General features: G+C 37.1%; 32 protein-coding genes, 2 long non-coding RNA genes, 1 other non-coding gene and 1 pseudogene across 47 annotated transcripts; 18 read left to right on the top strand and 18 right to left on the bottom strand.

The window, feature by feature from the left end:
• The first annotated feature begins 4,354 nt into the window (after window positions 1–4,354).
• LOC120016066 (cyclic nucleotide-gated ion channel 2-like) lies at window positions 4,355–8,544 on the top strand. Its single transcript, XM_038868646.1, has 8 exons — window positions 4,355–4,588; window positions 4,710–5,325; window positions 6,328–6,543; window positions 6,655–6,971; window positions 7,252–7,363; window positions 7,448–7,684; window positions 7,773–7,859; window positions 7,950–8,544. Exons 1-8 carry the CDS (start codon window positions 4,551–4,553, stop codon window positions 8,433–8,435), a joined length of 2,109 nt encoding a protein of 702 aa, XP_038724574.1. The 5' UTR covers window positions 4,355–4,550; the 3' UTR covers window positions 8,436–8,544.
• A 1,137-nt stretch (window positions 8,545–9,681) lies between these two features.
• LOC120017160 (phosphatidylinositol 3,4,5-trisphosphate 3-phosphatase and protein-tyrosine-phosphatase PTEN1-like) lies at window positions 9,682–14,499 on the top strand. Of its 2 annotated transcripts, XM_038870274.1 has the most exons (8): window positions 9,682–9,978; window positions 10,991–11,317; window positions 12,117–12,293; window positions 12,563–12,676; window positions 13,066–13,254; window positions 13,459–13,695; window positions 14,014–14,115; window positions 14,326–14,499. In XM_038870274.1, the coding sequence occupies exons 2-8, from the start codon at window positions 11,030–11,032 to the stop codon at window positions 14,470–14,472; spliced, it is 1,254 nt and encodes a 417-aa protein (XP_038726202.1). In that variant the 5' UTR covers window positions 9,682–9,978; window positions 10,991–11,029; the 3' UTR covers window positions 14,473–14,499. The 2 variants fall into 2 exon arrangements, with proteins under 2 accessions (XP_038726202.1, XP_038726203.1); XM_038870275.1 differs by lacking the exon at window positions 9,682–9,978 and having other exon boundaries at window positions 10,690–11,317.
• Window positions 14,500–15,547: 1,048 nt separating this feature from the next.
• On the top strand, window positions 15,548–17,116 carry LOC120017161 (caffeic acid 3-O-methyltransferase-like). 2 transcript variants are annotated; one of them, XM_038870278.1, is made up of 4 exons: window positions 15,548–16,041; window positions 16,146–16,405; window positions 16,539–16,603; window positions 16,709–17,116. In XM_038870278.1, exons 1-4 carry the CDS (start codon window positions 15,617–15,619, stop codon window positions 17,003–17,005), a joined length of 1,047 nt encoding a protein of 348 aa, XP_038726206.1. In that variant the 5' UTR covers window positions 15,548–15,616; the 3' UTR covers window positions 17,006–17,116. The 2 variants fall into 2 exon arrangements, with proteins under 2 accessions (XP_038726206.1, XP_038726205.1); XM_038870277.1 differs by having other exon boundaries at window positions 16,146–16,456.
• Window positions 17,117–18,200: 1,084 nt separating this feature from the next.
• Window positions 18,201–20,349, top strand: LOC120017162 (caffeic acid 3-O-methyltransferase-like). The gene is made up of 4 exons (XM_038870279.1): window positions 18,201–18,680; window positions 19,365–19,675; window positions 19,768–19,832; window positions 19,927–20,349. The coding sequence occupies exons 1-4, from the start codon at window positions 18,280–18,282 to the stop codon at window positions 20,221–20,223; spliced, it is 1,074 nt and encodes a 357-aa protein (XP_038726207.1). The 5' UTR covers window positions 18,201–18,279; the 3' UTR covers window positions 20,224–20,349.
• Window positions 20,350–20,788: 439 nt separating this feature from the next.
• Window positions 20,789–29,347, top strand: LOC120016804 (probable ubiquitin conjugation factor E4). Its single transcript, XM_038869726.1, has 16 exons — window positions 20,789–21,858; window positions 23,541–23,745; window positions 23,934–24,085; window positions 24,181–24,481; window positions 24,671–24,823; window positions 25,352–25,555; window positions 25,663–25,775; window positions 25,869–25,983; window positions 27,188–27,277; window positions 27,371–27,574; window positions 27,680–27,775; window positions 27,911–28,033; window positions 28,290–28,382; window positions 28,467–28,631; window positions 28,808–28,897; window positions 28,983–29,347. Exons 1-16 carry the CDS (start codon window positions 21,038–21,040, stop codon window positions 29,166–29,168), a joined length of 3,111 nt encoding a protein of 1,036 aa, XP_038725654.1. The 5' UTR covers window positions 20,789–21,037; the 3' UTR covers window positions 29,169–29,347.
• A 68-nt stretch (window positions 29,348–29,415) lies between these two features.
• On the bottom strand, window positions 29,416–30,429 carry LOC119979902 (ribonuclease MC-like). The gene is made up of 3 exons (XM_038822524.1): window positions 30,130–30,429; window positions 29,804–30,014; window positions 29,416–29,645 (listed from the first exon to the last, which is right to left on the bottom strand). The coding sequence occupies exons 1-3, from the start codon at window positions 30,427–30,429 to the stop codon at window positions 29,416–29,418; spliced, it is 741 nt and encodes a 246-aa protein (XP_038678452.1).
• Window positions 30,430–32,163: 1,734 nt separating this feature from the next.
• On the bottom strand, window positions 32,164–39,171 carry LOC120016872. 3 transcript variants are annotated; one of them, XM_038869831.1, is made up of 5 exons: window positions 38,648–39,171; window positions 37,988–38,209; window positions 35,994–36,261; window positions 35,026–35,839; window positions 32,164–34,428 (listed from the first exon to the last, which is right to left on the bottom strand). In XM_038869831.1, the coding sequence occupies exons 3-5, from the start codon at window positions 36,225–36,227 to the stop codon at window positions 32,438–32,440; spliced, it is 3,039 nt and encodes a 1,012-aa protein (XP_038725759.1). In that variant the 5' UTR covers window positions 36,228–36,261; window positions 37,988–38,209; window positions 38,648–39,171; the 3' UTR covers window positions 32,164–32,437. The 3 variants fall into 3 exon arrangements, with proteins under 3 accessions (XP_038725759.1, XP_038725760.1, XP_038725758.1); XM_038869832.1 differs by having other exon boundaries at window positions 37,988–38,120; XM_038869830.1 differs by having other exon boundaries at window positions 37,988–38,117.
• A 1,494-nt stretch (window positions 39,172–40,665) lies between these two features.
• Window positions 40,666–42,114, bottom strand: LOC120017145 (UPF0301 protein BDI_1431). Its single transcript, XM_038870257.1, has 2 exons — window positions 41,650–42,114; window positions 40,666–41,571 (listed from the first exon to the last, which is right to left on the bottom strand). The coding sequence occupies exons 1-2, from the start codon at window positions 41,792–41,794 to the stop codon at window positions 40,802–40,804; spliced, it is 915 nt and encodes a 304-aa protein (XP_038726185.1). The 5' UTR covers window positions 41,795–42,114; the 3' UTR covers window positions 40,666–40,801.
• Window positions 42,115–43,908: 1,794 nt separating this feature from the next.
• Window positions 43,909–44,956, top strand: LOC120016251. Its single transcript, XR_005471936.1, has 3 exons — window positions 43,909–44,230; window positions 44,445–44,544; window positions 44,643–44,956. It is a non-coding gene; the product is annotated as an uncharacterized LOC120016251 (long non-coding RNA).
• A 10-nt stretch (window positions 44,957–44,966) lies between these two features.
• On the top strand, window positions 44,967–48,929 carry LOC120016250 (annotated as a pseudogene).
• A 3,567-nt stretch (window positions 48,930–52,496) lies between these two features.
• On the top strand, window positions 52,497–56,803 carry LOC120017168 (probable WRKY transcription factor 4). Its single transcript, XM_038870296.1, has 4 exons — window positions 52,497–53,040; window positions 53,729–54,453; window positions 54,564–54,722; window positions 56,258–56,803. Exons 1-4 carry the CDS (start codon window positions 52,618–52,620, stop codon window positions 56,520–56,522), a joined length of 1,572 nt encoding a protein of 523 aa, XP_038726224.1. The 5' UTR covers window positions 52,497–52,617; the 3' UTR covers window positions 56,523–56,803.
• A 998-nt stretch (window positions 56,804–57,801) lies between these two features.
• LOC120016210 (ethylene-responsive transcription factor ERN1-like) lies at window positions 57,802–61,689 on the top strand. The gene has a single exon (XM_038868868.1). The coding sequence runs from the start codon at window positions 60,324–60,326 to the stop codon at window positions 61,524–61,526; it is 1,203 nt and encodes a 400-aa protein (XP_038724796.1). The 5' UTR covers window positions 57,802–60,323; the 3' UTR covers window positions 61,527–61,689.
• Window positions 61,690–66,560: 4,871 nt separating this feature from the next.
• Window positions 66,561–69,854, bottom strand: LOC120016237 (transmembrane protein 230). 2 transcript variants are annotated; one of them, XM_038868915.1, is made up of 3 exons: window positions 69,643–69,854; window positions 68,810–69,122; window positions 66,561–66,806 (listed from the first exon to the last, which is right to left on the bottom strand). In XM_038868915.1, the coding sequence occupies exons 2-3, from the start codon at window positions 69,075–69,077 to the stop codon at window positions 66,727–66,729; spliced, it is 348 nt and encodes a 115-aa protein (XP_038724843.1). In that variant the 5' UTR covers window positions 69,078–69,122; window positions 69,643–69,854; the 3' UTR covers window positions 66,561–66,726. The 2 variants fall into 2 exon arrangements, with proteins under 2 accessions (XP_038724843.1, XP_038724842.1); XM_038868914.1 differs by having other exon boundaries at window positions 68,810–69,130; window positions 69,643–69,848.
• A 4,397-nt stretch (window positions 69,855–74,251) lies between these two features.
• LOC120016273 lies at window positions 74,252–79,273 on the top strand. The gene is made up of 10 exons (XM_038868962.1): window positions 74,252–74,404; window positions 75,335–75,642; window positions 76,330–76,413; window positions 76,690–77,151; window positions 77,478–77,613; window positions 77,690–77,852; window positions 77,986–78,114; window positions 78,223–78,417; window positions 78,615–78,737; window positions 78,821–79,273. Exons 2-10 carry the CDS (start codon window positions 75,360–75,362, stop codon window positions 78,932–78,934), a joined length of 1,689 nt encoding a protein of 562 aa, XP_038724890.1. The 5' UTR covers window positions 74,252–74,404; window positions 75,335–75,359; the 3' UTR covers window positions 78,935–79,273.
• A 683-nt stretch (window positions 79,274–79,956) lies between these two features.
• LOC119979996 (ethylene-responsive transcription factor ERN1-like) lies at window positions 79,957–82,157 on the bottom strand. Its single transcript, XM_038822632.1, has one exon. The coding sequence runs from the start codon at window positions 81,308–81,310 to the stop codon at window positions 80,123–80,125; it is 1,188 nt and encodes a 395-aa protein (XP_038678560.1). The 5' UTR covers window positions 81,311–82,157; the 3' UTR covers window positions 79,957–80,122.
• Window positions 82,158–83,805: 1,648 nt separating this feature from the next.
• On the bottom strand, window positions 83,806–94,896 carry LOC120017157 (CSC1-like protein HYP1). The gene is made up of 11 exons (XM_038870271.1): window positions 94,741–94,896; window positions 94,331–94,659; window positions 93,249–93,401; window positions 92,161–92,224; window positions 91,853–92,062; window positions 90,763–90,951; window positions 89,849–90,147; window positions 88,182–88,458; window positions 85,914–86,189; window positions 85,074–85,307; window positions 83,806–84,431 (listed from the first exon to the last, which is right to left on the bottom strand). The coding sequence occupies exons 2-11, from the start codon at window positions 94,618–94,620 to the stop codon at window positions 84,276–84,278; spliced, it is 2,148 nt and encodes a 715-aa protein (XP_038726199.1). The 5' UTR covers window positions 94,621–94,659; window positions 94,741–94,896; the 3' UTR covers window positions 83,806–84,275.
• Window positions 94,897–101,790: 6,894 nt separating this feature from the next.
• Window positions 101,791–108,332, top strand: LOC120016528 (ARF guanine-nucleotide exchange factor GNOM-like). The gene is made up of 3 exons (XM_038869343.1): window positions 101,791–101,963; window positions 102,906–103,704; window positions 104,294–108,332. The coding sequence occupies exons 2-3, from the start codon at window positions 102,976–102,978 to the stop codon at window positions 107,939–107,941; spliced, it is 4,377 nt and encodes a 1,458-aa protein (XP_038725271.1). The 5' UTR covers window positions 101,791–101,963; window positions 102,906–102,975; the 3' UTR covers window positions 107,942–108,332.
• A 767-nt stretch (window positions 108,333–109,099) lies between these two features.
• On the top strand, window positions 109,100–112,118 carry LOC120016055 (vesicle transport v-SNARE 13-like). Its single transcript, XM_038868628.1, has 6 exons — window positions 109,100–109,260; window positions 109,373–109,494; window positions 110,212–110,270; window positions 110,413–110,601; window positions 111,096–111,266; window positions 111,695–112,118. Exons 2-6 carry the CDS (start codon window positions 109,401–109,403, stop codon window positions 111,845–111,847), a joined length of 666 nt encoding a protein of 221 aa, XP_038724556.1. The 5' UTR covers window positions 109,100–109,260; window positions 109,373–109,400; the 3' UTR covers window positions 111,848–112,118.
• Window positions 112,119–112,841: 723 nt separating this feature from the next.
• TRNAA-UGC lies at window positions 112,842–112,914 on the top strand. The gene has a single exon. It is a non-coding gene; the product is annotated as a tRNA-Ala (tRNA).
• A 488-nt stretch (window positions 112,915–113,402) lies between these two features.
• On the bottom strand, window positions 113,403–116,124 carry LOC120016147. Of its 2 annotated transcripts, XM_038868775.1 has the most exons (6): window positions 116,004–116,124; window positions 115,630–115,893; window positions 115,452–115,538; window positions 114,257–114,406; window positions 113,958–114,155; window positions 113,403–113,853 (listed from the first exon to the last, which is right to left on the bottom strand). In XM_038868775.1, exons 2-6 carry the CDS (start codon window positions 115,828–115,830, stop codon window positions 113,749–113,751), a joined length of 741 nt encoding a protein of 246 aa, XP_038724703.1. In that variant the 5' UTR covers window positions 115,831–115,893; window positions 116,004–116,124; the 3' UTR covers window positions 113,403–113,748. The 2 variants fall into 2 exon arrangements, with proteins under 2 accessions (XP_038724703.1, XP_038724702.1); XM_038868774.1 differs by lacking the exon at window positions 116,004–116,124 and having other exon boundaries at window positions 115,630–115,964.
• A 129-nt stretch (window positions 116,125–116,253) lies between these two features.
• Window positions 116,254–120,567, bottom strand: LOC120016146 (pectinesterase 31). Its single transcript, XM_038868773.1, has 6 exons — window positions 120,010–120,567; window positions 119,797–119,901; window positions 119,349–119,426; window positions 118,553–118,740; window positions 117,167–117,340; window positions 116,254–116,732 (listed from the first exon to the last, which is right to left on the bottom strand). Exons 1-6 carry the CDS (start codon window positions 120,550–120,552, stop codon window positions 116,570–116,572), a joined length of 1,251 nt encoding a protein of 416 aa, XP_038724701.1. The 5' UTR covers window positions 120,553–120,567; the 3' UTR covers window positions 116,254–116,569.
• Window positions 120,568–121,095: 528 nt separating this feature from the next.
• On the bottom strand, window positions 121,096–123,753 carry LOC120016148 (transmembrane emp24 domain-containing protein p24delta7-like). The gene is made up of 4 exons (XM_038868776.1): window positions 123,280–123,753; window positions 122,919–123,128; window positions 121,679–121,755; window positions 121,096–121,384 (listed from the first exon to the last, which is right to left on the bottom strand). Exons 1-4 carry the CDS (start codon window positions 123,481–123,483, stop codon window positions 121,240–121,242), a joined length of 636 nt encoding a protein of 211 aa, XP_038724704.1. The 5' UTR covers window positions 123,484–123,753; the 3' UTR covers window positions 121,096–121,239.
• Window positions 123,754–123,891: 138 nt separating this feature from the next.
• LOC120016145 (cystathionine gamma-synthase 1, chloroplastic) lies at window positions 123,892–128,641 on the bottom strand. Its single transcript, XM_038868772.1, has 11 exons — window positions 128,119–128,641; window positions 127,597–127,700; window positions 127,301–127,374; window positions 127,022–127,190; window positions 126,829–126,888; window positions 126,547–126,750; window positions 126,363–126,449; window positions 125,946–126,053; window positions 125,371–125,466; window positions 124,833–124,951; window positions 123,892–124,212 (listed from the first exon to the last, which is right to left on the bottom strand). The coding sequence occupies exons 1-11, from the start codon at window positions 128,639–128,641 to the stop codon at window positions 124,089–124,091; spliced, it is 1,668 nt and encodes a 555-aa protein (XP_038724700.1). The 3' UTR covers window positions 123,892–124,088.
• Window positions 128,642–135,500: 6,859 nt separating this feature from the next.
• LOC120016435 (transcription factor MYB106-like) lies at window positions 135,501–137,730 on the bottom strand. Its single transcript, XM_038869209.1, has 3 exons — window positions 137,149–137,730; window positions 136,918–137,047; window positions 135,501–136,455 (listed from the first exon to the last, which is right to left on the bottom strand). The coding sequence occupies exons 1-3, from the start codon at window positions 137,279–137,281 to the stop codon at window positions 135,618–135,620; spliced, it is 1,101 nt and encodes a 366-aa protein (XP_038725137.1). The 5' UTR covers window positions 137,282–137,730; the 3' UTR covers window positions 135,501–135,617.
• A 5,938-nt stretch (window positions 137,731–143,668) lies between these two features.
• Window positions 143,669–145,447, bottom strand: LOC120015964 (NAC domain-containing protein 100-like). The gene is made up of 3 exons (XM_038868494.1): window positions 145,017–145,447; window positions 144,642–144,919; window positions 143,669–144,533 (listed from the first exon to the last, which is right to left on the bottom strand). The coding sequence occupies exons 1-3, from the start codon at window positions 145,186–145,188 to the stop codon at window positions 143,970–143,972; spliced, it is 1,014 nt and encodes a 337-aa protein (XP_038724422.1). The 5' UTR covers window positions 145,189–145,447; the 3' UTR covers window positions 143,669–143,969.
• A 7,368-nt stretch (window positions 145,448–152,815) lies between these two features.
• Window positions 152,816–156,083, top strand: LOC120016118 (pentatricopeptide repeat-containing protein At5g15300). 3 transcript variants are annotated; one of them, XM_038868729.1, is made up of 2 exons: window positions 152,816–154,485; window positions 155,943–156,083. In XM_038868729.1, exon 1 carries the CDS (start codon window positions 152,833–152,835, stop codon window positions 154,471–154,473), a length of 1,641 nt encoding a protein of 546 aa, XP_038724657.1. In that variant the 5' UTR covers window positions 152,816–152,832; the 3' UTR covers window positions 154,474–154,485; window positions 155,943–156,083. The 3 variants fall into 3 exon arrangements, with proteins under 3 accessions (XP_038724657.1, XP_038724658.1, XP_038724659.1); XM_038868730.1 differs by having other exon boundaries at window positions 155,924–156,056; XM_038868731.1 differs by lacking the exon at window positions 155,943–156,083 and adding an exon at window positions 155,768–155,895.
• Window positions 155,792–157,521, bottom strand: LOC120016119 (casparian strip membrane protein 1). Its single transcript, XM_038868732.1, has 3 exons — window positions 156,924–157,521; window positions 156,704–156,827; window positions 155,792–156,160 (listed from the first exon to the last, which is right to left on the bottom strand). The coding sequence occupies exons 1-3, from the start codon at window positions 157,142–157,144 to the stop codon at window positions 155,945–155,947; spliced, it is 561 nt and encodes a 186-aa protein (XP_038724660.1). The 5' UTR covers window positions 157,145–157,521; the 3' UTR covers window positions 155,792–155,944.
• Window positions 157,522–158,133: 612 nt separating this feature from the next.
• LOC120017176 (pentatricopeptide repeat-containing protein At5g15280, mitochondrial) lies at window positions 158,134–162,105 on the bottom strand. The gene has a single exon (XM_038870307.1). It carries the CDS (start codon window positions 162,031–162,033, stop codon window positions 158,230–158,232), a length of 3,804 nt encoding a protein of 1,267 aa, XP_038726235.1. The 5' UTR covers window positions 162,034–162,105; the 3' UTR covers window positions 158,134–158,229.
• Window positions 162,106–167,829: 5,724 nt separating this feature from the next.
• Window positions 167,830–174,968, top strand: LOC120017198 (polypyrimidine tract-binding protein homolog 1-like). 4 transcript variants are annotated; one of them, XM_038870336.1, is made up of 11 exons: window positions 168,006–168,145; window positions 168,452–168,595; window positions 168,683–168,892; window positions 170,507–170,569; window positions 170,684–170,757; window positions 170,881–170,976; window positions 172,272–172,329; window positions 172,397–172,501; window positions 172,593–172,674; window positions 173,962–174,074; window positions 174,302–174,968. In XM_038870336.1, the coding sequence occupies exons 3-11, from the start codon at window positions 168,707–168,709 to the stop codon at window positions 174,743–174,745; spliced, it is 1,221 nt and encodes a 406-aa protein (XP_038726264.1). In that variant the 5' UTR covers window positions 168,006–168,145; window positions 168,452–168,595; window positions 168,683–168,706; the 3' UTR covers window positions 174,746–174,968. The 4 variants fall into 4 exon arrangements, with proteins under 4 accessions (XP_038726263.1, XP_038726262.1, XP_038726265.1 ...); XM_038870335.1 differs by lacking the exon at window positions 168,452–168,595 and having other exon boundaries at window positions 167,830–168,145; window positions 172,397–172,483; XM_038870334.1 differs by lacking the exon at window positions 168,452–168,595 and having other exon boundaries at window positions 167,830–168,145.
• An 11,603-nt stretch (window positions 174,969–186,571) lies between these two features.
• On the bottom strand, window positions 186,572–187,576 carry LOC119979897 (aspartic proteinase CDR1-like). The gene has a single exon (XM_038822518.1). The coding sequence runs from the start codon at window positions 187,574–187,576 to the stop codon at window positions 186,572–186,574; it is 1,005 nt and encodes a 334-aa protein (XP_038678446.1).
• A 2,299-nt stretch (window positions 187,577–189,875) lies between these two features.
• On the bottom strand, window positions 189,876–193,426 carry LOC119980054 (cyclic dof factor 2-like). Its single transcript, XM_038822710.1, has 2 exons — window positions 193,142–193,426; window positions 189,876–191,597 (listed from the first exon to the last, which is right to left on the bottom strand). Exons 1-2 carry the CDS (start codon window positions 193,391–193,393, stop codon window positions 190,290–190,292), a joined length of 1,560 nt encoding a protein of 519 aa, XP_038678638.1. The 5' UTR covers window positions 193,394–193,426; the 3' UTR covers window positions 189,876–190,289.
• A 6,693-nt stretch (window positions 193,427–200,119) lies between these two features.
• Window positions 200,120–201,497, top strand: LOC120015897 (uncharacterized protein At5g19025-like). Its single transcript, XM_038868394.1, has one exon. It carries the CDS (start codon window positions 200,500–200,502, stop codon window positions 201,196–201,198), a length of 699 nt encoding a protein of 232 aa, XP_038724322.1. The 5' UTR covers window positions 200,120–200,499; the 3' UTR covers window positions 201,199–201,497.
• Window positions 201,498–204,541: 3,044 nt separating this feature from the next.
• Window positions 204,542–211,241, top strand: LOC119980027 (DCN1-like protein 1). 2 transcript variants are annotated; one of them, XM_038822673.1, is made up of 9 exons: window positions 204,543–204,867; window positions 205,584–205,710; window positions 206,808–206,859; window positions 207,027–207,102; window positions 207,233–207,315; window positions 208,205–208,301; window positions 209,201–209,246; window positions 210,478–210,563; window positions 210,660–211,241. In XM_038822673.1, the coding sequence occupies exons 1-9, from the start codon at window positions 204,810–204,812 to the stop codon at window positions 210,995–210,997; spliced, it is 963 nt and encodes a 320-aa protein (XP_038678601.1). In that variant the 5' UTR covers window positions 204,543–204,809; the 3' UTR covers window positions 210,998–211,241. The 2 variants fall into 2 exon arrangements, with proteins under 2 accessions (XP_038678602.1, XP_038678601.1); XM_038822674.1 differs by lacking the exons at window positions 207,027–207,102; window positions 207,233–207,315 and having other exon boundaries at window positions 204,542–204,867.
• Window positions 211,242–211,931: 690 nt separating this feature from the next.
• On the top strand, window positions 211,932–217,211 carry LOC120016432 (aspartic proteinase Asp1-like). The gene is made up of 5 exons (XM_038869203.1): window positions 211,932–212,182; window positions 215,935–216,052; window positions 216,144–216,370; window positions 216,577–216,795; window positions 216,878–217,211. Exons 2-5 carry the CDS (start codon window positions 216,050–216,052, stop codon window positions 217,179–217,181), a joined length of 753 nt encoding a protein of 250 aa, XP_038725131.1. The 5' UTR covers window positions 211,932–212,182; window positions 215,935–216,049; the 3' UTR covers window positions 217,182–217,211.
• On the bottom strand, window positions 217,042–218,619 carry LOC120016433. Its single transcript, XR_005471983.1, has 3 exons — window positions 218,399–218,619; window positions 217,262–217,617; window positions 217,042–217,154 (listed from the first exon to the last, which is right to left on the bottom strand). It is a non-coding gene; the product is annotated as an uncharacterized LOC120016433 (long non-coding RNA).
• Window positions 218,620–236,675: 18,056 nt separating this feature from the next.
• On the bottom strand, window positions 236,676–239,297 carry LOC120017265 (ATP-dependent zinc metalloprotease FTSH 6, chloroplastic). The gene is given in 6 exon segments (XM_038870431.1): window positions 236,676–237,042; window positions 237,126–237,366; window positions 237,482–237,795; window positions 237,901–237,996; window positions 237,998–238,442; window positions 238,580–239,297. Coding segments are annotated over 6 exon segments (2,031 nt in total). The 5' UTR covers window positions 239,173–239,297; the 3' UTR covers window positions 236,676–236,700.
• Between the last annotated feature and the right edge of the window lie 2,473 nt (window positions 239,298–241,770).

The following is a 241,770-nucleotide window of genomic DNA, read 5'->3' as shown; positions in this document are numbered from 1 at the left end:
GACGCCAGCGGATCCGCTATCATCCGAAAAGCCCTGGATAGGAGTTCTTGAGATGGCGTCTAAAACATTTTTTTTACATTTTTTTAATCATGGGACCCACGTATCATACTGATTTTTGTCTTTTAGAAATTAATGTGGGCCCACTGTTAGTATACTTTACAACTGTTAGTTTAATAATAAATATTATTAGTTTAACTTATATTTTGTAATTATAATTAATATTATAAAATTTAATTTAATATCTATAAAAAAATGATTATATTATTAGCTTAAAAAAATTATGAAAAATACAAAAAACAAAATATTAAAATTTTAATTATGAAAAATATTGTAATACTTCGAATTATTTTTAACAGTTTTAATACTTAAAATACAAAATATTAAAATTTTATTAATTAATAATTAAAAACTAATATTATATTTATTAGATTAATTTTAAATATAAAAATAAAAAACTAATATTATAATACTTTATTTCAATAGTTTTTCCGCTAGCATAAACTTTTACTTCACCAAACACTTTATAGTATATTTCACAGTTTTAAGCTCAACATTTTTTTTACAGCATTTTCGCTAGCATTGAAAATCCAACTTTCCGCTCTGCCAAACAAAGCCAAGGATTTGAGACCTTAAATGGGATTTGTAGTACTTGTGTAAGTGGACGGGGCCACAAGTCTCTGTATTGTCGAGTTTGGTGGTGTTGGGAGAGCTACCTAGTGGGGTAATGTGGCTAAGTTTCTTGTGCCACTTTAGCCACATAGCCAAACTAGTAACAAACGTTTTTTCTAAGCTCAAACTAGTATGAGTTGGTGTTGGGCCTAGAAAAACAAAGTTGTATAGGCGAGTATGAATTGACCCCCAAATCGGACAAAATGTTACTGGTACAAAGGGATAGATGTTACATCTCAAATCATCTAGATGTTCTATTCTAATTATTTAAAATGATGGGAGGGTGAGTTTTGTTTTTATATTTAAATTTAAATTAAATATAAATAAGTAGGATATAGACTAGGTCAATTTATCATATGAAATCTCTAGATTTTGTTGGGATATTTTGAGGAGCGTAGAAGTTTTCAAATTTAAAAGTTAGTAAACATCTCTCTAACAATCACACATTTAGTTGTCAAATTAAAGAAGACACGAATGATGGGATCGATGATTAGATGTATCAATTAAATACTCTCCATCAAGTTCAAATCCACCGTGAAATCTCTTAATTTCTTCATGCAAACAAACACACACATCTATGTGTGATATAAATATATATATATATATAGAAATTCTTCAATACGCACTTAATTTATACAAACACACACATCTATGTGTGATATAAATATATATATATATAGAAATTCTTCTATACGCACTTAATTTATACATTTAAAATATGTATCATTCTTTAAGGGTGTAGATGAGTGAAATGATAAATGAGATTCATTATTTTGGATCGTATATGTTTTAAATTAATGATGAAAATATAAATGTGTATTTTAAGTGTATATAGGAAAATTTATATATATATATATATATATATATATCAGCGAATGAAAGACATGAATAGAAGGATTTATATGCAAATGCAATCATGGGTCCTACTAGGATTTGTGTTTATTGTGGGTAGAAAAAAAAAACAAAACAACCAATAAAGAAGAGAGAGAGAGAGGAGAAGAAAACAATACTGATTCATCTCAAATTAGTCTCAAATAATTGAAAAAAGACAAACAACTGATGATCTCCATGTGCAATAGGAGTGCAGTCATTTTCACCATCTTCCGTACAACAACAACACATTATTCAATTATTTTGTTTGTCCTAACATCAGTAATCAAACCAAGTTGATCAATAAGTACGGAGCCAGGAATTCATGTGAGAAGGATTGTTAAAAATTGATGGGGATTTCTCGGAAATTTCTTTTAGGTGTTTTGCATTATACCTATTTACAAACACATGTTATTGAGATTAGTTGATTAAGCATGTAGGTTTACCGAGAGTTGAGAGTTTTGAGATTAACTTACGAAGCAACATGGTCACACACTTGCTCCAACAAAGAAGAGTAGGAGATAAAGCGGTTCAGACAATTGTGTGTGTTTATATATATGTGTGTATGTATATATGTGTGTGTATATACAAATCAATCACCATATCAATGATTTATATATATATATATATATATATATATATATATATTACCAAATTAATTAACAAAACACACGATTGTAAGGAGGTGGGTTTGCTCTTATACACCCAATGAAATTCTCACATTTTTTGATGTAGGATTCTTAACCGCTGACAATTTTTAATGTGTTTTTCAGCATGTAGTCAAAAAAAAAAAAAAAACTGTACATAAACAATATATAATGATCACCTAAAAAAATTTGAAATTATTATGTTTTCATTTTTATTTGATGAAAAAAGAACAACTAATTATGAATTTTTTTTTAATAATCCTAGATAGACAAGCATATCATTTTTAATAAACCAAATTTGATTCCCTGTATTTATTTTTTACGGCCTATAGGAGGTGTTCAATGAAAATAATAATAACAATAATATTTTTTTTTATTTTTTCCTTATTTTTTTAATTAAGTGATTTGAAGATTATATATATTTTGTCTGATTATTAATTAATATTCGGGAGGGTTTCAATAAAAAAAAAACGTGAATTCTATTCATCCCTTCCCGAACTCTCTCTCCAAAATCATTACGAACCCTCCTCTCAAGTTTAGCATATTAATAATCTTCTAATAAAATTACCTTCACCTAACTCCGCTTGGGAGTAGCATATATTGTGGTATTATATATATGGTGATAGATTATAAATGTAGTATGAAATGCTGGCAGTGTTTGGTTGTATTTATGGTGGTAGCATAAAATTGTTGAAAATGTAGTGACAAATTATTTTATAGGGGTATTATGTATTTAAGTTGTAAGATATGTAAATAAATATTGAAGTAAATAATTCAGAAAATTAAGAAAAATAATTTAAATTAATATAAATAATTATAATTAACAATTTCATATATTTTGTAAATCTAAATATAAATACTTATAATATTATACAATTAAATTCATACTTTTCTTTGTAATATTAACATGCCAAACAGAACTCACTACCCACGAATAGAATAATGGAGAAAGGCAAGAAATGGCTTATCTCCCATTTTGAGCAGTTCAGATGCAGGTGAACTGAGCATTTAATCCAAACTTTTATTCATAAATCAATCAATAAGAAGAACACATGACAATCAATGAAGAAGATGATCTTACCTGGGTCGAACTCGCAACTCAGTTGGAGAGTCGAGATGAAGGAAGACACAAACATAAGCCGCGATGGAGGAAGACAAACATGTGTTACGTGAAAGGGTAATATGCTCATGACAACAACAAAGTAAGGATATTATGGGAAAGAAATGTTGAATTGTGTTGAAATGGTCCAATTAACCACAATTTCAAAATGGTCATAAAAATGTCTTAAAATTATCCCTATAATGCTACCAGTTAAATGGTTGTTTGGCAATCAAGTAACATTTATACTACTAGGTAGCCTAATGCCATCAAAAAAGGCTTCTCAAACGGACCCGTATTTTTAATCAATTACTATTTTATTGTCAAATAGATTTAAGAATATTTCGAGGTCATATTTATTCAAATCCAAAAGATATATGTTTGTGAATATATATATATGATTTATCACATAAGGGTCTAATGTAAGGACGTAAAATAAGAGTTACATTTTAATGATGTGAATGAATGAGATGACAAGTGGGATTCACTACTTTGGGTCCTAAATGTTTTAAATCAATTGTGTAAATATAAACCTTTATTTTACACCCTTATATTAGACTATTATGTGAGAAATCATATATATATATATATATATATAGGAATTCTCCTATAAGTACTCGAAGTAAGGACTTAAAATAAGTACATATGTTTTCACCATTGATTTAAAACATGTGGAACCCAAAACAGTGGATCCCACTAATCATTTCACTTAAATCAATGGTCAAAAAGCTGTATTTATTTTAAATCCTTAGTTTGAATACTTATAAGAGAATTCATATATATATATATACCGGACAAAAAATTAGGTTCATTGATTAAGATTTTCAAATACATAATCACAATTGGCAAATGTTGTTGGTTACAGTAAGAACACATTTTAGGGAGATTTGTGGTGTTGTTGATGGTGGTCTAGTCCGTGGTGATTCAAATGACATGGAGTGGTCATGCCTTTGCTTGACCCACCATGGACCCTGGCTCACTAGACGCCAACCCTTCCCCGACCACAACACCTTCTCATGGTTCCGTATATGTCTTTTCGTCTCTAATTACAACCATGACAACCCATTTCACATACTAACGGACACCATTCCTCCTCTGTATTTTCACTATTTTGACTCTCCCCATACCCTCCAAAACACGCACACGCCACCTCAACCTCAACCTCAAGCCTGAAGCCCCCTATATACAGCACCATTCTCTCTTCCATCAAATTCATTTTCTTCTTCTCTTAGTCGTCTCTCTCCCATGGTTCCTCCCTTCCCACCATGCCCTCTCAGTCCATCCTCCACTCCTTCCTCTCCAGGTCACTTGAATTTCATTTTTTGTATTCTGTTTTTGAATGCACTCCAGGTGTTTGGTCTGTGAGAGAAACAGAGTGATTTGTTTGGGTGGATTTATCATTTATGGGTTTTTTTTTGAAACAGGTGGACTGGAATTGTTGGGCATCAGTGCTCCGACGGTGACAGCGGCCATAATAACGGCGATGAGAACCCAATTTCGAACACCATCGAGTGCTACGCGTGCACTCAAGTGGGTGTGCCGGCGTTCCACTCAACCAGCTGCGACCGTGCACATCAACCGGAATGGGAGGCATCGGCTGGGTCGTCCCTAGTCCCGCACCACGCAAGAAAGACCACATCCCCGACACCTTCCCGCAGGCCATCGGGACCATTCGGCACCGTTCTAGACCCGCGTAGCAAGCGCGTGCAGAAGTGGAACCGCGTGATCCTTCTCTCACGTGGCATGTCGCTCGCCGTCGATTCTCTCTTCTTCTACTCGTTATCGATAGGTAGGAGCGGGTCTCCGTGCTTGTACATGGACGGTGGACTGGCCGCAATCGTCACCGTACTCCGCACGTGCGTGGATGCGGTGCACTTGTTCCATTTGTGGTTGCAGTTCCGGCTCGCGTACGTGTCGAGGGAGTCTCTGGTTGTTGGGTGCGGGAAACTCGTGTGGGACGCACGCGCCATCGCCTCTCATTACGTCAGCTCACTCAAGGGGTTCTGGTTCGACGCTTTCGTGATACTCCCGGTTCCCCAGGTACGTTTTTGGTTTAAGATTGCAGTGCTTCCAATCATATCTTGACACGTCATATTCTAGATCTTCACAATAACTGCATTGCAGCATATCTTGTTGTGAAATGTCAGAATTGCCCCTGCAGTGGTAAGCTGGCGGTTACGATGATGAGTGATTGTCAGTGATCGCAAGCAGGGGAGTAGTTTTTTGCAGTTTTAAGGGGTGGTGGTAGGGATAACGATTCCAACGACATATAAACTCAAAAAGGGCTACAGCTGGGGCTGCTGTAGTTATTACTATAGCACCCGTTGAGTACTCGTGGTGCTAGCCTACTCGCGGTGGTAGGTTAAGAATGTGTAATCGCGTACACAGGCCGACATGTCATAACTGGTTAATTCTGTTGGAAATCCTTCTTTTATGTAAAAAAAATAGGGGGAGAAGAATCGAAATGACTGTTGAACTTTGATGACTCAGTCGAGTCAATCCCTGAATTTCATTTCTGATCAAACAAATCCCTGACCTTTGATGAATATCCTCCATTACGTGTTTATGGCACTCTCCACCCCAACACGGCAATACACTCAGGGGCTTATTTGACTCAAAATAAAGTTGAGGGGCTGACTCGATTGAGTCATCAAAGTTCAAGGGTTATTTCGATTATTCTCCAATAGGGATGAAGAGTTCATATCCTTAAAAAGCATACAAAATGTTTCACCGCGGTCCTTAATTAGACAATATCTATATAAACATGACTTGAATCTCAACTCTAATAACCTTGTTGGTAAATTCACAGCTTATGCTCTGTCTAAATTAATTTTGCCAAACACATTCGCATCGTATTTTATATACTTTAACATAAATCAATAGTGTTTCAGCCATACTCTGTACCAAATGGACCCTAAGTAGTGTCAATCTTGTGTAGATTGCAATCCTGTTTTCTCATGAGTTAATATACAGGGTACCTTTTTATTCAGTGCTTCACATGATATCTGCTACATTTGGGAGTCTGATTTTTCTCTTTTGCAGGCTGTGTTTTGGTTAGTTGTGCCGAGATTGATAAGAGAAGAACAGATTAAGCTGATCATGACAATACTTCTCTTGATCTTCTTATTCCAATTCCTCCCCAAAGTCTACCACAGTATATACTTGATGAGGAGAATGCAGAAGGTCACAGGCTACATCTTTGGCACCATTTGGTGGGGTTTTGGCCTCAACCTTATCGCCTACTTGATTGCCTCTCATGTAAGTCTGCTCAAAACTTCCTCTTAATTGTTTGCATCAAGCTTCTTTCAGGACCAAATCGCGGGGGTTAACAGATGTGTACTTGATTGCCTGTCATTTTGTTTTCTACAGGTTGCTGGTGGTTGCTGGTATGTCCTTGCCATTCAACGTGTTGCTTCATGCCTCCGGCAGCAATGCAACAAAAGAGGAAATTGCAATCTCATGTTGGCTTGCTCAGAAGAAGTCTGTTATAAGTTTCTATTTCCAACAGACTCCATTGGAAATCCATGTGGAGGCAATTCAACGACAATTGTCAGGAAGCCGTTGTGCTTGGATAGTAATGGGCCATTTAAATATGGCATATATTCGTGGGCTCTTCCTGTTGTTTCTAGCAATTCTTTGGCCGTCAAGATTATATATCCTATATTTTGGGGTTTAATGACCCTCAGGTAAATGAGAACTTATGTTCTACTTTGTCAATTGTTTCTCTGAAGTTCATCGTTCGTGAATCAATGCTGGGCTGATGTGTAATTTGATTAATTCCGAATTGAGGTTCCTGCAGGTGCACGCTTAAATTGCTATGCTCATGTTTAACCGATATAACACTTGAAGTCTTGAATTCTTTCGCTTTAATATTTTCTCGAAATCAAATGTCGTGGCAGGAGTTGCCTCTTCTTCGTTCATAATTTTTTTCTTATCTAACCTTACATTATATGCCTAAACTTGCAGCACCTTTGGCAATGATCTTGAGCCAACAAGTAACTGGCTTGAACTAATGTTCAGTATCTGCACTGTGCTCTGTGGTTTGTTACTTTTTACTTTACTGATTGGCAATATTCAGGTGAGTTATGATTCACATCATCATTTTGCTAATATTTTCCGACTTCTAGGTCAGGTTGCTAAGGATTTTGTTATTGGTCATCAGGTCTTTTTGCACGCCATCATGGCTAGGAAAAGGAAAATGCAGCTTAAATATCGAGACATGGAATGGTGGATGAGACGGAGACAGTTGCCATCACGCTTGATACACAGAGTTCGCCAGTATGAACGTCAAAGATGGGCAACCATGGGAGGAGAGGATGAGATGGAATTGATCAAAGACTTGCCCGAAGGCCTTCGAAGGGACATTAAACGCTATCTTTGCCTAGAACTCATAAAAAAGGTAATTACTTATCCAATGCAGAACCTGTCTCATTCTGCTAGTTTTTGGAGACTTGCAGAAACTCTTATTGCATTGTCTCTCTTAAAAGGTACCTCTGTTCCATAACATGGATGATCTTATTCTTGACAACATCTGTGATCGTGTTAAGCCTCTTGTGTTCTCTAAAGATGAAAAGGTGCAAACTTGTAACACAAAAAGTCCTTTTCTTACCTAATCCTAAAACAATATAAGTTTTTCTGAACCTTCCAATGTCCCCATTGAACAGATTATCAGAGAAGGAGATCCTGTGCCATGGATGCTATTCATAGTCCGAGGACGCATAAAGAGAATGCAAAGCCTTAGCAAGGGCGTGATAGGTACAAGCGCTCTTGAACCTGGAGGCTTTCTGGGTGATGAGCTTCTGTCTTGGTGCCTTCGCCGACCATTCATGGATCGGCTTCCAGCATCATCTGCAACATTTGTTTGTACAGAACCGGCAGAAGCATTTGGTCTTGATGCTAAACATCTCAAGTACATCACAGACCACTTCCGCTACAAATTCGCCAATGAGAGGCTCAAGCGAACAGCTAGATATTACTCGTCGAATTGGCGAACATGGGCCGCTGTGAACATCCAACTTTCCTGGCGTCGTTACAGGATGAGGACTCAAGGACCAGTGATTACTGTAACAGAAAATCAGAGCAGTGAGCGGAGGTTGTTGCAGTATGCTGCCATGTTCATGTCAATAAGGCCGCATGACCACCTTGAGTAAGGGTAAACTTTAAAAAAAAAAATGAAAAAAACTTGTAATTTTTCTTTCTGTTCACCCCTGGTTGAATAAATTTTGTTTCTTTAGTTAAAAATTAGAGACTTTCTTTTCATTGATTCAATTGAGGGATGAAAGAACAATGTGAAGGGTTGCTGGCCTTTGGGAGTTTTGGGTTTAGTCCCAAACTTTCTACAAATCCAATAATGGTGTGTTTATAAGGAGGTTTTTAAAGGGTTTTTTTCCCCTCCTCAAGGGGAGGGTTGTCAAAAAGGTTTTGTCAATCTAAGTGCCTGTTTGGCGGTGTCAAACAGGCCACAAACGGTCAGCGGATCCGTTGACATGAAAGAAGCTCCCATTATTTTTCATTTTTCTCAGCGGTCCGCTGCATCCTTTATTTTTTTTTTTCATTTTTCTGTTGTGGGATCCACCCCCATCATGATTTTTTGACTTTTTACATTATTTAATGTGGGTCCCACAACCTAATCATATATATTTAATATATTATTTAGTTTTATAAATATTTTTGCCAATAAATTTAATATTTATAATTAATATTATAAAAATTAATTTAATATTTATAAAATAAATAAAATACACATTAATGATCTTCATATAAAAACTTATTATTTTATTTATTTGACTAATTAAAATTTTCAATTTTGATAAAAAAAATTCTAATATAGTTAAATTAATTTTAATAATAAATTATATTTATTAAATTAACTTTAATAACAAAATGATTAACAAATGATTATTAAATTCAAAATAATACTTTTAGTCAACAGTTTTTCCGCTAGCGTCAGTTTTTAATTCACCAAACACCTCACAGCATTTCCGTTAGTATTGAAAATCAATTTTTCCGCTGTGCCAAACGGAGCCTAAGAGTCAATACTTAATGAGTAATGCTAAGCCTTACGACCCTCGATTTATATTCTCACTTTATGTGGCATATGAGATGGTCATTGATTATAAATATATATGTACGGTCCTCTTAACATCAAATACTCTTACATTGATTGGAGGTAAAATGAGAGATGGATTGAGCGTAAAATGAAGATCATAAAATGGGGCCTCAATCATTTTCCCCATAGTTTGAGGTAAGGTATTAAAAAATGGCAATATTTTCTTAAGAAAAAAATTGGATTGTGTGGGGGGTAAATGTTAATATTACTAAAATACCCCTACTAGTAGCCGTTAGAAGTCCCGCCTTTGCTTTAACGGTCAAGACTGATAGACCCTGATAGAGAAACCCTAATGTCTCGCCTCATTTTGCTCCAAATTAGGGGCTGAGAAGCGGGAGCGACACGATCTCCAAAATTAGCAGATAGAGAATGTCGATTCTCCATTTACTCTATTATTTTTTTTTCCTCTTTGGGACAAATTCAATATGGATATCCTCTTCTCTGCCTGGCCCCCCTGATCTCTATCAATTCACCTTTCCCAGGGAGGTTCTCCAGTTTCTTCAATTGGGTCCCTGGGGAATTCTTCTGGGGGCTTCGATTTCTCTTTTAAATGCAAATCAAGAGTTTCATGTTCAGCATTACAGGTGAGGTTTTGACTTTCTTCTCTAAAATATGATTCAGATTTCAAAGGATTATGGCTGTTTTCGTGATTTGATTTCACCGGAGATTGGTTGTATCCATGCCAATATTTTATTGAACAAATTTTGGTAATTTTCTTTTTATTTGAAGGATTATGATTAGGTTTAATAGTTTTTGAACCCTCCACTATGCCTATTTATTAAAATTGAGAGAATTGTTAAATTTGGTGATATGTATGTTGGTACCATTCCACGAGTTGGTGCGTTGTGAGTGATTGGGAATGGTGGTACTGATTGTGATCTGGTGATTAGTTCTTTTGCTTAATATGATGTGGAGGGAAAGAATGTGGTTCCGAGCTGGATTTAATGAACAGGTTGAATGTAACTCATAATGCGGTGTAGCATGCGAAGTTACCAGAATCAAATTACTGGTACTATTAGCAGGGATTCAATGGGCAGTGATTATTCATGAGATGACTTGTTTGAGTTGTACACAAAACTTGGTTAGGGTATGATTCTATATCTCACAATAATGTTGGTGTTTTTTTTCCCTTGGTTTCTTTCAAATGTAGATGAGTTTTGGACTTAAATTGCTCTCATTTCAAAGCAAAAAATATTGTAGGAAACTAGGAATTAAGTTGATGTGCAACTACGCTGTTGTCTTATCCCTAAGCTAGTGTTTTCTGGTGTAATTATGAATTCTCGACTCCATGTCTGCTCTGAATTTCATTTAAAGAGGATATCAAGAAAGGGAATAAGCTTATTTGAAGTGTGTAATTCACTAATTTCCCAATATTGGTGATGAAGTTGCTTTCTTGGAAAATCTATCTAGTCAAGGTATTAGACTGGCCACACAAAGGCGCTCCCATACTCTCCCAAAGACCAATGCCATCACTTCTTCCGCAAAAAGACCAATGCAATCACCTTTCCCTCACAGAAATAGGAAGTTGATTTTTGACATAGCGGAGACAATGTTTCTTATTCTGTTTTCGTTTTCACTTAAGCATGGTCATTACAGGTATCTGTATGCAACCAGGGCCATCTTACCTCCAGCCAAATGGGATTGAAATTTTCGAAGCAGGGGCCAGGGAAGGCTGGACGCGCAAGTTTACTCCATGACCAGCTTTCACTGGTTAAATATCTCACCCAGAGCTCTTATATTCGCACTTGGGTATCCAAGCATTGGAGGAGGATGCTTGTTGGTGGGTATGATCTTGACATGTCATATATTACAGATCGTCTGTTAGCAATGTCATTCCCTTCAGAACGTGTGCGAGCAATGTATCGTAATCCTCTATGGCAGGTTAAATCTGTGCTGGATATGAGGCACCAAGTGCATTATAAGGTGTTTTCTGAAACAAGTGGACCATTTAATTTACAGTCTTTAATTAGTCCTTTCAATTATCATATGATACTCATGCTTCAGCAAGAACGTATGTTTTCTCTTGGAATGTTTTTGATGTTTCCGGATAGAGAGCAACTGATACCCTAGTTCCCTTTAATAAAAAACAATTTCCTGTATCTTCGTGATTGTGGGATGCAGAAACTTGAATTTGGCCTATCTAAACTTCAGGTTTTGCAGCCCGCCACGGCTGAATTTTTATGTCAATAAATTGGTAAATGCCTAGCTATACGTACACACAAACTGAGTTTAATATAGCATTGATTTTGGTTGAATTAGTAGCATTTTTTAGGACTTAGGTTGAGTTTATGCTATTTTCTTTTTATTTTTTACACGGTTTTCCTTAAAAAACAGCATTCCAAAACTCAACCCTAGTAGAAGATTTTGCTCAAGATAGTGCTGAAGTGGAGGAATATATCTATGTGTTCATCACCAATCAATTCTGGGAAAAACTCAACTTCCTTTCAGAAATTAATTACAATCTCATGAACACATAATATCCTGGGAATTACGTACGTCTGGCTCGTATAATATCATGTCAATGCATATTACTTAAAGCTTTAAGACTACCTAATTGGGCACATGATTTTGGTGAGTATTTCATCAACTCAGAATTTAATGGATCGCTGCATATTAGTCATTTTTTCATGTAATACTAATTGAAAGTTGACAATATTCAGTCCATTCATCAATCCATCTCTCTCTCTCCCCATATCTAATCCCATTTTATTTACTTTTGCAGATCTTTAATTTATGCATAGAAGAATCTTATGATCCATCACATTTTCATGGTCGTGTCGAGAGATATCCTTTTGATGATAACCACGTCCCTCCTCTTCAAATCATCAAACTTTTTTGTGAGAGCGTGCATTCATGGTTATCACTTGACCCAAAAAATATTGCAGTTATACATTGCATGGTATAACTTACTCTACCTGATTTATTGTTTGAGAAAGATTCCTTTATGAGCCATCTTTACAATTTCCTAAGTATTCATAATGAATGTGAGAGCTGAATTTGGATATCTTCATGAGTAACAAAATAGAAAAGAAAACAATTTTTTTTTTAAAATTTCTGCAATTCCATCTTTCTTGCTGTGTTGGGCTTAGGTAACATATTGAATTCCTTTTTTTCCTTTATAATCCATATTTTCGCTTTATTTGTTAGCTTGTCACTTGAATTTTGCAGGCAGGGAAAGGTCGTACAGGCTTGATGGTGTGTGCCTACCTTGTTTACTCTGGTATGTTGGCGGAGGAGGCACTCCAGTTATATGCACTTAAACGAACCACCAACAATGAAGGGGTATGTGACTTTAGGCATGCGAATAAGATTTTAGAAAGTGACGACATTGTGACAATAGATGATAATGAATGCATCTTTGCTGCTTGCCATTTGAATAGATTAATGAAGTGTTTATGAAAATGTCTGTCGGGAATAAATTGGAAGAAACCAGAAAAATTTTGGAATCTAAAGAAGTAATTTAAACAAGGTACAGTTAGTTCACTTTGAAATTTGATGTCAATGCAACAAGAGATGACTGAATGCACTATCTGCTTATTTGGCTGCTTTCTAGAAACCACGTCAATCTCATTAGAATGAAATGCATGAAAAGTTACACTCTCAGTCTCTTTTCGTTCTTTATGTTTCTCATGGTATTCCTAAATTAAATAATTATTCTTCATGCATTGCAGGTATCAATACCAAGTCAACGCCGTTATGTGGGTTACTGGGCCAATGTACTTGGTTTTCCCAGGTTAGTTGGTAATGTCCCTCCTGAAGTGAACTTGCCTCCAGTATGTAGCAGAGAATTGCGGCGAATTCGACTTTATGACATAGTTGATACTGCCTCTGTCTTTTTCGTGGTATCAGAGTTGCAAAAGGTAAGTCCGTAGAATGACCCAAGTTGAACTTGAGTTCAAAACATTGCTTGAGTATGGATTCTCACGTCTAGGATGTGCTATTTGTTTGTCACCAGAATTTTTTACCTTTGCACCTCAGTTCTGATGTTATCTAATTGTTAGTTCGGGGATTCTATGATTCTATTGTCCTTCCACTCTAAAGGAAGATTAACCCTTTTTTCACAGATTCCTGATCACCTATACCGTCCATCAGTGGAAGTTTCCAAGGGTTGCTGCAGACCAATTAAGAAAGGATATCAGAGAAATAACAGCCCAAGATACTATATCTCGTTTGTTGAAGATGATGGACAAGGGACAAAGTCAGCGCTAGAAGAACCACATGTTGTAGTTCAAATGGACACTGAGAGTCCCATGCTTTACAAAAAGACCTGCCTTGACTATTATTTCGATAAACCTATACGGGTAAGTTGTTAGAAGTACATTCACCAAAATTTCTCTCTTTTTCCCATGTTGTTCTGTAACAGAGTCAGAGTTCATAACAACGAGGCTGTCAGAAATTATATTGAAGAAGATTGGATTTATTGCTCGCTGTCTGAAACAGCCATGCGGGATAGAAACACTTCCCATCCAGAAATAAAATAATTTTCAGTATGCAATGTTTATGTGGTATTGTGTAATTTGGTCAGTAAGAATTCTCATGTGAAATGTGCTTCAAGAAAATGATGAACCTTTTATTTTTGTTGTGGTTGATATCTAAGGCATGAAATGATAATTTAACAGGTGACTGGAGATGTGCGTGCCATATTCTATGAGAAAATGTTCGGAGGGCGTCTTTTCTATTCCTGCTTCAATACAGCTTTCATAAAAAATAGCTTACTGCAGGTAACCCTATTGTTTTCATTGGGAGAGTTATTAGTTTTAATTCATTGGACTCCATTCCAAAAAGTTGCCAAAAGAATTACGCGGTTTTAGCTTTGCCAAGTGTTTGTAAACAAACAGTACTTTGTGTGAAGCAACACTATTTCGCCATTCATTAGAGAAAGACAGAGCCCTGTATCTACTTTTATCTGGATATATGGTTTCTTCTTGCAGTTATCTCTTCGAGATTTGGATAAGGTTGGGAATAAAGGTAGAGCAATATGTGGGTCTGAATTCTGCTTGGAGTTGCTGTTTGGTCCTGCAAATCCTAGCGGCTCACTGGTGCCTGATGATGATAATTCCAATGATGAGCTATTCTGAAGTGTAAGTCATTGTTAAAGAGAGATAACAGGTCATAGATATTTCTTTATAAACAAACCTCTCATGATTTTTTCACAAAGTGGTCATGGCAAATCTTCTGCAGCTTTTACAGTAGTGCACCAATACATTTGCTTGTTCTTCTGTCTTGTTTTTCATGGGGCGGAAGGGCTTAGGAATGATTTTTGTATATTAGAATTCAAGAGAATTTGCATAATTTGTTTCAATCTTTTTATTGGCTGGGAAACAACAAGTCTTATTGTCACTTGTCTTTGTATAGCCTTCTGGGTCTGCCATTTCTTGATCTGTTGGAGACGTACCTTTAATCAGATACCTTCATCGCATTTGGGTTGTAAATAGCTCTTCCTCTTGTAATATTCTCAATTATAAGATTGTGCATTTGTACCCAAATGGTTACCAGTAAAATAAATTATATATCCCTCCCCTGCACTTCATTTACATATGGGTTTGTCAGATATCTAAGGACTGTGAGGTTGATTCATTTCAGTCCAAAGACCATGAAACTTATTTAGATCCACTTTAGCTCCTCAAATGAGGTGAGAAATAAATTTTAGATTTTTTTTGAAATTTTAACTATATTGAAATTTCTTAGGAATAGATGATGGAAAAAATGAGAATAGTACTTCTTATTGTCCTGCTTGTAGTTACTGTAGTAATTTATTTATCTTATGTGTAGATAGCAATGTTATAGATACAAAGAGAGAGAAGGATTCATCTAGAATTCATTGAGTTTGAGTTGGTAGTTGCTAGAGAAGATGGAAGTATCTGTTATCTACATTCATTTGCATAATTAAGGGTATGTACCTAAGATTGTAAGGACGATCATATAATTATGTTTGTAGGGCACACACTTTACTACACTCTTCAATAATGCATAAACTGACATAGTGACACGCTACACTTGACTCACCACTCATTTGCATTACAAGTATATGGCAATATGCCATGCCAGCAACCAAGATACAACTCCCAAGACAAGTCTCCGACCCATTGGGACCCCAGATTAAATGAAGCTTTTTAAAGTCACTGACTTGAGAAAACTGGGTAAGTTGGTGTTGATACTTGATATGCTACAAGCCTACAACCAAGCCACACCAAGGTTTCGGAGTGGAAGAGATAGCCAGTGATGGAGAATTCAGCAGAAGGCCAGGCATTCAAAGGTGGTAGTAAAGAGCAAGAGCTCTTCTCGTATGCTATGCAACTGGCGAACTCATCTGCACTCCCCATGGCTTTGAAGACAGCTATAGAACTGGACATTTTTGAGATCATGTCCAAGGCAGGTGAAGGTGCTAAACTATCACCTTCAGAGATAGCTTCACAAATGCCTACCAAGAACCCAGATGCACCACTGATGCTTGACAAAATTCTCATGCTTCTGGCAACTCACTCTGTGTTTACTTGCTCCGTGGTTAATGATGATGACCATGGTTCCTCTCCTCAGAGACTCTATAGCTTGACGCCTGTGGCTAAATTTTTTGTCTGCAATGAAGATGGTGTCTCATTAGGTCCTTTGACGTCTTTGATTCAAGGAAAGGTTTTCTTGGATACCTGGTCAGTTTTTTTGTCTCCATTAATGTTCTTCTGTTGCTTACTACGCCTTAATGGTTTGAACTATAATCTCTGATTGTTTTTTTTTTGCTGAATTCTCTCTTTAGGTCCCAACTGAAAGGTGCAATTCTTGAAGGAGGAATTCCGTTCAACAGAGTTCATGGGACAAATTCCTTTGAATATGCAGGCAAGGACCTTGAATTTAATCAAATGTTCAACACAGCAATGTTCAATGAGACAACCATTGTTGTAAAGAATATCCTGGAGTTCTACAAAGGATTTGAGCAGCTCAAGAAGTTGGTTGATGTTGGTGGTGGTTTAGGAGTCAACCTAAGCTTGATCACCTCCAAATACCCTTCTATTCATGGTATCAATTTTGACTTGCCTCATGTCATAAAGCATGCTCCATCCTATCCCGGTATGTTCACTAGTTTCCAATCCATGTACATTCAGGTTCAGGTTCAGGTTCTCTAATTCTTAGTTTGATTATTATGTTGCAGGTGTGGAGCAAGTAGGAGGAGATATGTTTGAAAGTGTTCCAAAGGGAGATGCCATTTTCATGAAGGTGAGTTTTCTCAATTTTTTTTTTAAAATTTACACCATTAATCTTTCATGTTGCTTTAGTGACATATATACATTATATCAACATTTTCTTTGATGCCTTTTGTAGCTCATACTGCATGACTGGAGCGACGATCATTGCTTGAAGCTGTTGAAGAACTGCTACAATGCAATTCCAGATGATGGAAAACTAATAGTTGTAGACACAATTCTTCCAGCCGTGCCTAACACTAGTACTGAAGTGAAAGCCGTCTCCCAAATGGATGTGATTATGATGACTGTTAACCCAGGAGGAAAGGAGCGCACGAGACAAGAATTCACGGCTTTGGCAACCAGAGCTGGATTTAGTGGCATCAGATTTGAGTGTTTTGTCTGCAACTTTTGGGTTATGGAGTTTTATAAGTAGATGGTGTGCCTTGCATAATTTTTCTTGTAATTGTGTCTTCTGCTAAAGACATTAAAATAAGCATTTGAAGAATGTTGTCAAAGTGAAAATTTTCTTTTTAAAGTCTACCTTGGTCTTCATCACAGCTGTTCAACATATGTGTGCTCGCGTGTATATATATAGACACACATAGATGATGGGGTTGTGGGGTCTTTCACGTGGTGGTCAGAGTTTATCAACTAGTTATTTGATGAATAGTTGGGTGGGTTTCATGTTATTAAAAAAAAAGATAAGGGTAAGTAGCCGGTAGAGAAGTGTAATGTTTGTAGTTAGATCATCATCATCATCATCATCATCATCTTTTGAGTTTTGTTCCATGCGATTTGAGATCGACTATATAAATCCGCGAGAGGTTTCACATTCTTAATAGGAGGAATATGTGATGGATGAAATTTCACATTGATAAAATTATGAGAATGTCAAAAGATAAATTCACACAAATGGAATTAGAACCATAATAACCACTTTGCGGACTTCGCGGTAGTTTAGTTGGTTATCTTCTTGCACTTAGGATTTATGGTGCCCAAGGTTGGGATTTTTAACCAACTAGTCAAAATATTTCATTGTGAAATCCTGGTTTCGTATAATTATCCCACTTCATGGACTCTACCTGTTTGGTGTGAGCTGTTCTGACTGGTTTTCGATCCGAGATTTACTCTCACCATTGACCACCCTGCACGATAGCCTAGTTAGTTATCTCCTTGTACTCAAGACTTATGCTGCTCACCGTCGAGATTTTGAACCAACCAACCATGATATGTCCTTGTAAAATCTTGGTTTCGTGGATTTATCCCACTTCATACACCCTACCCGTTTGGTGTGAGCTTTTCTAAAGGGTTTTTAGTCCGAGATTTAGGCTTACTCCCCTCTCAAACATGTTTTCTTGTACAGATACTGACAAGTCATATTTCATTGTCACTTTGCCAGTAGTTATCTACCACTATTACTTGTGGCTTGAAGGGTCATTATCAAAAGTGAGGCTTTTAAGATGCATGAATGAAAATTTTCTATGAATATATATATATATATAATTTCAACAAATTTTTAGATAAAATCACGTTTCAAATATTAAAAGAAGATTTTGTCCTTTATCCAACAATGCCCCACCCACCATCACTATCCTTATATCTTGGCCCCCACCCAATTGTGAACACCTCGTCCTCGTGTGTTCGCATTCCGTATAAAAATTGTGACAAAGACACAGAGATTAGAGCCTCAACAACGACTAGGCAGTGATGGCGAATGGAGTGGAAGATGAACATTTTTCGTATGCTATGGAACTAGTGAATTCCTCAGTGCTACCAATGGCTTTGTATGCAGCGATTGAGTTGGAGGTTTTTGAGATTTTAGCCAAGGCAGGTAAAGGTGCCAGATTGTCCTCTTCTGAGATTGCAAAACAAATGCCTACCAAAAACCCAGATGCTCCTATGATGATTGAAAGGATTCTCAATCTTCTGGCTTCCCACTCTGTTGTTGCTTGCTATGTTGATGATGATGGTCATGGATCTGGATCTGGGTTATTTCGGAGACTCTATGGGTTGACTCCTGTGACTAAATACTTTGTCAAGAATGAAGATGGTGTTTCATTGGGACGATTGATGGCTTTGATTCAAGACAAAGTCTTTTTGGAAAGCTGGTCAGTTTTTCACTCTCTCTAACCCTAATTTTTCTTAGTGAAAATTGGGCGTAGCCATGGTGTCGTGCATTGTACTGCTACCGCTCATATAAATCCGAAACCAATGTAATTTAGGAAGACCCACCATCTATGTTTACTGACTTGTAGTAGGAAGGAAACACCTGCCTACCCATCTACGTCCATGACCCACAGTCATAAGGTTCAGACTTCAGATAGAGGGGAATAGTGGGGTTACAAAATCACTATTCTAGTTTGGCAGCTTTAATGCCCCAACAAAGGGTCGTCTAGGATAGCGAACTTGACCATGATAACTCTTAGCTAGCAAACTTGACCACGATAACTCTTAGTGTAAGCAGGAGGTTGTGATTTAAAGTCCTCATAGGTGTTTTTATTATTGCAATTTACGAGATGAGCCTAGCTCAACTGTGCGAATGCCACGATCAATTTTCCGGTGAGCAGCCTGGGTGGGTTCCACTGTACCCAAAAACTTCAGCGCCCTATAATTTAGCTGATTTTATAGTCAACTGTTTAAAATCACATGTTGACTATACTTCTTGTTGTGTCTTCTGTAGTATCAAATTTGTGGGGATCAAATATAGGTTAATACCATATATAGTTCCTCTACTTAATAATTGTTGTGTTTTATGATCTTTGATTCCATGTTGAATGTCAATTCCTATATAGGAGCCAGTTGAAAGATGCAGTTCTTGAAGGAGGAATTCCATTTAACCGGGTGCACGGAATGCACGCCTTCGATTACCCAGGCAAGGACTCCAGGTTCAATCAAGTGTTCAACACAGCAATGGTAAACCACACAACCATAGTTGTGAAACAGATCCTTGAAAAATACGAAGGGTTTGAGAAACTCAACAAGGTAGTTGATGTTGGTGGTGGTCTTGGTGTCACTTTGAGCCTTATCACCTCCAAATACCCTTCTATTGCTGGTATCAACTTTGACCTTCCTCATGTTATACAACATGCTCCATCATATCCTGGTACGCTTTTGTTATCTTCGGCGTCAAGAAACTAGTACTGCTGATATCGATCGATAATTCATCTAAAAAACATTGCTATATTTATGTTGCAGGGGTGGAACATGTAGGAGGAGACATGTTTGAAAGTGTTCCAAAAGGAGACGCTATTTTCCTGAAGGTAAGTTGTGTAGTTTGTGCAGGCGATTTTTTTATAAGACTCGGTCTTTTTTATGCATTGCATCGACATTTTTTTTCTTCGAAATGTTTTGTAGTGGATACTGCATGACTGGAGTGATGAACACTGCTTGAAGCTATTGAAGAATTGTTACAATGCAATTCCTGATGATGGAAAGGTAATTGTTGTAGAGGCAATACTTCCAATCATCCTCGAGACTAGTTTTACCGTGCGAGCTACTTCTGCGTTGGATGTGCTAATGATGACTCAGAATCCTGGAGGAAAGGAGAGAAATCAAACAGAGATCATAGAGTTAGCAACTGGAGCTGGATTTAAGGGGGTCGGATTTGCGTGCTTTGTCTGCAACTTTTGGGTTCTGGAGTTTTTCAAGTAGATGATGTACTTGGTGATTCTCTAGTTGGATCGTTTCTTATGATAATAATCAACCTCTTTTAACATTTCTTGTCTCAACTGGTTATTGCTTGCTTTGATTATAAGTTTAAATGTGTTTCCTTGCAAAGTTATCCCTTTGTATTTTCTTATCAAGTCCCATGAGTGGTCATGGCTCAACTCTGCGTGTGAGAATGTCATCCTGCGTGTTCTCGTGTGTTGTGTTGGGTCTTGGCTTAGGTCTTAACTGATCCATCTAGTTATAGAGGTCCATTGAGTTGTGGAGTCTTTTATGTGACTCGGGGTTTATTAGTTAGTTATCCGATGAAGTATAGGGTAAAAAAGAAAATCCACACTTTGTTTATTAAAACAAACAAAAACAAAAACAAGAATGGACCCTTCTATTTTTTACCCTCGTTTAATACTTCTCCAAAGCCCATTTTTCAGAACCCAAAGAAAAAGAAGGTCCAAGCCCAGTCCAATCCTATGTCATGATTCATGAATCATGATCTTACCTGGTAACCTGGCAGTCTGGCTGGCACTCCTCTAGCCTCTAGCCTCTAGGTACTTCACTTGTACGACGTCGTTTCAAATTGCATCTTCTCCGTCCGAAGCTGTAGTTGAAACTCAACAGATTTCTTCCGAAGTCGTCCAAACATTTGCTTCCTTGCTTAAAAAGTCCTGTCTGACCTGAACCTCTCTATCTTCTCAAAATTTTCCTTCAGTTTCCCGAGAAAATCAAATCTCATCTGTCCTAAGATAACAAATAGTGTATAAAAATTTGAGCTTTATTATTTAATTTCTTATCTTTATGTGCTATGGCGACTCAGAGACCTCAAAGGTCACCGGAGGAGGTGGAGGACATAATCCTCCGCAAAATCCTCCTTGTGTCGCTCACTGATACCGGAGACATAAACGATTCTCGAATCGTCTACTTGGAGATGACCGCGGCCGAGATTCTCAGCGAGGGCTGGGAATTGAGGCTCTCGCGCGACCTCATGGAGCGTATCCTTATCGATCGCCTCTCCGGCCAGTTTCCAGTCGTGGAGCCTCCATTTGATTACTTACTTGGCTGCTACAAACGCGCGCACGAGGAGTCGAAGAAGATCGTGTCGATGAAGGACAAGAATTTGCGGTCGGAGATGGAGAACGTGATTAAGCAGCTGAAGAAGCTCTGTGTTTCGTATTGTAGAATCCACTTAGGGAACCCCGAGCTGTTCTCTAGCGGAAACCTGAGTGGTAAGCGCAACGCTTCGCCTCTCTTGCCGCTGATTTATGCGGCTGTGGATGGGTTTGGTAGTGGTGGCGGGGTCCAGTGCCCGCCTGGGTTTTTGGAGGAGTTCTTCAGAGATGCAGATTTCGATACACTTGACCCAATACTGAAGGGACTGTATGAGGATTTGAGGGAAAACGTGGTTAAAGTGACGGCTTTGGGGAATTTTCAGCGGCCATTACGAGCATTGCAATTCTTAGTTAGCTTTCCTGTTGGAGCAAAGTCTCTGGTCAGTCATCCATGGTGGATACCGAAAGGGGTTTACTTGAATGGTCGTGTCATCGAAATGACCAGCATTTTAGGGGCCTTTTTCCACGTTAGTGCCCTACCTGATCATACGTTATTCAAGAGCCAGCCAGATGTTGGGTGAGTTGAATTTAACGCCTTTTCTATGTTCTGAATTCTTTCGTTTTTGTATACTGTGTTATGCTTTCGCTGGTTGTGTTCTCGTTTTGTATATTGATGTTTTCTCGGACGCATTTCATGGTGTTCATTTGGGTTGCTGCCAAAGGAAAGGAGTCGAAGTGTTGAATGCTATGTGTTCATTATGTAGTGGTGGCTGACTTTTAGTTGTATTGACTTTTTATTTTTCTTTTTTCTGGGTAGAGAAGCACATGAAGGAACTGGTTATATATACACTAGATAGCAGGTGAAAAAGTGATATTTTTAAAATCTGAAAAGAAGTTTTTAAGTGCCGTCAGTAAGCAAGCCCTCCTAATAGTTCTTAATACTCTTGGAGAATTACTGTTTAATTTGGCTGCCTCTTTCAAGAGATGGGGATGCCTGATCACCTTTTGGAGGATTATAGTTTTGGCTAAATTAGTTGCAAAGGCCAAAGCGTGACATTCTTGGTCCCTTATTATTGGTTAATATCTTCATGACACATGAAGGTAGTGGCTTGCCGGTTCTGGGCTCATGAAGATGAGGATTTCAACATAGATTCTTCGATGCTTTCTTGTTTTGTGGAGAAGGATCATGAATTCTAACATTTTGGCAATTAGTAGGAGATTGATGGTAGCTGCTACTTTGGTTCCTGAATATAAAGGCTATTTCAGTTGTAAGTTGTTTTTCTATTTCTTATAAATGAGAGAACAAAACAGATGCAACATTGTGGGAGTTTTCTAGCAATTCTTTTCTTGAATATGCTTACTTCCAAGACCAGTTGTAAGTTCAAAATGATTAGTTGGTAGACGAGCTCGAATCCTCTTGATAAAATCCTATGAAGTGACTTTCAAAATTGTAATTTTTATTTTCAGTAAAACAAATATCTGTTTGATACTGGAATGGATATTTTAATGAAATTATTTTGATCACATTAAATCTATTAAGTATTAAGTAATTTTCATCCTTATTATTGCTGATTGTTAGGAGTGTTTTTTTTCCTTAGTTAAAATATATTTATTTTATTTTCATTAAAGAGAAAAATTCGTTTAAAATTCTTTGGGAACTTTATGAACTCTTTGTTAATTTGATTATGACATTAACGCTTTTCCTTTTCTTTTCTTTTCACTTGTGCACTGTATGATACTGTGATGTTTCTTTTTTTTACCCATTGGGGTTTGATAACCTAATTTAAGACTGGTTCTCAAACTGATTGAAGTTTATATTAGAATTACACACTCTTTCGGTATGTGAATCAGTGAATGTCCCCTATGCTTATACTGGGGATAGCTTTTGGTCTTCCCTTATTTAAGCAAGGATGCTCTTCCAGTTTTGTCCTCAAAAGCTGGGTGCAGTTGTCTTTCAACACATTGGCGCTAGCGCTGTCCTTTGTTATTCTTGACCATCAAAGGTCACACAGGGCATACTTTTTGTATGATTCTCTAGTGATTGATTTGGCACAATTAATTTTTATTATTTACCGTTTTTCCGTTTTTCTTAACCTTACTATTTGCAAGGGAAAAGTATAATAACATTTTTTTACCCTGATAAGATTTTAAGGAATCTATTTATTCACATATGAATATATTCCGGATTGCATTTGCAATGGACGTTTAGTGCGCAAAATTGTCTCTTCCGATTATTCAGTTGTCTATCAAAATTTTCAGCCAGCAATGCTTCTCTGAATCATCAACTCGTCGACCAGCTGACTTGTTATCTGCATTTACCACAATCAAGACTGTCATGAAGAACTTACATGATGGTTTAGCAGAAGTCCTACTTACGCTTCTCAAAAATACTGATACCCGTGAGAATGTTCTCGAGTATCTTGCAGAGGTGATCAATAAAAATTCATCAAGGGCCCAGATACAGGTACCTCCCCCTTGGCCAGAGCATTTACTTAAATAAAGTTACAGTGTAATTGATTCTACAAGATATTGATCTTTGCTAATAGCACCAAATTTCAAGGATATGAAGTAGTTCGTTTCTTGTTTGTTTGGTCAAAAAGTGTTTTACACAGATGCCAACATTAGACTGTGTTGTTTATGTCATTGTCACAGGTTGATCCTATATCTTGTGCGAGTTCAGGCATGTTTGTCAATCTCAGTGTTATCATGCTTCGGCTCTGTGAGCCATTCTTAGATGCAAATTTTACAAAAAAGGACAAAATTGATCCTATGTATGTATTTGACCATAGCCGCTTGGATTTAAGGTGAGTCTTTTGACAGTAACACAGTTTGATTACCTTTGATCCTCATCATTTAGGTTTCTGGCAGTTCCATGTTACTGCTTGTGAAAATATTTCAGGGGGCTGACTGCTTTACACGCATCATCAGAAGAAGTTGCTCAATGGATTAATAGCGAAAATCCTGGGGCAGGTGATGGCTCCGATCAGTCTGTTGAAGGTGACAGACGCTTGCTGCGCTCTCAAGAAGCCACTAGTTCCGGAAGCAGCATTGGTGGAGTTTCTCCCCAAAATACCAACCCTGTATCAAGTAGTGTACAGAGAACTAAATACCCATTTATTTGTGAATGCTTCTTTATGACTGCGAGGGTGCTTAACTTGGGCCTGTTGAAAGCGTTTTCCGACTTTAAGCATTTAGTTCAGGTAAGGGCCATAAGGTTTCAGCATCTATGGAACTCGTTATAATTTCTTGTTCTCAGATTAATGTAGGCTTCTGATGATTTTTATATAATCTGCATCCCTTCTGAAGACCCAGATTTATTTACTTTCTCTTTGTATTTTGCTTGACAGTTGTATATTCACTTTTTCATTCCTTATTGAAATTTTATTCAGGACATTTCAAGATGTGAAGATGCCCTCTCCACTTTAAAAGCCATGCAAGGGCAAGCAGCTTCTCCACAAATGAATTTGGATATTGCTCGACTTGAGAAAGAGTTGGAGATGTATTCACAGGAAAAGCTTTGTTATGAAGCTCAGATACTGAGAGTATGTCAATATGTCTGTTATTGTCACTGGCATGCACATGGGTTAAATGATCTGATATAAATTTGCAGTTGCTTAGCTAATAGCTATGATCTTGCAATGATTTGTGATGATATTGAGGTATGGAGAGGCTAGGCTTCAAATCATTGATTGCGCCAAGTGATAAAGCAAAACTGATTGATTGGGTTGCCATTAATATGGTTGAAGGGTTGTTTACTATTACTTATTGATTAGTGTAGACTTTGATGATAATTATTAAGTGTAGGCATGAATTTGAATGGCTTATCTCTTTTACCAGTTTATGATATATCGAGAACATCTGCTCACTCATTATAGGTCAGATGTTGGTGAAAATTGGAACTTCTTTGAAAAACAATGAAATCTGAATGTAATTACTAAGGATGTGTTATAAAATCTCAAATCTTTTTATCACCATTCACTTCCCCAATCTTGATGCAGTTGATCATTCTGGAATTAGTCATTTTTCTGACCATTGGTTCATTTTTTTTTCTTCCCCCCCCCCTCCTTAAGGATGGAACACTTATTCAGGATGCACTCTCTTTCTATCGGCTGATGTTGGTTTGGTTGGTGGGCCTAGTTGGTGGATTTAAAATGCCTCTGCCTTCTACTTGCCCTATGGAATTTGCATCCATGCCTGAGCACTTTGTGGAAAATGCGATGGAGCTGCTTATATTTGCTTCTCGAATTCCTAAAGCTTTGGATGGAATTTTGCTGGTAGGAACTATCTTCTTTAAGTTAAAATGTGAAGTTATGCCAGTCAATAGTCTCTATAATGATATTGGTAATGCTATCCATGTTTATTTTTTATTCTTACATGGCAGGATGAATTTATGAACTTCATTATAATGTTCATGGCAAGTCCAGAATTTATCAGAAACCCTTATCTAAGGGCAAAGATGGTTGAAGTATTGAATTGCTGGATGCCCCGTCAAAGGTGATTTGCTCCTTTATCCGTTTTTCCAAGATTATGTTCAATACTCAACGGGCAATTTTATGGACTGAGTAATTTGCTGAATGTATGGTGCAGTGGGTCATCTGCGACAGCTTCTCTGTTTGAAGGTCATCAATTGTCTCTTGAGTATCTTGTGAGGAATCTTTTGAAGCTTTATGTTGACATTGAGTTCACAGGTTCTCATACTCAGGTGACTACCATAAGATATAAGCTGTTAACAAATTTAATTTTCTAGATTCAATTTTGAGTGCATATGAAAAGATATCACTTTTGACCAATTTTGGCCCTTTTGTGTTCAGTCTTGCTTTGTGGCATCATATAGGCTGTTGATTTGTGCTAGAAAGATGTATGGCTGTACTTGCTTGCTCTATGTCTCTTTGGATAGAAAGAAAGTGCTTGCATTGCGAAGTTTGTGGGTTCGATCACAAAGTAGTACTCCTGCAGCATAATTTACATAGGAAGACGATAACGGCATTTCTTTCTTAATTTTACTTGCAGAATTTGCTATTTTCAACTCTAGAACCATGGAATCTTCTTTATAGAGACTGTTACTGCAGAGTCTTTAAGCTACACCCATCTATCAAGCATAGCAAAATAAGGTTCTCTACCCTAATTTTAAAAAAAAAAAGAAAACTAAATTTCTCAGCTGTCTTGTCAAAGTTCAACCAGTTGGTATTTCTCTGGAGGATTTTAGTAATCAATCATCAAAATACATGCAGTTTGAATGTTTATGCTTTGACAACCATATATCCTGCAAGGGAGGTCATTGGTAAAAACGGTCGTTATCTGGAATGGCATTTAGGGATTAAGGAGATTTTGATAAAATGCATTATCAGAAGATTGATGCTATTGCTCAAAATGATTTGTCGAAAAAGATGCTCATGAAGTATTTTGGGAAGCTTATGTTCTCTATTGCTCGTCTTTCATCATTGGTAAAAACAGTTGCTATCTGGAATGGCATTTTTGGTTATGGAGATTTTGATGCAATCAATGATCAGAAGATTGATACTATTGCTCAAAATGATTTGTTGAAAAAGATGCACATGAAGTATTATGGGAAGCTTATGTTCTCTTTTGCTTGTCTCAGTTAAATTCTCTGACCCTTTTCTTCTCCCAAAGTAAACTAATAAAAATATGTAGCTTTATTTTTCTAATGCTAGCCTCCTTTAACAGTGCTGTCTGGCTAGTTTATTGTGTAACTGCTTTCTCATCTTGAAAATTATCCACCTTTTCTGGTTATTAGATGTCATTGGTTTTGCTATCTGCCAGGATAAATTTTGCACAACATTTTTTGGAAAAACTACTTTTTACTATTTGGGGAAAAACAGTTATGAGCTGCCAGTAATATGTGATTGTGGGTAAGTCATTTTCTTAATGCTTTGCTTTGTGCACAGTTCTATGACAAGTTTAACATCCGACATAATATTGCGGAGCTGCTAGAGTACCTGTGGCAGGTCCCTAGTCACCGTAATGCTTGGAGACAGGTAAAAGTCATATTTGCAGACTAATCCACTTAATTTTTCTATGACGGATTGAATCTCTCTCTAAGTGCATGTATTTTGTTTTTTGCTGTTTAGATTGCTAAGCAAGAGGAGAAGGGCGTCTATTTGAATTTCCTAAACTTCCTGATCAACGATAGCATATATCTACTTGACGAGAGTCTTAACAAGATTCTTGAGCTTAAAGAGCTAGAAGCTGAAATGTCTAACACTGCAGAATGGGAGCGAAGACCAGCTCAAGAGAGGCAGGAGAGGACCCGCCTATTCCACTCTCAAGAAAATGTTGGTTCATTTATTTATGTTTACTTATTAGAATTGGATAGGTTACGTATTAATTTTTGTTTCTTGAATATAAGAGTGAGAATATATGTTTCTGGATGTTCTCAGATTATTCGGATTGACATGAAGTTAGCAAATGAAGATGTCAGTATGCTGGCATTCACATCAGAGCAGATTACTGCTCCTTTCCTACTACCTGAGATGGTAACCTCCAATTTTCCTCTTATATATATGTTGTTGGACCAAGAGAGTTGCTCACCATTTCTGTTTCTAAGTTTTTATGAGTTAAACCTTATCAAAACTATTAAGTGCTGAATGTATTTCTGCCCTTTTTTCCAGGTAGAGAGAGTGGCCAGCATGCTCAATTACTTTCTGTTACAGCTTGTGGGTCCTCAAAGAAAATCACTTACTCTTAAAGACCCAGAAAAATACGAATTCCGTCCAAAACAGCTGCTTAAGCAGGTTGGTACAAGTGTGTTCCAATTTGTGTTGTATTAAAATGTGGTATAAAATGTGTTAGCTGATATCTAGCTCATTTACTTCTTGAGTACCAATTGACTGGAGGCTTATTGTCTGATTTAAATTTGGCCATAATAGCAGATACTAGTGGGATTGTGCAACTTAAATTACATTTTTATGAAGCTGCTAAGTTTCCTCTTATAAGCAATGGTGTCTGTTAGATTGATACAATCAGCTGACTTTTACTGGTTATTTGAAGATTGTCTACATATATGTTCATCTGGCAAAGGGTGATACCGAAAATTGTTTCCCAGCTGCCATCTCTAGAGATGGCCGTTCTTACAATGACCAGGTAATTAAGCTGGTTACAGAACTAATTGCTGGAATAACCTGAGCCTAGTTGGTTGCACCTTTTGATAATTGTACTCTACTCCAGTTGTTCAGTGCTGCGGCAGATGTCCTTAGGAGAATTGGCGAAGATGGGAGGGTTATACAAGCATTTATTGACCTAGGTGCAAAAGCCAAACTTGCAGCTTCTGAGGCAATGGATGCTGAAGCTGCTCTTGGAGAGGTACCTGATGAATTCCTTGATCCTATTCAGGTATGTTTATGCTTTAGGTAGAAGCTGTAATTAGCTGGTAGATGTTAAGACAATAATACTGACTCTTGTATATATATATTTGGATTTTGTGAGGTCCACTGTGGTTCGGGTGTAAAAAAAATTATGTAGCATGTCTGATCGGGAAAGTTCTGATTTCTTCTTATTCTCTGGTGCAGTACACGTTGATGAAGGATCCAGTGATCTTACCTTCTTCAAGGATCACTATAGACCGGCCTGTCATTCAAAGGCATCTTCTCAGTGATAGTGTATGCAATCTTGTTGCTTACCTTATCAGGCATATGAGAGACTTAAACTCTTTTCTAGTGCTAACTGCATTATTCTGTATTTCAGTCTGATCCATTCAACCGATCCCATCTCACCGCGGACATGCTGATTCCAGACACAGAGTTGAAGGCGAAAATAGAGGAATTCGTTAAGTTCCAAGCATCGAAGAGGCACGGCGAAACCATAAGCATTCATAGTAACACTAAAGGAACAATTCAAACCACACATGGAGGAGACATGTTAATTGATTAGTGCTGGTATGTATTATTATTTATGGACTGGAATGATGGTTCATATTTTGCTGAAGGTGGAATATTATATATTGCTGTCATTTGGAATTTTAAAATGAATGTAATTATTTCTTGTATTTGCAATCCAAATTGCATTTCTTTCCCAAGGAAAATGTTAGAAAGACACGATTTTTCAGTTTATTATTTACTACAATTTTCTTTTGCCATATAGATTTATTACAAAACCCAACAAGACAAGACGGATCAAACTAGTTTGCAGAAGGAAACTGTATGAATTCATTTTCTGGACAGCCAGAAAATTCACGATTACAGTCTAAAGGATCACCCCATTTCTCTATGCATACACGAATCTCACTGAGTTGTAAAGCATCTTGACGACTTACGCTGCATCTGATTTCAACTCGAGCTCCAAAGAAATCACGCAGGACCCTAGAAATTTCAATTCTAGTGTAGTATTCATTGTTTGAATAAATTTTCCCTGAGAAAATATTCATATATTTTTTAAGACTCAACAATGTATTTCGAATTCTATATTATATTTTAAAGAATTTAAAAGCAAATAGGGAGACGGGACTCGGGAGAGAGGTTTGGCTCAATCAACTTGTAGAGGCATTATCCGTTTTGAAATAACTTCACCTCTTTTGAGAATCGTTAGGAGATTGTTGTGTTTTATGAAATTTAATGCCGTCTTGAAGTATCTTATAGGATACTGGGGATATTGAGAACACATTCCATGGCCTTCCCATTGTAGTTTCCAAAATTCTTCACTTGCTGTAATATTGTCATATGATGGAAGGCTGGGCCAATATCTAACCATGTCATTTAATATTGGACTTAACAGTTGCCTCTGTATTGTTACAAAAACAACACACAAGTTATGCAGAAAGAAATCTATTTATATTTTGATCGATCTTACGAAACCAACGAGAGATATATATATATATATATATATATACACTTACAGTAATGTTAGCTGATGGTACTGGTTCGAACTTAGTACAACCACTTCGATTGTATGAAGGGACTCTAGTATCTGCAAAATACATCGGCCAGAGACCATGAATAGTAAAATTTCTGAGGAATGGTCCTTGGCAATTGCCTGCATGATCAGTATTACAGTATGATCTTGGCCACCGTAAGCTAATTTTGTAGTATTGGAACACCCCAGAATTTCTTGATTCTGCTTCTACATCCAATGCTGAAACTATAAATATGCAGATTGCAACAATCATCATATTACTCTTGGAAAATTGGATAGCCATTTCTGAATATATTCACACAACCTACTCATTCAAGGATTTTATAGCAGCAGGGAAATCATGCAATTGTAAGTTTTTTTTTTTTTTTCCCCTTTTCTTGTAATTAACGTCGAAATTCACGGTGAAAACAAGGTTTTTTTTTTTATTTTATTACATGGGAAGGGGAGGGGAAGGCTCGAACTTGAAATCTCTATCAAATATCACATACATGAATGTCATTCGAGGTACTCATAGTTGTCAACGGTGTAAACAAGGCTATTTCCTTCTTGTTGGGCATTTTTCTTAAACCATTTCTCAAAAATCCACACTAACTAATGCATTTTTGTGTGCATTATTATTATTATTATTATTATTATGAAGAAAATATGTTATTGTCTTTAACGGCTCTATTTAATATAATTAGTTGTTTTCTTAGAGACTGAGAGTAGTTTTGAGAGCACCTTTAAAATACCGAAAATAATTTAATCAAAATGTGTTATTGTTCAGTTGCCTAATGGGTATGCTGCTGGCTCAGTTGCGTCGGGCCAAAATGGGTCATGTAGGGCTGAAGTCCCAAAATAATTGTAAAAAAATGCTTACAATGTTGTATTATTAAAATAAAATAATAAAACTCATGCTGGACGTTTCTTTTTGGGCTTATATGTAAATGCCCGTTTGGCACAGCTTCTTCTGGAAGGGCAATCAAATCTACTATTGCTCTTATATTCCAAACAATACAATCAAATTAAGGTGGGAATTTTTTATTTTTATTTTATTTTTTTAAAAGTGAATTTTTTTTAAAATATGGAGATAAATTTGGATGAGGATTTGGTTGATGAAACCAAAGCCGATTTAATGCTGAAATGAGAATTCCATTTTCCACTAAGGATATTGTCGGAGCAACTCGAGTTAATGAACAAACTAACTAGTGTTTGTTCACGAATTCTTTATCTGGAACTTTGTGTTTGGACTTTAATTAGTTTGGAATTTGGTGTTTGGACCTTTTGTTTATCATGGGATTTGTATTTGGTATTTGAAAGTTGGAACTGTTTATGTTTGTGACCTACCAATGTATGGAAGGTTATGTGAACTTATTATTATTTTTTTTAATAAAATAATATTGTGTATATAATATTATGAATCTTTTTAATTATCAAATAATTTTAATTTAATAAAAATATATATAAAAAATTCAGTAAAATAACAACTACAATTATTTATACGTTCTTGTTTGTTTGTTTGTGTAGATTTTATTCTATTTTTTGAAATAAACTTAAGTAGATTTTTTCACAGCTTATAAGCTAACATCAACTATAAGCTTCACCAAACACTTTACAACTTATTTTTCACAGTTTAAAGCCATGTTGGCCTTGTTTGGTGGAACTTTTGGACAAAATGATACCGACGTTACCTCCCCTCAAATTTTATGCTCCATTTTGGAGCTTTTTCAGAGTGTTACTCCTTCTTTTTTTCTTTTTTTTTTTCCACATAGGTCCCACATGTAAAAAATAGACTTTTTTCTTTTATTTTATTGAAAAAACATTGTGTGACCCACCTATAAACTATAAAATATACTTATAAATTAATAATTATGCTTCTAAATTAATAATTATAATAATTAATACAAATAAATTTTTTACCTTAACCTAAAAGTTTCATCAAACATCTCTCACACCTTTTTTCATACCTCTAAACTCAACTCTTTTTTTTCCACAATTTATCCGTTAACGTTAAACTTAAAAATCAACAAAACCGCTCTAACAAAAGCCATACTATTTCATTATGCAACAATGAGTTCTACAAAGCAAGTAAATACAGAATTCTATCTATCAACTGAAACACAGCTTAGGCAAGCATGCTCAGAATTCTAACACAAGGACCTCTCAACACTCTTTTTGTTTGTATCACAGTCAGGCTATAAACTCAGTTTGAAGGATCCATGGAGGTTACTAAAACAAAGCATGTACAGCATCAATCTCCTAACTAGGAAAACTTTGATGGCATATTCAACTTCAATAAATAATATAGGCTTCTACTTATTTGAAGGATTGTTACTATCTGGGCATCTCTGCCGGGGCAGACGTCTGGTCCTCTTTCCCCATCCTGCAAGGCTTATCACCTCGAGTCCCGGTTCTCTGCATTTAGGTTGCTGGTTCTCGGATGGGCAAGCTGCAGTGGCAGTTCGAGAGTTGGTGGCTCCTCCTCTACGTCTCCTTCCTCTTCCCGAGGTACTCTTGGCAGTGTTTCTCTGCGACAAACTTGACTGCCAAGTACCACCAGCCGCTCTGACCATCCCTTCTATGATCTGAAGATCGTCATTCACCTCGTTCCTTGAAAGAATGGAGAGGCTAGGAAGAACTTCTCGTTGAAAGTCCTTCCGCTGTCTTCCTCTCCTTGCTTGACCTCTACGAGGTCGTCTTGGTAATGGTTTTTCTTCATGTTCTGAGTTCTCCAGCACCTGAGGCTTGTAAGTGCATTCTTCTACTTTAGTTTCAGTCAAATTTAGCGTCATGAACTCAAAATGATCGAGCCCGTTAGGTACTGAATCTTCCTCGGAGACAACATCCTTAAAAAATGAAATGGATACCTCATCCTCAATATCACACTTATACGAAGTAATGATCTCGGCAAACCATTGAAGGGAGTCGCTCAGTGAGGCTTCAAGTTGGTCACAGATGGAGTTGCCTTGATAAGGCATTTCTGATGATGAAATGGCAACTAGCGAATCAGCTGCAATTTTAACAAGTCCTTCAAGGGGCTCCATAGACTCATCTCCAGATGAATTGAAAGTTTCCTCAAGTCTGCTTTCAATAGACTCAAGTTCATGATCAACACAAGCTTTGTTTCCCATGATTATTGGTGACTCCATCTCTCTCTCATCTGCAATCTTTACATTGGCTCCTAAACAAGAGGGCGTCAGTTGACCCTCGTCTTCACTCGCACACAAATTTAAATCAATATGATGCTTTAGACCAGCACTGCGGTTAACCGGTTCCTTCTCTACCATCGGACCTTCAACTTTTGGTCTTCCTTCAGATTTGGATGACTCTGGATCACGATTTAGATCAGTATCAAGCAACCCAACTTTGATAGAGTTAGAACCATCCGTTGCTGAAGCAACAAAACTGGACTTTGAGGGGGAGTTATTAGAGAACAAATCCTGTGACATATTCTTTTGGTAAATAGGAAGTCCAAGAATCTTCCTACTGCTTGAGTCACCAACTTCATATCTCATATGATTAGCATCATGGGTGTGTGTTGCTGAAAGGGCATCTTGCACAGAACTTCGAGAGGGATCCTTCCTCATTTCAGTTTTGTTGATAGACTGCTGAGAAAGGTCTTGCAAGAAATCCAAATTCATCTGATAAACATTTGGTGGCACTGCACTTGCAGACATAGCCTCTGCAGACTTTGCATCCATGATTGACCCTAAAACTTCCGAGTTATTTTTCGGGCGACATTCAGAAGCAGAATTGCTGTCACTTATGCCACATGCATTGTTGAAACCAACCAAAGGGTGACAAGTACGTGCTTTCTTTGAATCCCAATGAGAACCAATGCAGTGGTCATTCTGGTAGGAAACTTCAGACCTAAACTCTGGAACAGATCCTGAACTGCTATCCACAAGAAAATTTTCCCCAACAGCTGTAGGACCAGGCATCAATGTTTTTGAACTCTTACTCAACTGTGGCAAGGCATGTGAGTATGGGTTTCCTTGGGCTGTTATCAAATTCCAGTTATAACTAGCTGGAAGGTTTTTCCGAGATGAGACTTGAGAGGATTCAGAATTGGTAGCATCAAATTGGACAACCAGAGAAGGGCCAAGCACCTGGGAGGCCACAACAGAGGCATCATTATTTCTGTCAGAGATGTCTACTCCAAAAAGTTTCCTCTTTCTGTGTGGTTCTGTCCTATTTTGCTCAGAGAAAGGGAATTTCAAATGTTCATGAACTTTATGCTGTTCATCTTGCGATAATGTTGATGAGTTTCCCAGACAGAAACTTCTATTGCTTCTACTTTGGCCTGTGAATGAAATTATAAAACCATTAGTTTAAGTCTAAGCATTAGCTATATTAATGATGCTTTAACCCGCACTAAGTCTTTCAACAAAAATCACATGGTTCACACTACTAAGACAATGTAAAGGTGACAGGAAAAATGAACAAGAACAACGTGTAGTCCCTTAAAACAGAAAGACTCACAGTACACACAGAGAGCTTAACATTTATGTTAAATATTTTTCACCCTATAATGAACACATCCATGTAAGAAAGGAATAGTATACGTCTACAGCATAAATACATGGTTGAGCCATATTCCTATATAGTTATGATTATGTTCGGAAAATTATTTTTTCATGCTCTCTGGCATATTTGGAAGCTAAAAGTGTCATTTTCAGCTTTGTTTGTCCAATAGCTCATCCTCAGATTTTTTCTTTCTTCCATCAAAAAATATAAATGTGCCAGATTTGATAACGAAACAGAGAGAAAGTAATCATTTTATTGACAATGCAGATCAAAACTGAGACAAATTTAGCTCATATAAGGAAGAAGAAACTCCAATAAGAGAATTTAGTAAACTTAAAAGAAACTTGACTAAAATAGCAGATGAGGTTATTACCGGCTTCTGAATTATAAGCTGGCCACCCTTTATGTTTGTATTCGGCTTCAGAATGCAGATTGCTACGGCTAGTTATTCTATCCTTTCCGTTACCAGGATCTTGAGGAAACTCATTAGACAAACGTTGGAACCCCGAATATGAACTAATGGATAAATCCTGTCTTCCTTTATACTCTTTGGGGTGTGTGCTAGTGCATAAAATATTAACAGAAGCAAAGCGAGATGCCTCTTCAAGCTGGAAGGATTCATTCAAATTGGTCAGACCATCGGTACTCCTGAGATGAACATTAGAACTAAAAGCATCGCCATCAGAACCGGATAAGAAACCACAACGAATGGGCGAGTTTCCATCTTTCTCACTAGTAATGTCAAAGTTCAAGTTAAAATTGTAGTTTTTAGTCCTTGAAGCACTGGATATTCCTTGACCTACCTCTTCATTGCTGATGATATCATTCGCAGGCAATTCGACGTCAAACGAACTCTTCTGAAGTGTATTATATTTGGGTTGTAAAGATTCACAGTCACCCAACCTTAATCCACTTTTATCAGGACCACAAAACTGCACCGTTGTCCCTTTCAAGGAATCAAAATGAGGTTGCATACCATTTCCATCTGATGCAGATGGCCTATCAAAAGGTAAATTGGGAGTTTGCCACCTATCTCTATCACCTTCAGACAGGAAACCATACGGATACGGCTTAAGACATGACTGATGCGATGATCCTGCTGGTAGAAGAAATTTATCTAGTTCTTTCCTTTTGATTTCATTCATCATGTCTCTCTGTACATTGTAAAGACGATGGAGTTCACGGACCTAGATTCACATCACATACAAACAGGTCCCAATGTTAAAGAACTGTGTTAAGTACTTCAACCTTGACCCTTTTTTATGACAGACAATGGCCTTTGTCATTTAGACTACTTCAAATTTTATGACTCAAAAGAGAAAAACAAAAACAAGTTCATACCTGATGCCTGAAGATATACTCATGCTTCAATATCGTTTGCCTCAGTTGGTCCTTGTAATATCCCACATACTCATCAGTTAATGGCCTAAAAGAGAATGTGCCGCCATACTGATCACTTTTCAAATTTCTGTTTTCATAATTCAGAGCCCAGCCACCACTTCCTGCGCTGTCATTAACATCCCTTAAGTGGTTACACTCTGGCAGATACATCTTAGATTCTACTTCAGTGCCCATTCTCTGATTAACCCAAGAAAATAATCAAACGAACCTGAAAATGTATTTAATTTATTATCAATATCATGATCAACAACAAGAATAGGTTCTCACTTTACTCTATACAGTAAGCAGACAACCAAAAAAAAAAATTCTGGAGAGAAGCCACTACACCAAATGGAAAAGAGTAACTATGCCGTACATCTTCATTCATCTATGATCCAGCATATAATCCAGAAATGATGATAAAGTGACCGCTCAGAATCTTCAAAAGCAATGCTCCTAAAAGCTTTTAAAGTAAAATCAGGATTCTCAATCACAAACTTACATGAAGATAAATTCAGTTTAAAATCTGGTCTCTCAAATTCGGGATAAAGAATTTGTTGATAGAGTCATAGGAGGCAACATTGACAAAAATCAGCCTAAAAGATACTAAAGGTAAAAGGTAAACAACTACCATGCAAATCAGAAAACAGTCTCTAAACTACGCAAGGGTAAGGCTGTGTACACCATGCCCTTCCTTGAAGGCCCAAACATGCCTCATTGCCCAAGCCTTGTGCACTGAGCTCGTTTCATTTAAAATACCTCAAAGATAATATTTGAATAACTTTTCTATGCAGAGACCAAAAGACATTTCAAAGAGCCAAAATATGGACACAAAATTACCACATTCAATATGACAATTAAAATTTCAAATGATAGAATTCCACCTACAACATCTATTTATTTATTTATAAATTATTTTCTGTTGAGATATGCCTTCAACATTCAAATCTTTGCCACTTTGTTTAGCCATATACCTTTTAATTCAACTTACAGCTCTGCAGCTTTGTTTTCAGATTGTTTGTCATCAAGACGAGTTCATGCCTACTTATTGTCTACGTTTTTTACCATGCTAATCAAGATATGTACAAGAATAAGATATGAAAATATAACATGATTCGATGGTTGATGCCCATGGTTCATGGTTAGACGTAAACATACACCTTTGCATGAAAAACATGTGTGATGTTTACAAGGATGCAGAAAATCTTAAGTCATACACCATGTTAATGCTGGTTTCCTAACTTTGACCTAATTGGACATCCATCTGTGACTTAAGATGTAATTTACCTATACACTAATTTACTACTGTCCAAACAAAGAAAGAAACAGCTTGTAAGGCAATGCAGCTTGACATATCAATCAATGTCAACATAATTGCCATATGTTATATGTACATCAAATACATTATTAAATACTCGAATATATTCTGTATTGAAAAATATCTTGTCAAATCCTATAAGCATGAACACAGAAATATGATACTTCACGTCCTGAAGAGGACAACCTTTGGTATTTAAAATTTTAAACAGCAAAAGTTCAGAACTAATCATTTCCAGAAACATACCCCAACTTCGAAGTCAAACCCAAGAAAAGAATTGAGAGCCTCTGAGTTGTCATCTATGCGTAATACATGAAAAAACAAATACAATGGCATAATGGAATTGAAAATCCAGCTAAAATAACCCATTGGTCTACAATTTAGACACCTTCCTCTGATGGCTCTTACGTTTCTCATGTACGAGAGTCCAAACAAAGAAAAGCCTAACTCTTACGTAATGCAGCATGAGATAGCAGTTAAGAACAAAATAATTGCCATGCATGGTATGCACATTAAATATCTTGTCGAATCTTAGAATCGCGATCACAGAAAAAATATATGCCACATTCCGAAGAGGACAACCTTTTTAGTACATAAAACAGCTGCAGTTCAAAAATAAATATTTCCAGCCACATACCCTAACTTCAGAGTTAAATCCAGGATTGTGAGCCTTTGAGTTGTAATCTATGCAGACCCTCTCTTAATGAACTGCTATAGTGAACATTGGATATCTTCCCAGTCCGCAAAACCTTCATAAATTTAATGGTCTGCTGCCAAGTACAGAAGCAATTCAGTGACAAGACCAAACCGTAATACATGTTAGCTAGCAGCCAGCACAGAAAGCCCAGAAGTGAATAATCTGATAACAATAGCAAACATTCATCAAATAGTCCCATAACAATGGCAAACATTCATCAAATACCCATATTTCATATGCGCCTGCACAATGCAAATTGAATTCGTAATCTAAATAAAGATTTATATAACGCAACCAAAAACCCAATAATGGAATCGAAACTTCAGTTATAATAACCCATTTGCCCTGCACCCAACACTGAGCAAAAAAAAAAACCAAAAGGAGAGAAAAAGAAAACCCTTTAACAGAAATCCAAAGGAAGCAGTGATAATAACAATGACCAGCGAATACAAGAAGAGACGCGCACAAAAATTAAAAAAAAGAAACACCAAAACGGGCGGCTAAAGAGGAAAGGAATCAAATATTAGCAGATCACACAATTTAGACACAAAGAATCCAAGAAAAAAAGCTTAAAGAACTGATAACAAATAAAAATTATACCTTTGTATCCTCCACAACCCCCCAATTGCAACAACTCCAGAAGCTCAACTAGCTCAACACACTCTCTCATAAATGACCACAAAAAACCCACAAAGCCAATGACTCAGAACACGATGAAGGAGAAATAGTTAGGTGGGTGTTATCTCTTTAAAGTCATTTGAAGAGCCAGAAAAAGAAACATCAACAGACAAAACAATAAGAAGCAAAATTCAGATCTGCTGGGCCAGAAGAAGAAGATCGCAGAATCCCAGATAATTAGATCTTTTTTTTCTTCTGTGTAGCACAAACAACACAAAAGTCCTCTCCTATAACCCAATGACTACAATAAATTTGTCAACTTGTGGCTTACCCTATTACTATTATATACTTATTAATTCTACTCTATACTTTGCTTCACCTACACCTTTTGTTCAATCATTTCTTTTTCACTTTTTTTCCCCCTTGAGGGAGTTAAAGAAAAGGTCATTTCTTTAATGGGTTTTTTGGGTTGTGAAAGATATGGAAAGGCATTTGTTTTCACAATTTCTAGATTCTCTCCACCTTCCATGGTTTTAGGTTACACATTTTTATATATAGCAAGATACAGACATCTCCATCTGGGTTTACTCCAATCCATCTCCTCACTGGATCTTTTTTGGGAATCTCCAAAGACACGGCGCCACAAAGCGCTTGCGAACCACTCTCTTTTAGTTAGTCCTGGTCAACTCTCCTCACGCGTATGCTTTGACGCGTGGTTGTCATTTGGATAAAAGCCTACACGGGAGATTGATCAGGGGCTTTATGGTAATTTCAATTGGATTTGTTTTCTTGTTTTTGTTTGACTCGTTGATTCTTCCTTAATCAGACTATCCTTTCTTATAGGAAGCCATTGCATTTAATTATATTTATTTGCAATTTTCAAGAGTCAATGAGATTTGATAAGTATTTCCTTAGTCAATTGTTTCTTTGGCAGTCCATTTGTCCATGCATTTCTTATTTTGATAGTATCTATATATAGTAATTAAATACCTAAATCACATTCATTTTGAATTGTATGATCTTCTTCATATAAAATTAATAATAACTAATTTATGGTATATTGTGACAAAAATTGATCATTGACTAATCACATATCGTGGATCAAGTGGCAAAATCCTTTAACCTTGTTGAAGAAGAGTTCGAGTATTATGATTACAGTTTGTCCTCAAAAGGAGATTGGGGGAGGATCAGTGCGTTAGTTCTCTTCTAGATCCCTCAAAAAGCTTATCCATGTATATTATTAAAAAAAACCTAAAGTGGAAAAAGTACGAAGCCCAGTTTTAAATTTTTAATGGTCCCTATGGTGACAAGTATAACCAATTAAAGGGCAATGAAATTGGAATCACCATTCATAAATTAGAACCCATCATTACTTTGAACTTGCAAAAGCTATCTAGAGATTTTGAACATTACAGGCAAAGTTACCCTGAAAAGTTTATGGATCTTATTAGAATGATCAAGCAAATTTATTTGAAAGAGACCAATGACTGAAAAGATGGTGTAGAAAAGGTGCCATTGACATGATTATATATCAAACATAATACTTGTATATACCTCTTCAAGTTTCAACATCATGATGGGGTATATTTGGAGTGGGATCTAGTGGGTTTAAATTTTTGAAATTGATTTCATATGCAAATTAATTGGGATGGGGTCATATGTAATGTACTTTTTATTGAATTAATAATGCAAAAATTGTTGAATGTGTATCAACAATACTTGATTGGTTGGGCCAACTTAATGGCCTCTTTATCACTCTTCCCTAACTTTTGATACTATGATTTTAGAATAGATTGAATTGTGTTTTGTCAAACTTGTGACTTTTGTCAAATCACATGGACTCAGAAGATTTTGAGTTCGATTCCTATTAAAAATAATATATTCGTGGCCATACACTGTGTTTAGGCCCAAATTACCTGTCGTCAAGTGGAAAACTTATGTGTGTACGGGCTTGACAGTTTGAGTTTAGGCCCATATTGAATATCTAAAGGACAAATTTATATGGTATAGTTATGGGTTAAAAAAGGTAATTCCAATACACATTGGTACACTTGCACTTGCACTACAATAAATTTGCATTAAAGGGTCTATTTACAAGCAATTATTTCATTTTCTCCATGGCCCAACAACAAAATCTCACCAAACCTTTTTAGGGCCCATGAGGCAGAGTATCTCATCCCAAAGCCCATTGCTCTCTACACTTCCAAGCCCAAGAACAGTTGGGCTGCAAGCTGCCACAGTCCAATAACCAGCCCTAATTTCCTCTCTCAATTGTTCCTTCTCCCAACCACAGTACCCATCAAAGAACCTGAAATCTCCAACCTCAACTACATTTCTCTTCACCATTTCAGCTGCACAGCCTACACTCTCCCTTGACCCAAAATACACTCCCTCCATCACTTCATCAAAAACTCCACTATTTCCAACCCCATTATCTGCTTTTGGGCTTAGAAGAAACAGGCCTTCCTCTAAAGGCCCACCAAAGAACAAGGGCTTGTCAGAGAAAGTGCCTGATGCATCCAGCACCGTTGACTTCATTTCCTTGATGGACATAAGGGACGGTCGATTGAGGATGATTCCAGTTGGGCCCATGGGCCCAGTTGACAAGAGAAGGATCACCGTCCGTTCGAAAATGTGAACGCCATCGAGCTTTTCAGTGGCGATAAGTAGACAACCCTTTTCGGGCTCATGGATCGTATGGGCCCATTTGTCCCCGAGCGTAAACGGAGCCGGATAGTCCACCACCGCATCCGGATCCACCACTGAAGAAGAAGACAAAGACAAAGACTCTTCACCGCTTGATGCTCGTCCTCCACTAATCAATCTTGCTCTAAATAATCGCCAATCGGCATCAACAACAGGACTCTCATCATCGTTAGACGGCAAATAGGAATCCGAACGAGAACCTGTCGTCAACAATTCACTTAGACATTAAATCAAACACCTTGTAGACACAACTGTGAGCAAGATAAAACGCGACTTACATGTTATAGGAGGGGGGAAGGCGACTCTTCTGCTTTGAAATTGAAGTGGGTTTCTCTTGGAGAAGGCGAAAGTTCTGCTTTTAATAGAAGGAATCAGTTCTGCGGTTTTCGGGAGAGGGTTTGAGGTGAGAAAACAAGCTTCCATGGCCCTTTTTTATTTTTGCTTCCTTCTAACTTGTAGACGTGAATGAAGAAATAAGCTTTTGGGTATTTAAACAGGGATTGAGCATGTCCACAAGGACAAGGGTGATTTCGATGATGTTCCTAGCTATTCTAAAGTATGGGCAGATGGAAATGACTCAATTGACATAAATACACAATTGGAGAACATGTTCTCTGTGTCCACATCACATGTTACACTTGGACCCCTTCTTATTGTGTGGATACCAGATGATTGACACTCTATCCCCTTTTTTGGTGATTTGTGACCGTTGTCTCTTTAGATCAAATTTATTTTTTCAAGCACGGACAATGTTACATCTCTCATTTTGTGATCCCAAAAAACCCCCTCAAATTTATGTTGCATTAAAATACTCTGAATAAAATGTAAAATGCATTTCACATCCAACACTCCAAATTAAATGTAGTCTTTTGGGGTTACTTTTTGAGAATTCCGCTTGACAGTTGGTTGACTTGCTTCCAACAGATATCTAGAGACAAATACACATGGCATATTTTCATTGGTAGCTATGACAAGTATATCCAATATCTTTCTGGATATATATATCCGACTAGCAGAGTCATTAACCCGTCAGCAGTGCTGATATGAGTCTATGCATAACCAGCACAATGAGATATATATATTATTGATAATGCTAATTTGTAGTGCAACAAGCACTACTAGGATTAAAAACAAAAATTAAACTTGGAAACCCCAGAGTATAAAAGCAGGCAGCAGCACCCTGCTTTTGTAGCTAAGAATTGGACTCTCTAATCTCATTTTGATTGCATTGGGATGTGCACTGGAATTCAGGAGCAAGGAAACTGGACTTTGCATTTTCAATTGATGACTCCGCTGAGTCAAGTGCAACCTACAAATCTGCTCCTTGGTATTTAATCTGGGAGATGTCAGCCCCCCCCCCCCTCCCAAACAAATCAAAGCTTTCTCTTGGCGGTTATGCAACGACTTTATCCCAACCTTTGCTAAACTCCGGTCGCGGTCTATTGATGTTGATTCTGGCTGTTTGTTTTGTGGTAATGATATAGAGTATGTGCATCATTTGCTTACTGAGTGTAGATGGGTCAGACAGGCCTTCTATGAAGCTGGATTGTCTCGTTTGCCTAAACTGATTAGGGGTCAATCTATTTTGCATTGGCTAGATACTATAGCTCTCTGCCTGAATAAGAAGATCGTAGCCAAGTTGTTGGTATGTACCTGGCAAGTCTGGACCATGAGGAATCAAGCCCTTCACCAAAACATTATGGGGTGTACGAAGGATGTGGGATGGAGGGCATAGTCGCTGTTAGCTGATTATAAAGTGGCACTCATGGCTGATCCAAATAGGTCAACAGTTCAATGCTTAAGCCCTTCTACTTGGAGCCCCCCCTCAGGTTCATCAGTGAAGATTAACTTTGATGCAGCTATTAAAGACTCCAAGGTGGGGTTGGGTATGATTGCCAGGAACGCAGCTGGTATGCATGTTGCGTCCAGAGCTATTTGTCTAAAAGGTCCTCAAAATCCTATGTTTGTAGAGTGTTTGGCTGCGAGGGAAGCAACCTTGTTTGCTAAAGATCTCCGGTTTGACTCCATCATTCTGGAACGTGACGCGTTACTGGTCATAGCAGGGCTGAATAGTGATGATAATTTTCTTTCAGAGACAGGCCTTTGTATTAAAAGTACTAAGGATTTGTTTTCCCTTTTCTCATATGTAGACCGTTGTTGTCATGTTAAGCGTGGAGCTAACAAAGCTGCTGATGTGCTGGCTCATCAGGCTTTGTTGTGCTCAAAGAGTAGGCAATGGTTTGATGTAAATCCAGGTTATCTGGATGCTGTAATTGCTGCGGATCGCAGTTCCGTTTCTTCTTATTGAAGCAGTATTTTTTTCTGAAAAAAAAAAAAATTGTGTTGGGTCCTGCAAACAATGTATGGGCCGAAACCTTCTTGTAGCCCATGGTTGGTGGGTTAATGGATGTGGGCTTTGGTTCCTGTTTTTAGGGTCTGTAAATTGTGGGCTTTCAATGTAACCGCTGCATGTCACAAAAAATACAAAAAGAAATAAAACAAAATCAGTTTTGAAATCAAACAAATAAGACAAAAATATCAAGGAACAAACGACGAGGAGCACGCTATCCCAGAGGTTCAAACGCTGAAACTTTGTGCGAACGTTGAACATCGTCCCTGTTAATGGATTACAAATACCACAATCTCTGCTAGAGAGAAGGAAAAATAGTGATTGGCGAGACAGAGAGAAAGAAAGTATCACCATCACCGCCTACTCATTCTGTGTCTGCGATATGGACTCAGGTAAATGTGAGGCAATCGGGGATATTGACAAGGACGAGGACGACGATGAAGATGCGGATTGCATGTTCTGTTGTGATTCGATCGTATTGGATTGGTTATTTACCAAAAAAAAACTTGGTAATGAAGATGACTCCTGCTTCTGTAGGTTTGATTTGATTGGGGACTCTTTGTCTGTAACTCTGTGTTTTAATCAGATACTAGGGTTTATGCGATGAGATAGTTTCCTTTGTTTTTGCTGATTGATTGCTCTTGATTTGTTTATGTGATGATGACGAGATTTTTAGATTTTGCGATGATGTTCTGGATGCTAAATTAGTTTTTTCAATCGCAGGAACTTTCTAGACGAATTCATTAGGAAAGTTTGCGACAGAGGCAAAATTTCACTCCTCCCCTGATGCATACAAGGAAGCCATGCATCGTCACACAGCTAGGTCATTATTCTTGGCTGCATTCCTGCTGCTTTTAATATCTTGATCCTTCTTTTCTACTCTCAAACTCATTCCTGTTTGTTGTCGTATGCGTATTGCAGGACAAGGATCAATTGATGGCAATGCTAACCTACCCGATAGTTGAAAATCTGTTAGAAGGAGAGGGGAGACTAAAGCAAAAACTTTCGGCCTGGAGGTGGCTATGAAATCTGAAGAACCTGAAGTGAAGGCCAACTATCATGGCAGATCTTTACGGCAATTGGTTCATGCCATTCACCAGGGAAGTGCAGGTTGATTATCTACTGAGAAGGTTGTGACTGAATTATCTGTGGCATCGCCAGGGGTTTCCTCATGTTGATTCATCTATTCTGACCCATTATTTGAGTCATAATTCACCTAGCTAGGACCCATATTGGTTCTAGTGTTCTACCAGTTGTGTTTCGCAATTGGTGCACTGTGGGATGCATTCATCCACTCCTTGGAACAATACTGGTGCTGCATTTTTTACAAGGATCTTAACTCTTCAGACATTACTTGGAACAAATTTTTGAAAGGAAATTAAATTCATTATTGGGGGGTTTATCTGTTGTGATTGTTTTGAGTAGGCAGTGTTTTGGGTTTGAACTTTCAACTCCTCAAGAGTGTTCCCAAGAAATACTTGTATTCAACGGTGATTTCTTGTGTGAAATCATGGTGGTAAAACATATTCCAGATTGTCCACTACAATCAATTTAAAATCTTAGATGGTAAATCAGTTTTTCTACTTTATTTACTAAAATGGTGGTTAACATAACATGTATAGAAAGATAGATCATTTTTCAATTTCATCATTGAATGTTGCAACTTTCAAATCAATAATTAAGAATTTGACACCCGAGTTGCAGATTGAAATGATAAAAATGATGTGGTGCTCAGGTTTCAAATTCCCCTCCATTTCATAAAAAAACTAAGAGTTTGAAATTTGTTCTAAAAACCCTAAAAAACTCATTGATGTATTTGTACTTTAAACCCTAAATTCATATATTTATCAATGTTGATATGCTAATATTTTTTTATTAGAAAAATTAATTTTAATTTGAAGGAAGAACAAAAAAAATCTCTCTATGTTTCTTTTGAGTTCTGAGACAGATAAGGGAGCCTGGAAGCTACTCACTCGCACAGTCGCAGTTCAAGCCTTCTCAATGGCCTCCTTGCAGCTTTCTTTCACTTCCTTCATTACCCAAACCACCCAGAACTTCAAACCAAAACCCTTTTTCTATCTCAATAATTGCATCTCGGAGCCCCGTGACCCAACCCGTGTGCTCACTGTCTTCCTCCACAGCAACGGCAACCCTAGATGACCTGGAACCCATGAGCATCGACAACTTTCGCCGCTTCTTCGACCTCAATATGGGCAAGTGGACGGGCTCTTTCCTTGTAAGGCTTCGAAACTAATAAACTCGAGTAGTTATGTCTTAATTGAATCGAAATTTTCTACATTTCTGGTTTATTTGGGGATTGTTTACATTTGAAATGGGGAATCAAGTGCTGATGGAGATTTTTGTGATTGAATTGGGCAGCAATTCGATGGTCGTGGGAATTTGATGCAAAAGGTGAGTACGAAGCTTGCCGTGAGCTCTTATGGAGAAGATGAACTGATGAGTCTTATTCAAACGTAAGCTTCATTTCTCAAGGAATATACGAGAACATATTGAATCTTTATCTTAGTAGATAGAAAAGGAAGCATAATTTGCTGGAAGCTTAGCCTATGGCTTTTGCAACTAAAAGCAGGGACACAATAGAAAATTTCCAACGGTAGGAATTTATGCATATTTTTATGATGTTTGCCATGTAACATTTTGAAAACAGGCACAGGATAAACATTTTTTTTACCAGAAAGATATGAATTCCCTTGTCGATAACCGTTCAGTGTGATACATACTTGAGGAGGGTCTTTCCAAGAACCATTGAGTATACTTTAAAAAAAAAAAAAAACAGAACCATTGTGGATAATTTTTGAATTTTAAACACTATCAAAGTTCTACGTAAGCATAATCACTGCAATAGTTTAGTTTTAGCCTTCTTCTACACCATAATCTATTGTTTTTTTGTAGGCTATATATAAAACAACCTCCATCAAGCGCATCGATGCCTGGATATGAGGAGGAGACTGAATGGGCAGAGTACAAAATCAAGGAAACTAACATGTTCACTGTGGACAAATATCAACAGGTTAGTTCTTCTAACTGTTTGGACTTTTGAATAACCCTGAAATTGCAATCTTCTTTTCTGTTGTAAGACGACCTTGTTACTTTGGTCTTTGTGATTATTCTTCTCTATTAAGTTTCCATTGGGATTAGTCTTCATATTGGCTTTTTCCCCAGTGAGAGGGCTTTTTCTCTAAGGTATCAGACAGCTGGCATGTTAGAAACTGTGTTAAGGCAGGGGATACTTGGTGAAGACGACACTGAAGAAGAATCGCCCAAGTGAGTGCTTTTACCTCCATATACATTCTCATCCCTTTTACGTTTTAAGTGGTAATCCATACACGACATAATTGTAATACTAGCATGGTAGCTTAGTTGCTTCCCACTAGTGAGTAGAACTGTCGCTGCATTTGGATATTGCTTCAAAAGTGCATTCTGTTGTCAATTGATGTTGTGTACCTTGGTACATATCTTGGTCACATGAGCCGACGGTTTTATTGAAGATTGGTTTACAGTGCCGTAGTGCTTAGTGCACAATACTGCTGTGGCTGATGTCACTAGGCTTCGACCTTGACAACTAGCTTATTGGATGAAGTTACTCCTATGTTTATAAATCCATGAGCCATAAGTACAAGCCTAGCGTGGATCAACATCTGTCATGTCATACCCGTGTGACAGTGACTCCCATGGGAGGGATGTGGGAGTCCCATTGGCAATGCCCCCTATCCTCATATGGTGGTATGCTTCACCTGCTCTAGTATTAAATTTCACCAAGCTGGGATTCAACCTAAAGGTTCTACTGGTGGAATTCTCGTTTGTTTTTAATCTAAATGATTAATGTAGTAGTTGGAGGCTGGGTCTGATGGGTATAGGTGCAGTTGTAGGTTGTTTCCTTGTGAGCTAATAGTTAGGGTGCAAAGAACAGGTAAAGCCACATCGCAAAGGGAACAGTGTCGTCTACATTTGATCTTTCCATTAACTCAACCTTGTAAAAATCTTTTGCGTTGACTGTACTTTTTAACACTCGACTAGTCTTTCTCATGACTTCAATGTGCCATATATGCCAGCACCGGTTTCCAGTATTGATGTTTACATATCAATGCTTGTTGTACAATGACGCAGAAACCTTAAGATTCCCTCTCGTCAACCGTCCATTGTATGTGAGAATTGCCTGTATTCAAAGGAGAAAGATAGGCGAGTGAGAGCCTTTCACATCATGGACCCAAAAGGTGTTCTGGAAATGCTTCTCAGCTTTCTCGAAGATATAGGTGATGGTGTTCTTCTCCATCCTTCGCTCGACTCTCCAATGGTTAGTTCTGTGACCCTTTTTCCTGATGTGTGGATGTCAAGGAAAATTAATTTTGACATGATTACCTGATTGCTTGGATTGATGGTACAAAATTAATACCCCGGTTATAGGAGAGCATTGAAAGGATCATACCATTTCTTGGTAACTGGAAAGGTCATTCTATAACTAAGCGCAGTGGAGTTTATGGAGCAACAGTTGATGAAACTGATACAGTGGCTTTACTTGAAATGGACGATAGGGGTCAGCTCATCCAGGTATGCATCATTGGGCTGCTATAACCTCAACCAAAGAAATCGGATATATTTGGTTCTGTTACCTTCAATATTTCCTAGGAGATTACTAATAGATGTATAGTTAACTGCTGTTAAGCTTTCTTGCTTATGTTTGGTTCTTTATGGTCAAAATCTGGAACCTATTATATTTCCCTTACGATTTTGAAAATAACAATCAGGATATCAATTCCACATCTGGTGGTCGCGACGTCACCACAAATGTGCATTGGACTGGCAATCTCTCAGACAACTTGGTAACGTTTGACGGAGGATACCAGATGACGTTATTGCCCGGTGGCATGTACATGGGATGTCCTCGTGACATTGCAAAGAACGTTGCGGAATCCAAGTCATTCCATTTGGAATTCTGTTGGGTTGAGTCACCTGGCAAGAGGCAGAGACTTGTTAGAAGGCCTAGCTGTGTCATCAACTTATTTTTCTGAGGTCAAATTGTGAGTTCCTTCGTCATTGCAGTATACATATGCACCCTCTTAAACTGAAAATAGAATCAATTTTCCCCTAAGATTGGTGCATGAAGGACTGTTATCATATATATTCCCCAAAGAACAAGGAAGATTAATTATGCAATCTCACTTTTCTTTCTTTGGTGGATGTGACATGGCTGCATTGCAGGGTCAAGCAAGCAATCCCATCTAACAGGAAACAGTTATAATCTATGTGACATCAGATTTTTAGTGTCTCAAGTTGCTTTGAGCTGCCATTGAGTGGACATTTTGACCCAACTTGATCCGTTGGAGTCACGTCTGCTGTCACACAACCCTTGTGCTTCCCTCAACAACTACCCAATCTCAGCTCAGCCAGCTTTAAACTCGAGCCGGGGATCCAACCCACTCTACGATGGAGATGGGTAAGATCGAGCCGAAGTCTGTGCGGGAAGAATGAGATCGAAGTTCACAAAGCCTCACATGAAAATTTAGTCGCGGATCCAACACGCTCTACGTTGAAAATGGGTAAGATCGAGTCGAAGTCTGTGTGGGAAGAATGAGAGTGAAGTCCACAAAGCCGCACATGAAAATTTGGCCCATGCAAAGAAATAATGTTGAAATTGTTGTGCAGCCTCAACTTTTGCAAGTAATCAACAATTACACAGTGTTCTACATCTTAACTTCAACATATTGTCGCTGAAGTTATAATTGCTAGGGTTGAAGTTATAAATTGATAAGGTTTAGAGCATGATATGCCTATCCATGTACTTTTCAAGAATGACAAAACAAGAAGGAAACACGTCTCTGCAGCTAATACCATTAATCAAAGGCCAAGTTTGCTTCTATTATTGAAAATCATCATAGTTTCTTATATGTATATATGATATATGCTCAGAAAGTCAGACCAAATTTCTTAAAAAGAAAAAAAAAACACTAAGTAGGATTAAATTAAAATTATGACGATAAGTGGGCTCCATGATTACAACTTATGGCCCAATCAAGGCAATACTTTGTTGGGTCCATTGGATTTGGAGAAAAAAGCCCATAAAAACGTGCTTCACTTCCCTTCTTTTTGAGTTTTAGAAGTAGTTTTAATTCACTTGCACGGCACCATCATTGTCCATGGATCAATCCTGTGTCAAGTATGAAGTATGGTTAACGTTGTAAATCCACACCCTCATACACACCAACAATATTGTTCGTTTTGGGTTGTCCGGTTCCTGTGGATACATCTGACCCGCACAGCATTGTTTCTCCTTAGGCCCAAACAAATGGGCTAGGCCCAACTCACTCAAGTCTATGAAAAAACATTGTTAGTGGTTAAGGGTGAGTTTGACCTTATAAATAAGACATTAGCGCCCACATCTTTCGATGTGGGACTTTAACAGTTAGAGCCAAGTAAGTGGTGTTTTACCCACACCAACACTTGATATAAGGATTTGGTAACTTCAAACTCGATGCATTTATAAATCAATCAAGTAAAGGCTGCCTAGTTTAGAGGGAGCCGTTTCTTGTTTCTTAAACTATTTTGGGTTTGTTAACTTGGCAAGTGGAGACTTATTAAACACTAATGGTGTGTTTGGCACACCATTTTGAGTAGCATATAGGCTATTAAGTAGCTTATATGCTACTCAACAACCAAACAACCATTTCAACACTACCATTTCAGGTACAATTTTAGTAGCATTTTAGGATGATTTCAAAATTGTGCTTCAAAGGAGCTTTTTACAACAATTCAACATTTCTTGACCAACATGTCCTCCATTTATTATTGAATTACCTAATATACCCCCTCTTTTGTTTATGTTTGTGATTGAAAAATATATTATAAGTAAAAAATATATGAAACTGTTAATTATAATTATTAATTAGTTTAAATGATTCATCATTTCATCTCAATTTTCTAAATTATTTATTATTTACTTCAATATTTATTTACATATCTTACAACTTAAATACATAACACCCCTGTAGGTAATTTGTCACTACAATTTCAACAGTTATTCTACTACCATAATTGCAACCAAACACTACCAGCATTTCAGACACCATATAATCTACCATCATATATACTACCACAATATATGCTATCATATATGTTACTTCCAAAATTATTCACCAAACGGACCAGACAAGGTATACGTATGTCGTTTTAGGTTAGAGTATATCCCTGCTTTGATAATGTTGGGCGAAAATTGTTATGAACCAAAACGATTTGTGAGCCATCAAGCAAATACAAGGATTGAGAATCACATGAGGTACGTGATTTGTTGGCGTTTTGCGAAAAAGGGGGGGATCATCAACTTAGTGATGGCAAAGTGAACTCTAATCTGGCCAAGAAGGGGGAGTTATCATCATCGTGAACTCTTATTGCGTAAGGAGAGCGTAGGGAGAGGGAATTTCCCTACCGTTTGAAAAATATCATCGATTCAACAATATAGATTTTATTAGCGAAAACGACATCATTTGCTGCCATTTTTTGGAGTGTTTGACTACAGAGCGTTTCCCAACATTTCCCGTTAGCGATACTACTGAACAAACGCTCTACCAAACACTCATAAAAATAAAATTGGTGCCATTATAGTCAACTAGCGAAGATATGCATTGTATGGGTCAAAAACCGTTGATCCGAAATATTTGAACATATGTTGAAGTGCCCAGCGAAGACCCTGGTTACATCGGCCCAAATATACATCCTAAGCCTTCTCTAGCCCAAGTCCAAGCAAAACCCAAGGCCCACGTCTAGATTGGGTGTAAGAATAGGCACCTCAAGACCCAAAGCCCACGACACCAGATAAGTATTAGATTGAGCCACAAGCCCAATCACGGCCCAACGAAGAAGCCTGTCCGTACGGTCATCATGTGTTGACCACGTAATTTGGAACAGTATAAATAGAGAAGGACTCCTCCTCATTTACTCTTTCAACTACTTGGTATCTCTCTCTAAAAGCCATTCATTTCTCTCATTTAAATATCTCCCATCGTTGAGTGTCTTGATCGTCGGAGCTTGTTCGACTGACATCACACCGGTGTCCAAGTTTGACGGTCAACCTTCCTTTGATCTTGCAAGGTTGTCATAGGCCTCGATCGACGATAAAAAATTGATTGTAGATTTTAACATCTACAAGCATTCTTAGAGACATGTTAACAAAAAGAACCGAACTAGGGTTATTGAAGAATCTTGATTCTATCCGATTTGACGAGTTATCTAATGAACCCATTATACAAACATAATCACAGGTCATAGGGTCGCGCTTGTATGCGGTGTGTGTATTTCTAAATTAGGATCTGTTTGTCAGTTTGGGAATTGGGAGGAGTATATTTGTGAGTGCGTGTGATTTAGGTATCTTCTCTTGAATGGACACTAATTTGTCAAAAAAGGGGCATTTTTTCATTTTGTCGGTGATGAACAGTAAAAGACGGTATGGATTTTCTGTCCTAAAAGCTGGAAAAAGCCACTAATGCCGGTCAATTATGGTTAACAACCCAAACCAACAAGTCAACTGAAGCAAGCTTGCAACTGTTATTATTTTCTAAATTCATTTAAGTGCTCTCACCAACTGCACCAAAAATGGGCCTGATTTTAATGAACTTATATATATATATACACACACACATATATACATATATATATATATATATATATATGTAGTGAAAAAGAAATACAAGAAAACTGTCGTCATCCATCTCTGCTGCTTCGTGGACTTCCACTCCAATTGCAAGAATAACACGAAACTCTCCAAATGGTCATCCACAAATGAAAATATCAAATTCTTACAGAGACAGGGAGAGGAGAGAGGGTAGATAGAGAGAGTCAGAGAGAACAGCGTACCGTATAGAAGAGAGAAAGAAAGAGAGAATCAATGGCAGAGAATAAAGAGACCAGTACAGAACAACCACCACAACCAAAACGACCCACAATTACTCTCCCGCCGCGCCCTTCCATGGACACCCTTTTCACTGGTGGGTTCAGCCCTGGACCCATGACTCTCGTCTATAACTTTTTCGGTGATAACAACGCCTACCCTGATTCTGACTACCGTTCCTTCACTCAGCTCCTCGCCGGAGCCATGGCCTCCCCTCTCGCATCCACACCGAGGCCACCCTTGTTCGCCGACAGACCTGTTAATCATGAAGGAGATGGTGCTGGTGGGACTGAGAAGAATTTTGGGTTCAAGCAGAGCAGACCCATGAATTTGGTGGTCGCTCGGTCTCCTATGTTTACTGTTCCTCCTGGATTGAGCCCCTCTGGGTTGCTCAACTCTCCGGGGTTTTTTCCTCCCCAGGTAATTTGAACGAATTTGATAATTTCAAAGCACAATTTTCTCTTTTTATGTATCTATTGGTGTTGGGGTTAAGAGTTCTGAAATTAGAAAGACTGAAAATTGTTATCTGAGGCTGTTGAAATGTAAACAGGGTGTGGTTGTTTGATGCTTGAATTTGTGATACCAATTGAGATACCGAGAACTGAAATGAATCAAGTTGACGAGCTTTTTTTTTTACTGGGTTTTGACCTAAATTATATCTCAATCCCTTTTGCAATCCGGGCTTGATAAAATTTGAGGCTTCTATCATTTGTTGAGGATATTTCTTTGTGTTGTTCTTGATGTTATAGTTTTTGGCTAGGTTTTGATTTAAAGTTGTTGGAAATGTCGAAAGAAACTTTAAAAAAGCTTGAATTATTATCTTAGGTTTTAAGCAATGTGGTGGTAACCAGTAAATATTTTCTTATGACTTGGTTCTATGGATTGTGATTCCCTTCTCCTTCAGGTTGCACACTGTGTGGGTTTAACATTGAATCTTGGGTAAAACAGATGCCCTACCTTTCTAAGCCATTACAGTATTTTCACATGCAGCGTCATCGCGGCTGTGATAATTTAACAAATTCACAATACTCACAATAGGAATATAGGATATAATGGCTCTTAAGGCTTTCAGTTGTATCTTCTATTCATTTATTTTGTTTCCTTTCAGAGTCCTTTTGGTATGTCCCACCAGCAAGCATTGGCACAGGTTACTGCTGAAGCTGTGCTAGCCCAATCTCATATGCACATGCAAGCGCAACACCAGCCTTCTTCAGTAGCAGGTCCTGTAGTGTCATCCACACATCATTCATTCTTCAATCATGACGAGGCCTTGCAACAACAGCAGATGCCTCTCTCAACCTCAGACCCACAGGGTTCCACGATAGAATCGTTAGAGATCTCTCATTCTGACAGGAAAATCCAACCTCCTATTTCCATTGATAAGCCTGGTGACGATGGCTTCAACTGGCGTAAATATGGACAGAAGCCAATTAAGGGCTGTGAGTATCCTCGAAGTTATTACAAGTGTACACAACCAAATTGCCCGGTTAAAAAGAAGGTTGAACGGTCTAGTGAGGGCCTAATAACTGAGATTATATATAAGGGTCAGCACAACCATGAAAAGCCGCAACAGAGCAGGCGTGGAAAAGATGGGACTGATGTAGATGGGAACATCAATCCTCCGAGTAAGCCTGAGTTTTCTTTGCAAGCTTCAGCTGGCAATTCGAACAACTCGAGGGAAGATGTGCCTGCTCATGCATTTCTTGGGAGAGAACTGGAATCTGCTCCTGCAGCTGCTGCGCCATCGCCTGGACCAAGTGACAGTGAGGGAGCTGGTTATGCAGAAACAAGAGAAGAAGAGAGGGATGATAATGAGCCAAATCCGAAAAGAAGGTATGTTCAGAACTTGGTATTACATGCACTTAACATTGTCCTTTATCCTCTCTCTTTTTCCCCTGAATTTTTTGGGGACAAGGGAAACCTGAAACTTGCATGGAGTGCAGGAACACAAATGAAGGGGCATCTTCAGTGGTTGTGTCAGAGAAGACAGTCACGGAGCCGAAAATCATTGTGCAAACAAGAAGTGAAGTTGATCTTTTGGATGATGGCTACAGATGGCGAAAGTATGGCCAGAAAGTAGTAAAAGGGAATCCTCATCCAAGGTAGTACTTCACACTTTCATATCTTTACATTAGTACACTTTTTCACATAGGTCAATACACGCAAATAGATTTGCATTCTCTCAGATATATAATCCTGAAATTTTAGATAGTAAATGGACTTGCATTCTCTTTGAGTGCCAATTGAAGGCTAAAGAATTCTACTAGTTATTTTTCATTCTTCTACTTGGAGAACTCAGGAGATTGGTTAAACAGATTGTGCGAAAGCAAAGTTTGAGGACTAAGGCGAACCTGGACTAAATGAAGTTTAGGAAGTTGTTCTCTGTTGAGGATTTACAAAAATCTGATCTAGAATGGAAAATTTTCTTAACGTATCTTGGAAATTGTATTACTTGGCAAAAGGGTGACCTTATTTCCACTCCTATGATATTGGCTGTGAAGCTCGAACACGGACACGACACTGCACCGATACGCTGACACGACAATTCTCAAAATTCTAAGGATACTACACGTTAAGGACACGGCAAATTAATATTTAATAAATATATTTTTAAATTTAATTCATATAAATATCTAACTATAAATCATTAAATCAAAATACTATAACATCATAATAATCATAAGATTCAAAAATAATTATTAATTTCATGCATCTAAATCTTCAATTGGATTTTCTTCGATATTCTCCATTAGTGGATCATCAAAAATTGACCATTTAAAAGGGTTAGGAGTGGTCATTGTCTATTTTTAATAGTGTTAGGAATGGTCAACTTTAAAGTTTACCATTTAAAGTTGAATATTTTTATTTTGAAGTGTCGGACACGTTTGCACAGCGTGTCCGAAAATAATTTTTAAATATTAAATAAAAAAAGAATTGCATGACACAGTGACACTGGCCGACACGTGTCGGGCAGGTGTCGTGCAAGTGTCGTGCAAATGCAAGTGTCCGTGCTTCCCAGGATATTGGTAATCAGATTTCTATGACTGCCACTTGCTTTAGAGTTCACATACTGATTTAACATATGCCCATTCGACAGAATATGCTTGCTACACCTTGGAACTCTTTTTGCTGGTTGTTGGAGCTTCCTATTCTATGACCTCCTTGGGGTTCTTTCCTTCATATGAGCTCTCTCTTCCTTTAAATAGGGTAGAAATCATAAAAAAACAATTATTTTTATTTTTTGATCATTAAATTACTTACGGAATATCATTAAATGACCCTGTTAATCTTTGTACATTGCTCTATTCATCCGTCTGGTTTCAAAATCCATCGTGAGCATTATATATCAAGCGACATTCAATTGAGTGGGATTGCTACATTTCAAGTGTTATTTCATTTTATAAGCCTGTGCTATTGCCTCTTTCTGTAATCTTTTGTGAACCGACACACTGGAATTGTATTAGAACTGACCTTCGAGTGTGGATATTTCTATTTCCCAGATTCTAGTTCTTCACAAGCCCGTGTTCTATCCTTTTCCATATGCATATTTTTTTTCCCACCTCCTTTTTGTTTGTATTTCAGCTTTAGCTTTTATTTCTACAAGTGAATTTTCTGATACAAATATACCCATCAACAGGAGCTATTACAAATGCACCAGTGCTGGATGCAACGTCCGTAAGCATGTAGAGAGGGCTTCAACAGATGCCAAAGCTGTCATAACTACTTATGAAGGAAAACATAATCACAATGTTCCGGCAGCTAAAAACAGCAGCCACAATGCGGCTAACAACAGCGCAACGCAGTCAAAGCAGCACAATTCCTTGCTTAACAGGATCGACTTCAGAAACAATGACCAAAGAGCAGCTGTTTTGCGACTAAAAGAAGAGCATGTAAGACTGTGACATTGCTCTGGTAATTTCTGAAACACAAAACCCAACTAACATGGTATATAGAATGAAAGAAAGTGCCTAGGAGAAAAATAATTCATTGAACGACAATTCAGATTTCAATGGCATTAGTTTCTGAATGTATTAATGTTTGGTGAGATATGCTGCGCAGTAGTATCCTCTGTTACATTAAAATTTGTCAAAGATGTGATATTGATTATTTGATTGGTCACACTCAAGGTCGTGCGCGACTAGCATTTGGTATTAATTCAAGTTCCCTAGCTGTGATTCGGTCTCTTCATTCGTGCACCCATGACCAGGAGTAGAATCTTTGTCATGTCCAAATCAACAAGAAGCACTGGCAGACTGTTGCTTCGACCACCAAAAGATCTCAAATGAATACATTTCCCAGAGCAGGTAAAAAGACTGCTTCCTGGAGAGAAGGTTTTCCAGGTTGAGTATCTGTTGGGCAACGGTTAAGCTTGCAGTTGACTCTCTACAATGATTTTTGATGTCTCAAATATTGTGATTTTTGCCCGGCACTTCAGGTCTCTCACCCCCCCAACTCCCCCCTGAGTCTCCCTCCCTCTCTCTCTGCGTTTGCATGTGCTTGTATTGTATTGTGTTCATCAGTACAGGAAGGAACGTGTCATGCATTATATGCAATTGTTGGAAGAGGCAAGTTCAGATCATTATTACTCATGCAGGAAGCACAAGACCATACTCAGTCTCACAGAAAGATTGGCCATGATGGCCATGATTATCATTTGATAGTATGTGTGAGACTTGATGCATTACAAGCAGAATCTCTTTTTGGGAGATGATTTGGTCTTCTAATCTCTGGGTTGGATAGCATGCTTGGTATGGTTGTAGGACTGAAAACAATATTGACATCATCATCCCATTATCCACGCTTTCCCCTTTATTTTCTTGTTGATTCTTAAAATCATTGAGCTCCTCCACCATCTTACTTGCTCACTTTTGGGAAAGTTAGTCGGCTACCATGCACGGGACCATTTCCAAGCGTTGGAGCCTTGGAGGTGAGGGATTATTGCCAAACCTAAAAAAGAAAATTTCATTCGTCTTTTGGTTTAGAAAATAAAATTCTATTGTACAAACAATATCAATAAATTCATGAAAATTTTAATTTTATTTACAGACAAACAATCAAACATAGACATATATGATTATATGTAATTATATTAAAACAAATATATATTCTTTCTTACTCAAAAAAAAAAATAAAAAAAAATAAATAAATATATATATATATATATATATATATATATATATATATAATTTCAAACATGTATATGTATCAACATTTTGGTTCATATGATTTTGATCCATTCAAGGTCGTCCAAACGATGTAAAAAGCACGAAATTACTTGTTCAACCCGGAAACCTTGCAACATAAAAACTACCAAACACAATAAATTGTGATCTGTTAAAATCGATTGAGAAATGATGAAGAAAGACGGAGAAAGCGAGATGTAGGGGCAAATCCCTCGCTTCGACTGCAAAGACTTAGAGCAGCGAAGCGACCATGGAAGGCCCTCTGATTGCTGATGTGCGCCTATCGCACCAATTGTGCGCCACGATTATAAAACCTCTCTCCGTGGAATACCACGCCACCTCTAGCTGGAGAGGTAAAGCGCTCGGCCTCAGGCGCCTTGTTTGGATTTGGATGCCCATTTTTCGTCTCTTATATGCGTAAGAAACCCTAATTTCCTCTTTCTTACCTTTCTGCCATGCTTGTTTCTCTTATTGACTCTTGTGTCCCTTGTTAATTGCACTAGCCACTAGCATGCGCCCTGGCCCAACATTTGCTTTACTGGACTGAATTTTGTTGGTTCGGCTTATCTGGGCCGAGGCCCAATACATGATAAAGTAGATATAAGTAACATGTACAAATAAATTAATTTATACAAAACTCTCAAGACAAAATCTCTGACTCTGGTTTGAGGTAAGGCATAATCATTTTCTCAAATGGATAATGCAAGATGAGGTCTATTTGTATGCTTTTGTTATTATCTTATGGGGTTTGTATAAGTTATGGCTTTTGTAATGTTGGATATTATTACCATGAAACCAACATTTCAGCTTCAATAAATGAACCAAATGGCTTCTTCTTAACCCAGATTAGCTTCTTTTTTTCTCCCCCTAAACTCATCTTTTTTATTTTTTTAATGGCAGTAGAGTAGAGCTGTAGAAGGCTGTGTTACAATAAGAAACTTTGTTAGTCATTTTCTAGCTTAGAAGATGCTGTATTGAGACACTGCCATGTGGAGGAAAAATGAAGGGCCTTTGACATTTTCCTGCTTATTCATGCTGATTCAGTGCTTATGTATATCTGCTAATAAGTTTTCATCGCCCAAGAGTTTATTTTTTTAAAATTTATTTATTAAACTAACTGGTTATCTCAAATGTTGCTTCATTTCTTGTACACATTTGTGCACTGAGTGTGATTTATGTCTTCTTGTGGACGGATCTAGATTCGTTTTGAACTAGTTGTAGGATTTAGGGTCCAAGTCCTTTTCATGTTGGTTAACTTCAAAGATGCTAAAAACCAGCAAATCAAATGGGGAGGGAGAAAATGTCTGCATATGAGCCTGTTTGTTCCTTTATTTTCTCTCAACATAACACATTGACCCTTGAAAGATATCGAACCCTGCAGTAGTTTATATTTTTCACTCCTCTCTTGTGTACACCTTGGTCCATCACCGTATTCGTTGTTATCATCGTAGATTTTCTAATAGCAATATCAGAAAAGGGTCACAAATTTTTTTATGTGCTTTTGTGAATAGCATATGAGCATTTACAGCATTTTTGGAGTCAGTCCAGGAATGTCATTGTCTCTGCTTAATTAAGAAAAACCCTTCAATAGTTTAATCTAAAATATCGTCCCTCACCAGAAATATTAAAATGGTTTTGGAAATAAAAAAGCATTGCATATCTCGTAATTGTCGGGCTTGGGGGCATTCTAAAGCTGTGGGGCTTTGGAGATTGCACTTCTTTTTAGTATTATCAGTATTGACAAAAGAAAACTGATTAATTCTCTCTATGCATGACTGGTTTTCCAAAGTAACGCTCTTGATCGGTTTTTTGAAGCCAGAAAATAACTTCTTGTAGCTTCCTTTTACATTAATCCTGCTCACAAAGTTTTTGATATAAGAGTGTGAAACTGCATTATATCTAGGCAACAGAATCAGGTGTTATGGTTTGAGTCCTGAACATTGATTAGCTCATGGTTTTGGTTATGCCTTTAGGTCTGGCAATATGTCTCTATCAGGATAGTGATAACTTCAACGTTTGTCTCTCCTTACTGCTCTAACAAAAACACAGCTATGGTTATAAAATTTCCAAGTTTCCGCGTTGGACAGCATAAAATATTAAAGAAACCAGACGATATTGAAGGAGAAAGATGGGTTTGACTCATTCAGGGCCTGAGTTCTGCATTTTAATACTTCAAAATGGAGAATAGGATGCTTAGATACCATTTGGCTGAGTCAAAGAAAATTTTTCTATATACTAAAACAAAACATTCCCACTCTTTCGATAGAAGCAAGAAATTAACCTCCATTTGTTTCAATCCTAGCCGAAATTAAGAAGGAACAAAGAGGAACCGACAAACATTAAGACTCTTTCAGCCGTTCCCTTCTTGTTTGACAGGATCCTCAAGGCCTACAAATAAATATCCACACACATATGCACCTCAAAACAACACCACCAAAGCATCTACATCTAACTATAGCCTAGCAATCTTAAAGCCGTTAACGATAACGGAAAAAACTCAGTTCACACAGAAAGAGAACTATGGCTAGGAAGAGAAAGGTGGGTGACTTTGTGCAGGAGAGAAATTCTGGTGAAAGCAACATGGGTTGGGATGACATGGTGAAGGAAGCTACTGCTGCAGCAGCAGTGGGAGGAGCTAGAAAGCGTTATGTTGGTGTACGACAGAGGCCATCAGGGAGGTGGGTGGCTGAGATCAAAGACACCATACAGAAGATAAGGGTGTGGTTGGGCACGTTTGATACTGCAGAGGAAGCAGCCAGAGCCTATGATGAGGCTGCTTGCTTGCTTCGCGGTGCCAACACTCGGACAAACTTTTGGCCTTGTTCTCCATCGTCTTCTTCAACTCCAGCTCTTCCCTCAAAGATTTCTAACCTTCTTCTCGAAAGGCTCAAAGCAAGAAACAATTCTTGCGCCGCTTCTTCACCTACTTCTCCGGCGATCAACCAGCAAGAAGAGCAACAGCCAAAGGAGTACAAAGAAGAAGAAGAAGAAACAGACTTTTCAAATTCGTTCACAGATTTCCTCAATGATCCTGATGATTATGGTTTTTGTAACAATAACAATGGCAACATCAGTGCAAGTAGTATTGACTACATGACAACAAGTCTTGAGTCATGTTTGACAGAGAAAGAAGATAGTGGGAGTAAAGAAATGGATTTGGATTGTTGCTGGAATGATGCGGCACAGACTTATAGCGGTGATAGTAACTTGGGAGGGGGAGGAGAAGAAGATGGAGAAGAAGAAGAAGAAGAAGGGACTGATATAGTGGCCTTGGATTTTAACTTCTTGGACGATGTTGGATCATCATATTACTACTCTCCTTTCGAGATTGCAGAGGAGATTGAGGAACCAGTGGAGCCTGAATACTGCGGTGATGAACCTTCAATGCTCAGGGCTGCAATGAAGAGGATGAAGTATGAAAGGAAATTCTCGGCTTCTCTCTATGCTTTCAACGGGATACCTGAGTGCTTGAAATTGAGACTTGCATCACAAAATGTGAAGGGGAGAGCAAGGTCTGATCACTTAACCAAACTTCAAAAAGCATGTGATGATTATAAAGAGGAGGAGAGGAATGCAAATGAAGATAATACAGAAGTCATGAAGAAACAGGAGGAAAACCAACAGAGTTCAGAGGATATGGGGTCATCTTCTTCCTTGAGCAATGACAGTGAATTTTCACTCTGGAGCTCTTTGGATCTGCCTCCTATTTGCTTTGTTAACTGACTTATAGAGTTTCCCCATTTTGAAGCATTCCCTGTTATAGTTTGTCAGAAAATCTTTATAATTTCGGACAGTGCTAATTTTGAGATATAATTCAGAGGAAGAAATGAGACGTGTAGTAATGTTAGAGGTTTCTAGCCGGCGTATCATGAACTACTGGAATTGTTTTTGTGCAATTTTGAGAAGTGAATATTGTCACGAAATATAACTGATCTGATATTAAACTGCAATACAACAAACTGACTGAACTAAGAGGAAGAGAGAAACTGAAATTAGAGTTTTGTCTGTAGAAACTTGCTTTTCTGGATTCTTCTTCCTCAAACAGTGATCTCACAAAGTATATATATGACGGAGAGAAGAGTCTAGAAAAACTCATTACAACCACTAAATAAAAAACTAATAAACTCATAATATCTAGTCAAAGCTTAACACTAGCACTGACCTTACAAAATAAGCACATGCACATACGGACTATTCTTACATTACTAAGAGAAGCCTTACTAGTCTCAACACTCCTCCTTAAGGGTTCTCTTTATCAAACCCAATCTTGATCTCAGAATATTGAATCTGGCTGTGGGCAAAGGCTTGGTGAATATATCTGATAACTGCTCCTCTGATGTGCAATAAGTCAGCTTGACCTCTCCTACCTTCTCAGCCTCTCTAACGGCATGGAACTTGACATTAATGTGCTTTGTCTTCCCATGATGGACAGGATTTTCTGAAATGGCTATGGCTGATTTATTATCACAATACATTACTGTTGGCTCGAGTAACTTCTGCCCCACATCGTCAAACAATTTCCTCAGCCAAATGGCTTGATTAACAGCAGCTGCAGCAGATACATATTCTGATTCTGCAGTTGATTGTGCAACAATCTCCTGCTTTTTAGAACTCCAACAGAAAGCACTTGAACCATACAAAAACACATAACCTGAGGTGCTTTTACAATCATCAACACTTCCTGCCCAATCACTATCAGAGTAACCCACTAGAGTTCCACTTCCATTCCTGTCAAACCAGATGCCAAGGTCAAGTGTTCCTTTCAAATACCTCAACACCCTCTTTGCAACCCCATAATGAATTTGACTAGGAGCTTGCATAAATCTTGATAAAAGGCTTGCAGCATATATAAGATCAGGCCTTGTTGCTGTGATATACAACAAACTTCCAATTAGACTCCTGTACACAGAAGCATTAACAGCTTGTGCTCCATCATTCTGAGACAATTTTGTCTTCACAGCAAGAGGTGTTGCAACCTCCTCGCAAGCATCCATCTTAAACTTCTTTAAAACATCTTGAATATATTTTCTCTGTGACATGAAGATTCCCCCACTACTCTGCGGAATTTCCATACCAAGAAAATAGGACATCTTCCCCAAGTCTGACATATCAAACTCAGTTCTGATTTTTAATTTGAAAGCTTCAACTGCTGCAGGATCACTACCTGTGATAAAAAAGTCATCAACATATAATGAAATAATTAAATTTTGATCATCATCCCTAACATACAGAGTAGGCTCATTGAAGCTCCTCCTGAAACCTTGCTTGTGCAAGTAATCATCAATTCTACTATACCAGGCCCTTGGGGCCTGTTTTAAACCATAGAGAGCCTTTTTTAGCTTCAACACACATTCTTCTTTTCCTGCAACAATAAAGCCTTGAGGCTGTTCAACAAAAATATCTTCCTCCAGAAATCCATTCAAAAAAGCTGACTTTATGTCAAGATGATATATAGTCCATCCTTTATGAGCTGCTAAGGCAATAAGAAGCTTGATAGTATCATGCCTAGCAACCGGGGAAAATGTATCTCCATAATCAACTCCGGGTTGTTGAGCATAACCTTTAACAACTAACCTTGCCTTATGCTTGTTTATAGAACCATCAGAGTTCAACTTGGTTCTATAAACCCACTTGACTCCAATCACATTCTGATTTGGAGGTCTGGAAACAAGTTCCCAAGTGGAATTCTTCTCTATCATCTCAATTTCATCCTTCATAGCTTGCTTCCATTCTGGATATTGATTTGCTTCTTCAAAGCATACAGGTTCTGCCACCACATGATTACATGCTTCATAAACTTTTGAAAGTGGCTTGATCTTCATAGGAATTGTCTCATCTGTTGTATTGGTAATTGATGCATCTACACCACCAGCAGAACTCAAATCAGTATCACTAGAGATTGATTCAGGCTGAGATAAATTCACAATTTTCTCATTTTCCCAGTCCCAAAAAGCCTCCTCATCCACTATAAAATCTCTGCTCACAATAATCTTTTTAGTCTTGAGACTATACACCCTATAACCCTTGGATTGTGAAGAATACCCCAACAGAATACCCTTTTCAGCCTTCTCATCTAGCTTGGTTCTCTTCACAGCAGGTACATGAGTGTAACAAATTGATCCAAACACCCTTAAATGTTTTGCTGATGGCTTTGTTCCAAACCAGGCCTCACTTGGAGTTTTTCCATCAACTGCTTTTGTTGGTAGTCTATTAAGCAAATACACTGAAGTATATACTGCCTCAGCCCAAAAAACTTTTGGTAGCTTCTTCTCCATGAGCATACACCTGGCCATTTCAAGTACAGTTCTATTCTTTCTCTCTGAAACACCATTTTGTTCTGGTGAATAACTCACAGTTAACTGGTGAGATATGCCAGCATTTTCACAAAACTCTTTAAAAGCAGCAAAACAATATTCCATCCCATTATCTGACCTCAAAGCCTTGATTTTATTCCCACTTTGAGTCTCCACCTGAGCTCTGAATTTCTTGAATACATTTAGGGCTTGAGCCTTGCTAGACAAAAAGGACACCCAAGTCATCCTCGTAAAGTCGTCAATGAAGAGAATGAAATATCTATTCTGACTAAATGAGTTAACACTCATAGGCCCACATATGTCTGTGTGCACAAGTTCTAACTTTTTAGTAGCTCTCCAACTTGAACTAGCTGGAAATGAGGTTCTGTGAAGTTTACCAAGTTGGCAAGCCTCACAAACACCCTGAAAATCTCCTATTGCATCAAGATCTCTTATAACACCCTTCACCATTGCTTGCCTTAGTGCAGCACAACTAAAGTGCCCATACCTTTTGTGCCAAAGCCAAATAGTATCAACTCTGGCAGCACAAAGAGATTGAACTCCAGGTGCACAATTCAAAGAAAAACTATTTCCACACATATGAACCTTAGCAACTACCACATTTTCAGAATTAATTATGGTGCATATTTCATCTTTAAAATGAACAGCATATCCTCTTTTCAACATTTGAGGCACACTCAATAAATTATTCATCAAACAAGGAATGAACAAGACATCTGAAATATGTTTGGTACCTCTTTTTGTAGCAACAGCAACAGTACCCCTACCTTCTGCTTCTACAATCTGTCCATCGCCCAGCTTCACTTTGGGCCTTATAGACTTGTCCAGAGAAATGAATAGCCCTTCATCTTTGGCCATGTGGCTAGTACAACCACTGTCTATAATCCACACATTTGCTGCAGAAGACTGAGAGACACCTTGTGCCATGAAAAGATTATCAATCTTTTGGTGCTCCTTATCATCTGTAAAATGAACTTGCTGACTAGGTTGCTGACTTGAGGATTGTTGCTTTTGCCTGCAATTCTTCTCAACATGTCCAAGTTTATTACAGTTCCAGCATCTAACTGTCTTTCCCTTATATCTGCAATCCTTCTGAGCATGATTAGTTAGAGAACAAATCCCACATGGTGGAAATTTCCCTTTTTTAGGTTGCTGATCAGAACTCTCAGCAGTCTCTTCTTTATTTGTCTTGTCCTTCCCAGCTTTCTTTCCATCTTTAAAATTGGCAGCACCCTTCTTCCAACCTTTTTACTTTGCTTGGAAAGCCCCTTCTGTAACCTCCTCCTGTCTCATAGAAACCCTTTGTTCCTGGGCTTGCAGCTTACTACAAAGCTCAGAAATTGTCAATTTAGTGAGGTCACATGACTCCTCTATTGCAAATACTTTAGACTCAAACTTATCAGGCAAACTAATCAAGATTTTCTCTACAACTTTCTGATCAGTAAGATCCTCACCATACAACCTCATCTTATTTACCAAAGCAATCAACTTATCTGAATAATCCTTCACAGACTCACCATCTTTCATTCTCTGCAGCTCAAACTCCCTCTTTAGAGTTAATAATTTGACAGCCCTTACACGATCACTGCCCTGATATTCTTCCTTAAGCTTGTCCCATGCCTCCTTTGCAGACTTGAGACCAACTATTCTAGAAAAAATCTCTTCTGACACTGCAGCATGAATGAGAGACAAAGCCTTGAAGTTCTTTGTGTGAGCATCCTTCAATTGCTTGAACGGCTGAAGTGGTAAATCATCTGAAATCTCAACTGGAGTATACCCTTTCTCTATCGTGCTCCACAGATCTTGAGCATTCAGAATAGCTTCTATTTTCACTGACCAGAAGTCATAGCCTTCCCCCTTAAACACTGGAGGTGCTGGTTGAGTAGTAGCGCCTGACATCTTTCCTTCCTCACGGGTCCTGCTAAGAACAAGTTCAGCTTCGATACCACTGTCACGAAATATAACTGATCTGATATTAAACTGCAATAGAACAAACTGACTGAACTAAGAGGAAGAGAGAAACTGGAATTAGAGTTTTGTCTGTAGAAACTTGCTTTTCTGGATTCTTCTTCATCAAACAGTGATCTTACAAAGTATATATATGACAGAGAGAAGAGTCTAGAAAAATTCATTACAACCACTAAATAAAAAACTAATAAACTCATAATATCTAGTCAAAGCTTAACACTAGCACTGACCTTACAAAATAAGCACATGCACATACAGACTATTCTTACATTACTAAGAGAAGCCTTACTAGTCTCAACAAATATGATGCATTTCCTAGATCATCTACATTGGTCTTTTAGCTACTAATGTTTGCAACAACGACAATTCTTGATTAGGATATTTATGGAGTAATCAAGTAATCAAAAACATACCAAGAAGTCTCTGTCTATGGCAGACTGGTTTTGAGTGTAAAACAGTTCTCATGAGCAAGTTCTATTTGAATAAGAGACCACTATTATACAAGCTCAAGATTGAGATAACAACAAAACAAATAACAGTTGAATATCCTGAATCAAAAAAAGGATTCTATGACACTGTTTGAAGCAGCAACCACAAGCTCAAAAGGCAATATTATCATGAGAAACAACATATGTATAGGACTAGTAGTCAGGAATGGAAGCAAAGCGATATCCGTTGGCTCCTCTCCATGAGTAGTATGCTATCCGAGTCTCGTAAAACCCTGTAGACACAACAAACGATCAATATACTCGTACATTTTCCAGTTCTCCAGGAGGAATAAATCGCCAAAACACAATGCCACGTTGTTATTATAAGCAGAACAAAGATCAACTGCACACACAGATTTATTATATGCGAAAGAAGAAACTATGTAAGAAGAACGTGTTCCGATGAATATAAACAACTGTTTTGAAACTGTACCAGAGAGCTGTAAATAGCATCAGTGAACAGAACTTATAAGACTACAAATCAGATTAAAAGTACTTGAATTTGTCTTGTTGAGAAGTTAAGCCAGAAACAAAAGGAATAGATTGCTAAGCACTGGACACCAGGTATTTCTTCTTGTCACACTTTTTGATGGAAACAACAGGAATGATGATTCAAAACTTGTTCTTTTCCTCTGGGACATAAATTAGAAAGGCACCAAGGGGGGTGACAGTGTGACATCCAAGTTAAGGTCAAAAGGTCACGAGGCTCCGGCAGGCTGCAGTATAGGCTAGGTGCGGGAAGGACAAATTATACGAAGTCTTGCCCAGTTGTTCTCCAGATTATGTAGAAGTTGTTTGTAGGATTTGAACAGGTGACACCTTGCGGCAACTTTAAGCCTAGGCCACCCATTCGTCCTTGAGGTGGTGTCACACAGATACAAAGTAAAATCTATTATAGATCTACAAGAAAGAGAATAAATGAAATAACACGGTATCCACATCTACATGACAACTAAGCCAAATATGCAAAAGCCACAGCGAGCTGCTAAAAATGCAATGAATACTGGTCTTCATACAATCAAACATTCTCTTGTTCCTCTTTTCCCACATTAACCACCAGATTGCATAAGGATCCTCATAGTGCTGGAGTTACAGTTTTTGCCTCCATGAGTATCACTACATGCAGCCATTTTGTTCCTGAGGCACTTCTAACCCGACAAAGACCAAATGCCACGAGCCAGGTCCAAGAGATCTTAAGTTTAATCACAATGCAGTAGCATACGATTAACTGTCTCCTCTTCCTTTTTACACAGAGTGCCTCAATTTGGCATCACCAATCCTCTTCAAAGATTGCAAAAATTGATACTCCTCTCCCAAATAGATTCCCAAGCAAAAATACAACAATTTTGTAAATATTTTAGGCTTCCAGATGGCTGCCCAAGAACATCACTCTATTCCGCTCCCTCCCCTTTCACTCAAGAGGATACTATCAATAATCCTTACTTCTTAATCTCCATCCTTGCAACCTTCCATCGAAAGATCATCCAATTCAACATTTGGGAGGTGCTTGTTAAGTAGGGTTTGCGTCACAGTATTCAAAGCTCATTGGTGCTGGAAGTTCTCTCAAAAGATTTAACATATGAAATAATAAGCTACATGCATAGTAAATAATATTGTTCTCCAGTTTATATATTCATATCTAATACTATAATGATTCTGTTTTTACAGTTGCTTGTTTCGTAGTTTAGGAAAGTGGCCTGCATTTTTGCAGTATCCCTTTCAGCTCACTTTCTTTTGGCACAATTTCTAAAAAAGATATGTTCGTATGCATAACCAAAAGTCCAAATAGGTGAGAGGAAATTCTTGGGTGAACTCCTCAACACCATGCAGCATTCCTTCAAAACCTTGAACAACTTTCTTGTCCCAGAAGTGAAGTTACCGTAATTGTTGATTTCTTTCTACCTTTTCAATAACTATCATCCTGATAATCTCTCTCCAGAAAATTTTTCCTCCCTATTCTTTTCCCCTTAATCAAGGGAATGTTGGCATTGCCAAGATTGACAAAAGCTTAGTTCTAGCAGAAGATATCTTCTCGAACTTTCAAAACCTATTCCAATCAATCAATGAATCAGCAAAATCACCCAAAACAAATCAGCAATTCAAGAAGCAAATGAATACAATAATATCTTCTCAAGGTCTAAAGAAGGCTCATGCCACACCGATAATTGCTTTACTGTGTTTCTTATCACAAACAGCAGGTACACATGAGCGAGAGAAAGGCGACAGTATGTTATACCTGGAAGGAATGCAAGAAATCCAAGGGCCAAGAGACCATAAGCCTGGGATGTTTCTCCTCTCATGTGACCAGTGAATATGAAGAAGGCCAGAATGAGAAGCGTAGATCCAAGGGCAAGCAGAAAGAGCGCAAGGGCAATGGATTTCCAAGGGATTTTATCAAGGGCTCTGGGCGAGTAGTCGAATCGAGGGTCAAATGCTTTCCCGCTATCATCATCATCATCATCAATAGATAGAGGGCTATAACGAACCTGCCTCCTAGTTGCCATATATCCAAGTTACCCCCACAGGATTTGTACAGAAACTGTGAAAACCTGTTACACTGAAAGTATATTGGCAATCATAATGACATAATAAAACTCAGAGCTAAATTGAAACCAAAATTCACGAAATAAAATCAACTGTGAAATAACAAGAAAAGCATTGAGTAACAAAACAAAAAAATTTGAGAAAAATGAAATGAATACAGAATTAAGTAAATGAGTGCCAGGAACAAATATATCAAATACAGTTGTTCATAATTTCATGGCAACAGTAATGCTTTATTACCAACAATACCTATCTATACTTGAAACTAAATCTAAGTTCATTTAATAGCTCTCTGTTTTCAATTGCGTGATTCTTACATTTTCTAGCGCAAGCTTCAATATTTGGTGGTGAATTCAGACTTGAACTAATAAATTCTAGCAGAATAAAACACGTTCGAGTAGTGGGCAGTTACCCCAACCCACATACCCACAAACACAATCAAACCCATCACTACCCACACCAAGCAGAAACGAAAACCCAAATCCCTAACAAACACCACCTAATTTGAGGGCAAAGAGAAAATACCTGACCCAACAAAACGAAAAAAATGAAGAGCAATCGCGCCGCCGGAGCTCGCAGAGACCCGATAGAAGCACGAGAGGGAAGAATTTTGGGCGTAGAGAATCTCCGATCGTCGATTATGTATGGTTAAGCAAGACACCGTCGTCGGTGCCCTTCTTTGACTATGAAATAGTCAAACGGTTCCTCTGGACCGTCGACAAGGTGTGGGTCCCACATCATTGGTCATTTAGTTGCTTATAGGCAACCAAATAAACGGTAACACCACCACCAAACACAACACAAAGAAATAAACAGTAACACCACCATCAACAAGAGAATTCGGTCCGCAATTCGTTTAGAATAGAATTGAGAGTCCATAATTTTAATATCGAGACCAAAATTTTATTATTCTATTTCTCCACGGTTAGATATGAAATGAATTGTAAACTCTAAAAAATTATAAAGTACCCAAATCTCAAACGAGATAAGTTTAAACTCGAAGCTATAAATAACTATTATTTAGAAATCATTGAAGCTCGGGAACGAAAGAACTAGGAAATTAATGAAGACTCATGAAAATTAAGAAAGAACTAGAAGCATACTATGAAAATGACTCGATCTTCATTAAGGACCTACATGATGTTTACTTGTTGAGACCATTAAATTCCTTCAACGGCAAAACTATAATTTCCACCATATTTTAATCCAACACTACTTTCTGTGCAAGTTATGCTTATGTTTCCCAACTCAACAAGTGATTTGCACTAATGGAACTGGGTAAACTTTCAATTTGTCAATACCTGTCAAATCAGCTCTCTTTGCATCAGCAGATAAACATTACAATGATTCCTAATTTGACAATACACACACCATTTAATGGTATGAAACTACACCATCTGAGTCATTATGATATCGGATCAAGACCTCTCTTTTGGCAGTTTTGAGTTAGTTTCTTGTGGTTAGAGAGAGATGGCTAAAAGGTTTAAAAAAAACCCAGAACAGAAATCATTAAAGTGAAAGAAGATAACAATAGTTGCAGATCAGATCAGACTGATCAGTCATCTGTTCTAATGGAGAGAAGGGGGGAAATCTTGAGAAGTTCTGTCTACAATTTCTTGAAACATTTTCAGTACTTCTCCAAAATCCCAGTATTCCTTCTGATTCCCTTCTCAGCTTCAGTTTTCCTCTCTCAAACCCTTTTTCAATCCTATTCACACACCATCTCTGAATCAAAGCTTGAGTTACATCTTTATCAAACCATCTTTGGCTATGTCTTCAGTCTCCCTCTTTCACTCACCTCTCTTCTTGCTGCAAAATCTTGTGTGATTCAGGCCATGAATCATCATCTTCAGCAATCCTTCATCTCATGTATCTCACTATACGGATCTCTACTCATAACCCACTTGTGGAACTTAATCCTCACCATCATCATCAACTTCACAGCCTCTCTATCCCTCTTCTTCATCTCCAATAATCCTCTCTTCAGACAAATATCTTGGGTTTTATTGTCTGTACTTTTCACCAACACCGCCTCGATTTGCAACTTGTCTTTAGCTGTCACAAGCATAGAGAACTGCTGCAAAGGCTATCAAGCAATTCATAAGGTTTGTTCAATAAAAAGGAGTAGAAGATCAATGGCTCTGTGGTTGGCTCTGCCTTTCAATCTGGGTCTTGTTGCAATTGAATCATTGTTCCGATTTCGGATTGTGAGTGCTTATCAGAATGATTTTGGAAGGATTGGGGTGTCAATGGTGTTGGAGGGTTTGTTGGTCTGTTACATGTATTCAGTTGTAATAGTTCTGGACACAATTGCCTCTTGTTTGTTCATCAAGAGTTGGGAATCAAGTTTTGAGGCAGAACGAGAACAAGCAGCAGATGTTGAGATTTTGATTGTGAGGCCTGAAGACAGTGTCAGAATTATTACTGCAAACACAAAGATTATAGAGGAAATGCATTAGAAGGATGGCTTCTTCCAATTATGCATAATTGTCTATTTTCAATATTTTGTTCGAGTTGAAATGCTTTTTTCAGGAGTTCCGTACACGGGATTAAGGAAAGTCGTTAGCGTTTTACCAGAGAATGTGACCCCGAAGTGTTGGGGGAGAGGTTTTAAACCTAAGACTCGTGAATTTACATGAAATACTAGGAACCAACTCGACCAAATTGTAAATTCTTTCCAGCAGGGCATAGCATTAATGAAGGGATGCCAAATTGTTTTTCATAGCCTAAAAAGTAAAAACACCTTTGGACAAGAGAGACGAGCCCTAAGGCCGGCCCATAAAGAAATGTCCATGGAGATTTGTGATGGGCTTCAGGCCTACATAATTTCATTTCAACACCAACAAAAGGTGGTTCGTTTGACAATCTATTAGATTAAGCAGATGTGTGTCCAATATTCGATTCAAATGAAAACTATTATATATATATATATATATATAAAAGTAGCACTTGTTACATGCATGTAGTACAAGTTAAAGTGAAGAATGATATGATGTAATCATTAATTAACATGTGCATGCTCATTCTTAGATGTTTCATTCATGTTGCTATTTGTTTTATATATATATGGATATGGAGTCCCATACATAGTTATCTAACACACTTACTTATAACTATATATTAATTATATATGTGCATGATTGTGTAGGCTAATAATTAATTTTGCATTTAATTTTTCTCCTCAACCGATAATTGACCTTTTATTGTTAAAAACAATGGTGGTAATCTATATATAGTTGTGTGTACATGCGTTTCCATGTGAAATATACTATTTTGCCTTAATTAACCTTTATATATTATGCCTTAATTTATAAGCTACACACATATATGTATAGATATATCTATACATATGCCTAACCGAAGTATATATTAAAAAATATATGGCATAAGAACAAAAATAATTATTTTATCATTCTAAATTTATGATACATGGCATTAATTGTGGCCTCTACGCCAAGTTTAATTGATTGGACCCAACGTGAATATCTATCATAAAGTTCTTTGCACTAAAAAATTGAATCACTTTATGGTAATAACTAAAGTGGTTGTGCTTCAATTTATAAAATGAAAAGTAGTCCCTCTATTTATATGTATATATCTAAAAGTTAGATTTAATTTGAAAATGTTGTCATTGATCAATATGATCCAATTCCAAATATACCAATTTTGTTTTATTTATTTATTTATTGTAATACCACTGAGAAATATGTTTCTCATTGGAATCGAATCTTGAACACATGTCTAACCCAACCGATTGCCAATCGAGTCATCTTTCATTGGTTTTATCAATTTTGTTTTTTTTTTTAAAGATAAATCAATTTAAAGTTTTTACTTGCTGGGATTGGTTTTTTCATTTCCTGAATGATTTCATAATCTCATTATTATTTATTTGAACTCAAAATAATACCATACATTTGTGGAGATTAGTTTAAGAGTTGCAAATCAAATTCAAACATCATAACTTACTATAAATAATGGGAAAATGAATATACTAATTTTTTATTTATTAGTTAATGGTTGAATTAAGTGAATCCAACCTTAATGGTTAAGGTATCATTTAGCAACTAGTAATGTAACTAATTAATGCTTATTTTAGCTAGTACTTCATTACATGCAAATTAAGAAATGAATGTGAGTATTATTATGTGATTTGACTTTGTATTTTTCCAAGAAAAATCTTGACACGAAAGTCAATGTAGAGATGTGTTTCGATGACGTGAAAAATTGGATCGGCTCTTCGACTACTCGATTTCACCGACGTATTAGGTGGTTAAATTAGAAATCAGGAGATGGCTGTTTCGTTCCTGCACACAAAAAAATGTGAGTTTTTTGGGTCTTCGAGGTGTACGTCAAAGGAACCTCCGATGCTCTAGTCAACTTGGTTGATAGTAAGCCTATTGAGATTGCTCGGTACAGAATACTTTGAACTCTCTCTTTTAACTAGTAGACAAAAGTGAGAATGTTAGTTATTTATGGGAATAATTGATTGTCCTTGATTGCGGACGAGATTTATGGGAGGTGAATCCTCTTTTAGATTTCCTTCATGCTCGGATGAGTACACCTCGACACCCTAAATTATTTTAGTCACCTGGGTCATGGGGTTTCAGAAAATATGCATGTTAGGCTATATCGAGGAGTCAAAGTCAAGATACTCTATCCCCAACCCGATCCGATTACCTCCCCTTCTATTAGTGAGGTGAGACGTGTCAACATATCCTTGGAGGGGTAAATTCGATATCATGATGTTCAAATAATTTGAATTAATTAGAAAATTATTCTGAAAACAGCTAGCAAAAAGCCCTAAGATTTGGGTTGGTTTTTTAATAAAAATCAATTTGATGGCGTTATATTTGCTATTAGCGGTTAATATTATTTACTGTACTGTGAGAAATTTCGAACCGTAGAGGTTCTAACTCCCAACTAACTAAAGTAAAAAAAGGGCGGAAAAAACGGTTAACGACATGTGATAAGAGAGAGAAAGCAAGATGACGTGGCGTGTATAGAGAACAGACAAGCCAGCGAAATACACGAGCCGAGAAAGCTAATCTCGAAATAAATGACAGATTAAACGGCCATTTAATCCGGATCCGATAATGTCGGACCCACCCAATTAAGACTCAACCCGGCCCGTCTAAAAGCGCTATTCTCTCTTCTTCCTCCCCCTATTTGTGTCTCTCCCTGTCTCACTAAGCTCCTTTGGTGGGATTGCAGAGAGAGACCCATCCACGATTCTTCTCGGAGAACAAGCATTCTCTGTCTCTCTCTCTCTCTTGATCTTCTTCATCGGGTTAGTTTTCTTTCTGGGTACTAGTAATAAGGTCTTTTGAATCCGTTTTGTTATATGGGTTTTGATAAAGATGATCAATTCACAAGTATCGTACAACATTATGTATTTCTTGGCTTTTGCAGGTTCCATCTGGGTTTTCTTTCTTCTACGTATCTCTGATTTTCTGTAGCTTGAATTTGTTCTGTCTGTTTTTATTTTATTTTATTTTGTTTTACAATGAAAACTGAATTCGAACCACTTGTTCTTGCTGGATTTGGGATGAATTTTGTAATGCTCTGTTAATGAAAGGTCTTTTCATTTATTTACTCTAGTTTTGTTTGCCCTGATCATGCCATCGATTGCGTGTACAAAATTTCATTCTTCTGAATTTAAATACATTTTCGTTGGCCTCTTAATTGTCTGGTTTTACTCCTGGGTTAATATATTCCTAGTTTGTGTTCACATTTATGATGATTGTTCTTATTGATTTACATTTTCATCAACACTGGCCTCTTTTTGTCCATTTCTGCCTTTCTATTTCATTTCATTGTTTAAAGTGCTATGTGTTTCCCTTTGCCTTATTTTCTCTTTTAGCTTTTGCAAGCTCATTTTTTTTTCCTCGTAAGCTTCGTTCTTCCTCTCATCCTCATTTCCTCTGGATACCTATGTATCTACGCCTGTATGTTCATTTGTATATGGATCCCTTTCTCTAGGATTGAAGTTCTGTTTTTATTTCCCCCAAATTTCTGCTTTGCTGCTATGATCATTCCTTCTCCTTAGAACCATAAGCCCTTATGTCACAGTATTTTTGCTTGGCCAAAATATAATAGTTGCCGAATAATTTAATGTTTCATTTTATTCGATGTTCTTTTAAGACTTTTTTTGTTGTTGCTGGCAGTTGTTTTGATGGAGAATATATGGATATGAAATTTTCAACTTTGTTTTGTGCAGAAGATCAGGTAATGAAATAGTTCCCATGGGCAGTTGCGCGTCAAAACCGGAAGAAGGAATTAGAACACACAAAAGACGACGCTACAGGTTCAAGAGAACCCATGGGAAGACTACCACTTCTGTTCATGATGGAACAAAGAATAGGGTGAGTGATGCAGGAGCTCGTGTCACAGATTTCACCCTTAATGAGCTTGTTCATAGGGGTTTTGAGAAGGGTGCAACCACCACTCGCAGAAGATCTAAGGTTTCCAATTCAAAATTCCATCTCACTCAGTTGCAATGGCACCATAGTCAGCTTGATGCAAATGGTATGCATTGAGTTTATCTAATATTATAATTTTTTAGCCAAGTTCGTTGAAAAGACTTCCACTCATAGACAGTTGCACACAGTATGGGCAATGCCCCATGTTACAGCAATGCTTCGGGCTTCAAGGACTATAGATTCCAAGATTGTTCACATTAACCTCTTAGGGTACTATGAATTTAGGACTCGAGAAAATATAGGAAATGCAATTGTTTCAAGAAAATTTGGGAAATCCGCAGTTTTTGGTTGATGCGAGGATTGATTAAAGGGGCTAAAAGTTTAAAAATTGCATGACGAAATATCCTTCCAGGACAGGATGATGTATTGATGTGTTAATACATATACATATTACCAGCCCAAGTGAGTGTGTGTGCTGGTATTGTCACTCCAAGCATTTTTGATTGAGTAAAATCTTTCAATTATGGTAGACTATCTTAGGTTGGAGTTGGATCTAGCATATTCACAGAGAGAGTTCCCTCAATGGTGTGTGTGCTATCTAATGGAATGAGCGTAGTCAACCTTAAAAGTTTTTTCAATCTTAAAATCACACAATGTGTTTGAGAGCTTATCAATGTAAAGCTATTTTGATGTTTTCTGATATTTTGAGTGTGTTGATATTCCTTGATTAGACAGCCTTCACGGCTTAAGAAGAAGTGCTCAGTGCCGTGACCAAAGAAATTTGTGATTGCAGTAATTTGCAAAGAGGATGTTTGGTTCGACTCAGTCAGCATCCTGGAATCAGACTCTGATGATGACTTCTGCAGTGTGCATGGAGGTAAAGACAGTTCTCAACTACGTTTTCAGAATTTTAACAGTGTTATTGGAGACGTAGCAATGACCTGATATTGATCAAAAACATCGATCAAAAACATCAGATGTCTTCTTTTGATTTAATATCAAGAGGTCTAATGAGCTAAAGATTAACTTGAGTTGAGCTTGTTTGACCCTATATATTCGATGTCTTAATTGTTAAGAGTCATGGGCCTAATGTATTAAGAAAATTTGTTTTCAGATTTTTAATGATGCAGATGCTTTTCCTTCCTACATGCAGACGGTTTTTCGCTGGTTGGCAGTGCAATTGGGAACATCTCTAGTAGCCAAGTGCTTCACTATGAAACTTCTTCACGAGTTGTGGAGGGCGAGGGTAAATATGAAGAATACCATGAAAGTTATTTACAAATAGATGGAAGTAAAACTGAGAATTTTTTGAGCAAGGATGGATACGAGCTTCCACACACAGGGAAGACTGATGAATTTCTCAACAGGAAGAAGACCGTAGATCATACACATGGAAGCTTTAAAGGTCTAAAAGAGCATAAACGCGATTCTGGCGACAGTGCTTTAAAATCTGGCTTGTCTCGGTTGGTTCCTTCTGTAAGCTTCAATGACAAGACACTTAATGCTTCAAACATTGGTCCACTGTCTCAAAAGAAAAAATTTGAGACAAAATCCGCAGTTTTCAGGCTTTCTTTTAAGAGGAGATCATGCGATGGAGAAGAAACACTCGAAGAATGTAAGTCTTCCATTTACTCAACTTCTCAGAATGAACCTCTTATCTATTAATGTACATGGCCATTACTTTTACTTTGTAAACATCACATCTTTTCTTGCATGATTTTATCCAATTGTCTAAACCTGAAAGTCGAAACAGTTTTTTTTTTTTTTTTCTTTTTCCAAACATATTCTTCTATCACAAGACTGAAACCCATTTTTTTTTTACATGATATGTCATGCTAGAACTGCCTGGTTTTCTTGTGCTGCTTGATTTTAGTTGATGGTAGGCATGCGGAAACAATCAATGTAACAGCGGGTGCAAACACTTAATTTATTTATGTCCAGGTGCTTCAAAAAGATTCTTGTATCGCCCAAAAGCAGGATTTGTTATTCCACGTTGCAAAGGAGAGAAGCCAGCCGGAGGATGCTGGAAAGAACTTCCACCTTCAACATTCAAACTCCGTGGCGAAACATATTTCAAGTATGGCATTGACTAAATCTCAACTAACTTGACTGCATAGGCAGGCAATGTAAATGTGTACTGATCTATCATGCAGGGATAAGCGGAAGTCCCCTGCTCCAAATCATAGTCCATACATTCCAATTGGTGTCGATTTATTTGTCTGCCAGAGAAAGATAAATCACATCGCGCAACATATTGAACTTCCGAATGCTAAAGCAGATGGGAAGATCCCTCCTCTTCTTATTGTAAATATTCAGGTATGAGTTTTTCATTCAAGGGATAGGCTTGGAATGCCAAATCTCCATTCATTAACTTAAACACAACATATCAGCTTCCAAGCTGTTTTCTGACTTTTAAAACATTGGTTTCTTGCTTTGTGTCTTGTGGCAGATGCCTACCTATCCTGCTGCAATGTTCCTCGGCGATAGTGATGGGGAAGGGATGAGCCTCGTACTTTATTTTAAAGTTTCTGAAGATATTGACAAGAATATCTCTTCCCAATATCAGGACAACATCATGGTAATTTCATTCTTGATTGTCTCTTAATCCTTGTTGTTAGCTAGTTTGAAGTTTCGGATATTCTGAAAAATTGGAAGCTGTATGTTAAATATTATTTTCTTGCAACAGAGATTGGTTGAAGATGAGATGGAAAAGGTGAAAGGGTTTGCAAAAGACTCTGTTGTTCCTTTCAGAGAGAGGCTTAAGATCATGGCGGGTTTAGTTAATCCGGAGGACCTCGGCCTGAGCTCTGCTGAAAAGAAACTTGTACATGCTTATAATGAAAAGCCAGTACTTTCTCGGCCCCAGCACGATTTCTATATGGTAATGTGTAATTCTTCTTAACTTAGATTCTAACAATGATAAAATTGTTGATAGCTTAAGAACTGGATAAACAAAAAACCATCGTAGATTTTTCGTTCCGCAGATTTATCTAGGGGAACATGGTTTAACAAGTTAGTATCAGACTACAATTTTGGCTTCAAAGGTATATGAGTTTGTGTTCTCCATCTCTCCTGCAGGGTCATAATTATTTCGAGATTGATCTGGATATTCATCGATTCGGCTATATATCAAGGAAGGGACTTGAATCATTCCGGGATCGTTTGAGAAATGGAGTCATTGATCTGGGCTTGACTATCCAGGTAATGTATCAAACCTGCTATGTTAAATGAAGCATTGAAGCTTATTCTCATGTGAAGTAAATTTCTTTACATTTTACAAGCAGGCTCAAAAACCAGAAGAACTACCAGAGCAAGTTTTGTGCTGTCTAAGATTGAACAAGATTGATTTTGTTGATCATGGTCAAATACCAACGCTAGTTACCATCGATGATGATTGATCGATACAGATGGTATGAATGCATACAGCAGTATAGACAGATGAAGGAAAATTCATTTGATGGAGAGGATCAAGATTTTATCTTCTATACTCATCCAGCTCTCTGCAATTCCAGCTTTATACTAACGAAAATCTTTCTTTCTTTCTTTTTTCAAATTGTTTTTAAGTTACATGAATACAATGTTCCCCAATTATAGCGTTTCCATAGCCTTTTTAGTTGCCCAGCTTTGGTCATAGGATCTTAGACATGGATACATTCTGGATTCTATGATTTTATATCCCTATTAAACTCACCTATACAACCCATATATATGTATAATTTTTTTATTCTCTGTTGTGAGATCTTGAATTTACAGTTCAATCATAGAGGCAAAAAAAATTTGCAACTGTGACAGTCCACCTCACTAATCCATACTTGTTTGAGCTGATGAAAAACGTTTGTTACTATTCACTAGTTAAGAAGTTTGACATATTATATTATTCACTTCAATTATACCCGCGTTGTTGGGTTTAGAGCACTAAGCTCTCTCACCACTTAGTAGATCGTCTAGCACCACTAAACTTGACACTAAAGAGGTTTGTGGCCCCGTCCACTCAAGCAACATACTACAACAACTAAGGAACAACTGAACAAGTTCCAGCCTGAGCAGTCAAGTTGATGTATGAAAATAGAGGAACTTTCAGCCAATACAAGTTTTATAGTGATCTCTGCTCGCTGCTTCAATCTGGTCTCATCCTCTTCAAATACCACTTATTTTAACACCCAGAAATCCTTCCTAGGTTTAATAGTTTCTCTTGTAGGCAATAGAGATGTATTAGAGCTTTTGAAGAGCAACCCATTATTCATTCAAAAAAAAAACTAACAAAACATATCAAATTCCAAGAGTAAAATGTGTACCCATTATTCATTCAAAAAAACTAACAAACATAGCAAATTCCAAGAGTAAAATCTATTATCTGTTCCCTTCATTGCTTCCACTGCTTCTCATGCTTCATTGTCTTTGAATCCCAAATTCAACCAAATAGACAAACAAAATTTACTTCATATTTCTAGCTAGCAAAACAAACATCACCTACACTTCTTCCCTGACAACTTAAGGTTGGTACTAAAGGCTTGGATTATGAATGTTTTTTTTCCCAGTAAGTCACTTGAAGCATAAGAAGCTAGGGAATGGACAAACTCAATCAATTAGTTAACGAAGCAAATCGGTGGGAGATCTAAGAGGTTCCACAGTGAAGATTCACTGTCATTACTTAATGAAGAAGAGGAGGTAGAACCCATATCTATAGAACTTGGTAAACTGTCTTTTTTCTCTGTGACTGCAGAATTGCATTCCTCTGCTTTCTTTTCTTTCTCGTCGTTCTTATGATATGCATTCCGGAGTTTTGTTAGCTGATCAGACCTTGCTCTGCCCGTCACATTTTCTGATCCAAGCTGCAATTTCAAGCACTCAGGTATCCCATTAAAGGCATAGAGTGAAGCAGAGAATTTCCTTTCATACTTCATTCTCTTCATGGCAGCTCTGAGCATTGAAGGCTCGTCCCCGTAGTATTCAGGCTCCACCGGCTCCTCAATCTCCTCTGCAATCTCAAAGGGCGAGTAGTAGACAGATGATCCAACACAATCCACAAAGTGAAAGTCCAAGGCCCCAATCTCAGTCCCCTCTTCTTCTCCATCTTCTTCTCCTTCCCCTCCAAAGTTACCATTGCCACTAGAAGTCTGCGCTACATCACTCCAACCATTATCCAAATCCATTTCTTTACTCCCACTAACTTCTTTCTCAGTTAAACATGATTCAAGACTTGTTGTCATGTTATCAATAGAGATTTCACTTATGCTATTAATCTCATTCTCGCACAAATTGTAATCTTCAGGATCATTAAGAAAATCAGTGAATTGTGTATCTGAGAAACCTGGTACTTCTTTATAGTCGTCTGCTTGTTGCTCTTGTTGCTGGTTGATTGGAGGAGAGGTAGCAGAAGAATTTTGTCTCGCTTGGAGTCGTTGGAGGAGAAGGTTAGTGATCTTTGAGGGAAGAGCTGGACTAGAAGAACTGGAATGGGAACAAGGCCAGAAATTTGTGCGAGTATTGGCTCCACGGAGCAAGCAAGCAGCCTCATCATAGGCTCTGGCTGCTTCCTCAGCAGTGTCAAATGTGCCTAACCACACCCTTATCTTCTGTATGGTGTCCTTAATCTCAGCCACCCATCTCCCTGATGGCCGTTGTCTGACACCAACAAATCGCTTTCTAGCTCTCCTGGACCCTCCTATTGCTGCTTCAGCAGAAGCTTCCTTCACCATCTCATCCCAAGCCGTATTGTTTTCACTAGAATTTTTCTCCTCCATAACTTCACTACCCTTTCTCTTCCTACCCATTCTTCTGTTCCTTAGTACGTTGAGAGTTCTTATCTTCTTTTTTGAGGTATGTTGTTTACTCTGAAGATTTTTGGTGCTGTGGGTTTGTGTTGTGCTGTTATGTGAATAACTGAATATATAGGAAGGGCCTTGTAGATACAGTCAAACAACACAGAAATACTCTCAAGGGTCTTAATGTTTGTTCTTATCTGTTTGTTTGTTTTCTGATTTCAGCATCTGTTCAAACATATGGAGGACTCTGCTTACATCTATATACAAATTTCTAAAATATGGAAATGGGGCTCTAAGCTAGTCGTCTACAATCAGTCTATCTTTATGATGCACACTAATTCAATATACAACCCTATGTAGCAGACATTAAAGTCATCATTATGAATTATTATAACCACTGATAACAAAGATTTCCAACCAGAATAACTAATGGCCCAATATTATAAGATAATTAGGGCAAATATTCCACCAAACCACCTCCATCTGTTCCCTGGATGCTGTGCTAAAGTCATTATTATGTGCAAATGGTGTGTTTTGGTGATATCAGAATAGTACCCGACTTAAGGGACAACCAAATGATGTGTTTTGTGTTTGATCTCTAGTGGCCTCTGTTGGACATAATGAATGCATGCTACAAAAAATTGCATTGTAAATTCTACAAAGAGATGGAAAAAGAAAAAGAAAAAGAAAATAGAAAATAGCACAATGAAAACTTCAACAGTGCATCTCTACAATGTGAAAGCAAGCATACAATAAGTCACTTTCAGTTCCCTTATAAATAAATTTTCTTCTATAAGTCACTTTCATACCCCCTATTAAAAATAAAAAAAATTATTGGCAAAAAGTCAAATGAATTACTTTGGACAACCAGTCATGCCTAGAGAGAGCTAATCAGTTTGCTTTTGTCATTGCTGATGATAATCAACAGAACTGATTTCTCCAAAGCATCATCACAATACAAAAATCCCAACCCACTAAACTTGACAGTAATAGTTAGGATGAATCAGATACTCAATCACCAGATATGTAAAATGTTTAACATTCTTAGCATAGAAGATTTCGCATCAATAACAATAAAAATCTCAAGGGGCTTTTCATCAATGATTAAGCAATAGATAATGACATTCCTGGAAATGTCAGATTCACTCTCAGAAGAGATTGAAAATAATCATCTGCTATGTACCAAAAAGAGATGAAACCAAGTAGATCAGATTTCTTTATATTAACTTAAGAGGGTTAAAAGATAAAAATAAGGAAAGGGAGTAGCAGATAGGAGTATATGACCAAAACAAACAAATGAAAAGATAAACAGCGGCCATATGTTGACAAAATTGGCCTTTTTGTGTCTGATATGCTGGTTTTTTATATCATTGAACTTAACTAACACAAATAAACAATACCCTTTAATCACGCAATCATGAAGGAATCTATCAAATGAACAAACAAAACAAATTAATAAATCAAATAAAGAAAGCAATAATGCATTGGTCATATAACACACATTACTTAAATATCAAGTCCTGTGCATACTTGTTAAGGTTATCTTTTTAAAGGGGATTTCGTGCGTATCGCGCTCAATGTCGGCCTATTCGGCCATACAAAGTGGATTATTTCATTAATGGAAGTTTAATCAGATTAACCAAGAAAAATGTCAATTGCCCCTATAATCCGCCACATGGCGACCTCCCAAACTAGAAGATGACTAATTATGTTTTAGACATAGTCAATTCTCATTAAAACAGAAAAAAAAAAAAAAAATTGGAGAAGGAAAGCCATAGAGACTAGATGCATGCCATTCGTCCTAATTAAAACTTCAATCACCAATATTGTGCTAGATCTCTCCATTTGGCTAGTGATTTGTTTGTGTAGTGTGTTATCAACGTAAAATTAATGTGTTAATGGTATAGAAGCTTTATTTCTTTTCTTTTTTTTATGGGTAAAGACTAAAGACCAAAAGGGTGGGGGTCAGGAGAGGGCTAGATTAGGAATAACCCAGCTGTACGACTAGAGCCATATCCTGGGGTCAGAATGGTATTGGAGCTTGATAGATGAATGCATTTGCCAGACAGGATCAGTTTCAAGGAGAAGTACGTCACTGTTTGCATTACGAGTTGTATACATGCAGGCTTCAGATATATGACAGGGAAATGGGCATGTTAAAACTTAAAACCCAGGCATGATAAATTGTGGATTATATTAATTGGGGTCAATTAAGTTATTCAGGTTGTAATGAAGCCCAGGATATGGGCACCAATTATATGTAAGACAACAACAAAACCCAAACATGACTTATGAGTTATGACAATCCCCTCATGTCTAGGTTGGACATTCGATGGCCTAACACGTGTTGGCGAACCCAACTGCTCAACACATGGAGGACCCAACATAAACAACAGTGAGAGAAGAGACCGTGTAAAGAAGCCCTTACAGCTCGAGAGACCTTGTAAGAAGGGAGAGGAGCACCAATTGTATAAACAAAAACATCCAAATAAACTCTTATCACAGGTTAAAAGAAAGTTTTTATTTCTTGAACAGCAAAAACAAAGAAAGAATCATAAATAAGGGCCACAAGGGGGTGCCACTCAAGTACATCATCTGTAAGCCATTACGGTGATTGCATCAAAGGAAAAAAAAAATTACATCACATTATAATTTCCACTTTACAAAAGCAAAAAACATTTTGCTTATCCTAAAATCAAACAAACAGATAATTGTACTCACTCAAAGACCCACTTTCACCCAAAGGAAAAAAAGAAAAAGAAAAGATCCACTCTCCCCGCTCTTTCCAAACACTCTAAAATAGCCAAAGGAACGAAAGTACATAATCTGTAGAGTCTAAGACAGACATCCATTTTTTTTTCCAGCACTCAAATCACAGCTCTCACTGTGCATTCACACAAATTCAAAGCAGTAGTAAAATGAGACAAAGGCATCTGAAGCCGGTATTAAAATGGTTACCAATCATTTTCAAACTTCAAGCGTCATGAAGAAGAGGAGAGGTGTGCCCATCTCTTCTTCTGGACCTTCGAAGTTCCAACAAAGCTGGGTCTTCATATGCAGTGACTAATTTATCATAAAACTCAGAAATACTGGGATCATTCTGATCTTCTTTATCTTTCTTGACTATACTCTGTCATATAAAAATGGTCATTAGTGATTACTTATTCTTCCCATAAAATTAAGAAGACATACATTTGTGGAAGGATCCAAAACCACTTGAAAAGGTTATGGTGAAGTGGACTTGGAAAGGAATCTTGTTTTAGAGTTTTATGACTTATAAGACTATGATGCCTCACTTATCTCACATCTGTGTCATGTTTACATTTCCTTTGCAAGTATGGCATATACATGTACTTCCAGAGGCAGAAACCAGGTTTATTTTTACATGGGATGGCCATTGGCCAGATACAAAAAGGTCTATAAAATGGCAGCCCTTGGTAAACTTGATGTACTTTTTTGAGGGGGGCTAGTAAATAACTTTTGGGGGGTATTAATCTAACTCAGTAACATCAAACAGATTTTTCACTTCAGTATACAATGTAGTGAGAGAGACAACAAAAAGAAATTTGTCACCAGTCAGTACTATGCTTTCAGGGGGGGGGGGGGGGGGGTGGGGGGGAAGAGAACATTGAAGCATGCAAAGAAACATACTTTTTGGGGTATGTGGTGCAGAGACTTCCTCACGGAAGAAGATCAAAGAAAATAAGTGAAGAGAAATCAACCACCAGAACCTTGATAAATCAAGAAAGTAATAGAGATGTAAAAAATGCACCTCGGCTGAATAAGCTTCAAATATGGGTAGGAATCGCTTTCGGCAATACTCATTGAAAAGAAGAGTGAGAACTGGAAGAGGAACAGTTAAACTGGCAGCAAGTGGAAGCTTCTTAAGCCCAAATGTCCCAATCGCAATAATATGCATCAATATCAAGGAAAATATTGTTGAATTGTGCACTATCGGCCAAAATTTCCCACCAGTTTCGTACTTGTGGGCGTATACATTCAATAGCTGCCAATAAAATTATGTACAATTTATTTTTTTATCACAAAGTTTACAATTGAAATGGAGTAATAATGCTATAAAAGCGTCACATATTCCTTTTAAGTACCTAATAAGCAATTAGCCAATACGCTAAATTAACAAAAATGAGAGAGAGAGAGAGAGACAGCAAAAGTTATGCAGAAAGCTATTAGATCTACATTTGTGTATGTCATGCTAGCAGAACTGTTCTAACTGATCTAACATAAACATGTCTCATAAATGCTCTCAACAGTCGACGCAAGAACTCTATAGCATTGACCCAATAATAATCATGCACATTGTTACAGATTAACAAACCATTCCTTGCTGGAAATCTGGAAATAATCAAATTTTCACCATTTTCTTTTCACAGAATAAATCTTAAAGTTTCAAACTAAGCCTCATAAAATCACAAAAATTAGTTCTTCAACATAATATAAACTTATGAAGTATCACGGATGGAAAATTAAATGTAGATTGTTGCAAGTGTAGGTCCATTTTTCGTCTCTCTTTTTTCTTTTTTTGATGAAAAAGACTAAGAAAAGAACACACAAGAAACTTTAAAAAGAACAGAGGAACTGGCATTGCACTGACCTGGTTGCGATAGATGATGTATCCCAAAGCATAGTAAACCACAATAAAGGGCAGAATTAGTGGATCAAGGAAGAAGAATGTTATACCAAGAAGTCCAAAGAACAGAATCTTAGGAATCTGACTATGATAAGGAATTGATGGAACATCAAAGTCGTCATCATCTTTTCCTGCAAATAGTCTTCCAACATAACTCCAAATAAGAGGAAACAATCTGCAGACTTCTGACGATAGACTTGTCCACCCGGAAGTGACAACATATGAAATGAAGAATGATGCCTACATCCAAATAAAAGGACCATCACTACATTCTTAAGTATCACAAATAACAGATTATATAAATTAATAGCTAACACCAACCATATAGTTCAGCATGAGCAACTAGTAACTGATGTACTTTTACAATTGTACTTGTGAATGAGAAACTTTACTACTCATTTATACCGTAAAATGCATAGACCATTTTCGTAGATTAAAAAAATGTATTTATTTGTTAAGTATGTATGTTTGCATGTGTCTATTCTCATCATTCTCATATTTTTGAATGCTCCAGCAAAGCATACCTTGGAAGGATATTAGAAGCATAGAATTGTCAAAGGTACCCTCTTGTCTCCTAGGGCTAGGGGATTAGAGAGTTTGGAAAGAAATTATATATTGAAGAGAGATAGCATGTTCTGTGCATTCTCATGGGCAGGTTTAGCAGTCTCATTCCACCAGTACAGAGTTCTACCACAAAATTTAGTTTCTTATGCCCTTTAACGGTTTTATTGTAATCTTAAGCTCTTTGATTCACCTACTTTACACTGTTGCATATACCCATGTAATAAGGTTACTCAAACCTTGGTGTTGTTCTTTCTATTTTGACAAAGTTACACAATTAAAATTTTATACTAAACTTTATACAAAGAAAAAGAATATATATTGGGGCGGGGGGGGGGGGGGGGGGGGGGGCGCAGTGGATGAAGACCTTTTCCTCATATTAGTTTCTCTGGAGTTCCCTAACTGAATAATAACAGTCAAGTAACAAGGCTAACTTGTGTTGGGATCACAAATTTAACTATATTTGACATCTTCAATGCATTCTAGCCTTAACGTTACTATTAACATATTTTTCATGTAAAAAGATACTAACAGCAAAAATTTGAACCATCCCCAAAGGCCATAGTAGATGGCATCATCCAAACTTTCACGGTTTCATAGGTACAGTCATATCTCAAGTTGGGAATCCCTAGTGAATGACTATCATTGCTGTTTTTTGAGGGAAATCCAGGGATCCACCGACTGAGCTCATGATGAAATTGTTAGATTTGTGGTTGAATATTTAAAAATTCATCCTGCCTAACTGTTCAAGCATTTTTAACCCGAACAAGGATTTCCAAGTGGCAAGGGAAGGGATTCTGGGACCAGAAGTAAACTAGAGATCTCAAGTTTGAAGCTCACATGTCAGAGCCCTTGGCAAGTACCAGGTCCTGGGTTCGAAACTCACCTCTATCCCTTCAAAATGCAAACGTCATATGTGTTGGGCATCCCAGCTCACATGTGAGGCAGTGTTATCCTAGTGTTTAAATATTAAATTTCCACCCTTCCTAACAGCTTAAGCTTTTAGGATATTCACAGAAAGAACAAGTAATATCATGAGTCATGGTTCTTCAAATCTCTTACAGCACTCAGACTCACAGAAACTGGCCCCAATTATACAGAGACTCAATCAATGACATTCCTAATAACTAGGACACAATTAAAACAGAACAGATATTGTGTGATCTTCCGATCGTTTATTCTAGTTTTGTACATGGTAATAAAAAACTTTTTTGAATGGGGTTCATAAATTCAAAAAGGCCATTTGATAATCTTGACCCCATGAAACACAGTTCAGAAGGGGTGAGCTGAATACAGCTCCCACCTTGAGAAAAATATCTGAAGTTCTGAACTGATTGATTCCTATCTGAAGCTTTGCTTTATCATGCCTGCTAGTCAAAAGACTCAAAACATCCAGTTGAAGCAGGCAATTACCCAATATAATTGGAAGAGGATGAACAGAAAAAGAAATTCCCAGAGTTTACACTTTACACTCTCAAGCGAGACACGGCAAAGGAGAACAAAGAAAAATCAGGGAATATTTATTACCAGTAAATGGAAAATTAGCTTTAACTAAATGAAAAGGCTCTGGACTCTAGAGATCCTGCAAATTTCCTTTCTAAATGGATACAATGAATATAACAATGTACGTTGCTCTAAAAAGGTTGGAAATCAATGAAAAAGTATTCTTACCTGTGCTGGGACCGCTTCAGCTAGCACCTTTGGAATATTTTTAGGCTCAAGGAAAACATTGAGTTGATAGAAAGCTGTTCCTGATAATGTATTTGCGAAGAATATATTCCATACAGTAAACCATAACACCATGGTACAAGCACTTTTCTCTATCTGACTAAGAGAAATGTATCCTTGCATGGAGGAGAACATTATCATAACAGGTGGCACTAAAGACAAGAATAGGTGAAGAATGAGACTAGGGAGATATCCTGTAATCACTTGGCTAACAACTGTTCTGCAACCCAACAAATGTACCTTTTAGTGTTCGATCTTGTATAACAGTAGCAAAATCTCCTTTCAGAATGATTAGCACAAATACACAAATCTTTAAAGAAACACCAAGTTTAAAAAAAAGTGAAGGTAAAAAAAACCCTCTAGTTAAAGGTTAAAAGCCAAAAAAGTCCTCTCATTGATAGTAAGTAGGCTCCTCTGGCATTACACTGCCTCTCACTTAACTCCAAGAATAAGGTCATCATTTGGTTTATCGTTCAAGTCATGTTTTTTAACTTGCTCAAACATTCAAAGAACGCACGGGCAATTTTCTGATACTTTGTAGTGTTCTCTCTTTTGGTCATGACACTATTATATTGTCACATAGATTTTATAGCTGCTGGATTAGTTAACAGAAATTTTAGACCTAAAAAAGTGTTACAAGCGGATAAAATCAAAAAGTTGTTGCATTCATCTATATTGTTAGGGAAAAAAGAGGGAGGGGGAGGGGATCCCAAAAGCCCGGTTGTTGTTGAGCCCCCTCCCAATCTCATGAGAAGCAAGCCCGGCAGGCCCTGCCTTAACCTATCCCCAGACAGTGTTTCTGGGTATTAAGTAATAAGCAAAAGTGTCGGCAAGCCCATTCCCCATTAAATCCTTTCAAAGATGCTATGGAATATGTGACATCAAGAACACATGCATCACGAATTCTATAATATAGCAAATTGTAGGAGCAAGATTAGTCACAAACAATAAATTCTACATTAAACCAACATTGCAACCATGATTAATGGTCAAATGTGTCTGTGCACTGTATTCAACCTATAACTATGATTTAAAAGGAGTCTCAATTTTTCACTACGAGTATTCTGCACTAAATATAATGCTGCATTTTACATGTGTAAATGGCCATAAATTAATAACGACCAAAGGAATTAGATGGCACCAAAATGATTGATTAAAGAGTAGCCAAAGGGGGAATATATCGCTAGCTTCAGCAATCTTCACAACAAGATAAACAGATTCAAAGACAATCAGAATTGTCTTAATGCTGTGGATACAAATTAATGGTCAGGGATCAACACTGCCCCAGTTTCCCACAGATGGACAAATTAAAAGAGACCCAATAAAAAGGATAGGGAAAAGGGAGGATATATGGAATGGAATAGGGGGCAAGAGAGATTAGGAAAGGGGAACTGAGGCCGATGAGATTATTATGCATTCATATATATTTTAAATATATTTCTCTAGAGCATAAAATTGATGAGCCAAGCATAAAACATCAAAACGTCCTCCAGTTAAAGTTAGTACGCATACATACGTTTATAAATAAATAAATAAAAACTCAAATGGCCTTAGAGGTGCCCCTGTTGGAAGATCAAGATTCAATAAGAGCTTAGGTAAAATTCACTTACAGACTTAGTATGCCTTTCAGAAAAGGGAACCAGGTCTCCAGCTGATTCAGATTAGCAAGCCCTTGCACTATTACAACCGGAATAAGGAAAAGGATTGTAAGAGCAATAACTGCAATCACAGCTATCAGCTTGTAGATCCATCTTTTCATAAATGATGCAGAAAAGAAAGGCCAGTGAACTTCTTCAGGCTCGGGAGCTGATTCAGTGATCCACTCTGTGGGATTGAGTCCTTGCCGAATGTGTACAGCCACTGCAGCACCCAACCGTGACTTAAATGACACAAAAGCTGCAGGAACTTCCTGATAAGGTCAAAATTGCATAATATGTGGTCAATTGGATAGATTCCACTTCCATCTTAAAACATATCACATAAGAATGATATTTTCAGAGAGTCTTTATGCAAGTCTACTTAGAATTTTACAGGAGCTGGGATAAAGTAAAATATCAGCACTGCTGAACACTTTCATCCACTGTATTCCATAATCCTCATTCCAAATATATGTTAGATAGTTTTTACTTCAGTGAAGGGTAGACTGGTAACGAAACAGCCACTATTAGCAGTCTAGTTTCTCTCATTCTGTCCATGCTTTCTCCTGTCCTAAAAGTAGAAGTACAATAAAACAAGTCACCTCCCCTATAAGATGCTTGGCATTCGAAATGAATTGATGGAACGTCTGCGAACTGAAACTCAACAAAGATCATCAAAAACCTCCGGATAGTCAAAGTCAAAAAGAAACATTCATCCTGTTCATCCACCACCATACTTGGTTAAGCCAAGCAGTCCAAACTTCTTTTTTGTACCAAAAAAGGACCCCTTCCAACATCATCAATTTCCATTTTTTTCTCTCTTTTTTTATTAACAAAAAATGTCTACAGGCTGAAAATTCATATATTGGCAGCTGAATGGCACACACCTCTCCTGCAAATGAAGATTGCTCCAATCTCACAGTATCTTCCAATTCTTCCAACTTCTTTTCACAGTGCTCCAAAAGATTAACTTTGCGTCCAAATAGTCCCAAAAATCCTTCACGTTTAACCCTTTGCGAAGACTGAGTCTCTGATTTCAGGTGGACAACTCTTCTGTACATCTTCTCTACATCATTCTACAAAAAAGAAAAAAATTTTGATATGCCAAAGCAGTAGAAGAAAAAAGAAACAGTTATTATTTTAATACTTACCAAGAAAAAAGGTGTTAGCCTAATGTGTACTGATACAAAATCATTCACCACGTTTGTCAATTGCTCACCTTCTCCCAATTACATAATTATAAGAAAATAGAAAGCTGCATATGATATAGTGCAAAAATACCAGCACAGCAGCCATTGTGAAGACATAAATGATGATGAGGACTATTTGCACCCCATAGTTAACTAAGGACACCCCAAAATCGCAAAAAAAACCTCAATCTAATAACAACCCAGCTGGCCCTACCACATATATTTTCCCTCCATCCCTTCCTTCTCCTTCTCCTTCTCCTTCTCCTTCTCCTTCTCTCCTTCTCCTCCTCCTTCCTTCAGGCTCCTTCTTCCCTTACCCTCCTTCATGTCTTTGATGATGAAGATTGGTCACTCTTTTGACCAGAAACAAAGAAACAGATTGATAAAGCAAATAATGGAGAAATACTCTTCCTTCTCTTACTACTATCTCTGTCATTCTCCTTTTCTCTCCTACATGCTTCTTCTTATCCTTGTGTTGGTGATGGGTCTTTGAGATTTTTGAGTGTTCTTTGTTGAGCAGGTGCAAGATCTAGAAACTACAATCAAGGATGGCATTTTTGAAGGGATTGGGAATTAGGGTTCAAGGGGTGCAGATGGTGTTTTTGTGAAAAAACTAAAATTGGGGTGTACTCATAAATGTTATGTTTTTAGCTGGGGTTTTATGGGGTGTATTTAGTTAAGTCAGGAGTGCAAATAGTCCTCATCGTAAATGATTAATCTCCAAAAAGGGAATAAGACTACTGTGGCAGAATGGAATTAATAAATCAGCACCCTAGGAAATGCTTACAATGAGACCTTGAAGCCTGTTCGTTCGGCGAACCACCACATGTGAAAGATACGTAGACGGATGATTTTCAGTGAAAAAGCTCTCAACTGCCTCACTGACACTGTTCCCAGCTGAGACAGGGACACCATGGACTAATATTGTAAACTGATGTGGCTGAGGTTTTGAAGAATAGAAAAAAGTGATTCTCTTTGATGAGATATAGCTATACTCCTGCACATTATACAGAAATAAGTTGAAATGCCATGGAAGCCTTTGTCTCCAAAAAGAATGGTTGCACTAACCGAGCAAGCCTATGCAATCTCACTTACATAATAAAGAAGGTAGCAGACAACTCCGGTGAAAACATAGACAGCACAAAAGTGAATCCATAACCTTGAAAAAGCCAAAACTTAACATCAGGTTTTCTCACCAAAGTTGTAGCAAATGCTAGAATGAAAATACATAAAATTTCCATCAATTAGCTTAGAGTATAAGAACAAAGATCATAATATAAGAAAATTTTCAGTGTTATAGCAACTAAAGGACACACAAAACAGGGTCCTAAGCATGTCAGCAACTGGGAAGTTTAGCTGGTCTGCTAATATTCTAGCTTGAGCTCTAGCAAAGAAAAGAAACGAAACGAAACAAGAAATGTCAACATAACATCATTGCTTATAAAAAGTTGCAGAACAAAGTGAGCGGTTCATCTGAAGGCTTTTTAATTGTCCTAGCAAAGACACAAGAGACAGTATAAGTCTACTTTTTCTTTTCTTTTCACATGAAATCAGGGCCATCTTTCCTGGTCTTGTTCTAAAATTTTACGCCTTCCACGTCGTGGTGCCATCTTCAGCATTTTTCAGGGGTTGTGGAAACAATGTCGACAGTGGCACCACATCCAAATTCCCCTATTTTTTCAACAACTTTTGTCATTCTGTATTTGACCTACATCTACACGGCAGAAAGAAGTTAATTTATCATGTTTGTTAAACTGTCACAAGTCCATTTTCGTTATACGAGAATTCTAATTTTTCATGTCTCATTCTTCAAAGCTCTTTTGCCATTGGTGTTCACTAATCTGGCAGTTCACCGAACACTTACAATAAATTTATCTTACAGTTGATAAGTTTCAATTAATTTCCTGTTTCCATTCATGCTTAAGTCTCTATGTCCCACTTTTCAATTTATTTTAAGTCGGCCTAGCAATTTGACGGTTTTAGGAGTCCCCCCCCCCCCACATTGTCATGCTTTCTCCAATTGTCATTAGAGTGAAGGTTCATTTTTCTTCTTTTGGTAAACAACACCCGGCTATAAATCAAATAAAATGAAATCACTCCATGTATATGTTGCATTTAAGACGCCAGTTTGAAGTTGCACACAAATAATTAAGAAATCATTCCTCTTATCATCTAATGCATACCTGTTTGATCCATTGTTGACATTTGAAATACCAAATGAGTCTAAGGACTTGTTTGGAAGATCAGCAAAATCAATTTCCAGTTGACTCCCCACGTAATTAACTGGGAGAAGGATAAACATTCCAACAACACCAGCAAATGCAAAAGCCTTCAAACTGCAAAAGGATCAGGTCAAAGGTTCCAAGGACTGTAAAGAGACAATATTTGCCCAAACAAAAGTCCTTCAAGAACACATTAAAAATGCACTGATATGATGTCTAACATAAAAAGAAGCAGCGTTGGATCAATAAGAACAAAGAAGGAAGCTTCAAATGGTTGAAATTTGAAAAATCAAACAATAAGCGGAACAGGAAATAGGAAAGATCCATCAGCAAGACGAGTCAGGCGACGAAATGCTACTGGCTTTGGTTAAACTTCCAAATGAATGAAACACACTCACATCAACAACCACTTCAAGCTAAATCCATCATAATGCAATCATGAATTTTCTTAAAAAGTGATTATGCAAATTCATAAAAATAACCTAACGAGGAAACTTCAACTTAAATTGTTGAGAAAAGTCTCAGATCCCTAAAGTAGAGGGGATATTTGTTGAGAAAAGTTTAACATCGCTAGAATAAAGATACAATGGACAGTTTATAATAAGCCCATGGTTCATTGACTTAGTAAGCCGCGTTTTAAAACCGCGAGCCCTGCAAGGCCGTATGACAAGTTGAGCTTAGACATGAACTTGGGAAAGCGGACAATATCTTACAATGATAGTCAAGTTTGGGCAAGAGAGTTCATTCATGTTTCCTAACAAAAATACTCCCATAATGCTTTCATGAAGTCATAAAGAATTGAAATAATGTTTTGTCATTCTAAGATTGCACGCACTTGCACATCAGAGTAGCGTTCAAAAACACTCAAATTAGTGTGGTGGTCTAACAACACAATAAACGTAATAGGTGAGATTTGACTGTACATCATATACACATCAGTGGACTCTAATATCAGTCAGACGCATGCTAAGTAACAGCCAGAACCAACTAATATAACGCACAAATTTTGAAATATGAATTTCCAAGGATTTTGAGAAAATCACCTGAAAATGAAAATGCGCATGAAGACAACAGCATCCAGGCCCAGGTTCGACAAGAGCTCCTCCTCAGAGACATCCCACGCTTGTCTTACCCACCCGGTAGAAGGCAACAGCCTCTCCAAGACAAATTCATCCTCTCTTGGCTCGGATTTCTCTTTCTCCTTATGAAGCAGTCGCGGAGCATACACCACCACGTTCACGGGCTGCTTCCGCAGTACAGAATAGAGAGTGAAAAAGAAAAAACAGAGCCCCAAATTGATCCCAACAGAAGTTAACAGTGCCGAGAGAATCATTACGTCTAAAAATCGAAGTCTAGCTTCAAGTTATTGTTACTGCATAGCAAAAATTAGATTAGATGTGCAGTGTATCGAATCACACAAAAATTCAAATGCAACAAGAGAGAGAGACTGTACCTTGGTATGCGGGAAGCAAGCGAAAATGGCTGTCCATGTCCATTAGGGAAGCAACGAACCTTCTTTATACACAACCTCTTCCACGTGTTTGCGAAATTGCCAATACCAAGTTTTGACTCACTGGTGGGACGAATTTTGGACATTATTGCGGGATGCGCCTTTTTTGTTGTACATAATTACAGAATCTAGCAAGTGCGTGTCATAATGTTGATGGTATGATGGGATTGGCAGTGGGACCCACCCATAGTTATCTTCTTCTTTTTTCCTTAATCAAGACTTAAAAATGGTCATAAATCCAACATCCATTCATATCAATCCGGTTTTTTTATGAGTTTAAGTATCATTAAATGAGACGGTTCAGATAAATAAAATCGTATGAGTATGTGACCCGGGCAGACAATATAATTTGTGTGTTTGGGTTGAGATTTTCAACAAGTATGTGTTGAATTTTTTGAATTTTCTTTGAAAACCCTAATAAATCATACTCTAAATAAACAATTATTATTTTATAACTTTACAACAAATTTGTAAGTTTTCTCGATGTAATGTAATCGTTTACGTTGAAATGGATGTCATTATGGGTTATCATTATTCATTAATTCTAATACAGTAGTGTTGGATAGCCTATTTACTGATAATCCATGGGAGCTCAAGTCTGTTAAAAACGAAATTTTAAAACGTTTTAACTCTTAAAATACATGTTAGATTTTTAAAAAAATTACATATTTAAAATCAGCACATAAAACTCTTTTTAACAAGATCCATTGTCGATGAGTTTTATCGGGTAAATCTTAATTCCATTGTTTTTTCAATGGAATTTCAAAAACAAATGAATTCATAATTAAAATAATGAATTATAGACTAAATTTTAAAAAATAATAAAATCTATATTAATCCAATAAATTTTGGACAATAAATTATGGGATAAAAGAGTGAAAATAAAATTATTCTATTAATTAAATCAATAAAATAAACCTGATAGGCTCCTATGGAGTACCAAACTAATGAACTATATGTCATTTTTCGTTCTAATTCTAATATTTTAGACGTCTTATCAGGTTTCATTGCCGGTAATGACAACGGCGGCATCAGGGTGTCTTGGAGTGGAAAGGAGCCGTGGGAAAGAACCACTAACGATGAAAGCAATTCCAACCCATTGACGCTAGGAGTCTAAAGCAATGGATGATGTGTTCCAAACGAAGAGATTATACAAAGAAACTCAATGATCAAGACAGCAACCATCCTTCATCATGCAAAAGGTATATTGCCCAGGATTTTCCAGCTGAGGATCGTTACTAGTCTGTAGGTGATTCTTCTGCAGAGAAGAACTATGTTCATAAATCTGTCTGAGGATTCAGTTGCAAAAACTTTTAAATGTTAGGGAAAAATTACTGACTATTGATGAATCTCTGCATCAGAACTAGTTCTACTTTGCTAAGAACAAAAATCGTAGTGGTTGTTCTCAATAGCGGCATAGTGTTATTTTGCTAAAAAAATTTAAATCGGGCGTTATATGTCCAATTAATATGTACAACTAGGTTGTCAAAATCAGGATTTTATCCAAGATAGATGAGAGGACGGCAAGATCGAATAGTAAAATGATAAGATTTTTACAAAATTTTAAAAAATAAATGTAAAATAATACAATAATGATGTCTATATTGTAGAATGAATAATATCAGCTTACCCTTGCTAAGGTTTCACCATGTATTTATAAGTACAAATGAATATAATAATTACAATTGTGCCCTGTTATACAATTACCACATAACCTATACATAAGTATACTAACATCCCCCCTCAACCTGTGGCGGGGGGATCAACCACGCGAAGGTTGTTCCGCAATAGTCGAAAGCGAGCAGCGGTTAATGATTTGGTAAAGATGTCAGCAGTCTGTTTTTCCGTGGGAATATAATAAAGGTGCAACTAACCAGCAAGCACACGCTCACGCACAAAGTGAATGTCAATCTCAATATGTTTGGTGCGTGCATGTTGGACTGGATTAGTAGCCAAATAAGTGGCACTAACATTGTCACAAAGAAGCCGAGGAATGCCTGAAGTAGAAATACGAAGATCTCTCAGAAGACTACTCAGCCAGAGGACATCGGCAGCAGCCGAAGCAAGGGCTCTGTACTCGGCCTTGGCAGTGGATCGAGAAACAGTAGGTTGTTTCTTGGCAGACCAGGTAACAGGATGCCCACCCAAATAAGAACAATAACCCGAGATACTCCGCCGAGTCATTTCACAACCTGCCCAATCAGCATCAAAGAAAGAAGATATGGTGAAGGAGGACAGAGATTGTGGAGCATAGAGAATCCCTTTGGAACTGGTACCACGCAGATAACGTAAGATACGCTTAACAGCTTGGAAATGTGGCTCGCGAGGAGCATGCATAAACTGCGAGACCATGCTGACTGCGTATGACAAATCAGGTCGAGTAAAAGACAAATATTGCAAACTACCCACAATTGTGCAATAGGAAGTAACATCCTCAAGAAGAGCACCATCAGTTGCATTCAACTTTATCTTAGTAGAAGAAGGAGTTTGTACCGGCTTTGTCTGAGCCATACCAGTCTTGATTAACAAATCGTCAATATACTTCTGTTGACATAGAAACAAGCCAGCTGAGGTACGAGAGGCTTCAATCCCAAGAAAGTAATGCAAGCTCCCCAAATCAGACATAGCAAATTCTTTGCTCATAAGAGTGATAAAATTAGTAATGGAGGTGACCGAGTTGCCAGTAAAGATGATATCATCAACGTACAATAAAAGTACCAAATGAATGCCATCCCGATGATAAACAAACATGGTCGTATCAGAACGACTTTGTAGAAAACCATGAGAAGTCAGAAAAGAAGCAAATCGGTGGAACCATGCCCGTGGAGCCTGTTTTAAACCATACAAAGCTTTTCGCAATTTGCAAACATAATCAGGAAGATCAGGATTTTCAAACCCTTTAGGTTGACGCATATAAACATCTTCTGAAATAGTACCATGCAAAAAGGCATTTTTCACATCCAATTGTCGTATTGGCCAGGATAAAGAAACGGCAATACTGAGAACTAACCTGATGGTACTTGGCTTGACTACCGGGCTAAAAGTGGCATGAAAATCAATGCCCTGTTGTTGCTTGAAGCCTTGAGCAACAAGTCTCGCTTTATAGCGAGCAATGGTCCTATCAGAGTGGCGCTTGATCCGATAAATCCAACGATTGCCAATGACATTTTGTGAGGGATGTGGGGGTACCAAATCCCAAGTTTTATTGTGTATGAGGGCATTATACTCGTCAGCCATGGCATTGCGCCACTCAGGTAATTTCACTGCCATTCCATATGTATGGGGTTCAATTGGAGAAGAAAGCACATCTGTAGTAAGATTGAGAATGTGTCGTGGCTTATGAACACCAACTTTGCTCCGGGTAATCATGGAATGACCTGCACATGCAATGTTAGAATGTGTTGTAGATAATAATGGTGAATCTTCCAATTGTGTCTCAGGTTTGGACGCAGAATGTAGTGGTTGAGTGGAGGATAGGGAAGAAAATGGAGAGTCGGTAGAGAGTGGAGGAGGGATAGAACTAGCCGAAACTGGAGGAGTGGAGGACACAGGTACGGGTGTAACACAAGGCCCAATAGAAGTAAGTGAAGCAGCATGAATATCCCCAGGTTGTATAATGATGGCAGGATTTTGAAAAGAAGGGGAGAGTTTTGAAACAGGAGGTGATGATGGTAGTAGTTTGAATGGGTAAATATGTTCAAAGAAACGAACATGTCGAGATACAATAACCTTCTTGGTTGTTAAAATATAACACCGATAGCCTTTGTAATTGTCAGAGTAGCCCAAGAAGATGCATTTGACAGAACGTGGGGATAATTTGTTTGGGGTGTTAGCCGACAAATTGGGAAAGCAAAGACAACCGAAGGACCGAAGAGAAGAAAGATCTGGGGGGTGACCATATAATAGCTCGAAAGGAATTTTGTTGCCCAAAGTCGGTGTAGGTTGTCTGTTAATGACATATATGGCAAAGGATAAAGCCTCGAGCCAGAAAGAGGGTGGTAGGCCTGAATGAAGAAGTAGGGTCCGAATGATATCAAGAAAATGACGATGTTTTCGTTCGGCAACCCCATTTTGTTGGGGAGTATGTGGACAGGAGATGCGTAAGTGAATGCCATGTTGATCAAGGTAGGACCGAAATTGAGTGTTAATGAATTCCCCCCCACCGTCTGTTTGGAAATAGCACAACCGGGATTGAAAAATATTACAAACCATAGCATGAAAATTAAGAAATTTTGAATATACTTCAGATTTATTACGCAAAGGAAAAACCCAACTGAACCTGGTGTAGTCATCTAAAAACAGTACATAATAACGATAACCAGATACTGACTCAACTGGAGACTGCCAGACATCACTATGGACTAACTGAAAAGGAAAACTAGCCACATGTACAGACTTGTTAAAGGGTAGGCGGTGATGCTTGCCCAATTGACAAGATGTACATAGTGTGTTCCGAGACAAAGACGAACTAAAATTGACAAGACGACGTTGACGAAGAGAGGCAAGCACTGAAGAATTTGGATGACCAAGACGATGATGCCAAAGTTGAGGAGACAACGAGGATGCAACAAGAGCAGGAAGAGAAGCACCAATACGACCGTGGGATGGAGAGATAGGATAGAGTGCACCAGGATTATTGCATCTGAAAATCGTTCGGTGGGTCCGTGGATCCTTCACAGAAAAACCAATAGGTGAGAATTCAATGACACAATGATTATCACGACAAAATTGTTTGACTGACAATAAATTTTTAGTTAGGTGAGGAACAACAAGAACATTATTGAGAGAAAATGTAGCATTAGGAGTGTGAAGTTTAGTGTGACCCGTGGCAGCAATAGGAAGAATTTGACCACTACCAACAACAACAGCATCACTACCATTGTAAGGAGCATGAGGAAAGAGATTACCATTGTTGGTCATATGAGAAGCTGCCCCAGTATCTGGATACCAATTTGGATCAATAGGTTGAGAAACTAGTGAACCAGCATAGGAGCCAATGGTGGACGGAACTGGAGAAGCAGTGGAATTGGCAAGACCGGGTACAGTAGTCGGGCACTGTCTCTGCCTATGCCCAAACCCTCCACAAGAATAACATTGTATAGGGGAGGATCCCAAAATTCCAAAACTTGATGAAGTGCCACGCGGCCAGGAGGTGTTGTTCCAAGGAGGACGAAAGGTATTGTATGAATGCTGGTTATAATAGTGGGGTGATCCAGTTCGACCCCCTTGCTGCCAGGAAGGAGGACCATAATGTCCTCCCCTACCACGTCCACGTCGTCCACCACGGCCACCACGAGTCCGAGACGGAGATGCACCAGTTTGGGTCACATAGGCAGGATGAGTCATAGTAGGAGGCATGGACTCAGTTGAAGAAGTAGTAGCATTGGTAGCAGTGGTAAACATTGCACTTTGTGGTGGAGAAACAGTAGCTTGGCGTGCAAGTAATCGGGCTTCAAAAGCAAGCATCAGTGCCCGAAACTTTTCAAAAGAAGGCAGTGGTAGTGATGCTAACAACGGAGCCGTGATGCTGTCATACTCGGCCGGTAAACCATTAATAAGGCGTAAAACAAACTGATGATTGGGAATGGAATGACCCAAGGCATCAAGAGAATCACGTATGACTTTCGCAGCCTGTAGAAATTCGGACATAGATTGATTCTTCTTCTCCAATTGTGTGAACTGAAGTTGAAGTTGGGACTCACGGGCTGCAGCCTGATCAACAAATAGACTTTCAAGACTCACCCATAGTTGGCGAGCAGTAGAGGAGGCAGCCGGATCATAAACTTGTTGCAAGAGTTCCATAGAAATAGTAGAATTGAGCCAGGTAATAATCAACATATCAAGTTGACACCACTGATCGTACGAGGGATTGATAGAAGAAGAGGCATCAACAGTGGAAGGGAGAAACTGTGAGGGACAAGAATCAGATTGAAGAACATGACTCTCCAGTTTGTAGGTCTTCAAAACATTCAAGAAAATAGCTTTCCAAAGAAGATAGTTTCCCAACTCCAGGGTAACACGAACCAGGTTACCAATGTTGTTAACATGCATCGCTGGATGAGAAGAAACAACACCAAGAGAGGGAGAAGAAGACGACATAAGCCCAGTCGGGAGAGAAGATCCGGGAGCGATGGATTTGGACAAAACATCAGTGGACAACAAGTGACCAATCGAACCACTAGTAAGAGAATCATCAGACAAGACGGACAAGGAGGCAGTGGTGGTAGCAGGAAGTGAGGAATCATAAGGTGAAAAAGTTGTCATCGTGAAGCAGAAAAAAAAAAAACAAGAGACGAAGAAGAAACTAGAAGATCGGCTTCGATACCATGTAGAATGAATAATATCAGCTTACCCTTGCTAGGGTTTCACCATGTATTTATAAGTACAAATGAATATAATAATTACAATTGTGCCCTGTTATACAATTACCACATAACCTATACATAAGTATACTAACATATATATTGTCTTCCATAGTAAGTCTTATATAAAGAGGGCTAGAGAATTGACCTCGGTTACTAACCTCGGGATGGGGGTGAAGGTGTGGATGTGGAGTAGCTAGAGAGACTTGTAAATTGTAATTGATCTCATTTGCCCAAACACATAAGCCTACAACTAAAAGCCCATTTGTCCATTAGCCCATTGTTTATAGTTGATAAAGGGATAACAAGCCCACTTAACTAAAATCGGTGAAATCAACATAATCCGTAAAATTGTTAAGTAAAATCATACGGTTAGGCAAGATTTACGATTTTTAAATGATCTGAATAGATTTTTTGATTTAAGATCATAAGATCTTATGATCTAGATCGAGATTTTTGACAACCTTATGTACGGAAATGCTATTTGAATGGGAGAGAAGAAGAAGGGAAAAAAAAAACTCGTGTAATTGTTGATGCTTTTTTTCAAGTGCTAGGCAAAAGGAAAGAGAAGGCCCATCGCTAGATCCGTCCGTAAACATTTGGGCGGACCCGCGAAGAAACTGTTAGCCCGAAACTCAAAGATCCGTTTCCTTGTACCGATTTTACACTCTCCTTCAAAAAAGATCAAATGCCAGACACAGCCCCAGAAGAGACTCCATTTCCAGTCCTTACTCGTGCCGGGAACTTCCAACTCAGTCCCCTCACGCGATCCAAGAAATTGAATTCCGACCCAAATCCTCCAAGGTTAGATCTGTTTCAGTTCGGTGTTCTTTCTCTTTCAATCCATCGGTTTCGATCTAGTTTATGAAGTTGGCGTTATTGGTTTTGTGTATCTTTTGAGTCGTTTAGTAGTTATACCTGAGTAGCGTGAGTTGGAACAAGGAATCAAATTATTTTGTGATGTAGGTAGCTGCCGTAGTTGCACATTGGATCAGCTAACTTTATGATGGCGATAGATGTGAATTACATGTCTGGCTTAGAATTTTGTTTCGCATTTTTGAATCAGGAAATGTAAAATTGGAGCTTTTAGGTGTTGACTGCCTAATTATCAGTTCACTGGGTTATGTCAACGACATGCTGATGAGTTGTCAGTTGTCTCTTAATGTAGCTAATTCTTTGAACTCGTGAAGGATTTGATATCAAGTGTGCAGTGTCAGCTCTGCAGATCCTTTTGTGACTTTGCCTATCTAGATCAGATTGCAGCATGTTCTGGCACATTGTTGCTAGGAGGTATTGCTTTTACGTGTCTGTTCTATGATTGGCTATGAGATGGATGGTTTAGGTTTTGAGAACTCCACAGCTTATGGCTACTTCCTTGTGTATAATCTTCTAATTATTGGTGGAGTTTCGGATGCTCTAGCTAAAAACTGTTTTGTCATATGCATTTTATTTTTAACTGTGTGTGGAACCCTGTGATGCAGTTTGTCATATTGCAGCATATTCTCTTGTGATGAAACAAGATAATATTCTAGCATGCAGTGAAAGAGGAATGGCCTTGATGTTGCATTTCACATTCTGTTAGCATGTCATATTTATCATCAGTTATCAAACTTGCAAATCTGTTAAATGTAATGATTGATTCTGCATGACATTTTTTTGTGAAGAGAACTAGCCCTAATGTGCATTTATTTTATATTGAAAAGTATCAGCTACTGCTAATTGCAGCAAATGGTATGATTTGACCAGGTTCTAGAGACTTGCTTCTTTCATCGAGGCTGCATGGTCCAGCTATAAGTTACAAGAAATTAGGGTAGATATGGGGCACTTAAATCCACAATCAGGAACGAATGCGTTCACTGTAGACCTCAAGGACAGTCACATTAGATCTTCGCAAGGTGCTTTAGCATGCATGATTAATTCTGAAATTGGTGCAGTTCTGGCTGTGATGCGGAGAAATGTCAGATGGGGTGCTCGCTATGTGTCTGATGATGATCAGTTAGAGCACTCTCTCATCCATTCCTTGAAAGAATTACGGAAACAAATTTTCTCATGGCATAATCAGTGGCATAATATAAACCCAGCTCTTTACCTCCAACCATTTTTAGATGTCATTCAGTCTGATGAAACTGGTGCGCCAATCACGGGTGTTGCTTTGTCATCCATCTACAAAATGTTAACCGTTGACGTACTTGATTTTAATACTGTGAATGTGGGAGAGGCAATGCATCTGATAGTTGATGCTGTGACTAGCTGTCGGTTTGAGGTAACTGATCCAGGCTCTGAAGAAGTGGTGTTGATGAAGATACTCCAGGTTCTTCTAGCTTGCATGAAAAGCAAGGCATCAGTTAAGTTGAGCAATCAACATGTCTGCAATATAATAAACACATGCTTTCGTGTAGTTCATCAAGCAAGCTCCAAAGGCGAGTTGTTGCAGCGGATAGCACGACATACGATGCATGAATTGGTTAGATGTATTTTTTCTCACCTACCTGATATCAGCAACGAGGGACTGGCTAATGGAAGCAGCTCATATTGTGTTGAAGTGGTAATTTATTTTTTTTTGAAAGTTATTTCTTTACTGGTATAATTTCTCAGTCATTATCTGCTGTATCGTCATCATCAAAGCCTTTCCTGCAAACAGTGTTGGGGTTGGCATTTTTTCAAACTGTAGATAAAATTTGTTCCAGCAAATATCCCCTTCCTCATGAACTAGAGATAGAAAATAAACATGTGGAATGGATTGGGTGCCAAGCCCAGGTCCGTGAATTGTATGTTACCATAGTTTTATCAATCACACGTGTGTGTGTGTGAGAGAGAGATAGCAAGAGACAGAGAGCAAGAGAGAGAATGAGTGAGACAGAGAGAATGCAAGGAAGAAAAAGAAGAAAAAATAACTTGTTCAATAATATCGAAAGGTATCCGGAACTGGAAGGCTACTGAGACAAATGGTAGCTTGTCATGGCGAGTTAGTTTTTTTGGTTGGCGGTTCAAAGATATTTTTAAGAGTATTTTTACAATCATTTGGTGATGAGTGGTCTATGAGTCAGCCTATGATAAATATTGCCTACTCGGACAAGCATATTTCTTTATTTTTGTATTCTTTTTGGTCACATGAGGTTTTCATTCCTTTTCAGGTGGATGCGCCCAAAAAAGATCGCACTGGTGTTGGTAAACAACTGAAAAATGGCAATACCAGTGTTAAATACGATAGTCAACAATCCAGAGAAAATGCTTCAGGCACTTTAGTTGATATGCTATCAAGTGAGAAAGATGACGCATGTAAGATTGAGACTGCTAATGGGTTTCAGGCTGATCAGAATGATGAAAAACTTATGATGGAGCCCTTTGGGGTGCCATGCATGGTGGAGATATTGCATTTTCTTTGTTCTCTGCTGAATGTGATTGAGCACATTGATATTGGTCCTAGATCAAATCCTATAGCATATGATGAAGATGTTCCACTGTTTGCGCTGGGCTTGATTAATTCAGCTATTGAACTGGGGGGTCCTTCATTTAGTAGACACCCTAAGTTATTGTCCTTAATTCAAGATGAGTTATTTCGTAACATAATGAAGTTTGGTATGTCAATGAGCCCATTAATTCTTTCGATGGTATGTAGCATTGTGCTCAATCTATATCAGCATTTGCGCACTGAGCTCAAGGTACAGCTTGAAGCTTTCTTTTCATATGTGCTTTTGAGGATCGCAGAAAGTAAGCATGGATCTTTCTATCAGAGGCAGGAGGTTGCTATGGAGGCATTGGTTGACCTCTGCAGGCAGCAGACTTTCATAGCTGAGATGTTTGCGAATTTTGATTGTGACATAGCTGGCTGTAATGTTTTTGAGGACCTTGCTAGCCTGCTATCGAAAAATGCTTTTCCGGTGAATGAACCTCTTTCTACAATGCATATTCTTGCTTTGGATGGTCTCATATCCATGATTAAGGGTATTGCAGAGAGGATAGGCCAAGAATCGCCGCCGACAGAAGAGCCTTCAACTGAGGAATATAAGGCATTCTGGGCAATGACGTGTGAGAACTATGATGACCCTTATACATGGGTTCCATTTGTCCGCAAGATGAAGTACACCAAAAGAAGACTGGCAGTTGGAGCTGATCACTTTAACCGGGATCCAAAGAAAGGTTTAGAATTTCTCCAAGGAATGAATCTCTTACCTGACAAACTTGATCCTCAGAGTGTGGCATCTGTCTTCAGGTATACAGCTGGTTTAGATAAGAACCTCATTGGAGATTTTCTGGGTAATCATGACGACTTTTGTGTCAAGGTGCTTCATGAATTTGCTGGAACTTTTGATTTCCGTGGGATCAGTTTAGACACAGCCTTGCGTCTTTTCTTGGGAACTTTCAGATTGCCTGGAGAATCGCAGAAGATACAGAGAGTACTTGAGGCATTTGCTGAAAGATATTATGAACAATCCCCACATATATTGAGTAACAAAGATGCTGCCCTCTTGTTGTCTTATTCACTTATAATGCTGAACACAGATCAACATAATGTACAGGTCAAGAAAAAGATGACTGAAGAAGACTTTATCCGCAACAATCGGCATATTAACGGAGGAAATGATCTACCTCGAGAATACCTGTCAGAGCTTTACCAGTCAATTTGTGAGAATGAAATTCAGATGATCCCAGAACAAGGTACTGGTCTTCCAGCAATGACACCAAGCCGCTGGATTAATGTAATGCATAAATCCCAAAATACCACTCCTTACATAGTCTGTGATTTTAAAGCACTCCTTGACTATGACATGTTTGCCATCTTGTCCGGTCCTACAATAGCTGCTATGTCTGTGGTTTTTGATCAGGCAGAGCATGAAGATGTTTTACGAACTTGTACCGATGGATTTTTGGCAATTGCCAAAATTTCTGCACACTATCGTTCTGGTGATGTGTTGGATGATCTGGTCGTGTCTCTTTGTAAATTCACTAATTTCTTGACCCCATTATCTGTTGATGATGCAATTCTTGCATTTGGAGATGATACGAAAGCTAGAATGGCAACCAGCACAGTATTCACCATAGCAAACAGTTATGGTGATTATATTCGATCTGGCTGGAAAAACATATTGGATTGTGTCTTAAGCTTTCACAAGCTTGGCCTTTTACCTGCTCACCTTGCAAGTGATGCAACTGATTATGTGGAGTCATCTGCTGAACTAGAGCCTGCAAAACTCACAAGTCCCTTGAAGAGATCGCAAACTCCTTCTGTGGCCACTCCTCGGAAATCATCTGGTTTGATGGGAAGATTTAGCCAGTTTTTATCTTTTGATATGGAGGAGCCACAGTTGCAGCCAACCGAGGAACAGCTTGTTGCTCAGCACCACACTCGAGAGACAATTCAGAGTTGCCATATTGATAGCATATTCATGGAGAGTAAATTTCTACAGTCAGAGTCTTTATTGCAACTGGTAAGGGCCCTGATCTTGGCTGCAGGTCGTCTCCGCAAGGGAGGTAGCGCAGTAGAAGATGAAAGTACTGCAGTTTTCTGCCTGGAGTTGCTGATTGCCATTGCACTGAATAACCGAGATAGGATTATGCTTATCTGGCCTGTTGTTTTTGATCACATATCCAATATTGTTCGGTCAACTATAATGCCTTGCAACCTTGTGGAAAAGGCTGTGTTTGGACTGCTCAAAATATGCCAGCGACTACTGCCCTATAAGGAAAATCTGACTGAGGAGCTTCTCAAGTCACTCCAACTAATCTTAAAACTTGATGCTCGGGTTGCTGATGCTTATTGCGAACCCATAACACATGAAGTCTTGCGTCTTATAAGAGCAAATGCAACTCATATCAGATCCCATATGGGTTGGTGCATAATCATATCCCTGCTGTCTATCACAGCTAGACATCCAGAAGCATCTGAAGTGGGGTTTGAGGCTCTCGTATTTATTATGTCAGATGGGGCACATCTGTTGCCATCTAATTATGTTCTTTGTATTGATGCAGCAAGGCAGTTTGCTGAGTCTCGTTTAGGGGAGGTTGATAGGTCTGTCGCTGCTGTAGATATGATGGCAACTTCAATTACTTGTCTTGTACATTGGTCTTCTGAGACCAGAAACACCATTGGAGAAGAGGCTGCTATGAAAGTAAGTCAAGATATTGGGGAAATGTGGCTAAGGCTGGTGCAAGCATTGAGGAAAGTGTGTTTGGACCAGAGAGAGGAGGTGAGGAACCATGCTATTTTAATGTTACAGAGGTCCTTGGCAGGTTTGGATGGGACTCACCTTCCTGCTGCATTGTGGTTCCAATCTTTTGATATGGTGATCTTTTCATTGCTCGACGATTTACTAGAAATTGTGCAGGCCAACTCCCCTAAAGACTACCGTAAAATGGAGGGCACACTTGTTCTGGCCATGAAACTCATGTCAAAATCGTTCTTACAAGTCCTGCAGGATCTATCGCAGCAACCATCCTTTTGTAAACTATGGCTTGGGGTTCTTAATCATATGGAGAAATATATGAAAGTGAAGTTCCGAGGCAAGCGGAGTGAGAAGATTCATGAATTAGTCCCTGAGCTTCTCAAAAACACACTGCTGGTCATGAAGACAACTGGAATTCTAATGCCAAGCAATGATATTGGAGAAGATGGTTTTTGGCAATTGACTTGGTTGCACGTCGAGAACATATGCCCGTCTATCAAATCAGAAGTATTCCCTGATCATGAATTGGAGCTTATACAGTCGAAGCATATACAAGGCGGAGGAAATCCTGTGCCTGATGGGAGTATGCTTGTTCCTTCCAGTGAGACCACAGCTTGAGGATAGTTTACTGACCGGCAGAGATTCAGGGAAGTTCACAAATAGCCTCTGGAGTCCTCTGGAGATGTTTTTGAACTTCCATTGTGAGCTTCGTAAGGTTTATGGTCGACGATGCTCAGAATTCGCCAAACTACATATTTACCATTTCAAACAAGAAGCACAGATCAGAATTTAGTAGGAATTTTTGAGTGGCAATTCCGGGAGAGTTTTGTGATGCCCATCGACTGGGTTGAGTCCATAAAATTTTCTCCTGGATTGTTAGTCATTGTATTGATGATGAAACTGCAAGATTGAATCATCTGTATACATGCCATTGCTAGATATTATACAGATTTTACAATACTATTTTAGGTGGAGCCTGAGAGATTATTTGCATGCCCAGTTTGAGTCACTATAAGAGTTGGATTTCTCATACCCTCAATACTTTCATTTGTGTTTGGACTCATATTTCAAACATATAATTTATGTCAAAACTTAGTTTAATCTGGATTGGATAAATTTTAGCATCCGGATCGAAGAGAGTTTTGTGACCTCTACTTCAATATAGGTATGAAGATAAGTTCTCTAGATGATTAAAAAATATATCGGGATAATGACGTGGCAAAAATTTTTGGGAACTTGAATGAGAATTTGTGGACAAGAAATTCTTCAATTCTAATTAATTAGATCTAACAAGAAGATGGTCAATGAGTTATCTGAAGTATTGGATAATGACAAAATATAACATTTTATCCCTCAATTATACTTTTAGTTTCACTTTCATCCTTGAACATTTTTTGCTTTTAACTTCGTTCTTCAACTATTGAAATGTATCTATTTCGTCTTTCAAATGAGAGAGTAGTCGAAAAAATCCAACATGACATCTATTTGACATATTAAAATAATCCTAATTGGCAAACTTTAACAACGGATTACCTTTGAATAATTGAAGAATGATTTTAAGAGAAAAAAAATTTAAGGACAAAATTGAAATAAAAGGTATACTTGAGAGATCAAATGTATGTTTTTGTCATTGGATATTCCCCGTAACCGTATACCACTATACGAGTCCCCTGACCCGCTCCCCTTTTTTTCACAGCTGTCACACAGAGAGGCCCTAGATTACCCGTTCAACTATAACCCGCCTGTGAGTTTATCACCAACGCTCGTCCCACACAATTTGCCGATGCCAGTTATTGTTGGCATCCACGCAAAGACACTTTATTGTTCGGCTTTTTTAGGCTACCCCGATCGCCTCGACCTTCCGGAAGACTCTTCACCGGATACAGAGACTCTCCCAGTCAGACGGCCGTAGCGAATCCCCGCTCTTCCGATCTGAGGTCAAATTTCCCCTTTCTCGTGGTTTTGTGGATTTCTATGATTGATCATAAGTTATAGATCTAATTAGGGGTTTTGCGTTGTTTTTTATTTAATTAAAACTGATCTGGACAGATTTCATCTGAATTGCTAATTTGAGACGATGAGTGAGGTATTTGAAGGATATGAGCGCCAATACTGCGAGTTTTCAGCGAATCTTTCGAGGAAATGTACCGCTGCTGCTGCGCTTGATGGAGGTAACAATTCTGAAACAACTAAAGTCCTTCACCATGATTGAGGCAGTTCTTTCGAATTGTTGTATGTATAAGATTGTGATACGCTGCTAGGTTTGGTTATTTATAAGTGATCATATTATCATTATTGTGATGGATCCGTTGAGTTTTGAAGTCAATGTTGTTTGGAAGCTCCTAATCATTAATTTTGGAGCTTGGACTTATGAAAATCGTGAAAATGATGTGAACCCTTAAATGCTATCCCACTTTGATTCATTGAGTTCTCACAAACCGCTTTTTCTTGTTTGTGACTATCTGGGTTTGTGTGTGGGGCAGGGGGTTAACATAATAAGTTTAGAGAAAAGACTATTCGATTTGATATGACAATGAAATTGGTTGTGACGCTTGAACTGTTATATGGAATTGCACAATTGGCTCTTTGATGCTGCTAAGAAGCATAGTGGCTGAAAGGACTTGTTTATATTTTGTGAGAGGGAGGAACTTGTATAATAGAAATAGCAGAACATTTTCAGCGACAGATTGAGGTGCTTAAATCTAAATCCTTTTTCGTGTCCTGACTTTTAGTTTTTTGTTAAACCTCTTAAAGCTGATTACAAGGTCACTTTTATGTTTCACGTGGGTAAGACTTGACATTTCACTCGATTTTGATTTTATGCATCTATATACACAAATGAAAATGCAATGCACACTGATTTTGATTGTAATCTGATGAATTTGTAGAGAAAAAGAAGCAAAAGATTTCAGAGATAAAAGCTGGAGTGGATGAAGCAGAAACATTGGTACATGATTAATATATTATTTCTGGAATTACTTTTTTCTTTAATATGTGAGAAATTTTATTCAGGGTCACCAAGGCTGAACTACTTTGTATTTGTTCCATAAACTGTGGTAACCCATGTAATGTTGCCGATATTTTCCCAGATTAGGAAAATGGACCTTGAGGCAAGGAGTTTACAGCCAAATGTGAAAGCAGCACTTCTTGCTAAACTAAGGGAATATAAATCTGATTTGAACAATCTGAAAAGTGAAGTTAAAAGAATTGCATCTGGCAATGCAAGCTTGGCTGCAAGAGATGAACTGTTGGAGTCAGGAATGGCTGATGCACTGACGGTATGTCTCCATTCAGATGCATATGGCTTTTTTTCATCAATTTTTCATTGATTTGTAGAAGTTTGTTACATTACTGCTTAAGAAATTCTACAATCTGGATTATATTAGCACTCATTTTCCATTCTATTCAAAGTTGATATTAGATAATTGGATTCTTATCTCATGCTTGCTGATGTGCAACAGACCAGCATGCCCATCCTGTTCCTGTGCATTTGAGGTTCTAGTTTACTGATAAAGCCCAAAGAATATGAGTATCTTAGTTCTTTTTTGATTTCTTTCCCAAATTTCTTACTTTGCCTGTCATTCCATTTGTTGCTAAATATCACTGTTGTTTTGCTTCTCATTCTGGCAAATATAGTTTGTTTGTTTTTTTATGAGAGATGATGTTGAGACTTATATAATGTGGCGGGCCATATATTGACACTACTGTTTGGTCTTGAGTGGTGTGCTTTCTTCATTTATTGTGTAGCTAACTTATGGAGCTCGTTAAACAGGCATCAGCTGATCAAAGGGGAAGATTAATGATGTCAACTGAGAGATTAAATCATTCCAGTGATAGAGTCAAAGAGAGTAGGAAAACCATGCTGGAGACAGAAGAGCTGGGTGTTTCAATTCTCCAAGATCTGCATCAACAGAGACAATCTCTCTTACATGCTCATAACACGGTATTCCTGCCTTAGTTTTTCCCCTTTGTATATCTCATTCTTTTATGTTTCTTTTATGAACAATCTGACTTCTTGTTGCAGTGATCATATATATTTGGCTTCAACCATCCACAAGGTTTTGATGTGTTTTCTTTTAAGTAAATTGTGAATTGCAACTTGTTCATGCCCATGATAGTTATTTCAAAAAATTGCCATGCTGCCTCAAGAGCTAGGCCTTTTCTTTTCATATATGCATCATAGATTGATGCCCAGTCTTCTGCTAGTTTCTGGTTGTCTGACATAACTTCCAAATTGAAGCTCTAGTGAAGTGAATAAGTGATCAATTGTTAGCGTGCTTTCTTTGCCCGCTTTCCATAGACTCTTTTCCAAGCAAGGTTGACATTACACATCACAATGCATATATTTAACTGAATTCTTTGTTATTGCAGCTTCATGGAGTGGATGACAACATTGGAAAGAGTAAGAAAGTATTGACTAACATGTCAAAGAGGATGAGTAGGAACAAGTGGATTATTGGCACTGTCATTGCAGTCCTTGTCCTTGCTATCATTTTGATTTTGTACTTCAAACTTAGAAAATAGTCAAGGAGGTTGGCTTCTGTTCTGGTGGCTGCGGCTGCGGCTGCGGCTGCCTCAAGAGAAATGTTCGTCTTTCCTGCATTTAAACTTGTTCTTGGTTTGTGAGTACCTACATAAACATATTGCGGATGATGTGAATTGTCATATACTTTCGGATATTCATGGTTGTTGAATACTTGGATATTCTTTCGGAAACTAATTGTGTGGGATTCTCTTGTATAAATTGTATACTGCCATTATATTGTGCAAAAACCGAAACCGAGTGTTGTGCATGTACAGATTATTTTTCTTTTGCTTGATGAATGATCTGAGTTCCTGATCTCCCTGGGAATTTCTGTGGAACGTGGCATACTTGACCACAGTGATTGCTGCTCCTTAAGTTACGTGTTAGGTGTTTTGGATTGGAAATGTGATGTAGTATTGATTGTTGGTCTTTACACCTTTAGGATTTCAATAATTATCAGCTCTTGTATTGTATTACTGCAAAGATAAAAGCTATGAGCTGCGGCACATTAGGATAAACGACATATACACAAGCACCTATAAAGCTTGAAAAAAGTTTATTGAAGTAAAATAATAACACAATCAGATATGGAAAATGAATTCTGTACTGTCTTTTTTCTGGTTCGTGGTTCCTGGATGTGGGCTTCATTGTCATAATCGACTTTGCGTTGCCAAACGAGCATCCGACATATCCAGTGTCCCAAGTCCAAACTGAATCTCCATTCCTCCACCACTATGTGTCCAAGTCCAAACTGAATCTCCTCTCCTCCACCACCCGTTCTCCAAGCTCGTGCCCGGACAGCCTCTCTCTTTACTGGAAAGGAGAATATTCAGTGTCCAAAGGCCATATCTGCTTTCTCCACCTCAGTATAATATTCAGAAACAAGAGGGTCTCCTCTTCATTCTGGTCATCTGGTGTTGGTTAAGAAAGATCAATTCCTTTACCTGCTCTTTTATTTATATTATTTTATCTTGGAGATCCAAAAGCCAAAGGGGGGATGTAGCTCAAATGGTAGAGCGCTCGCTTTGCATGCGAGAGGCACGGGGTTCGATCCCCCGCATCTCCATCTCTTGAACTTTTCTTTTTGTTTTGTGGAAAGCAAATTCTATATATATTGCTCTATTGATACAGGATCTTTAACATCTGAGAAAAAACAACAAATTGAAACCAGAACTGGGAACCTTTCTTGTGCTTACAGAAATTCACCAGCACTCGAAGGGGGTACCTAATGATAGGACAGAGCTCCCCACATTAAGGTTACAGTAATCACCACCTTTTCAAACTATCTTAGCAACGACCACCAAGTAGTAGGAAAGGATCAAAACCAACAAGTTAAGGAAAAGTTTGATAAAAAGATAATCTGCCACTTTTGATTAAAATTGGAGATATAAATATAGGCATGAAACAACCCTTCATGCTAGGAATTCCCAAAAGACTATTTCATTTTTATTTACTTGCACAGAAAAAACAAGCCAAAGAAAACTAAACAGTCTTGCTGGGATTAAAACCCAGGCATTTATGCACCACATGCTTAAAACAAACCATAGATAAAAGTTTCAAACAAGGAAGACCCTTCATATCACCTTCAGCAACTTTTAATGCTCAGCCACTTGGATGCCAACCTGCATCAGTGAACTTGTACAATAATTCCTTGTCATTAAATTTAAATCATGGGCTGCAGCAACCTTATCATCTACTACTTACTAGACATGATGAGAGTACCAAATAAATACAGAAGGCCTCAAGAAGCTGCTTATCCCAACAATATCAGATTATAAAAAGACTTCTCTATACACCAGAGGCACTGATCTTTCTCTACCTCTGTCTAAATGACTCCTTAATCTATCACTTACTGGCTCCAATGGATTTGAACATCAGTGACCCAAAACATCCATGAAGCTCAAACCTGCAGGTTTTTAGGTCTCTTCCTCTTGAACTCACCATAATCTGCAAGCAAATTGCCATTAACTTTATCCTTCATGTTCTCCACCAATCTTGTTAACACCTGCTCATAAAGTACCCAGTTTTTAGTTAGCTTAGTTGAAGAAAAGGCATATGTAGTTTTGAGCATACAATATTGCAAACTTTAAGAGGGTTTAGTGGTCTAACCGACTCTGCAACGCTTCTTCGAACATCTTCAGGTATCAAAGCAAGCACAGGAGGAAGTACAAAGCTTATATTCATCTCCAGCCGACCTTTAAGCCTGCTTCGTGCTCCCCGTCTATCAGGATACAAGGCTCCTTTTACACCAAGGGCGAAATGAGCTGGCTCAAGAACATTGTCCAGTCCACGGAGCTCCCACTTTATCTGCCAAATAAATGCTTTGATAGAGATTAAACTCACTATCCTGGACAAATCAATTAAGATATAATATGTTGATTAGCATTTAGTTTCATCTAGTCACATACAATGTCTAGTTGAAGAACCTTTGTGATGTCAGAAGGTACTTGTGGCGGATAATCTCTCCCTCCTGATTTGCATCTCAGCCTCATGTCTACTGTTGGCCAGACAGTAAGGAACAAAAAATTTATTGGCAGCATCTGAATTCTCCACTCTTCCTGCAAGATGTTAATGCCCAAAAATGAGAAAGGGATCAAGCAAGAGGACTTGCAAGATGTTAGCACCCACACAAAGGTTTCTCTCACTGTCTCTCAATAATCTGATCAAGTTCTTGTGGATAATATTCCCAATATAAGCCAGCTTTCCAAGGCTATTTCTCGAGCTTAGGCCCAAGTCTCCGACACGACATCTAAGCTTCATTTTACACAAAACCAATAAATTGCCACTCAAGCCACCTCTTTCCTCTCAATCCTACTCTGGCGCAAACTTGAAAAGAATTCAAGCCACTTCTATCACTCCAAAGCACTATAGACATTCTATAGCTGACATTTGTTCACATGCTTCCAGTCCTTAAGCTTTAATAGATTGCCTCTCTTCCAATTTCTTTCAACTAACAAACACTAAAGAATAAGCCACACCACACCCACGTCTTGATTTTAAGTCAGTAACCATGATCACTTGACCTAGAAAATGTAATATAACTGATAGCCTTGGATATTATAAACAGTGTTCGCCGCCAGAAATCTCTTGCCCTTTTTGCCTTGATTAGCAACTATTAACTTCATGCAGAGAGGCACAAACACTCACCCTTTTCACCTTATACATAAAATTAAGAAATGGATCTAAATTTTTTTTATATCTAAATTTTTTTTATTCAGAAAACCAGAACCAGTCCAATAAGCAACATGTCAACATAACCCAAATAAAAATGTTAAAGCAACTATGTCAAAGTAGCCTTGAAAACTCTATATGATGAGAAGATAACTTCGAATCATTTCATTTACAAGTTGATAACCACAGGCCTGATTGGTAACAATGAGACAAGGACATAAAAGATGTTATTAGTGCAATGCTGATGGTAAAGTAGCTAGGTTTGAATTTTGACACCAGATCTGTTCATGGCCTCCTAATTAAATGTAATCCCATCAGAAGAGCTGTGCAAGAATTGTGATTTTTTTTTGTATCATTTGAATGCAGATTCTGTGTTTCCATGGCATTGAATCATGAAATACAGAAGCAATTACGAGTATAAGAATCAGAAACCTCATTCAGTTGGTGGCTCCTCCTTTTATCAGGAAATATGGCTTTGAATACCCTGGGCTTATCCTCCAAATATTGATCAAATGAAGCCTGCACAAAAGCAGCATCACGAAGCACCAATTAAACATAAACCCATTAAACATAAACCCAAACGAAAAGGGGGGAAAAGGGTGTTGGGTACCCCAGGAGACTCAAAGAGAGGGATATCAGTTGAAATCCTTGAAGAGTAGGTAGTAGGTTTTACGGTCATCTGGTTCTTGACCACTCCATGGCATCTCCACTCTGCCTTTTTTAGCTTCCCTTTCCATTTTTCTCTTGTAAAGTGCCCAGCTTTCACCCCGTTATAGTACAGAGTCAATGAACCTGCTGTAACTTCGCTCATACTCTCAGGTTTTCCACTTTTATGTATACTCTAATTATTGTTCATTCAATCTTTGCTGCAAGCCTGCAATTAAGAAGAGAAGAAGATAGGGCACTATCATCAGACAGACACAGATGGACTAATGAAGGATGTTGAAAGATAACTAGATAAGCATATCTCATTTAGCTCTTTACCCCGTCCAGTTGGCAACTCCATGGATTGGGTGGTTAGCCCTACAACTTTTCTGGTTTCTTTTGTTTTTTCTCAACTTTCTGGTGGATCACATTTGATTGGAGAATACCCACCACTACAGTCCACAGTAACGTCATCTTCTCTTCTGCTTTTACTGTTCTTTTTTTATTTTTGTTATGAATTGCTTTTACTGTTTTTCACAAAGCATAAATATGGGTGTGATCACATTGCTCTTGCAATAATGAGGGCAAGTAACAAATCCATTTCCATCCATATTCCTACAGAAAATGAAAATATCCTTACATTTTTCTTTACCTACATAACATGTAAGATAGACAATGCTAGTTTTACCATGATAACTCTGAAACACTCTTTTAGCATCAAAATGCTTTTGCAGATACAGAAACAACCATAGCAGATATAAAAGAAGGGGGTTTATGATTATCTCATGCCTTCACAATCTAACATCTGGAATAAACTATTATACATATCTTATTCATCTACAAAAATGAAGTCCAACCCTCCATTTCAAATTATTTGCTGCATAACTCTCCCTCAGAAGGTAATTTTAAGCAGAATATGGGATCCTCAACGCCATTCTCTGTGCCAACCAGGGCCTTTCTGGATTTGGATCGATAAAAGAATGCATGAGAAACTGTTCAACTTCTTCATCTACTAATTCTCTAGCCCATGTTACTCTTTTCGATGAGCAACTCCCTGGGCCAAAACACCTGCAGTTTTGATTTGAAGAAGTCAAGCTCATTGCATAATTAGCGCCCAACATTGGGATAGCAGAGCCAGTTATTAGAACATCTCAAACAAGACAAATGACAAATCACGTGCCTGAAAAACAGGCAGCTAAAGGAAGAGTAAGGATATCATCTAAACAATGCTTTAGGCAATTCAATGTAAAGGTAAACAACTCCCATGCACAATGCTCCCGCAGTGCGTGGGGTCGAAGACAAGGAGGATGTACGCAGATCTTACCCTTACATAACATGTGGAGAGATTGTTTCTAAACAATGCTTCAGCCAATTCAATGTATTTCAAGGAAAGTAATAGGCATAAAAATTTGATCAAACTGTGTGAAAGACTGAAAGCCATATTTTAAAGGTTTTTCCATTTATATATCCTGTGTGTAAATCAAGGATCAAGGATGAGATACCTATACTCGTAAAAACAAGCTGTTCTCTCGTTTTCAGTTTTGCCCCAATTATTCCAGCCTAATTGTTTGATACATGCATCCATATAGGTGTAAACAAAGACCACCCGTCCAAACGGCCCCCAAGGGCGCCCAAGATATGCATATTGTGTCCCTCCATTGCCAGTAATCACACATCTGCATCAATTTTAGAAGTCATTACAGGAGATAAATAAACGAGCAATAGGATGAATTAAATGGAAGGAGAAGAAGTTGAAAACCCAAAATATGTATTTGACTGTAAGTGATTCCTAATATAGAAACCTCAAATAAAAAGTCGAGAATGAAGCTGCTACAACAAAAAAATACTTGCCCCGCATAATTTTAATCACAAGAAACTAGTAAAGTAAAAGGTTAATATTTAAAACAGGAATCTTGAACAATACTACATACACTTTACAACTTTAGATGTCAAAGAACATGCTTGCTACTATGATATGCAGAGGTGTTGCTGAAGTAACTGTTGAATGAAAGGGATCTAATTCTAAAAATAATACATCACAAGAAGATTTTTAATATTTTAACCATAACATGCGTCCTCAATGTACTTTCTATAGCAACTGGAATGTTAATGACCAAGTGATGAAATTTTGTTCAGGATATAAGCAAATGTGAAATCAAATATCTGTAATGCCATAATTCTGAGTTCTGACTGATAGTGTAGTAAAACAATGAAAAGTCCCCCTTTTGAACAATCCATTGCTTTGCCATCAAGCATAAGCTTTATTTTTCAAATTTTCTTCTCATTTCTAACAATTAACATCAGAAAGACAAAGTAAATACAAAATCGAGAAATATGACAAATAATAGCTCAGGCAACAAATCATGCAAAAGTCATCAATGAAATTAATTATTATCTAGCAGCCTATATTGGTGTTAAACCTTCAAAAATAAGAGAGCTTTCATGTTTTAAGCATGGGAGACATTTTGGGAAAATAAACACTTAAATATGAACCTCTATAGGATCTAAAAATTTAATTCCACCCCACAACCCTTATCTCAAGTCTCAACCTCTGAAAGTTTACTGCAGAGAACTGATTTCTTCACTCTGCTCTACAGTCACGTCTCCTGATCCTATTTCACATTAAATTCAATTCATAATGCCAATAAAAGTAGGGATTTATCTCACTCATGCCGTTAAAATCTGGGGCACATAATTCCCGTGCTCAAAACACACCCTCAAAAAAGACCTCAGATTTTGAAACACTTAACCTTTAAGAATTTATGTTGGCAGTTACATATTGATGGAGATCTTTAGTACTTTCTAAATTTCCAAAATGAAAATGTAAAATATCATAAATCATGACTGGGCTCTTAAAACAAATAGCATAAGCCAATTAGTACACGCACCTAAGAAACACGTAACCAGTTGTCTCCTGGGAAGATTTTCTGCTTTGAGCAGTTATAAATCCTGCTGACTTGCAGTTGATATGACAATGCTCCAGCAGTGCAGTGCTATTCCCAAAAATGAAATCCACACTTCCTTCGATATAGCAATCTTTCAAATATTGCTTCCCATGATGCAAGTATAAAGTATCCTGCAAAGATGAATAACATAAACAACGAAATTTAGACTAGAACTCCAAATTAATTTGAATAAAAATGCTGGCCAGAAAGCCACAGATAAAAAATATGACTTGCCAAATGCTAACTATGGCCCTCAAGTTGATTCCAGATGTTTTACTTTTACTTAACAAAACTACAAAATCGACAATCTAATATCACATAGAACCTCTACTCTAACAGATTTCTCGTTTTCCTTCCATTTAAAGCAACTTTATAAAATATAGGTACTCCATTTTTCACTACAAATGATGACCATAATATATTTGCACACAGAAAAAGAAATGGCATCTACCAGTAGTTAAGTTTGAAGACCTTTCAGCCCTTCATATAAAACCTATGTTGGAGTATTATTCAGGTGCCAACATGGGATGATGAATCTTATTTAGGTTTTTTTTTTTCCCTGCGTTATGCAGGGTGTGAAGTACTCAAGATTCAATTTATTGATTTGTATAAACTAATTTGACCATAAAACTAAGTAAGAATGCCAATGGAGATGCTCACAAGCTGACGTTGAATAGAATTGTTCCCAGACCTATTGCAAAAAAATTATGATGATAATCAAATGAGACAGTTCATATACCTGCCAACCAAGAAACCTGCAATTATAAAAGGCACATCGATCTGCAGTTACTCTGATTGCTACAGCTTGGCCAGAACCCTACAAAAATTAAAAAGAAAAATAAAACGTAACCAGCCAAGTTGATACAATACCTTCATTCTTAAACAATTCAAAGAGTGGTTTTAACAATATCCCAATTCTCGAACCAGAAATTTCAGTAGACAGATCAACCATGTTTGATCTTTCAATAAACCTTCTACCCATATAAACTTGCTAATAAACATGGTAACTTTTCCATCATTAGCGCAACATGTCAAAAGCACCTCGAGTTTTAAAAGACTCAGCATCTAGAGTCAATAAAATCCCAAGGTTTTGCAAATCAGTGAGCACCCATTTACTGAAATTAACGTTCAGGAGTTACAAAGACCAATAAAAATTAGGTACAAATACAGAGATAACAGGAAATTACCTCAGGAGCAGAGTTCTCAAAAGTGATGTTCTCGGCAATAAAGTCCTCTCCTTCCACAATAACACTCCCACAACCGAACGTTCCAGTCCCAATCACCCTAGAAGCCTTTCAAGGGATGCAAAGAACAACACACAGTAAATAATACAAATACAAACAATATTTCCTGAAAACCGATATGAGTAACACCGACACATTGTAACCCAAGCAGCCAACCTGATGATGCTCAATTTTGGAGGCGGTGTTGTTCCAAGTGAGGACTGTGATTTCCGGGTCCGAACCAGCGAGAGTGATGAAGTTCTTGGTCTTGGGGATGTATACGGGGTGCTTGTAGATCCCCGGTGAGACGCGAATCACTGTTCGACGAGTATTACTTAGCGGGACCGTGTCAATCGCCTCCTGAACCGTCCGGTACTCCCCGCTCCCATCGTGCGCCACCCTCAGCACTCGTGCCGCCATTTTACAAAACCCCGCCTCCTCTCTCCGAGCTATATGTATAGATTCAAGGATGCGATGGTCTTGTCGTGTTTTTACAGTTTGTAGTGTAAAGACGATCGGATCGATAGCGGTGGCAGAACGCAAAGAGATTCGAATTCCTCTTTGCCTCTTCAACAAGTGTGGATCATAATTCATAAGACGTTGAAGGAATCCAATGATTGAGAAGCGACAAACAGTATACTGAAAACGACACCGTGTTTCCTCGTTAAGAACTTCAGATTTTTTTAGGGTTAAAAAGCCATTATCGTCTACATTTTTCATTTACTTCCAAACCAGGAGAGAAAAGCGAAGAAAAAAGAAAAAAAAAAAGAGCCCTTATTCAACAGAATTCAGAAAAAACGATGCCGTAACACTCAAGCAAAAATCACAAAATCCGGAAAGGCATCTCAAAAGCATCACACCAGTGTGTGACACTAATTGCTGTGTGATTTTCAATAGGATTCTTGTCATGCTATCACCACATCCAATTAATGAGTATCAAACTCAAAGGTACATTCCCACCCCTAGGTGGTAGCTACGACATTGTACTCACCTAGGGTCGCCCGCTTCCGCCATCTGAGGAGACCTGCTACCCCAATTCCTCTTCCCATGACTTTGATTACGATCGTCCCCAGTACTCTTCCTCTGTCGAGCACTGTATGTTTCCGTGGTATTGTCCTCTTGCATGACATCCCAATTATTTGGACAGGGAAGCATTCAAAATCCCATGTGTCGCTATCAGTGACTTCATTACAATTGATCAACTCTACATTGCCGAGTAGAGTTACTGTAGTCCGAAATCAAGACAATGTAATATTTTGTTCCTAAGATTCTTGTTTATGCCAACAGCAATCAATTCGTACATTGAATGCTAAACTCTGGTATTAACACAGAAAATTGAAGATGTTTCGTGCCAAACAGAAAACTAGATGTGGGAACTTAAATTCCGGAAATTTTGTTAAAGCAAAACTAGAGCAGCTTTTTCCTCTGGAAGAATGTCTTCAGATGCCATAGTTGCAAACCCGCAACTGACAAACAAATCATGAGTGAAAGGAAACTCAGGCCAGCCATTTTGGTGTTTGTTGATCTATTAAGTTCTTGCATTTCTACCTCCCTGAAACACCAACAAATAAAAAGAACCAGCAACATCATTTTTGGCGAGACAAAGAATCATCATATCGGATACAAGAGGAATATGCCATAGCAGAACACTAATACCAGACTTGTCGGAGAAAAAAAAACATTAATACCAGAATAGATTAAACCCCATGACTCTGAGGTCAATGATTCTTAAGCAAATCTTTTACGTACGCAAAATGCAGAATGGTATAAGTAGAGAAGAAGTTTCTCAATTTTACTGAACAGAACATGATGCTGGAATATCTGCATGATGTTACCAGATTCATACCTCTCGCGGAGATAAAACATCTCATCATGAATGGAAAGTACCGTGTCATACAATTTCTTCAACTCAAGTTCCATTCCCTAGCACAAAGGATCGAATTATTTATCAGTTAAAAATAAGCTGACACCTTTAAAAACTTTCTCAAATTTATTGAAAGAGAATATTATCATTTCAAGACTCCTAGACCCAGACAGTATCACAACCTTTCATTTTTAAGCCAATCTTAAAGCTCAATGTTAGGAACAATACCATGCAATTTTGTGTTATCTTGTGCATTAAAGAATGTAGCTAAATAAATCCCTTAGTTTTCTCAAACGAAAGTAACCTTAGCTAATTCAATGCTCACTGACTCTTCTAATTAGCATTTTGCAATCACTAGCACTTGTAGCCACAAATTATCATAGCACCCTACTGAAAACAGCACAGAGGCTTCTTAATCTTCACCAGCTATCCGTCTGGAGATCAAATGATTCCTTCGCCAGCCTCTCTTAGCTGAACACTTCTCGAGCTATATCAAGCTGTGTGAAATTAATGTAAAAGGGCCAAAAGGAGGGCCAAGAGATTGCCAAGTTTGATTTCCCATCTATCATATGTTAAAAATATGACGGATACCATTCGACTAGTTAGAAAAGCTTATGGAATAAATCAAACCCGTCCAGATATCGAAAGACCAAGAGATTGCCATTTTTTATTTCCCAACTAGCATATGCTAACCATATAATGGAGCTCATTCAACCACTTAGAAAACCTTCATGGAGTGAATCAAACCCGTCCAGTTATGCTTCAGTAGCAGTGTCAATGCATTCTAATATATGAGAACTGTCAACTAATAGATAGCAAAACTATATAACTCATATCTCAATTCTCTAATCAATGAGGTCTTTTTGGTTAGACAATCACAATTCTACAGAAGGAAGAAGGCTTATTAGAAATCCTTATGAACTTTCAAATCTCACCATGAGAGCTTGCCCTATTTTTTTTATAAGCTGTCGTAATTACGAATTGTAATTTGCACAATCAAAGCAAACAAAAACTTATGCACTTCAATCCACAATATCTGCTTCCACTGACCAAAAAATAGGTTTTTTCTCCCCAAACAGCCAAGCCCCATTTCATACAGTAACTTAGGGAGCAAAGCAGACAATATTGTAACTGCTAATATCATCAAACTACCAAAGATGAGCTGAAAAGGAAATGCATAGCTTAAAAGATAAGCTGAGTAAATGTCAGATCGGTTACTTACTTCAATTTGGCCTTTCTTAGCAACATTAGACCAATCCTTAGCATGCAGACCATATCTCCAATCAAAATCAATTGTGACTGTTGCCGGAGGCTTATGGTCAGGTGCCCAAAAACAAGCGGTGTAATCACCAGCCTCTGCAGCTGTAAACGCAAAATTTCCTGTTTCCACAAGATTCCCATGGTGATGATTGTTCCCATATGGGGAAGTCACCTACATAAAATCAACATAAACACCCACTTCTTTTCTATAACAAATTATACTGCATTAATCGAAATTCTTAATAAATTTTTAGATCTGCAGAATTTATTTTGATGAAACAGAGGTCAAGAATCGATGCAATTGCAAAGATGGGGGGGCACACCCTGGTAGTGAGTCTGTGCGTCTCCGGCAGAGGGTTTCCTTCGCTTGGATTGACGATGCTGTACTTGCCGACGGTCATGGCATTGCTCTTTATGTCCTCCGAAATGCACTTTGTTTGCCCCGATTGCAGATCGAACCGCATAGATTCTGCTGTTATTGACATTAATCCTAGAATTAAAATCACAACAAGACTTAAATCACACATTTTTTGGTCTCTATTTGGGGATCGAACCAGACGGGTGTGTTCTTCTTTCAGGTCCCGAAAGTGTTGAAACCGGGATGTATTTCTGTTTCTGTTTCTCGACCGAGGGACATGAGTAACGTCTTTTTAAATTTTGTTCTTGAAATAAATATGAAATTACACTACTCCATCGAAATGGTGGGCCACGTGGGTGTTAAAGATAGCCCGGCCCATGAAATTTCCGGGTTCTGTTCATCCAATCAATGCTCAAAGAACAGGTAAGCGATGTGTTCGGCCCATGAAATTTTGGACTTATAGCCCACTCTCAGTCGACTTTCATAGAAAGCGTTGTCATGGGTTTGGAATTAATCGAACAAGAAAAACTCATACCCTGCTCAAATCAATTCAAAACATCAAGGGCAAAACAAAAAACAAAAAACAAAAAAGTTGAGATAAAACTCAATGTTATTCAGTCGGACCATTACTTAATTCAAGTAAATGCACTTGAACTGACGCAGAACAGAAAATTTGGCAATCAGACATCAACTGAAGAGCCAAAAAAAAGGCACCAGGAAGGAGCAAACACAGAAAAACAGGGGAAAAAAGGGAGTTAAAGAGGGTTTCATGCTTTATATGGCCTCCAGAGCCTGAAGAACATCAGCCTTCAAATCCTCAAAGTCTTCAACTCCAAAGCTGAAACGGACCAGGTTATCCTTAATCCCATACTTAAGCCTCTCTGATTGGCTAAGGTCCCTGTGAAACAAAGATTCATAGGGGAAAAAAATTATAACAAGCAAAAAGAACCAAAATCAACCAAAACTGCACCACCACTAGTATCCACAGTGTGGAGGGAAGGTACAGTACTGTCCAGTGTGTTTTTGCCTGTGCACATCCAAAACATTATATGAATACACGTCCTTGATATGTAAAAAAACATTGAGCCTCCAAATCTACATTTAATGGTGCAGATGTGCACCGCTAAAAGTAACATACGCCCCCATTAGCCATGTTCATAGTAGACATCAACTTCTTGCCATAAACAAGTCCAACCCTTTCCAAGGGCTTGGTCACAGAAACTAATAATGACTGGTGGTGATAAGTGCATTTACTCACTCAAATTTCTCTACTCCTTAAAACACACGAGTGAGAAAGAAAGGGGGGTGAGGGAGAGGAAGAGAGACAGAATGTGCATTTCTTGGTGACATTGAAAAACTAGAATTAAACTTTGACCTAATAAGTCTTATTGGAGGAGGAAGATTGGGCATACACACAGCTGACTAGAGTTGAGAGATAATTGTTTAGACAGAGGCCATGCAATATGATGGAGATACACATATTACACACAACGTAACAAATGCTAAAAATAACATTACCAGTAAGACATAATGGCTGGCTGATCCACGATGCTCTCTACGCCACCAAAGGATGGGGCAATGTAGGGGATCTTCAATGCATCAACAAATTGTATGGTAGTCCCTAAATTGCCATCAACCTGCAAAGTTTGAAACCCATAACCTCAATAAAATTTTGCAGAAACAGAACAGTATCATCTGAAAGTGCAACAGAAGCCTATAATAGTAAGAGTCAGCATTCTACAGACATCCTGACAAGCAAAATAATCTGGTGCAGTAGCTAGTAAGGTGGGTATATCTGAAAAGCAAGCTAGGAGTTCAATTGTGTGTTAATTTCTTTTTTCTATTGGCAACAAAAGCAACAGGCAAGTTTATTGAAACAAGGCATAATGGGGGTGCCAGCAGTGTTTAGCAACCCTTCAAATATTGTTGCAAGTTCTACATGCCTATCTTTCACAAGTCACAACAAAATTCACCATCCATCCTCCCAGCCCCTCATGCCTGCCCTGAAGAAAAGAAAAAGACCGAAAGTCCCAGATAAGCTGGAAGATATTCTCACCTCAAAGCTCACCACACCCCCAAACCCAGTCATTTGCCGCTTGGCAAGGTGATGTTCAGGATGACTCGGCAGGCCTGGATAATAGACACGTTTCACCTGCAGTCAATATTGCATCATTCCTCATGCCATACGAAGAGTCAGAATGCCAGCACATTTATGCAAATTATCAAGTTTTTCATGCTTTGATGTCTCCTTAGCAACAAATCACTGATAGTAAACGGTCATCTAGCATCAACATGCTGAATTATTGTGAATTTTTTTACTGCTTATGTACATGTAATGTCAACAACTTTCAAGATGTTGTATCAGGGAGAAATTTTAATAAAATATATCACCATTAACATTAACATATAATTAAATTCTGGTCCAAAAAATAGTTGTAGTTGGATACAATGAGGTATTAAATAAACCATGCTATAACCACAAAAGAAATTTCAGGTTTACAGTTGGATAGAGAACATTAAAATCCTAAGTCAGAAAATGAAAAACAAAAGGTAATAAAACATTTGTCGAACCCGTATTCACGTAAGTACATCATTCCATTCATGAGTATGACGTTTTAAATGCAATCCTACCTTAGGATGTGCCTCTAAAACTTCGGCCATCCTCTGTGCAGTTGAATTCTGTTGCTGTACACGAAGATGCAGTGTCTTCATGCCTCGGACAATCAGATATGCGGCATTCTGTTCAAGAGGAAAAGTGAGAATAATGGATGAATAAAATATAACTTACTGTGATCTAAAGATGCAAGAAAATTTACTAAACGCAAAAAGAAGCAAATCCTGACAAAATAAAAGATGAATCATCTAAATATCATGAGAGGAACCTCGGCTTTGAAAACTATTTTCAAACGAGGGCCTAGAACCTAAACATGTGTTATCTTTACCATCTTTGCATTCTTAGTGTACAAATCAATATCACAGACATCCTCTCAATGTTTAAATGAACATAAAGAAACTATAAAAAACTAAAGCTGTGACTAGTTGACTCACTGGGTTAAGAACACCACCCAAAACGTGATGCAGATTACGAATTTGTGATATCACCTTCTCAGAACCACTTATACATCCGCCAAGAACCTGGAACAGAAAAATAAAATTGCTTTTTCAGATGTATACATTCCTCAATATTTTAAGGTCCAATTTTTATACTCCACTGACTGAAAAGCTGGCTTACATCGTTGTGGCCCCCAATAAATTTTGTGGCAGAGTGTAGAACAATATCAGCACCAAGCGCTAGGGCCTTTTGATTGAGAGGAGAAGCAAAAGTACCGTCTATGCAAACCAGAGCTCCTTTTCGGTGGCAAAGGTCAGAAACCAACTTAATGTCTACACATCTCAGGAATGGATTAGTTGGAGACTCGGTGAAGAAGAGAGATACCTGCACAGGAAGAGCCTTCAGTCATAATAAAACTCTAAGTGACACTTCAAACAGCAAAGTAATTACTAATTAACTTACATTGTCCTCATTGAGGGCAGATTCCAAGGCCCCTATATCAGCAGGGTCAATGACAGTAGCCTGAACATTAAATTCAAAAGTTCAGCATTACTTTCAATAAAAAAAAAAAACCAACTAACGAACAATAACAGAAACATAAAACTGTATTAGCAAGGGCATCACATATAGGAACATATAAAAAGCAACTACATACCTTGATTCCCATTTTAGGAAGGAATGTCTCAATAAATATCCTAGTCTTCCTATAGCAATCCAATGTAGTCACAAGGTGCCCACCAGCAGGAACCAGGGCCATCAACAAGACTGTACTGGCACACATTCCAGAAGCCATAAACAATGTGTCTTCAGCTCCCTCAAGTGCACTGATCCAAAATGAAATACAATGTAACCTCATAAATGTTTTTCTTGAATGCCTCATTAATTGATATATCTCGTACAAAATCAGAACAGAGTAGAACAAAAGTACACACACCTTATTTTCTGCTCCGCAACCACAGTTGTGGGATTCCCATAGCGCCCATATTCAAAACTTGCACGGCGTTTCTCCTGCCAAACACCACAAAAATTTTCATCATGCATCACAATAAAATAATAGTTATATTTCTTAGAGAGATATATAATCAATCAATGCTGCCAGAAATTGATTATCACATGAAAAAAAAAAAAAAAAAAGGCAAGATAAAATGGCAGTTAGACTTTGAATGTCATGCAACAAATGATTGAGACATGCACTTCAGCAAGCTACAGTAGATGTTGTAAAATACAAACCTTGAAATCAATGAGCTCAGCAGTGTTCTTGAAAAAGTAGGCAGAAGTGTTGAGCAGTGGGGTTGTAATTGCATCAGTATCTATAACGCGACCTAATCTCTCACCTACATCCAACGCAAAGATCACAGTTGCTATGTCAATCATTGCACGATAACAGATTTATTTCCTCAACAGCAGATCTACAATCTACTAAAAAATAGAAGAAAGCTAATCAAGCAGATTCCTCTCCCACATGTCGAATCAGAATAGAGAGAAAATATATAGATCAAAAAATACACACTTTGATGACTAGAAACAATTAATAGATATAAATTTATTGTGAGTTGAAACACAACTAATGTACTGATCAAGGATAAAATAATGACATCAATAAATATGCAGAAAACATATCTCCCTAGAAGAAAGAGAATCCATATAGAATCAAAAACGAAAGCGAGGCATGCATCAGAAAGATCGGAACTGGAATACACACGCTCTTTTAGAGAAATAAAGAGTAAACTAGCCCAGCTTTCATTTGCATACCAGCATGAACTGCGATGCTACCATCGGAACTCAAAAAAGATGCGTATTTGTTCAAAACCGGTAAATCTTCTAACTGTACACTTCCGTTCTCATTATTCAATCCTTCAACCACCTGCAAATCCTCCTCAGCCGTCAATTCGACGGGAGAGACTGCAGGCAGAGCGGCAGCGGACGCGGCGGATGATCCAGCCGCCCCCGCCGCCGCGGAGGGAACAGAGTTGGCGGAGTTGTTCGACCACTTCGCAGCGACGATCTGTGCAACACCGATGTTGCTGCAGTTCCGGCGAGCCTTGATGCTGAGCTGGCGCACGAAGTTCGGAGGGAACCTGAATATCATAGAAGACAATCCACCCCCGCCGCAAAACGAGGGAGTCCGGTTCCGCAGAGATTTGACTCTGCAGGAGAATCGACGGTGACTCGGCTCATCCGTGCCTGAAAAGGAATCGGGACCGGAGCGGCACTCGAAGGGGTAGGAGGCAGAGGGAATGAAAGTCCTAGGGCATGGACACCAAGACACGGCCATTTCTCTATACGGGGGTCTTTTCCTGAGATGTGGAGAGAGGTAGTTCCACGGCGAAGGACTCAACTTGTTAAATAGGAAGGATGAGTTGTCGTTTTGTTCCTTTTTTTTAATCTTTATAATAATCTTTATACCTAGGGTTAGTTAACCATGGTTAGATATTGACTGGGGATTTTAATTTTTTATGCGATTTGTTGCCGGCGTTTTTAATCCTCCATACAACATGTCGGCTCTTTTTTGTCCGGAGTGATTTTATATCCACCCAAAATATGACTCTCATTTAATCATTTTATCTTTGAAATTATATGGAATATGAAATAATCATTAATTACAAATAAATATAGGGTATACTTGACATTCAATACTCTATATTAATTAGAGGTAAAATAATTTTTGGGATTTCAAATATTATTCTTTATCCCACTAATCCATGGAACTTGTAGAATTATACGGTCATTTTAGACTTGGAATATGGAGTTTGGGATTTAAGTTTATTCTAATTTGAATATTCTCTCCATCATAATAAAAAATATTATTTTAAATTAAAATATTTAATTGTTAGGTAAAAATAATACGTAAAATTCATTTTAAAAGAATAAGAAGAAAAAAGTTTAATTTAAGTTTAAAATACTATCACTACGATACAAAATGTCATTTTCAAATAAACACTATTAACAATTTCGACAATATCCCGTAATTATGTATTTTAAATGTCACTTTTTTATATTATTTCATTTATCATTATTAATTTGATCACATAAATTATTTTTTTAAAAAATTATTTTTTCATTTTATTGTTTTAGTTTGGATATTCAAATTGAAGTATTATTTTTTTTAATTTAAATTTGTCATAGGTGAAATAATTGTAATTTTTATTCTAATCAAACATAATTAAGAAAACCAATGACATAAAAAAAAAGTAGCATAAGAGTGTGATCCAAACATACGCTAACCAAACTAGCAGTAAGCATTCGAAACCTTGGGTCCATTTGGTAGAGTGAAAATATTCAATGCTAGCGGAAAAACTGTTGAAATAAAATATTATAATATTAGATTTTTTTATTTTTATATTAAAAGTTTATATTAAATTTAATCTAATAAATATAATTCTTATTTAAATTAATTTTAAGTATATTTTTTAGTAAATATTTTATATTAATTAAATATTATAATATGATACAAGCGGGAATAATAAAATATTTTAAATTTTTTATATCAAAACTGAAAATGTTAATTAGTAAAATAAACTGTAAATATTAATTAATTAATTATTAGATTAAATTTAATCAAAAATAAATATCAAATTTAAAAATTATATTAATTTTTATCATTTAATTTATTTTATATGCTCTTTTATTATATTTAATGTTTATTTTAATTTTTATAAATATTAAATTTAATTTTTTAATTCTTCTTAAAAAATAATTTTATAATATTAAGTACAAAAATATATATATTATTAAAATTATGGGGCCCACATTAATTCTTATAAAAGTTTAAAAAGCTAATGATTACGTGGGCTCCACAATTTAAAAAATTTAAAAAATATGGTAAACGGATCCTCCTAGAGAAGCTTCGTGCAGGAGCTTCTCATAATTCAACGGAACCGCACAATGGTGCCGTCAATGGAACCAAAAGCCATTTCGCTGCACCAAACATGCACCTGGTTTGGCGTTGCCTACTTGCATGTTGAAATTGGGAGACAAATAAGATGTGTTTGCGAGTCCGGGTGGTTGGTAGGGTTTTCACTTTTCGATGATGTCCTCCATTTTGTCCCCAACAAAATTACATCAGAACACATAATCTCAATACAACCACATTAGCAAAACACGTCTCTCAATACAACCATATCAGTAAAACACATTTTCCAATACGGCCACCTCAACAAAATATAACATCTTTATATGTGGTATTCAAATAACTTTTGATTAAAAACACATAAATATGACCCACTTCACATTAAATGGAGATATTTTAGGGGTCACTTTTTGAGAGTCCCGAGTATTATAAATCAATCAATACTAAATATATAAATCAATTAGTACTAATCATGTTAACGATCCTCAAGACTCAAATTGACAGAGACTAATTGTGGTCATAATTTGGTTCAATGCATTCTGAGTTGTGTTCAACTTCAACCAAACAAAGTCCGCACCCCACTATCCACAGTCTTCAGTTCTGTCACAAGTGTCAACCGTGTGGACCCATAAAAGTACAATTAAAATAAAACATGGACCAATCACATGATCAATTCTATTTCTATTGGGCCTCTACTCATTTGGGCTGGGACGGAAAAAGTAATATGGTAGCTTTAGTCACATTTTTTATTTTTCTAAAGACACCCCGTCAATTGATTTTTATAAGGGATTGTCAATTTAGATTGAGGTGTCTTTAAAAAAAAAATCGGGGTGTGACTAAAACTACCCGAAGTAATATCGTACAATCCGTCATCTCCACTAATGCGTTTGGTTTTGGGAGTGTCGGTGTTCGATCATTTGTCTGGTTTATTATAAGGCAATTTCATTTGCATTGCTCATTTGCTCCTCACCAGTTTTATAATAGGTATATATACTAGGAGAGGCAAAAAAAATCAATTATCAATCGAACAACAAATCGTGTTTATGAATTATTTACATCAGACTCTAACTCGGGTGGATTAGATTTCAAACGTACTGGCAATTGCAACGGCTTAGGATTTGCTAGACCAACAAAAATGTTGGCCCGGTCCCACCTTTATTACACAAAAAGTCAAGTCAGCCACTTCTTCCAATACAGCCATATCAACAACATTACATTCATCCATATTATCCACAACAAAACTGCATCAAAACACAAAATATCAATACATCCACATCAACAAAACACTTCTTCCAATACAACCACATAAGCAAAACACGTTTCACAATACAGTCACATCAGCAAAAACAACATTTTTGTTGACCCAATAACACATTACCATTGCAAGTGTTAATTGGCTAAACTCATATTAGTTTAAATACGAATAAATAAATTAAACGATAACATAATCCTGGTTAAAATCCAAACAAGTATATAAGACTATTTTCGTGTTTGGACCTGGACTCGATTTAAATTAGATAAAAAAAATTGTGATTGGATCTGAATTTTAAACATATAAAATATGCCTAAACTTGGTTTGATTCGAGTACGACAAATTCGGTTATTCGGATTGGACATAGTCTTGCAACCGTAGGTAAAATACACAAGGTTGAGCAGCAAGGTGATTTTGGGACCCAAAAAAGTGACGAAGTCAGGAGTAAGAGAAGAGTTGCAGAAACCTATGGAATGCATGGTATAAACATAAAAATGTGAGGGCATTACAGGCAGCAGAAACACATGTTAATAGTCAAAGCAGCAAAGCGGTTCCCTGTTTTCATTTTCGCACAGTTTAGATTAGGCAGACCGCACAATATTGACAAGATTAGGCGGTGTCTCAGTACCAGTGCCTGAACACCAGGAAATCACAACCCATAGAACCTAAATCTGCCGACAGACAGCCCCCCAAAAAGCGTTTGTAGTTTGAACTACTGCTACTAACAAATACTACAAGGCTGCGGCGTGTGACTTTGTACTGCAAGACGTGAGTATTCACTTTTAGGGTTTAGACGATGAGGGGCTGGGCATTTGGTCTATTATTTATGTACCCTTAGGGCAAATGCAATGAGAAACAACTTACTGTGCCAACATTTTTGTTGCCCCGGTCCCACCTCTATTACACAAAAAGTCAAGTCAAACACGTATTCTAATACAGCCACATCAGCAAAACACAAATTTCTATACACTTTTTCTTCCCACACACTTTCTCTTTCCACCCAACCCAACAACATTCCATTCCTCCATATTATCCACAACAAAACTACACCAAAACATCAAATATCAATACATCCACATCAACAAAACACTTATCCCAATACAGCCACATAAGCAAAACACATTTTACAATACAGCCACATCAGCAAAAGACAACATCTTTGTTGGCCCAATACTAATTCACCATTGCATTTGCCCTTAGCGGCCCAAGGGGATTATGGTTTATCAGGAGGCCCAAATCGAACAAGACTATATCAATCATTTTAGATTTTTAGTTGACATGAGTAGGCCCATTATGGAACAAATGGGCTTTGTAGAATCAAATCAAGTCAAAACCTGACACCCATTACTTTTCAACTACACCTCATTTTTGGTCAACTTAGGTTTAACCCTTTAGTATCGTCACCCTCCACCCCAACCCCTCAACGAGAGACTTGCGAGTAGGACGGGAGACTTGCTAGCACGTCGTCGCTAAGTATGCCCTCTCTGCCCTACACTGCCGCTAAGCACGTCATCCTCACGCTATCACAATGATGAGCTTTTAGGGTGTTTTTTTTTGGATCTCTGGGTTTGCATCAATTTAGGAGCCACTAGATTCTTGATTTATAAAAGTTGAACTAGTTAAAGATTTAGGGGTTTCTAAATTGCATCATTGTAGGATGACATATCACTTCGAGTCGATGCAAAAGATGAGCATCATGAAGGTAATGCAAACAATGACACAACTCTAACTTTCACTACTAATATAGGATGTAGATATACTGAGGTGTGGTTTGAAAACAGTGGAGTGCAAATAAAGTTCACCAAACCTGTATGATACAAGAAGTCCAAAAAAGGGCCCACGAGCCCAGAAAGTGGATTAACGAAAAGAACTTCTGTGAAGAAAGAAAATCACTGAAAGAAAATGCTTGAAAGTACAGTGAAATGATGATATGCTTTTTTTGAAATAAGGTTATAGATTTGATTGTATTCATATACCCAATAAATTAGGTAAGAGAAATTGAGGACAGTAGGCACTATGAGCCCCCATAAAGATGAATGACAACCAAGAGGACTAAAAAAGAAAAACAAAAAAACACAAACCCAAAACCAATCATCTCCGAACACTCCCAAACGACACCGTTTTCCACCGGATATCGTCGAAAATCGAATGATACTGTGTTACACAAGACTTCACCGGATTAAACAAACAAACATGAAAAAACAACATGAACAAAGCATATATGACCTTTTGAGAACTCCTCCAAACAGATTTAAAAGTATATCAACATCTAGAACCAAATCTAACTCCACTGAAATCATTACTATCCACACTTGATCTTGGAGTTTGAAACTCAGAACATGTTAAAAAAGCTCCCATTATATATCGTTCTTGAAGCAAAATCATATCCCAAACGGAATTCTTGAGAAAAAAAATATGACATGTTGTTGTTTTGAGTTTTGTCTTTAGCAAGCCACATGATAACTAAGTAACAAGTCGAATTTCACAATTTTAACTAGAAATACTCATCGAACACACTGATCATCTTAGATGGTTGAGATCAAAGGTTCAAAAAAAAAGTGCATATAGGCAATTATGTATAATATTTCTCAATATATGAGAAGGTTTTTTTTTTTTAAAATTTTTTTATGATTGAATGAAGAATATTGAAAGTTTGTTTTTGTGAATTAGAAATTAGAGTGAAGTATAATATTGGTGTTACTTTTATTTGTTACTTCCTTTAATCCATGCATCAAATTCAACAACCATTCTGTTTCTGAATAATAATAAAAAAAAAATTCAATTGAAGTCATAAAGAATAATCAATGCAAAGGGGAGTAGGGGACCATATTGGCAATTCCCATTATTAATTGCTACATTTAATCTCAACACACATTGAGGGTAAAATTAAAAACCACCTTTTTGTGGGACCATATGTATGATATCTTCTAGACATGAAATGGGTGTTGCTTCATTGGCTTGTCTGTGTGAAATATGTACATTATTTAAAATTAATTTTATTTATTCATATAAGTATCAAAAAGGGTTTATAAGTTTTTTATATCATAAGATATCCAGAGTATAATTGGCACTATTAATTGTGGAGATACTCTTACATTATTTTCTTCAAAGCTGTGAAGTGAAATATATTATTTACATAGTTTATTTATTATTTAATGCGTATTTGTTTTTGAAATACCGCTGAGAAATATGTTTTTCATTGGAATCGAACATTGGGCACACATATGTCTAATAATTCAATCGATTGCCAACCGATTTACCTTTCGTTAGTAATTTTAATGCATCTTAGAAGTAAATATGGCTAGTGAAAAGCAAAGATACTTTGATAAATTTGAGTAGACAAGTGAGCTAGAGTAACCAAGATTGTCACAATCTCTCTATGCACATTTGTATTATTAGTGATCAAACACAACTCAAAAAAAAAAAAAATCAAAGCTGTAAATGGACATTAATATTTTATGAAACAGACAGATTATAAGTTCTCCTTTTGGCCCAATCTTCTAATTATGCTTTTTTGAAAAATGCATGGACTCAAAAGTAGAGAGGACACAATAGGTCAAACAAAACATTTGATACAGTAAATTGCTGGGCTCCTTCACCTCCAATCCTTGGCAAAATAAGGTAATTTCTTTCACTATTAATCAGAATGGGACATGGAACGAAGAACAATAAATTCTGCCAACAACCCCTCCGTCAAGTTGAGATCAGTTAAGACATATGCTCGACTTAGAGGCACCAAGTTCAAATTCTCCATCCCGTTTATGTACAAAAGAAAAAAAAAATATATATTATGTGTACATATATAGGTAAACAAAACTAGTTAAGAGCAATTATTCACTTCAAATAGTCCAAGTTAGACTATACATATATGTATCTATAGATAAACAAAACTAATTAAAGGCAATCATTCAGTCCAAGAACACCAAGTATAGAACAAATTTTGTTCCACACTATATTAAAAAAAGAAGAAGAAACAATATATATATATATATATATATATATATATATAGAGAGAGAGAGAGAGAGAGAGAGAGAGAGAGAGAGATGGATTGTTATTGAACGGTTGAATTCTATCTATTAAGTGGGGAGAAATAAGCTAAAAGTATTAACAATTGAAACATCTCATATGCATAGAGAATTATGTCCTCATCACAACATTGGTGAATGATCTGGAGATAAGTTCACCAAATTAAGAATGCTGTTCCAGTAATTCTTGTTATCTTCATAATACTTACTACCTTCTTCACCACCACCACAATTGTCACTGTCTTTGCCACTATCGGACAAACTCCGGTCACCGGAATTATTAAGCAGAAGACTAGTAAACCCTTCATCCATAATATTAACATGCTCACTGTTACCTCTCAAAGAGTACTCTGGAGAAGCCCAAGCAGATTCAATAGATAGAGTCATATCATGATGGAATCCTGAAGTGAAAGACACAGAATTCTCCATACTTTTCCAATCCTGTTCATGACCTTCTTCTCTAATAATACCAGTCTCTGAAGATGAATTACCTGAAGTACCCGCAAATTCTATTGTATGCACTAAGTTGTCCCCAACTGAGGAAGTCATAATAGGTGGTGCATTTTCTGAGAATGTGAGAGTTGATGTTGGAGACTCCAAGTCACATCCACCAGAACTCCAAGTTTTCATCATGTCAAGCGACCTATTTGGCTGAGCTGAAGCTGAAGTTGAAGCTGATGAAAGATTGTACGTTGTTGGGGTGTTAAAGGATGATCTAAGCTTTGATTCTCTAACCAATCTAGCCTCGGCTTCGAGCCGGGCACTTTCCCATTGAGCCATGTGGCTCAGGTTAGCTGCATTCTTGGATTGGCCATCTGTGGACAGCAAAGCATCATTTTTAGGCTTGTGAGTGACTGGATCAATACCCATTTTGGCTAATCTTTTCTTAAGATGGGTATTCCAATAGTTCTTGATTTCATTGTCTGTCCTCTTTGGTAAGTGAGTGGCTATAGCCGACCACCTGAGAAGAACAAGACAAAGAAGACATAATACAGACGGAGCTTGTGAAAAATAAATAAACCTGAGATCCTAGAAATCATTAACAGTGACAAAGGCATTTTTTGTTCATAAACATTGAAAAGACCAAACCCACTAAGAAAACAAAAACACTTGATTGTAAAATACATAGCATTTGGAATACCCATTAAATGAAATGGTAATGTCAGAAATAGTACATAATGATAAACAGAAGAAGCCATTGGTTCAAAAAGATGGCCCAAACGACAATTCTGATAGAGGCTACTATTGAGCAGTCGACAGCAATAAATCTCAGATGAACTGAGTTCATGTGGAATTCCCACAAAAATTGTGGATCCGAGCAATAAAGAATAGTTGGCAAAACCTATACATTAGATTATCACCAACAAGGGAATAAATCACAAACTCTAAACAATTGAAGTTAACAAAGACAAAAGCTTTGTACCTGTTCCCCAAGAGGGCATGGAGTTGAATGATGGACTGTTCCTCTTGCAAACTGAATTTGCCTCTCTTAATGTCAGGTCTTAGATAATTAGTCCATCTAAGCCTGCAGCTCTTACCACATCTTTGAAGGCCTGTCATGAAAGATGAGAAAGAATTACACTCCACAAATAGTCACTAAAAACAAGTTGTTACCACTGTAATACAGAACAAAGTTGTAAGTGAATTTTTTTACCAGCTCTTGCAGGCAAGGCACGCCAGCTTCCATGACCATGATCTTCAATATAAGCCAAGAGTTTCTGATCCTCGTCATGAGTCCATGGTCCTTTCTTCAAGCCAACCTTGTCACAACATGGTGATCGACCCATTTGAGAGTGCAGATCAGCATAAAAGGTAGCAGTAGTATGGTCTTTATATACACAAAGATATGGAGAGGTTTATGGGGTGAGAGAACGTTTTGTGATGATTATAAATGAAAAGATGGGCAGAGAAAAAAGGTCAGCGAAATAAATGGGATAATGAAATTTAATTTTGGATCAGTAAAAAAGTCACACACACACAAGACAAAAGTCTCCTTGATTTCAAGCTTAGCTTAGCAGTTACTAGCTTTGCTGACTTTGCTGCTTTGGTGCTTTTACTTGTGTTTAGAATGCAATAAAAACTTAGTGAGATTGGAGGTTGTCATTGTCTTTATAAAGATGGTAATATTTGACATATATGGGATTTAGTCTCTTTTTTTTAAAAAAAAAGAATTCTTATCAGTAAGTAATCACACGTCATCTTTTATCATTAGTAATGCAATACAAGTGCAGTTGAAAAACAAGTAATTACAAGCGTATTATATACAGAACTGTTATAATATATACAGAACTGTTATACCAATATAAATCCAGGTCAGTCAGGATGGACCTGTTTAATTATATATCTATTTTACCCAATTAAAACACAGATTCAATTAACTAATGTCTAAAAAAAATATAATGACAATTCAATGTTAAATTGGGTCCGACTCTAATGGTACCTATTCAGCCTGGATCCAATCCATTTAGAACTCTGTCAACAGTTACAGACATATTAGTGACAATAATTAGTCTAATTTCAACAGCAGTAGGAAACATATCACCATGACAAAAAAATTTCTAAGAAGAAACAAGATAGTGTAATATATATTGTTGAACCTATCACTGATATTACAAGTTTTACAACCAATGTCATATTGACCAATTAACAATTAAGGCATAAACGTACTATAGGCATACCAGGATGAGTCATCTGACCACACCACATCAAGGTCTGCAATTGCATACTGTGACAGCCACCAGCAGCATATTTATGAAGACTGTATTCATCTACCATGAGACCAGGACTATCAAACAGTATCTATAGTTACCCTAAAAGGGGTTCAAAAATGTAGAAACCAGGACAAGTCACAAATTCATTGGATCTAGAGAGATTACTGGTCCCTCTTCTACTTTAGTAAATTTATAGAAAAATGAAGATTCATAAGCCAAGGTTTAACATACACACTACTTGATATGTTTAGATCTAAGAAAAGCCTAATATATGTCATGACTCGTGAGTTGTGACAAAAACTCAGATGCACACTCAGTTACAATATATGTACATAGCTTACCTTGCTTCTAATGTCTAGGCTGTATATATGTATAAATTATGTATGTAATGAACGTTCTGTCCAATGTAATAGTGCCCCCATTCTGAAGAACCTCAGAAAGGATAATGACATCATTTCAAAAATCATAATGGAAGACCTAAGGACTTAGTTTCCAAAGCACGATTATCCTAGGCACTCACAGGGTTCCTTTCACATACATAATGGAGCTAGAACAACATGGACCAGGACCCCTAGTTGAATGGAATGTCCTAATTAGCCAAAGCTCTTTTCTTCTCATTTATATGTCTTTCAAAAAATCACACATACACAGATTTATTATCAAAGACGTGGACCTTGATTCATCACTTACTCAAACTTGCCTTGCCTGCCAACAAAGGTTGACCAAGGCCGCTTCCATTGAAGGAGATTCTAACTACAACAGTAGCATTGTAGGTGATGCAGGATGCTTTGGTCATTGGTCATTGGTGGGAGGCACGAGGGATTAATTGAGGTGGGGTATCTTCATTGATTTGGTTCCGGAAAAGACAAAACTGGGACCCATGAAGAAAAGGAAAAATAAGTTAAGAAAGAGAAGTTTAAGTATTTTGAGTCCGGTAAAGAAAGGTAAAGAAAGGCAAAGCAAAGATCTGATGGTAATGGATCCAGGATTTGTATTTGCCGAGAAGGACAATGGGGTCACCCACCTTAAATTCTCCTTAATCGATGCCAGCTCCAGCCTTGTGTATGGTCCAACATTGTATTAAATACCGTATTAAATGAATACACAACATAATTGTCAGAGTCCTACATGTCCACGTGGTCAATTATTCATCTGAAAATAAAGGTGGTATATACAATCCTGTAACTCCATTTATATCAAAAAACTGTCTTTTATATTACTTATTTTTGATCAATTGATGACCAGGCTTTGGTGAAGTTAGTTTATCGCAATTTAGGCGTTACTGGCTCTATAAGACATGGCAAGCTTTCTGCAATGTATGCATACAGGCTAACAACATCCGCCCTCCAAACTGAACCCGTGCAATTTTTTAATCAAAAAAAAATTGAATAGAGTTTTAATGTATTGTTAACAGGAGAAAATAGGTTTTTCATATTAGTGTATCAAACTAAGTTCGGATATTATGAAGCATAATTGCATATACTAAGAGTCTAAGAACCTATATGCTAGTAGGAATTTGGTTTTGCCTATTCTGCTGACTTGTGTTCTATAACTTCACAATAAAAAAAAAAGGGTAAGATTTGTACAATGCTCCAGAAAGCAAGAGTCTAACAACTAACATGAAAATAAATCAGTCAAAACCCATCAATGTTCTCTATAGCTTAAAATAATCTCATGCCAGAGATATTTATATTAAAAAGTATCACAGTGACAATAACAAGAAAGGGCAATGTATGAGTTAATAGCTTTGCAAAACATTACAAAACTAAAGCAATATCACTAGGTTTGAAAAGAATCATATAGGTGAAGATAGAGCTTCGGCAGGTCATGTGAATACATTTAATAACCGAAATTGCACAATTAGATGCTTTTAAGCAACAAACAAAGCCAGCTGTAATCAAGCTAGATGAGGGGATCAGTTAATATGAATTGTCCTTGATTTCACTTCCAGACATAAATCTCACTAGGTTAAGTCCCTCTTGCATGCATGTAAGATATAGTAAAAGAAAAAGAAAAGCCTTCTATATTTAAGTGAAATAGTCATGCATTGACAGTACTTTCAGAGCCTAATGAGCTTAACCGAGAACGATACAAAGCTTCTTCTACATTTATAACAACAAATTCCTTACTACTACTTCCATGACTGAAAATAATTGAGCAGAGCAAGAAATATCTATAAAATACCAGAAAAGGATCTCATATTCAATGGACTCATCAGGGAATACATTCACAGATTAAATTTACCTTTTCTTTTCCCGTGCCTCTTGTTCTTCCAAGTGCACTTGGTAGTCGTGAGCCTTCCCATCCTATTTCTCAGCCACCTCTCAGACTCTGGATTTGAACCAAGATAGATTCAGTGCAAAATATCAATGCCAATTAAGCTGAACTACACAATATCATTTGATGGTGAGGGCTCGACCCAATTTTCATTCTAAGCCAGATGACTTTGCAGCATGCACAATTGCACATTGATTCAGTCTATCCGCAGCTAAATCATGAATAACCGAATTAAACACCACTATAACAATGGTGTCTCCCCAAACAATAAGCCCAATATCATAATCCATTAAAAAATTTCAAACCATCTCCTTACGATTATAAATCTGTTTGCGAATTTGGAGACGTCTATATGATTGTGACAATACACAATGAACTATCATACTCAAACAGTATAGAAAACTGATAAAGATGATAATAATAATTCTATCAGAACTCGATCTTCATCATCTTAACATGACCAGAAACATTCAATTCGATAAGCCATGAAATGCTGTACATACGCGATAGCGAAAGCAAGATTGGAAAAGTTCGCTTACCCTAAAGGGTGTATTTATTGCAGTGTAGTTACGATCTTCAATTAATATAAACTCGATATCACGTTCAATTCAATTTAGGGTTTTAGAGAAACCTTTGAACGATTCCCATGGCGGGGCTTTGGCTTTCAAGTTTTGACAGAGAGAATAGGGAGGATGAAAGAGTGAAACTAGTGGAGACGGTGGGCTGGAACAATTGGTTTTAGGCTCGGTTATTATCACTGGCTGGGCTGTTTAGGGCCCATTAATATTTAGTTTATGAGCCCAGTATATTTTTTCCAATAGGCAAATGTCCTGAACACCCTGTGATTTTAAACCATTTCGATGTGCACCTACTCTTTTTGAATTTGAAAGATTTACACTCTCTACGCTTTGTTTTCGTGCCATGACTAATCCTTCCATTCATTTGACCATCATTGATTAACGGATGCCAAAACGGTGTCAGAGCAACAAATTTTAGCTTAGAGCAATGGTTAGAGGAGCCGATGCCATTGTAGCTCATAGCAACAAAATTTGAGAGATTTGAGTAAACGTTGTTTTATTTGAGTTTTTTCTTTTCGATTTTATTAAGTTAAAATGACATTGTTTTATCATTTACCGTTAGTCAAACGACAATCAACGGATAAAGGGACCAATTATGAGATGAAATGAAAACACAAAAGTGTAAATCTTTAAAATTGAATAGAAGGAATGCATGTCAAAATGACCTAAATCACAAATGGTGTTATGATATTTGGCCTTAATTCAAGATGTTAATAGGCCAAATTTGGATTCTACTGCATCATTGAATTTTTGAAGGCTTTTCAAGAGTACCATAGTTTAATACTAAAATTCTTTATAGATGAAAATAATTAATAATTTGGAAATTCACCAATGTGTGAAACGTGAGAGCCACACACACACTAACTATATATATATATATATATGAATTCTCTTATGAGGTCCTAAAATGAAGTCTTAAAATGAGAACTTGACTTTTACGAATCACATTTAGGGTACAAAATATTTTTAAAAAATTTGAAAAAAATAAATTTGTATTTTGATCGATCTTACGAACCCAACGACATATTGTTTGTTTGAAACAAAAATCAAATACAATCTAAAATGTATATGAAATTACTTTTGTTTTATATCCAACTATCCAGAATTATCATGCCCATTTCATATTAAATTTGATTTTTGTTTCGAACAAAAAATATATTGTTGGATTCGTAAGATCGATCAAAATACAAATATATTTTTTAAAAATATTTTGAACCCTTAAAAGTCATGACCTCATTTTAACACCTCATTTTAGGACATAGTGGAGAATTCATATATATATATCAACCAATCTTCACACACGCACAGGTTCAGTGTATTTTACTACGAAATATAGAAAAGATAAAGGGGAAATGACTATATATATCCACGTCCTTTTTTCCCATTTTTGGGGACTTTCACAGTTTCACTACGTGTAGGAAAAAAAAACTAATTAGTTTTTAAGGACTTTTTTCATAAATAGTAAGCATGCCATGGATAAGCTTCACATAGTACCTTATCTAAACATGACATAAAAACATCATTATTCAATGCATTTCCCATTATCATAATATCATATCATTATATATAACATCATAATCTCTATCAGCCCATCTCATTTGCTGCCTTGCTGTAATTTCTCATTCTTTTATATATCTATTGTTTATCATATCATAAATCCACGACCTCATACATGTCAATAATATTATCCGTTTTGAGTTATCCGATTTCCTTGAATACATCAGGTCTACGCAACTTTATTCCTTCAAAGTTCAGTTACTACAGGCAGAAGCCACAAATTCACTGAGCAAGACCCAACTAATAATGGATTAAGACTCAACTAGAAAAAGCCTTATCGTATGTAGGAGATGAATTTTGACTTTATTATCCCATTGGTTGGGCAATGCCTAATGGATGTGGGATTTTGTAAACTCATAATATATCAAATATATGTAACATCATAATTAATATTCTCCTTTGATATGATGATACCATTTTTCATTCAACCAATGGATCAAAAAAATTATTTACACTTATCATTCAGTGCGGGGTATTATGGTCATTTCCTTAGTTCTAATCCCCACAGTTTCGGACAGTCTTATCCGGCGCGTGGAGCCAATGAAGGCGATTGGCCAATTCATGCTTCATCGACTTCCACATGGAGCAATAATAATGGTTTCGTTACGAAAGATGACATGTTTAAAATAAGTTGGGCCGAGCCTAAGCCCATTTGACGTAGGCTGGTGTTGACTGTTGAGTGGTACCCATCAAATAGTGGGGGGCCCACAGCTAGTGTCTGTACAATACCAATGAGAACGGAAAGAATTGTACGCACATAATTTCATGTGTATCATATGGAATATGCAGAATTCACGAGTGCACATAATAACGATACCATGCAATGCATGCATGACGCATAGAAATAGATTTTTGTATGTGAACCAGAATAAAAGGGAATAATACATGAAATCAGATTCGTAAATTATTGATGAACTCTTGGTTGGTGGCCTAACAGCATGAACGTAAAAGAGACAAAATGGTAGAATTGACACTTACAAATTTATCATAATTTATGATTCTGCTAGCTATAAGAAAATAAATAATGAATTATTGGAAAAATAAATTAATAGAATGAAGAAGAAGAACTATAATTCAGTCCATTGGATTCCAATCAGTTACACAAGTTTCAGGCATGAAATTTATATACAAGCAAGTTGACAACATGACAGTGTGCAATCTGGATTAAATCAGAAGAAGAGGCTGATACATGGAGTTCAAGATCTTCTACCGCAAATCTATACTTTCACTTCTTGTTGTTTGGATGCTGAGAATTTACAATAAACACAGACATGCCACAATTTTCATGACAGTACTAAACAATTCCACAAAATTCTACCTTCTATGTTCTTCAACTCCACCAACTTCAATCCTCAATAATTCCAAAGGCAATCAAGGTCTACTGGTCCACCTGAACTTGATGGATCATCAACCAAATCATGATTCGATACAACCGAAGAGATATCGGTACCTTGTGAGAATTCTTTTGATTTCTGCTTCATGTTTGCACAATTGTTGTCTAGCAAAAACTTCAATATAGACTGTTCTGGCATCAAAACACCATCTGGGTACTGCTGATTCCAGAAATTTGGTGCAAATTGAGAGGAATATAATGACGAGACTGGAACAGAGGATTTTTCGAATAGTGTCGATGCAGGGGAGGTATTAAAGCTATTGTTAATAATCATGTCAACTTGGGATTTCTGGTCCTCCAATATTGGATCGGAGAAGCAGGTCACGTGAGGTGTATTATCAACTATGGGGTTGGTTGTTCTGTTGTCACTGCTGTTTGGCGATGAATCCGTTAATGGAGGCAGTATTATCAACGAGGACTGGTGGAATTCGTTGCTATCGGAGCTCAGCGTCATCAATCCAGAAATATGTGTTTTCTTTCCTCCTGAACTCTTTTGAAACACCTTGCAAATAACCCACTCATTCTGCACAAACAAAATTGAAGAAACAAAGAAAATTATCATCAATTGCAACGCATGAAAACAGAGGAGAAACAGAGCAGAACAGAGGAAAACAGGGGAATGACTGGTTACCCTGGCTGTTTTGGGGAGATTGTAGGCTGAGTATTTGCCTTCTAATCTGTATTCATGGATAACCCAGTTGGTGTTTTCTCCTTTTGGTGCTCTTCCTTTGTAGAAAACAAGAGTTTTCTTCATCCCAACAAGTGTTTTAGCCTTATGAATCTCTCGATCTTTCCCCGTAGCTTTCCAATAACCAGCATCGGTTGCTCTGTTTGTTCTCAACCCTGTTGGGTACTTTCTGTCTCTAACACAGAAAAAATACCATTCTTTCTCACCTATTTTAGCCATCGCTACATTGACAAACCACCAATAACAAAAAGTTATTACACAATCCGGTTCGATATGTTATCAAAAAACCACAAGGTTGTATGAATTATGAGTACTTACAGGGTAAGTCCCAAGGCTCACACTTGTTCAAATCAACCTCACCAATAGCTCTACAGCAGAAACAACTATCAAGCACTTTTTGGAACAAGTAGTGTGATATAAGCTCTTCGTCAGTAGGATGGAATCGAAACCCGGGAGGCAATTCCATCTTTTCTTCTTCTTTACCAAGCATGGAAATGTTTTCTCTGTGTTCTAATATATACAAGAACAAAAAGGTGGAGGGAGAAAGCGAGGCAGAGTACCATGAACTGTAAAGATACTAATTGAGAGAAAAAAGAAAGAAAGAAAAAGGTTGGGTTTTGTTAAGAGAAAAGAAGTGTTGTGAGGAACAGAAGTCCCTAAATACTGGTTCACGGAGGAGGAGAAAGAAGAAGAAGAAGCGTGATTTGTTAGCCAACTTGGTGTGTGTGGTGGGTGGTGTCAAGCTTTTGGCTTTCTCTTCAATTTGAAGACTTTTCTCTCTCCCTCTCTCTCTCTCTCTCTCAGTTTTTTATGCATGTAAATTGTGATAACTACTCTGCTGTTATAGTTAATTAATTAAATATTAGGTCAAATAAGTGAAATTATTGACCCTAAAGAGTCATTATGTTAGTTGTTATCTGTTTAACCAAAGTTATGCAGAATAAACAATATAAATATACTAAGCTCAACAGAGCTTTTTGTCTTGATGTGCTGCAAAAGACATTCTCTTAGACACCTTTATTATTTGTTATTACAAAACTATTTCATTTGAATGTGAAAGTGAATGTGAATGTCAACAAAGATGATGTTTTCTTAGGATGATACGACTCTTGTAAAAAATAAAGAAGTCTCCTTTAAGAGGTTTAACTTTCTGGGTTTGTGGTGGAATTAATCATTTGTAGTTCTACCTTGGATCTAGGGCTCTGCAATATCCAGAATGCATAATTCGCATATAAAGTGTGGGAGTTATACCGCATCATGTGTTATACATTAGATTTATTCTCCATAGTTGAATGAGAATTGTTGGGGTATAACATAGCGGAACACGCAAAATATAACCACCTCAAATCAACAAAATTGGCAAAACCCAATAAGGACCAAAGATTCAACCACCACAAGGAATAACCAAGCACACAAGCAAGTAAATATGCAAGAGAGTAAAGAAAAGACACCGAGATTCACATGGTTTGGATATGCCAAGCCTACATACACGGGATTGTGCGAGTACTCCAACAGACAATGAAAACCGAGCCTCTTGGACAATCTCTAAGTTTGCTCAACACAGGCTTTGATCACACCCCTTGAGGGATCTCACAAGAAATCACACCATTATTCACTCAAAGATGATCTCACCAATCTCTCCTCACACTATTTTTCATCTCTCTCTAAATCCAGAAGAAAGCTCTCAAAAAAAAATAAAGATTTTTACTTAATCAGAAAACAATCCTGAATACAACTTATAGGGTATGACTGTGCGATCTATCTGGACACCTACTAACTATGTCCGAAAAATTACTCTCGCAAGTGAAACTTGCAGATCTGGGCTCCATCTATTCGGACGACATCCCAACCTGTTTAGAAGGCACCCCATCCTGCTCGGAAGGCACCTGTCCTGACAGTATCCTAGCCTGTCCGGACAACATTAGCAGATATCAACAAAATACAACAACAAACCAGCTGCTCCAACCTACAGAAAAAACCAATAATAGGAGCTCCAACCTACAAGAATTATACTCTAGGAAATTTCAGAGTTCCCTTGTCCTTCTATAGTATAGTTTGTTTTTTAAGGGTTTTATTGTACCCCTAAATAATTTTTCATTCCCTAATCTTCATTTGGGGAAATTATTAGCTTGCTAGCCTATTGTGCTTAGTTATCTATTGATTAGATGGCCTATAACATAACACATCAGCATCAAACATGATTAAATGGTTAACAACTATTGACGAAGGAGTCCTCAACCAATTCAAACGTTTTTCTTTCTTTCAACCAAAATTCACCCAATATATCTAAAAATTAGTTATCTTCTATAGCATCGAAACGTCGGATGCAATTTCATCTAGTAATGCAATCGATTCCAAACTCAGACAAGTGAGAATGTTGTGGTAAGTTGGTAACTAGTATTAAAAAAAAAATCTAAACCCTAATTTCTTTGTACATACCATAATCTTTTTTGGTAAAGTGAAATCCACCTAGCTATTCACCGGAAAAATTGACTAGTAAATCTTAGGCCACATGGAAGACCCCGCAACTCCCGTGGATCAGTTGAGATATGGGCAGAGGCCTAGTTCGAGAAAACGTAGGATGACATTCACACACGTTAGGCTAAGCAAAGGGTCCATCTCGTAAATTACAATAATGAAAACACTTATGAGACTTGAACTCACGACTTCCCGCTTACGCTAAGAGTTACCTCGGCCAAGTTCTCAGCCAAACCCCCAAATTCTCAATATTAAATCTCAAATTTATATGAAAATATAATCCATCCTAAAGTCTAATTTCTGAATATATTAGAATCTCATATTCTTATTTAAGTTCCCCAACATTGGAAATTAGCATAATATTCTTTATATCTTCAAGTACCAACAAATATTATTGTCAACTAATATGCTTTGGAGAGTCTTTGCGGCTTTGTCCATAAGCCATTAACCAAAGTCATCACTAGTGGGAAACGATATATCCTACAATAGTATAAACCACATAAAATATCCCTAAATTAGTATAGCTAGAGGCGTGTAGTACGTAACACATAATGCACTAAATTTGTAATGTATTCTCCTTCTAAGACATTCTTCAAAATTCACCAACACCCATTTAAGGTAACAATAATTAAAAGCATAACACCCATGTACGTATGTAGTATTTTACAAGCCGGGTGCCAGCCTAGACGGTTCTCATTTTTGTATTTCTACCTTGTGGGTAGCATTTGTGTGTACATTTGTGTGAATTATGTGAGTGCGTGTGGGTTGCATGTGTGTGTGAGTTGGAGGGATACATGCATGGTGTATGTGTATGCTTCTATTGCCATATAAAAATAAAAAAAAATGTATGTATTATTTTGTCCACTTGTCCTAGGTTTTATAACATCAATATCGTTTGAAAAGATATTTTCTCTCTTTTAGTTGAGGTTATTGCTAAATGCTAATTGCCCAACCATTACCCAAATGAGGGTTCTACTTCACCCTATCGGCTTTGTCGAAACATGGAAGAAAAAGACCGAATTACCCACATCGCTATTTTAGATATGTCAATTTTGTGAGGGATTCTAATGCCGAAAAAGATAAAGATCACAACAATTGGGATGTCGCTTCATGAGGTGTATGCAAATGATTTAATGTGCATGTGGAACCTATCACATACACATTAAATTTTGTATATGCATCTTAGCAACTGTATAACTAGGATCTCAATTGTTGAGATATCGTAGCACTTATGTTATAATGAACCTATTACTTGCCCGATTAGTCTCAATAAGGCCGAACGTGGCAGCTTTAGCCAATCTGAAGAATTTTAGTCGCCTTGGGAAGCTTTTGATCCGACGGTCCATCTTTGGAGCAGATGGTCAACGTCAGATCCGAGATAAAGGTAAGCATTGACTGTGCCGCCACTGCCGACGGGGGAAGTGACCAAACTTTGCCAGTTGGAGAGTTGTGATTGGCCAGGTGAAAAGATTCTACCGAACTAAACGTTTGACAATATAATCTCGCGGTGATGAGCTGGCAGTGTGGGCCCTGCTTCAATTGTACCGACATGAAGACACGAAGGGCACACGTACGTGGCAATTAATGGTTGGTGGAGAAGGGTTGGGTTTGGGCTACCCAATTAGGGGTTAACGAGAGAGTTTAGTTTAGTGAACTCGTTTGAAGTTCGGAGAACACGAATAATTCAGATGACATTTATGTTTGTGGTATTTCATAGAAGTTTCAAGTTCGATCTTCCTCATCTTCTCTTCCCTTTATTAAAAAAAAAAAATTCTTTGAAGTTTGAAATGATAATCTTTTTTCTTCTAAGAAGATTTGACTTCAAAATAGTGTCACTTTCATGCTAAACTAATATCATGTTTTGGGTTATCACTTTTTGATTAGTCCTCGAGAAGGTCATTGGCAAAAGTCACCATTGATAATACTATCTAATGATGCCACGAGATGCACTAAGAAGAAGTGTGCGCTTATACCAAATTAAGGCTATTAAGCTTGTATATATATATATATATATATATACACACACAATTTTTGCAATCATATTTAAGACAAAACTTAAAATAAATTAAATGTCATAATAACAATCTTCTAAAATTGGTAATAAGAAATCAGGATATCTAAGAAGAAACAAGTAGGGAGATGAGAGAGATGTTTCGCCCAATTCACTCGTAGAAATACAGTCTACTTTGGGACTTAAGGCTCGCACAGTTTTATTTTTAAAAGAGGCTCCCTAACAATTGTGAGAAGTTGGGCTCAAACTTATAAACCATATTATTCGCTCTCACCTAATTGATGTACGATATTTTGTATTTCTAACGTATTTTAGAAATACATATTGAAGCAAAAAGAGTATACTTTAACCTAATAGGAAAATATGAGTTTTTTTATTATTATTTTAATATATTTGAAGCTTTAGTACCAAACACTCCTTTTTTTACGCAAAAATGAAGGTGAATAGTGTATGTGGGCAAGTTCATGTACCACAACACATGTCAAGATAAATAAATTCATTGTTGGAGGGTTTGGTAGCGATAGATACACTAAACTGGATTGTTCAGTGAACTACATGACTCGAGGATTTTAGGCCAAGTTGTATTGGAGCATTGAATCAACATATTTGGTCAAAAGCTTTAGTAATTACCCTAAATATAGATAAATTTTGCCCATGCTTTAAAGCTGTTTACTTATATATAGAAACTAATACCTTTCGTTTTTCATAAACGTTTATAATATGGTAAGCTTGGAAGAACAATAATGCGACACAATGCTCTCAATTATATGCGTACCCGTCGGGTCTACTCTACCGTAGTTGTTGCCTCGAAAGGGGTCCAAATTTTTTTATAAAAAAAAAATCATAAATGTATAGCACTCGACCTAAGGAATCTAATAGATATATTTTTTTTTATTCCAAACAAAAATCAAATTAATCATGATCGAAACATCAGTGTTGTTAGTTTATATCCGACGGTTTAGAATTGTTATACATTTTTCATGTTTAATCTATACAATGAATTCATTAAATTCGATATCAAAACCCTACTACAGTAGGAATTACAACAGGCGCTAGCCGCTCCAATTGTATATACAGTAGAAATGCGACTGCAGCTGTTTATAATATCCTTAAGGTCAATGGTCAAATATATAAAGAATCTTATCTTCGGGACTTGTTTGTAATTAAATATAATAATAAATTTTATTCTCCAAATGGTCGCAATTAGATTAATAAATTAATGAGAGATGGAATGAATTGTTATGTGTACACACACAAAGATGGGAGTTGTTACCAACCTTTACATGATTGTAGGGGATATATGAGAGGTGGTAGATTATGGTTGGTTTTATTTTATAACTACCAATTGGCTACTAATCGTTCCTAATTTTGTTTTAATTAATTATTTAATTACAATGTGGATAGCATGATCGAGCCTAACTTTTAATTGACTCGTTGGACTATTTAAAAGGTTCCAGATAGCTGGGAAAAATACATTAATTTGAAACTCCATAGTATTTTCTTAGATGATCAAGTGTTATTATTTGTTCGAAAATGATATGTAGCCCATCAGTTTGGTAACCCATGAGAGCCCAACATGTTTATTCCATTAATTTAATCAATGAAATAGTTTTATTTTCACTCTTTCATCCAAGAATTCATTATTCAAAATTTATTGTTTTAATATAGATTTTATGTTTTTTAAAGTACAGTATAGAATTCATTATTTTAGTTATGAATTCATTTGTTTTTGAAATTTCATTGAAAAAAACAATGGAATTAAGATTTATCCAATAAAACTCATCAACAATGGATCTTGTTAAAAGAGTTTTATGTGTTGATTCTGAATATGTAATTTTTTTTTAAAAATCTAATATGTATTTTGAGAGTTAAAACGTTTTAAAATTTCTTTTAAGAGACTTAGGCTCTCATGGGCTACCTAGCACTACTGAGTTTTATCGAGTAAATCTTAATTCTATTGTTTTTTTCAGTGGAATTTTAAAAAACAATGAATTGTATAATCTACTTTAAAAAACAATATAATCTATATTAAAATAATAAATTTTGGACAATGAATTCTGTAATAAAATAGTAGAAATAAAACTATTTCATTGATTAAATCAATGAAATAAACCTGTTTGAGCTACTAAACTGATGGATTACATGTTATTTTTTATTTATGGCTATAATTAATTGTTGAGATTACAATTTACAACACTATAAGCAAATTAGAAAGACTAATACAAGTACGAGATGAAGACGTGGTATCTATCTCCTTATGCTACGAAACAATAATTCTTATTTTGGTTGAGCTATTGATTTGACCACATAATACCTCTTAGTATGATAAAACCCTAGAAATCAAGACACGATGAACTAAATAATAATATTTTATATTTTACAAAATATGGAGCAATATTTTAAACGTATTTATAAATAGTTTATTTAATGTGAATATATTTACTAAATATATAATATTAATTTGTATTTTTAAAAGTAGAGGGTAACAAAGTCTTTTAACCATTATTCTCACTCATCTTCTCATATAAAATATAAATCCCTTGATGAACCAATTATAAAAATTCAAAAAATTTTCTTCCTATTCCCACACTGATTTCCAATATTCGTGTTCCAATTCTCGTTCCCATTCGCATTCTCACGGGCAAACATAGAGTGTCACGTCTTGCATCATGAGCTCTTTTGACAAAAATTGCTTAGTTCATAATCTAAAGCCGATCTTATCATTTTCATTTCATATAATATTTTCCACGTCAAGGTGATTAGTGATGGTTATTGACGTTAGGGACTGTCTTATACCAAACTTGACAGTACGATGGCTTCTTGTTTTGTTCAAAAAATGATACAAGAGTCTAAAAAACAATTATATGACTGTTACTATATACAAATCACACCTACACCATCTATACTCTACTGTTGACAATCCCAAATGCCCTTATCCTTTATCTGGTCTTGGGATCGGCTATGTGGATATGAGGAGTTAATGGAAAGAATCATCCCGGAATCGAATCATAAAAATAAAATAGAAAGATACTTGATTTAGAACCATGGTATTGTTAATTTTTTTGATTTTTTTTGTTCAGTCTATATAACCCGACGTAATCTGGTATGGTTCGACAGTTATGCGATGTCGTCCGGGAGTGAGTGTCTGGTGATGGTCGTTGTTTGTATTTTTATTTTTTCTAATTCTTCTGTAATCCATCTTTATGATGATTCAAGTGTCTTAGGGCCGTAAAACTCTCTTACCCTTTTTCAAAAAATAAAATAGAAAGGCCAAAAGCCAAAAATTAAACTTAAATTCAAATCAAATTGGTGGATAAAACAAATTGAGTCAGGTTTGCTTTCTTGCCCAAGCTTGATCAGTGGAGGTTTTGTTTGGATAGCTTTAGTCACACCTCGATTTTTCTAAAGACACCCCAATCTAAGTTGACCACCTCTTGAAAAATCAGTTGACGGGGTGTCTTTAGAAAAAATCGGGGTATGACTAAAGCTACCCGTTTTGTTTTGATGTTACTGTTAGTAGCCGGCCCTTTTAGTTTGTTGGGCCAACCGTCCATTCATAGCCCAGCCCAACAGATTTGGGCTATTTATTCTTTGTGTCTAAGACTTTTTTTACTGTTTAGAAGTAAAAAGTAAAAACTACTTGTCATGATAAAAAAGAGGCAAGGCCAAGAAGATGCCAACTGCCGGCAACGGTCAAGCTTATGGAGAAACTGCAAAAACCTCCGCTCACTGAAGCAAATTCACGCTTCCCTCGTCGTTAATGGCTTCAACTCCAGTTATTCAGCCTTGAGAGAGCTCATTTTCAGTGCTGCGATTGATCTTCCAGGCACCATTTATTATGCGCACCAACTGTTCGTTGAAATAGCTGAGCCAGACACATTCATGTGGAACACCATGATTAGAGGCTCAGCTCAGAGCCAAAGCCCTTGGAAGGCCGTTTCTCTCTATTCCCAGATGGAGAATCGCCGCCAGATGAAGCCGGACAATTTTACTTTTGCATTCTTACTCAAAGCATGCACCAGGCTTTCTTGGAGAAACATTGGTTTGGGAATTCATGGGAGGGTGACGAGATATGGGTTTGAAGCGGATACATTCGTAAGGAATACGCTTATCTATTTTCATGCAAATTGTGGAGATTTGGATGTGGCGACTGCACTCTTTGCTGATTCTGCGAAGAGGGATGTCATTCCTTGGTCTGCTTTGACTGCGGGATATGCAAGGAGAGGTGAATTGGGTTTAGCAAGGAAGCTTTTCAATGAAATGCCAATGAAGGACCTGGTTTCTTGGAATGTGATGATTACGGCATATGTAAAGCAGGGGGAGATGGGAAGTGCGAGGGAGCTATTTGATAACATTCCAGAAAGGGATGTTGTGACTTGGAATGCGATGATTGCAGGATACGTAAGTTGTGGGTCTTGTGAACTAGCGTTGGAGATGTTTGAGGAGATGAGAAGGGTTGGACAGCAGCCGGATCAGGTGACAATGTTGAGTCTATTGTCTGCATGCGCAGACTTGGGAGATTTGGATGTTGGGAGGAAAATACATTTTGCCCTTTTGGAGATTTCTTCTGGAGATTTTAGCATTTTGCTTGGTAATGCACTTATAGACATGTATGCTAAGTGTGGAAGCATTAGCCAAGCAATGGAAGTTTTCCATGAGATGGCAGAGAAAGATGTGTCTACATGGAATTCAGCTATAGGAGGGCTGGCTTTCCATGGGCATGCAGAGGACTCATTGAGTCTTTTTACTAAGATGCAAATATCCAAAACCATGCCTAATGAGATTACTTTTGTTGCGGTCTTGGTTGCTTGCAGTCATACTGGTCAAGTTGAGGAGGGGCGTAGATATTTCAAACAGATGAGAGATGGATACAATATTGAGCCAAATATAAAGCATTACGGGTGTATGGTGGACATGCTAGGGCGTGCTGGGCTATTAAATGAAGCATTCGAGATGATAGACTCAATGGATATTGAGTCCAATGCCATTATTTGGAGAACTCTTCTCGGGGCTTGTAGAATACATGGAAATGTTGAGTTGGGGAGGCTGGCAAATGAGAGACTACTTAATATGAGAAGAGATGAGAGTGGAGACTATGTATTGCTTTCCAACATATATGCTTCCCAATCTGAGTGGCATGGGGTTGAGAAGGTGAGAAAGCTGATGGATGACAGCGGGGTGAGGAAAGGTCCTGGCTGCAGTCTGGTAGAGGCGGATGAAAAAGCTCTCATGCATTTCCTGTTTGAGTCGAAACCCAAGAAAAATGCAAGAAACCATGCATCTTAGAGCGGCAAATAGGTGAGAAACTTTCCTCATTTCATCAGTGTGTGTTACAGATTCAAAATTAATCACTGCACCAGCATGAATTATTAGATCTATTCCTCTACTTTATGACACCATAAGCTTTTCAGGGACTAATTGAACTTATTGGTTCTCAGAGATCCAATGCACACTTCTTTTCGAAATAATTTTGAATTCTCTGGAAAAAGATGAGCGTTGTCTGAAATGTTGACCTATTATGCTATCTTTTGGCCCTTAAAGAGATAATATCTTATTGAATTTATTTAGTTATAGGTACTAAGCAATTATGTGCCATTGGCCTGGGTTCTCATGTTTCAGAACATTTGATGATATGTATATCAAAGTTTAAAAAAACATACGTGCGTTAGTTTTTCTCCCGCTTCTTTCTCAAATGAACTGGGTTGGGCAATTTCCTTTGAAAGATAAGGTAGTAGCTGTTTAAAACTGTTTGGATCTGCAATTTCGATCCCTTTTCAACCTAGAAGATAGAATCATTGCTAACCAGAAAATGAAAATTTAATATTGCTGTTGTTCCATTCAATCATTAAATTACTTTACATGCATTAATCTTTGTCTTGTTGCGTAACAAATGTTATGAAATAAGATTTTAAAGTATGGAGAAGCTAGGACATGAAGCGGTTACAATTTAGGCGGACTACTAATTGACTCATTCGAGACTGGATTCTGTCCGGCTCATTAAATTATTTGCTGGTTGAGGAACTTGGGGAAATTATAGATTCAAAGAAATGGAAAGAATAGTATAAAGAATTGGTTTAGAATTCTGTAATGAACAGATGCATTTGAAACTTGTTGAACTCTAAGACGATACAGGGATCGAAGACTCAAAATCAGCATACTGGAACACAGTGTTCTATACATTGAGAAAGATAGGAGGTGAATGGAGTGAGACCGAAAATTTTCTATTCCATCGCCACCCCTGGGCACACCCTCCCCAACGGCTGCCTCTGTCTTTTTGAAGTTTAGATTTGTTTTGATGCTAGAAGTATTTACTAGAGTGAATCTTAATTAACTTTATTTAGTTACTTTGAAAAGCAAATAAAGTACTTTGAAAAGCATTTGCTTCTCCTTTGTAAGCATGGATGCAATTGAATGTGTCATGTGTTCTCAAATCTCAATTGTGTTTTTCGTTTCTTTCAAAACTCAGTGGCTGTTCACAGGAACTGGATGTTGTTTGCAGATTGTTCTGTCGAATGCTTTTACCTTTAATCATTCTACATTTAGCTTGTATCTCACAAATTGACAAGTAATTCTTAGACAGATAATTGGGAGAACAGAACACCAGTTACACCACTGAAAGTCGATTTTGAAGATAGCGAAAAGCTTACAAATAAAATGGCCACACAAGTCATAATTACTCGCTTTTGCAAACACAAACCAACAGATACAAACACACTCAATGATTATAAATGCATAGCTGTGATGTATAATGGCAGTATCAACGTCGAGAAAGGGCCACAGCAGACAAGAAGATTAGCAGTATGAGAGCAAAAGCTCCTACAAAGGATCCAATCAGAGAGCCAGAGGTGCGCTCGCAGAACGAGTTAAATTGCTGACAGATGGCAAACCAATTTGCCTTGGTATTCCCCTTGTGTGCCAAGTATACGATAGCTGCAGCTGCAGAAGCTCCAGCCGTCAAAAGAGCCAGCATTGCCTACAAAATGGTAACTTCATTTATTAGAAACTTTATTATTTTTGTCTTATACCATTGATTTTGTTCTCCGGTGAGAATCAATTTTAAGATACAAGGACTCCTATATCTGTTAAGTTATGAAATGAACATCTATGTTTGTTTTTCCAAAGAGCGAGAAGGGCGAAAGAAAGTGTGTTCTGAAATAAATTATTTTCCGTAGCTTTGACATATTACGATCTCTTTACTGTTTGAAAAGAACTTTCAATAGGTAATTGGAGGCTAGTCTTCTATTTTGACCAACTTTTACTGTCTCTATGAGGAGAGTTACATAAAGAAAGTATTTTCCGTTAACTTGTTATTCTTTTTAATGTTAGTAACACACTTCTAATATTGATGGCTTCTATTTGACCAACTTTTGTTGTCACTATGTAGGAATTTACGTATTGTAAAGCTTATAGAAGGCTGCATGGCTGCCGTTACTTTCAGGATTAAAAAGAAAAGTGAGTAAAAAAGCCTCATGTCGTCCCGTGAGATGCACATGAGCTCTATTCTTAAAGGTGTTACCGTGTCGAAGAAGATCAAAATGTTTCTACTCTTTTGTGCACTGCTCCTCACAATATGGAAGATAGAAAGAGGAAGAGAGAGAACCAGATACGCGCTTACACCAGCATTGGCAACCACAAAAAACCTGTTTCAAGAAGTGCAGAGGTTCAATCCCTTTCCAGCAAAAATTAATAAGCAAGTCTTTACGAACACCATGAAGTTTGTGATCAAGAAAACATACGTGAAGGTCGGAAGATCATCATACTCAGCCCTGAACCGAGTAAACTGGGTGAAGAAAGGAAGTGTTTCATTAGTTGTTCCCATTGCAATGGCACTCGCCAGGGTCCCAACGAATGCAAGTATCCTCAAGATGAAGTCCAGTATGGATATCCCTCTATTCACCCCACTTATCGGGGTGGAGCTCTTGGCCTCACCAATCTCAAGTTCACCTGCCTTCATCATTCTCGATCGATCTTGTTTTCAGGTAGATAGAAGGAAGAGATTACTTGAAAGAAGCTTGAGCTTGAAATTTGAATGTGCATAGTTAAACTGAATGCAATGGGTATTTATAAGCATGAGTATGGATATACACTCACATGCAAAGGTGTCAAGAAGGGATTCGTATATATTTTTTTTCCTTCATTTTCTGCTAAGTGGCATGAGTACCCCACTTTGTATTATTGGTCAAGGCCACCTGCCGTACTTGCTCTACTAATAATATATAGTTTGTATGAGGTCACTGGTTCCAACTCCATCAAACAAGTCAGATATGGCAAAGATAAGAGAGTTCCCTTATTGGTAAGCTTTGTAACATTTGGCTACACATGGATATTAGTTGGGATATGATTGGTCATTAAGTGAACCAACCCACTGATTCCTTCTCATCTTCTGGATACAATATATTTAAGACTAATGTCTAATGCATGGTTAAAAGAATTTAATTTGAAAGTTTTTTGTTGGTCAACAATGCATGTTAGTGAGGGATTTGGTAATATGAGGGTTGTGAACTAAAATGAATTTCAACCAGGGATCTAGTTGTTACTAACCCTGTGGGAAATAATGTCAAAAATGCTGGACGTGGGAGATAAACTAGCGACTTTCAGCATTTGCAAGAAGTTACCATTATCAAGGTGTTGTAAGGTCATATTCTGATGTTTCAGAACCATACAACTCAAAATGAACTAGTTTTGCCAATGAAGGCATGCACCAGCAGGCCTTCTTGTGCCACTCCATGAGTTCGTATCAGTGATATTCAAGCAACAATGAGTGCCAAACTTCCCAGCCTCTGGCCATAAAACAGTCTGCGGAACCAAAAAATTAGCTCAAGGAAGACCACGGATTTTTGCTCGTCCTGGCGAAAAAATAAATAAATAGTACAACCGAATCTGAAACAGATCAACATCTTAAGCAAAACAATGGAATCTAAACATGAAATTGGCAAAAAAAAACCACAGCAGAAATTTTCTTTCAGGTATATACAAAGTACGAAAAAAATAAGTTTACCATCTAAACCATGTCTTTAAGATAGTAATCTTGATCATGTTGTATCATCCCAATTTGGACTTGGAAGTAAATCCACTTCCTGAAAGAAGCCGTGACAGGAACCCCTTGCTGCTGCTGTCCTTGTCCTTGTCATTTGAATGGCTTAACTTGCTTATCAGCGACCAGTGCATGTCAAAATCCGGCTCATAACCATTTCGCTGCATCACTTGCACAAGCTCTGATGCCTTCCTGAGATTGTTTTCATAGCGATGGCAATTGATTAATGAGTAGTAGATTTCTCTGGTTGGGGTTACACCTAACTGAACCATAGAAATCAAGAGCCTTTCAGCTTCTGCACTTTGTCCATCTTGACAAAATTTATGAACAAGCATGTTCCATGTTTTGATGCTTGGCTTTAGATCCCTATCCAACATCTCAGTCTGAAAAGTCATAGCTTGGTCCATTTTATTACATGCACAGAAACTCTGGATGATGGAATCATAACTTGCTGAATTTGGGATGTTTCCTTTCTTCAACATGACATTAAGAAGATCAACTACCTTATTAAGTCTTCCATACTGACAAAACAGCCTAATTAGATAATTATAGTTGATACTATCATGGATTTGACCTTTACGTACCATCCGATCCAGAAAATCTTCTGCTTCTTGAAGCTGACCATGAGAAACAAGGCACTCAACAAGTGAATTTTGAACAAGTGAACCATGAATCCAGTCTCTTGCATGCATTTCTCGACTCAACTCCAAGGCTTCCTTAAGCACTCCAAGTTCACACAGAGAACATAAGACTGTCCTTAAGCTACGATTGCTTGGCCGAAGTCCCTTGGATATCATAGTAGACAGGTAATGCACAGAAGTAGAGACTTCTTTGCACTGAGAAAACCCATATACAAGAAAATTGTATGAGACTTCATCGAGTAGCAATCCTTTCTTTTGCAGTTCATTCAGAAGTTCAGTCACAAGTACTAGGTTCCCATTTGAGAGAAGATAAAACAGTAAAATATTATAAACGATGAGGCCATGAGACCCACTCTGTCCCAGCATGAAGTCCTTCAGGCGTAATGCTGAAAGGAATCTGCCATCTGCACACATCAAACGCACCCAATTCCGGTAACTAGAAATTGGAAGGCCCAAATTATTTCTTATCTTAGCACCAACTAGCTCCCGTACCTTAGTAAAGTTCTTTACTCGGCAGTTCTCTTGAAACATTATGTCATAAATCTCAGCATCTGGAACTTGTCCTCCCCACATCATGTCCTGGACTAGATTAACTGCCTCCTCAATCTTCCTTGTCAAAAAATATCCTTTAACTAAGGCACTGTTGACAGAACTTGAAAGCTTAGATTGCTCTGCTGATACAATGTTTTTCAATGCTATTGCTTTTTCAAATCTAGCCGCCCTACATAGCTGGGGAATTAATATAACAGAAACATCTAAGCAAGGAACCAAGTTATTGGTAAGCATACTATCCAATATCGTAAAGGCAACAGAAAATCTTTTCTCCTTACAAAACCCTCTTAAAAGATGGCTATAAGCTATGTGATCCAAGGCAAAACCCTGCAGTAAAAGTTTTTCCACCAGCACATGTGAAATACCTGCAAAACCTAAGACACACAACTTTTCAAGAAACACATGGCAGATTTCCAACCTTAAGTGAGTATTGGCCACCATCATGCTTTCAAAAAGCTTCAGTACTTCTTTTAGCATATTTTGATGGCATAGACATTCCACAAGAGCTTTACAGTCTTCCAACTCAGGTAACCATTTGCTCTGTTGAGCCATGGCCAATAAATCAATAATCTTCTGATTATTTTTCATCTTACATAAACCCTTGATCAAAAGACTGAATGTTTTGCCATGGATTGTTAAATTCCTCTGCTGCATTCCGTCAAACAAGATACTCCCTTTGTATGTCAATCCTTTCTTACAATATGCTTGGACAAGCAAATTGAGAGTTTCTTGGTCCAGCTGATTAGTGAGTTTCGGCACCTGATCCAAAAGATAGGCACTTGCCCTCACATGTAAACGAGATGTACAAAGCCCATTTAATAATGCAGAGAAGACAGACAAAGACAGTCCTTGACCCCACTGAACCATTTCATTTACCAAGCCAACTGCAGCACTATAATTCCCATCACTGCACTCCTTCATCACAACCGAATTATAATCAATTATTGTCGATTCTTGAAGCACATCGTTTACTCTTTTCTCGTACTCATCAAGGTCAGTATCTAGATAAAGTCCATTCCCTAGAGTATCAAAGAATTCTGTCTTGAGGAAACCCACGTCATTGTCCCTTTTCAATCTGACAGCCGATGGATTGAGCCCCAATACAGTGAATACTTTAGAAAGGGGATCCTCTGGTGAAGAAGATTCAATAAAACCCCGGTTCACCATTTCAGGAATCATATTCTTTGCTTCATCAAATCGTCTAGCCTTGCAGTATCCAGCCAAAAGAATTCTGAAAGTTGTCAAGTTGGGTGTTGTCCCCCTATCCACCATTTCATCAAGAACGGCCTGGACATGTTCCCACATTCCCTGCATGAACATTCCACTGATAAGGGAATTATAGGAACATATATGAGGTTTCAGGCCCCTCGATAAAGTTTCTGACCAATACGTAACAGCATTTCTCAAGTTTCCTACATGACAACTCCAACCAATTAAGACTCCAAATGTAATCTCATTTGGTTGAAAACCTAACTGTTCAAGTTTTTGCCTGAAAAAGTCGGCTCTCTCAGCACCAAAATAGCTACATATGGTATTTATGATTGAATTTCCAGTCAGAACATCTGGAGGACACTTCATTTGAACAAAGAACCCCAGCAAATCTTCAAAATCTTTGTTCTCACAATAACCACAAGCAATCTCATAAATAACTAAACTACTGGGCTCAAAACCTAAAGCCATAGCCTTCTTAACAAGATTTCTCGCTTCTTGAATCATTCCTTCGCTACAAAGAAGCCTAACAATATTGTCCACACTAGACTTTCCTAAATCGCTGGCATTTATCCCTATTTCCACCATATCCAAACAAACTCGAAATGCCAATTGGGTTTCCCTAATTCGAACCAAATGATGAAGAAGAGCAGAACAACATGACAGGGGTGGGATTAACCCTTGGCCCCTCATTTGATTATATACGAAAAAAGCTCTTCCTGTTTCACCCCTACCAAGATACCCTCCAACCAAATTACCAAAAGTTACAGCACTATGAAATGTAATTCCTTGATTCTCCATCCCCAAAAGCAATAATTCAACTTCTCTAAGCATACCCACATGGACAAGCATTGACGCCATGACCTCACATGATGGAGTAAGGTGCTTGAAATCCTTATCCATTTTATGAACCCAATTGAAAATTCCCCACACAGTTTCAACCCTTTTAGCATCAAACCCCACTTTTCTACACTCAAATTCGAAACCCAGTAATATTTCAAGCACATCTTGAGGGGTCAGCTTCAAAACCCTCCTAAAACGACGAGTAATGTCGGGTATTACATTAGATACATCCAAAAGAAGGTCCTTGAGAGAAGCATTAACAAAGGACCTCCCGTTACTTCTCTCAAAGAAATCATGACAATTTGATATAACGGACTGTGCAATACCGGTGCAGTCAATCGAAGACAAATCTGATTGGATTTTGTTTATTTGGCGACTGGAATCAGAGAATGATGGAGGTGGGTAAGTGTGAGAAGCAGTGGAGCAATGTTTATTGGTAGAAAAGAGACAGAAGAAAAAAGGAACCTGCTTGACGAGGGGCGTCTTGCGAGTGTTGAGATTGGAGCGAAGTTGGAGCATGTAATTGCTTAGAATGACTGTAACGGCAGCAGTGGTTCCTGTTCTCATCTATGGCTACATTGCAAGCAGAGACCGTGCGTAGGACGTGGTCGAAGAAACTGATTTATTGACAAGGGGTAGTGTCGTTGCTTCATCAATGGAACGTTTATTTGCAATAGGTCTTTGTTTTTTGGATTAATTATACTTTCCAACACTAAAAAGATATAGATTATTACATTTTCAGCACCTAACTTTTTTTTTATTATAATGTCATCATCTAATTTTTCAAAATGTGACAAAATACTCACCCAAGTAAATTTTGATCTGTGCCGAGCAGGAATCCATCTGATATGGCCCTTCAGCATTGATCATGTCTGTTATTGTAACAAATCTGACCGAGTTCTTGAAAAGAACTTGAAAAAAATGAGTGATAATTTTGTAACAAAAAATCTTTGGGTGCTAAAAGGGTCACAATGCGTATTTTTCGGTGATTAAAAGTATAATTAACTCATGAAAAGTATAATTAACCCTTGTTTTTTTACCATAAATTCTATATCGTTTTAACTTCCATTAAGAACAAAATATTTTACCCATTATGTTTATGAATAATTAGCAAGAAATTCCTCAAAATAATTTTTTGTTCTAGTGGACTCACCCATGGTAGAAAATCGAAATCCCATCTCCCTACCGATTTTTCAAAAAGGAAAAGAATAATAATAAACAAAATAATGACATGATTGTGGGAGATTTTTTTTTCCTTGAGGATCACACCACACCACCTAAAGAATTGTCCGTTTTAGGTGACTCATACAAGAGTGAATACGCATTTTACCAACTAGGCCCCTCACCTCTCCCACTCGAACGTATGAGTTCTTAATGATGGGAGAGTGAATACCCAACTTACCATCTAGTTTAGTTGGTAACTTGTATACTCACTCTCCCCACCATCAACATCAACATCAAGAGGTTATGAGTTCGAATAGAGAGATGTGTGATATTTTATTGAAATAAATTTTTGAGATTGATGTACTTGCTAGTAAGCCAATACCACATAGAATCAGACTAACCGATTGATGTGCTTGTTGACCGGTTTACACCGTATAGAATTGGACTAAGCGATGTACAAGTGGTGAGAGAGTACAGTTTCTTAGTGGGTGGATTGATGTGCTTATTTGCCGACTTACACTGCATAGAATTGGACTAATCGATCGATTGATGTGCTTGTTAGCCTACTTACACTGCATAGAATTGGACTAACCGATTTAGAGAGTACGTTTTCTAAGTAGGTGGAAAATAAAGAAAAGAAACAGTAGTTAAAGCGCGGAGAGTCTTGAGAGGACACCATCCTTTTAATATTTTTGACATTTTGTGGTTGTTGCCGTCCTTTTCTCGGTTTAAACTTTAAAGGTCTGAGTTAGGTGCAGAGCTACTGGCCATTTGAGTCTGCTACATTGCAGGCTTGTGGCAGAGCTTTTACTACTCCTAAAAAGCCAACCCTAATCAACCACTTTTTGACTTTGCTTCAAAGCTACAAAAGAACCTTGTAAATACAATGGTTATTGCTCTTTTAGGACACTTAGGCAACTACAATGGTTTAATATTTATTGGATCAATAAAAATATTGACACAGTCTCATTTCTATTATATAAAAAATCAAGTCAAACACGTATTTTAATATAATTATATCAATAAAACACATCTTTTAATATAACCACATCAGCAAAACATTAATTTCTATACAATTTCTCTTCCCATCCAACATGGAGGTCAATAACATTTCATTCCTCCATATTATCTACAACAAAACTACACCAAAACATCAAATACCAATGCATTCACATCAGTAAAACACTTATCTCAATGAAGCCACATAAGCAAAATACATTTTACAATACAGCCATATCAGCAAAAGATAACATTTTTATTGGCCCAATAACATTTTACCATTGCAAGTGCCCTACAATGATAAAGTGTTGTTGGACTAATAAAGATGTTATCTTTTATTTATGTCTCTGTATTGAAAGACGTATTTTGTTGATATGGTTATAGTGAGAAATGTGTTTTATTGATGTGATTATATTGAGATTTTGTGTTTTAATGTAGACAACATGAAAGCATAGAACATTATCGGCCTTTGTGTTGGATGGGAGGGAATAATGTATAGAAATTTATGTTTTATTGATGTGGATGTATTGAAAAACATGTTTTATTGATTTAATTATATTGGGAAAAGTGTTTGACTTGACTTTTTATGTAATAGAGTTGAAACCCGATCAATATTTTTGTTGGCCCAATAAAATTGCACCATTGCAGTTGCACTTAGAGCAATTGCAGTAGTTATAATTTGTTGGGCCAACAAAATTTTATATTGGGTCACACTTCTATTACATAAAAAGTCAAGTCAAACACATCTCTCAATACAATCACATCAACAAAACACATCTCCCAATATAACCACATCAACAAAATATAAATTTCTATACATTTTCCTTCCCACCCAACATGGTGGCCAACAAATTCTCATTCCCTCCATGTTCTCCCCAATAAAACTACATCAAAACACAATCTTTCAATATAAAACACATATTCCAATATAGCCACGTCAGCAAAACACAAAACTCAATACAACCACATCAACAAAACACAAAACCCCATATATATTTGTTGGTCAAGATAAAATAATACCATTGTAAGTGCTCTTATATATTTTTACCTTAAAGTTTTTTTTTTTTTGTTTTTTGACTTCTTCATTTTTCAGTAATAATAATAAAGATAAGCATGAACATAAAAGATAGTGAATGCACCTTGTGAGTGCGGCCCTTTTGACCTAAGAGCATCCACAGTGATGCACCAAATATCCAGCACTTCAAAATCATTCTCTCTCTTCTCATCTATCCTACGTGGCACAATTTAATTGGATGAGTGAATTCCACAATATACATTATTCATCAACACTCCATACATTCCAACACTTCATACTCACTTTCTCTATTTTCTCTCTCTTCCTTTTTATCATCTCTCTCTTCTTTTTCATATCTCTCTCTTCTTTTCATCTTATCTTTCTTCCTTTTTATCATCTCTCTTCCTTTTCATCACCTCTCTCTTCACTATTTATCACCTCTCTCTTCACTATTCATCAACTATATACATACTCCAACTCTCAAGTATCTTTTTTCCACAACTAAATTGTAGCACTATATTTATCAAAAAAGTAACATTTCAAGTACTTGAAATACACTCCATTATACCCATTGTGAACATCTAGCACTTAACTTATCAAGAAAGTATCATCTCAACTATTTCAAATTCTTCCCATTGTGGATGCTCTAAATCTAGGCCCCCTGACATCAGATTCACAAAACAACTTTCCAACCAGAAGAATTCCTGTGGGTATTCGAGAAAGCAACTCAAAAGAAAAACAAAATCCTGGGGAGAAAACCATCTTCAAAGGGTCTGTACGCGTGTGTGTGTGTATATATATATATATATATAATCAAAATAGCAGATTTCGGAAGTGCTTGACTACTGCCAAGATTACACCCCCCACCAAACAAACATAAACTTGCTAATGAAAACACAAAAACCAGAGCCTTCACAGTGAATAAAGAGAAACATTTACACATCGATAAGCTAATTAGCAGCTCATGAAGTGTAAATATATGTAGTGGATGTGTTCATCTGCAAAATTTCAAGTAGTTAGAAGGAACTAAATATCAGGAAAACAATTAGAATAATTAACAAATGTGAACCTCCAAAGACATTAGAGTTTAGACATGCATTGGCACTATAGTTTTATACAATGTTATCATCAAAAAATCTAGCATGAGAGAACGAGGGTGTTATGTAGCCATAGATGACTTGCCGATGATGAACTTGTTAATTTATATACACACACCATCAATTTGCATACTTACAATATATATATATATATGTACGGAAACAATACTATATACAATAATGTCTTGCAAGTAATTAAGATAATCGGCAAGTCATCCTTGGCTGCACTACATGACCTCATTCACACATGCAAGACTTGAGATGAATGTATAGAAAAATATGAACTCTCCCTGTATGAATATATATAAACAGTCATTTCAATCAATGATACAACCCCCCAAAAAAGATAGCAATCTTTCCCAAAGAAGAAAGGCAAAACATTCTCCATTGAAGTAAGTAAAAACAGACGTCATTGGACAATAAGAAACTGATAATAATATCAAAGCATTGCCTCAATGAGGGTGTCCGTGAAAACAGGTAGAGAAGAAGAAGTGGATTGGACGAAAAGAGTCTTATTGACAAATGGGGTTTGAAGCAAGGGATGTTAAGGCCAATGAGTTTGCTTATAAAGAAGCAAACTTTGGTTTTTACTCTGTATTGGGTAAAACTGTAAAAGTCGCAAGTATTAATGGAGCCTAGCTTTTGTACAGAAAAGGCAGCTTCAAAAGCTGTCAAAATTGTGTCCTTGTCCAATAGGGCAAGTGAAAAAAGTTGAGTAATTGGATGTGACTATGCATTGTGGTGACATGTTCAAAGAGAGATCTACTGCAAAAGATGTATCTCCATCACGTAAATACTGAATATAAGCTTTGGATGTTACTGTTTCATTTAAGACACACTGTAACCCTTGCAATTAATGGCGTTGTCTCATGTCTGTCCACAGACAAAATTACTACATGCTGAGTATGAGAGGTATGTTCCACCGTTGAAGCTAATTTCCCATAGCAAAGCCAATTGACTGATATGGTTGTTGAATTCTTTTGGAAGCAATTTTTATTGTGCCTGCCAATTAAGTGCGAGAAATGCAACATTTCCATAGGGCTGTCCAGAAAACCTGTGTCGAATCGAATTGACGGCCAAACCGATTGTTTAATCGGTTATTGTCACATACACGTTAATAAAGATAGATCGAAAAACTGAAATAACCTACCAAACCGTCAATAACCGACCGATCGGTCAGGTAAATTTATATCAAGAAACCAACAAAAATCAACCGGGGACACCCCTAATTTTCATGGATAGAAGCCGTTTGGCACATTATGTAATGCGAGGTATGGACCACTGGGTATATTACCACTTGGTGATAGTCTAGTTGATTATCTCACTTATGGCATACGACATCCGAGATCAACAGTTCGAACCAACCAGTTGTTATATTTCTTTGTTGAAATCCTAGTTCCCTGGGTTTGTCTAACTTTCGGATCCTACCTGTCACAAACATGATGTGAACTGTTTTGGCCACCCAATGAATGACATGTTTGACTAGGTGGTTTTTTGATTACCAAAAAGACAATAATACAAGGCATGGTAGAATCACGATGACCTAAATTATGTTTGGGACAAATACATTCTTAGAATCCTAAGAAAAACCAGCTTAAAATAATGTCCAAAGGATTGAACTACTCAAAACCACAATCTTTTCATATAAACACTATAAGCATAAATATACATCACATTTTAAGAAAACATCTCATGGCTTTAGAGAAATGTGTATTCCTAAAATTCTGGATTCACTTCGCTCATCCTTCAATCTAAAATTAGAAACATTCTCGTAAGGTCAGTTACGATTAATTTTTTTTAAAAAATTGTTGACATGAATTTTATCGACAATTATTTCGATCTGTTCTAAATCATTCTTTTAAAATAATCAACCAATCAATCAATTTTCGAAGATTTTTTTTAACCTCCAAATTCATGTGTGACGTAGAGGATGTGTTGTCCTGATTAAGTTGGTTAGTTACCAAGTATTTAAATTAGTCGTTATTAAGAAACTTATGAATTTGGGTGGATAATTCGATCCGATTGGACCCGTGTCCGATACCGAACGAGAAGAATAGCATTTATAATTCACACCCGTAGTAACACGGGATCCCTGCCTCATGTCAACAAAATCTCCGAACTCCGGTAGATAACCCCAACACTTCGTAGAAACTAGAAACCAAACAGTCCTCTGCACCGCGCCCTCTCTCAGCCCCAATTCGTCACTGTGAGAAACCTGTAGATGTCAACATCGGGGCAGCCCCAGTTCCGGTACACCCAGACCCCGTCCAAGGTTTTGCATCTTCGAAATCTGCCATGGGAGTGCACGGAGGAGGAGCTTATTGAGCTCTGCAAACCATTCGGCAGGATTGTAAACACCAAGTGCAATGTTGGCGCCAATCGCAACCAGGCGTTCGTCGAATTTGTGAGCTCCCGTTCCCATTTTGCTTATTATGTCTTTTGATATTGGCGCTAATTTGAATTAGGGTTAAATTAGGGTTTTGTTGGATTCGACTGTGAGTGTTTTGCATGTAATAATGACAGGTGACGGATTGAACTTCTTATTGATTTTAGTTTTTGCTATGATTGGGTTGTCTATAAAATATTACGCAGTTCAGATTGGGTTTTACTCTTAGTCTTTTACTTATGTTTGTCTACTCCTGGAAACCGTGGACAGCGGGGATGGTTTGTTCTCTTCTCATGTTGTCCTTTGAATGCCCCTTTTGCATAGATGATTGCGATGGTCTGTGACACCAAAGGCCTCTGCCCTTCCATCCCTTTGAATGATGTACATGTGGATCATGGTTTTGGGAATTTGATAAAAAAAGAAAAGTAAAGACTGGCTTTAGGGAAGCATTTCTTTATGCTATGTTAGGTTTGATTGCAAATCCTCTTTTCATATTGGGTATCTTGTTTTTAAGTGACTGCCTTATCGGGACAGAGATTTTGTTCTCTCTTGCAGGTAGATATAAATCAGGCTATTCAAATGGTTTCGTATTATGCTTCCTCTTCAGAGCCTGCACAGGTTCGTGGTAAAACTGTGTATATTCAATATTCAAATAGGCATGAAATTGTCAACAACAAGAGTCCGGGAGATACACCTGGAAATGTCTTGCTGGTAACAATCGAAGGAGTAGAAGCTGGTGATGTTAGCATTGATGTCATTCACTTGGTAAGTGCTTTATTACTGCATGTCTTTATATTTGGGCTATGTGTTATCAGATGTAGCACCCTTTTTTCTTTCAATAACTGTTGGTGGTGCCTAAATTTTTTAAAGATGGGGCTCTGTCAACTTATTAATACCACTGTTAAGGGTTGTCTGGTGGTGAGTGTGTTTGTTCCTCTTGCTCGATGATTGTACTTGAGAGTTGAGTCAGCATACCATAATCAAGGCACTGTGATTTGCCTTGCCTATAGTAAAATTCAAAATAATTATATTCCTTTATTTTGAAGCGGACATATTTAGTACTCATCTAGTTATCTTTGACTTAAGCTGCTATCATAACTAATAGATGCACGAATGCACCTTTTTGGTTTCTTTATGCTTGTAAAGTAACATCAAGCCATTAGTACACTAGGTGGATGTTTGTTTCAAAAATAACATTGACCAAAATTAACTTTAAGTGAAGTTCATCACTGCTTGCATAATGTTTTATTTTTGTTTAGAAGGGTGGTGGGGAGGGATGACAATGCAAGGGGAAGTTATTTAAACTATCACAAGAGTGGTGTACTGGCTGGCTCTTGCTTGGTTCCCTATAGTATAATTTTTTTTAAAATTTAACTTGGTTTGCTACTTTGCTAAAAACAAAATTAACTTCCCTAGGATTTTTATGTTAGCCTTTGTAAACCATAGTTTTAATTTTGAAGTAAGTTTTGGAAGATAAATTCTAAACCCCAAAATAAAAATAAAAATTAGGTTACCTGGCTCCCCTGATTTTTCACCTTCATTTAACTCTTTTTCTACACTTATATGAGTTTCCAATGCTTATTGTCTAATGTCACTGAAGACAAGTTTTAATTATATATCTAACTAAATTTGTGATTGTTAACTACATTAGATGAACTCCAACTTTTTTCCTGTAGGAATAGTTTTGTGTTCACTTCTACTTACTCTTTCTGCTTTTCAATTGCACTCTTATTATTATTTGTAAATTTAATTGTGGTTTGATGTGTTTTTTTTTTGGGGTGAGGCGATTTAAGATGAATAAGTTTTTTGCAAACATCAAATTGAGAAAAAAGAAAAGAAAAGAAAAGACTCCATTCTAGTGGATGCACTGACACAATAATAGGCTAATAGCCATGCCACCATGCGGTGAAATGCTTCACATTATTTTGGTAGTTCTTCAGAGTTCTGTAGTTCTGCATTATAGCCTTTTTTTAACTGTCTAAAGAATATCTCTTAGTTTATACAAATCTGATTTCAGCAGTCTTGTGTGGCATAGTTTTAGTGTCTGCAATGAGATAATTGTTCTTCAGCAGTTTGCAATATTGGTGATGCTAAATGCTTTATATGTAGTTCGATTGGAAGCTGTTAGACAAATCCTTGGTTAGTTTCTTGCCTAATTTTATGCTTCTTATGGTTGGGATTTGGGAATCATGCATCCTGCATGGGATGGGGATATATGTACAGGTCTCATTCTGCACTTATTTCTTGTTCTTGTTTGAATTATCCTCTTTTTTGCCCCTTCTCATTGAACCAATGTTTGGAACAGTGGGTGATGGTCTTTATCTCTTTTAAAAAAATTATGGATAGGATATCATTATATCTTCTTGAAACTTGTCTCAGGTGTTTTCTGCTTTTGGCTTTGTTCACAAAATAGCAACTTTTGAGAAGGCTGCAGGTTTCCAGGTGAGCTGGAAAAGCTGGCCTATGTTTTATTATTTTAATTTTTCTATGATTGTGTCTTTCAACATCGCCTTCAACTTTATGTCAATATAACTGCTAATTTTAGAATATTTGCAGGCACTAATTCAGTTCACTGATGCTGAGACTGCAATGTCAGCCAGGAATGCCTTGGATGGGAGAAGTATACCTAGGCATGGATCTCAATCTCGCGTCATTTACTCTTTTTTCTATCTTATTCATGGAATTTTCGCAGTTGTCAAATATGTGCTAAATGTAATAGGAATCTTAATGTTACTTTCTGGTGTTTTATTCAGGTACTTGCTTCCCGAGAGTGTTGGGTCATGCCACTTGCGCATTTCATATTCGGCACACACGGATCTAAACATCAAATTCCAGTCTCACAGGAGCAGGTAAACAAAATAAATCCAGGAAGATAATAAAATAATAGCTGAAGCCTCCCAAATGTGTTCCTGTGTTTGATCATGCTTACTGGCCAAACCATTTATCAGTATTTTGTTTGTTATTTTTTCAACATTTGCAGTATTTCTAATCAGTGTGTGCTTTTGTCATTTAGGGGGGTAGCGAAGCCTGGTAGAGAGAACACAGATGTATTGTCGTGACGACTTAGTAATTCCTTGATCTTTTGACAATAGCTTAATTCATTTGCAAAAATCATTGTAGATGTTATTCGTAGTCTAATTATTATAGGATTGCCTATTCAGAGCCATTGCTTCTCATTCATTTGCAGTATTTCTAGTCAGTGTGTGCTTTTCTCATTTAAACCTGTTTGGGAAACAAGATTTTATGTTTCTTCTTCATTTCTTCTTTTCCTCTCCTTTTGATTTTGTAATACTTTGTCTGCCACTCTTGTTTACGAAATCATTCTTTTCCCCTACTTTTTTCAGTGTTTGTACTTGGCTTAATAACTTCATCTTGAACACTTGCTTTTGCTCATTCTAAATGAAATGCAAACTAATGCTCTGATAAGTTATCTGTTTAGTAAATTGGGACAGATAAGTGTTTTGTTTTCTCTACAATAGAGTAAAGTTGTAATTCACAGAGAACTTTTTAAATCTTGTTTCTATGGGAAAACTATTATTTTGAGACAACATATTTGAGTTTGGTATACCATATGAGAAATATTCGGATGACAATGCCTGAATCCCTGTCTGTGATAATGGTATCTGATTTTTTATTAACTCTGTGGGACTAAACTTTTAGGTTGTCTAGTTCTGTTGTTATTAATAGAAGTTAAATATGGGGCCAGCAAGAGTTCATGGAATATCTTTCTCTAGAAGAATCATCTCTGTACTTTTGCATCATGAAGTTCGACTTGAGCACACTTTATTAGAGTACCTTGAAAGGCATTTTCCATGCTCTTCTTAATTTCATGGAATTTTACAATTACGTTTGTGTCTTTTTGCTTTTTCTGCTGTTCTTTGTTGAACCCATCTTCTGAGTGGAAGAGAGTTCTGGGCATAAACTGTGTAAATTTCCTGATGATTGTATATATGTATTCTGTCATGTCATTTTATGGCCCAACTTTTGACTTTCATGAGATCTATGCGTATCAATGCATCGATATTGATTTTCCTTGTTCTTAAATATTTTGAAGAGTTTGTTTTCTATTACTTCCGCTGAAGCTTGTGCAATATTAATTCTCAGTTAATTCAATGATTTGTGCTGTTTTACCCAAATTCTGCAGGGACTACACGAACCCATATCTTCCGGTGAATCCTACTGCAATTGAAGGACTCATGCAGGTACCTTTGTAATAGTAAAATGCACTGCTTTGGTATTGAGTTTGTTCTCATATGCTGTAATGTCCAGCCTGCAGTAGGTCCCGATGGAAAGAAGAAAGAATTTGAGAGCAATGTGCTGCTTGCTTCAATTGAAAATATGCAGTACGCTGTCACGGTGGATGTCCTTCACACTGTATGGAATTGCATACATGTTTTCTCATAGAATGTCTTAAAAGTTACTCAAATTGTATTTATGCCTTGCTTTTCTGTTTAACTGGTTCCAGGTATTCTCTGCATTTGGGACTGTCCAAAAGATTGCTATATTTGAGAAAAACGGTGGAACACAAGCACTAATTCAGTACCCTGGTATGCCTTTTCTAATCTGTGACCGTTTGTCTTAATTTTGTTGTTTGCTTGACATATCTCTCATTTCCGTTACTGCACCTTATTGTGAATATCCTTTTCTTGATAAAATTGATCTCGATATGTATAGTTCCTGCATGTAAAGAGCTACTTAACCTTAATTGGGAAAATGTTGAACCCTGTAAACCCTCATAAACCTAAGCCTTAAACCTTGAACTCTAGCTCTAAACCACGAAATAATGGGCCTTAAACCTTAAACCCGAGACATTGGACTGTTAACTGAAAGCCTTAAATTCTAGATGCTAAGCCCGAACCCTATGCCCTCAAAACCTTAACTATAGTCCCTAAGACCATCCATGTCAGCTCTTCTCAGCAGATTCTCTATATTTACTTTAAAGTTCACTTTGTACATATTTACAGTTATGCCTATAGTACCACTACACATTAGATGCTCTAAATCATTTAGATATTCATTTTTGCAATCATTCTTTATTGATTTAAACTCAATTCATTTTACAACTATCATAACATAACATCCTACCATATTAAAATAATAAATAAATTGACATTAATATTTCCCTAAGCCTAAATATATCATATAATAATTATCATAAATATTTCATTCAATATTTAATTATTTAATTTTTTTGTAATGTAATGTAATATTTATATTCAATATTCAATATGTAATGTGGTTGTTGAGGGGAAATGCGGGGAAAAGAGAAAATGAGTAAATATAAAAACTAATATAATACCGTATGGAGTTTTGAATAGTGGAACTTTACTTCTAGGGATTTACTGTTCAAAACTGCTGTTTTACCAAACTTTTAGAGTAACTATGTGACCCATATTTTACTCAAAACTCAACCTAATACTCTAAAATTAGAGGCAGTATGGGTTTACAGTGTCTCTGTGTGCTCTAAGTTATGACCCCTGGATCTTAAGGCAAAACCCTTAGCCCTGGACCATAATTACCCTAATCCCTAAACTGTTATAAATTCTTTACACGGTTGTACATGTTATTGTTGAAATTTGTCAATGTAGTTTTTGGTCTCCCCTGTATTTGATAACCATCCAGGATGTGTGCATTACCACAATGCAATTAAATCAATGGGCTTAGTGACATAATATTGTGTCTCCATGTTTTCTTCTCTCAATATGATTATACACATGAATTGGGCCATGTATGTCTCATTTTAAAATCTTTTCAGTCTGAGACCCTGTAGTGTGAAATGTTTCTCAACTCGTGCACAATCTCTTCAGGCCTGATGTCCGGTTTGTTGTTTCCAGATATTACGACAGCAGCAGTTGCCAAAGATGCGTTAGAGGGACACTGCATATATGATGGTGGCTATTGTAAGCTTCATCTATCATACTCTCGTCATACTGATCTCAATGTTAAGGTATAGATATGTGCTTTTGAGTAAATGTTCACGAGGGAATGACCAAATTCATAAGCATATTATTAGAAGATAAACTGGATCCCTTGATTGGAAAAAGATTTGGTCCTTAAAAGATGTATGCTTTGTTACACTTGATCGTCTCTCATATTTTTTTGGTTTGAATTTGCTCTCTGATTTTAGGGAATGAAGCATGTAATTTTTTATTTGCCACTTATTTTCTGTTGTAGGCTTACAGTGACAAAAGTCGAGATTATACCATTCCGGATGTTAGTTTGCTTGCAGCACAGCAGGCTTCTGGCCTCCCTACTGCCCCAGCAGCTTGGCAGACATCTCAGGCGTCTCCAATGTACCAGTCAAGTGATTATGCTGCAGCAGCTGCAGTACATTCTCAAGTTCCACACTCGCAGGTGCCATCTTGGGATCCAAACCTGCAGGCGTCCAGACCAGCCTTTGTGTCAGCTCGTAACACTTTTCCTGGTCAAACGTATCCCACTTCTCCAGTTCCTGCATATGGCCATGTGGCAACACCTCCTGGTTCCTCTCCCCTCTCACAAAGTAGTCCAATGTCTCCTGCTGGGGCTTCCATGAGAATGCCTCAGCCAGGAATTCAGCCTAATTTTCGCCCTGGTGGAGCTTCACCTCCAGGTCTGCCTCCGTATTATGGTCAATAACATGATATTTGGTAGGTTGACCTCAGACAGTTTCTCGCCTTTACTGAATTTATATGCGCTAAAGATGCTTTGTGGTTGGCATATTTTTTTAGCCTGTTGCTGCTGTTTTAAGTCCTTTTGTGTTTTTTTTTTCTCCTAAATTTGTGCTAAATGTTTATGGTTCCTGGGCTTGAGGAGGCAATACCATCTATCAATCTTTTAATCATCGATCTTTCAACAATGATGCTATGGTTTTGCGTTGCATCTAGATATTCTGTTATCTGCAGTTTTTCTGGGCAACGATCGTGTATGGTGCATATGAAAGGTGTAAGAAACATTTACCAACCCGGCTTTGCCTATTACCTTGTTAAATTTCCAATCACGCCATTCATTCAAGATCCTAGTATATGAAAAGAGAAGGGATTCGTAGTCTTTGCAATTCATTGAAAATAGCAGAATTTATAATTTTAATCCGATTATTTAGGAGGTGTGTTATATCATGATATACTTTTATTTTTTCATTTTTAAAACTTTTATGATTTTTTCTTCAAAATTAGATGTAAATTGTAGATTTTAAAAAATTATAGAGCACTCAAAAAACTCAAAGAGAATCATTGCCAAGTACGACATTAAAATGTGCCGCCACACATTTGTCTGGTGCATTTTATCGAACTGCTTGCGAGCAACTTGTAATTCATCACATTTTCCATAGAAATTAGTAAGAGAGCTTGTGGGGAATATATGGAGTCTAGCAGGAGTCTCCGCTCATTTATTCATGAATCATTATATTTTTCCTTATGCTTCTTTGAATAGCAGCATCTTCGTATCTGGTTTCATAGGTATTGCTAGTCACATACATTTTTTAAGAAGGGTTGAAACCCCAGCATTGCATTCTTAAACCTAACGCTACGAAAATAGCCTAGAAGATTACAGACACTAGACATCACCGGACTACAGGTCACACATGCATTATGTGTATCAAAATAGTCTAAATTATATTCACTTAACACGTACCAAATACACCATAGATTGCATCATATAGATTCCAAGGAAAAAAAATTGTTGCATGTTCAATCCTTAATTAATCTGTTACAAGACCAGCCTTGCAAAATCAAAGACAGAAGTATGCTCCTTCAAGACCTTCATTTTGCGCCTCTCGAACACGCAACCCTTCTCTCTCTGTACCATACTGGATATCATTCTCTCCTGAGGGGAGAGAGTCGGGAGACCGCAGAAAAAAACTCTTGAAGCTACCGCTACTCGATGACCACCGGCTGATTCTTCAACGTCTATATATATATATATATATAATCCCCAAAAAACTACCCATCATCATCTTCTCCACAAGTAGTTTAAGTAATGCATCAATTGATCATCTTTATTCTCAATTCTCATTTTGTTCAATGTACCGAGTCAGTCTTTTACTGAAGCGGAAGAAAATGGTTTCGGCATTGATCTTATTCATCGAGATTCAACACTATTTCTGCTTTACAATCATTCGACCACTCCATCAGAACTCTTAAGAAAAAGATGTTATGCATTTCTACTACACGTACCTAGCTACGAGAACATTGTATATATCTTAAGTCTTCTTTCTACTCGATCTGGGATGATGATCTCAAACAAAAATGTGTTTCTGAATAGAAGAAGAGTGTAGTTGAGTGAATGTATAGCAACTTTGTTTGTAAGAGCTCTGATGGAGTGATAGAGTAATTGTAAAGCAACCATAGTGTTGAATCGCCATGAATAAGATCGATGTCGAAACGACTTTCTTTCGCAGCAGTAAGAGATTGAATCGAAACATTGAACAATCAAGAATTGAGAGCAAAGATCAATTGATGCATTACTGAAGTAATTGGAAAAGTATAAGGAGGAATGAATGAGATGTTTTTTTCACCTGCATTTGTAAGTCATATATATATACACACACACACACACATATATAGCAGAGCTGGAGATTCTTGAATCTATACTGTTAACTTTTAGGGGAAACAAGGTGTGGAGAAAATTAAGATTCTCATGGATAATGATGTACTTACTGTCTTTGGTTGTCGATTAGACCATAGGAGTTGTCGCTTATGACCAATTCTTGCAGGCATGTACCATGGAAAACCCATATATCTCCATCCATGTTGAACTCAACGGCATGAGATTTGTGGTGTAAAGCTAGGATTAACAAGTTTTGAGACAAAATGGTAATTGATCATAATTAGCATAAAAAATATTAAGGATTGAGTTTGTCTGGAATACGTTGATTTCTCCGAAGGATTTTTAATTTTTTTTTAGATCCGGTGGATTGTTCTGCCGAGCATTAAGCAATGAGCATCGGCAGAACGGTTCAAGATTCTTTGTGATCTCCCTCGGGAGAGACAACATCTGCTTTGTCAGTCCAGACATTATTGAGCCTGTTTAACTTTGACACACCTCCAAGCATTGGAGGTGTGTCAAAAGTGCTCTCACCTAGCTGTCGATCAAGGCATAACCGAAGTGTTGAGCAGCACAAACGACACTCGAGGAGCATCATCTCGGAAACCCTCTAGTGATTGACACTTAGGAACCAAAAGTTCTAAGAAAATCATATTCCGACCAGAAAAAGAATAAAAAATATTTACTCTCGAAAAACTCTTCTAAGAATTAGGGAGAGAGACGTTTTCTTACCTAAATTACACTAGCCAATACCATATAAAAGGGAGTCTCCGCGCCGAAGAGCAGTCTCAATCTCTAGGTAATCCTCGAGTTGACTTGAGCATCAGAGAAGTGCCTCCGAGAACAAACTCGGGGCCCCCATAGCTTACTCTTATCTTTGTGCAGGTCATTGAAGAACAATCCCAAGCAATCACTTCCTGACAGCTAACCCGACCTACTGATACGTTGGGAACTCGAGCAAGTTTTGGACGTGCTCACACACAGAAGAGTACAAACAAAAGATATTTCATTATCTTATTCACATTTCACACAACTCTCTGTTCACAAAAAAAGTAGAAAGAGACACAAAATAGAAACACAAAATTGAGTGACAGCAGAAACATAAATAAAACAGAGAAAACAGAACCGAAGCTACAGACAATTCATAACATGTAATTCAAATTCAAATTTTAAACTAGCCTCGAGGAGGAGGGCTAAATATGTAGCCAGTTTTTGGGTTAGTGTTAGGTCCCGGATCTGAATAGTCCATCACTTCGATAATCTCTCTTGACATTCCTGAACTTTCCTGGTAACCAAACACACAAACACTCACTCTTCCTTCTATGTCAAAAAGAGAGAGAGAGGAGAACAAGAAACCAACCTCTACGCGAGCAGTAGTGGAACTGAAATCTCCATCCTCAAGAGAACTAACCATCAATTTTCTATGTAATCCTGTACAGAATTTGAAGTAGGAATGCATTAGAAACACACAAAAAACACAAAATTTTTGATAAAAACTCTGTACATACCATGTGAGGAAGACAAGACCAGAAGAACTGTTACAAGAAGAAACCTGAGAAACCAAGAACAACCCATTTTTTCTTGAACAGTTTCTTCAACTGGGTATGAACCAGATTTATAAGGGTCTTCTAAGAAACCGCCTTCAGCCGCAGATCCAATACAGGAACTGGAGTATTTTTTTTAAATAGTGTGCTATATCTATATCAATATATGTAATTGTATATATACGCGTGTGTATTTAATTATAGGGAAAATTAAGGATAAGTCCCTCATTAGAAAGTTTTGTTTCAATAAAGACACTTTTAAAAGTCTTATTCTTTAAAGTTCATATAGTTTGAACAAGAAAGACAAAAAGTCAAAATATATGATTTTATTGTTTAAAATACTCTTATCTTCATCCTCAAACATGACACATGTCTCTTGCACATGATTCATCTTGGACCTCCACTGGAAACTTCGTCTCCGCCCCTCGTGGCTTATTTGAGAGTTCTATAGCATTTTTTCGTGATTTTTCATCTGGATTTTTGTTGTGTTTGAACTACATCTACTCATACTCACCACAAGACTTGTGATCTTGTTGTTTTCTTTTGATCTGTCATCACATCATTATTTTCGACAGTTTCTGTGGTGATTTTCTTGGTTTTTTGGTTCTAATGAGATCTGCAGACTATATTTTATCTGTTTCGATTAATTTGATATATGTCATAATGTTATCTGTCTTGCTAAATTTTATCTGTTTTGTTAAAATGTTATCTGTCTTTAATGAAATGTTATATGTTTGAAGTTCCAAAATTACCAAAACCGATAACATATCAGAACAAATATCATATTTACAGATTCAGATTCGATTTCAGAAGAATATTGACAGATACAAAACATATATAATATTGACAAATACAAAACAAATATAATATCATATACGAAATAGATATAATATCTACAGATTTAGATCCGATTTCAGATGGAAAAAAAGGTTCGAAAAAGCAATAAAAACTCAGGTGATGCGCCTTGGTCTATCAAGTTGATTAAAGGTGTTGATGGTCGACGGTGTTGGTCGTATTGGTCGGATCTAGCTCTTTTTCAAACGGTAATCGTGATTTCACGAAATTTTTTTGGCGACTCAAGTGATTTTCTACTGTTGGTGACGATTGGGCTTTGATCGGGCTGACTTAAAGCTTGATTTTGGTACTTCGTTCATCGAAAATGATGATCAGGCGACCAATTTCAGAGATGGTGGCGCAAGGAAGAAGAAGACAGGAGGAAGAAGAAGGAGAGAGAGTATTTTGGTAAGTTGCTAGGCTTTGTCTTTTTTTCTAAAGTTTTTTTTAGATTATCTTTCTTGGAATACAACTTTTAAGTTTTGTCCTTATGAATAAAAACTCTTTTATTATATAGGTTGTGAGACTTTGAAGGGTGTTTTGAAGATTACGCACATGCTCTGCCCTCCAACGCGGAGACTGGTTTGTGCTTGTTGCTAAAAGCCAGGGCTGCTCTCTGTTTTTCAATGTGAGAGAATCCTAATCCTGGCTGGGGTGCAACATCTTTTTATAATAATACCTTTTGTGACTATTTAAATAATTTTAATTTTTGCACATAAAAATATAAAATAAATATTCTTTAGAACATTTTTGATGGGTAATGTACAGCTTTCAGACAAGTGATTTTTTGCCGACCGTGTACTGAATAAAGAGGCTAGATCATCCATTGCACCAATTGGGCCTAATTCAGTGATAGTGATATCAAATTTGCAGGGACTGCAAATTTCCCAGAAGATGAGGCATGGCAACTTATATATTCATGTTTTTGTCTCCTCCATTTATTGGTCAGCCTCTACCTATACCAAACTCATAGGAACATGTTGCCAATCTAATAAGTTCCGGTCCGCTGCAGTAGAAGTCACTGCAGTGGCTATCACAGATGTCCAGTCTATTTATCAAATTCAAAAAATTGTCTAATTCTCGTACTGATATACAGATTGGACGTCTGAGATTAAAACTATATGAAAACTAAAGAGATTTCTATTGTAGGGGCCCTTAACCAATTTGCCAATTAAATTTATGAATAAAGTCTCATAAAATTAAGTTTGAAAATCCCAACCATGTATAAATTATGTTCTAACACTTGCATATATATGATGAGAAATCAGAAACATTATAGCATGGTTTGGTAGCAACTCCATTTTTATTTTCTAACTCTTTTTGTGTACAAATAACAAGACAAAGTCATTGAAACCAATGTGTAGAAGATAACATTTTGAGTTGAATAACATGCGTCCACGAGTCAAAGAGCACTACTACCAAATACCAATTGAGTCCAAACGTTTCAATTGGGTGTGGGAAGATATTTATTTTGAGAATATTCAATGGAATTCAACCTAATTAAGTCTTGCATGGAATAATTATTCCATTAACTTGATAAATCCAAATTAAAGGTTAGACGTTCAAAAACTAACTATTTTCCATCACTTTTTTTTTTCCCATAAAATGTATGTTGAAGAACTAACTATTTTCTCTAACTAAATAATTTTTTTTTAAAATTTTAATTTTTCTTAAATCAAACCGAGTCTAAGAATGTGTTTGGATTGAGGGATTTGGAGGGAAAGGAAGAGAAGAGGGGGAGAGAAGGGAATAGAAAGAAAAGAAGAATATTTTTTCAACTCTCATGTTTGGATATATAGATAAAAAAGAAAGGAAAGAAAATTGATTTAATTAACTAATTTATCCTTATTTTTATTTTAAAATATTATGTATAATGGTAAAATAAGTTTTTAACTTATAAATAACTTAATTAGTCATCATTACCCTCCAAATGACACAATTTTAAGGAGGAAGTATTTTCACAATAATTTAATGAAATCTCCCCCAATTCTCTCCAAATCCCTCCTCTTAATTTTTTCTTGAACTATCCAAACAAGATCATAGGAAAGAAACCTTCATTCCCTTCCCCCAAATCCCTCACTCCAAACACATCCTAAATTTAATTTCTCACTGAATTGAATTTAGTAATTTATCTAATTTTGGTGATGTGGGACTAGATGCTATACACGTGTGAGTGACCTAGTTGGCTAGTTGCTAGATGTGCTCATCATTACAAAAACTTGATAAGCCTTTGTAATAAGCATTAGTTAATCATGAAAGCCACTATATATAGTTATACACTCACGCATGCTTATCAAAATTTCCCAAGGAACTTGATGAAGGAGTCTTCTTTTTCTCTCTCTTTTGGCTTCCCTTAAATTATGTTTATTTGCTTAACTCAATGCTTCATCATCATGACGGTTTTTATCGCAAAAATTTAGGATTGGCTACACGAGTCAATGAAAAAATTAACGAGGAATTCACTACGTGCATTTATTTCCATCATTCATTTCTATCTTAGTACTTTCATACATCCTCATTGATAATTCATATCATTTCTTACTACTTCAAGTAATGTCTTTTTAAGTCTTCCTTTTCGCTTCCTATTCTATCATATACAAATTCTCTCGAGTCTCCTTGCTGCCAAACGACTATCTCTACGTTGTACATGCTCAAACAATCTTTAAGATTTTCTCACAATTTATCTTCAATTAATGCATCTCCTACATTAGATCTAATAATTTTATTTTTTTTATCCTATCTTCTCTTGTATGGCCACACATCCAATGAAACATTTGCATTTATATTACATGAATTTTTTGTTAGATATGTTGTCTCTTAATAGTTCAACACTCAAAATCATACATAATCGTATGTCGAATAACTGACCTATAAATTTGTCCCTTCAACCTTAAAGAAATCATTCAATCGCATAAAATCACGAATTCTCGCATTCACTTCATCCACCATTTTTAATAATATTAATTACATATTCATTGATGTCTTTGTCATCTTGGAAAATCAAGCCAAAAAATATAAGAAAACAATTTTTTATTCATCTCCCATCTAATGATGAATCGTTTCTTCTTTCAATTGTATGCTCTAACTGAACTTACATTTCAATATTCTATTTTAATACAACATAATTTAAATATTTTAAATTCTCAATCTTGCTTCCACATCTCGAGTTTTGAGCTAACTCTCAATTAGAGATGTAAAGTGGACTGACCTGACCCACAGGCGGCCCTCTTGTTTTAGATTTGTGGGCTGAGCCTTCAATAAAAATGTGAACCTTCAATATAAATATGAAAAATGTAGGTGGGTGGATTGAAGTTAGGTCCTTAGTACACAAAATCAAACTTTTTTTTTGAAATATCATAGATAATTACGTTTGCGATTGGAATCGAACCTTGGGCATACAACTATTTTGATATGTGTCCCATCTAATATTTTTAAGAGCTATAAATTTTTTTATGCCATATTGCACTTAACCATGTTGGACCGGCCCGCGACGGTCCGTAACGACCCATGGGTCAACAACCCTGACCCAACATGCTAAGAGGTGTTGTCGACCCAAAATAGGCCGACAGGACATTGACCTGTTTGACATTATATATTTATCTCATCCACTATAACTATGCTATGTACAAATATGTATCGAAGTACCTAACATTGGATATGTCGTATGAGTTCATCCATCACTATAACAAATAGAAACGAGTTTATTAACGAGCCCTAGTGCAAACCTACTGTGAGGAAACTTCTTTGTAACTCCATTAGTTCCAACACTAGTTACGTTCCTTCATACCTATCTTTGATTATAGCAATATAAGTAATTGAAATTAATCTCTCGCTAAAAATACAAAATGGAGTATTAAAATTAATTAATTCATAATAATAGTTTTCATAAAACCAAGTTTCTACTTTTCTTCACATTCATGTGGGTTCATTCAATGCAAGCCTCCACTGCATCTCCCATGTACTCCCAACTTGAGGCATCACACAAACACACACACACATGTACAACTTTAGGAGGGTCATGAGTATTAAATTAATAATTAGGTCTTCTTCCACCAACATATATATCAAAAGCCAAGTAGCATGCTTTTAGCTTAATTTCTATGTAACGCTGGGCTTTTCTCATCCACTTGCTTGATTAATTTGTTGATTAAATAAATAAATTATGGAGTTTGAGACTTTTGGGCGTAGAAGTAGAAGAAGTTCTACACCATTTAATTAATTAATTAGAAGATAAACTTTAAATATACATTGGATCTCAGAGTCATCATCCACTGCCTCTAGTTACCATTATTGCAAGCATATCCAAATTGATTGTCACTATATGTATGAAGGTGCGACACTTTGACATTTTAACAAGATCAATCCCAATCTCATCATTCTAATTATTCTTTAGAGGGCATAAGAGCAACCAATAACTTCGAACGACAGTTTTGCTACTTTAGATGACATCAACTCAACAGCTAAGTTAACTGGAATACCAACTGCTAACATCTTTGACATTTTCAATAAATTATGTTTGAACACTTGTATGATGAGAAATAAAAAAAAACACTTAATTTTTCTTCAATAATTTCTTTTACATCTTTTTTATAAAATATATGTTGGAAAACTAACTATTTTCCATAGGAAGCGATTCATGTCGCCCCACCTTAGGGACGCCTCTGAGTAAAATGAGAACCAAAACAAAATGAATGAAACTTTGAGTAGATAAATTATATTCTTACAACCAAGCACCATGCGAATAGAAAGCTCTTCATCGGCAAGGGATTTCATGTAGAAATGTTCATCGCTTAGGACCCCTGATGTATATGTCTCATATCCGTAACGATAAGTATGTTGGAAAAATGATGGTCAACCATATTTATTGAATGAAATTTACGGGTAATTAATCCTTGTTATAAGGACAATAAATTGAAGTAATTAGTGTGGCCAAATCATTTTTTGGTTGAATGTAAAAAGACTCCAAAGTGACCATGATGAGCATGGTGAAGATAGTGCAATAAGTGTGTGTATGAAAATCTCGCATTGGAAAAATACCATGTGGATGTGTAGTTTATAAGCTCAAGTGTTGTAGTAATACTTTGGGTCCAAGGGCACCCAAGCTTTTGTAGGAGTGAGGGCTCCATATTATGGGCTTTGATTAAACACGCATGCCGTCGCCGTCCATCCAGCTCGGCTAGGTTCGGTCGCGTGTGGTGGGCTTGTGAGGCCCAGTCCAATTCACATCTTTAATTTTTTTCACTTTGTTACAAGCCCATAGAAGAGAAAACCCATTTACATTGAACTGGACATAAGACTTATTCTTCTCAGTCATGGCCCGTTTGAACTGGTCAATGCAGTTGCTTACAAGCCGATAGAAAAGAAAGCCCATTTACATTGAACTGGACATAAGACTTATTCTTCTCAGTCATGGCCCGTTTGAACTGGTCAATGCAGTTGCAACAGCACATGTTCATGGGTTGGTGGTTGCACCATTACCTGGTCAAGGGTCAGTCAAGCTCAAACACACGAAATTCTCCTTTCTCTGTTGTTGCCACAAAATTCTTCTGCTTCTCCCTGTTGAAACTCTGCCAAAATCCTAGTCTGAGAGTGTTGTTCTTACTTGGTTCGATTGTACTACCTGTTTTGGAGTGTCACTAATAAGGTGGTGAAAGGAGCGTTGTATCTTGGGAAGTGATTGCTCAGAGTTGCTAGACACCGCTAGGCAGGAGCAAATTCACTTTAAGGAGATTCGGTGCACACCGTTCCTCGCTCTTCCTTGCTGTTCTCCTATCAATTGCCTTGACGTTTTGGTTTGGTATTCTTTAATATAAGCGATTGTATTTATGTTACTGTTTTGTTAATGTTACTGTTTGTGTAACTTGGTCATTGTTCATACCATTACTACTATATTGATTTATGCATGCTATATAATATCCAACAAAGTATAGTAACACATTCCGTCATCCCCACGATGCTTGAGTCGTAGAGTATTACAAGAATCTGTGTCATATCGAACTTTTCTATATGTAGAAGAGCTCGTCGGCTTATATATTGGTTCTTCTTCTCCAAAACATTTCTGACAAACTTCACATTGTACCCATACAAGGCTACTTCCTGTGCTTATTGAAGCCAAGACTTCAACTTTTGGGGAACCAAGAGAAAGTTTTGTGAGAAAGGAACCTTCACTTTTAGTTACTTCTAAAACAAGGTCCTTTCGATTGTTATGCATGAAAGTTTCGAAAAGATTGTCTCGAGTACGAGAATCAAGAACATCCTTTTTTAAGAGCTTTGATGGAGTTATAGAACGATTATAAAGCGGAGACAATTTTGAATCACGATGAAAAAGATCAAAACTTAAACCATTACTCTTGACTTCGACAGGAGATTGAATCGATAGAGATCGAACGAAAAGAGAACCAGAATAAAGATGATCAAGTTATGCATTGCCTACTAAATATATAATTTGAAAGGAAGAGGGAGGATTGAATGAGATGATCTCTCCTTGTACTATGCCATATATATATATATATATATATATATATCAAAGCTAGTGTTATTGATTTGCTGAGGGGCAGTTATTAACTTATGATACATGTTTAGAAAAACAAACAATGATTTAATTTATTTTTTAAATTTTCTTGTGTTATACCATTGGCTCCTCCACATATACCTTGCCAAATGTATAGACTGTAAAGGAGCAATGCTTTCTTGTTCTTGTGATTTTAAATGATCTTGTCATATCCATTGGTCATCGATTATTGCATGGCTATCTGCATGCTGTAATAATTCTAATAATGAGCTCTTGCTGATTCACATACGCTTCAGATGTTGAATAACATGCTTTAGATTTGATCAATGTGCTTGATTTCATGAGAAGTGACAGTAAAATTCTTTCATACGATTTGTCTATGATGATTGCTGATCCTTGATTTGTCACTAAGGCATAAATGATTACTGTTACTATAAATCTCATCATCTCTGTATTGTGGTATATATTCGATCTGATTGTGCAAATGAAGGAATATCTCCTTAGGTGTGAATTTGTTGAATTTTGATCTTACCATGATCTACGGCTCTTTCATATTTTCTTTTGGCCAGTTTCTCGACAAGTTTTTATTAGTAACAACAATCAACGAATTCAAGATTTAAAACAAAAGGGAGGCAAATCAAACTGTATTATTCATTGAACAACTATTGGCGTAGTATATGGTTTTGCCAAATTCATTAAGAAAGTCGCACACATATTCTTATTGCAGGTAATATTATTCATTGTATAACTATTGGGGTATATATATATATATGGTTTTGCCAAATTCAGTAAGAAAGTCACACACATATTCTTACTGCAGATAATAATATATTAGCATTGAAGAAGCACCACGACACTGTGATCAAGATTGATTAGCACAATCCGCTCGAGCAAAGGAGACTTTCATTTCTTCGTAGTTAAACTCCACGTGAAAGTTCACTTGTGCCGTGTTTCCAAAAATTGACAACTCATCATTCCGATCAATCATCAGACAATGCATATCTTTATACTGTTCAAATATGTTTTTGGGTTTTAAACGGACGTCTGCACCACCTCTGAAATGAAATGTAATATCAGGAAAGTTAATATCAGGGGATTGTTGTTTGTAGCACAGGTTGAAAATTCTTCTAGGGGACTGTCAACTGGATTAATACCAATCACGTCTTTGATATGTTTTACAAGATCATCGTATATGCTTGAATGCAAAAATGTCATCGTTGTTCCAGAATCTATAACAATATCAATTGGACTTGGTAGCGTGTTTCTTTCCTTATTTTCAACCGTAACACCATCAAGTTGAACAAAGTATAAGGTAGATTCATCGTCTAATCTAAGTGCAGTTGAAACTACTTCGTTTCCGGAGATCTTTGCTTCTTGTCCAGGTACAAGTTTACCGCTTGTTTTAGCTGTACTTGGAGGCAAACAGTAGGAGAATATGTTTTGAATATAATTTTTCAGTTGAAAAATAAGAGAGAGTTCTCCACTTCCAAGGCCAATCATACCTTGTACGCCTCTTGCATACCGACCGATGATTAAGTTACTACAACCAAACACCATAGGGATAGTAAGCTCTTCATCGGCAGTAGATTTCATGTGGAAATTGTCTCTGCTTAGGACCCCAGATGTATGTGTCCCGTCTACATAAAGATAAGAATAGTCGCACACTCCTTGTGCCCCAATTTCATGGTGTCGTAGAGCTCTACAAAAACTTGTATGAAAAGAAACTTCTTTATATGTAGAAGATCTCGTCGGTTTATATATTGGTTCTTCTTTTCCAAAACATTTCTCACAAGCTTTACATTGTACCCATACAAGACTACTTCCTGTGCTTATCGAAGCCAGGACTTCAACTTTTGGGGATCCAAGAGGTAATTTCGTGAGATAGGAACCAGCTTTATTTGGAGTTACTTCTGAAATAAAGTCTTTTCTATTGTTATGCGTGAAATCTTTGAAGAGATTGACTCGAGTATGAGAATCAAGAACAGCTTTTTCTAAGAGTTTTGATGGAGTTATAGAAGGGTTATAAAGGGGAGACATTTTTGAATCACGATGAAAAATATCGAAACTGAAACCATTACTTTTGTTTTGGGCAGAAGATTGAATAGATAGATCGAAGAAGAAGAGAACCAGAATAAAGCTGATCAAGTTATGCATTGCCTGCTAAACAATTTGAAAGGAAGAGGGAGGATTGAATGAGATGATCTTCACTTGTGCTCTGCCATACATATATATAGCAAAGCTAGTGTTGATGTTTAGAAAAATGGACAACAATTTAATATATTATTTAAAATTTCTTGTATACTGATATGCCAATTATATTCATATAATTGTGCATCATTTTATATGAAATCTTGCATTGTTCTACAGTTATTTTGGATTGTTTCTGCCTAAAGAGTGTTTAATTGTGTAATTCAGGTGTAAGGGCGAATATGGAAGAAAAGGAGCAAGTTGGAGAGAAAAGAGCCAAGAAGTGAAGACAGAGAGAAAATCCGATCGATCGGCCTGATGGTCCGATCGATTGGACATCAAGAAAGCATAATCAGACAGAAGAAAAGTCCGATCGATCGGACGTCTGTCCGATTGATCGGCTAGAATATCGCAAGGATTCTGAAGATTTGCAAAACGACAATCTCACTCTAAATCCAAATGGTCCCACTCAAAACGGCACAGACTTATTAGATAGAACGACTGAAGAGTTATGAGGGTATATATAAGCTTAGATTTCTTGGGTTTTAGGGGACTTTTACCTTTGGAGCAAAAACCTAGGGTTTTGGGGGAGACCTCTCTACAGCAGCCATTGTTGCAAGCGCAAGGGGGTTAAGGGGTTTTTCCTTCTTTTCTCTTTATTCTTGTATTTTAATGACTGCCATTTCTGATTTTGTATTGTATTCCTTAGTTATGAGGAACTAATCCTCTAACTAAGGGTCCTAATGGAACCCTTCTTTGAAGATTAAATGAAATTGGTTTCTTGTTCTTGAATCTCTTTTTATGTTGTTGATTTTCTGTGGATATGCTTATTGCTTTCAAATGCTTTATCACCATTTGAATGATGTCTAGTATTGGTTGAAACCGGAAGGATAAACCTAGGGTTGCAAGAGTCCATAGAAGACATAGGTTGTATGAACCATAGGAATATAGGTTCAAGACTTAAGCAATCATTAATTGATTTCCATTATGCTTAAGGGATTTTTGATATGAAACCGAATGTTAGGAATAACAGGGATTCTATTGAAAATACTTTCGGTGTATCTAGGAATAGAACATTGGATAATTTGGGAAATCTATTGTCAACAACTAAATTGAGAAGTGAGAATTAATGAACCAATGGAGTTTAGTTGGATAAGAAGTGGTGAAATTAGGAACCTTAGTGTTTACTTTGCTTGAAACAAAATTTCTGGTTTGTTGCTTTGTTAATCATTTAAGTGTCATTTACTTAGTTCTCTTTCAATTCACTTGTTTAGCATTAGGTAAAAAACCAAATCAACAATTCGCTTGCCATTTTAGTGTGCTAATTGCTTATTTTGTCATTAATTTGAAATTGCCAAAACATCCTTGTGGGACAAGACTCTATTAACTCTTTATTACTTGTGCGATTTTGTCCGCTTGCGAATATTTCACAACATATACCATTGGCTCCTGGATATGTACGTTGCCGAATTTATAGAATGCAAAGGAACAATGCTGTCTTGTTCTTGTGCTTTTGAATGACCTTGTCATATGTATGGGTAATCGATTACTCCATGGTTATGTGCAAGCTGTAATTCTGAATTCATTGCTTCTCTAATTAGGCAGGGACGGACATGTGTGTGTTGAGATTACTGTTAAACATCTGTATCTCACCTGGGTCTTTAATACATAGTTGCGAGCATCTGCAATCAGCCCTCCCAAGCCTCCTCTGATACTTGATTCTGATAGTCTGCAATGTGCTGGCTGGTTGATGCATATGGGAAATGTCGAGACCAGCCGGATACCTCTTTTGGTATTTTTAGCCGAATACCTGAAAGTGATGTTGTTGTTTATGCACAATCATGTAGATTGGATGATGCTTGATGAGATGCCAGTGAAGAATATTGCAGCTTCTTGGACAATTTTAATCGCTGGTAATTGGCATTGCAATGAAGCTTTGGATCCCTTTTCTTTTAGATGCAGCAGGAGGGAGTCCAGGGACATATGTGTACTGTTTCATTACTGTTGTAATCAGTCGGGCATATGTGCGTTAAGAATACTGTAAAAGAATTTATTCTTGAAAAGCCAATCTCATAGGCTGATGTTGTTGCAGACTAATATAACAACACATACATTAGTTAAAGAGCAGGTTGAGTTGTAGCTCTGAGGATATTTGAAACCATTAACTTAACATCCATTCTATATTGACTGTTATTCCCCAAAATATATTTTAGTACAACAGGGATATAAGTTACATACAGTCCTAGCTCTCACTCTCAGAATATAAGTATGTACATGTCCTAAACAAGCCATGTAACTAGAAAAGAAAAAAGGACCCAAAAAAAATGGAAGAAAAGTACTTCTTGGTTACAGGCATTTGATTCGATCGAGATATAAGGGGAAAAATCAGTGGCTAATTCTGCTATAAATAGGATTTGAAAATTTCTACCTCAGAGAATTTAATCAGAGATCCTCCTCCCGCATGAACATGGCCTTTTAGTGTTGAAAATGAGTGAGGATGTGAATGTACCAGCTGATAACACAAATCTCTTTGCACCAGAAGGAAGCACTTACCTCTATCCAATTACGAGGTCTCACGGAAGTTTTGTGACCTAGACAATGCAGCTGGGTTGGCATGCAAAATGGGAGAGGATTCAGTTGTATCGCTCTTTTCATCGCCTTTTGACTGGAAAGACTTAAACAGTCCTCCTCCGCCAAGTAAATCAGCCTTATCATTCTTAATCCCCAGTGTCATCCATATAGAGCTCTTTGCAGCTTCTCCAGGATCATCAATCCTCAAGGTTTTTGGGACCCAAAGGCATCTTTCTGAGTTGTTGTCTTTTGAAGTTTCTTCCTCACTACTGTTGCTTGCTTTAAATGTATTCTCATCCCTCAAATGTTTCCCCAAAGTTGGAGAGTTAGGCCCAGAGTTGGATACAGTTTGCTTTGGAGAAGAGGGCTGATGAAGCCATGGGAAGCTCCAAGGACCTGGTACCATACAACCCCAATAAGGTGTTGCAGGGTAGAATGGCATAGGAAACCCTGGAGGGCAGAAAGCTGGAGGGGGCATTGGAGGACTCCACTGAGCTGAATTCCATGGATATGGCCATGGAGCACCAGGAAAGCATGGTATTTGCAGCGGGAATGCCTGACAATTTTGTAGTGCCTGCTCTTGTGACCTAGTGTGACCTGCCTCATTCTTTGAATTTGAATCGATTACTGAAGAACCGTTAGAAAAACTGTCTCCATTTTCTCTACCTCCATAAGAAATTGGTATACTTAACTCGTTGGGTTTATGAAAACCATTTTGCACGCAGTGCTGCATTGATTTATCCGCAATCTTCAAGACAGAATCCATAGATTCACACAAAGGTGTATCTGAACCAAAAGCAAGGACAGTACCATTACTTTTCAGTGAAAGATGAGCACCATTTGTTACATCTGTTCGTGCATTCTGGAGAGCTTCGGAAACAGCTATCTGACGGAAGTGAGAAACTGAGTTCTTGTTCTTGCGGCGACCTGCACCGACGGGCATATTCCTCATGGTTCCACCAGCAGTCCAGTATCTCTGGCAGTTCTTGCAGAAATGCCTGGGTTGGTTGACATTGTAATTATTGTAGTAACAGAACTTGGTATCCATGCTTTTACAGCGAGGACATGGAAGAATCGTGTCTGGTTTCTTAAGGGTCGGCTTCTCTTGCGAAGTACTTGTCTCACTTTGTTCTTCCTCTCTCTTTGAAGTTTTTGATGTGGCACTTTCGTTCTCAGCAGGGGATGTTTTAGGTCTCTCATTCGTCCCTGACGTTGTGTCTGGATTTCTGGGTTCATCCGAAGCCACAGATGAGGCTTCATCTTCCGGCTGAGTGTCACTTGGTTTTTCTTCAATTGCATCCTGAATTGATCGTAATTTTCCATAAGCACATGTAATTATCAACTTTATGTACAAGGAAAAAAAGTAAATAAGGTTTATATATAGAGACCATTTTGAAACAGCTTACATGAAACAAAAAAACAAATGAAATGCACTACTTCAACTTTTCTTATTCACAGTGCTAAACACAAGTTCAACACTGAGTACCACAAAATTTTACGTCGTAGCTGAACCATCATGATCATCCAAACCTCATCTTAAACCATTCTACACAAATTTGTAAGGAAAGTAATTGGAAACCACAATGGGGAAGGTCAGTACATTTCACTCTCATTCTCGACTTGCGTCTTCCTTTCAAAGGCACAATGAATTGTTCAGGATCAGTAACTTATGTTCTTAAGAATGGACAATTAAAAGTCAATCATTCCTCTTACACTTGGTCATCTCCCTCTTCTTCCCCCTGAGAGAACAACTAACTACATTCTAGCAAATTGAATACCTAGCAACCTATTTTGTTTTCTTTCAATAATGGAAAGGGGGAGACTGACACAGGGAGGAAGTGAAATAAGGCTAATCCGTTTAAGCCAAAGAACATTGGGATTCATCAGGAAATTAAAAATCCTATTTGAAAATAAAAGAGATTCTACATCCTAAATGAAATAGAAAATCTTATTAGTTACTCAAAATAAAACATAATAACACAATAATAATTCTTAATAATTAAGTAGATAATACAAATCTTGTCCTACGCAACTATAAAATTAGTCAGAACTTCTGTCACAACTCAATGGCCAGTACACGGTTGGTAGAGCGTTGAGAACTTGTACCATTGTATGTTCTAACTAGGAAGCAAACACAACATATGAAACACCTCCCAACATTGAGGAGACCATAGCCAAATGAAAATTCTGGCAACGGAACACACGACCATAGCCATATGAAAATTCTGGCAACGGAACGCATGATCAGACAACAGACGCAGAAAAAGTGTCAGAAATCAAAGGATTACTCAGAAACAGTAAATCTAACAACAAAGGAAACATGGTTCAGCACCCACAAACCAGTCAGCAAGGCAGAATGATTAGAATACATTTACCTAAGGATAGATTAAACATCACAGCAAAAGAATCTGATTCTTGAGAAGTTAAAACCCCCAAATTTCAAAGATTGCTCATGAAATTTTCATTGAAGTTAAATCACAATAAGATCTAAGAGCAATTAAGTATTCAAACTCCTTAGTCCAGCTCCTAGAAGGGAGTGACCAAATTACATAGCAAATCCAACATGATTGAACACTGAATCAGCAAGTTACTTGCCAGAATTATACTCCCCCATTGATAAACCACCCGACTTCAATTAAACATATATAGCAAAAACCAACATAAACTTTTAAATCTACACATGTCATCCTCAGTTTCTCCAGCCAAAATAGTAACGTAAAATTTCACAAAAAGGGGACTAAAATTCTTGAACTTCAAACCAACCCAAGCCAAACTAAAACAGACCCATTAATCCTTCTCACCTCCGTCGTCTCAAAAATTTAAAAAGTCCAATCAAAATCATACCTTATCAGAAAAATCTCCCTCCTCGCCATCTATGTTCTTATCCTTCTCTGTGGATGAATTTGAACAAGACGAACGGTCCTGATTGTCCCGATTGATTGCTTCGTCAACAGCAAAAGGAGGGATCTCAGGCAAAGGAATCGTCTTCCCGAAGAGCTTGATCGCCGGGTCTTTCGGCTCCGTCATTTCCGCCCGTTGTCTCTCTCTCTCTCTGCGCGTATCTCTCTCCGTCTGTTGTTTTGTAGATGAAATCATGAAAACTGTACACTTTGTAGAGAGAGAAAATGGGTTTTTGTCCAGTAAGAAAGAGATCTGACACGCTGGTCGTGTTGTTTAGTCGTGTTATGTGCGAGCGTGTGAGTATTTTGTCGCATCCTGTGAGGATGCCACGTCATCATCACTGGCAATTCTCAGCCACAAGTTTGCATTGTGGCCTTGAAAAAGATTTTTGTGGATGAAAATATGAGAGTGTCATGGTGCTAGCCCTCCATTTTAATGGTCCAAATAGTATCACATACCCTAAAAATTAAGCCAAGAGACAGCTCAAGACCTACATAAATTTGGAAAGGTGACTATAGGGTTTAGGGTGAGACTAAATTTTAGGGTGTCTTGATTGTATTTTTTCAATAATGAATTGGAAAGCTTCAATAAATAAGGTTTTTGCTTGAGCATGATTAAAATATAAAATTGTAATTTTTTTTAGTACATGAGAAGAGAATGGGAGAGATTTAAACTCGAGATCTCTATGAGATACTATGCACATAAGTGTCATCTGAGCTACTCGTGGTTTCATGATGGGAGAAGAATAAAAAATGCCTCTAAACTTTAACCACTTAATTGATTGAGCCCCTTTTCGATTCTTCTTCTTAGAAAATGTAATAAAAAGATGAATCAACAATATTTAAAAAAAAAAAAAAAAAAGAATTTAAATCCTTAAGAGTCGACGTCAGAATACAAATTTGTTAATTTTAACCTATCAAATTCAATGGGAAACATAAAATTCCACACTGAAAAAATGAAGGAGTAAATAACTAAATGTCACGTGATGAGATAACAACAATGGATAAATGTGATAGAATTGCATATGAATCCAACCTACAGGCGTTAGAGAGTAAAAACGGAGGGAAAGGTACTCGTGCCTTAGTTCACTAGGGTTAGTGTTCCTGTTGCTATTCTCATTATAATTTCAATATTTTGTACACTCTGCACTAACACCATTCAAAATTAAAATAACACAAAATGGCGTGGAATTTCCCATGCAATTTGGGGATTTGGACACTTGTAAAGGTAAATTAGGAATGGCTTAGGCCTTTGGGGTTGTGCTTTTGGGATATTATGGTCATTTGTTGGTCTTTTTTTTCGTTCTCTTGCACATGCAAATCCAGTGTTTGACATGTTTATTGAGTTTGTATTATACATTTGATTTATGCTTTGTGAAAACGTGAGTGAGCACCAAATAATCTGTGAGGGCCTTGCCAATAATTCATGTTCCTGTTTTTTTGGGTTTAGACTTTAGACTATGGGGTGTGAGTTATTGGGCTTTTTTGTATTCCACTTTCATGAAGCATTCGTTTCATCGTTTGTGAGAGGCCCAGAGAAGTTTCTCAATGGGCCTCAAGAAGGCCTTCAGAATTTGTACGGGTAGTTGTTTAATTGGACCGAGCTCATGAACCAACAATCACTGTGCCTGAGCCCTATTTGATAGGCGAAATTTTGTACACACTACTAATCTATTATTTTTATACCATTTTTAAAATTTTTATAGTTTCCATAAATATTTTTATATACAAAGACATATTAACCCTTCATCTAAAAATTCAAAATAAATTATTTTACATATTTTATTAGTGATTGCTAAATTTACATCAGTATTTCTAAAAAAAAAAATCTAGTTTTCATTGTGTGGAATACTATTGATACAGAATTACAGTCCATGTCCATTTTTTTAACAATTTTTTCATAGGATCAGAACCCAACATCATAGTTTGTTTATCATTTCATCGTTCGAAAAAAAATTATTTACAATTCAAAATTCAAGATTCAACATTTTCGTCCAAACAACAGACGACAACCCACGTTCCACCACGATCGAAACGATTCTCCCCATGGACGGCCACTCTAAGGTCTGCAACGACGATCTCCGATATGTTTTTGGAAAAAGGAGCTTAAAAGGGATTTCCGAATAAGAAAAATAGGGACTTAGACAATATGTGTGTAAACTTAATAATGAAAATTCTAAAATTTTACAAATCAATGGTATATTCGTCTTTTCACAACCATTTTATGTGAAGACTTATCATATTAAAAAAATGGTGTAAAGATAGTAGAATAGCGGTGTGTATAAAATTTCCCTTGATGGGGCGATCCTGCTCCACCAAATAACTTGATTAAGCCAGCGATATCGTTGGCTAAAAACAAACTCTAATAAGGAGTTGAGTGGTCCAGCAAAATTAAAAAATAATTAAATATCACTTTAATTGTTGTTGGGTGAATAAAAAATAATTAAATATCAATTTAATTGTTCTTCCAAGTTATTTTCGTTCTTCCAAGTTTTTAAGATTTCGCTTTCGATATTACAGACGAAAGTGAAAGCAAGATTTGTTGTATCCTAAAGAGAATTAATCCGTAATCCGTTATATTGTTGAATTGGTGGGAGCTAGTTTACCAAAGAGAGCGACATTCACTCTCTTTATCTATACTTCTCTCTAAAGGCATCACAAATTTTTGGTGCTTCGTACAAGTATCAAAATTCTAATTTGCATTTTTGTTCTTCCAAGTTTTTTAAGGTTTCACTTTCGATAGTACAAGCGCAAGTGAAAGCCAGATTTGTTGTATTCTAAAGAAAATTAACCGGTAATCCATTGTACTGCTGAATTGGTGGGAGCTAATACACTCTTAAGGAGATCGACATTATAACGTGTCTCGAATCTTAATCTCTACTAAATTCATTTTCTACCGATATTATCCCCAATTTCTCCAACAATATATATATTCCGTTTGTCACCATAGGAACACAACAATTTACATTGTAACTTTCAGTTCCATATATCTGTTTGGCAGTGTGTTTGCACTGCGTTCAGGTGCACCTCACCTCACAGCGCCACAATTTTTTGTGACACGTCAAACGCTTTTACAGCAGAACTCACCTCACAACACCACACCACAACTTTTTATCTTACAACACCTCATCTCACAACACTCCCAAACGCTTACAATATATGTTGAATTGTCTCACATAATCAAATTAGGTAAATTATTTTATTTTAGATTAATGTACAATGTAAACGTTAAGTGATTTTATATTAATATTATTAGTCTTCTAATATAACCGTAATTTAGATACGTCAAACGCACCTCACAGCACTGCACCACAATTTTAAAAATGATGCACCAAATAATTTTACGTTCCAACTCACCTCACAACACCACAGTTTTATAACTCACAGTACCGCATAACATTTCACAACAGTTGATAGCACTCTCAAACAACACCCACAAGTTTATGTGTTTGGCTGTTTGTTCAGTCGCATACGTACCGCACCAATTCACTATCTCAGGCGTAGCACCTGAGAGCTACTTCCTCCCTTACCATCGTTTTCGACAACGGAGTTTCATTTAAAAAACACGGGGCTTTTCACCCGCATGCCCTTATGGGATTTCCTAATGACACTTGTATCCTTGAATCTTCTTCAACCTTAAAATTGCACAGATCGCCTTCATAACAGAAAACCCGATGACCAAATCCCAAATTGTGGTTGAATTGCATAGATTGTGATGACTAAATACCCAAATTGATTTGTGGGTAGGGGACTCTCGTCGACCTAAATGGTGATTGTATCGAGGCTGATGGGTGGTGATTGAAAATCTGAAAGAAATTCTTGTTGAGGGATGTGCAAGGGCAATGAAGCAATTCACCAGAGAGAGAAGATAGGTGGGGAGAAGAAGAGATGGTAACTGAGGAGTGAGGAGGATTGCATTGCCATCTTCACCAATGACGACGTAGATTGACCATTCAACTTCAAAACCTCTTATCCTTATCTTCTAACATTTATTTTCATTATTGATTAATTCATGCCATTCATTTTCAGTTTATTGTTTTCAATTTAATGACAATAATTTATGATATTTCTTTGCCAACAATGTTTTTAATCTTTTTTTTGGAGGAAAAAAAATGTTTTTAATCTAAAATCACGGTATATATGGGTATTTGATAATTTGATATGCAATGGCACCGTTTGGTGCATAATTTATGGTTTTTAACAATAAATTTTAAACAACAACCAAACCGCAATTTGTTTGCACAAATACCAAGACTTTTTCCGCAACAATATAATGCCATTTTTACAATTGTCATCTTGTGGACAATTTTGAAACAATTTAGGCTTGATATTACTTAAATACCCTCCATTAGCCTTCTATGGACGAAATTGCCACCCCTGTCGTCACCTCTCTCTTCCTCCTTGAACACACACTACCAGTTGTCTACCTCCATCGCAGCGCTCTTCAGCTGTTCTTCCTTATCGGTGCCTTCTCCTCCAACTCGTCTTCCTTCGAACAAAATAAGAGAGTTTTGAGTTACAGGGTCATGGAGTGGAGGCTTGGTGTCATCTTGAGCGCATCTGAATGGGTGCTTTTGAGGCTTCTCTGTCTTTTGATCGCTTTGCAGAGCGTCATTCTTTGATTCCATTGCCGATACCGATAATCCTATTATTCCTTGCTGAACTGTTGATCAGTCAATCCCAATGTTAGGAATTCTCTATTAACTTGAGATGAATCCCGTGTTCAAAATGTTATCGTTTATTGTCCGTTTAAAGCCACTTAATAGCAGAGGATTAATACTTCTTTTAATGACAAACTCTCCACCTTGGCAGGATAATGGATTTTTCCTCATTATTTTATTTTATTAAATTAATTAAAATATTTTTATTAATATTAATAAATTGTTTCTTATTTATTAATATTAATATGTTACAAGTTAAATGCATAATACCCCTACACCTAATTTACACAACAATTTTAATACCATGTATGTTATTAGTAAAAGTAGCGCCGAACATCTACTAATATTTCAGGAACCATATCTGTTATCATTTATTACTACAATTTATTATTTGCAATATATGTTACAATATATGCTACTGTCAAAATTGTATACCAAACGGACCCAATATATTAATGAATTAACCACAAGAATAATTTATTTTTATAAAATACTTATTCATAATAAATATAAATTATTCATTAAATAACATTTAAAATAATTTAACGTGATATATTATAATTAAAATTAGACAAAGTTAAATTAATAATTTATCTCACATCACCGCAATCTTGTTCATTCAAACGCTAAATTGCAGATCAACTCACCTCATCACAGGTTTTTTTTTTGTGGTACGTCAAATTCTTTTTGTCAATAAAACTCACTTTACAACACCACAGCTTTTTACCTCACCGTACCTCATCTCACAGCACCAAAATACAAAGCACTCCCAAACCGATATAAATCCTTCACCAGCTTTACTTCAAAACTATTGTATTTATTCCAAGTTCCCTGCTTATATAAAAATATGGGGGAGTGTCCAAAAAAAAGAAGAACAAAATTGACTTTTTTTACAAAGTTGGTCACTAATTTCTCTTCTCAGACTCTAATCGATGGTGGCTTTGAATATTTTTCCATATTTTGTGTATGTGGTTGACTGATATCCTGTCCAACACGGTTGAAAAATATTGCACTCAAGCTCTCTCTTATCTCCTTGAACATAAATTTGACTAAAATCCAAAACCAAACGCGGCATAAACAAGATCTTTATATTTTCAAGGTCATAACCATGACTCATGACTGTTTCTTCCTTTCTTTGGATTCAAATACTTGATATTTTCTTCGAGTTGCCTTCATTGTTTGAAAAGCAAGCATTTTTTTTTAATAACTTTTGCCCCTTATACATATAAGCAAAGTTAAAATGAAACTCATTTGGGTGAATAGTATTGTGGTGGATCTATCTAGGACCAAACCGCATGAATTGAGAAGAACTTGAGTTTGATTCCCATTAGAAATAATACTTTTGTGGTAATGCGCTGTCTCAAGTGGGAAACTTATTTGCGCTCAGGTTTGAAGGTCAAAGTTTAGATTTATATCGGATGTCTAAAGGGTAAATTCTTATGGTGATGTTATCGATTACGGGAGAGAAAAAGGTTAAAGATTAAGATTATTTGAAGCTTCATGTACTACTAATCACCCTAAAACATATCACTACCTCCTAATTAATTTCTTCACATAAGAATTTTTAGGAGCAATAAAGTTTTTCATTATTGATTTTTGCTCCATATATAATGTGCGTTTTACATGTCTAACTCATGCCAAATGTGACATAATTAATGACCCTCTGAACATGTCATCAATATTAACACACAAGAATGAAGAATAAAGGGGTTGGAATTATACCAAAATACTTAAAAATACCATTAATAAACAACTTTAGTGTCTGTAAAGTCCCACATCGATTGTTGATGTGTGGACAATCCCCTTTATAAGGGTTAAACCTACCCTTAACCACTAACTAGGCATTTTCCCTAATTTGGTGAGTTGGTCCTAGTCCCTTGCTAGTTAGGGAGAAAAAAAGCTGTAAAGGCCTGATATATCCACGAGAATCGGACAACTCATTGAGGGCCCGATGTATCCAAGAAACCAGACAACCCAAAGCGAATAATATAGTTGGTGTGTATGAGGGTGTTGGATTTACAGTAGTGTCAAATCATCCAATCTACAAAAGGCTTGTTTTATCTACTTTTAGTTTTAATTATTAAAGTAAACAAGATTAAGTCATCCTTCAGTCCACAAAGAATAAAGGTAACAAAAGAGTAATTTTTGAATCAAAATAGGTGGGCCAAAGCCCATTATAACGATTGGCCCACAAAATCATTTACTATATTATTTGTTTAACTTGTTTGAAACGCCATGTCCAAGCCCACGTAATCGACCCAAACCCAATGACGCATGAAAGAGGAAATGCACCACCACAGAGGGATTGATTTCTTGCGATAAAAACCAGTCGATGACGCTTTCTTCTCTGTCCTCTCTTTGATTCCTTGCCGGCCTAGCTTCCCCTAAATCGATACTCTCTTCAATAGACGAGGATTGATCTATCTATACTCTATCAATTACTCGATGTTTTGCTATTCTCTTGTATCGTAATTGCTATGTAGTTTTGATGATCTGGGCACCGACAAGTTTCCGATCTGTAGGTGAATTCAATACTTGTTCGATCTTTAGGGAGGTGGGTTTGATCTTATTTTCGGATTGGATTAGTGGGTCTTAGGCAAAATTCGGTCTTCTTCTTTTTTATTTGTGGTTCTGATTTGAGATGGTCTATCTCCAAAATTCAGTCGCGGTCTGCAACTCCGTTGACCAAACCTCAAACATGGCAAATTCTGCGAGTTCAAATGAATTGTATCTGAAATCAAGGAACAACAGTCATGTACACCGGCACAGGAAGACACCCAACTCTCCCAATTCCCTGAAAGTCCCTGTCTGTGATCGATCTCGATCGGCAGCGGCGATGGATGTTGTCATTTTGATTGCTGTTATTGGTGCTTGTGGGTTCCTGTTGTTTCCCTACATCAAGTTTGTGGTCATCAAGATGCTTGAAGGTTGTTTTGCAATTCATAATCTGGTAAAAGAGGCAGTTATGGAAGAGCCTATGATATATGGATCTGTGGGAGCTAGTACTTTTTGTGCAGCTTTAGCTGCTTGGGGTTTACTGATGTGTACCAGTAGAAAATGCGGAAATCCGAATTGCAAGGGCCTAAGGAAGGCAGCAGAGTTTGATATCCAGCTTGAAACAGAGGACTGTGTGAGGAATTCTAGTACTTCGATGAAAGACGGAGTGAAAAGGGGATTTTTTGAATTACCTCGCGACCACCATCGCGAGTTGGAGGCAGAACTCAAGAAGATGGCGCCTCTCAATGGCAGAGCAGTGCTTATTTTTCGAGGAAGGTGTGGGTGTTCTGTTGGCAGGTTGGAAGTGCCCGGACCTAAGAAGCAAAGAAAGATCAAGAAATAGGATTCGATAATATGATTGTTGATTTCATAGTGACTATAAATGAATGCAGGAATAGTCATGTGGCAAAACAGGAGTGATTCTGAGGTTCAGCCTGTTGACGACTTGACGCTATAATGTTCTTAATGAATAAGCTCTCGAAGCAATAAGTTGTAGGGGAAAATAAACAGTTAGTTATAGCACAGAATATGAGAACCGTTTCCTTTCTTACTTATTAGTATGATTTGATTATACGTTTCCTTTGATCTATGTGTTACGTTCGTAATTTTTCAATTTAATTTTTATAGTCTCTTTCTACTGAATCTCTGATTGTGTGGGATTATGCTGAAGTTCCGAATTTTTGATAGGCATTGCTATGTTTGCATTGTTTAATAGGTTTTAACGCTGAAAACAAAAAATTTTAAACTATCCATTCACTTTGATAATTGATATTTCTGCAAATTCTGTTGTGGTGTGTAGTAATGAGCATTATTGTAAATAATGAAGTCATTTCATGATGATTATTCAGCTCTAACTGATGTGCTTTAGCCATATGTTAGATTCATTAGAAGGGTATATCTTGTGCTTTATCCATTCTGGTGTCAGATGGCGAAGCATTGGCATTTACTATTGCCCAATTTGTTGAGGGTGAAACTTCCTCTATAACACTCATTCCTTCTTTATTCAAAATGTATAGTGTGAATACGATGTGATGCTTACCAGGCAGCATGCTCTGCTGATATCAGGCCAACCTCCCCCTTTCCCCACCACTCTTCTGGGTTTTTTTTCCCCTTTTGCTTAATATATTTTGTTTTAGTGATAAGAGTGTCTTTATTATCTTTGAATGCAATATCAGTGGTCCACATTCCTCTCTGGTGATACCATATTTTTTTAAAATGTAGTTCTTTTTTGGGTTACACGCGATTTTCTGACTTGGCATGACTATCAGAATATAAAAACCTCAAAGAAGAAGATAGTGAAAATGGCATTTGATGGCAAACTATGTTGGCCTGGAAGGGGTGAAAAGACCAAATTTTCCAGGTGCTTTGGATCTCCTCCTTATTAGTTTGTACAAAGTAAAAGTATCTTAGTTAGAATTAAAATAAGGTTCCTCTTTAAAATGTTTTTACTAAAAATACCGGCAAGTCCTATGCTAGTTCAACCTTTCTTGATTTCAGCTTTGATCTCTCTTTGCTGCCTCCTTCCCTCTCTTCCCTCTCCTCATGTGTTAAGGCCGGGACTATCTTTTTCTCCAGTTTATTTGTTAATGCTTGTCGAGAGTTGAATGATTTTGTTATCTCTCTTCTAGGCTGATATACAAAGTATAAACTGGCACAAACCATTGTTTCACCACAGTCGTCTGCCCAAGCTAAACCACTGCACTTGCAGGGATCTATCGGGGCTTTATTTATTTGTTTGTTTGTTTGTTAGAGATTCCTTCAAGTACAGAATGTTCCTTAGTACAGCTTCTAACTACGTACTTGATATTGAATTCTGTTTTCAGTATTTATCTGCATCCTTCTTTCACATTTTCGGTTAGTATTTTATAAAGTCTCTCTTCTGATGAACACCTTACAGAACATGGTTAACTGTTATCTACTAACTGGTAATGGCTCTCCCCATGTCTTTCAGGGAAGATAGTAGTAGTGCATGCTACAGATTGTTTAATAGGTAGGTATACTGGATACTTTCCTTTGTAGTTATTTGATTTCACTGCCTATATGGATATGAATGGTTAGTGTTCATCTTGTCGCTTTGCTCTATATCTGTCTTAGCTGAGTTCTTATTTGTAAAGCAATCAGATTGCCTGTAGTCACCTGCACCTTATTTTGGTTTGGCTTTAGCTCATTTTTTGCTTAAAGAGGGACTACTATTTTTCATGTTAGAAACCCAAACCATAAGGGCATTGTTCTGATTAGGTTGTTTACCTTGTTGCGTTACGGCCTTTCTGGATAGAAAATCTTCGAATGGGTTTGAAGTTGACCTGATAAGCTAGAGTGAAGTATCTTAACATTAGAGTGAAGTATCTTAACATTAGAATTTTATGGTCTTTGAAGTTGACCTGATAAGCTAGCCAGGTGAGAGCATTTCTGCCATCTTCTGGCTAAAGATTCACTCTGTCAAGGACAGTTTAAAGACCCATCATCCGCCGGATAGTTTACGATTCACAGTTCATCTGCAGACTGCTATATTGTGATTCAATAAGATCCCACACTTTGTGCTGCATTGTAGCTTACATACCCCTCCATGTATTTGGTTCTTCAGGAGGTTAAGCTATCTGAACTATCAGATTACAGTACAAGTATCTCCTGTCCTGGATTTTGTGAAAGAAGGTTTATTAAGGCTCTCAGATGTTCATGGAACCTTCACATTAACTATTGGAGTGATCACTACACTTGCTCAACACCTTTTGAGTCTCTCCTTCATTTATTCATATTTCAAGAGTACATATATGGTCTTTTTTCAGGCCTCTTAAGCTTAAGACTCACTCTCATTTCAGAGACGTAGCTAAACATGGATGAGGGAGCTCTATAATTTTTTGAAGTCTACGATTTTTATCCAATGGTGTAGAATAAGTCTAGCGGTGAAAACAAAAAAGTATGATCGCATACCTCTCAAATCATTAAATTATATTTTATGTACTTTGTGAATTACAGTGTCAACAGATCCGCTAAACACATGATCATGAATATGTCCAAATGATGGAATCGTTTTACAAAGTTCTCAAATTGAATAATTGATATGCTTCTCCAATGTTCCTTGGGTTGTAGATTCATGTTCTTGAAAAAATTGACAAAATTTGGAGAGTTAAACCCTTCAATAACTATGAACACTTCCCAAAAAAAATAAAATAAAAACCAATAGCCTTGAACATCATCAATGTAATTCATAAAAACATGTATTCTTCTTATAATGGTGAATAAATACGACAAGAATTTTGTAACAGCTCGTTCTTTCACACTAGTAACATGTTGTCCTTTTTGATGTAGTCTATAGTGACTCGCATGGTGTTGTGATCTTAGACCCAGCATCGACCTATATTAGTTTGAGCCCATGACAAGTATTTGTTATTAATTTGAAAATTTGACCTATTATATTCTGTAATTCACTTCTTCTCTTGAAAAATGTGGTACAAGAGACTTAACTCTATCGTAACTCAATAAACTCTCATAGCACTAACAAATTTGATATTGTAAGGGTTTGTGGCCCCGCGCACTCAAAGTGTGTGCTACAAATTTGATTCTTCAAAAAAAAACCTAAAATGACCTAGTTGGAGAGCAGTATTGTCTTTTAATACTTTTATTATTTTCAATTTTTTTTTCTTGCTAAATTAGAAAGTTGGGTCCGCTCAGTGACCAGACAGTCCAAAACAATTGCCGGTTCGAGAAGACATCTCCGGTTCGTTCAATTCTTGCATCCATCTGTCTCTCTATTTCTCTCTCCCTCCTCTCGCACCGGAAAAAAAAAATCTCGAAGCGCAATTGCGTAGAACATACAGAAGAGACAGCTATAAAAGGGGTATCTTCATCTGGTTCTGTTGAGTTTCCTTCTGCTTCTAGGTTTTGGTTCGACATTCGTAAATATCTCATTCAAGAAGCTACAGCTCGCAAGCGAGCTCCTGGGCTTCGAATCCTATGGACGTGCGAGCCTCAAATCGGATCGATGTCTTTGAGATTTATAAGAGATTTTGTGGTAACTAGCGTTGATTCTCTTAGTTCAAAACTTTTTGCGGTGTTTTTTTGTTTTTAAATCTAAGACTGATGCGTTTATCGTCCTTTCAATTCTATAATTCTCTTTTGATTTGAAGAATTGTTTCGTAAACTTAAGGTTCTAATTTTCAAGGTTTTTTTTTCCTGTACAAATTCTCTCTCTGAAAAGCTAAATTGAACAGGACTAGAGTCGGTTACCCCATGAACAGTGAAGGGTTTTAATTGTATTCTTTGACATCAATTTTATGTTGGTGCATACACTGCGTGTGATGGTTAAGCTATTTGCTGCTGATGTACGTTTGGAATAGCTGCTTTAGTTATGTTCATCAAGTACTGGATTTCTACGTTATGTTGTTTTACAAATTCTATGGGAATCCAGGAAAAATTAATTAGTAGATTTCTGGGTTGGTTTGAATTGATTTGTGTAATGTGTAATTTGTTCTGGATATTACTTTTTGGGAATATCGTGTAGGATCTTGTTTATGTTCTACATGCTATGATGGGAGTATTGGACAAAATGAGTTACTGAAGATGTCTCATCTACTCTGAATTGTCTTCCTTCCATTACTTTTAGATGACATCCAGTTTGTATTTATCCTTTCCTCATGCATCTTGTATTCACATATGTATTTACTATTTAGATTGTGAACATCTTGTCTTCACATCTGTATTTAAATTGTGATTTTTTTTCCCATGCAGATATTAGATCGGGAAAGGAATATATGTCTGAGGGCTATGGACAAGACAATGAATTGCAAAAGGCTAAATTTACAAGGGAGGCATTGGCTGAGCTCTTCAAATCGGTGCAGTCAACCGTTGATACGAGGTACGTATTATGCAGGATATGTGTTGTTTATGACTTTAGACAGCTCTGTTTCTGGGGGCAGAAATAATGGAAGTGTATTACTTTGTAGAACTTGAAGTCGGCTTGAAACTAATACTATTTAAGCTTTGTAATTGAACAATGTTCCCGAGGCCTTACCCTCTCAATTTTTGATGAGTGTGTTTGGCCTCCATGCTCCATCTTTTCTGTGGGATTTTTTTCCCGTCCTGTTTTCTAATCGAACAAAGAGAATTGTGTTGAAGGGAGCCAAGTGGTGCTACACTGCCACTGGCGCACAAAGTAACAAAAAAGAGCCCATCTAAATAAGTGAGAGAGAGAAAGAGAGAGTGTCGATCACATGTAATAAATGGTTTTTATTTACAGCTTTTAACCCAGCCAAATAAAATAAATTTACCACCATTAAGGTTTGTCCGGAAGACAAATAACTTCTTCTAGTTTCAAAAGCCCAATAATTTCGTCTAAGTTTGCATTTTTACATAATGTACGAATTCCTCCTTAAATTCAAATTAAAGATCGAATATACATAACTACGTTATTTTCTCATTTCACCAACAGCTCTCTCTCCTCTCTGTTCCTCTCTCTTGAAGTTAAGTTTTTAATGAAATCATTTAAGGTAAAGCTAATAACAGAAATGGAAATTTGATGTTGAAAGAGAATGTATCTTCCACATATAAAAATATAGGAAAACAATACGTATTCCTCCTTGGTTCTAGTGAAAAGAAATCCAATTGTCACCGAGGTTGGAAATGTTTGTATGATCATCAAAGCAAATGTGTCACTTTATAGAGGAACTTTGCCAACGCTGTTTGAATTATTTACTGATTGGCATTGAATATTTATCTATTTTCTGTTGCCATCAACTCTCATCAATTAAGATTTCATCTATTATGTTATTTCCATTTTCCAAGGCAGTAATCTGTTGAAACTGCTATAAGGACTGTATCAATGGTGATCCTTACCACAAATTTGTATCTCACTCTCACGCATAGAAAAATTTAAGCTTTACAGTGAAGTACTAGCATTTGAGATCATTGATTATTTTTCTGCTACGAAGTAAAGTACCATGTTCCCTCTTACAGGATTACTATTTTTGATGAACTATCCAAGCTCATGTCACGTTTAAACTTGATGGTGAGATTTTATTTTCTGTGGAAATTCTCATACATTTTGTGACGTTACTTTATATCAAGTGCTGCTGCGATCTATTGGCACCCCTTTAATGTTTTTCTTATTGCTGGGTATGTACTCCAGTTTGGTTTTTGCATGCTCTGTAATTACTCTGATATCTTGTTTTGCAGCGAGACTTTTCTGAATTCTCACGCTTTTATGATTTTGTGTTCTTCATCTGTCGTGAGGATGGTCAAAAGAATATCAGTGAGTTTTGATGGTTCTTTTGTTTGTCAACTGTCACCATATGTCATACTTGATGTACAACCTACTCATTGTTACGATGCAGCCCCTTTTATTGCTTATTATTTCTCTCTTTTTTGGCATTGATTTACAGCTGTGAGCAAGGCCGTTACTGTGTGGAGATTAGTTTTAGCTGGGAGGTTTCGATTACTTAACCAATGGTGTGATTTTGTTGAGGTACAACTGACACTTTAAGTTTCAAAGTTTTTCAACTGAATGTGATTCTTAGATTCACTTAATGGTAGTTGATAGAGACTACATAGATCCTTAATTTGAGCTACTTGTCATGTGGTTCAATGTGGAGGTTTTGTGTCGGAAGAAAATTGCGTTTCACCTTTTTTTGTTCTAATTTTCATTTATTGTACGTTGGGAGCGTAATTTTATTATGTTATTTTACTATTCATACTTGTGCGGTTGAGCCCGCTTAGGAATTCATTTTACTTTTCATAATATAAGTGCATCCCTTTCTGTTATCATCCTCTACCACGTGGTCATGTCATCTCATGTGATGACACCTGCATATACTGGTGCTGTTTGATCAAACATACTATTTATTGTGTTTGCAAAACTCATGCTTTCCATCTTCAAACCCTGCCAAAGGCGGGTGCTGTATTCGGGGTTTGACTTTTTCAGGATTTAGCATCCAAATAAAAATTATCTAAGACGTCAAACCACAGGATGATGTCTATTGTTTGGTTTTCTTGGGTTACAAAATTTGAACAATATAAATCTGAGAAAAGGGAATTTACATTCAGAAAACTTAGGGAGGATTCTGCATCTCACATTTTGTAGGAGGTTTATATGTCCATGCTTGTGTCCTTCTGTTTCGTCCTTAAGTCCCAATCTGTAATCTTGTTTGTTCCTTAAGTCCCAATCTGTAGTCTTGTTTGTGCATTGAAAATCCATGGGGGCGGGGGCACACTGCTAGGGCTTTTTTTTTTCCCCTCTCTTTTGGAATGAAAAAGAACTGCTAGGGAACTGCAAGGGTTTTTGTTAGTCTTTATTCATTCACCTTAATTCATCTAATTTTTCTTCTGTAATAACTACTATGTTGAATTCGTTATAGAAAAATCAGCGACACAATATTTCTGAGGATACTTGGCAGCAAGTTTTAGCTTTCAGTCGCTGTGTGCATGAAAATCTGGAAGGGTATGATCCTGAAGGTATTATAATCTCCATATTCTCAGTTTTATATTAAGCGAGATCATCAATTCCAGTACTTTTAACCTTTCACCATTTTGTTGGCAAGTCATTGTTTTTTCAACCATAACATCATTCTACACAATTTTAGTTCGTCGTTAGTGTTTCTCTACTTTAATCCCAATATGTATAGAAATATTGTCCTTGAGAATACTGGAATAGGCTCCTGCACATAAAAGCAATATGTCTATCAAAAAGGGTTTCCCCACCAAGGATTTGCTGTGCGTATCAAAAGACCTGTAACTGCATGGAGGGGGGAGTGTACCTTTCTAACATTTTTTTTAATTCATTCTGCTGGCCAAGACATATATACACTTACCCCTCACATGAGCACATTTTTCCTCATCTCATTTTAATTTCTTGGAGATCAATTGGGGTTTCTAGAGCGAAGAGGAATAAAATGGTGGATGGTCAAGTCATGGTGAGCATGGTTATAGTGAGTTCATGATGCTTGTGCTTCCTTGCAGATTGGCTTCGATGTTTTATCCACTTTGGTCATGTATTTGTTTTGTGGTATTCATCATATAAATGCAGCAGTCATTCTTTTAAGCTTGATGTGATAAAATGAATGTTTTCTCCCTTTGCTTAAATGTTGGGTTATTATTGGAAATATGGAATCCACCCTGATTGGTACGGCATATCTGTGTTCATGCTTTTAAATCATGCATAATATATAATGACTGATTCTATATACCATACAAAAGTTCTTCTAGTCTGTCTTCTGTACTTGATATTTTTATTCTCATTATTCACATATAAGAACACGTGCACCATGGTGTTAAATCTCGTGTTATCTGTATTTTAATTACAATTTCTTCTCTGGTGGTGAGCGTAATGGGTTGTTGCATGATCATTCTTGCAGGAGCTTGGCCTGTTCTAATAGATGATTTTGTTGAGCATATGTACAGGTTTAATTCTAGTCCCTCAACATGATTTTATTCAATATCAAGATAGTCTTTTAACCCATCCTGATTCTTGGGGTTGTTACTTGTTCTTCGGTTGTATGCTATGTCATATAATTCCTTTGGTACCATTAGTCATGAATGAAGGTTTTTGCATGAAAGGCTTCAGAATATATACTGGAAATCTGGAATTGATTTATGTTTCTGCCTTGGTGAACAATCTTCACTTCCGGGAAACATATGAAACTGCAATCTTGTCAATATCCAATTTTGAGAAATATTTTGAAGTGCTATAAGTGCTTGTTAGTTGGAGAGTATAGTTGAAGTCTTAAAGGAGCATATTTTACCACTACCTCAAAAATATCTTGTTTGTTGGCTTCTTTTTCTTGAAAGCCTGGATAGTGATGTTCGTTTCTGCATTTTTAGGTCCTCAATCTGTCTGCTGAACCTTGACCATAGCCTTTGTATGAACCATCTCAGTTGGACTGTACTCTTTTACTGTATCCAAAATCTGAAAATAAACACCAACTTTTTACGTTAATTATTAGAAATATAACCCGGCGCTTATTTTGTGTTGGGATTAATTGCATGAAGGAATCAAAGGCTAGGAAAGGAAAAGCAAACTAAATATAGTCTTTAATATGGATCGTATAGGCCAGTCACATTATGATGAGGTGTAGATGCATTGAAATCAAAATTGGATGGGTTCGCGGTTTGACAAGGAGGAATGCAGAATTCTTCACTAAGGGAATGTAGTATTATCAAGAACATTTGGTTGGTTGGGACATCTCGGTCAGTTTGTGCCCTGGCACAAGTTTCTCTCTTTCCTCTTTGTTACCCTACAATTTATTAACTACCTTTTTAAGCTTCTCAACTGGATTAAGTTCAACACTTGATTATTAGGAAAGGAAAATATCTTTGTCCATTCAGTTTATTTTGTCGTTGAGGGAATGGGTGCAGAAGCACCGTTTATGTGAATGTAGAACTATATACAGACAAGGTTTCCTTCCTATACCTCTAGTTCACATATTTTGATGTTTCCCAGACACAATATTCTGAGGGTGAGGAGCAGTGTTTGTGCTCAACAGGAATTGTTTCTGAGAGTTGTTTATGAGAGGGGTGCTCATCACATTGGATTTACATTTGTAGTTCTACTGCCATCCTGATCCTATCTGTGCACAGTGTCTAGTTTTTGCTTATGCTATGCATTTCAGATGACGAATCTTTTGCCTTGCAGGTTGCTGGGCTCCAGTGATGATGCTTTCTGTTGCAATTGTGGTGATATCGAGACCCAGACATGCATATTTGATGATTCTCTTCCTGGTGTGTGAGTTGTAGCATAACTTGGTCCAGTCCTATTACCTGCTATTCTCCAAAATCACTTGTGAACATGTCCTAAAGCTATGGTGGGTATTTCAGGGTTGAAAGTTGTGCCTGGTTTGAAGAGGAAGTTGCCCAGGTTTCAAAAAGATGATATGGTGTTATGTGATGCCTTCTCTTCTGAATCGGCAAACCTCAACCCCGTATCGAATTCAAAGAGAACTAAGCTCATCGCCCAAAAACCCAGCCATTGGGAGGACCATCGTGCTCGGAATTGTCCCGATTGCTGCATGGACATGGTTAAAACTAACAGCCCATTGGGTTCATCTAAGTCACCTTGTGCTGTTGAAGGTTGTCTGTCGAGGGGTTTTGCGGGGCTCTTTTCAACCAGTTCTGATTTGCATTTTGATCCCCAGAGGAGAGTTTCTTTTACCTAGAGCTCCCCTCGATTTGTGAATGCAGAAGTATAGACTTTCATGAGTTGATGCGGGCTGACACTATTGCATGTTTGGTTTTGTGGTTAAGTTTATGCATGCCTGCAACCTCTTGAATTTTGCAGGAATTTGCCGCTCTGGGGTACATGTGGTTTTTGAATGATTTGTTGGTGAATCTTACCATAATTCTGTTACAACTGATGAAGTCAATAAAATACTAAATAAATTTCTTTGATTTGGGGTTTCACTCAAGTTGATGAAACTTGTTGAGGTTTAGTTACTTCATTACTTGTACAACACTCCAAGGAAAAGGGAAAATATAAAACATTCCATCACAGGTTTTGTTATGTTGATTGTTGATGGACGCCATAAACCTAGCATTAGGTTTTGTTGGGTTTTAACATGCCTCTGCTATACAAATGGTATAGCCACCATGAACCATAGGATTTAGGGTCTTTTAACCTTCACAATTATTTTACAATGTTAAGCAAAACACCTACCATTGTAATATCTTCTAAAAGTTGGATTTCGGACATACTTAATTAACTAAACATAGATTGGTTTAAATCCGGACAATTAAATTGGACAATAACTTAATTCGGATTAAGGTCTAGACAAGCAAACCGTACAAGATTTATATGTTTGGACTTAGTTTTAAACTAGACAAAATTTTTGTATTTGAACCTAAATTTCAAATATATATAACTTATGTCCAAACTTAGTTTAATCTGGATCTGACAAATTCCGTAGTCTAGACCAAATAGAATTTTGCCATCCCAACATATATCAGAACATAACCTAAAATTTAAGTGCAGGAATTGAGGAAGTGTTGACAAAAAAATTTGAGAATATACCTTGGCCTATTCTAGTAAAAAAGTTGTCACCTAAATTAAAGCAGAGTAACAGGTTATGGACAATCAAGCAGAGTTTGCAGAAGTCAGCCATTGCAATATACCTTCCTTCATCCAAACAAGACAACTGTTAAACAAGAACCAGAATCCTATTTACCACCAGGGATTCCACGAGTAAACTCAAATGTCAAAGTGGAAAAAGGATGAAGGAAAGAAAACATCTCTTCTAACACTAATTATCCAGGTCTTGTCGGCCAGTGCGTAGCATAATTAGTTGCACATCCTGACCGATCATCCAGGGAATAGCCTCAGCTATAAGATCAACACCTTTCTGATGGTGAGGCCAGCTCTTGTGAGAGAGAACGATTTGGTGTTTACACTCTTGATTTTTGATCTGGTGAAGCCTAGCAACAAAGTGAATGTAACCTGTAAGATCAAATTGTGTCCTTTTATCTTAGTTCTTTCTTGGTTGTTTACTTGTAGTTTGGGTTATTCTCTGTTTATCTGGCGTTGTGGATTAGTTATTGTATGGGTCAAAAACCGTTGGCCCGAAATAATGGGATACATGGGTGAAAGTCTATGTACGGGCCCCGTTTAGAACTGTCCAAGTGTGCTCCTGATGGCCAGTTTGACTCAGGACCTGGGTAAGCCCAAGGCCCACATAGGGATTGGTTGTAGAGTTGTATCAAGGCCACAGGCCCAATCACGGCCCAAAATAGAAGTTCATCCGTACGGTTAACACGTGCTGACCACGTGATTGGAAACACTATAAATAGGGGAGGGGTCCTCCTCATTTACTCTCTCAACTACCTGGTATATCTCTCTCTCTCTCTCTCTAGAAGCCCTTCACTTCTCTTACTTAAATATCTCCCATTGTTGACTGACTTGACCGTCGGAGCTTGTTCGACCGACACCACACCGGTGTCCAAGTTTGACGGTCAACCTTCTTTGATCTTACAGGGTTGTCATAGGTCTCGATCGACGACAACAAATTGATTGTAGATTTTAGAGTCTACAATTTGGCGCCGTCTCGAAAACTCGCATGCGGATGCACGGGCTAACCTGGGATCTGCCCTACAGATGAACGAGCCACAAGTGATACCAATTGTGCACCTCGAAGTCCCGACAACCGAAGAAGTTGATAAAGTCCTTGCAATTTCCACTGAGTATAGCTGGATGACCCCTTTGATCAAGTACATTGACAAAGGAGAGTTGCCGCTCGACAAGAATGCTGCCCGACGACTCAGGGCAGGAGCCGTCCGGTTCACCCTTTACGAAGGTCAACTTTATAGGAAGTCGTACTCAGGCCCTCTACTCCGCTGTGTAACGACTAGGCAAGGTGGAGACATCCTTTCAGAATTACATGAAGGAGAATGCGGGAACCATTCAGGCAGAAGAAGCCTGGCCAATCGAACTTTAACGGCCGGCTACTTATGGCCTACAATGCAAGCGGATGCTGCAAACTTCTTCCGACTTTGTGATAAATGCCAACGATTCTCCCAAGTTTCTCATCTTCATCCCGAGAAACTTCATTCCACGCTCGCACCATGGCCCTTCATGCACTGGGGAATGGATATAGTTGGCAAGTTATCGGTCGCTTCTGGCCAAAGAGTGTATGTCCTCGTCTTGACGGACTACTTTACTAAATGGGTCGAGGCAGAAGCTTTCAAGCAAATCCAGGATACTAAGGTCAAGACATTTATTTGGAAGAACATTATCTGTAGGTTTGGTATTCCTAAGAAAATCACGACCGATAATGGCTCACAGTTTCTGAGCCATCAATTTCAAGTTTTCTACAGCAAGTATGGGATTACGTTACATTACTCCACTCCGCGCAACCCGCAGTCGAACGGATAGGCTGAGTCCTCCAATAAAACCATTATGAACACCTTAAAGAAAAGGCTAGAAGATGGTAAAGGCAAGTGGGCGGAAGAATTGCCAGGTGTACTTTGGTCTTATCGGACGATGGCCAAAACTCCGACAGGTGAAACTCCATTCTCCCTAATGTACGGGTCGGAAGCGGTCATTCCCGTCGAAGTCGGACTGCCCTCGGCCAGATGTCAATGGATCGGCCAAAGCACTAATGACGATTTATTACAGAACAACCTTGACACGATCGATGAACTCAGGGAGGAGGCTAGGGTTCGAACGGCCATCTATCAGCAAAAGATGGCACACCACTACAACAAAAACGTTAGAACCCAAATGTTTCGAGTTGGAGACTTCGTACTTAGGAAAGTCTTTCAGAACACCAAATAACATGGGGTAGGAAAGCTTGGACAAACTTGGGAAGGACCCTATCAGATTAGGGAAGTTGTCGGAAGAGGGGCATACAAGCTTACATCCAAAGACGGTCGAGAATTGAACAACAGTTGGAATGCTATCCATCTCAAGTTGTATCATTTTTAACTAAATGGAATCCCCACTTTTGTTAAAATCTCGTTCGAATGATTAAAATAAACATGCTTCAGACGAGTAAAATAACCAATGATATCAATACGGTCGAAACTAATATTGAGAAAATAAACCGATTTCAAAATTACATCACCAAAAATCACATTTTCACTTGATTGCCCAAAATCACATTTTCACACCAAACCGTATTACAAACCGATCAATTACAACTAAAGTTCATCTGAAGTTCAGGCCGTAGGGGAAGCATTACCATCGCGGTCATTCGCGTCGCTCGCTTTATCAACGTCATCATCCTCGTCTTCTTCTTCAGTAAACATTTTTAAATACTCCTCATGATTGAGAATATGCAGGTCAACTTCCCATTCAGAAGACTTCCCCTCCTTGAACTTCCTCATCAAATTTCCGGTCGTACAAATGACCGCATCATCAACAGCAGACTCCAACTGCTTCTTCAAATTGGCGACCTCATCTTTTGAAGATTTGTTACTGGCCATCAAGGACTGAACCTGAGATTTGAGATCTTTAATCTCTTTCTCCAACAACCCGGTTTTCTCTTCTAGAATCTTTGCATTGGCAGTTGTTGCAGACTCCCTTTTCTTTCGCCTTGAACGTTAGACTCTCACGGGTCTAGTTGTTCGTTCGGACGAAAGTCCTCGACCTCTTGGGCTTGAACGTTAGACTCTCACGGGTCTAGTTGTTCGTTCAGACGATAAATCCTTGGTCTCTTGGTGAAAATATCTGGAGAGATCTTTATATTAATTGCAGTTGTCAACTTCTGACGCCTAGGTTACCCAAGGCAAGCTTAGGGTTTAGAAGTATTTAATGCATTCCCTCCTTCACACGCTTTGTCAGAGCATTTATAGCGTAGGGGGAAGGATGCCACCGTTTCTTCTCCCGAAGTAATCATTACGAAGGCAATAATCAAGCTTCGTTTCTCACGATACTTCCTATAAACTGTGAAGATATCTTCTTCCCTCCCCTTCGTTTGTTTTCTCCAAAGTTTCCTGTTTGTCTTGTTCGTGACTCCTTTTGCTCTGGCACCATTCTTTTATGCGTTCCAGGTGATTTTCTTGCTTTTCTCTATAGTTATTCTGTCATTTTGTCAATTTCGTCTTTGTTTCTGGCGTTACTTGGTGGATTTTTGGATTCTTTTAGCCAGTTCGTGCCTTGTCTTCTCTGTGGATTTTTGGGGTTTTCTCTTCCATCATATCTAGGTCATCGAATCCGCCACCAGAAACCTAGATATGACGGAAGTGAAAACCCCAAAAACCCACAGAGAAGACAAGGCACGAACTGGCTAAAAGAATCCAAAAATCGACCAAGTAACGCCAGAAACAAAGACGAAATTGATAAAATGACAGAATAACTACAGAGAAAAGCAAGAAAATCACCTGGAACGCATAAAAGAATGGTGCCAGAGCAAGAGGAGTGTGTGTGTGTATGCTAGCTGTCATGAACCAATATTGACGATGATGAGGGTGGTGGTGGTGTGTATAATATTTCATGGCTTTTTCTCGGCAATCGGTGTCGTTGGCACATCCTCCATTGTTTTCCCTCTTAGCGGCGGCGTTCAGACTGATTGGTGCATACTTTGAAGATGTTAATTATTTTATTTGCCTTTTGTTTTACGATTTTCTTTTCTCTAATTGATTCGATCATAAATTCAATATGCAGGGCCTATATCGCAAAAGGCATCATAGGAGAGTCACCACAACCTTTTGAACTTCAAGTTGACACTGGTAGCGAGCTCATTTGGGTCCAATGTGACGTGCCTTGCGAGAATTGCACCATGGTAATAAACCAATTACAATTAATGACAATGTAAATCTTGGGTGTTCAATCTCATTATCAGTACTTTGATTCAAGAACTTGTGTTGATGAAGTCCCAGGAACGTTCGTACAAGCCACCAAAAGATAGTATTATACATTGTGAAGATCCCTTATGTGTGGCTTTCCTAGGAAATGAACAAGATTGTCCAACAACAAGAAGTCGATGTGAGTATGTTTATCGTTACGCAGACGACAGTTTCGCTCATGGCTATCTGGTTAGAGACGTATGGTCTATACAGCTTAGAGGTGATTCAGTCATTTATCCTCATTTGGTCTTTGGGTGGGTAAATTACATTTCATGTATCTATGATTCTGTTTACTCATTTTAAATTGAATATCTGTTTCTCCTTTTCCTGCTAGGATTGGAAATCCTGTATTATATATATATCCGTACGGTTGAGTCCTTGGATTTCCAAAATAATGTTGTAATATTTAACTTGCTATTTCATCTCAACAGGTTAATCATTAAAATTTTGTGATACGCAGGTGTGGATACAAACAAGGAGGAGTCTTTAAAGGGGATGGAATACTTGGTCTAAACAAGGGTCCAATTAGCTTCTTATCTCAAATGCATTCACATGGTGTCATACAACAAGTGATTGGCCACTGTTTAAGTAGTGAAGAAGGTGGGTTTCTGTTCTTAGGAGATGGTCTTGTCCCTCCTACAGGACTCTCTTGGACACCGATGATCAAGAGTTCTGAAAAGTAAGACATGTCAATGATCATATATATATGTGTGTGTGTGTGTGAAATTTAAGTTTGGATTCATCTCTATATTATTCAATAGGGACTACTTATTGGGACCTGCGAACCTCCTGTTTGGCGGAAGTTGGACTCAAATGAGGGGACTTGAATTCAGTTTCGACAGTGGATGTGCCTTATCCTCCTTAAACCAACGAGACTACCACCAGACAATTGATGTGGTCAAGATCAAAAACAATCTTTCCTTCAATTTTGATCTTGAAACCCATTTGAGATTTACTTATATTCATCTTTTAGATTCGCCGAGCTCTGAAAGGAACTCCATTGACGCGAACACAACCAGAGGACGACCTTCCAATATGCTGGAGACACAGAGAAAAACCTATTAATTCCTTCGATGATGTTGAAGACTACTTCAAGACAATGACTTTGAGCTTCAGAGATGTATCGGACGTTCAATTGGACTTACCTTACCAAGGTTATCTTATACTCGTCAAAGTAAGTGCTAATATTTTTCAGAAGCTATTGATTTCAGCACAAACTCATACTATCAAGCTACTTTCCATCAATAATCCCCAACATCTTTCACTGCAGGAAAAAATATGCTTAGGGATCTTAAATGGGAACCAAATAGACTTGAGAAATGCCAATGTGATCGGGGGTAAGAGATTCTAACAATGAAAGAAACCAGAAAAAGGAAATCTCTGAATCGAACTCTGACTTAATGTTGTTCTTCATCATCTTCTTGTTTTTAGCCATTTCAATGCAGGATAAGTTGGTGATTTATGATATTGTCAATCTTCGCATTGGATGGATTTCCAAGAACTGCAATACAGCCCCATAGCCAGAAGCACTCTCAGAAACCAAATTTTCACAAGCAAAATAAAATTTTTGTAGGGCAAATATAAGAGAGAGAGAGACGGGATCGAAGTTATCTTTGTATTGCTCAAAGGCACAATTATATAGTATAAGTTATAACAAACTAAACAACTTGTAACAAATTAAATTCAAGTATATATGTGCAAGTTCTATCATTGTCTATGTAAACAGAAATAACAAAGGTGATTAAGCTGGTGCCCGTTGGTCTTTCAATTAACTTGTCTGTTGTAGGCTTATCTCTAATAGCAAATAATAGTTGAGAAAAACAGCATTTGCACAACATAATTCTTTGAATTTGTATGGATATGCATATGGTATCCAGTACTTTTTCTTCACTTTTGTTTGTAACGTATGAAAGTTTCAGCCTACTTGGAAAAACAAACATACCTACAGCACCCACAATACAAACTTTAATTGGTCGGAAACAGATCATCACTAAATATTTCTATCAGCAATTTTCAAATGGTCACTAATTATCAGGTGTCTGTTGGATTCTTTCTACGCACATGATTTGATTTTGCTCCACGTTAACCAAAGCATTTCCTTTAACCCCAAAAAAGAACCAATTAATCAACACCCACAAAGCAAGCAACCACAACGAAACACCAAATTGGGAAACAGAGCAGGCAAAAATCACAAAAACCCACTTTGATCAGGCCATTGGCACCAGCAATATGAAATGCAGACTGTCGATCTTAGATGATTCTTGCAAGAGAGATGGATCTACCTCCACTATAGCCTCTCCAATTTCCAAATCTCGTAACTGCACTGCACTGAAGAGCCCCCTCTGGTTCGCTCCACAACTCAGCCCCTGAGCCATCTCCATAGGCGCTCAGCCTGTATCTAGCGCCACCTTCAAAGAATGAATAAACCCTAAAATAATGCACCCAAATCTAAGTTTTTTTTTGCAAACATACTGTTTTGTACTGTTTGTGTTCCCAATGAATCCTTTGAGGGTCAGATTCATGCTTTGAAGAGGAATGAGCAAGGCCCACGATCTATTTGTAGGCCCAACGAAAATTTTAGTTTATTTTAGTTTTAATGATATTTTTAGTTTTTTTATAAATAAATTTAATGCTTTAAAAGAGTGAATATTCATCTCAAAAACAATAAGAGAAATCATTTGATGGAAAACTTTTATTATCCTTAGGAAAAAAATGTTAACTAGGTCTTTTAATTTTGTTAAATATGTTTAATGTTCTTATAGGTAATTTGACATCGGATATTCTATGTCTAATTAGCGTATTTTACAGTTTTACCAAACACCTAATTAACATATACCCTAACATATACTCTAGCATAAATCAAGAGCATATACTCTAGCGTATACTCTATCAGCCATATTCTCAACCAAACGCAGCCTTATATATGATGTTAGGGTTGCCTGGAAGAGAATTATTGTGAGGTCAGCTAGTCAATCCCTTGGGCATTGTTACCGCAAAATCTCTTGGGCATTTCACAGGTAGATAAAGAGCTTCTCCATTTCCACCAAAACATCTTCGAGGTTTATGATTCACCATAATGTGAAAAATTTGTGCTTATAATTAAATATGCATTCAAGTTACGACTTTTGGGTTGGCTGTTGGTAGGATTGAATCTATTGTCTTTTTGAGCTGGAGACTTGGGTCTATCCTGAGAATTTATAGGGTGTAAAAAATGGACCATTGCCTCCATAGAAAATACGACAAATGACATATGAGTGTCCATCTCATTAAAGTTGGACATATAGGTCCAATAAAAAACACGTTGCCATATAAGTATCTCTTTTCCTTATAACTACCTGTTTATTTATTTAATAATTTCGTAATCCCCTTTTGCCCTTCTTCTTAAATATTTCCTAATTTATGTGAAAATTTTATTTTGTGGAAACTTTAACCAGATTTGATTTGGGATTTGATTTTGTGATTGATTTCATTCTTTTGTACTAGAATCATCTATTCGTATCATCTATCAATTCGATTTACCTGGCATCATTGATTTGGAGAGATCGATATTTATGAAATATTTCGTTTTCTTATTCTTATTATTCTCCTTATTTTTATCATTCGTCATCTTCATTTTGTTAGATCTGAGATGTAATATGAGATCGGAAATCTAAGATGTAATATTAGTTCGGATCTGAGATCGTACTGTTATATGTTACTGTTTGAAACAGTAACATCATCATATTACTGTTTTACAAAAATTAATATTAAACTAATATTTACCTACATTATAATTTTAATGTATTCACATTGTGTTTTTTTAAGGTCATTTGCTCCAGTAAAAAATATGACACAGGTTTTGTTTATTATGTTATTGAATGAAAAAGTAACATGAACATGTCTGAATGATTTGACAGAACTTGACAGATTGTTTCAGATCCAACACTCATAAACTCAAGGAAATCATGAACGAAAATCATGTAGCCAACATCTACACCTAAATGAAAGTAAGGGAGAATAGAAACAACAGATCTAAAGCTTTTTAAGCTTTAAATTGTGAAAAAAGATCTATAGAGAGAGAGGAGAAAAAATCACTTGTGCATATATTTTTCAAATGCGACAGAGATGAAGAAGAAAGGAGGAAGAAGAAGAAGAACAAATTAAGAAAGAGACGAAGAAGAAAGGATTAGAAAGAAAGAAAGAGACAATAGAGATTAGGGGAAGAAGAAATAGAACTAGAGAAGAGAGATTTGTAGGAGAAAGAATGCTAGAGGGGAGAAAGAATGATAGAGGGGAGAAAGGCCATTGGACATTAAATAGGTATGTTGTGATTATTATTAGAATCTATTAATAGCTTAAGTTTAGGAGTTGTAACGATGACAACTTGCTCTTAGAAGATAATTAACCTCTTACTTGATTATAGGAATTAGTAATATCTTGTATCTATACTTAGTTACATATCTCTTATATAAAGATGTACTTTGATGATATTGCAAAATACACAGAAATTATCCAAGTTCTTCAGTCTTCTATGTATTCTAGCATGGTATCAGAGGTTTGATTCCTTGTTCTTTGCTTCCGTTGTCTGTCACTCTATCATCATATTCCAGTTTTCTATGGAGAAACTTAATATCTCCCAGCCTATTCACACCATTTTAGATGGGTCAAATTACATCCTGTGGTCTCAGTCCATGCGAACCTTCTTGAAAGGTCGTAAGCTTTGGCGTCTTGTTACTGGTGATGTTGGTTAGCCAACTCAAGGAAAGGACGAAATGGATCAAAAATTTGCTGATCGTCTTGATGATTGGGATTGTAAAAATCATCAAATCATTACCTGGTTCAATGATACTTCTTTGCCTTCTATTCATCAATAATTTGGGCGATTTGAGACTGCAAAGCAAATCTAGGATTTGTTACAAAAGCGATATACAACTACTGGACTCTTTCATCGTTATCAGGTAACATGTAATCTACAACAACTGAAACAAGATCCAGGGCATTCTATCAATGACTTTCTCTCTCAGCTGCAATCCATATGGGATCAACTCCAACTCTCTGAACCAGCCTGGAAAGATCCTGCAGATGCTATTATATATGCTGATCATCGTGATCAATTGAGATTGATTCAGTTTCTCATGGCTCTTACTAATGCCTTCGAATCTGTACGTGCCTTTCTTCTTCAACGTACTCCATTGCCCACTTTAGAATCTGTTGTCTCTCAATTGCTCTCTGAAGAAACTCATATCCGTTCTTCTAAGGTTCATCATAGAGAAGTTGTTCTTGCCACTCATTTTTACAAACCCGAGTAGCAATATTACAGACACTGTCATAAAAATGGTCACACTATGCCTAATTGCCCAGTGGTTGAATGTCGCTATTGTCACAAGAAGGGTCATATTCTACCAAATTGTCCCACTCACCCTCATCGACCGAATCAATCCAGAAACACTTCGTCTAGTCCTGCTTCCTCAGTTAGTTCATCTCCTACAACTACTGTTGCCACCACTACCGAGACTTCCTCTTCCACCATTTCTCTCAGTGATTTAGAAGATATATTCAAACAGGTTATCTCTAAGTCACAACCATTTACTGCCTAGTTCCTCTTCCACCAAATTCTCTTCCCAACCTAGTTCTTTATTTTTCACGGATCCTAGTGTTGATCTTTTTCCAGATATTGCTGACTCAACTCCTTCAGCTAAGCTTGTTCCGGCTAGCATCACTACGCCACTTACCCTCGAACTTCCCTTGTCTGATGATTCTACAACCGATGAGTTACCTTCTTCTCTTCCTCCACGTCATTCCACTCGTACTAAAGAAATTCCTACTCATTTGCGTGATTATCATTGTTTTTCCACATTTGCTACTTTACATGAACCTTCCACTTATAAAGAAGCCAGTACTAATCCTCTTTGGCAACAAGCAATGTCAGATGAATTGCAGGCTCTCGACAGTACTCATACATGGGATTTGGTGGACTTACCTCTTGGGAAAATACCAATTGGTAGTAAGTGGGTATTCAAGATTAAAACCACCTCAGAAGGTTCTGTGGAGCGATATAAAGCTCGTCTTGTTGCTCTTGGGTACACACAAGAATATGGTATAGATTATGAGGAGACTTTTGCTCATGTTGCTCGTCTTACATCTATCCGAAGTTTGCTCGTTGTCGCTGCTATTCGTAAATGGAAGTTATTCCAAATGGATGTTAAGAATGCCTTCTTAAATGGGGATCTTAAGGAGGAAGTCTACATGAAACCACCTCCAGGAATTAGACATCCACCATATAAAGTCTGTCGTTTGCGGTGGGCACTATATGGTTTGAAACAAGCATCCCGTGCATGGTTTGCAAAATTCAGCTCCACTATATTACAGCTTGGTTTTTCGTCTAGTCCCTATGATTCAACCTTATTTATTCAAAAAACAAACTCTGGAACTATCTTTCTCCTTCTATATGTTGATGATATGATTATCATAGGTGATGATACAACGGGAATTTTTGAAATCAAGAAGTCTCTCTGCCAATCTTTTGAGATGAAGGATCTTGGTCTCCTTAGTTATTTTTTGGTCTTGAAATCTCATCTGACTCTACTGGCTATTATCTTTCATAGGCCAAGTATGCTTCTGATCTATTGGCTCGTGCAGGGATCATAGATAATAAGACAACTACTACACCTCTTAATCCTTATATACGTCTCACATCATCAGATGGACATTTATTGCATGATGCTACTCTATATCGACAGCTTATGGCAAGTTTGATTTATCTAACTGTCACTCGCCTTGATATTACCTATGCTGTGCATCTCGTAAGCCAGTTTATGTCAGCACCACACTCCAATCACTCTGTAGCTGTTCTTCACATTCTTCGGTATGTTAAGGGTACACTATTCTATGGTCTACATTTTTCGTCTGAGTCTTCCACAACATTATGGGCTTACTCTGATGTAGACTGAGGTGGTGATCTTTCTAATCGACGCTCCACAATCGGATATTGTTTCTTCCTCGGCACCTCTCTCATTTCCTGGCAAAGTAAGAAGCAGAATCTTTCCTCACGCTCTAGCACTGAATCAGAGTACCGTGCTCTTGCTGATACAACTGTCGAACTTCTATGGCTCCGTTGGTTATTGGGTGACATGGGTGTCCTTCAGACTTCTCTGACAATTATACATTGTGATAATGCAAGTGCTATGAAAATTACGTATAATGATGTCTTCCATGAACGTACGAAAACATCGAAATTGATTGTCACTTTGTGCAACAACATCTTGTTTGTGGAACTCTTTGTCTTCAATCCGTTACCTCAGCTGATCAAACTACAGATATCTTCACGAAGGCTCCTCCAACACATCTGTTTCATAAATTAGTTTCCAAACTCAAACTGGTTATGTCTTACCTACTTGAGTTTGAGGGGGGATGTTGTGATTATTATTAGAATATGTTAATAGCATAAGTTTAGGAGTTGTTACGATGACAACTTGCTCTTAGAAGATAATTAGCCTATTACTTGATTGTAGGAATTAGTAATATCTTGTTTATATACTTAGTTACATATCTCTTGTATAAAGATGTACTCTGGTGATATTGCAAAATACACAGAAATTATCCAAGTTCTTCAGTCATCCATGTATTCCAACAAGGTATTTTGTATATCCATGTATTTTTTTTGTTAGATCTAGATGTTCAAAAATATTATAGTTGGTACTGTTAGAGCATGACTTAATATACTCTGATTTACTTTCTTTGGTATGTATTTAATTGTATTTAATTGTACAGCTGTCAACCTCTAAATGATCCCTCTCTAGGGTTTCTCATTGTATACTCAGTATAAATGAAAATATACATCACTATCTCAACAGGTGTGAACAATGTACTGCTGAGAAGTGTTCCAGCAAACCTAGCACTCTTGATTGTGTCTGATACAGCTTGGCATTTGCCCTAGAAAATATATACATTTGTCCAAAAAAGTATGTCTTCATTCCAATTTTCCTATGCAAAAAGAGTTGGATTGGTTTTGCCACCTGACGGCAATGATAGAATCAATGGCTCCAACCACCTGATGACAATGATAGAATCAATGACCCCAACTGTTAGAAGCAAAGCAAAAATCCAAAATCTTTAAAACATACAAAAGTTGGGATAAATTACAACGATAGAATCATGTTTATATATGTGGAATACAACAAAACTTCAGGACTCAATACACAAGAAGAGGTTTTGTTAGGATAATTCTTGAGACCCTCAAAAAGTGACTCCAAAAATACTCTTAATTAATGTGGAGTATTGAACGTGAAATGAGCTCTACATGTGCGGTTTTAATTAATAACTATTTTAATAGCCCATAAGTTTGGGGATTTTGCGGGAGTCACAAAATGGGCGATGTAGCGTTCTCTTAGATTATATTATTATGCCGGCAAATTCTAAATTTAAATTTTAAAAGAAAATTTGTAAATTTAAAATATTCTTAATTAGCTTTTTTTTATGCTTTGCAGAGGGGGCCGACCCCATGGAAAAAAAATGCCTGGCATTTCATTCCAGAGACAAGAACAAGGAAAATCATTGTTCTACACATATCGAAACGGCCGAAAAATTAGGAATATTGTGGTGACAAAATTAAAGAAAAGAAGCTTTTAATTATCACCATTTGTGATCAACTCTGTATATAACATTACTCAATAGTCCCCTGATGGAAGGAAAAAAAACATATATATATATATGTATATATATATATAATATGTGTCTGCTACCATGCACCAATATTGATGATGATGATGAAGGTGGTGGTGGTGTGTATGATATTTCAAGGCTTTTTCTCGGCAGTCGGTGGTGTCGTAGGCACATCCTCCATTGTTTTCCCTCTTAGCAGGGACGTTCAGACTGATTGGTGCATACTTTGATTATTTTCTTCGTCTTTTGTTTTATGATTTTCTTTCTTCTAATGATTCGATCATAAATTCAATATGCAGGGCGTATCTTGCAAAAGCCATCATAGGAAAGTCACCGAAGCCTTTTGAACTTCACGTTGACACTGGTAGCGAGCTCACTTGGGTCCAATGTGACGAGCCTTGCGATAATTGCACCATGGTAATAAAACAATCATCAAAATAATATAAATCTTGGTGTTCAATCTCATTATTAGTACTTTGATTCAGGAACTTTTGTGTTGATGAAGCCTCAGGAACGTTTGTACAAGCCTCCTAGAGATAGTATTATACAATGTCATGATCCCTTATGTGTGGCTTTGCTAGGAAATGAACAAGATTGTCCAAACCCAACGAGTCGATGTGAGTATGTTTATCGTTACGCAGACGACAGTTCCACCCAGGGCTATCTGGTTAGAGACGTATGGTCTATACAGCTTAAAGATGATTCAGTCATTTATCCTCATTTGGTCTTTGGGTGGGTAAATTACATTTCATGCATCTATGAGATCAAGTATGAATATCCGTTTCTCTCCTTTTCTTACTCGGATTGAAAATCTTGTATTTTACATATCCACACGGTTGAGTCTTTGGATTTCCAAAATAGTGTTGTGATATTGAACTTACTATTTCATCTCAATAGGTTAATCAGTAAAATTTTGCGATGGGCAGGTGTGGATACAAACAAGGAGGAGTCTTTAAAGGGGACGGAATACTAGGTCTAAACAAGGGTCCAATTAGCTTTTTGCCTCAAATGCATTCACATGGTGTAATACAACAAGTGATTGGCCACTGTTTAAGTAGTGAAGAAGGTGGGTTTCTGTTCTTAGGAGATGGTCTTGTCCCTCCTACAGGACTCTCTTGGACACCTATGATCAAGAGTTCTGAAAAGTAAGATATATCATTGATCATATATATATATATATATGTATGTGAAATTTGGGTTTGGTATTCATTCATATACTATCCATTAGGGACTACTTATTGGGACCTGCGAACCTCTTGTTTGGCGGAAGTTGGACTCAAATGAGGGGACTTGAATTCAGTTTCGACAGTGGATGTGCCTTATCCTACTTAAACCAACGAGACTACCACCAGACAATTGATGTGGTAATATCAAAAACAATCTTTCCTTCAATTTTGATCTTGAAACCCATTTGAGATTTACTTGATTCATCTTTTAGATTCACCAAGCTTTGAAAGGAACGCCATTGACGCGTACGCAACCAGAGGACGACCTTCCAATATGCTGGAGACACAGAGAAAAACCTATTAATTCCTTCAATGATGTTGAAGACTACTTCAAGACAATGACTTTGAGCTTCAGAGATGTATCGGACGTTCAATTGGACTTACCATACCACGATTATCTTATACTCGTCAAAGTAAGTGCAAATATTTTTCAGAAGCTATTGATTTCAGCACAAACTCATACTATCTAGCTACTTTCCATCTATAATCCCCAACATCTTTCACTGCAGGAAAAAATATGCTTGGGGATCTTAAATGGGAACCAAATGGGCTTGAGAAATGCAAATGTGATCGGGGGTAAGAGATTCTAAGAATGAAAGAAACCAGAAAAAGGAAATTACTGAATCGAACTCTGACTTAATGGTGTTCTTCATCATCTTCTTGTTTTTAGCCATTTCAATGCAGGATAAGTTGGTGATTTATGATATTGTCAATCTTCGCATTGGATGGGTTTCCGACAACTGCAATGCAGCCCCATAGCCTGAAGCATTCCGAGAACTGCAATGCCAATGTCCTCCATTTACAGCCTCAATTCGATCAAATGAATCATCAACTTCTTGCAGGGAGATCATGCCTTGGCCTAATCTACCAGCAAGATGAGATGTCTCTGGACATGGAAGGGATTTTACAAGATACATATAATATAACAAGGCTTTACGTTTCTCAACTTGCAAGTGCAAAGAATCTTTCAGCAAAGTCAAGCTGTTAAAAATGAAAAATATACCAACACCCCCACAACCTGTAATTTGGTCAGAAATAGATCATCACTAATTATTTCTATCAGCAATTTTCAAATGGTCACTAATTTTCAAGTGCAAAGAATGCTAGGACTTGATCCTTGCTTGCTAAAGATTGAACCAGAAATAAACAACTAAAATGGTAGCAAGAAATGAACCAAAAACAGGATCTTTATAATGTAAAGATAAAAGTTCTTTCATGATTGAGAACATCAAACCATCTCATTCTCTCAGTGTACTTTTCGTAGAACTTATTCGAGCTTCCTACACTCCTACCCATTAGTCACCACCCAATCAAGATGCATGCAGTAAATTTGAGCTACAAATTGATGTTGAACAATATCCATCCATTTCTAGATTATTTGCAGTTGAAATTCTGATAACAGTTATTGAAGTTTCTTTTGATAACTATGTCAAGCTTGCTTGGATCCTAAACATCTTCCCATTCATGAACTCTAGCAACTTCTGACAGTTAAATAAATTTATGTAAAATCCCCCTGCTTCCTTTTATATTTGTTCACCTATATATAACAAGTGATAAATAATTGTGGATCTCTGCTGAAAGGAGCATTCGGGAATATATATGAACTTTTTTTCTCCTCAACATCAAGTCACGAAATGAAGGGTTGTGGACTAATAAAGAGAGAAGCCAATACATCAGACAGGAAAGTCTCAGGAGGTGAAGGTTTCTGAATCTTTCAACTGCTTCTCGCTCTTGTAGCTGCAAGGAGAAGAACGAGGTGCGATTTAAGAGAGATGCATTAATTGTTGTTAATGCAGTTATTCAGGCTGACTTGGTGTCTCATTGGGCGATAGAAAATCTGATTGAGGAGACTCGTAACAAACTGGACAGACTCAAGAGCTGGTCTATTTCAAAGAAGATTAGCAGGCATCAGAGTGCCTGGGTGAATTTTTTGCCAAATGGGATGCTACCTCAAAGACATTCCTGTAGCATTCCCAGGAATCATCCTTTGTGTGGTCTTTTCGGATCCACTCTACCTATTGATGTTCTCTTTGGATAAATATTAAAAAGAAAATTGAACAAGAAAGAGATGTTGTCATTTACCAAGATGTTTTGAGAGAGAGTCGGTCTAAACACCACGCGATTATCTCAATAAGAAAGATATGCATCCAAGCGTTTTCATCCGGAAAAAGCTAGGAGGGTTTGTTTTGGGAAGAAATGTACTTTTCATCCCTCAATTATGGGGTGAGTTTTATTTTAGTCCTTAAGTTTTTTTTCTCTCATTTTTGTCCTTCAACTATTGGAAAGTACCATTTTCGTCCTTCAAGTGAGATTAAGGTCGAAAAATGCTTACGTGACACCTATATGACACGTCGGAGAAATATGATCAACGAACAATAGGATACCAAGTTGGATTTTTCCGGCGCCAGATTTATTCGAGAGACAAACGAGGAACTTTCTCATAATTGGGGGACGAAAAGGGGAGAAAAAAAAGTTAAAGGACAAAAATGAAACTTGACCAATAATTGAGGGATAAAAAAATACCTTTTTGTCGTTTGTTTTGTATGATTTGACCAATACGAAAATAGCCAGATTGTTTTTTTTTGGCAAAAAGATATTTTTCGTCCCTCAACTATGGGACCAGTTTCATTTTTGTCCTTAAGCTTTTTATTCTCCCATTTGCGTCCCTTAACTATTGAAAAGTATCATTTTCATCCTTTTAAGTGAGATTGAGGTTGAGAAAAACCTGATCTGAAGAATAATATGATGCCACGTAGGATTTTTCAATGGCCGGATTTATTCGAGGGATAGACGTGGTACTTTCTCATAGTTGGGGGACGAAAAAGGGAAAAAAAGAAGCTAAGGGACGAAAATGAAACCCAACCAATAATTGACGGATGAAAAATACTCTTTTGCCCTCTTTTTTTTTTTATAATTATGCGGAAAATGATTTTTTTTTTCTTCCAATGATAGAATCAATGAACTCCAACTGTTTACACAATAACTTAATTAAATAAAAGTTGTCTTCGCATGTATGTTATGTAAATAAAGTTGGTTGGATAAATGTGTCGACAATGTATAAGGCATTTTATTGTTTTTAAACTAAAAAAAAAATAGTTTGAGTAACAAAGAACAAGAGTTCTTTGTATGTAACTTCTGTTCACTAAATGTCAAAAAATCCATCCAACTCATCACAAACTAATATTGTCTATTATTCAGTTCCCGTGAATACATCGACCCCGCACGGATTTATTACTCTTAGACCGTCTCACATAATGGTACTTAGGCCCAAGTAAAATGCCTTAGTTGTGTGACAGCTAAGACAATTAGACAAACATACGTGGTTTTGGAACGTAGCCATGGAGTAATCGACAGTGTACACTAAAAGCAAGAAAAATAACCGTTGCTATGTGTGTATATATATTTATGGCATAACACCAGTAAAGATCATCTCATACAATCCTCCCTCTTCCATCCAAATTATTTAGTATCATACAATCCACCCTCTTCCTTCCAAATTATTTAGTAGGCAGTATGCATAACTCGATCATCTTTATTCTGGTTCTCTTTTCGTTCGATCTATTGATTCAATCTTCTGCTGAACACAAAAGTAATAGTTTCAGTTTCGATCTTTTTCATCGTGATTCAAAAATATCTTCACTTTATAATAGTTCTATAACTCCATCAAAGCTCTTAGAAAAGGCTATTCTTGATTCTCGTACTCGAGTCAATCTCTTCAAAGCTTTCATTCATAACAATAGAAAAGACTTCATTTCAAAAGTAACTCCAATTAAAGGTTCATATCTCACGAAATTACCTCTTGGATCCCCAAAAGTTGAAGTCCTGGCTTCGATAAGCACAGGAAGTAGCCTTGTATGGGTACAATGTAAAACTTGTGAGAAATGTTTTGGAAAAGAAGAACCAATATATAAACCGACGAGATCTTCTACATATAAAGAAGTTTCTTTTCATACAAGTTTTTGTAGAGCTCTACGACACCATGAAATTGGGGCACAAGGAGTGTGTGACTATTCTTATCTTTATGGAGACGGGCCACATACATCTGGGGTCCTAAGCAGAGACAATTTCCACATGAAATCTACTGCCGATGAAGAGCTTACTATCTGTAATACCCGGTTTTCGTCCGGCCCAAAAAATAGAAAAATAGAAAATTTTAAAATATGAAAACCAAAATAAAAATTAAAGGAAGGAAAATGAAGTCCAAACTTGTGTCTTTGCTTAAAAGCTCGTAGATTCATAAATTCAAAATTTAAGGCCCAATTCTTAAGTTTTGGCCCAATTATCAAAAGCAAAACCCTAGAAAATATCTAGAGAATAAAAATAAATTAAAAAAAAATAAAAGTGGAAAAGACCAAAAAGAATAGCCACCTTGATTAAAAGGAAAGAAAAAGTAAGGGCAAAAGGGACAAATTGAAAGAACTAGGGTTTTAGGAGAGAGGGGGTCTCATTCTCTCTTAGTATAAAAGAAAGGCAGCATTTTTGAAAGGAAAAAAAAGGCAGCCGCACAAGGGAAGGAAGAAAAAATAGAGAGAGAGTGAAGAGGGGAAATCGGGAAACAAAGAAAGAAAAAAACAGAGGAGAGAAAGAGAGAGAGCAAGGCAGCCGAGGGAAAAGAAGACAGCAAGAGAGAGTCAAAGAAAAAGAGAGAAAACCAGGGGAGCAAACCGTGTGAGAAAGAAAAGCCAAAATCAAGGGAGAGTTGCGGAGAGAGTCTTCCGTCACTCAAGGAAAACTTTGATTCTAAGAAAAGGAGGACTTTCTATTGCTCTAAGAAGGTAATATCTCATATACACTTTGATTCTTTGGATTCCATTTCCTCGGCTCTGTTTCTGTTTCTATTGCAGATTCATTTTCTGAGTTTCTTCAAGTTCATGGCCTTTGTTTCCATTTCATGTTTGTCATGTTTGTTCTATGTGATGAATGATTGAGATTTTGCCCATATTTAAGACTCTTCCTCCTGTATCCATGTATGTGGTTTCTGTATATTTTGTATATTGGATTTGTTCGCTGTATTCGTGCCCTTGCATTTTATGTAGTGTATATATCTATATATATATATATATATATATATATATATATATATATACACAGTATATGGTGTGTATATATATATAGTGTGTGTGTATATGTGTGCAGGGTGTGTGTATATGTGTGCAGGGTGTGTGTGTATGTGTGCAGTACAGTGCGTATGTATACATGCAGGGTGTATGTGGTATATGTGCTTGTATATATACCTGTTTGTATGTTTGTATATGTGTGTCTATATGTTTATTATGTATATGGGTATGTATGCTTAATTTAATTTGAATTTCTATGGCATTTGAGTACCCATTTGACCCCATTATTTTTGTGTTTGATGTTGGGCTTGAACCGGGCTTGATCCCACTTGGGCCGAAGGGCAACTTAGAGGACTTGGGCTAAAAGACATACATGGAGGAATTGTGTTGGATTTGAGCATTGACCTTGATGAGTTATATTTGTATTATATTTATATTTATTTTTTATTATTTTTTAGTTTTGTACATTATTGTAAAGTGTAAACTTTGTAATAGTGTAGTGAAAATAGTGAAAAGTGTATACATGATATTTTAGGGTGCTAGAATCATATAGACATTAGGAATTGATTTTGTGAATGATGATTGCATTAGAATGCATGCTTAGGACTTTGATTTCTCACACTATGCCATGATGTTTAGATGTATGCTACGATTGTTTGAATGCCATGAAAATAAATGCAACGCGTTAATCATTAGAATTAATCCAAGCCGTCTCACTTTAATAAACACACCAAGATTAATTTACGGAACCGTTATGTTTTCTTTGAATACCAATGAGCCTTCAAGATATTGGGGTTCTATTGGCATTCATCCAAAACATTTGGATTTCGTGGACCCGGAAAGCGAATATGTTTTTAGGGATTAGGAGAATTTATTTAAGGACCCAAAAGGAGGTTTAAAGATATTTGGCCAGTCCGATGGGCCTTAAATGGATTATTTCTTTTCTCATGAAGAATATAATTGCGAGTAAGGCTTGAATTGAACCTTTTTCATTGATTGTGGGCCTTTTTGGTGCATCAACCAAGTTCTCAAAAATCTCTTCTCCAAAACCATCAAAACTCATTCCAATGTTCCTATCTAAATAGTCTTTTTTCCAAATCATCAAAAACATCAAAACCCACTCCGATATGGACGACCAAGTTAAACATTTTTGGCCAAGCCGGGAATGGCCATAGTGATCCCGTGCACCTTCCTTTTTTATTAAAAGCCACTTCAAGTGGAGTCTTTTATTAAGCATTTTTTGCCAAGCCGGGAATGGCCATAGTGATCTCGTGCACCTTCTTTTTTATTAAAAAACCACTCCAAGTGGAGTTTCCTATTAAATATTTTTGGCCAAACCGGGAATGGCCGTAATGATCCCGTGCACCCTCTTTTTTATTAAAAACCACTTCAAGTGGAGTCCTTTATTAAACATTTTTGGCAAAGTCGGGAATGACCATAGTGATCCCGTGCACCCTTTTTCCTTCTTTTTTATCAAAACCCATAAAAATAAGATTTTTAAAATCAAATCTTGGTCTAACATTAATGGAACATTTCCACCCATTTGATAATACATGATTTTCCGGGCATATGGAAAACTCATTAAAACATTTGGGACATACAATCATTCCTCAAAACAAAGTAGAGCCAAATAGGAAAACAGTTTTGAAGGTAACCATTTTCGGGAGTTGTGGGGTGCCTAACACTTTCCCCATGCTCAATAGACCTCCTTACCCACTTTTCTCGTAGACCAAAATGGATGTCCAATTGCATCCTAAAATTCAATTGGTGGCGACTTCATTGTTTTTTATGCCGGTTGCTTCACTATCCCTATAGTGTTTGGTTGTAGTAACTTTATCAACGGTCGGTATGCAAGAGGCGTACAAGGTATGATTGGCCTTGGAAGTGGAGAACTCTCTCTTATTTTTCAACTGAAAAATTATATTCAAAACATATTCTCCTACTGTTTGCCTCCAAGTACATCTAAAACAAGCGGTAAAACCCAAAGTAAATAAAATATTAAACTCTATATATACTTTGTTAGTCTTGATGGTGTTACGGTTGAAAATAAGGAAAGAAAGTCGCCACAAAGTCCAGTTGATATTGTTATAGATTCTGGAACTACGATGACATTTTTGCATTCAAGCATATACGATGATCTTGTAAAACATATCAAAGACGTGATTGGTATTAATCCAGTTGACAGTCCCCTGGAAGAATTTTCAACCTGTGCTACAAACAACAATCCTCTGATATTAACTTTCCTGATATTACATTTCATTTCAGAGGTGGTGCAGACGTCCGTTTAAAACCCAAAAACATATTTGAACAGTATAAAGATATGCATTGTCTGATGATTGATCGGAATGATGAGTTGTCAATTTTTGGAAACACGGCACAAGTGAACTTTCACGTGGAGTTTAACTACGAAGAAATGAAAGTCTCTTTTGCTCGAGCGGATTGTGCTAATCAATCTTCATCACAGTGTCTTGGGTTTCTACTACCTCCAATAAGAATATGCGTGTGGCTTTCTTAATAAATTTGGCAAAACCATATATGTCAAAAGTTATACATTGAATAATGTCGTTTTGTGGCGCTTAAAATAAAAATTTGTTGGCGCTTAAAATATTTTCTATGAAAAATTATAATTGGTTGTCTCCCGATGAAATCGATGTTGGAATATATTATATATATGCAAATTTTTTTATCAAAATAATCCTATCAACAAAAATGCAGAAAAGAAAGAAGAAAATAAATTGAACTTGATCACTTGAAAAACATGGTGTATTAGCCATGAGTCCACAAACACACATTTGGACCAACGAGTGGTGGCGACTCAGTTGACAATCGACTGAATTAGACATATGTGTGTCTAAGGTTCGATTCTAATGAGAAGCAAATTTTTTCAATGTTATTTCAAAAAATAAAAAACAAAAACAAACACACGTTTGGAAATGCACACAAAGGCATTGAAAAAATGAACTTGAAATTTTTAACATAAAAAAATTCATTTCCAACTAATAATTAGTCGACCACGCCCTTAAATAATTAGCTGTATTATTGTTTAATTTATCCATATTATGAATTTCTAGAAAAAAAAAACACAAGAATAATGGGTTTATTTGGTTAAAGGAAACAAGAATATTCTGAATTAAAATTATTTACATTCAGGCTAAAGCACAAAGTTTCCATAGGTGCTTGTTTGTTCATGCTAAGCGTTCTGCCAATTGTCTGGCGCATAATTTAGCTCGATTAGCTAATTCTTCTTTAGAAGATGTCTATTTCTTGGAGGAATGTCCTCATTCGATTACACCTTTTTGTAGAAGTTGATATTCATTAATGAAATTCTTTTTTTTTTCTCAAAAATTATTTACATTTACTCTTTTCTTATATTTACATATATGCATCTATTTTCTTATATTTACATATATGCACCTTAATCACATTCAATATTTCATTAATTTTAAACAATGGATGAGTCTTTGTTTTCAACCTCAAAATTGAAAGGGAATTATTTTTCCATTTTTCGATGGTGGTTCAAGGGAGTAAATTGTTTCCAATCGATTATTCAAGAGGTGTCAAGTGCTATTGTTCCTATAAATAATCAATAAATATACATTAATTCATATGGAAAGATGTAGGTAGGTAGGTTTTTTATTACTTGGCCGACAATGAACTTGTCTTCATGTAATATTATGAACTTTTTGAATGAGGATTTAATGACTCCAACGGCATAAATAATAAACGATTCACTTTACACACCACCCGAGCCATTAATTGGAATAGTAAGGATGTTTTATTTTTATACTCCCAAGCATGAAAAAACAACAAAGATGAAACAAGAGGAATAATTTCGTTCTTAACATTAAAAATTACATTTGGATGGAAAAAATTAGGAGCCTTGTCAACTCAAGGGCGTAGGTAGGGCTCACCATTTGGCCCACGGGCCTAGGCCCGACGGCCCGAACCCGGCCTGGGCCGAAAGTAGACCGAGCCTGGGCAGCCCGGCCCGACCCCTTGGGCGGGCCTGGACTCCATTTTTAGGGCCGGGCCAGGCCGGAAGCCCGATACCTTGGGCCAATTTTGGCCCGAGCCCGATCCAAACTCGACATTATTTATTTTTATATGTATATAATATGTATATATTTACATATATATATATATATACATACACACACATACATATATATATAAATACACAGACAGTTATGTGTATATACGTATTTGTGTATATATATAATATATAATATATATGTGTGTATATATATATATTATTGCAATGTATGTGTATATATACACATAATACGTATATATTTCACCCTCTATAAAATATTGTTCAATTGTATAAAAATTAAAGTACAATTATGACATTAATCAATTGTAAGCAGGGATGACAATTTGTCCCCGCCCCGATCCGACCCGCCCCGAGCGAATTTAATCTCCAAGACCCTAAAGGCCCAAAACTCTAAACCCCAAAACCCTAAACCCCAAAACCCTAAAGGCCCTAAACCCTTAACCCTAAAGACCCTAAACCCTAAACCCTAAATATCTTAAATCCTAAACCCTAAACCTAAGCACTAACCCTAAAGCCATAATATGACCATCTACTCATAAATGTTGATAAAATCTTAAGACCCTAAGATTTTATAAAATAAGTATAAAATTAAACTATTTAGAACTATAGATGTGTATAATATAAAATTTAAAATCAATACTCATTAAGTAAAACTAAAATTATTTAATTGTGTTAAAAATATAACAGGGGTATGTAAAGATAATAATTTAATTAGTTGACAAGTATAACATGAAAGTAGCTTTGGTTTGTTGGTCAGTTCATTACTCTCCTATCTAAAAGTCCCAAGTTCTGAGTTCGAATCCTATGATGAACAATTTAACTTTATAATTTTCAAAGAGGATGAATAGTGACGGACCGTGAGAGCCCGACCAGAGCTTTATGGGTCTGGGCCTCATATTCTCAGTTGGAGCCTGCCCGAGCCCGGCCCGAGGCCCAAAGAACTAAACCGGGTCTGGGCCCAAAAAAGTAGGGCCGACCCAGCCCGATGCCGAGCCCTAGGCGAGCAATTGCTTGTAATTACTAATTGATGGAATCAATGACTCCAACGGCATAAACAAGAGGCATAAACAAGAAATCATTCACTTTAAAACAAGTAAAAAAATAATTCATTCATTTTCTTCACATTTATATTATGTAAATGAATTAAAATTGATAAATTTCTCCTCTTTCACAAAAATGTCTCCGCCATCTCTAAAATCAACAGCTCAACCTTTTTTATTTTTATACTCCCAAGCATGAAAAAATCGACAAAGATAGGAACAGGAACAAGAAGAATTTCGTTTTAAAGGGGTTCAATTGGTTTCTTGTCTCAAATGCATTCGTTGGGTCTAATAAAGCAGGTGATGGTTCACTCTTTATGTATATATTCATGCATATTTGAAGAACTGAGATTGGGTAAGTAATGCTTGGCATTTCTCTCAATTACCTGAACAAATCTTCAAGTTTTGACCTTGATTCTAACTTCCATTTTGTGTTTCAGTTTCTTGACAAGTGATATTTAACGATGTATCATGTAAGTTCTGCATCTTGATCCATGTTAATACATTTATTCTGTATAACCATACTATGTTTCTAACACTGCATATATCTGTGGCCTGTGGGACTACCTAAGCCGTGATCATTTCCCGAATAGAGGTTCTATTTACATTCTCTGTAGGTATATTAGTAAACTCTGATAATATTGCTCTGAATTCATCTCCTGCTAGGGTCTCCTTCTCCAGCAGCACCTCCACGAGTTTATCGACTGCCTCCCGGTTGTTTCTTATATGTTCCTTTGCAATTTCATGTGCACTTTCTATTATATTTCTTACTGATCTATCAATGTCTTCAGCAAGTTTTTCAGACATGTTGTTCCTTGCAAGCATCCTTAATACCACATCACCACTTTGCACGGCTGGATCAACTAGTGCCAGCGGTCCAATCTCCGACATTCCAAATGTTGTTACCATCTGTAAGGAAAAGAGATTTGATTAACACTGAAACTTGAGGTTTTACTTTCATTATGATCCAATCTAGTGTCTTTGAAACAAACCTGTCTAGCTATCTGAGTAATTTGTTGCAAGTCTCCAGCTGCACCAGTGGTGATTTCTGGTTCACCAAAAATCACTTCCTCTGCTGCCCTGCCTCCTAGCCCACCAACTATCTTTGCGAATAATTGTCGCTTGGAGACTAGAGATGGATCTTCACCTGGTAAGAACCATGTAATTCCTCTAGCTTGGCCTCTGGGGATCAGAGTTACTTTTTGTACAAGGTCATGCCCCGGAGTCAATGTCCTGCAAGTACCAAGTAGGATCTATGTAAGTAAGTTCACATTTCCTTCTTACGGTCTCCAATGAAATATCATATATATTTTAGTAACATTAAGTCGGTGATTTGATGAATACTTACGCACAAATAGCATGTCCAATTTCATGATAAGCAACCAGAATTTTATTCTTTCCATCTGTCATCTTGGTTCCTTCCATTCCAGCCACAATTCGATCAATTGAGTCATCCATTTCTTGCAGGGTGATCCTGTCTTTGCCTCTCCTACCAGCAAGGATGGCCGCTTCATTCATGAGATTTGCCAAATCTGCACCACTGAATCCAGGAGTCCTCATGGCAATAACACTAAGAGAAACATCCTTATCAAGCTTCTTGTTGTTGCTATGCACCTTTAGTATCTCTTCCCTCCCTCTTATATCCGGTAATCCGACAGTAACCTATTCAAGGAACAGAAATAGCTAGCTTTCAGTTGTCGTGCCATATTATCTTACTGGCTTCAAATGAAGTATACAAATTTAGAAATTTTGAGAACATCATGTTACCTGCCTATCAAATCTTCCAGGCCTCAGCAAAGCAGCATCGAGAATTTCCGGCCGATTTGTAGCAGCAATAACAATGACGCCTGTATTCCCTGTAAAAACCATCCATTTCAGTTAATAATTGGTTCAATGTTTGCTCTCTTTCATCATTGCCTCCTCCAATTCCTGTTCCTCTCTGCCTCCCTACAGCATCAATTTCATCAATGAATACCAAGCACGGTGAGTTTGCCTTTGCCTTGTTGAAAAGATCTCTCACTCTTGAAGCCCCAACACCCACAAACATCTCAATGAACTCTGATCCTGACAATGAAAAGAATGGAACCCCTGCTTCCCCTGGAATTGCCTTAGCCAGCAGTGTCTTTCCAGTCCCCGGTGGCCCTACTAATAACACTCCTTTCGGAATTCTTGCACCAACTGCAGTAAACTTCTCTGGAGTTTTTAAGAACTCAACTATCTCCTGAAAATCTTGCTTTGCTTCATCCACTCCAGCAACATCATCAAATGTCACGCCAGTGTTAGGTTCCATCTGAAATTTGGCTTTGCTCCTGTTTTTACATGAACATACATAAGCATACATAGCAGTCATCATATCTAAGCTAAAGATGAACTATTTAATCTTGTTTAAATAGGATATGATAGCATGTATGATATGTTCTAGAGTTGGAACTGCATTATATTATACCTGCCAAGTCCAAAGGGTAAGTTGGGACCTCCAGGAGAGTTGGTGGATGATGTCCTAAGCAACAAAGAGCCAAGAAAAATCAGCGGAAGAGCGAAATTCCCTAACAAGTCATTTATTGCAGCACCCCAATTGATCTCCGCTGGATGAGCTGCAAAATCCACATTTTTATCCTTCATTCTCCTCAGCAACTCTTGTGGCAATCCAGGTAGCTGTATTTTGACTCTCTGGATCTTGTCAAGAGCAGGATTGTATATCTCAGCGATCGCAACCGTCCCATTCTCAAATAGGTCTACTTTCCTTACAACACCTTCATCTAAGTACCGCAAGAAACTTGAGTATGACATTCTGCTAGAAGTGGATGCAATTGGAGACTCTGGCTCAGCTCTTGCAGGCTTAGCTACAGAGACCCCTGCCCCTAGAAGGCCTAATGCAGTGGAGCTTAGTAGCTTTCTTTTGCTAAGCTTGACATCTTTTGGTGTTTGCTGACATGGGTTTTCTCTGTTTGTGCTTTTGGGTTGATGGGTTTCTTTTACATGATCCTGAGGCTTGCCAATAAAAGCTTGGGAAATTGGTAGAGACAGAGTGGGTGACATGTTCTTTGTGTCTGTGTCTGTGTGTGCGCCTTTGTTTAATGATTTAAGCAGTCAAGTTTTGTGAGTTTATCTGTTTACTTGAGATTTGTAATGGAGTTGTCTAAATAATGAGAGTTTGAAGGATCTTTCCAGTATTTGTATGATTGTATCTATGATCTCCTTCATTATTCATGAAGGATCCAGAAATATGTTCCTGGTTTGTCGAAAAATCCATTATTGTGGTACTAATCAGTATTCTCACAACCACACACTTGGAGATAAATGAAGGTGGTGTGTGTGTTGAAGCTTTTGATTATTATGGGATCTAAAGCATTTTCTCGAACCATGCCACGTTATCGTACAAATATGGACTAGAGACATCAATACCTACCTTGTGGACTCTATGCCTTGTCATTTGTCAAACTTGACCAATTCTTACAGAACCAAGATTTAAGGAGCTGTCCTGATCAATTCGTCTCGTGAAGATTAGTCTTATTGGATTCTTGGCACTGGCAAAGTGGAGCACAAACTTGTCAGACAAGCCTCCAAAGCTAACGAACTGTGTGGCAAGGTTGTCCTAAAAGTCATATCCTGGCTACTCCTGTTAGAGAGGCCATGAAGGATTTACATAGTGCTGCCCCAGTTGCTCCCGAAACTGCATCATGGATTTGAAACCCATGACGTGATCAAAGCGATTAGTTTTCCCTCATAATTCTTCAATCTTGGGACCTTGAAGTTTGCCGGCATATTGACATTATGGAGTTGCAGCGAGAGAGGTCTCAAGGAGATGTCACCAAATGAGGGGACTTGAATTCAGTTTCGACAGTGGATGCGCCTTATCCTACTTAAATCAAAGAGCCTACCACCACACAATTGATGTGGTAAGACCAAACAAGATTTCCGGTAACCCCCACACCCCAATACTACATATATATGTGGTAGGATATATATATACAGCATATATATATATATACACACATATATATACTACATATATATATCCTACAACATGTATATACTACATATATACATTACTATATATATATATATACACATATATACTTATATATACACTATATATATATGTTTGTATATATCTTTTATGTGTATTTTCTAGTAAGTGTGTATATATATATATATATGTTTGTATCTTTAGACTATGATGCTTTATTACCTAATAGTAATGAATGATACATAATAATAGTAACTTTCATTCTATTATTATTTATATTAAACAATAATACATAACAATACTTACGTGTTCTAGTTGTATCTTACATGGTTTTTAATTAATTTTCATCAATTTTAATATGTATTTATGTTAAACTATTGGGTTACTTTATGATATCAAACATTGAGATGAATTTTCATCCATAATATCATTTTAATAAGTTGTATTGTTGTAAAATACCCTAAAAAAAAAAATTCGGGCGAGCTGCCCCCGAACCTCTGCCAAAATGCGTCAGCCCACCTCATGATCAATTCCTGGCTCCGCCCCTAATCATGAATAATGAAACCCATTTGAGATTTATACTTGATTCATCTTTTAGATTCACCAAGCTCTTAAAGGAACGCCATTGACATGTATCCGACCAGAGGATGAACTTCCAATATGCTGGAGACTGAGAGAAATGCCTATTAATTCCTTCGATGATGATGAAGAGACTACTTCAAGACAATGACTTTGAGCTTTAGAGATGTATCGGATGTTCAATTGGACTTACCTTACTGACAAGGCGGAAGTAACAAACTGAATCGTGTTATGACGGATTTAGGAAAGACGTGGAGATCTCCACAAATTGAGAACGAATCTCGTTTTCTTTGATATTAATAATAATCAAGTATGCCTTCAATTATAACTTAAAAGGAGTATTTATACTAAAAAGAAACCTTAAAATCATTAGAAAAGGGAAACCAAACTAAATAAGGGAATAACATAAATTATGTGCAATAATATAAAAGTGCCCTGTAGACCCCCCTTAAACGTGAGAATTTGGGCCTAAACCCTGCTGTTAAAGAGGACAAAATCCTATTAATGTGTATAGGGCACAAGATTCCCTTTTCGAAAACATATTATGGGTCCCGTAACTCTCTCTGAATTGAAAATTATGGGCCTTCAAAGCTCTACCGTTAAACATTGACCCTACATCACTTACCAAGATTATCTTATACTCGTCAAAGTAAGTACTAATATTTTCAGAAGCTTTTGATTTCAATACAAACTCATACTATCTAGCTACTTTCTGTTGAAATATTTTCAAAATAATAAAAGAAATTTTTACATTGGTAGTTTCATACCAATGGACACAACTCTTATTTTAAAACTTCTCTTGAACACAACCTTTCAAAAGAGGTGTGTTTCTTTTGACAAGAGATGTCTTTCTTTTTAGACACAACCCTTCACCAAAAAGGTGTGTTTCTTTTTGGACACAACCTTTCACCAAAAGGTGTGTTATTCTCTATAAATACATCATTTCAAGACATTCAATGATCAATCAAAAAGTCATCTCCAAAACTCTCAAACTTGGATTCTATTCTTGCAAACTAGAATTCCAAGCACTTGTTAAAGTTCTGTTTTTCTTGGTCATTCTTGGGTGTTATTCCTTTGTGCAAAGGCCG

This window comes from Tripterygium wilfordii, chromosome 15, assembly GCF_013401445.1.
Source record: "Tripterygium wilfordii isolate XIE 37 chromosome 15, ASM1340144v1, whole genome shotgun sequence".
Taxonomy (NCBI): Eukaryota; Viridiplantae; Streptophyta; class Magnoliopsida; order Celastrales; family Celastraceae; genus Tripterygium; species Tripterygium wilfordii.
The sequence above is the reverse complement of the archived record's forward strand: the minus strand, read 5'-3'. Positions and strand labels throughout refer to the sequence as shown.

Bases quoted from the DNA above. Each gene is read 5' to 3' on its own strand.
- LOC120016118 (XM_038868729.1), top strand. From the start codon at position 152,833: ATGATAAAAAAGAGGCAAGGCCAAGAAGATGCCAACTGCCGGCAACGG.
- LOC120016432 (XM_038869203.1), top strand. The intron at 216,371-216,576 runs GTGGGTAAATTA...TGTGATACGCAG, and splicing joins TATCCTCATTTGGTCTTTGG to GTGTGGATACAAACAAGGAG. The intron at 216,796-216,877 runs GTAAGACATGTC...ATTATTCAATAG, and splicing joins ATGATCAAGAGTTCTGAAAA to GGACTACTTATTGGGACCTG.
- LOC120017168 (XM_038870296.1), top strand. From the start codon at position 52,618: ATGGCAGAGAATAAAGAGACCAGTACAGAACAACCACCACAACCAAAA. The intron at 53,041-53,728 runs GTAATTTGAACG...GTTTCCTTTCAG, and splicing joins CGGGGTTTTTTCCTCCCCAG to AGTCCTTTTGGTATGTCCCA. The intron at 54,723-56,257 runs GTAGTACTTCAC...ACCCATCAACAG, and splicing joins AAAGGGAATCCTCATCCAAG to GAGCTATTACAAATGCACCA.
- LOC120016148 (XM_038868776.1), bottom strand. From the start codon at position 123,483: ATGTGTGATTTAAGTCTTGTTGTGATTTTAATTCTAGGATTAATGTCA. The intron at 121,756-122,918 runs GTAAGTAACCGA...CCTTTGTGCTAG, and splicing joins CTAAGAAAGGCCAAATTGAA to GGAATGGAACTTGAGTTGAA. The intron at 121,385-121,678 runs GTATGAATCTGG...TTGGTGTTTCAG, and splicing joins ATGTTTTATCTCCGCGAGAG to GGAGGTAGAAATGCAAGAAC.
- LOC120016237 (XM_038868915.1), bottom strand. From the start codon at position 69,077: ATGGCAACTAGGAGGCAGGTTCGTTATAGCCCTCTATCTATTGATGAT. The intron at 66,807-68,809 runs GTATAACATACT...TTGTGTCTACAG, and splicing joins ATTTCTTGCATTCCTTCCAG to GGTTTTACGAGACTCGGATA.
- LOC120017161 (XM_038870277.1), top strand. From the start codon at position 15,617: ATGGAGAATTCAGCAGAAGGCCAGGCATTCAAAGGTGGTAGTAAAGAG. The intron at 16,042-16,145 runs GTCAGTTTTTTT...TTCTCTCTTTAG, and splicing joins AAGGTTTTCTTGGATACCTG to GTCCCAACTGAAAGGTGCAA. The intron at 16,604-16,708 runs GTGAGTTTTCTC...TGCCTTTTGTAG, and splicing joins GAGATGCCATTTTCATGAAG to CTCATACTGCATGACTGGAG.
- LOC120017162 (XM_038870279.1), top strand. From the start codon at position 18,280: ATGGCGAATGGAGTGGAAGATGAACATTTTTCGTATGCTATGGAACTA. The intron at 18,681-19,364 runs GTCAGTTTTTCA...ATTCCTATATAG, and splicing joins AAAGTCTTTTTGGAAAGCTG to GAGCCAGTTGAAAGATGCAG. The intron at 19,833-19,926 runs GTAAGTTGTGTA...AATGTTTTGTAG, and splicing joins GAGACGCTATTTTCCTGAAG to TGGATACTGCATGACTGGAG.
- LOC120017160 (XM_038870274.1), top strand. From the start codon at position 11,030: ATGGGATTGAAATTTTCGAAGCAGGGGCCAGGGAAGGCTGGACGCGCA. The intron at 13,255-13,458 runs GTAAGTCCGTAG...CTTTTTTCACAG, and splicing joins TGGTATCAGAGTTGCAAAAG to ATTCCTGATCACCTATACCG. The intron at 14,116-14,325 runs GTAACCCTATTG...TTCTTCTTGCAG, and splicing joins TAAAAAATAGCTTACTGCAG to TTATCTCTTCGAGATTTGGA.
- LOC120016147 (XM_038868775.1), bottom strand. From the start codon at position 115,830: ATGAGCGAAGTTACAGCAGGTTCATTGACTCTGTACTATAACGGGGTG. The intron at 115,539-115,629 runs GTACCCAACACC...GCTTTTGTGCAG, and splicing joins CTCTCTTTGAGTCTCCTGGG to GCTTCATTTGATCAATATTT. The intron at 114,407-115,451 runs GTTTCTGATTCT...AACATCTTGCAG, and splicing joins GGAGCCACCAACTGAATGAG to GAAGAGTGGAGAATTCAGAT.
- LOC120016119 (XM_038868732.1), bottom strand. From the start codon at position 157,144: ATGATGAAGGCAGGTGAACTTGAGATTGGTGAGGCCAAGAGCTCCACC. The intron at 156,828-156,923 runs GTATGTTTTCTT...TTCTTGAAACAG, and splicing joins GATGATCTTCCGACCTTCAC to GTTTTTTGTGGTTGCCAATG. The intron at 156,161-156,703 runs GTAACACCTTTA...ACCATTTTGTAG, and splicing joins TTTTGATCTTCTTCGACACG to GCAATGCTGGCTCTTTTGAC.
- LOC120017145 (XM_038870257.1), bottom strand. From the start codon at position 41,794: ATGGAAGCTTGTTTTCTCACCTCAAACCCTCTCCCGAAAACCGCAGAA. The intron at 41,572-41,649 runs GTAAGTCGCGTT...TGTTGACGACAG, and splicing joins CTTCCCCCCTCCTATAACAT to GTTCTCGTTCGGATTCCTAT.
- LOC120015897 (XM_038868394.1), top strand. From the start codon at position 200,500: ATGGTCTATCTCCAAAATTCAGTCGCGGTCTGCAACTCCGTTGACCAA.
- LOC119980054 (XM_038822710.1), bottom strand. From the start codon at position 193,393: ATGATTTCATCTACAAAACAACAGACGGAGAGAGATACGCGCAGAGAG. The intron at 191,598-193,141 runs GTATGATTTTGA...CGATCAATTCAG, and splicing joins AGGGAGATTTTTCTGATAAG to GATGCAATTGAAGAAAAACC.
- LOC120016146 (XM_038868773.1), bottom strand. From the start codon at position 120,552: ATGAAAAATGTAGACGATAATGGCTTTTTAACCCTAAAAAAATCTGAA. The intron at 119,902-120,009 runs GTTGGCTGCTTG...ATCCCTTGAAAG, and splicing joins CCAAAATTGAGCATCATCAG to GCTTCTAGGGTGATTGGGAC. The intron at 118,741-119,348 runs GTATATGAACTG...TCATCTTTGCAG, and splicing joins GCAGGTTTCTTGGTTGGCAG to GATACTTTATACTTGCATCA.
- LOC120016210 (XM_038868868.1), top strand. From the start codon at position 60,324: ATGGCTAGGAAGAGAAAGGTGGGTGACTTTGTGCAGGAGAGAAATTCT.
- LOC119979996 (XM_038822632.1), bottom strand. From the start codon at position 81,310: ATGGGTAGGAAGAGAAAGGGTAGTGAAGTTATGGAGGAGAAAAATTCT.
- LOC120016066 (XM_038868646.1), top strand. From the start codon at position 4,551: ATGCCCTCTCAGTCCATCCTCCACTCCTTCCTCTCCAG. The intron at 7,685-7,772 runs GTAATTACTTAT...CTCTCTTAAAAG, and splicing joins GCCTAGAACTCATAAAAAAG to GTACCTCTGTTCCATAACAT. The intron at 7,860-7,949 runs GTGCAAACTTGT...CCCATTGAACAG, and splicing joins TGTTCTCTAAAGATGAAAAG to ATTATCAGAGAAGGAGATCC.
- LOC120016273 (XM_038868962.1), top strand. From the start codon at position 75,360: ATGGGCAGTTGCGCGTCAAAACCGGAAGAAGGAATTAGAACACACAAA. The intron at 76,414-76,689 runs GTAAAGACAGTT...TCCTACATGCAG, and splicing joins CTTCTGCAGTGTGCATGGAG to ACGGTTTTTCGCTGGTTGGC. The intron at 77,152-77,477 runs GTAAGTCTTCCA...ATTTATGTCCAG, and splicing joins AGAAGAAACACTCGAAGAAT to GTGCTTCAAAAAGATTCTTG.
- LOC120017176 (XM_038870307.1), bottom strand. From the start codon at position 162,033: ATGAGAACAGGAACCACTGCTGCCGTTACAGTCATTCTAAGCAATTAC.
- LOC120017198 (XM_038870334.1), top strand. From the start codon at position 167,963: ATGTCAACATCGGGGCAGCCCCAGTTCCGGTACACCCAGACCCCGTCC. The intron at 170,758-170,880 runs GCATGGATCTCA...TGTTTTATTCAG, and splicing joins GATGGGAGAAGTATACCTAG to GTACTTGCTTCCCGAGAGTG. The intron at 172,502-172,592 runs GTATGGAATTGC...AACTGGTTCCAG, and splicing joins CGGTGGATGTCCTTCACACT to GTATTCTCTGCATTTGGGAC.
- LOC120016435 (XM_038869209.1), bottom strand. From the start codon at position 137,281: ATGGGTCGATCACCATGTTGTGACAAGGTTGGCTTGAAGAAAGGACCA. The intron at 137,048-137,148 runs GTAAAAAAATTC...CTTTCATGACAG, and splicing joins TGCCTTGCCTGCAAGAGCTG to GCCTTCAAAGATGTGGTAAG. The intron at 136,456-136,917 runs GTACAAAGCTTT...TGTTCTTCTCAG, and splicing joins CATGCCCTCTTGGGGAACAG to GTGGTCGGCTATAGCCACTC.
- LOC119979902 (XM_038822524.1), bottom strand. From the start codon at position 30,429: ATGGCTATCCAATTTTCCAAGAGTAATATGATGATTGTTGCAATCTGC. The intron at 30,015-30,129 runs GTAAGTGTATAT...GTAACAATACAG, and splicing joins TACCATCAGCTAACATTACT to AGGCAACTGTTAAGTCCAAT. The intron at 29,646-29,803 runs GTGAAGTTATTT...ATATTTTCTCAG, and splicing joins CCTAACGATTCTCAAAAGAG to GGAAAATTTATTCAAACAAT.
- LOC120016872 (XM_038869831.1), bottom strand. From the start codon at position 36,227: ATGGGCACTGAAGTAGAATCTAAGATGTATCTGCCAGAGTGTAACCAC. The intron at 35,840-35,993 runs GTATGAACTTGT...ATGTGAATCTAG, and splicing joins AGTATATCTTCAGGCATCAG to GTCCGTGAACTCCATCGTCT. The intron at 34,429-35,025 runs GTAATAACCTCA...TTTCATTCACAG, and splicing joins AGCTTATAATTCAGAAGCCG to GCCAAAGTAGAAGCAATAGA.
- LOC119980027 (XM_038822673.1), top strand. From the start codon at position 204,810: ATGGACGTGCGAGCCTCAAATCGGATCGATGTCTTTGAGATTTATAAG. The intron at 204,868-205,583 runs GTAACTAGCGTT...TTTCCCATGCAG, and splicing joins GATTTATAAGAGATTTTGTG to ATATTAGATCGGGAAAGGAA. The intron at 209,247-210,477 runs GTTTAATTCTAG...TTTGCCTTGCAG, and splicing joins TTTGTTGAGCATATGTACAG to GTTGCTGGGCTCCAGTGATG.
- LOC120016145 (XM_038868772.1), bottom strand. From the start codon at position 128,641: ATGGCCGTGTCTTGGTGTCCATGCCCTAGGACTTTCATTCCCTCTGCC. The intron at 126,054-126,362 runs GTGAGTCAACTA...CCTCTTGAACAG, and splicing joins TGGGTGGTGTTCTTAACCCA to AATGCCGCATATCTGATTGT. The intron at 124,952-125,370 runs GTGAGAATATCT...CAAACTTTGCAG, and splicing joins GGGGTGTGGTGAGCTTTGAG to GTTGATGGCAATTTAGGGAC.
- LOC120016804 (XM_038869726.1), top strand. From the start codon at position 21,038: ATGGCGACTCAGAGACCTCAAAGGTCACCGGAGGAGGTGGAGGACATA. The intron at 21,859-23,540 runs GTGAGTTGAATT...CAAAATTTTCAG, and splicing joins AAGAGCCAGCCAGATGTTGG to CCAGCAATGCTTCTCTGAAT. The intron at 27,278-27,370 runs GTAAAAGTCATA...TTTGCTGTTTAG, and splicing joins ACCGTAATGCTTGGAGACAG to ATTGCTAAGCAAGAGGAGAA.
- LOC120016528 (XM_038869343.1), top strand. From the start codon at position 102,976: ATGGGGCACTTAAATCCACAATCAGGAACGAATGCGTTCACTGTAGAC. The intron at 103,705-104,293 runs GTAATTTATTTT...ATTCCTTTTCAG, and splicing joins GCTCATATTGTGTTGAAGTG to GTGGATGCGCCCAAAAAAGA.
- LOC120017157 (XM_038870271.1), bottom strand. From the start codon at position 94,620: ATGATTCTCTCGGCACTGTTAACTTCTGTTGGGATCAATTTGGGGCTC. The intron at 93,402-94,330 runs GTGATTTTCTCA...ATCCTTTTGCAG, and splicing joins ATGCGCATTTTCATTTTCAG to TTTGAAGGCTTTTGCATTTG. The intron at 90,148-90,762 runs GTGTGTGCCATT...TGACCTTATCAG, and splicing joins AATCTTCATTTGCAGGAGAG to GAAGTTCCTGCAGCTTTTGT.
- LOC119979897 (XM_038822518.1), bottom strand. From the start codon at position 187,576: ATGTCTCCCCTTTATAACCCTTCTATAACTCCATCAAAACTCTTAGAA.
- LOC120015964 (XM_038868494.1), bottom strand. From the start codon at position 145,188: ATGCTTGGTAAAGAAGAAGAAAAGATGGAATTGCCTCCCGGGTTTCGA. The intron at 144,920-145,016 runs GTAAGTACTCAT...TTGTCAATGTAG, and splicing joins TGAGCCTTGGGACTTACCCT to CGATGGCTAAAATAGGTGAG. The intron at 144,534-144,641 runs GTAACCAGTCAT...TTGTTTGTGCAG, and splicing joins ATCTCCCCAAAACAGCCAGG to AATGAGTGGGTTATTTGCAA.
- LOC120016055 (XM_038868628.1), top strand. From the start codon at position 109,401: ATGAGTGAGGTATTTGAAGGATATGAGCGCCAATACTGCGAGTTTTCA. The intron at 109,495-110,211 runs GTAACAATTCTG...ATGAATTTGTAG, and splicing joins TGCTGCTGCGCTTGATGGAG to AGAAAAAGAAGCAAAAGATT. The intron at 111,267-111,694 runs GTATTCCTGCCT...TTGTTATTGCAG, and splicing joins TCTTACATGCTCATAACACG to CTTCATGGAGTGGATGACAA.